General features: G+C 57.8%; 4 protein-coding genes and 1 long non-coding RNA gene across 7 annotated transcripts; 2 read left to right on the plus strand and 3 right to left on the minus strand.

Moving 5' to 3' along the window:
- Positions 1-5,027: 5,027 nt before the first annotated feature.
- Positions 5,028-10,891, minus strand: TMEM18 (transmembrane protein 18). 2 transcript variants are annotated; one of them, XM_037151826.2, is made up of 6 exons: positions 10,797-10,891; positions 9,660-10,179; positions 8,420-8,537; positions 7,774-7,828; positions 7,043-7,136; positions 5,028-6,953 (listed from the first exon to the last, which is right to left on the minus strand). In XM_037151826.2, exons 2-6 carry the CDS (start codon positions 9,714-9,716, stop codon positions 6,858-6,860), a joined length of 420 nt encoding a protein of 139 aa, XP_037007721.1. In that variant the 5' UTR covers positions 9,717-10,179; positions 10,797-10,891; the 3' UTR covers positions 5,028-6,857. The 2 variants fall into 2 exon arrangements, with proteins under 2 accessions (XP_037007721.1, XP_037007720.1); XM_037151825.2 differs by having other exon boundaries at positions 8,420-8,540; positions 10,797-10,887.
- Positions 10,892-23,699: 12,808 nt separating this feature from the next.
- Positions 23,700-52,092, plus strand: TPO (thyroid peroxidase). Its single transcript, XM_053666987.1, has 18 exons — positions 23,700-24,052; positions 24,164-24,279; positions 28,565-28,783; positions 30,784-30,868; positions 31,995-32,158; positions 32,805-32,937; positions 36,505-36,634; positions 36,994-37,200; positions 38,117-38,629; positions 41,367-41,619; positions 42,769-42,939; positions 43,555-43,792; positions 44,155-44,363; positions 45,424-45,594; positions 49,364-49,495; positions 50,504-50,603; positions 51,111-51,231; positions 51,884-52,092. Exons 1-18 carry the CDS (start codon positions 23,700-23,702, stop codon positions 51,920-51,922), a joined length of 3,354 nt encoding a protein of 1,117 aa, XP_053522962.1. The 3' UTR covers positions 51,923-52,092.
- A 10,667-nt stretch (positions 52,093-62,759) lies between these two features.
- Positions 62,760-114,659, minus strand: PXDN (peroxidasin). 2 transcript variants are annotated; one of them, XM_037151732.2, is made up of 23 exons: positions 114,345-114,658; positions 96,800-96,871; positions 96,408-96,479; positions 93,899-93,970; positions 90,894-90,965; positions 90,474-90,545; positions 89,117-89,286; positions 87,854-87,971; positions 85,857-86,026; positions 81,514-81,786; positions 80,595-80,711; positions 79,374-79,532; positions 78,433-78,545; positions 77,461-77,617; positions 76,357-76,465; positions 75,614-75,771; positions 73,208-74,711; positions 71,285-71,419; positions 70,495-70,703; positions 67,268-67,388; positions 66,942-67,074; positions 65,105-65,218; positions 62,760-64,757 (listed from the first exon to the last, which is right to left on the minus strand). In XM_037151732.2, the coding sequence occupies exons 1-23, from the start codon at positions 114,533-114,535 to the stop codon at positions 64,638-64,640; spliced, it is 4,431 nt and encodes a 1,476-aa protein (XP_037007627.2). In that variant the 5' UTR covers positions 114,536-114,658; the 3' UTR covers positions 62,760-64,637. The 2 variants fall into 2 exon arrangements, with proteins under 2 accessions (XP_037007627.2, XP_037007628.2); XM_037151733.2 differs by lacking the exon at positions 93,899-93,970 and having other exon boundaries at positions 114,345-114,659.
- On the plus strand, positions 113,336-122,706 carry LOC128627686 (uncharacterized). Its single transcript, XR_008391966.1, has 4 exons — positions 113,336-113,681; positions 121,239-121,727; positions 121,847-122,012; positions 122,112-122,706. It is a non-coding gene; the product is annotated as an uncharacterized LOC128627686 (long non-coding RNA).
- A 634-nt stretch (positions 122,707-123,340) lies between these two features.
- Positions 123,341-229,466, minus strand: MYT1L (myelin transcription factor 1 like). The gene is made up of 21 exons (XM_053666884.1): positions 229,423-229,466; positions 220,884-220,938; positions 220,677-220,710; positions 220,350-220,412; positions 201,009-201,346; positions 186,841-187,815; positions 182,611-182,745; positions 178,774-178,864; positions 177,260-177,367; positions 176,939-177,150; positions 169,655-169,908; positions 167,315-167,551; positions 165,033-165,154; positions 164,115-164,183; positions 141,220-141,282; positions 137,667-137,750; positions 136,344-136,565; positions 130,143-130,234; positions 125,892-125,995; positions 123,696-123,839; positions 123,341-123,481 (listed from the first exon to the last, which is right to left on the minus strand). The coding sequence occupies exons 2-21, from the start codon at positions 220,936-220,938 to the stop codon at positions 123,341-123,343; spliced, it is 3,543 nt and encodes a 1,180-aa protein (XP_053522859.1). The 5' UTR covers positions 229,423-229,466.
- Between the last annotated feature and the right edge of the window lie 51,634 nt (positions 229,467-281,100).

The following is a 281,100-nucleotide window of genomic DNA, read 5'->3' on the forward strand; positions in this document are numbered from 1 at the left end:
TAGGCAGAGAGGGACGTGTGTTTTCACAAGCATCAGGGCCTGTGTGGGCTCATTAGAAGTCCTACAAGGCACAAACCACAGGGGCTGCCCACGTGCCGGACCCGCTAGGCCTTCCTCCTTAGCGCCCAGAGTCAACTCCAAGTACGATCAAGGAAGGGGCTGGCCCGCGTGGGCTCCAGGGCGGAGAATGGAGGGGAGAGGCCAGGTGGATGGACCGAAGCCTTCAGGCTCGGAGGTCAGAGGGCTGTGGGAGGGGACAGAGTGGAAGGAGTGAGACTGATTCCAGATTTGGGTTGACGCCGCTGGGTTGGCGTCACATGGGGTTGGGCTGGCACATGGGGCTGCAGTTCAAGTTGAAGCCCTGGGGCGGCAGCAGATGTGGGAGAGTTCGCCTTGGTGGAGTGGGGTTTGACCTGACAGCACGGGGGCGTGTCCTACAGGGAGTCCAGGGTCTGGGGGTGAGAGCGCCAAGGAGTGGCCCATCCCCCCAGCATGTCCCCCTTCACCCGTCCCTGTGTCTGGTCTTTGCAGAAGCCCAAGTCCTCCTGGGCCCCTGGCGCGACCCACAAGCTCCGCCTCACCTGCTCCCTGTCGCCGTGGGTAACAGAAGCTGCGATGGCTGGCGGCTTCAAACGCTGGCAGCCGCCCAGCCACACGCTGAGCAGCATCACGGGTGCTCCCTCGTCGGCCTGGGCACTGCCCCCGGGCTGCAGACCAGGCGCACCCTGGGAGCCTCCTCTGCCACCCCGCAGGAGGCTCTCGGCGGGCAGACAGCGGCCAGGCCTCCCACCGGGACGGCAGTCTGACAGGCCACAGCTCTGACCCAGAGCTCCCGGGACTGCTGGGACCTCGGGCACCGTCTGTGGACACGGCTCGGAGGACAGTTTCCTCGCTGCTGATTACGGCACCTCCTTTGCTACAGCCTCCACTACTGGGCACGAGGGATATGCCGTCCCGGGAAGACTGCGAAGAATTCAGAACGTCTGTCTGTCCGTGGACGCGGCAACAAGAGCCCTGCGCCCGGAGACCTGGGAGTGACTTTCTGGAACGGATTCAAGGTATCTGCGCTCAGGGGGGTGGGCGCCGTCAGGCGCTGCCAACAAAACCCGGGTCAATTATCGAGCCGTAATGGCCTAAATTAATGCCACATGACGGGATGTTCAGGCTGCTTAACATGCAGCAGGTTTTAAAGGGACCTGACAGAGCTTGGGCCTGTTTTCTTTTGAGAGAAGGGTTGTGCAGAGGCTGCTGCAGGGACCTCGTCACAGGTCCCCACTCCTCTCCGCGGGGACAAGGTGCGACGCAGAAGCAGGATGCTGAAGACTCCGGCTTCCAGACCTGCCCCGCGCACCCACTTGGAGGCAGCGGTCACCCTCACCTGGGACCTGGTGGGCGAAGCTCTTCTGCCCGGACACTTCGCCCCCTCCCTCTCCTCACGCCCACAAAGGCCCCAGGGTTCAGTGCGTGCGCAGGACGAAGAGGGACCAGAACGTGAGCTCTGATCTGGGTTCAGTGAAATCGTGGACGCCCCGTGTCCGCAAGGCCTGCGGGCTCTTTGCTCAGGGCTCACTCAGCAGCAGGGCACGGCCAGCAGGACCTGCCCCGCCTCCAGGCCGCAGCCTGGGTGGGTCCCGTGAGCACTGGGGGTGAGGTTGTCTGTCTACAAGTGGAAGGAAAGACTTTGCAGGCGGTTAAAGGGGTTTCTTGCAAGATGACAATAAAACTCCAATCACGGATGCAAACTCAGTGCCTCCAGGTAAAGAACAGGTCTCTAAACGATGGACCCTGGAGGTGAAGGGGCCTCTCATTGGTGAGCCAGGGATCCCACGCTCAGAAGAGTCCCCAAGCCGGTTAGAGCCTCTCTGGCCCCGGGGCGGCAGCAGCCGTCCTCCACTCGGAGACTCCGTTCCACAGAGTCCGAAACACGTAGAAACCAAACCAAACCAGCCAGCCTCTCGAGGCTGGGATGGAAGAGTGTTTCTTCTGAATTGCAGTTCGTCACCCGCATTTCTGCTTCCCTGTAAACTCTGAGGTTTTCCTAGTGCAGTTATCATCACACAGAGAAACAAACCAACCTTTATTTTTTTAAGTTGAATTTTGGAAAAATTCCAAATCATAGATGCATTTTTTTTTCTGTGGCTTTAGTCATCAGTCAACTCACCTGTCACTGCCATGCAGACCCGAGTCTCTGGGCTCAGAGACGAGTCCAGGGCTTGTGAGGCTGCTGCCCGGGAGGGCGGGACCTCTGTGGCTGCTTTTCATTGGCTGGCACCGTGAGACAGAGCCTTCGTGTCTGGGGTCTTCTTCCCTGATTCCTGCTCATTTCTACTGACTCACGAGTTGGGTCGAAACACTCCCTCCCAATGAACGGCAGTGCCCCCGGCCCCTCCCTGCAGCTACTGCTCTGCTCGGAGACTCCGCCTGCCTCCTGTTTGTTTGGTTTTAATCCTCACCCCGGGATATCTCCATTGACTTTGGGGGAGGGAGAAACATAGATCAGTTGCCCCGACCTGGGATTGAACCTGCAACCTCCTGGTGTATGGGACGCTGCTCCAACCAACCGAGACCCTCAGCCAGGGCTGCTCTGACAGCAGAAAATCGTCTGAGGAGCTAGGAAAACATGAACACCTGTGGAAGGTCGACTGCGCACTGAAATGCAAAGGTAACCTTCCGCCCCGGACACGCAGCGCTGGCTCGCTGTCCCGTGGGAGAGGCAGGTGCAGCGTGGAGCCCTCGGGCCGGACTCTGGACCGCCCTGCACCTGCCTTTCTTTCCTGAGCTGCTGTGGAACAGGCCCAGCACAGCTGCCCCCAAAGTCAGGCCGGTGTTTTCAGTTCATCCACTTCTGTAATTCTGTTGGTTTCCCCTCGGCCCCAAACTTCCGCCCGAGGGTGAGGGAGGCCAGGGCAGTCTGCGGTTGCAGGGGGTCCCTGCTGCGTTGTGCCCCTTCCCTCCTGGCGACTCCTCATCGCCCCAGCAGGGCCAGGCCTCCAGGCTGACACACCTGACTCAGCCATTCAGTCTGGCTCCACTTGACTCAAACGAACACACTCCACCGAGGGGCCGGCCATCTGGCCACACTCTCAGGAACCAAGGGGCACGCTGATGGGCTCTAGTCCTGATTCTACTTTCTGCTTCCCAGGAAAACCCTAGCAGGCGAGGCGGCGGGCCACAAGAAAGAGGCAGCCTGACACCCGGGCGGCTAAAATCCCTAGAGGAACCCCATGCCCCCGGCCTCACAGGTCTCCCCTGCCTTCAGTCCGGCAGCGATGCCATCACTGCAGAAAACACTTCTGTGTCTGTGTCGTCAGGGGTGACTGGTCTGGACCCACAGGTGAAGCGAGGGGCCCAGCCAGGTCGACTGAGCCTGTCGCCAGAGCAGGTCTCCAACCTGAGAGTTCCCAGTGGCCCCCGGCGCCATCTGCGAGGGGGCTCCTGAAGCCCCTCCGGATTGCCCCCCTCCGGATTGCCACCCTCCAGGGCCTCCCCTGGTTGCACGTTCCTCTGCACCAGCCTGATCCTCCCGTTTGCCTCAGCCTCCTTCCCTGGACTTCATCTGCTTTCGGACCTGTCCCTGAAACTAGAAGAACGCCCATAATGAACGGTTATTCGGAAGTTGCCGGGCCTGTGTGTGCAGACCCACGAGGTGGGTGGGCGTTTCCTGACTGGAGAGAAAGGTGAGTTCCCCGGGTGGTTTTTCTCCGGATGCCTGTGCACGCGCCAGGCCGCTTCTGGTGAAATATAAACACACAACTCAGACGTGGAGAACCACGTTCCCCTGAAGGCAGGAAAGCGCCGCGGTTCGGTTCTCGGCCCCGCGCTGAGTCCTCGACGGTGTCGCTCCATCAGAACCTGCAAGCTTCCCTCCGACCAGCGCTGCAGCCGGCCAGGCCGCGCCGGGGAGCCCGTGGCGGGGCGTCCGCGCCCCCTGCAGGCCGTAGGGGCAACGCACGCTGCGCGGAAGCGGAGTCAAGAGCCCCCAGAACTAGGGGATCACGCCGTGCTGGAGGCCATCCACTCGGACCTGGGGCCGCTGCCGTGTCCCTGTGGACACTGACCACCCCACCCCCGCCCTGTCCCCGGGGAGGGCGGCAGGGAGCGCGTGTGCAGCCGCCCGCCTCCGTCCTCCCGGGTGCTGTGCGGTGAGCACGCAGACACCGCGTGGTCCTGGGGCGTCTCCGGCTGAGCGCTGAGTCGGACCCAGCCTGGCTCGGCTGACGTTCTTCCCACGGAAAGGCCGGTCCTGTTCCAGACGCGCCTGAGTGAATCTCGGGGAACCGGGGGAGCAGAATTGAAAGCCCCAGGCTCCTGCAGACGGGCCTCGGGCGCACAAGGGTCAGAGCCGCCCGTGGGGGCGTGGCTCAGGCAGCGCCCCAAGGACCTGGGACCCTGCGGTGGAACACCCGTGGCGGCCCCTCTCAGTTTCCTGGTGACTCCGCTCAGGATGAGACCCCAGGGAGCCAACGGCTCACCTGCGGGTCACAGGCCCTGCGACCCGAGCCACTGACCGCTGCGAAAGGAAATGAAATGTGATGGAGGCTGAACGTTCGCTGCAAAAGTTAAGACAAAATCCCACAAATGTCTACTCAACATATTTCAAAAACGTGAACTTTCATATTACACACCAAGTATATGTTGAGGGATTCTTGAATAAACTTTTACAGTCAAAATAAAAATTGTCTGAATTTACTATTTAATGTTGCAACTTTTACTGTTAAGTGCGTAACTTCAACACTCGAAACTAATTTTATACGCTGAGTTTATTATTGAGTTAATTACACCAGTTCCTGTTCCAAAAATATCACACACACAGGACACAAAAAGACCTGTTGTGTTTTTACACTGAAGTCATTTAACTTCAAATTCATGGGATCGCACTAACATCACCACAAAGCTGATTCAGCGAGACGGACGGCCTGTATTCAGAGGTCCAAGTGCTTCTGGGACAGAGAAAACACACTTGCCCACACCCCAGTACCCCCGTCGACCACCCCAAACGTCTGGAGCTGCCTGGACCAGACCCCACCCCCCTGGGGCACAGGCTCAGTCCCTGGGGGTGGACGACCCCTCCGCTCCTGGAGCTGACCTGTGACGTGCTCGTGCCTTCAAAGCCGTCACACTCAAGCAGCCTGAACGAGCAGGAAGGCACACGCAGGCTGTGCGGCAGGGTCCGCTCCACACGGGACGCTCTGTCATTGTTCACGTTCCACACGAAAGTTTAACACATTGCTAAGGGACTGGAGAGCATTTCAGGTTAAAAGCTCCAGGTTTTTCTACAAGACTCTAAGTCACTTCTAAAAAGTAATGTTAAACCAGCAGGAACTCTGCCAAGAGTTCACAATTGTCTATAAAAACGTTGAACTATCCGGCCCTGGCTGGTGTGGCTCAGTGGACTGAGCCGGCCTCCAAAGCACAGGGTCACTGGTTTGATTCCCACACAGGGCACAGGCCTGGGTTGTGGGCCAGGTCCCCAGTTGGGGGTGTGTGAGAGGCAATTGATGTTCCTCTCCCTCTCCTTCTCCCTCCCCCTCTAAAAATTAATGAAATCTTTTTAAAAAGCAAGAAAAACATTATCTGACCTTCAGGATCTAATTTTAATCTATCAGGGTGTCAGCTACTGAATATAAATGTTCATAAGCACATTTTTTTCCTTTTTGAAATTTGAAGACTATGTTTCACTTAGGGAGAACCATCTAGTCACAATTAAAACAACTGATCATTTTTTCAAACCAAAATCAAGAGCCGACAGCCTTTCTTTATTGATCACCATGTTTTTTAAAGTGTGGACGACCCTCAGCTGTCACCGTCAAGCTGGGGTTGCAGCTTGGCAGGAACAAGACCGACTGTCTGTCCGTGCTGCTGGCATTGGAACGGGCACTCTGTGTGCCCGCTCACCTGTCCCCACACCACTGGTGCCATCACTCCCGTGACCCACAAAAAGCACTGCCACCAAGACTCAGGAAGGAACGTCCTCGATCTGTGCGTCAGGAGCAGCGTGTGAAATGGCTGGAGGCTGGGGGTGCCTTGGGCTGTGTGTCCTGGAGAATAAACTCCAAGTGCTGCTCCGCTCGTCCCGTGGGACCGGGACTCGACGGCTTGTCACTGCAGCGCAGCTTTTTGTGATCGCAAATCCACTGGTTTATGACACAAGGGACGCTGTTCAGAGGGGGCCCCTGGTGTTGCTAAGCACCCAGGGGCTCAGCCATCAACAGCACCACTGGGACTCCCCCACAAGAGCACATCAGGGAACAGCTGTGCCATATACACAGACCCCTGGGGCCTGTGAGGACTCAGTGAGGGTCTGGCCTGACCCTGGGCCACAGCGCCAGCTGTGCCGCACTCCTCTCCACGGGTGGGGAAAGCCCCTCGGTGACCCAGGAAGGAAAGCACCCTGCCCACCAGCACCAACGCTGCAGACACAGGGCCTCTCACTGTGCGCTGCAGCTGGGTGCCAGCTCTCGGCCGGCTAAGTGACTCTTCGAAGAACCAGCTCCAGAAAGGTCCCCCTCGGCTCTGAGTGGGTTCGTTCCGGAGCAGCCGTGCGGCTCGCCCGTCACTGGTTCAGGGCATGGCGTGCCCGCACTGGCCGACCCAGACAGCATCCTGGGTGCTACTGCTTGTGGGATGTTGTCACCGAACATCGTGCCTCCTGCAGTGACCCCGAGCTACATGAACGACTGGAAGGACGGCCTGAGTCTCCAAGCGCAGCCTGCCACACACCAGACAGACTCGCAGCGAAAGGTCCTCTTTGCAAACCGCAGGCGGCTGCTGGGAAGGGCACCGCACCCGCCTGCACCTCAGTTCCCCAAACGGTGCGGCGGCGGGAAGTCTCCCAGGGAAGCGGAGCGACTGCGCTGTTACTGCGCCTTTCTTCTCCTTCTCCTGTCTTTTGCCTTCTCTTGTAAGTTCTTCAGGTCGGTCATCACGTTCAAAGTCTTGCGTACCCACATAATCTAAAAACAACCATTTTAAGAGTGTTTAAATCGGGAAAGATCACACAGAGAGGGAGAAGGCGGGCCCCCGCAGTCTGCCACACACGCACCACGATGACCACGGCGTTGAGGAGCAGCGGCACCGAGAACACCACCGAAATGAACATCCCCCTCGAATCGAAATACTGGTATTTTGAAAATGACCTGTTTCAAGAAAAATTTAAAAATTAATCAGTGAATGTCCCTGAAAACATTCCGTTTTCAGTGATATTCTCTAGTCACTGTCGGGCTCCGGCAAAGTCTTAGGTCAAGGAGTGCAGCACCCACCACCCGCCAGCTGCCCTCGCCCTCGTCTGCCAGAGCGCAGACTGAACACCCACTGGGAGGGGGTGCAGCCGGTCCCTGGTGACGACCACAGGGCCACCCACACAGGGAGGTGACGGGGAAGCACCAGGAAGTGGGGGTGGGGCGGTTCTGAAGCAGAGCAAAGACTGGTTCCTGAGCTGCTGTGTGAGCAGCAAATCAGACATCGACCGAAACATGCTCTGGACTGGCAGGTGCCCTGGGTGAGGAATTCGGGTGCAGCTGGGAGCAGAGGGGGCTCCTGGGGGGGCTGAAGCCCAACACTGACACGGTGGTCCGGTGGCCCAGGGAGGGCAGAAGGGCCTCGGCACACCCTCCACTCGACCGCGCGCGCCCGGCGCCGTCACACCCGTCCTATTCCGCAGCTGAAGCCACTCTGAACGAGCCCCTGCCCCTCTCGCGTCCCTCCGTGTTCAGCCGGGATGGCTCGGCAACACAGACGGAGCCACGTCTCCGCCGGAGCCGAGAGCAGGCTCACCTCCAGTTCATGGCGGCTGCTTCATTGATGTATTCAGCACAGTAGACCAACGTCACTACAAAGGAAGAAGCGTTAGGACTGAGGCGACAGATCACTGCGGAAATATGCTTCACAGGTGCTTATTTAATGCAAACACAATAAGAAAGCAAGTTTGAGGAGAACTGTAACTTCTACTTTAGATACAGCACGAGGTAAAAATGACAAAGCTGTAAGGCTACAGTTAACAGAAAGGAAAGCGAGGCCAACACGGTCATAGTCTGTGTGGCCTCAGTGAGACCACAGGAGGCTCCCAGAGCCCAGACCTTCTGACTGAGGACCAGGGGCTCGCTCGCCATCCTGCTGAACACACATGGCCAGGTTCGGGTCAGGCCCGCATGACACTGCACAGCCCAGTCCTTGCCTCTCGGGTTCCCGGTTCCAATATCAGCGGCCGCTGCTGGGCCCCTCCCTGGGAAGGCAGCGCTCAGGAGATTCCTTTCAAGCCCTGGTCCACAGTTTACTTTGTGATTAATTCCCAAGAGTGGAACCGGAGCGAACCAGACACTCGCAGTGGAGTGTGGGACAGAGGGTCGGGTCTCCAGACTCCATTCCACACTGAGAAGGCACACAGCCCGCACCGCACAGGAGGCCCACGCTCTCTACTCACCGAGGCACAGGAAGTGCCCGACCTGCAGCCGGTAGCTCCGGGAGGAGACACAGGTGAGCAGCAGGCAGAGCACATGGAAGGCGGCCAGGCCCAGGAGCCAGGGCTCAGTCCAGTCGGTCTGCTGTGGGGCACACCACCGGGCACTCATCAGCATCCACCACCCCGGGGCCGGCCACACCTCCCCTGAGTCAGTGAGGACTCCGGGGCTCCCCGCTCCCAAGTACTTGCTTCTGGGGCTCCTGAGCAAGGTATCCAAAACAGTGGAGGGGGAAGGGGGAAGAGGGGGGAGGAGAGGGCAAGAGAGGGTCCCTCCATGGCAGCCAGAGCCAGGGATCTGAAGAGAACTCCCGGTTTAACGGTTTAACGTTGGAGCACAGGCGAGGGCCTCACCAACGTGTCCCTCGAGTGTGAGGAGCAGTCACACTTCTAAGCTGGGCACCAGCGAAGGGCCACCTTCCCACAAAGAGAGGAGGAAGTGAAGTGGTTTGTTCAGCAGATGCACTTGGTTACTCCTGCTTAAAGCTGCTTTTCCAAGCTCCTTTCCCCAGGACTCAAGACCTTGGGAAACTAAGTCATCACAATAAGCAAGACGTTATTTTCTCCAAATTCCGCCTGCAGCACCTGCTATCGCAGGTCCCTTCAATGCTATGGGTGGGAGTGTCTGCACCCCACGCTTAGGAACCGGCTGGTGCTCAGGATCCCACCACACTCAGATCCATCCCCTACCATGCTCCCACGCACACCATGCCCCTCCCCTTCCTCCAGCTCCCCACCAGGCCGGAGGGGCCTCAGAGTCCAAGGGCCCCAGGCCTAAGTGCAGCCACGTTCCGGCGCGGCCCGCACCGCAGGGCCGCGCACTGCGGACCTGCAGCCTGGGCAGGCGAGCTGGACAAGGGTTACATCCATCAACGCGCACAACAAGCCACTCAGAGAAGCTGGGGTAGCCGCAGCACTGTACCACTGCGCCCACTTCCTGGTCCCGCCCCGTGGCATCCCCGCCCCGCCCCACCGCCCAAGCCCCGCCCCGGAAGCACGGCCCGCACCCTCCAAGCCCCGCCCAAAGGAGCCCCTCCCCCAGCTCCCAGGCCCCGCTCCCGGAAGCTCCCCAATCACTGCCCAGGCCCCACTACACGCCCGGGTCTCGCCTCCAAGGCTCCGACCGGGGTCGCAGCGTCCCTGGAAGACGCAGGGAAGCCCAGGGAGGCCCCAATCGCCAGCACAGAGGTGGCCGCCAACTTACCATGATTACGGAGGGAATGCTGACGGGGAAAGAGGTGACTGAGAAAGCGGACGGCATTGTGCCCGGAAAAGCTGCTCTGACCACCACCGTCTAGTCTGCCCCACCGGATACCGGCAGCCTGGTCTCCGCGGTCGCCTCTCACCCGATCTCTTGTGTCGCGAGATTTGCGTTGGTGGAAGTGGGCGGGTTATCCTGGGAACTCGAACGGAAGGCACATCTCGCGATATTGAGTGGTGGTAAAATGAGTGCAGAGGCAGAAGGTGGTCCTTAAGTGCCTCACCGTCTGTTACAGGTTCCCTCCCAACCGAACGAGCGGGACAGGGTCCACCATGGTGGCCGAGCTGGTCCAGTGCTACGTGGTGCAGCCGGTGACGGCCAGGCAACGGCCGACCGCCCTGGGCGCCGTCCCCGAGGACCAATCGCGTCTTCCAGGGCGGAGTGGACGGCGGCGCTGCTGCCTGCGGAGTCCAGTGCCCGTGGCCTCTGTCCTCCCCTTGAGCTGGCGGCGCGGGTCGGGCCTCTGGTCGCACGGTGTGCACGTCGATGCGAAGTCAGGGCCAGTCACAGTGAAGCAGTGGAGAGACATGCGAGTTGATTGTACTTCCCGTGGGAGAAACGGGAGCGGGCTGGGCGCCCCCACTCCCCGCCGAGGCCCGCCTTCCCGCTCCTACTGCTTCTCTTCCCACCGTCCTTCTCAGCCCCGCGACTTCCCTAGGACTTTCCTCTCCTAAGACTTGAATGCGATAAAAAAAAAGACACACACACACACACAAAAAAACGGACATCAGGGTTTTCTTTCCCCAGCCGACGTCACGTGCTCTCAGGTGAACACGTCCTCTTCTCCGGAGACGCAGCACTAAGGGTGCTGCCCCGGGCTTGTGCTGCCAGCTGTCCAGCAACTTCTTAGGGTTACATCTTCTCGGTCGTGACTCTGCCCCATAGCCGTCTCTGCCCTTTCGTTCTGTCCCCACTGCTGCCCCTTTGACATCAGTGCCCACCTAGTTTTCATCCTAAATTTTCCCCTTTGCCCAAAGTCTGGCACACACCTAGGAGGAAAGATGCAGAAGTATCTAAAGTGATCCCGCACGTGGAATCTATAGTGAGTTTCACACAAAGCTGACATACTTGTCCTCTTACCTTACACTTCTGCCCGAGGAGGGGACTCTGAGCCTCCTCCCGGAGCCCGGGCGCTGCTCGCAGTGCCTGGAGAGCAGCGCTCAAACTCGGAGCAACCCTGTGGGCGGCGCGGGCGGCAGCGGACTCAGCGCTGAGCCACAGTTCAGCTGGAAGCCAGCAGGTGGCAGCACGAGGCCGCTGTGGGCACCGCCACACCACCTGTTTGCTACAAAAAGTTTCCACACAGAATCTGTTGAACTAAGGTTTTATGCCATTTGATTTTAGGTGGAGAGGTGTTTTTTTCTGAACATCATGTAATAGTTAAATGTGTTATTTGTGAGTTTTTATTAGCTTGCCTTCAGAAAATTGTTATTTTAAATGTGCATGTGAAAAATTCATAATCGTGGACAATAAAAGCTTTATAGATAAAATCAAACACACTTAACATCTCATTTTTTTAATTATTTTTTAAATTATTTATTTATCTTTAGAGGGGAAGGGAAGGAGAAAGGAAGAGAAATATCAATGTATGGTTGCTTCTTGTGCATCCCCTGCTGGGAACTGGCCTGCAACCCAGGCATGTGCCCTGACTGGGAATCGAACCGCGATCTTTTGGTTCACGGGCCTGAGCTCAATCCACTGAGCTACGCCAGCCAGGGTCATTTTTAATTTTTTTAGTGCTCACTGCTCACAGGAGCCTGAAGCTGCGGGGGCCTCGTGGCCAGCATATGGCCCTGCCCTTCTGACCAGAGCCTCTTTGGGGGAGAGTCATGCCTCATCTGCTCATTTTCTACCTTCAGCACATCTGGTAGTAGGTTGTGAAAATGTTTGAGATGTGAATGAACTAATGACTCTCACGACAGCTCGTTTAGTAATTAGAGAAGGACACGTTCTGGAGTTTTATTTTTGTACAGAGGCCCTTCATGAAACTGGAAAAGACTGGCATCCATGCTGCCTGTCACCCACCAAACCCAATAAGCAGAGACGGGGAGTAAATCTTTGTGGGCGCCTGATTGAGATGGCCGGAGGTCTAAGACAGCAAGTTCACACCCTAACAGGCTGCGTGATACTCTCTTCCCAAGCCAGCCTTTTTATAACAGAACAAGGTGCTGTAAGGGGTTTTGAAATTCAGGGAAAATTAGCTTATAAGCAAACTGCAGTATTCTCACCCTGGGCAGTTAGCTCCCAGGGGCGGGGGTGGTGGTCTGCCTCTCCCCGGAACACAACGGCCCGATGCCTTCACTTGTCCCCAGGCAGTGGTCTTTAGCAGGGCCCCAGGAAGTCGGCTGACTCTCCCAGGAGCCAGGGTGGGCCTCGTCAGTAGTTTCTGAAGCAGTAGCTTTAACAGATGCACTACTTGCTAGGCTTGTAACTATTTACCTTAACTACAGTTTTCCAACTCTTGAGTCCCCTATTATTAGGACCACACATAATCAAACACAGTTACTGCAAATGTGTTACTAGACGAAGACCTTTCATGCAGAAGGAGAAGGAAGAGTTCAGGAAACAGGTGCAGTTACTCTCTTTTCTGGGAAAATGAAATCAGTATTGATATGTAATCAGTTGAAGAAGTTCCCTTTTCTTCCTTTTTTCCTAAACCAACAGGTACCAGGGACAGTTTGCAGCTTGTGTTTAGAAGGTCGGCACTAGGAGGTTTTCTTAGGCTCCACCGAGGAAGAAATGCCAATCAGCCGCACAGTCAGGCAGTACAGAGCTTTACTGGGATTTGCACACCCAGGCGAGGTTCCCCGGTCCACAGAGTGGGGCTGGAGAAGTCGCGCCCAAGCAGGGAATATGGCAGGGTTTTATTTTGGTTGGCTCTCTTTGTGGGAGCTGGGGATTGGTCCCCCTTGAACAAAGTGGCAATACATCATTGGTGGTTCTCCTCGGGCTCAAGTTGCTATGTGGATACCCGTTTTGGCAAAGCCTGCCCTTTCGGCTCTCTGGTTTGACCTCAGCCTTTTTTGGGTTGTAGTTCAGCTGCCATTTTGGATTGTAGTCCAGTGGCCATTTTGCCCTACCCCACCCATCCTGACATTCTGACCTCTTTTATAGGATAAGGGGCGCCCAGTTGGGTCTGGCTACTTCCTGCTGTCAGAGGGGTGTAGAGGGGAGGGGCTAGAGGCCCACCGTTTCTGGTTCATCAGGGAGGGGCGAGTAGGTTTTCTAATAGCAGGAGGATAAGGGAGGAGGAAGGGGTTGGGATTTGTGCGATCTGAAGAGTGGCACCTAATAACTGGAGAACACCCTGTCCTAGAAGCGGAATAGGGCAGGAGGGTATGACAAAGAATGAATGGGAAAAGGGAAAGCCATCCAGACTGCACCTTAAGTAGGGGGGTTCGCCATGGGCAAGACAGGGTCCCGTCAACCCCCATGACTGAGATCTGGGAAGGAGTAAGAGGTCTTGAAAAAGATAGTAAAACAGAGTAGGTAGCCCCCGTGTCCAGTAGGAAAGAGATGGACTTACCCACTACCTGCAGCGTTACCCTGGGCTCAGCAAAGGTGATGGGGGTCTTTGAGTTCGGGCCGCTTCAATCGCCTAGAAGGCTGAGAAGTTCCGGTGTGGCCAGGGAAGAACCCACACCTTGATGGGCTGGCCCCCACGTGGAGGCACCGGGGACCAGGCATCCCTCCAGTGGCCAAGCTGTTGGCAATCGGGGCAAGGCTTCATTGGTGGCCGAGGTTGAGGACACTGGGAGGCCCAGTGCCCTTCTTTGCCACACTTGAAACAGGCCCCTGGTGGGGTGTTCTTTGGCCCAGACTTAGGCTTTGCCCTTGTGCCGGTGTTTGCCGCCAGCCGCAGGGCCACTAGCATGGCTTGGGTTTGCAGGGCTACCTTTTGTTGTAGGCAAGCCTGGTGGGCAGCCTCAGCCTCTGCTTCCTGGTTACTGACTGCTTTCTGGGCAAGTTGGTGCACACCTGCTATCAGGCACTCGACCCTTTGGTCGCAGCGCCTCTGACCCGCCTGTCCTACCTGGTAGTTCCAGTCTGGTTCCGCCTCTGGCACGGCTTCAGCCCCTACTGGCAGGAGGGGATTGGTGGCGTGGGCTTGGTCTGCATGAGCCCTAGCTGCAGTCTGGATGTGGTCATGCTCGTCCGGGGTCATGGTGGAAGTTAAAGTGATATGCAGGTCATGCCATGTGAGGCCACAGGCCTGGACTAGGTATTGGAATTCTTTGATAGAATTGGTAGGGTTAGTGGAGAACAAGCCTAGGCATTTCTCAATTGAAGGGAGGTCAGTTAGTGAGAAGGGGACATGGACCCAAACGACACCTTCTGCTCTCGCCACTTCCCGGAGGGGGCAAATGCGGGAGTCTAGGGGCTCTAGATTCAGGCGGGAGTGGGTGTGTGAGCTGACGGGGGGAAGAAAGGTCTTCAGAGGGAGAGAATCCGGCTGAGAGGGGAGGGCCGGGGCTGGAGAAGCCGTTGGCAGAGCTGATGATAATGAGGAGGAGGAGCAAAATCTTCAGGGGAATCAGAGGAGGAGGGAGGTTCTGGGGCAGCGGGCTTAGGAGGCTGGATGGGTTCAGGGTTCCCTTGGTGAGGAGAACTTTTGGGGGAGCCGGGCGGGAGCACAAGGCCAAAAGCCCTGAATGTAGGACCTCAGACCATTTGCCAGTCCGTCTGCAAAAATTATCTAGGTCAGTAAGGGTAACGAAATCGAAAGTGCCTTCAGGAGGCCAGGTTTCACGATTATCGAACTGACATAATGACCAGGCTGCAGTGGATAGAAAAATCAACTGTTTTTGCTTGAGGCCAGGATCAATTGTTGGCAATTTTTTCAGGAGGCACCCTAGAGGTGACTTAGGGTCTGGTTTGGACTCCTGCCCCCCCCATTCCTGGTCCCACAGGAGCAGCAGATGGGAATCGGCGTCCCCCAACCCAGTCTGCTGATCTGGTCGGGTAAAAATGGGAACCTAGGCCCAGGGCCGTCTCCTCCGGTGCCTAGAGCCTCCCAGCAGGGGGAGGGCAGTCCCTCCCGGAAGGGTCGCCCCCCACGCAGCACTGCGATTTGGTGCAGAGCAGTCTCTCCCAGCAGACGGGGGCCCGGAATCAGAGTTCAGGGACCAGAAACTTAAGGGCAACGGCACTTACCCTGGTTCTTCGTCCGGACTGGTGGGGTGGCCGCGAGGGCTCCTCGGGGAGGAGGGAGAGGAGCGGTCTTCAGCAGACAACAACTCCTCCCGGGTTTCGGCACCAAATGTAAGGTTTTCTTAGGCTCCACCGAGCAAGAAATGCCAATCAGCCACAAAGTTAGGCAGGACAGAGCTTTACTGGGGTTTGTGCAACAGGGTGAGGTTCTCCCTCCGCAAAGTGGGGCCCAGGAAGTCCAGCCCAAGCAGGGAATGTGGCGGGGTTTATTCTGATTGGCTCTCCTCGTGGGAGCTGGGGATTGGCCCCCCGGAACAAAGCGGCAATACACCATTGGTGGTTCTCTTCCCACTCAGGTTGCCATGCGGATAAAGCCCGCCCCGCGGCTCCCTGGTCTGACGTCAGCCATCTTTTCCGGGTTGTACTTCAGCAGTACTCGGTCCTGTGAACTAAAAGTAGTATTGTGAACCCATAGTTTTGTACACTTTCCTCGGACAATAACTATGTGGACTTTTTAAAAATTCTAATTTTTGACACTGAGCCTTTATTGTATGGTAAAATACAACACAGTTTCTAAAAATATCTCCTGTGAAGCAGGGACAAGTTTGAAATCCTGTGTAGGCCCTGGCTGGGCAGCTCAGTGGGTTAGAGCGTCGCCCCCCCCCCCACACACACACCAAGGTTGTGGGTTTGAGCCCAACCCGGGCACATACAACCACCACTGGCGACTACACAGACAAGGGCAACAGCTGGATGTTTCTCTCTTCCTCCATCCCGCCCTCCCTCAGATCAATAAAAAGCAATTGTCCTATAAAAACCAAAATAAAATCGCTATGTGTAAGGGCTGTTGAACCATGCTCCACAGTTTTCCGTGACTTATTAGAGTTCAGGTCAGAGTCTGGCTCCCATGGTGTTTATAACAGAATGAGCGCAAGTGCGGGACCGGGGTCTGGGTGCTCAGGGGCATTTCTGTCCCCGCGGGCAGGGCTGACTGCTGAGGGCGGGACTTCTGCCACGTGCTGTGTGGCTTTCCTCGGAAGGGGACTGGCCAGGCCTGCGCTGCATTGGCTGACACGCCCCCCAGAAGCTCCGCCCGCTGCTCTGTGGGCTGCGCACTGGATCCACTTTGCTGGGAGGAAAGGAAGCCCCTGTGGGGATGGGCTGTCCAGGGCGACACAGCGACGCGTCAGGATGTGCTGCTGCACTTGGCTGAGTCCAGGGGTTATTACTTTTCCCTATAAACTACCCCTGGGGTGTCCTGCACCTCCCCTACTTTGGGGAGGAGTCCTCCCCGGTCAAAACTCCCTTAACTTGGGAGACAGTGATTCCCCCAGGAAGCGATAAACTGGGGACTCAGTGCTGCTCCTCTTGCCCCACATGCGGGGCTCAATCTCTGAACTGATTTTTTCAAAAATCTTGCCCAGCCCACCTTCACGTCTGTGGTGTCGGGGCCCCCCCCCCCTGCTGCGGGGTGAGGCTGCAGCTGTTGGCGGGGACAGAGCTGCTGGGACTGTGCAGGCTTCTGTCCAGGGGACGACTCTGTTGGACAGTGGAGCTATTTCAGAATACGAATCAGCTGTTTAAATACAGCCCTTACTTTCCCGGCCCGTCAGGGAGACAGGCTGGAAAAACCAAGGACTTCGAGGGCAATTGTCCTGCTTGCTAAAACCGGATCCCACCTGGGGCTCTGCAGAAAGGTACAGAGTGACAGGAACGCATTTAGCACCACACTCTTGCAGCCAAGGCTCAGTCCTCTCATTGCCCAGGGAACTAACAGGGTCGAGTCTGCTGTGGCCTCCCAGGCGCTGGCTGCCTGCAGGTCCCTCCCTGCGAGTCTCAGGGTTCAGAACAGGTGCAGGAGGCCCCTGGGCTTCCCCGAGTGGGGCCCCTGATTGCTGGGGGCTGTCGCCGCCCATGTTTCTAAGACGCTCTAGGTGACTGAAATAGAGTCATAAATGCAGCTGTTAAAGTGCAGTGACATTTCTACCAAATTAAGGGCCTGGGCGTCCTGGGGCTTCTCATGTCCCCTGTCACCTAGGGGCACCCGCTATCCTCCTGGTGCCTCAGAGAGAGAGGCCGGGAACAAATGAAACTGGCGACTAAAGCCCAGCCTGACTGGAGCACAAACCAGCAGGTGATTCTCTGGCTTTTGATATGCAGATGAGTGTCCCTGCGGTCGACCGGAAGATCGCTGCTCAGAGACCTGCAGGCCCCTCCAGAGCCAGGTGGCCGGACTCCTGTCCCTCCGCCCTGGCGGGAATGGAGGTTTGATGCATGGTGGTTAGCTTACCTGGATGCCTCCTGTGAGTCTGGACTTAGAGAGGAGGTTTACCCTCTCCCCCAGGACAGCTCGGTCCCTCGAGGAGAGCCGTGCAATGAGTTTCTGCGTAACGCTCTGCCTGCCCACCTTAACCCGGTACCACAGATGGGACTTAAACAGCAGACTTCATTTCCTCACAGTCCCAGGAGCTGGAAGTGCAAGGCCAAAAGGCCGAGGGGTCAGCAGGTTGGTGCCCCCTGAGGCCTCTTCCCGCGACATGCGACGCTCTTGCCTCTGAGTCCTCACGCATCCCCTGTGTGTGTCTGTGTCCGAACTGCTTCTGAGGGTGGCACTCATGTTGGAGCAGAACCCCCGCTAGTGACCTCACTTTACCTGGGTCAGAGGCCAGACTCCGAAGGCCATCCCAGTCCGAGGCGGTGGGTGTGGGGCCTCCACATGGAACCTGGGGGGGAACCTCACTGCCCAGAGCAGACAGTCCGCACAGAGCCGAGGACTGGGCTCGCCTGTCACATCCGTTCCTCTGATTTCATAGCATCGGGAGAAAGGGGGAGAGAAGGGACTTTGGATCAGAGGAAACTGGACTGGAACATGATGTCCCTCGCAGCCGCCTGACCGGGGACTGTCACTTTTCAATCACCCGAGTCTTAGTTTACTGCATGTACATAGTTGATGGAAAACGGCCCTACATGCCGATGCCCTGTGAACCTTTCATGGCCATTAATTTTTACTTGAATCATAGGGGTCAAGACAGCCATGCAGAATTCCTCATTTCCTTGTTAGTGGCTGTCCATGATATTGCGTAGTCATTTAATCATTTCCGTTAAGAAAGAGAACTGAGTGCTTCTGATTGGAAAATGATTTTAAAAAGAAAGTTGTTTTAGACCCATTATATTTCTGAATTTTTTCCCGAAGTCAAAAATTCAGTACCTTTATCATAATGACTGCTTGTTTGAGTAATGGGAATTTAGCCAATTTAACTGTCTCTTGGTCACTCTAATAAGAGCTGCTTTTTTCTTTTTCATTTTGGGTAGCTGCTCAATATTCTGTACTTTGTCTAAGTTAAGTGAGTTCATTTGCCGGTGTGCCCGCCCCTCTTTGTGTTCCTGTGGGGAGACCCACTGGTGGGGAGCCAGCCCCCCCACCCCGCGTCCTGCATTGGTGTCTGCTGTGTACTGAGAACGCACCTTCTGGTTTTGAGTAGCCGCGCTGCTCCCGCGGAGGGGGCCCGCGGAGGGGCTGGAAGCGCTGAGTGGCGCCAGGCAGCGCCGCGCGGGCTGCATGGGTGGGGGAGGGGTCGCCGGCCGCTTTCAGTGCGTGTGGCCGCAGTGCAGACAGACAGTCGGTGCCTCCGAGCGGCCACTTGCTGCCAGGGAGGGTTCAGGCGCGGGACTCCCTGGGGGGCCTGTCCATTCGGCCCTTGCTTTGGGGACGTGTCTCATCCCTGCTGACTCGTCGTCGGTTTCAGCTGTGCCGTTTCTGGTGACGTCTGCAACACTGTGAGCAACTTCCCCTTGTTTTAAAGTGGGGAACACAGTCGTCCCTGGCCATGTGGCGGGTCACTGTATCGCGGTATAGCCAGGGACGACTGTGTGCATCACTGGTGAGCACCCGTGTAGAGTTTTATAGGGAGTTTAAGAGAGTGGGAAAGGTTAGTAAGAGAGTGGGAAAGTTTATAGGAGTGTGGGGAGGGTTTATAAAGCCTTAACATATATATAAATAATACAATAAATATAATGCCGCTACTTTGCGGATTTTCGCCTATCTCGGGGGTCTCAGGAAGGCAACTCCCGGGACAGGTGAGGGATCACTGTAATCCGATTTATCAGAAGACGCGTTGGCTAGTGAGCATTTTAACTCGATCCAAGTTGGAAAAGTGGGTCTTTTACTGAAAATGTTGGTGGTGAGGTTGGCTCGTTCTCCAAGCAGCGCATGTGGGACGACCGCCCTTTGCTGTGTGTCCGTGTGTGTAACACACACGTGTGGGCCTGGCTTTTAACTGTCACCTTCAGTTCAGTCCCCTGAGATGCCGGTGAGGGAGGCTGACGTGAGGGCGGCCTTGAAGTATAGTCCAGCAAAGAAACGTGTTGCAGCAAAGACAGGAGCTACAAACCGAGACCTGTCGCTGCCTCAGGATCGGGATGGAGCGGGCAGATCCAGTTCCCTTCCCTGCGAAGTGGCTGTACCACCCGTTGCCCGAATGGGTCCCTCCGCGGTTCTGCCTGCGGCTCCGGCTCCCCCTGGTGGCCGCCCGGCCCCCCTGCAGTCTGCCTTCGGCCTCCTCCCCGAGACTCGGAGCTCCAGGGGCGCAGACCTGGGGCCTGCAGGTGTCCCCGGGCTTCACCCCGCAGCCGCCCCCCTCTCCCCCTCAGCTCTCCCGAGAGTCCCGACTCTGCCTTCGGAGCTCCTGCTGTGCGTCCTCTACTCTCCCCGCTTTGTGCCAGGCCGCCTCAGCCGCCCTGCGGGGTAAACTGTCACCGCCCTCCCCGACTGCAGCCTGTGCCTTCAGCCCCTGCGTCCTGCTTGGCCGCAGAGTTCGCATTTCCAAACCAGTGTCCTAGCCTCAGTCCTGGCCTTCCCTCCGTGTGTGTGTGTGTGTGTGTGTGTGTGTGCGCGCGCGTGTGTGTGTGTAAAGGAAGAACAGCATCACCCACGCGCTCACGCCATTACTCAGATCAAGGCCGCTTTAAACTTGTGACACGGTGGCTTCCCTCCGCGTGCCCAGGTTTGCGGGGGCGACTTCCTCCGCGTCCATCCCGGCCCTCGCCTCTGGCCCAAGCGGCTGAGCCTGCGTATGTCCGGTGCCTCCTGGCGGCTGCTCCCCCTCCCTCCCGCCGCAGCGACCAGCTGTGTGCGGCCCGCGGTGGGGGGAGTGCGGACCACTCTTCCGCACCCTCCGGGTGAGGCCTGTCTCCGCAACGGGCCGAGGGCACTTCTGCTGCACTGCTTGTGAGCAAACACGCCGCTCCCCTGTCTTTCTGAGAGAGAGGCGGGCCTGGCCGGTCAGCCACGCACCGGGGACTGGGACAGGGGCCGACAGGTGCAGACGCCCTGCATCTGTGTGCTCATCAGGATGGGAGCCTGGGAGTCTGTGAATCCGAGGGAGAAAGTTCTGTTTTCGGCATTTCTCCTGAGAGTTTTATACTGATGCTTAGCTCTTTTGGGTTTGAATAAAGTTGTATCTTTATATTTTTGTGATAGGTACACTTTAATATCCATCTTACAAATCAGTGTCACCATTCATGGTGACACATAATTTATTCTGTATCTCATTTCTGTCCTGTTCAATATCATTATCCTTAATGGTTTCCCTTCTGATAACTATACTCCACCAAATGGCTCCATCCGTCTGATTTTCCTCATTATAATTATCCTCATTTCAGTGTGCACCGAGGAATACGAAGGTCCGCCTCAGACCCACCCTCGGGACACCGAGCCCGTGGTGAGTCGGGGCGGTCCCAGCACTAAAATTGTCGTGGCCCTGTCACGGGGTAGATGCAGGCCAGCTCCCGCCTGTGTGTTCTAGAGACACTGGGGCTGTCCCTGCACTTGCAGAGACCAGAGCAGGCAGGGTCTTCTCGGCCTTGTGGTTCCTTCCCGCAGAAGGAGGTATGAATGGTAAGACTGGTGAAAATCACTTTTTACATTTTTCTTTGAGAGAGGGGAGCCCACACCGTTCAACTGATCCTCACCGACTCCTCTGTGAGATGCAGGCCTTCTAGTGCCTTAGGGCACCTCACCCCTAAACGCAGAGCGTGGGTTCTGAGGTGCAGGCTCTGGGTCCGTGTGGGCCCCAAACTCTCTGTTCACTCACACGACCCTCTGTCTCCTCGCTTGTGCAAAGGCTCAGATGGCCGACGACTCCCGGCCACGTGGGCCTTTGCTCACAGCAGCCAGAGTCTTGTAGGAGAGACTGAGACGTGAATCGAGTATTCCCGGCTGTCTGGGCTCGGGGGAGGGGCTGGTTTCTGTGACATGGTCGCTCCCAGGGTGGCCAGTGTCCGGGGACCGGTGGAGACACTACCAGCCGTCAGCATCCCGAAATCCTTGCTCTGTGCCCCCTCTGCTGCGTGGCGGTCAGTCCCGAAAGGTGACTGAAGGTCGAGGAAGGGGCTGCAGACTCTGGATGTGCTGGCTGTGCACTCACCCCGGGGAGGCAGGGCGGGGGCCTCGGGTCTGAAGGGCGGTGGGACCGAGCCGTCCTGCCCGGTCTCACCGAGCACCGCGATTCCACTGCCTCTTTGCGGTCGTGTCTTGAACGTCCCGTCTGTCGCCCATCAGGGGCCCTTCGGGAAGCTGAAGTGCCCGAGGTGCTGTTGTCCCCTTCACAGGTGGTTTCAGGAGAGCACCCCACAGTCTGGGGCCTCTTCTGTTCTCTGTGGGGCCGCTCCCTTCCCCGAACCTGCAAGCATGGCAGTGCACCAGCCCACCGGTGAGCCCAGGGAAGGAGGCGTTGGTCTGGCACTCTCAATTCTGAAGCAGGACGCGTGGCGCCCTGGCTGGTACGGCTCAGGCCTGGACTGAATCCGTGGCAGCTGGGGGGTGGGCCCAGTGTGGGTCTGGACGCCTCTGAGGGGCAGGTCTGAGGGATTTGCTGGCGGGGCGGGCGGGGGCAGGGGGCAGGGAGGGGGCAGATCCAAAGGCACCCGGCTGCCCGAGCTGAGACAGCACGGTAGGTGCCGCGTACCAAGGTGGACGGTCAGGGGGTGTTCTCGTGATGTTTTCATTTTTCTTGCTGTTGTTGAATGGCAAAGGCCAACATTTAGTTTTAGGTTTTTGTTTTTCAATTACACAGTTGACGGCCCATTCATTTTGTCAATACCGGCTGCTTCCAGATCCCGGCTGCAGTAGATGACGCTGCAGTGAACACGGGTGCACACGTGTTTTTGAATTGGTGTCTCGTTTTCTGTGGAAAACACCCAGAAGTGGAACCGCTTCGTCACGTGGGCAGCTCTGCTTTTGCTTTTCTCAGGGAGCCCCGCACTGCTCTCCACGGCGGCTGCACCGTCTGCACTCCCACCGCCAGGGCGCCAGGCCCCCTTCCTCCGCGTCCGCACCCGCTGCTGCGGACCCACTGCTACTAGAGCTGTTCTGACGGGCGGGAGGCGGCATCTCACTGTGGTTGTAATTGCATCGCTCAGTGACCCCTGACCTTGAGCACCGCTCATGTGTCTGTCCAGGTGCTACGCCCGTGGTTCTTTATGAAATTCAAATAAAGGATGACAAGTAATTTTTCTAACTGCTTGCAAAGCCCTGAAGAAAATCATGAAAGATACTAAGTTCCAATGAGAGTTTACTGAGCGCGAGCCCTGCTGGGTGGGGGCCTCGGGTGGGGCTGAGTCGGCACCGACTGTCACACGGGCTGCAGGCTGATGCCTTCATTCCGGGGGACCCACAGCGCCGGCTCTCGGGGTGCAGAGCAGACAGCGGTCTGGGGAGCGGCCTGAATCAGGCAAGTCCATGCTCACGTACCTCAGTCCTCTGTTTTCTTAGAAGAAACGGAATGTTCTCCAACACAGGGCGGTGCTTTTATAAAAAGGTTTTTGTTGTTTCATTTTGTCATTTTGCAAGTAGATCAACCAGCATGAGAGTGTTGTGGGCACTTGGCGTCAGCAAGCCTGTGACTGGCTCTCGCATCAGGAAGCTTCCGGAAGCTTCTGGCATGCCTGACAGAAGGCGTGGATGTAGGAGGTGTTGGTGCCCACGTGAGTCTGAGCGGTGCCCCACAGGGCACACCCCTAGGGACAGTGGCACCCTGGCCCGGGCACGGCCCCCAGCCCAGGGGCTTCACTGCAACAAGGAAGCTTTTGGAGAGCAAACTCCACAGAAAACAGAACAATATGCACATCTGAGCTGGGATGACGAGGCTGACACGTGGGCTCCAGACCCCAGCGTCTGGCCTGAGGAGCACACCTGCCGTCTGCTCAGGGACCCAGGGCCGACCTGGCATCTCCACTCACGTCACTGCTGGACTGTCTGCCGGCCGCGCTGTCTCAGCCACACACACCTGGTGTGGGGCACGCTAACCCCCCACCTTCCACTTGAGAGTGTGCGTTCCTCGCACACACGCTGGCACGGCCGGCACAGCACAGCGCCACTGAGCGGAATCGGCAGGTACACTTGTTGAGCCTCTTTCCTCGCTCTCCATCGAGATGTGATAGCTGTGCCTCCTCTCGGGATGACAAGAGGCCAGTGAAGACCACACTCTGTCCCCAGCCTGCCGAGGGGGTCCATGTGGGGCAGTCGGGAGACAGACACGGCCCCGCAGAGGAGCAGCAGGACCGTCGCACAGCTTCTGTTTCGTTCGTGCTGAGTGAGCCGTCACTGCCGTGCGCCAAGGGTCCCTGGGCCCCCGCCCAGCACCTTCGCTTCTGTTTCCATGCCGACGGCACGGGACCCTCTCACATTCCAAAACCTTTCCTTTGCAATGCTGTTAGACATGGCCGGGGGGCCCTGGGTTTCAGAAGACACGTGAGCGGTAACCCGCCGTTGGTTAAAAACCAGCAGCACCGTGACCCCGCTCTGCATGTGCCTCAGAAAGCAACTCCGCGGTGATGGGGAAGCCACTGGAGCAGCAGGGCAATGGAGACAGTTTCCTTCTCGGCCCAGCGACTCGGACCTGCAGGTGCGTGCGCGTGTGGTCGGTCGATGACGCCGTCAGCAAGAGCCGGGGCTTCCCTGCGCCCAGGGCCTCCTTTGAGTGTGGGCAAGTCCGTCAGTGCCCACGCAGCCGAGATGAGGCTTTTCGGAAAAGCCCGTTCTCTGTCACAAAAAAGGTCCGCAGGCTGCTCTCCGATCACGTGTCCCGGGGGGAAATCCCAAGCAACAGGAGTACAAAGGAGTCCCTCCTGCTAAGTATCCGTGTGCCTACCACACCCGATGCAGGCGTGAAGTCCCCAGAACATTCGTAAACCGGACGAGCACCCGGGCCCCTCCTGACACCCGTTGGTCCTGTCACCCCTCGCAGCAGCTCCGATCTGAAGGCAGCTTGTCCTTGTGTGACCTCCCCTGCCCCCAGGTGCGGCCCCGAGGTCTCCTGCGTCTGTGAGAGCAGTGATGCTGCGCAGAGTGAGGCCCGGGACCCCGGGCTCCAGGGCAGCGACCTCCCACCCTGCGGGGCGAGAACGTTGACACGTGACACCTGTTTACTCGGGGACGCTGACTGCTTGTCCCTCAGACTGGCAATTTAAAAAGTGACAACAGCCAGCATCACAGCAGCCACCGGTGTGGACGAGTCAAAACTGCACCCATTTTTCGGTCGGATCAGCAGTGACGACGTGTGTGGCCTGCCGCAGCCTGCGGGTCGCTGCTCCGGGAGGCGGCGCTGAGGACACCGCTGCCGTTTGCCCCGGACTCGGCCCCGCTCCAAGGCCTCTCCTGAGTGAGGGCTGTGACGTGGTCTGCGGACTCCTGAGCTCAGCGGGCCGTGGAGGACGGTCACGGTCCATGGGCCACCCACGCAAAGCCCTGCAGGCAGCTGGCGCTGGTCTGGGAGTGTCCCTCTGCCCAGGGGCTGGCCCGTCGCCACAGCCCCGTGTCCTGTGTGCAGCGCTGACGTGAGTGCCCAGGAGACCAGTGCGTGTGGACCGTGGCCATGTGCGCACGTGACCTGTGGCCACTTCCACGCCAGCGCGGTCAAGTCCCGGCTCCGACCATCATCGCCGCAGGAATGGGCCGAGTTTGGGCCTGACACCCACCCTTGTGGCTTCCTGTGGGTCACCTGGGCAGGACACTGCTCCTGAGGACAGGTTCGTGGGCTGGTCACGCACCCCGGCTCCGCATGTGTGGCTCAGGGCCACCCGGTGGGCGACACAGGGGTCTCGTGAAGAAACAAGGGCCCCAGACTTCTGTTGTCAAAGTGACCCTGGAAGTGGTGGGGACGCGCCACCTCACGCTATCACCGCTGCACCCACGGAGGCCACCGGCCGCCCTGGGCAGGCAGCAGGTGCGGGGCTCAGAGTCCCGGCGACTCCGGAGCAGCCCGTTCACTTCCTAACGAGTGCTCCACTAACGGTGTTCACAGTTCTTACGACCCGAAGGCAGGAGGGGCGCTGGGCAACGCGGCTCACGACGTCCCTGCGGAGCCCCTGCTCTGGCTCCTTTTCCTTGGGAAACCTTGTCATTCCTCTTCTGGGTCTGCGGCTCCACTTTCAGAAAATGCGGTCACAACAGTTAAAGGGCCAGAGTCGGCTCTTCAGCGGACGGGACCCTGGGCGGAGGCCGCGTCCCCGTCGGGAGTCCTGTGCAGCTCCACCGGGCTGGGTCCGCCTCGGGCCCAAGGCGGGAGCAGCCCCGTGAGGCCCCCCCGGGAACCAGGCCGGCCCCTCGGCCCCACGGCCCCGGCCCCGTCTCTCCAGTTCCCTGCACTGGGTGTAGGGCTTTGGGGGGGGCCACAGTGCATGGAGACCAGACCCCACTAATGACGCCTTGTGACCTTGACGACAGGACAGACACGGTAACTCTTGTTCACGCCCCGGTGTCAGGACTCCAGTCCCTGCTTCAGACTCAGAGAGTCTGCTTGGAGGGTAGCAGTGACCTTGACCGTGGACACACCCAGGACTCCAGTCCTGACTGAAGTCTTCCGGGTGCCTCAGTGGGTGCCGTGCTGGGGCAGCCTCTGCCCCGGGGTCGGGAAGGACGGCCGGCTTCCCGGCAGCGGCGGAAGCGAGGACGGCGTCAGGTACCTCGCCAGGGCAAGCGAGGCCAAGGAAACTGCCTGAATCCAAAATTCGGAGGTCTCCTCACCCACCCGGCCCGAGTCTCCCCCAGCCCCGCCCCCAGTTCCATCCCCTCCTGTGGTTCTAGCCCTCACCATCCGGGCCTCCACCCCCTGCAAGGCCCCCTGTGGGCGTGTCTACCCCTCCCCCCACCCCGTGGTGCGGTCACCTGCTGTCCCAGAGCCACCGCGGAGCCACCTTCCAACCCAAGCTCTGTGTCCCTCCGTTCCTCTGAGAGAAATCACAGCTCTGCTCAGCTGTAAGGGCGCCTGTCTGATCGGGCAGCGCTGTTCTTCCCCGGTGTGCGGCGGGCACAGCCCTGCTTCAGCAGGGGGCTCGGCATGTCCCGTCCCTGTCCCCAGGCACCGAGTCCCACCCTCCCTCCTGTCTCCACAGCCTGGCTGTGGTGGAAACACGAATCCTGCCTCTCGGAGCCCCTCTTGTGCCTCAGCTGAGCTGTGGAGGGGAGGGTCCCTCGATGTCCTACACGGGACTGGCCTTCCTTCGAGGTGACTGCTGTCCCCACCCTGGCCACCTGGCCCTCCTGCGGAATCAGCGCCACCTTCAGGGCAGAGGCCACCTCCCTTGTCCTGGGCTCCCTGGGGGTCACGTGCCTCCCGAGGCCTTTGTCTCCCGTCACTTCTGCTCTGCATTACAGTGGCCTGTGCACAGTGGCTCCTGCGCCCCCAGTGGCCTCACTGGGCGTCTCGCTCCGAGACGGGAGGAGGGTGAGTTCTGATGGGAAACCATGGGTAACATTTCCAGCATTCTCACTAAGTCTGGAGGGAACTCCAGGTTCCCGGGTCCCTTCCCCACCACCCACCCCTACACGGAGTCGGGCAGCCAGACCCCAGGCCCCTCCCTGCCTTGTGGGGACCTGAGGACACCACCGCACCCTGGGGTGTCCCAAGGCCCAGAACTCAGCCCTGCCCCTCCTCCTGCCCTACCGGCCACTTGGCTCACACTCCTCTTCCCAAACCTCCGTCTGTCATTCCAAGCCCCAAACACCCCTTGTGCTTGGGGGCAAGGCCCAGGGTCGTCTGTCTCCATGTGTCCCGGCTCCCGACAAAGGGCCCAGCATGGTGGGAGGGGCCTGTGGTCGGCACAGCCCTGGAATCCAGGAGCCTGGTCCCCTTCAGAGCCAGTCATCACCGGACCAGACACACTGGCGACCAGAACTGGCCCAGTAAAAGGTCCCACTGCAGGGAACTCTAAGCAGATTCTGATTCAGGCTGATGCCTCACAGTGTATCAGCTATACAAGCGTAATGTCCCCGGGCCAGCTGGGCCAACTCCCCCAAACGTCAGTTGCCTCCAGAGGGTCCTTTCTAACCCAGGTCTCCGGGCCTGTGCTAACACTGTGGAGTGTCATCGGCCTCTGTAGGGGCGCACTGTCCTCGTGAGTGACCCCGGAAGGAGGGAAGAAGGAAGAAGATGACTTGCTATGAAACCCGAGATCCCGTGGGAGATGGAGAAGTTCAGCGAACGGCACCGCCGGCCGCCAGCAGAAGACAGAAGAGCCGATACGCCTCCGGAGACAGGCCGAGGGCCCGACACTGCAGCGGGGGCCTCCCGTCCCCAAGCCCCGACCGGCGGGTCGCCCTCCGGAAGGCGAGTCCTCCTGTTTCATTGAATCTGCCGCAGGGAGCCCGGCTGACGAAGCTGCGGGGGTTCCGGGTGCGTTTCCGTGACGCACGCCCCACACACGGTGCTGCGCGCTCGCCGCCCAGGCCACATCTCCTCCCGTCACCGTCTGTCATGGGTGTTGAGCTCAGAGAAGCGGGGAGGAAAGTGAGGGTGTCGGGGTTGACTTCAGCGGGTCTCCCCACAACGCCTGCGCTTTCTTTCTTCCCAATGAGTAAGTAGCCAGAGGCTCAGCCTCGTCCCTGCCCAGCTCCCGGCGCCTGGTGTAGACGGCGGCGCCCTGGACATCTCGTCACCACGGAGACGGGGGCGGAGCCTCTCCAGCTCGGCCACTTGAGTGGGCGTCGGAGCGCAGAGCCGGCTTATAAGGAGGGCAGCCTGGCGCCAGCACCACCGAGGGTCACGGTTCAGAGCAGCCCCGGCCACAGGAGCTCCTGGGCCTCACGCTCCCCTCTGTGCCTCAGGGGAGGAGAAACGTCCAGGTTATAAAACGTGCGTTTTCCATTTCTGGAAGAAATTGGCCCTTGGAACTTGTAACCCGGTCCGGGGGAGGCCAACAGGGGAGCGTCTCTGACCACGGCTGGCTGACGGGCGTTCTCCACCACCCCACCATGACGTCCGCCAGGTAAAGATGCCTCTTTATCCAGCTCCTTCTGTCAGAAGCAGTGACGGGCCGAGATCAGGAAGGCACAGTTGGGAAGTAGAAAGGGTTGATCTTGAACCGTGTGCTTTGTACAGCAGTGGTCTCAGTTCAAGGTCATGCTGTGAGCAGGGGAAAGGATGCTGTGAGAAATTCCGGTGCGCACAGGACTTTCACTTAGCACTGTTGCGAAGGCCCCCTGGGTCCTGGTGTGAGTCATTTTTCCTGCATTGGCGTGCTGTGGGGGCCGGATTTGTGCCGCTCCCACACTCACTCCCAGGGACGCCTCACAACTGGACGTCAGCGTGACACAGCATCGGGCTGTTGCCCGGCTGGTCGGCCGACTGCAGCGGCCGAATTTGCCAGATTCATCCTCAAATGATTAGGGCGCGTGAGGCCACTCAGCACCTTGGCCCCAGGGGACAGTCTCCCCAGCTCAGAAAGCAGGGCAGGGTCTAGCGCAGCCCAACGCCAGCCTCTGGGCCTCCGTCACCTCAGCGGGGCGACCCGGGGTGCTGAGTGTGCATCTCGCCTTTCACCCCGACTCAGGGTGCGAGCACTGGCCATCCTGGGCGTCATCCTGGTTGTGGCCGGCAGCCAAGTTTTCTTCCCGTTCCTGAGAGTCAAGGACCTTTGGGGTAAGTGACGGGTGTGGCCTCTGGACCGGGTCCTGTCCCTGTCTCGGCTCTGGCCCAGAAAGCCCACAGGTGGCTCGGGGAGGCAGGCAGGAGCCCTCGTTCTGTCCTCTGCTTTCCCAGAAAAGGATGAAAATACAACTCTTTCTTAAAAAGAGCGGGTTTTCCTGTGAAAACACAACAGGGCAGGTTGGTTTTACCTGCTCGGGCACCTGGAGAAGAAAAGGGTCTCCTCCCGAGTGGGGGTTTGTTCCTTTGCTACAAAGCCCCCGTTCACTGAATAATTCTGTGATGTATTTTGTGAGAACTGGTGTTACAAGGCCAAACCTTGTAGAAAGCTATCCAGATGCAGAAAAATCACACCCAAACTCCGCTTTCGGTGTGCTAAGTAAATAAGAAGAAGGCACTTCCCAAGCCCCGGGGGGGACGGACTGACCCCGGCAGAGTCCTGGGGCTTGTGTGGCAGGCTCCCTCCAGCTGCCGGGTTCTGGGATGCTAGCTCTGCCCCGAGGGGCATCCAGCCTCTCTGGGCTCGGGGGCCGACACAGATGGGCACCAGCTCTCCCCGGGGACCACAGGCAACCTAACCGTCCCCAGGGCCTGGCGGCCGCAGCTCAGCCACACCCACACCCAACTGTGCCTCCCGCTGGGAGCCAGGTTCCCAGTCTTGCTGTGCCCGGGGCCGCGGGGTCTCGGACGGAGCTCCGGCAGGTGCGCTCCCTGAGCAAGTGCAGTGCTGTCTGCAGCGTCAGGGCCTGCGAGGCGGGTGCCGAGGTGGCACCGAGCAGGTGGGCCCTGGTCCTGCCAGCTGCTACCTGGGGCACTTTGGGTCCTTCCCTCACCTCACTCGTGAGCCGCACAACTGCGTCATCGTCATTACCCGGGAGCCCCAACAGGTGCGGCACTGGAGCCCAGGTCACCACCTGGCCAACCGCAGGAAAACAGGAAACGGAGTCTCGTGTTGTAGCAGCTCAGGAACAGTGGTCCGGCCCCCACAGAAAGTCCTTCCAGTGCCTGGCATGTGACGAGTGTTCTGCAAACGTTCTGTGAATTGACTCATTTGTCCCTGTGTTGTTCTTCATGGGGCTCCTGGTCGCATGAACCACAGTAACAAAAGTGGGAAGTCACGCAGCGAGTTTCAGAAACCCTTGCGCAGAGAGCGATTCGGCAGAATAAACCTGTCTGCACCTGTGTTTAGTTTTGGAAATCCAGGTGTTTTCTAAAGCCTGGAAGTGCGGCGTTGACAGCATCGCTAAAGCAGTTTCCTGTTCTTTCCCGTCTGAGGGGCGTGACTTTTCCCCTTGAACTTTCACTGCCTGCGTGGTAGTTGCCCGAAACAGGGTCCGATAGAAACGCCGCACTTTGCTCCGGATCTTGTTGTTAGCTGGGGTGTTGGAAGCTGGCTTATCACTTGTTTACTTTGTAAATTACCTCACAGTGTTTCCGTCTTACATCTTTTAATGTAAAAGGTTTTTTTCCAGTTGACAACAAGCCAACAAAAGCTTTGAAACAAAATAATCACTCACTGGAGAACTTTCTTTGAAACACAATTTGTATCCGTCCGATTTCACTGCCACCGGAATTTGAGTGGCCACACCCTTGCTTTCGTGTGAGTTTGGGTTGGGAGGTGCTCACAGACCTTGGGCGGCAAACTAACGGCCAGCTCCCTGTGTGCGCGCAGAGCCAGCGGCCCCGGGGCAGCAGGGCTGGGACCTCACCGGGCCCTGGGCTGCCCGCCCCAGTGGGCCACTCGCCTGGGTCACAGCTCAGAGAGCAGCCCTGGGACCCTCCGAGGCGGCAGAGCTGTGGTTAAGCCGCTGCCACCTCCCAGGTCCATGGTGAGTCTGAAAAGCATTGGCAGACGACCCTTCTCAAAGCCCCTGAATGGATTTACTGTGGAAACCACAGGCCTCCGTCACCACCCAGACGGCGCGCGTCTGGGGTCTGTGCCAAGTCCAGACCTGCGTGCAGGTCTCTTTGTGAGTGTGGCCATCATTCCACAGGGGACCCCAGGGACCTGCCCGTGCTCCGAGTTCTGGAGGAGAGCCGGCTCCTGGTGGACAGCGCCATCTACGGCACCCTGGAAAGGTACCACGTGCCCAGGGGATGTGTGCGGTGCCCCCAGTCCTGGTCCTGTGGCAGTCTTCACACGGTTACCAATTTTACCTTCATGATGCCCCCCAAGGCTGGGCCCAGGGCCTCCGCTTCACAGACTCTGAGCTCATGGGCTAATTCACTTACCACCATCGTGTGGAAGCTGCTGGAAGAACCGGTGGCCAGGGTCCAAGTCCTTCAGTAGCGAAACCCCATGACCCCCCAGGGCTGACCCCCAGGGTTGGGAAGACAAGGGCGGGAGCCCTGAGGCTGACGCTGAGTGGGTTCCTCTCCCGAGAATCAGCAGCAACGTGGGGAGGAAGGGCCCCGGGGGACGCCAGTGACCCGTGTTGGCCCTGGGGGTAAACTCACCCTTCCCGCCCCTAAAACGGGGGTCGCACACCCTTGTTTAACCTGTGCAGCCGCAGTCAGGGCTCAGAGCAAGATGCACTCAGCGGTTCGTGAGCAAACCTGCAGCTGAGCAGCAGGTGCCGCCTCGCTGGAGCTCTGGGGGTCGGCCCACTGTGAGCGCCCAGGGTACAAACAGCACCAGGCGGCAGCTGGCTCATCCCAATGTCTGCTGTTACAGCCAGAAAAACTCCCACTGTCCACACTGACTGCAAACTTGCCTTCACGTAGGTCCCGACATGGGAAAAGGCGTTTGGCACGAGCTCACAGCTGCTACCCCTCGGAAAGCTGGGAGGAGGTGGGGGCGAACAGCCGGCGGGGGGGGGGGGTCTCGTCGCTGTCCGGTCTCCACCCATGAGAACTGGACCCTCCTGAGATGAGGGCCCCACTCGGTCGGTGCTGGGCTCCCAGCTGCAGCCCAGCGTCCAGCTGGGTTTTAGGAGGAAGCTTATCTTACACAGTGGTCAGGGAGTCAGATGGGCTCAGAGAGGAGCTGGTAGGCGGCAGACGTGGGCCACTGCCTTTGTCACTGGACACTGACCGACCACCTGTCTGTGTCTAGTGATCCTGGACTGAGGACCCCCACAAACTCTTCCCCACGGTGCCTGGCACCCAGAAGCTTCTCCATCAATGTCTGCTTTGTGGACTGGTGGTTAGTTGCCAAATTACCATAAAAGAATAACAAATTCTATACTTCCCCTTTGTGCCGTAGAAACCTCAAGAAAAGGGAGATCATGTCTCCATCTCAGCTCCTTTCTGCTTCCAAACTCCCGGAGCCGACCAGCCAGGCCATTTCCCGCGCAGCGGAGATCATGGAGACCTCGGTGCAGGCGATGCAGCGGCAGGCTGGCCTGGGACGGGCACGGCTTCTGACAGGTCAGTGCGGAGGGCGGCCTGTCCGTCTGCAGCAGCAGCTGGTGGGGGGCAGGGACCTCGTGCAGGGGCCGCAGGGTGTCACCGGGAGCGTTTCCCACAGGTCAGCCAGAAGGTGTGGCTCCCATTCACTCACAAGACGAAAGCAGCAGTTGATAAAACACAGTATTTTTTAAATTAATCGGAGAATGAACTCTCTCTGCTATTCCAATTGGATTTGGAGAACTAGCTCAAAATCAATTTGTTGAATAAATAGGAATAGAATTGGCAAAAAAAAAATCAACCCACCAAAAACCGAGAGACTCTTTTAGGGGGCCCTGATCCAGACCAGGTACAAGGGAACAAAAGGAAGGTTTGGTGGACGGACACGTGGCCTTTGGTGACCGTGGCCAAGGCAGGGTCTCGGGGGGGAGGGAGAGTGCCACGCGCTCCTGTGTCCCAAGCGTCTCGTGGCCAGATGCGGCTGTGCCAGGTGACAAGTGGCACCGCTCGGAGCTCTCAGGACGGCTTTCCTGAAAGATCACGAGGGACACAGACTTTGAAAGCCCGTGTCCCGGGTGCGAGGAAGCAGGGGTGGGGTGGGGGACAGGAGGGCGGTGTGGGCCGACGCCGGGCCCCGCAGGGCACTGACCCCGAAGGGTCTCGGCAGACGCGCTGCCCGCAGACGTGCTGAGCGTGATCGCGAACGCGTCGGGCTGCCTGGCCCACATGCTGCCCCCCCGCTGTCCGGACTCCTGCCTGGCGGACAAGTACAGGCTCATCACGGGCGCCTGCAACAACAGGTACTTCCTTCCGCCTCCTGGCCACCTCCGGCCGGCTGGGCGTGCACGTGACCGGGGGTTTGTGACCCTTTCCCGGCCTCTGACTCCTGGTCTGGGCCACTCACCCTTCTGTGCACCTGTCTGCAGGGCCTGCCGGCTACCCAACACCAAGACGGGGGTGGGGCGGGGGGCAGGGCCTCCGGCTCAGCGCGTCCCAAGGGGGCTGAGGACAGTCACGTGCAGAGCGATTCAACACAGCGCCAAGTGACAGGGAGAGGGCAGAGCAGAGTGACAGACGGAGTCAGCGGGACTCAGGGCGCTGCGCAGGGGAACTGAGCCCAGGGTCACGAGGGGACGGTGGGCTCCTCAGGCTCCTGACGGGCGCAGCTGGGCTCCCAGCCTGAGGACCTGCCCGGCCCAGGGGCTGAAAGGGACAGACACAGAGCAACACGGGGCAGAAAGTTTCTGTCCTGGGCAACCTCAAACCCTTGAATTCATAAAGAAAATGGTAAGCCCTGAGACCAAAATTTGGTATGAGCATTTAAGTTACAGGCAAGACCCCCAGCTCTACCTGGGTTTGGGATATAGTTTGCTGTGTATACATAATTTGGCTCGTAGGTAATCCTTTATTTGCCCAGAAATTGTCAAAATCCAAATTAAATGTCGGACCGTCATGGAAACACACTGCGAGTGAGTGTGCACACTCACCCGGTGACCGACCAGAGGATTCTGTTCTCGTGTGCATTTGCGTTAAAGTCGCACCCCCTTTTTTCTCATCTGCGTTTTGACTGAATCCACGACACCGTCCAGCACAGGAGACGCCGTGGGCATCCTGGGAATGAAACTTCTTAGCACGACCACCTCCGTTCTGGAAATATCTGCATTTAAACTGAAACCGCTCGGAGCAAGGTTGGACCGTGTGCTGCCAGAGTGCGAGCTGGGCCTCGTCTACTCGTTTTCTTTGTTCCTGCCTGTGCCCCTACTTTCCGGGCCCCATGGAGGCTCAGTGGTGTTTTGTCTGAGATTCGGGGGTGCAGGGCCTCGGCGGGGCTTCCCGGGTGAGGGAAGGCACAGGGCCACCACGCAGAGACGGGGCACTTGCCAAGAGGGGAGCAGGAGGGGACGCGGCTCTCGGCCGCTGCGGCGAAACGGGCAGGTCCGCAAACGCCGCCGCCTCAGCAGTTACAGGAGGACTCGGTACTTTGAATTGGGTGAAACAGCACCTCCCCGAGCAGCACTTGGTTGAGGTCTGGCAGAGGCGAGCCGGCTGCGACGGGGCTGCACACGGCGTCCCGGCGCCCCCTCTTCCCATGCCGAGGGTGCGGTGCACAGAGGCCGTCTGTCCGTCCACATGCTTGCTGCTGGGCCGCACCGGTGAGCTGGGGCCCAGTGAGGGGTGACTGACAGACTGTCCCCACCGACCGCCGCGGGCCACTCCTGAGTGTCCCTGCATCCGCAGCAGTGACGGGAGTGGCAGGAGTGACGACGTCCCCTTTCTCTCGTGTCGGGAGCCTTGTGTCAGGAGGAGACCTGCTCCGTCCGTGGCCGCAGCCCAGACCGAACCAGCCTGTGCCTGTGCCAACTCGGCCTCCTCGGGCCCAGCTCAGACGAGGCCGTCGGGCACCCAAGGGCCCTTCCACATCCAGGCCGCACGCTGACGGCTGTCACACTGGTGCAGGAATGGCCACATATGTTCGTGACAGAGAGGGTACGTCCGTGTCAACGCACACCAATTAGTGTTTAAACACTCGTATTTCCAGTCACTCCGAAGCTCCTGGGTGTCTCGGCGTCTGTGCGGCAGAGGTGCGAGGGCCCCGCGTGCGGCCCGCTCCCTCCCGACTCACAGGGCGCGGCCAGGCAGCCCCGACAGGCCCCCGCCCCAGCTGCAGCCTCCCTGGCTTCTCGCAGACTGTGCCGCCGGCTCTGCCTGCGCAGGTTCAGGGACAGACGCCGAGGGGCGGGCCGCCAGTTGTGCACCAAATAACCCTTTTCAAGGAAGAGAACCGAGCGTGCTTTTTTTGCTCCCTGAGCTGACATTTTCATCCTAATTCCTCTCATTTTTCCCTGATGTTTCCGACCAGAAGTGTCTGGTCTGCCGCTTCGACGGCATTTCCTTTCCGTCCGCACCTGCCCCGTAGACGTGGATCCTTCTACAAATGTCACATGTTCACGTGTTTCACCACTTATGCATGTTGCCATGTCCATGCATTTGGTGTGTTGTACTTCTATGTTGCATTTCATGAGCTGAAATTCCAAAGTCAGAAACGTGTCGGGGAGCAGAGGGCCCCGGTGTCGTTCATCTCGACACTGAGGTCTTACACAGTTGTCCGCAGGTCACCACCGATCCGATCGGCACACTTGTATCAGTGTTTTTAACTTAAACGCAGACGTGAATTTCTACTGAGATTAGCTTCCCGCTGAGCTTGCGGCCTGTGTCTGTCAGCCCCTGGCTCAGCTGGGGGAGCTGTGCTCCCCGGTGAGCGGCGCTCAGCTGGTCACCTGAGACCCCCTGGGGGCACCTGCTGGCCCGCAGAGCTGCACGGAGGCGCTGGCTTGTTTTCAAGGGGGTGGCAGGAGATGAGACTGAGCCCGCGGCGCAGGGACCTGCCGCTGGGTGTTGGAACAGAAGCCCGGCCCCGTGACGCAGACTGGCCCTCGCCCGCCCTCGGAGGCAGAAGAGAGGGAACACACAAACAGCCGTCACCAAGATCGCTGTGAGGGTCTGTCAGCAGGCGACTCAATTGGTCGTCCTTCAATTCCTTTTCAGCAAAAATGGGGAGCACCTGATTCTCACGAGGATCGGTCACCTTTCGTGGCTCTTTTCTCCATTCCTGCAAGTTCTCCAGGCCTGTGGTGCCACCCCCGTCGCGCCTGTGCCTGTCACTGGGAGGCCCCTTCCTCAGCCCGAGCGCTCGGCCCAGTTTGTCAGCTCAGATACCATTACACCAGCGCCACCTCCTCGTGCGCTGTATCTTTCCGTCAAAACGGGGCAAACATTCCCTTTTAACTAACTGTCCAGTCCATCAGCCAACCACAGCTTACTTCTCAGAGAAAGCCTATTTTTAATCCAAACAACTGCACTAACACACGCCCCCTTGACACAACCTCGCCCCCGAATTCAGACCGTCTCAGCAGTCCGACGCGCGGTCTCCATGCTGGGGTTCAATGTGAACGGCAGGAAAAGGCGAGACAGGGAGGGCGCCTGAATAAGGGACGTGAAACCACAACTCTCCAAACTGTGTCTTTGCTGGGAGCACCCCCCACCCCGCCAAGTCTCAGTCCCGCAGGGAGGGGCCCCTGCCTGGCCACAGCGTGAGGGGGCGCCTGACCGGAAGGGCTGTGGGACGGAGAAGGCAGGAAGCAGGAAAGGGCGCATCTGGGGCTTGGGGCTCTGGAGAGGGTCCCCAATTGTAGGTGCCTGGGAAGCTGTTCCGCCAGGCACCACGGGAGTGAGCGCCCAGCTGCAGGCCCGTGTCAGGCCAAGGGCCCCGGGGGAGCCGGCCAACCGTCTTCCTGGAGGACAGGCTCCTGTAGGGGACACGTTCCCTCCCTCCTCCTGCCCATGCTCACTGCGCACCTTCGTTCCAGAGACCATCCCAGGTGGGGGGCCTCCAACACGGCCCTGGCCAGGTGGCTGCCACCTGCCTATGAAGACGGCGTCAGTGAGCCCAGAGGCTGGAACCCCCACTTCTTGTACAATGGGGTGCCCCTGCCACCGGTGGGTACTCCAGAATGCTGCGTGACCTGTATTACCAACAGGTCCTGTTGACCCTTCCCTGAGCTCCAGGTGGGCGTGGCAGGCTCCTGCGCCCCTCACCCTCCGCAAGCAGGGGCCACGGCTGACTTCACAGCTGAGGAGCTGGGGCTGCAAAGATCCGAGTCCCAGCTCCTGAGCGGGCGGTGCAGCTGTCTCTCCAGTGCTTCAGAAGCCCCTGTACTCACGGGTGGAGGACGGGCTCACTCAGACACCTGTTAGTAGAGTGACGCATTCAGGAGGTGGGGACGATGGCCCCTCTGCTCCCCAGCAAATGACGTGCAAAACCCAAACGCCATCTGTCACTCCCCTTTCTCGCCCAGGTCTGGGAAGTGACCAGGCAGGTCATCCAAGTTCCCAATGAGGCTGTGACCGAGGATGACCAATATTCAGACCTGCTGGTGGCGTGGGGGCAATACATCGACCACGACATCGCGTTCACGCCGCAGAGCACCGGCAGAGCCGCGTTCGGGGGAGGAGCCAACTGCCAGCGCACCTGCGAGAGCCGGAGCCCGTGTTTCCCCATCCAGGTACCGCCGGCACCTACTTCTGCCACGGAGCCGATCGGTGCCATTTAAAAAAAGTCAGACCGAGAAATGTTTGTCCTGTCCCCGGGGGGAGCAGCTGTGGAGGACGGGTCTGCGCTTATCTGTGTGTGAAGTTTACGTGTGTGCGTGTCTGTACTTCCACCCACACACCGTCCTGAGTGTCCCACCCACACACAGTCCTGAACCCGGGCCACTGAGCAACGATTCCTACACTTCGGCCTCTGTCGTTCAGCTGGGAGCGGACGGGCCTCTGCCGTCTCAGCATCCCAGTGGGTGTGCATGGTGGCTCCCGTGGCCACTTGCTCTCCGACGAGCTTTTCCACGGTTCTTGGGTTTGTTGCTGACGCGCATTGGCAGACACCGCTGCTGAGAACACATTGGGCACACGCCGCAGAGGCGCCTGGAGGGGACTGTCGGGCACTGAGCTGGTGCCGGGCGAGGGTCGCAGCGTTCGAATTTCCCTCTTACTCACAGACACAGACAGGAAACACCTCCGAACCCGGCACAGGGCATCTGCTGCCTGAGAGCAAAGGCCGGTGGGCCGCTGTCCTGTCGGACACTGGGAGGCAAACCTCACGAGTGGGCGTTCTGGGCCAGGCTGAGCTGCGCTCTGCTCCCGCAGGCCCCGCTCACCGAGGGCTCTCTGGGGGGCGTTGAGGAGGGTTTGGAGGTGCAATATGACAGCCGGCAGCTGGGACACAGGCACGTGAGGCTCCAACCAGGAAGGCACTGGACACACTCTCCCGAGGAGAAACACAGGGGAGTGGGGGACGAGCAGGACGCCGACCCCGGAGGCAGGGGAGGGCTGGCCTGAACTGAGGACACGGACGCGCTGGTGGGGTTCCTGGTGCCTAAAGAGGGTGCCGAGGACCCGAGGTGACTGGGCCCTTTCCGGCAGCTCCCTGCCAACGCCTCCGGGACCTCCGGCACCACCTGCCTGCCCTTCTACCGGTCATCCGCTGCCTGTGGCACCGGAGCCCAAGGTGCCTTGTTCGGCAACCTGTCCACGGCGAACCCACGACAACAGATGAACGGGCTGACCTCCTTCCTGGACGCGTCCACCGTGTATGGCAGCTCCTCCGCCCTGGAGAAGCAGCTACGGAACTGGACCAGCGCGGAGGGGCTGCTGCGGGTGAACACGCGCCACCGGGACGCCGGCCGTGCCTACCTACCCTTCGCCCCGCCACCCGCACCCCCGGCCTGTGCCCCGGAGCCCGGTGCCCAGGGCCCTGCCCCCTGCTTCCTGGCCGGGGACAGCCGTGCCAGCGAGGTCCTCTCCCTGACGGCCCTGCACACGCTGTGGCTGCGTGAGCACAACCGCCTGGCCGCAGCGCTCAAGGCACTCAACCCGCACTGGAGCGCCGACACCACCTACCAGGAGGCACGCAAGGTCGTAGGCGCCCTGCATCAGGTGTGTGATGAGCCTTCCTGGAGTCCTGAGGGGGTGCACCGGGTCACCACGGGCATCCTGATTGGTGCTCAGAGTCACCCTGGGCGTCCTGATTGGTGAGCAGTCACCACGGTCGTCCTGATTGGTGCTCAGAATCACCCTGGGCTCTCTGATTGGTGAGCAGTCACCGAGGTCGTCCTGATTGGTGCACAGCGTCATCCTAGGTGTCCTGATTGGTTATCATAAACTGAAACAGAGTCACTGCAGGCGTCCTGATTGGTACTCAGGGTCGCCACGGGGCGTCCTGAACGGGCAGCTGAGTCACTGCAGGCTCCCTGGGCAGGTGCAGATTAGCCACTGGTGCCCGCACTGAGGTTCATCCCGCAGCTACTGGGGCACTTGGTCCGGGTGCCTGGTCTGAGATCTAGTCCGCACTGGGGCCGGCTGCCATGATGTGAGGGAGGACGACAGCAGCCCCAGCTGCTCACAGCAGGGACAGGTGCAGTCCGTCCCCTGCATTCCTGGTGGCAACAGCACTGCCAGTGCTTTCCAGTTTTAACTCACTTAACTTTCCCGGCCAGCCCTTGAGCTGCCTGCCCGCCAATGATTCTGGGGTTTCTGTACTTAAAGACAATGGAGAAAATGAAAAGAAAAACAGATTTGTGAACCAGGAGGTTAAACAAGAATCTCAATTCTTTTTTCATTTATGGTGATTTTTATGTGAATCAGAGGGTCACAGATGAAGTCTCAAGTTGGCCAGATGCCAATCCTGTTGCAGCAAAGGGAGGAACTTGTCTGTTCTTCCCACCCTCACCTGCTGCGACTCGGTTTAAGACACCCCAGAACTCCCCTCGTCCCAGAGATGCGTGGTGAGCGAGTGTGTTGTGTGGGTTCTGGGGGGGTGTGCATGTGTGTGTAGCACGTGGTGCGTGTTGTGCGTGGGCGTGCATGTGGGGTGTGTGTGGGTCCACTTGTGGTCGGTGTGGCCCAGGGGCTGAGCCCACAGGTGCCGGTTCAGGGGACTCTGCCTCGTGCAGGCAGCCGCTGTGGGGCCGAGAGGTGCCATGTCAGCCTGCAACAGCGGTGGCTGCCATGCACTGCTGGCCTCCCAGACTGCAGGCCAGAGTTCAGGTGCGGGAAAGGGAGGCGGCGCCTCCGACACAGCCTGGACCTGGACCTCTCGTGTCCCTTCTGCTGTGGGGAGAAGACTCCGGAGAAGGGAGTCAGCGGACTGTTGCTGCCGCCCATGGGCTGGGGAGGGGCCCCGCACACCTGAAGCCCTCGGACACCTGAAGGCCCTGAAATTGCACCTGAGGTTGAGGGGCCAACTCCCCGTGGTGAAGTTGTGACCGCCCCAAACGCAGATCGGGGACACAGGTGCTCCTCGTGTGTCCACTTGGAGACCCCAGATGTGGCCCGAGCTCCGTGTCTGCGGGTCCCGGGGAAGACACCACACAGCGAGCCCTGCGCTGGGTCCTCCCACCAGCTGGGGCAGCAGCCACGCCCCCTCCGTTCGCCCAGGGACACAGAAAATGCGCTCCACCTTTTGGGAGGACGCAGGTCAAGTGGGGGAGCACAGCACCTGCCGTGTTTCGGGTGGTCCAGTAGGTTGGCAGCTGGCCCCTGGAACAGATGAGCTGAGATGTGAGACCCTGGTGTTCGGTGGCAGAATCACTCCTCCCTGGATGAAGTTTAACTGTGGGGCTCCGCTCGTGCCCACCGGGGAGTCTTCCCGCGGGCAGCCAGCCCGGCTGCCTCCGGCCCTAGTGCCGTCTGATTAACCGGCTGTGCTCTGGACTCAGCCTTGTAAACGGGACTCCTGATTTCCCACAAAAATAGACACATAAATAAATAGAAAGAAAAGACAAAGACGCTCGGTTTGAGGCCTCTGTGGCAGCAGGCGGCCGTGTGCCGGGACAGGGCCCCACCCGTGAGGAGTGTCTCGCTCCCTTCAGGCCTCGGGAGACGGAGTCGTCCGGGCTGCGCCCTTCTCCTGTGCAAATCTCCTGTGTAACAAAGAGGCGCTGCAACTTGCCGTGTCCAACGAGCACTTTTCCCCCAAATCTCTCGGGAAAATGAGGACGTGCGTTATACATGGGTATGGGGACTACATACCACGGTGCATAAATAACGGGCATGGTGACCCCGTGTACAATGCGCACAGAACGCGGGTGTGCATTGTACACGGCACAACACGGTGCGTCTGCTGTGTCTCACACCCAGACGGGACACTGCAAACACATCTAATACGCCAAAGCACGTGTGTTTTTTATGCTCACAGAAACTCCGTGTGAGAAGCCTTTGCGGTTCGGCAGACAGGCTCGGGGGGCTGGCAAGGCCCCCACACGGCTGTGGGGCAGAGCCCACACGGGCTCCGAGCCTCGGGGGCTGGCTCCCCCCGGCAGCTGGATTCCGAGGTCGTGTGGGTTCGGGGGCTGGTGCTGTGCTCACAGGTGCGGTGTGGGTGCGGGGAGAAGCTGGTCGGGTGGAGACGCTGCTGTGTGTGAGAGAGCAGCCCAGCAGCGGTAGCCCCCGGCCTGGCCCACGCTGGAGGGCGCGGGGGGCACGTGTCTGACACGGACACGCCCGTCTGGCCATCAGTGCAGAGCCCCGAGGCTCTGTCTGCATCTGCTGCTGCTGCTCACCGGCGCCCTCACCTGGGAGGCGCAGGCCCTCCCGCGACCCCTCCGAGCCCCGGGGACATGTGGCCCTGCGGCCTTCGCCCCCCACTGAGGCTGCCGTGACCGCTTTCTCGCAGATCATCACCTTGCGGGACTACATCCCCAAGATCCTGGGCCCCGAGGCCTTCGAGCAGCACGTGGGCCTCTACCAGGGCTACGACCCCACCGTGGACCCCACGGTGTCCAACGTGTTCTCCACGGCCGCCTTCCGCTTCGGCCACGCCACGGTCCGCCCGCTGGTGCGGCGGCTGGACGCCCGCTTCCGGGAGCACCTGCCCCGGCTGCTGCTGCGCGACGCCTTCTTCAGCCCCTGGAGGCTCCTCAAGGAAGGTGTGTGCCCCCCAGCCCCGCCCCCGCCAGCCTCTCTCCCCAGACCGAGCCCCTCGCAGCCCCCGGAGGGACCCACCGCTCGCCGTGGCGCTGGCTGCGTGCCGCCTGGTCATCGGTGTTTGCGGAGAAAACACGTGTGCTCAGAGCTTTTAAAGGCAAAGCTGTTCGTCAGAAACACTCCGCTCCGGTCTCTGAGTTCTTCGGGTTCGCAAGTGAAAGTATCCAGGCCCAGGTCGGCTCCCCACCCACTGTTTCGAAATCTGCAGCAGAAATCGGACCCAACACTGTACACGGTAAATGGTGCCATTTCACCATCAGCCCCTTCGTCTGTCCCACGGCCAAGCTCACGCGTGTGGTTTCTGAGCGCCACGGCTGGGCTACGTGTGCGAGTGACTTGTTCGGAAAACCGTTTCAGCTCCGGGCGACCTGTTTGAAGGGTTATCTCCACACTCTCCCTGCCCCCACCCCTCCTTTCTCTCCTTCCGTGTTCTCTGTCTGTCCAGAAGCTTCTATCCTGTCTCCAAAGACTTGGTGCCACACAGCTGTGGGGGATGGAGGAGAAGTCACCATACTTGGTCTGTCCCCATGGAAACCTTCACACACACCTTGTGGGAGAGAGGCCAGGGCCCCACCAGGGCCACCAGGCCACCCGCCGAGGCCCAGGCACAGTGTGATTTCCTGTCTGTGCTATAGCCCCAAAGGCTCCAAGTGAAGGGGAGTCACCTGAGTGGTGCGCGTCAGGGCTCTAACCCGGCTCCTGCAGGGTCCCGTGGGGACGGCTGGCGTGTTGAAGGGCAGGGAGCGCACTGCCCGGACACCCTCGTGCTCCCTCGGGCACGCCCAGTCCCCTCTGCTGCCAGCCTTGGGGATCGGCAGGCGCTTCGGCTGGTTGCACTGTTTGCACTGCAGAAAAACAAGACGAAAACCAAGCACCTGCAGGGCTCGTGTCTGGGTCCCCTCGGTCGTAAGGCCTGCTCTCCCCACACCCACGGTCAGTCCCCTTGGTCCGGGCAGAACGCACCCTGAGAGGGCTGGAAGGTTGCGGAGCCCCACGCTGTGAACCGTGGGCTCAGGATGGACGCCTGTCAGGACCGCTGCCATCCCTGAGGAGCCGGGAGGAGCCCGGTCACCTTCTCCGGTGTCTTGCAGGCGGTGTGGACCCCCTGCTGCGGGGGCTCCTCGTCCAGCCGGCCAAGCTGCAGGTGCCGGCCCAGCTGATGAACGAGGAGCTGACCGACAGGCTATTCGTGCTGTCCAGCGAGGGCACCTTCGACCTGGCGTCGCTGAACCTGCAGCGGGGCCGGGACCACGGCCTGCCAGGTCAGCACCCGGCCGGGCCCCCTTGCCAGCCCGGTCCTGCTCCCAGTCCCGGTCCAGGCCCTGGAGGAGCCGCCCAGTGAGGGGCCTCCCCTCACAGAGTCTGGTCTGACATGAAATGTTTCTGCGAGACTTTTGTCAACTTCCTGGAAATGGGCTTTGCAAGCCCTCCAGTCCATCCACCTAAAAGGCCAGGTCCTCAGACCACGGCGGCTCCCGGTGGCCTCCGGCCACCCCTAGGCAGCTGGCCCCATCTCCTGGCGGTGGGTGTGGCCAGGGCTCCCTTCCCAGGCCCCCCCCACTCTCCCCATCCATCCCCACTGGCCAGTCCTGACCCCCGCCCACCATGGCCATGCCCCCATGGGCCCCTGGAGTTCAGCTGTCTGGTCGGCCTCCCTGTATGTGCAGTGAGCCCACCCACTGACCCACGTGGCTTGTTTGCGACTGTGCCGTGGTCAGTCCCTGAAGTCTGCAGTGTTCCAGCACATCTGCACAGCAGGGCAGTGCCACGCTCTCCCCTGTGGCTGGACACTGCGGACGGGAGGCTGAGGCCCAGACGGAGTGTCTGAGGGGTTTGGGGGATGCAGACCCAGGAGAGAGCGCAGGTGCGCCTTGCAGGTTACAACGCCTGGAGGGAGTTCTGTGACTTGCCCCCGCTGCGCTCCCGGGCCGGCCCGAGCCGCCCCGTGGCCGACGGAGCTGTGGCCGACCGGATCCTGGCCTTGTACCAGCACCCCGACAACGTGGACGTCTGGCTGGGCGGCTTGGTGGAGGACGCCCTGCCGGGCGCGCGGATCGGCCCCCTGTTCGCCTGCATCATCGGGAGGCAGATGAAGGCCCTGCGGGACGGGGACCGGTGGGTACCTGGCGGCAGCCTCGCCGGCGGCCCGTGCAGAAGCAGGCGTCTCAGTCGAAGTCGGCGGGTCTGGGGAGTCCTGCTTCTCCTCAGCAATCCCGCGCACCAGCCCTTTCTTCTCTGGCGTCGCTGCGCCCACGCCCGATGTTGTGCAGGACGCCCGCGTCCTCTGCGAAGGGCACCTTAGCCCCCCCCTGCCCCGCACACGTCCACCATTGATTTCCAGGTGCAGCGTGTCGAGTAGTCGAGTTACTGTGGCACTCAAAACCGCGTCCGCACAGCCTCCTGGGCTTCCGTGGCAATGGGGGCACAGATCCAGCGGCAGATCCCCGTCACCTGCGTGTGCACTCTCTCCGGCACAGGTTTTGGTGGGAGCACGGAGGCGTGTTCACTGAGGGGCAGCGGCGGGAGCTGCAGAAGCACTCGCTGTCCAGGGTCATCTGCGACAACTCTGGCCTCGCCCGCGCGCCCCCTGACGCCTTCCGTGTGGCGCGGTTCCCCCAGGACTTTGAGTCCTGTGAGGACGTCCCCGGCCTGAACCTGGACGAGTGGCGGGAGGCGGCTCCCCCAGGTGACTGCCAGCCTCCTGCCCCCTCACGTTAACTATGCAGGGACCACAGCAGACGCCGGGCTGCTCAGAGGGGGCGGTTCGAGGTGGCACATTTGGGGAAAATAACAGGGAGGCTGGGCTGCGTCCCCACAGTGAGGAGGACTTGTCCCCAGCTGGGCCCCTCCCTGAAGGAAAACACTGTCCTGTGAGGCTGTGCTGGTGCGAAGTGAACGGTCAGGTGCAGAGGTGGCGGTGGGGGGGGGGACGACAGGAGAGCAGAGACCCCACCGGGGCAGCTCATTCCTCATCCGCGGGGAGAGCTGCGCCGCACCTGGGGCTCACGGATCCCTACGGGTGGGCCCAGGGCCGGGAGAAGCAGGTGAGGGGTGGGAGACGAGACCGGAGGAGGGACGCAGCCAAGTCCTGCCAGGTCGCCCCAGGACACGCCTGCCTGTCATTCTGACAGGACAGCCACTGGGGTTCGCGGGGCGGGGTGAATGCAGGAAGATCCCGGGAGCCGAGGTGGCTTCCCCGAGGGAGAGGAAGGTAGTTCAGCCCCCAGGCAGGTCGGTCGGAGGGTCGGAGGGTCGGAGGGCAGGCCCGTGCCGACAGCAGAGCCGCCGCTGTGCCTTCTGGGTTTGCTGTGGGCGGACGGCCAGAGGCCGGAGCACACCCAGGGCATGTGCGTCTGGGAGGGACGCACCGCTGAGCAGGGGCCAGTGCTGGGATGCCGGATGGGAGGGGCTCCTGGGGACTCGGGCTGCAGACAGGCCCCCAGGGAGGCAGCGCCCTCCTGCTGCTGCGACAGCTGGGGTGAGATGGGCTGGGATTGACCGTGGCCTTGGCAAGAGTGACCTGTGGCATGGGGGGGGGCCTGGCCAGAGGGGACTCACGGGTGAACAGGAGAGGAACAGGGGAGCCGTGGGGCCCTGCGTGCTGGCGCGGGACGGCGGGTGGAGGGCTGGCAGGAGGGACGCTGCTCTGTCCTTGTGCAGGGTGAGATCCCTGTGACCCGGAGGGGCGGGCGGTGGCTCGGGGGAGAGGCTGTGCTTGACTGTGCCCACCTCTCTCCCCGGCCCAGGGGACACCTGCGGCTTCCCCGGGAGCGTGGAGAACGGGGACTTCGTGCTCTGCGGCGAGGCTGGGCGGCGCGTGGTGGTGTACTCCTGCCGGCACGGGTTTGAGCTCCACGGTCAGGAGCAGCTCACGTGCACCCCCCAAGGCTGGGACTCCCGGCCCCCAGTTTGCACAGGTCAGTTGCTTCACAGGGGGTCTCGTCATGACTGACGCCAGCCTGCATTTTCAAACACAAGCTAAAAATGAGTGTCGTTCGCGGGAAGGGTCAGAGTCATCTCCCAGGAGTCCTGGGACGCCGGGCTTTCCTCCCTCATCTGGCCACGCCCCCAGGGGGCACCGTTCTAGGCAGTGGAACGTCAAGGCAGTCCCATCAAACAGGCCTGGCAGGGTGACACAGGTGCACACGGGGACAAGCACTTAGTCACTTGTGGGGACGGTTGCCCGGAGCAACTTCTAGAGCCAAGTTCTCTAAAGAAACGAGACAGAAGTGTTTCCACGGACAGAACTGGTGGAACAGGAGCAACCCAGCCGAGGGTGCGCTTGTCCCGGGCCTGTGGCCCTGTCCCTGGTACTCGGGGCCCGGACCCCAGTCTTCCCGACGGCCAAGGGTGGGCTTGTGGCGGAAACGGGCCGCCCTGCGAGAAGCTCCGAGATGCCCCTTCTGGCTTCTCTCGGCCGTGCGGGCCAGGTGGGCATCAGGTGTGCGGGCCAGGTGGGCGTCAGGTGTGGGGGACGCCACTCAGAGCCGCCTGGTGCCCGAGTCGCCCCTGCCGAGGGGCCGCAGAAGGCAGTGCTCCTCTGGACGTTTGGGAAACGCTGGCCCTGCGAGAGCCGCTGGTGCCCCCTCACTGAGAAATGCCCTCAACCCAGCCTCCGTGTGCGGCCTGGTTCCTGGGCAGCGAGGGGCGTGGGAACCTGGGCCTGAGCGCCACGAGTGTGGGTGGCACATTTGCTTAGTCCTTTGACAGGCGACCGGCTGGCAGCAAGCGCGTTTCTCCAGGAGGGAATCCGGGCCTGCGTGGGTGGCTCCTTGTCCTGGGCCATGTCCCACTCGGCCTTGGCGGGGAGGGGGATGGGCGCAGGCGGGAAGCGGGCCGGTCTGCGGGCAGAGGTGGAGCAGGAAGGAAAACGAGCTGCAGCGTTGCCACTGGGGGAGAGGAGAGGGTTCCGGTGCCGCCCACGGGGACGCACTCGTGCCCAGAGTGCGCAGGTGACGCGCCGTGTGTGCCACGCCCGAGCAGCAGCGTCTGTCTGGACGGCCGAGGTCCTGAATGTTTGCCCTGAGAGGTCGTGCTGGCCGAGGGCTCGGGGCTCAGACAGGAGATGAAAAGACCTGAGTCCATGAGTGTGAAGGCCGCCAGGAGCCACGGTGCCGGCCGCCAGTGCGGGGTCGGGCGTCTCCGGGAGGCCCGCTTGCTGCCTTCAACCCAAGAGAAAGGACGGAGCAGCAGAGGAGCAGGCTGGCCCCACATGACCTCAGGAGTGACCGAGGACGGCCGAGGGCACGAGGGTCCGACTGGGACAAAGCCCAGGCTCTGAAGCTCCGGCCAGGACCCGAGTCTCCACCGGGACCCGGCCGGACTGTGGGAAGCCGGGTGTCGGCCGGCTGTGAACGTGCCCGTACCCCCTGGCCCCAAGGTCCCTCCCGGGCCACCTCAGCCGCCCTTCACTGGTCCCCCAGGCCTCTGGCCTCCAGGTTTTAAACGTGCAGGAGGGAGTGATCAGTTTGCCTCACTGTCAGTTTAAGTTCCTCATGCGCACAGAGCAAAGAACCGGACACGCCCTCCGGACACAAACCCGATGTAACTGACAGGTCAGTGGAGCCAGCTGCTCCCGAGTCCGTCCGCCTGTCCGCACGGTTAGCTTTTACACTGGGACCGTGTCCCTGGACGAAGTGGACACTCACTGCAGGGTGATGTGCAGCGTGAGAACCGTTCACCTGTCACACGTTGGCGCACACCTCTGTGCCTGCACGACCTTGCTCATCTTGGTCCCCTGGCCTGGGGAGACAGGAGGAGAAGGGAGGGCACTGACCTCCTAGTGCATGTAGCTGTGTCTCATCCTATTGGATTTCACATTAGGACGTAATATCTTAAAACTAAACAAATCCCAGCTCAGTGGGGAGCAACCCGTGGTGCGAGTGACCTCATTCGCACCCAAGTATTTGCACGCGGTCCGTGCCTGCGCGAGAGGCTGCTAAATCAAGAATCACAGGGAAAAGGGACTTAAGAGCCACATGACCAGGAGGGATCGATGTGAATACGGATGACCTGGCGGGCTCTCCAGGGATCAGCGGAGCAGCCAGGTCCCCAGCTGCAGGGAGGAGAGTGAGGTTCGTCAAATACTTGAGGACAACATCAGGTGACATGTGCCGCTGTGTCCCCCACTCTTACTACTCAGCCCCAGGAGAACCTGCTGGGGAGGAGAAGCCAGCGAAAGGTCCTTGTGAGTGTCCTTGCAGCGCTCCCGAGCCGCAGAGAAAGAACTGTGTCTGCAGCTCTCTGGTCTTTTTGCTGCCGAGAGGCGAGTGGCGAGTGAGCACAGGGAATGTCCACTCGGCACAGTGTGCTCGGCTGGGGCCCGGACACCGAAGGGCAGAAACCCGGCCAGAGCACAGGCCTCAGCGCAGACACGCCCAGGCTTCGAGGACACGCAGGTCTGAGGCCACTTCTCCTGCTCTGTGAGGAGCGCCGGGCCCCCAGGATGGGTCTGCCACAGGCTCCTGGCTGTCACTGCTGGGGAAGGAGCCCACCTTTGCCGTCCGTGACATGGCCTTTTGATCAGAAGGACCCAACCCCACCTAGAGTGAAACGGGGTGAACTGTGTCACCCTAAGTGTCTTGCATGCTGAAGTCCTGGCCCCAGCGGTACCAGAGGATGTGACCCTCTAGAGAAAGGGGGTCTCTGCCGGTGCCACCGAGTAAAAGAGAAGGCACGCAGAGGTGACAGGGCACAGGAGGGATGTAGCTGCAAGGCCGCAGACTCCAAGGTGGCCAGGGGCCACCAGAAGTGGGGAGAGGGCCCCCCACAGAGCCCTGCAGCCTGGGTGGCCCACCTGCCCCTCTGGCCTCCAGAATGGGACAGAAGGACTCTGCCCACGGCACCTGTCCCAGCCACCACAGGGACCTCTGCATGGAGGGCCTGGCAGGGGCCCCAGTGCCGGGGGCGCTGCACATGGGGGACCGGGCCTGGACAGCGCTGTCCCACCTGTGCCCACTGTCCCACGTCCCCTGGGTGGCAGCAACTTTCAGGGACAGCAACTTGGATTTCCACATGTGGTGATGAGCCCGGCTGCTCCTGTGTCCCAGGGGCTGCAGGTGCCATCCATCCCCAGGGGACCCCCCTCATCCACACAGTGGGCACGGTCGGGGCCTTTCTGTTCCCTGTGAATGAAATGCTTCTCGGCAGCACCTCTGTGGAGAGACTGCTCCCCTTTGAGCTGGGGCTGCGGGGTGCTGACGCCCGTCACGGGCTCGTCAGTGCCGGCTCTGTGGCCCGTGTCATCAGCTGTGGGTCATCACCAGAAGCAGCAGCATCTTGAGAGCCTCTGGGTCCTACTCCCTGCCTGGTGGGGGCATCCCGACCCCACCCCGTGTCCTCAGAGCTCCCACAGCCCACGGAGACACCATGTGTGGCTGGGAAAAGTGGGCTGGGGGGCACCCGTGCCAGAGGAACGGCCGGAGGAGGGCCCGGCCAGGGTGGTCGGAACAGGGGCGTGGCTGCCGCTGGTCCCCAGGGGCCGGAGGCCAGTGCTCCTTGGAGGGTCCGAGTCAGCAGGAGGGTCCTTGGGATGCTCAGATTCTCAGCAGGGAGGGGGCAGTCCTCTTCCTCCTGGGTGGGGACACAGCAGGACAGCTGGGCTCTGTGAGGAGGGGCCACCATGGCCGCAGTGGAGGGCGGGCCTGGTGGGTCCCTCAGATGTCCCAACCCGTGTGGTTTGTGCAGACGTGGACGAGTGCAGAGCCGGCACAGAGCCGCCCTGCCACGCGCCAGCCCGGTGCCGGAACACCAAGGGCAGCTTCCGCTGCGAGTGCACAGACCCACATGTGCTGGGGGAGGACGGAAGGACCTGCGTCGGTGAGACCACACCCATGTGCCCCGGCCGGGAGGGGGTGTCGCACACTTCGGGGTTTCCAAGGGTCACCCTTTGAGTTCTGCGGGGGCTGGCGACATGTGCCTGTCCACTCTGCTGCGGTCCCCAGTGTGGGGACGGAGCAGGAGGCCACTGGTCCCTAGGTGAGCTGGGACTGGGCCACAGACACAGAGCTGCTGAGAGACCCTCTGTGCTGGGCACCGTTCGGGCTCTGCCTCCCCTCCCGTGGGCTCGGCACAGTGCTGAATCCATGCACGGAACAGAGAGGTTAAGTGAAAGGAAGACAATGTACAGATACCAGTTAAAACAAACAGACAGACAGACAGACAGACAGACTTTGTTCATACTACTGTGGCCGGGAGAGAGGCCTCTGTGCAGAGCTGAGCTTCACCCCAGACCCAGCAACCACAGGGCTTCCCAGCCCGTGGTGGGGAGGGAGCATCCTTGGAAGAACAGCAGCCACTGACGGGGCTCAGTGGGGGGAGGGTGTTCTTGCTAGAACTGGGCGAGCAAACAGATCAGAGGAGCCTGGCCCCACTCCAGACCCTCATGGGACTGCTGTGCGTGGGGTCGGCGTCTGGTGAGCAGCCGGCACAAGGTGGTTCTCACGGCTTCCTCTGTCCCCCTGGCTGGCAATGACCCCAGCAGACCTGGAATGAGGGTCGTGCTGCCCCCGGCCCCCGTCACCTTCCAGGGTCCCTGGGATGTTGTTGCCGGGGCTCACGGCGCCCCAGGTGGGGAGAAGAATGTCTGCTGTCCTTGCAGGGACGGCCAGGATGTCACCTGGGGAAGGACCGAGGTCTCAGCCATCCTGTGACCTTCGCCCTCACACTCAGGGACCTCGTCTGTGCAGTCGCTGCTCCGGGAGGGTCCCTGCCCCTCTGTGTCCTGCTGCTGACGCAGCAGCAGCTGGGTGGGGACCCAGACAGGCTGGGGCATCGGGCCGCTGCCCTGGGCCCGGGGGGCTCTCTCACCGCACACTCTCACTCCAGACTCCGGGAGGCTCCCGAGGGCGTCTCTGGTGTCCATCGCGCTGGGTGCCCTGCTGGTCTGCGTCCTGGCAGCTCTCACCTGGACTGCCATGTGCTGGTGGTGAGTCCCTCCTTCAGGTGGCAGGAGTTCACTTCCAGCCCACGGGGGGTGGTGGGCACTGGTGACGGCGCTGCTCGCCCCTCTGAGGCCGATGCAGACGATCGGCACACTCATACATGTGCACCCTCACACACTCCCACACTCGCACTCTTTCACTCATTTACACACCCACACACACTCACAGTCCTGCTCTGAAGTGGCCACTGTCGGTGTCTAATGGGACAGAACTTGTGAACTGACGTCGGTTTGCGTATCCGGTTCCACGTGTGTAAACACCATTGGTGTCATCACTATGCTGTTTCTGTCTATTTTACATTGACGACGTACTCTGAGCCAAGAACTGTGTCAGACAGTGATGCGTCCCAGGACTGAGGGCTCTCACACCCCAGCATAAATGGCGTAAATGATAGGATGACGCCTCCGTGGTGGCAGTGACGCACATGTGACGGACACGCGTGGTTCTCTGGACCAATGGCAGTGCTAACCGGTGTGCTTGCTCGTTCCCAGGACACGTCGTGACTCCCAGTTCTCGCTGCCGGTCACCGAGAGAGACGGGGCGGCTGCCTCCCCGTCGGGACGAGGGAGATGCCAGGACCCCCACTCTGCCCCGCGGGGGGTCCCGGAGCAGGTGGGCTGCCCTCTCGTCTGGTCAGAGCCCCACGGCGCGTGTCCGTGGAGGCCCGGGGGCACCGCACTCGGCCCCTCTGAGCGTCCGTTCTGCACGGTCCCTGCCCCTGGCACCTTCCTGCAGCTTCCTTCTCGCTCAGACTGAGTTTGCAGGGGAACCAGAGTTTGTCACCATTTTAACCCACTTCTAAGAAAGTGCAGACAGAGCCGGGTCCACGAGCCAGAGCAAAGGACACAGAAAAGCCTTTCATTACATGAACTGGTTTCACGGCTGGGGCCTTGGGCACCTGCCTCCGCATCTCTCAGGCAGCGGCTGCGGACGGCAGGAGGGGGACCCGGGACAGAGGGGTGGGCTGTCAAGAAAACTGCAGTAATTATGGGCCGCGTGGGGGTAAATCAGTCTGAACCTACTGTTTACCATGTTAATGTTCTGTGCAAGCCCCTGAATGATGTTGTATTAGAAAGTGACTTGTCGACACCTGGGGCCTGTCCAGAACGGGAGTCATGGGCTGACCCTGTGACCCCCAGAGCTAAAAGGCTGGTCCTGGGAGGCACTGCGTGCCGAGCAAGTCAGTGTGGGCGGCGGCCGCCCCGTGGGGCTGAGCCCACGCAATGCCGTGGGTCCGCGTGCTCAGCTCTCTCCTCTCCCACAGGGCCCGGCCTACAGGTCCCAGACCCTCCTCTGCGAGTAGGCAGCCGCCGCCCAGCCCTGGAGCCTCGGCTCTCAGAGGGGTCCCGAACCTCCGCCCAGACCACAGCAGGGAAACAGGCTTTGTTTATCGAAGCAGCGTCAGCCCAGCCTCTCCATCCCCTGTCAACTTCCGAAGAGTCGACATCAGCATCGTTCTCGTCTGTTTCGAGTTCCACGGACGGCGACCAGGACAGACTGACGGCCCGCCCACTTGCAGCCGGTGGCACTGTGACGAATGCGCCCTGTGGCCTTGGGGCCCGTCTGTCCTGAGCCTGTACCTTCCCACGAAAGGCATTCACGTGTCGCACACGTCTGTGAACCTTTTCTTCCAGCCAAACAAATGGGAAAACGGCATTTTCACCATACTCGTATCTCACTTCTCGCTTTAATTTTGTCCTCCTTCCATACTTCCTGCTTTCCCCCAAAGTTCCCCGCCCATCTGGCCAATTTCTCCACTGACCGTTGGGGGACAGGCCACCACACTGTCCCAGGGATGCCTGGCCCGCACTCCTCGCTCCTCCTGGGAAGAGAATGCTGATCTCAGGGGCAGACTGTGCTCGGGGACAAGGGCCACGCCTTGCCCTGGGGATCTGGTGACAAAGTGGGACTCGGTACCACGGCCTCCACTCCCCAGAGCCCTCCCTAACTTCTGTCCCCCACGGGCCCTCCCTGAGCAATGGCCTGATGACCCCTGGACTCACACAGCCTGGGGGGAGTTTCGGTCACTTCAGCCCCAAAGCTGTCATCGCCACCCTTGTTTTGCACAGGAAGTGGTGGAGTCCCAGAGGCTGAGCTGCCTGCAGAGGTGACAGCTGGCCTTCCTGAGCCTGCAGGCCCAGGGCGCCTTGTCCCTGTCCCCGAGGGCAGCGAGCCCTCCTGCTTGGGGACCAGGCACAGGGACACTGTGTCCACCCTGAACCCTGCCGGAACCCTGGCCAGCAATGCAGTGCGTGCCTGGAAGGCAGGACCTCTCGGTGGTGGCACCACGAGGGACCCTGGCGGGGAGGCCTGTGACGTCATCGCCTCCACACACAGATCGCCCATCACAGCCTCAGTCCTCCCAGTCCGTGTCCCTGGGTCGTTACCATGAACACGAAGCCCACAGGTGACTGAGTGAAGACACCCCACCACCTTCTGTCCAGCTCCGAGACTGAGAGGAGCTGAGCTCTCCCGCCAGACAGCGCAGGGAGCTGGGAAATGATGGACCTGGGCCCGTCGCTGCCGCTGCCGACTGCGGGGATGAGGGACACAGGCTCTGCCTGTCTGGGTGATTTCCACTGCGCCTGGAGCTGGCCTTGCAGCCCCGTGGGCCATCGGTGTAAGCCTTGCTGTCTGCCCACCAGGATCTCGTTTTGTCCTTACGTGTCTGTTTGACTCTGTGTGCCCAGTACGTCGCGCTAATGAACAAATAGCCAGAATCATCGCCCGGTGCCCGCGGGCACCAGAATAATCAAACACCGGGGGCTCGCAATCCTGATGCCGGGGAACTGGGCCACGGCTCGCCCCTTGGGGGGCCAACAGCATCCGGCGAGTAGCCCCGGAGGTCACTGCACTGTCTGATTCGTGGAGGGATGGCTGGGTCCCCGTGTGAAGAGGGGTGTGCGTCACAGTAAATCACAGTCCCAGTTGAGTCCCGAAGGAGCTGTGGACAGGCTGCTGGTCATCGGGGCCTGGACATCCCCGTAGGGTGCTGTTGGGACAGCACCTTCTTCCCTGTGAACCCACTTAGAGCGAGTGACAGTCCGACGGAGGCACCGCGCCACCTCCTGGCCCTGGGACGCCCTGTGAGGATGCTGGGAGTGAGGCTCTGGGTGTCGACTCCATCGCCAGCCTGTCCTCTGTGACAAAGGCAGACAGCACCACCTGCTGGCCGACCTGGGGAATACAGACTCGGCCGCCGCTTCCTACCGGCACTTTACCAGCATCTGATGAGAGCTGCTGCCCTCCGTTCCCATCCTTGCACAGGGGCAGCCTCTTGCTGTCCCTGCCTCTTGTCCCTGGAGTTACACAGCGCCACCTCATCCCTCAGCTGCCACTTGAGGAGCCCGGTTCCCTCTGGGCTTGCCGAGCCCAGGATGAGCTTCGACCCTCACACACCCAGGTCCAGCAAGGGCCCCACGCACAATGCAGCCCACTGACCTGCTGCTCACTCACTGAGCCCCCTCGCCCGGCACCTGCTGGGGGGCGGCAAGAAGGCACACAGCTGCCCCTCAGCACCCACAGCTGCAGCCATGCTGGAAACGAGGGCTGTGGCCCAGACCAGCCACAGCCTGGAAGGAGAGGGGGTGCAGGCAGGCAGGCAGGGGCCCCCCTCTCCCGGGTCTACCCACTTCCCTGCAGGGCCACCCACTGTGCCGGTCCAGTTTGGACCGGATGCAGATCTCATCCACATCACTTGCAGTGACGTTGTGTTACATGATGCTTGACCAGCTCTCTGGGTACCAGGTGGCCTAGTGACTCGGGCCGTGAAATCAGCCACACAGAGGGATCTGGAAAGAGTGTCCACAATCTCATCGGGAGGTCTAGGTGCCATCAGCAGACCAGGCAGGGAGCAGGCCCCTGTGGTCCTCCACTTCGGGGACAGCCGGGGGAAGGGAAAAACCTTGCAGACAGGGACCTCTGAAGGGCTGTTTCTCAGTGCAGGGCAGGGTCAGGTGTGCAGCTCTGCCCCCCCAACTGGGGAAGCCGAGAGGAGTGCAACCCAGGGAGAACCAGCTTGTGGGTGCCGGGTCAAGGTGGCCAAATTCCCAGACCCACAGTTGGCAGTCCCCCAGCACCCGGAGGCAGGGACATGGCCACCAGAGACCGCATCTCTCAGGTGACACCAAGACCAGGACAGGGTCACAGGCCCAGCTGGCTGCCAGCCCATCCTGTCCCTGCCAGGTCCTGGAACAGCCTCTAGAGGTCTCGGTGATGAAATAACATTGTTACCATATAAGTAGAGTAAATCTTAAATTTAAAGGGAAAATTTTAAATTTTAAAAAATTAAAAAATTTTTTAAATTAAAAAAATTTCCCCTTTAAATTTAAAGGGAAATGCAGTAAAACATTTAAACTACAGTATGAGGAAATTTAGCTTTAAGGAAACTTGCTAGAGTTCACATGTACCTTTTGTTAGACGTCTGTTAGGGTCTAATTTTGTTTCAACAGTGTTCTTTAAATGGTTTTGAATTTATTTTTAATTTGGAGAAAGAACATTCTGTGTCTGTTGATGCAGTGACAAGAACTGTGAAAAATAAAGGCCCTATCAAAAAATTGTGTAATTTAATTTTTTCACCATGCAGCAACCCGACTGTTCATTTTTGTTCACTGTTACTGTTGTTATAACTTTGGGGGGAGGTAGTGTGCACTGTTACAGGAGCATTCATTTCCAAAGAGTAAAACTTATTTTGCACGTTCTGTGTTCTCCAAGGGTGAGTCTCCAGCCATTTTGATTGGCTAGTGGAACGCAGGGGGCGGGGAAACTGTTCCCGGAAACGGGTGGGGGCCGTCCTGCGCTGGCAGCCGGGTGGAAGGTCACACCCACCCGGCCTTAGTTTTGCCTTCAGTCCGGGCAACACGCCGGCGCCTCAGCCTTTCTGCTGAACAGCACAAAATGCAAAATGTTGCCAGACTTGGAGACGTTGTCGCAAAGGCGACTTTTTAGGGGAGGTACCTACGGCGCACGTGCGGTGGGGCGTCGCCCCCAGGATGACATCCAGGCCTCAGTGGTGTTTCGGCTCCAGGCGCAGGAAAGCAGTTAGGGCGGCGCAGACCTCGGGCCCAGCTGCACTGACTAAGGACCCCCTGCCCCCGGGCCTGGCCAATGGGTGGAGACCAGGACCCCGACAGGACTCACCTGGAGTCCTGGAGCATGTTACACGGGGACCCTCCCCGGGGCCTGCCTCTAAAATTTCTGCCCTTAAAAGCCCTCGGGCCGCCCTGGCCAGGCTGGGCGGGTGGGGGCAGAGGGGCTCGGTGCGCCGGGACAGAGAAAAGCTGGGAAGGACGACGGAACGAGCCCTGAGCAACGGGAAGTAAAAAGTCAGAATTCAGCTCTGTGTGGTGCCAACGTGCAAAGTGAAACTTTGACATCGAAAACATTTAAAAATAAAACGAACTACTAAAAACTGATTTTTTTTTTTTTACAAATGGGATTGTGGAGAAATTCTGTTTTATTTTTCTGTTTCTACTGTAATGTGGATTCTCCCCCCAGGGAAACACCCTGTGGCAACATGATACACCTGCTTCTACAAGTCCAGCCGGAGTGAGCGAGCGGGTCCCAGGTGACTGCAGTGTTCCTGTCGGGTGAACCGCCTCCTTTCCCCGAGGCTGACTCGCAGCCTACTGCGTGCATGCGCCGCACCTGCGTTTTGATTGCCCCGCGGAGGCGGGAATCAGGGCTGAACGGTCTGCAGCTGCGGACCCTCCGCCGCCTTTGCTCTCCTGCGCCATCTGAGAACTGCAGTGGGGTGGGAACAGAAGTCCCTGTGCAGCAGGCTGTGTGGGGGCGGGCGCGTCCCGGAGCAGGTGGCTCGTGAGACCGTCACCACCGCCTCTTCCCTTCAGACCTCCAAAGACACCGGCCTCTGGGATTCACAGCTGACAAGAGCCGAGTGCTTCTACACAAAGGTCCTCGTCCCAACCTACTCAAGGTCGAGCTTTTCCTGCCTCCGCGCTTTGGGAGGTTGCTTTCCAGCCCAGGGCCACCTGCTGCTCAGGGGGCTGCGGGCCACGACGGCCAGACAGAGAAAGCCCTTGGGGCCATGCGCCTCCTTCAGGCTCCGGGCTCCAGTGCTGCCGGCTCTGAGTCTAAATTAGTGAATGAACAGTCTGTAAAAACAGTGTGTCTTTAACAGAAACATAGAGCACAAGGTTGCACCCTAGTCGGTGGATGAACACGTGAGCTGGCGGTCACTGGACTTTGCGGGACAGAAGGCCTGGGAACAAAGGGCTGACCCTGAGGCGGAGGTGACCTGCATGTGGCCGAGTGTGCACACATGGTCTCCCTGCAACCACAGGGAGAAGGGACACTCTGCAAAAGCAGGGCAGGAGGCCTGGTGGGAAAGCCCCAGGTCAGTGCACCCAGGTGTGCCCCGAAGAGTGGAAATCCCGGGGCAGGAGCTCAAGGCCGCCAGGGTCACAGGAACAAGCACAGTGACCTCATCAAACAGGGAGAAAGGGAATCTCCCAGGCAGTGAGGCAGGTGAGCCGGGCTGGGGGTGGGGCCTCCCGAGAGGACCCAGATGAGGCTGCACTGGTTACACCTGCCCTGGCGCCCACCTGTTCACTCCCCAGGCTTTACGTACAAGGCCCAGAAAACTTCAGATCACGTGGGAACTTTGCCCGAAATGAATTAACGCCGAGAAGCCAGCAACTGGCAGAGGTTTTTGGAAACTTTGTAAAGGAGGACAAACAGGATCTCAACAAGTCTGAGATGGGAACGGCCGACCAGGCAGGACAGCGGGAATGCTGTGGCTGTCCAGCCCGGGGCACGGCGCCAAGGCCACCTGGGCACGGAGGCCAGGTCTCACCCTGCCCGAGCCCACGCTCCGCAAAGGTGTAAATACAGCTGGTGGTTGTTCTCGCAACAAAAGTGACTAGTAAGCGCAGGTGGCTTTCCCAGCTGCGGACTAGCCCGGCCCTGGATGCAGCGCGGGGACCCAGGCAACAGTTATTAACGCACGGAAACCATGCTTGCGGGCCCGACTGGTAAGCTCAGCCTGGGAACCGACTCCTGAGCGTGGGACTGGCGCAGTGACATGCTGCAGAAAACATACTTTCACAGCGGTGCTAAAATGGCAGAAAATAACCCCGAGTTCAATATATAGATGGAAAAAACAGTCAAACAACAACTATTCCCGGGCACCAATTCTGCAAGTGGGAGGGAGGGGTCGTCCCACCTACCCCCCACAGCCAGGCAAGACCCGCCAGGCCCACCGAGCAGGGCACCCAATGCCACAGAGGGCTGGAAAGAAGCAAATGAACCGTCATTATTTACCCACAAAATGACTATACGTAGCAAACCCTAAAGAGTACTTTAAAAGCCATTAGGGTTAGTAGCTGAATTTACCAGGATTTCTGGATACAAAGTCAACACCCAAAATTCAATTGCATTTCTGTGTACAAACCACACACAACTAGAAAGTGAATTAAAAAACCGGAATTCACAGTAGCACAACATAACAATAAATCTAAGGAGAATGTGCAAAATCTGTAGAGAAGGCTACAAGAACCTACAAAGTCATCCATGAACACAGAAACAGCCCTAACCAGTGTGGCTCAGTGGTTTAGTTGCCAGCCTGCCAACCAAAGGGTCACAGGTTCAATTCCCAGTCCGGGCACATGCCTGAGTTGCCGGCCCCCAGTAGGGGGTGGGAGAGAGGCAACCACACATTGATGTTTCTGTCCCTCTCCTTCTCCCTCCCTCCCCACCACCTAAAAATAAATAAAATCTTTTAAAAAACCAGAAACATTTCATATTTTGTAAGAGGATTCAATGTCATTAAAAATGAGCCCACTCGAGGATTTGTGGTCGGCGCCCCCATTGCTCCTCCACCTTTGTGGAGTCCAGGGACCAAGGACTTGGAGCTGACGGCAGCCGTGGGATGTCTCCTGAGGAGACGTGTGGAACTGGACCCTGCCACTGGGAGCCACTCTGGATTCCGAGTGTGTCCCGTGGTAAAAACTTAGGTGGCCCAGTGGCAGAGGTGACAGAGGAGCTCACTCTGGATTGATGTAAAAAATACCCTCTGTGTAGTTACAGCGGGCCCAGAGCTGGAGGCCTCAGAGGGATGAGCTCCCTGTCAGCAGAGGCATGTAAGCAGAGGCCAAATGTGCCGCTGGAGGGTGCCTGTCACAGGAGTGCCGCTGTATGACGGCTCCATGGGGCTCTGCCCGCAGGCTCGGGCTCGAGTCGGTCCTGGACCAGACGGGGTCGGCCTGCTCGTCCACGCTCGTCCAGTGGGAACGAGGGCCGAGAGCCTCGGAAGTTAGCGAGTCACCGCCTCTCGGTGAGCAGCTGCAGAGCCGGCTCTGGGTCGGGTGGGCTCGGTGTCCCGGGAGCGAGGGCGCCCCCCACCTCCACGTTCACACAAGATCTGCCTGCCTCCTGGTCTCAGTGCCCCCACCCCGTGTTGTGCTGGGAGGCCCTTATTCAGCCCCCAGCAAGTTCCAGAGGAGACAGGCCACGAAGCCCTGGACATCCCCACTTACCCAACCCCACCCCATCATTCTCTGTGGACACCGCACTCCACTGGCTGTGCGATAGCCGTGTCCCCCGGAGCCCCCCCCCCCCCCCCCCCCCCGCTGCCCCGCAGTCCTGCAGAACCAGCACAGCTGTGGCCCCTGGCAGGCCAGCCCAGAACAGCCCACAGGGTCCGAACTGAGATCCATGGGCTTTTCTGATGAGGACGGTGGCAGAGGAGGCCCGGCTTCCCCACACGTCCAAGGCCGAGGCTGCAGGCCCAGTGTTGTCCAAGGGGCGGTTGGACCCAAGGGGTCCTGAGACCCTCTGGAGGCTCTGGGAGCTGCTGAGTGGGCGGCGGGGGGTGGGGGTGGGGTTGGAAGGGGTCAGCAGGTGGTACCCCACAGAGAAAGGCCAGTTCTTCCCAAGGGGCTGAGGGCCCAGCAGCTGTGTCCCCGCCCAGGGCCAGCAAGGGCAGGGAGGCAGCTGCCTCTCCCCGGGAGGCTGAGCCTGTGGGCGGGTCAGCCAGTGGGGCGCCTGGCACCTGTCCCTGCTGCTGTGAGGCTGCCGTCCTTGAGTGCAGGGACCGTCCCCACAGGAAGAGTTTCCATTTCCACCAATAAATGGCTGATTCCGACTACAGGTCAAGGCAGGCCCGGCTCCCCAAACAGCCCCTCGGTTTCTCCCTGAGGCCTCTGCAGCCACAGCAGGTGCCGGCCTCGGCAGGGCCAGTGGTTCTCTGCCGCCCCAGGCAAGGTCCTGGAGGTGCCCCTCCCACCCCATGTGCTTGGTTTCTAGAAGGAGCTGAAGTGGCCCTGGGACACCTTGCCCCTACCTGGTGGCAGGTGGGCAGTGGTGGCCAAGAGAAGGCAAGCTTGGCCCTGGTTCCCTCGATCCCGCGTTCCCAGCGTCCGGGACTCGATGGGGCCGAGTCCCTGGTAAGAATCACTGCAGACCGACAAGGTGCCAGGTGAGGGCAGCTGCGTGTGCTGGACCAGGGCGCCCCCCACCGGCAGGCAACCCGGGGTCGGTCGGGACAGCCCGGGAGCTCCACAGTCCGCCTTTGCAGCACTAGCCTTTGGAGATGGGGGTAGGGGTGGGGTGCAGGGGCCGGGAGGTATGTGAGCCGAGCTGACCAGCAGGGGGAGCTCCTGCAACAGCTGCCGACAGAAGTCACACAATGGCCCACAGGTGGGTGGGCGGGCGGGTGGAGGGGGGCACCGCTCTGAGTCCCTCATTGCTGCAGCATCGAAAGTTACCCCGACGGACAGGGAGACCTTGTTTCCGGACCCGAGGGGTTCAGAGATGGGACATAGGGACGTCCCTGGTTTGCCATCCATATGCCCCCGTGGAAGCCCCTGAACAGAACCGGGCCCAGCAGCACCGGAGGGCCCAGCGCTGGTTTCTGGCAGGAGCTGCACAGCCACCACCGAACATGAGGCCCCGGAGGAGTCTGTCAGGTGCGAGGTCTCCTTGAGATGGAGCCCACCTGCAGCTGGCTGGGATAGAAGGTTCTGGAAGACCTCGATGGGCCTGGTTGGTGAACTGTTCAGGTCCCTGACGTCTTGCTGAGCAAAGGGGACACTTGGTAACAATGGCAGGAAATCAGGTTCCCACAGGGGCACTTGGGGCCAATCTGCAGGAAGCACCTGTTGGTGTCGTGAGACCCGCTGGCTGACGCCGCAGGATGCGCCGTGAAGGGGGCGGAGGCAGAGAACGCGCAGGGGAGGGCGGGGAGGCGGTTAGTGAACAAGTCCGGGGCAAGTGCCATTCCGCACCCGAGGACGGCGGCGCATCAGCCTGCAGACTCCGAACCCACGGCCCACCGAGGCCCACTCTGTGGGTGACGTCACCGAGTGTGTCCTTCAGACCCCGGTGTAGGGCGTGGGAGGTGAGCCATCACTTGTGGGCCCTGACCCTGGGGGTCCACAGAGCAAAGGAATTCTGGGGTATGGCCAACAAGCTTGCATCCCCAGGTAATCTCAGAGGACAGAGCTGCACAGCCTTGGGCCCCAAGGGGCTCAGACCTGGCTCCTTCTCTGCAGGCGGGTGGGGCCGGGCCCGGACTCCCAGCTCTGCACACAGAGAGCTCCCGGCTGCTTGGACGCCTACGTGTGCACTTTCTCACTGACGTTACCGTGTCTACTTAAAAAATCCTCATGACACAGGTTGTTTTACAGGCTCTGGGGGGCTCCATCATGTGAGCAAACAGCAAGCACTTAGGCTGAGGCCCTGCACCCTCTTGCATTCCGGTAGGATGTGTACGAAAGCGGATAGTGGGGCTGACTCTGCAGGGGCCCAGCGGCTTCTCCGGGCCGGGACTCCAGCCGCTGGCACCCACTCGGGACGTCCTGGGTCGGGCGAGGGCGTCTTATTGGAACTCGCCACCTAACGCTTTGGGCCGCCTGGGAAGAAAGGACGGTGTTGGCTGCTTCTCATCTGTGTGAAAACCTGCATCACCACCTACTGTCTTTTCAAGATCAAATCAGGGGACCTGGGGCCACCGTCTCCACAGCGGGCAAGGCTGCATGCAGGGGCCACCTCCAGGGCACGAAACCCTGCCACACGCTGTGGGGAGGTCCCGAGGCCCCAGGTGCTGTCATCTCTGGTTTACAACCAAACAAAGAGAGACGTTCCCTCTTAATGGGGGTGAACAGCCATCAGAGACCCGGGCCAGGTAAAGCACACTGCAAGGAGCCTCGTCCACAGCACCGAAGTTCACAGCGATGTCAGAACAGGAAAGAGTGCCTGACGAAGAGAAGGTCCCCATAGAAAAGCCACCCTGCGTGCTGACCGACACGGGATGGCCACCGCAGACGAGAAAGGGACACAGACACTCTGTCCTCAGCAGCTCGTCCTGGAACGGCCCCTCCTGGCAGAGCAGCTGGAGGAGAGATCAGTCTGAGGCTCAGAATCAGGTGGAAAACGGCCCTGTGACCTGGCAAGGACAGGACGGGAGGCCGCCGTGGGAAGGACGAGGGGGCGTGCGGCTCCGGGTGGGGCTTCCTTCCTCGGAGCCTCGGCCTTGGGACGAGGAAGCCAGGCCCCAAGGTGGCAGATAAGACGGGTTCTGCTCAGCAGACCCGCACCCCACCGGCGCCTCAGCCTTGGGAATAGTTGTCACTGCAAACACGCCATGCAAAGACCTCCCACACGAAGGCCTAACACTCATCAGCAGGAGGGACAAGGACACGGTCCATTCAGGGCCGTCAGTCACACTGATGCCGCAGAAACTCAGGATGGTGACCGGGGTGGGGACAGACACAGGCCTGAGGGACAGGCCAGGGTCAGAACAGCACTCCCCGCACCGGCTCTTCGCCTGCAGGTGGCCTGGTGCCGCCGGGCCACTATCCCTGGAATCACAGGCCAACCTGCTCACGCCTGCAACCCCTGACCCTGACAAGCTTGGTCCTGCTCATCTGTCTCCACGGACCCAGGGGATCCTGGCCGCAGCTGGGTAGTGAAATGCTAAAATCACCCAAAGATGTTAATATAAAACTCAGTTGTGCAGACCAGGGGACTTCCTGAAACTGTCAGAGAACACATTTTTTCTAAATACCCAACGCCTTGCAACACACTTAAAGCCTCGGAGGAACCGCCTCCTGTCTGCGCCATGCTGCGATCCCCAGGGCGCAGCCGGGAAGGCAGGTTCACGGGGAAGAACGACGCCAGTCTCCACGGGAAAGTGTGGCCCGTTTATTGGAACTGAAAGGCATCGTTACATAGTGCAAACGTTTCTTTGGTAACGCACTGATTACAAAGAGCACAGAACTGTCGGCAACAGTCAGGAAAGTAAATAACAGGTGCACTTGGCTTCCCATCACGGCGCCCTGCCCACGGTGCCCACGCCGCACGTGCGCTCACCCTCGACCCCCAGCCCCCCTGCCTGCGGCTGGGCCCCTCAGGGCACAGAGCACCATGGGCACCCGCCCGAGCCCCAAGACTCACCACGCGAGTGCTGCCCTGGCCTCGAGACCACTGGTAAGCCTCCCAAGCCCCCGACTCTGGCCAGCGTGTGGAACTGGGGCCTGCGGCCACCTCATAGCACTGTCCCACGTCCCAACCCAGGCCTCCACTTCCTGGTTCACAGGCACCAGTTCCGAGGTCAGATGACTCGGTTTGACTCCGTGCTGCAGACGAAGTCCCATACGTCCCGGGAAACGGCGCCGGCTCCGGCCTGCGACATGAGGCCAAGTCAGGCCGACCGAGTTTAAGTCCACTGCACCTGTGCCCGGGGGGAGTCAGCACTGCCCACCGCCTGCCGGACACGGAGTCCTGCACAGCGACACGCACCGTGAGCGTGCCCAGCCGTGTGCTGAGTGCCAGAGCCCCATGGGTCTCCTCGTGGGAAGGCAGGCGGGTCTCTGGTCCGTGTCCCCACAGTGCTGGGCACGCAGTGGGCGCCCCAGAAAGTGTCTGTGAGGCCGAACGCCCAAGCCCAGGGACAGACCGCTCGGCTCCCCAACGTCGCTCATCTCAGAGGGCTGTCCAAGCAGCGATTTGCCCAAAACCAAACTATACAGCTATCAGCACGGAAGGGCTCCTGGGTCGGGAACTGAAATTCTGTCCGATAACCGGGATTAATGTTCCCAGAACGGCTTGGCTGAGAATCAAATTGTTCGGGATGGAAGACGTCGGAGAACTGAGGTTTGACTTTTTACAGCGAAACAGGAGGTTTCTGGTCCAGTAGAGAGAGTGCGACCTGAGGTATGACAGCTGCTTCTCACTGAATTCCGGGAGACATTCTGCAGAGGGGAGGGCGATTTTCCGGCCCGAACTGACGCTGAAACCCCAGGCGAGCTTTCACGGAGCGTCCGGCACTGAGCGTGTGGATGAGGTAAAGGGACCTGCTTCTCTGAGGCACTCACGCAACCTGAGGTCAGAGGCCCCTACGCTCGCACTCCCGAACAAAAAACCACGGTGCGCGGGCCGGGCGCAGCCTGCGGTGAGAGCGGAGCGCCGCCACTGCGGGGGGAGGTCTCCTGTCTGGCTCCCAGCAGGGACAGAGAGCACCAGCCTACCTCTAAATGGGGCCTGATGACCTGAGTCCCGTGTGAAGGGGGCAGAGAAGCCACAGGGGTGTGCACATGCCGGGGAATCTGCTCTGAGTGACCAGAGGGCAGGCATCAGGGTTACCGGGGCGCCAGAGCCCGTGCCACCCAGACATGCTTGTGAGAGACTGTCCACTGGCCAAAGACGGAGCCTCTCGGCCAACACGGAGCACCTCCCATCCGCAAGCTCCGGGTCAGGACCCGGTGGGGCGGCTGTCGTCGAGAGGCCTGGTGGCATCAGGGAATATTTGCAGGGGCTTAAATGACTTAACTGTGCAATTTAATAGTAGCACCGACTTTTCATTAAAAAAATTAAATAAAAACCTGAGAATCTAACGTGAAGTCAGGACTCGTGTCTGCTCCCGCCGCGCGGTCTCTGCTCTGAGCTCCCCACGCTGTGTCTGAAGCCCCCCGAGTCCTCGGTGCACTCCTGCCTGCACACCCTGCACTGGCCGGTGAGGTCAGGGCACACACAGAGGAGCTCCCCGAAGCACCAGGGGTCTAAGGCCGAGTTCCCAGGGAGTCCTTCGGGCAGGACGGACAACAAGCTCCGTCCACTCTCACGGGCGCAGGGCAGTCGGCGGGCTGGCAGGCTTCCACGAAGCAGGTGACCTGCCCATGCTGGGGGGAAACGCGGCGGACCGGTTAGCTCCTGGCCCCACCCCCCATGCATCACGCCCACTTCCCGCTCGGGTCCGACTGCCCAGGTCTGACCCCTTTGCTCCCACCCCGTCCCCCTCAGTGCTCAGCTCTGAGCTTCCCAACCAGCTGTCTGCAGCCAGACCCCCGTCCACTGTCCCAGGGACCCAGAGCTGCCCGGTGGGCACACCAGGCAGTCAGCCTTTGACAGCGGCCGGGGAAGAGCCCACACCTCCCAGGGAAGAGGGAGGAGGCCCCGCTGCCGAGCGGGGCCTGGCTGACCACTGGGCCGCACGGCCGTGTGGGGCCCAGACACGGGGCGCACTCACTCGGCATTCGCAGAGGGTGCAGGCGTCTCGTCTCCACCCGGCGCCGTCCTCGTGGGGCTCGCCGTCCGCATCGGTACACGCGGCTGTGCTGAGCCGAGACTCAAGTTTCTTTATCTGCGAAGCCAACACGCGTGCGGTCAGTCCAGGTGGCCTGTGGCCCCAGCGGTCCCCAGCCCGCCACAGGGACAGCGCCTCGCAGTGAGCAGTGAGCGGATGGATGTCTCTGAAGGCTGTCAGGAGCTCAGACTGGCTCCTCTGGCGGCTGAGGAGAATCTGTCCCCGAGTGTCTGTCCCCGAGCTCCGTGGCAGCACTGCTTGCCCCGTCTCGGGTTGGCAGTGCCCACACCGACGTAAGGGGAGCAGTCACTGAAACGCGGGGGAAAAGCTCAGAAATAAATGAAAGCGATGCCCTCCCAGGACCAGGAGCCCTGTGAACGACGGGCATCTGGCCCTGGTTTTTCAAAGAACTCGGGTCATGAGCAGCCGCCAGCCCATGGCAGGCCTCCCCCAGGGGAGCCCCCTCCCTAGGACGACAGTGGGGCAGTGGTGGCGGATCTGGGTCTCTGCACACAGGGCGTCTGGCAGCCCAACTGCCTCGCTCCAGCCTCTAGAGAAGAAGGTGACCAACCCCCTGGAAGCGCCATCGCCTGGGTTTTCTGTCACAGGCAACCGAACCTTAGCTGACGACAGAGGAGGCCCCGACGCCTCGGTACTGTGACGCCCCATGAAACCAGGATACCTGGACACAGGATGGTAATGGCCACAACAGCCACACACTCAGACCTCTGTGTGCACACTGACCTCAGGCCACCAGCAACAGGTCTCTGACCTCCCAGGTGTGCACACACTGTCCCTGCCCACGATGACCCCATGTCACCTGTGTCACCACCAAGGGGGCAACCACTCTCAGATGTGCTGGACCATAGCCAGCTCTGTGCCTGAGTCACCGACGCCAAAGCCACCAGACCTCAGCCACAGGCCGCACATCGGGAGGGAGAAAAGGGACGGGGGGGGGGGGAGGGTGCCCCTGACTGAGGCCCCCTGCGGTGAGGAGCCAGAAGAAGCCGCAGAACTCAGAGCCGCTGGCCTCAAAGATGTCAGGAGGACCCGAACGGGGCGAGGCGACGGAGCTGTGCCTGCGGCCTGCCAACCCCGCCCTGAGCAGCCACCAAGGCCCCTGCTCTGAGCCCCGGGCTCCCTGGGCCCCCGGCGCCGCATCAGCCTGGGCTGTCTCTGGCTCAGGCGATAGGGCCCCTTCCTGGTAATGAACCCGGTGGGGCCCGCAAAAGCAGAAATTAGTTCCCTAAGCCATGGGAGGGGAGACCATTCTTTTTTAGCCAAACCTTCATGACCCTCAAGGGGAGCCTGGGAAACCCCTGGGGCCCTGGCACTCGGATCCAGACACAGCACCAGCCGGGCTGGACCTCAGAGCAGCTCTGGACCCTCCTGGGGGCCGGGCTGCACCCGTCGTTCCTGGAGAACTGGCTGCAGAGCCGGCCTGAGGCCTGGGTCTCCTTCACAGCCCCACCCCCGAGCCCACTGATCACACCTGTGATCTGAGCAGCTGCTGGACAGGGACAGTGACACCCCCCCCCACGGCCTTCCCCCACAGTCTCACACCACGGTAGGTGGCCATGGGTCTCGACTGTCAGGACACCAAGTGACTCAGTGTGGCTCAGACCCCAACAAGCCAGGAGAAGAGCAAGCAGACAGGTGACGTCCCCCAGACTACAGGGAAGGGATGTTGGCAGAAGTCACAACTGTGTGGTCACACAGAGGTGAGTCTGTCCTTACGTGTGGAGAATGCAGGGCTGGGCCAGGGCTGGGGTGCAGGTACCTGTTCCCTGAGGTCGCTGATGGTCTTCTGCATCTCCAGGACGAAGTCCCTGAAGTCGTTTGTCCCCAGCCCCTGTGGGTGCTCAGAGGAGGTGGGGGTGGCGTTCCTGGGACGCTCGCCGTGTTCCTCGATGCTGTAGGAGAGACGGGAGGAAGCAGCGCAACCTCGGTGGGTGTCACACCACACACACACCTGCTCGCACTGTAGGCCTCCAGCACCTGCGTCAGCCAGGAGCTGGGACCACAAGGTGGCTGTGGCAATACCCCCGCCTGGGGCCCAGGACCTGTCCTGAGGTGGGGACAGTCCAATCCCCAGGGCAGCCATACCTCAGCGTCTTCCCAGGCCCGGCCTCTGTGGTGGGCTCGTCCTCCCGGTAGCTGAATTCCAGGGACCGCCGGCCTCGGAAATGATATGAGAACGCGTGGAACTGGCCCCTGGTCCTGCAGTCTGAGCAGAGAGGGGTGTCACTCCTGCTGGCTTCCTACCTCCATACACAGAGCCCCAGCCCTGGGGTGCTCAGGGCTGGGGTGCTGCTGCCCCAGTGCTGGGGCCCCTCTGTGCACGGTGCACCTGACAGTGCCCGAGACCAACCAACAGTCCCATCCACGCTGTGCCCACCTCAGCCACCCAGGTCACAGCCCAGCACGGGCTGCGATGGGCCCTTTCCAAGTTCTTACGTCTCCAGGGCCTAGGAGGAGGGTGTGGGGTCAACCGCACAGGACGGTGAAGCTGTGCTCACCTCTGGGGAGGGGCTGTCGCCACCCCCCCATGAGACCCACAGGCACTTCCTCCACGTCCCGTTCAGCAGCTGACCCACAGCTGCCCACTGTCAGGCTCAGTTGAGTCACAGGACGCTGGGTCGCCCAGGACAGACACCGGCCCTGAGTCCATCACCAGCTGGAAGTCCTAGTCCCACTCACCCGTGGGGACAGCAGGCCCCGGCTGAAGGCCTAGTGGCCCAGGGGGCTCACAGGCATTTTCCGAACCAAGCAGATGACACGTTCACCCCAGGAATCCTAGCCAGCACCACCCAGGGCACAACGGGCCTCCCGGAGGTGGCCGGGCAACCACCCTGCTGGTTGCGGGGCGCCAGGGTCCCGGGCAGGGCTCCACCTGGGCCAAGGGAGGCGCCACAGACAGCTCACCCAGAAGACAGACGGGGACTCTGCCATGACAGGGGTGATAACTGGGGGTGGATGGAGCCTGTGACCCAGAGACAGGCTTTACCTACTTTGTCTACTGGGGGCTCCCGAGTTCAGCTCTGAACAACTTGGGTAATTTATGGGCAGTGGCATGGTGTCTGCGGCTCCCTCCACTGCTTCATAAAGAAACGTAACGTTTACACACGGACACAGACACAGACACAGACACAGGCATCCACACACAAAGAGCACAGAGGGAAATGGCTCGTGGAGAAAAGCGCTGACATCTGATGGGTCTGCGTGAAGCACAGAAATCCTTTGTGATGTTTTAATAATTACTGCAATTGTTTAAAAATAATGTGCCTGTGTGGATCTGCGCTTGTATGTGTATGTGTACATGCGTGTGCGTGCATAGGTTAGTTCCTATGGCCCGTTGATCCTGAGAAGTTGCAATTCCAACTCTGGCAGAGAGAGGGAGCCCGTAGGCGCCCAGAGCCCTCAGGTCGCTGCAAGGGCGGGGCCATACGTACGTGGGGGGGCGCGTACGTGTGCTGAGTGCGGACGTGTGCGTAAGAGCGGCGAGCGGAAGGGTTGCTGCCGCACCGGCCTTCACGGAAAGTGGAAGTGAAGGTGAGGAGCGGCCGATGGTCAGTCCCACCGAAGCTCACTTATCTCTGCTGCCGCATTTCCCACGCGGCTCTGCAGCAAAGCCCAGAAGGCGTCTTAGGCGTCGTCAGCCGTCCCCTGGTCCAGCGGGCGGCGGGAACGCTCCCGGCTGTCTCGAGGACTGGTCTCGAGGACTTGGGGACTTCTGAGGAAGCACAGAGGCCTGGCTCGGCCCCTTTCGGCGGCCAGCAGGCACCGGCAGTCACCGGAGCAGGAGGGTTTATCCGAGGGGGGCTGGCCGCCCCGAGCGCTCTTCCGGGAGAATGGCGTGCGCATCTGTGCACGCACACCAAATGCCCGGCCACTCCCGGGGGCGGGGGACGACGCGTCTGCGCCCTGTGACCCGGTGGGGGTCTCCCACGCCGCTCACCCTGAACAGAAACAACATAAGGCCCGGCAGGCGCATGGCTGGGGCAGAAACGCTCCCGGGAGTGGGTGTGCGGGGAGCCCGGTCGCCACTGCCGCCGCACAGGTCTGCGCACACAGGGCGGGGCGGGCCAGAACGTATTTGCGACACACAGTGCGACGGCTCCTCAGTCGTAACGCAGGAGTGAGCTCCGTGCCTTGTGGGCTCACGGCTGAGAACGGCTTGTTCCGGTGCCGCGACTGATGGTCACCGTGTTACCTACTGTCGTGTTGACCCTGCACACACACGCACAGAGAACGGGACGGAGGCAGACAGTCCCATCACGCCCACTCGCACACACAGACATTAGCACGGCTGACGACCACTCACGCAGACGGCCACACGCATGAGGAGAGGGCAGGCAGGTAACACTAATGACCAGCGAGGCGGTTTCTTCGGAGCGAGAAGGAGGGGCCGGCCGGAGCCTCCTTCTGCATTTCCCGCCTCCCTGCGCTCGGTGTCTCTGCGCTGCATCCAGACGCAGAGGGCGCGCGACCCACCCTTGGCCGCGCCCTGGGGCCGGGCCCTACTGGCCACCCCTCTTGCGCCCTGCTGCCCCCACCGCAGGAGAGCAGGGGGGCATGGGCAGCTGCTGAAGGTCCCCGGGTTTGACCTACACAGGTCTCTCTCTGGTGATACGTAATCAAAGCCACAGCCACGCTAGAGGGGGAAAGGAAATAAACACCGCGGCTCCCAGGGATGTTGGAGCGAACGCAGAAGCCACACTGCGAGGGCGGAGGTGCCAGGGGTGGCAGGGACACCACAACCGGGGTTGCCCTGACAACAGCAGCCAGCCCCTCCCCACCCCCACGGGGCCTGCACCTTCCGAAACAGCCCCCGCCGCGTTCCTGCAGGGCTTCCCCATCCCTTCAGAAAACAACACCCCTTTCTGCCTGGGGAGGTCACTAGAGACATTTGGGGCACGCAGGCTCCTCTCTAGTCTGAACTTGCGGCCGCCGGGCTTCCCTGCCGTCCCGCTTCCATCTCCCACCTGTGAGGGCGGGGCCCTGGCCTCGCACAGGGACTCGGACTGGGTTTCAAAGAAAAGCCGGGAGCGCAGCTTCTCAGAGACTCGTGTTCTGTGTACTCGCTGCGATTTCAGCCACCGTCCTACACACTCCTGCCCCTGAAAATCCTACGTGGAGACTGTTTTCTGGGTCCCACAGGGTCCCAGCCTGGACCCAGCCCGTGGAATGAGGCCCGGCAGCTGCGTGTTATGTCTGCTGCCACCACCCTGCCGACCCGTCCCATCTGTCAGCTCGCGCTTGGGTCTCTGTCCCTGGCAGTGAGCGAGGCTCGCAGCCCACAGTGGGGACCAGAGGTCTTGGGGGAAGGGCACCTTCGCAGCAGTCCTGCCACACCCGCAGGTCCACCCTGGGGATGTCCTCGCAGCTGCCGTAGCCGTGGGGGAGCTCCGCCACCCGGAACACGTCCCTTTGCACGCGAGTGATGTTGTCCGCATTGTCGCACAGCACCCTGGCCAGGGATGTCTGCTTGATCTGCGTCAGCTGGGCCGGCGAGAACACCCCGGGGTTTTCGTACCAGAGCCTGTGTTCCGGGAAAGGGGGAGTCAGGGAGAACCCTGAGGCTCCCAGCCGCGGGGGTTGGGTTAAACAATCCCACTCGGGGTCCCACAAAGGCAGACAGATGTCACTGGTGTCAGTCAACCAGGGGCCACTTGAAAGTGGACAAAGTGGGGCTCACTTGTCCCACCCAAACAAGAATGGAACATTCCTGAGCAAAGACATGGAGGGCTGCACAGCCACATCACCATGCCGGGTGGACACCTCCCACCTGCTGGAACTGAGATGACCATACCACCAGCCAGAACCTCTCCCCTGTGGGATGTGCCACCTGCTCCAAACACCCAGCCTCCTGGGCCGGGAGGACTGCCTGCTTCTGGAAGCAGTGACACTCTAACAGCCCAGAGTGCGTGGCAGTGCCTGTGAACCAGGTTCCAGTCAGTTCTGCACCGTGGTGACAGGCAAGCCCAGCCATCGGAGTGAGCACAAGATGTGGTGCTGACTCTTCTTCTTGGTCCTGAGCACAGACACAGGGCCACCCCCCCCCCCCCCACCCCCAGCTGTCCCACGTCCCCAGAAAGGCGACTGAGGAGCGGGCCAGCTCACCTGTCCCCATCACGAAGGCGCTTGAACTGGGTGCTCAGCAGGCACAGCAGCGTGGGGCCCAGGCGGCTGCCCGGCACCAGGTCCTCCACCATGAGGGCCGGGAACAGGTCGATGTTGAGGGGGGACCCGTACAGCCTGCAAGACAGCAAACCCTCACCCACCGAGTGACCACAATCCCCCGGACAGGCGCACAGTGGGTACCGGCCGAGTGGTCCCACGTGACTCAGACCTTTACTTGCACAGTTATCTTTATCTCTTTAGAATTCCTGCCATTGTGTTGTGAGTGATTCACCTACTTTCTGTTTATGTACAGGGTGGGGCCGAAATAGGTCTGCTATTGTTTGTATGGAAACTAATACATAAGTTAACAAACAACAGTGCATAAAAAAACCTGTTTACTTTTGCCCCACCCTGTATATGAGTATATGAAACACACACACGTTGTTACTAGTTGGGAAAAGCCACAGGCCACAAGGAAGAAATCAGAAACCACGCCTCTCGCTACTGCTCAGACTCGTGCTTGTAAACCCTCCCTGTCCCCTCCTCACAGACGGTATGAACGTGCGCCATGCAGGGCTGGAGACACATTTAAAAAAACTGGGATTCTGCTGTATTTTTGAAATGTATTTGTCATAAAACATTTACTAAGCAGAGACCACATAAGAAATGAAGAGAGCGAGGCATAAACGTTTTAAAAAATGTTTTCACTGACCCCTCCTCTTCCTCAGAACGACATGCTTCCAAAGGGCAGAGCTGACAACTCATGGTAGACGGTTCTCACCTGGCCTCTCCTAACCCCTAACACCTCAGTCGCCACGCAGAGCCCCACCCTGTGACGGTGGCCAGCAACAAGGCTGTCCCAGCTTGGTCCTCAGGTGTCACCCAGCACATGGCTCGGGGCCACGCTGCTGCCACCAGCCTTCAGTCCTTCAAAGACTGACAAATTACGATCCTTTTCTCTAAGTTCAAGGACACCCAGGTGGGAATATGGAGATAGATAGAGTGAGTAAGAGTCTTCAAGTCGTCTGTGCCCCCCCCAAGTGGGCCTGTTGGAATCGCCCTGGGCTTCTCCCAAAGGAAATTCCTGGGTGGGGTCCCCCCTCTTCCTGCTCCCCCAACCCGGTGAGCCACCAGCATGGGCTCACTAGACCATGCTGACCTGGGGACACCAGACTCGAAACGAGCTTCTCCTCCGGATGGGACAGGGCCCTTCCCCCACCCTGCCAGCTCAGGGCACTGGCCACGGACAGCACCCAGCCGGCCAGTGCACAGGGCACAGGGCTCCTCAACCGCCAGCAGTGCCAGGCCAGAGCGTGGTGCCTCCAACTGTTCTGAAATAAGTTCATCAAGTAAGGGAAATGACAGGGGTGTGATTTGCATCAGTCTGGACCCCCGAAAAGAAACACATAAGTAAGAGACAGTTCAGATAAATCCTAATCAAGCAAAACTGTGACCAAAGAGGTCCACTGTGCCAGTGTAATACATATGACAAAGGTCAGAACCTGATGACGCTTAAACACTGGAATACGTGCCACTTGGGGCATAACCTGCATTTTTCACAACTTGCAACAAGTTGAGTGAAAAGTCCTTTTCCTTGGGAACACACAGGAAATCCCTAAGGGGACCGTGTCTTCACGTTAGTGTCAAGTGAGTACCGTGAGAATAAGGAACCCACTCCTGGGTGAGCTGCAGAGCCCAGAAAACGTGCAAAGTGAGTCTGTAGGAGAAAGTTTTCTTTCTTTTCAGACATCTCCCTGCACCTGCATGGCCCCCAGAGGTGCCGGCAGGGCCCTGCTCAGCCGCACCCTCAGCATCTCTGACCCTGGCTGCGCAGACCTACCCCAAAAGCGGCCACTGCAGCACCCATGCGCCGGCATGACATGTACGAAGGAGACGTGTAAAACCCGGCTGGCTCCAACTCACCGTCTGAGCTTCTCCCGGATCTCAGGGTTTTTTATCTCATTTTTCAGATCCTCGAAGGTGTGGGCGGACGACAGGTTGCAGTAGACACGGTAGTCGTGGTAGGGCGGTATGCCGTGGTCGCGCCCGCGCTGGATGTTGATGGCCGCCAGGTCCAGGGCCACCGTGTGTGCCATGGAGAAGAGGCGCTCGGTGAGCTCGGTGTTGAGCAGCTGCGAGGGCATGCGCATCTTGCCGGGCACTCCAAACAGGCCCCGGAGCAGTGGGTCAATGCCGCCCTCATTCACGATGCGGAACGGGGAGAAGAAGGCTTTGTGCAGCGGCACGTGGCCCTGTGCAACGGGCTGGAAGTTCTCGTCCAGCCGGTGCAGCACCGGGTTGATCAGCGTGTGGCCGAAGCGGAAGGCGGCAGTGGCGAAAGCGTTGAAGATGCCCGCGTTGACTCCTGGGTCGTAGCCGTGGTACTCGCCCAGCATCTTCATGCCCACCTCACCCAGCACCTTGGGGAGCCAGTGTTGGTAGGTGATGTGCTGCATCTGCGCGCCCACGATCTTCCGGGCCTCGTGGTACAGGGTGTCACCGTCCCAGTGCGGGTTCAGTGCCAGCAGCTCGGCCGCCACTCGGTTGTGCTCACGGAACCACAGCGTGTGCATACTGGTGAGGCCCAGCTGCTCGTTGGCGCGGTGGTCGCCAGCCAGGAAGCACGGGATGGGGCTCTCGCTCTCGTCCCGCATGCACTCGGTGGGCGGCCCGCTGGCGAAGGGCAGCAGTGGCTTCCCGGAGCGCTGAGCAATACCCTGTCGCAGCAGACCGCGCTGGCTGGCCAGGTCGCGCACTGCTCGCGCCTCATGCTCTGAGCTCCCGTACACGTTGGAGGCGTCGATGTAGGAGGTGAGCTGGTTGATCTGCTCCCGCGGGTACACGGAATTCATGAGCAGGGAGGTCATGCCGCTGCCGCACACCGGGCTGGAGCGCACGAAGAACATGCATCGCGCGCCATTCCTGACGCGTGGGTCTTTGGGCGGGATGGCGAGCGAGAAGCAGGGGGGGTCGTTGCTGCACACCGAGCTGCAGTGCTGCCCATCAGAGAAGCGGGCCTGGCTCAGGGCCACCACCGTGGAGTCCAGGTCGTGGTCCAGGAACTGCCCCCACTGCATGAGCATGTGGGTGAACTTCGCATCGGGCGTGATGGCCTCCGTCCCGATCAGGGTGGTGGACACCAGGCGCGGCATGGGGAGCGCGTGCCCGTGGTACAGCCGGCTCGGGTTCACGCCCCGAGGGGTGTTGAAGCCGTTCTCATACACGGCCTTCAGCAGGCGCTCGAAGGCGGTCAGTGAGGCGCCCCACATGGGGTGCTGCAGGTTGTTGCAGGTGCCGTCGTGCGTGCGGTACTTCTGGTGGAAGCACATGTCGGAGCAGTTGTTCACGCGCCGGTGCGCCGTGCAGCCCGACAGGTTGGCAATGAGGCTCAGGTACTGCGGAGACACCAGGTCGTTGTAGTGGTAACCTGCAGGGAAGGACAGGGACGAGCTGATGTCCGAAACCGGCCCGGCAGCGTCTCACTGAGGCCTCCCGGCCTCCCTCACCCAGCATGCTCCGGGCCCGCAGGGCTCCACCACCGTGCACGCTCACAGAAGCGCGCGCTCGCGCACGCACGCAGGGGCGGGATTCAAATCCATAGAAGGGATCCGCCCCCGCGCGTGCTCGCAGGGGCGCATGCGCCACTCCACTCAGTGGGCCATCCCTTCCGGTTCTCCGTTGTCGGTGCATCCGCTTTCTAAAGCGTGTTACTCAGATACACACCTACTCTGCGTACTTTTGACCCACAGAAACACCCTTTTTTAGGGTTGGTGTCTGAAATACCCGCGTGGACTTGGTAGACAGCTGGGGGTGAAGAAATCCCACAGGTGTAGATAAGAGATCGGAAACGCGCACTGTGCCCGGGACGTGCCCAGGCTCCCGGCCACCCAGAGAGTCCTGTTCATCACCGTCCCGAAAGCTCGGGCGGGCGGTGCGCGCTTCCCAGGATGCAACAGGGAAACTGCGAAGTCTGCCTCTGTTCACGGTTACTGTCTGTCGTCCCGAAATTCTCGGTCTTGAACGTCAAAGAAAACCGCTTCCACCCGCAAGTCCTCTGGGCCCGGGGCTTTCTCCCGCCCTGTCCCTTTGTCTGCAGCAGTGGCCGCGGTTCCTGGCCACCTCCCCAGGCCGCGCCCTGTCCCCCCCGTCCCCCGCTGGGACCAGGCGGAGCCCAGACAGAGCACAAGCAGAAGCCAGCCTCCAGGGTTGCAGAGACACAACAGCCTCCGCAACCGTCACGGACCGGAGGTGGGGGTGACAGGACCCACACTGCCACCCCAACTGTGTCCTTCCAGCCCGCGCAGGGAGGGGGCGGCGCGGGGCACTGACCCGTGCCGTTGAGGTCCACCATGAGGCCGTGTCGCACGTGCTCCTGGATCAGCTGTAGCGTCCGCTCGAATATCTCGCCAGCGCGCGCCTGCTCCACGGTGTAGGGGTCCCTCGGGTATCGGAACAGGGCCAGCAGGTCGTTGGGGGTGCGAGGTCGGCTAATGATAGCCAGCCAGGGCAGAGGGAAGAAGGGAGCCATCACCGAGACGGAAATCCCAGCCTCCCAACACAGACCCGCCATTGAATGGCGGACACTACTGCTCTAGGGCGTGGCCGTACCTTGCTCATCCCGGGTGGAAGGCAAGAAAAACAAAAGCAAGAGAACACTAAAGACAAAGTTAGTCAGGTCCATGGCGAAAACAGGGGCACTGCACTTCAAGTCAGACACAGGGAAAACACCACGGGCTGGCCAAGACGAACACACACTCCAGTGGCTTGTGAGACATTTTGTTTTTGCCAAGTCATTTAGCAACAAAGCAAAAGAACGAGCTGCAGTTTTTGAGAAGTGTCTCATTTGTGAGTCATAGGTCAGTCTCTGCTTGGAGAGGAGAGACTGTTACTTTAACAGTCTGGTAAAGTATGCCTGTTACTTTAACCCCCACTGGGCACCAGCCTGGCTGGCGATTTTTAAACTGAACCTTTTCTTCAGAGGAGGGAGCAGGTCACAGCCGTACCCGAAGGGCCCACACTCTGGACCCCCAGGGCCACGCTGGGGGTGGGCCAGCCCTGCCTGCCCGAAGTACCTGTCAAACAAGTGCGTCCGAGTAGAGTTTATGGCCCGGTCGACAGTCGCAATGGCTTCCACGATGGATGTGGCCACAAACGGGTCCCCATTCCGACTGACGTCAGGAACTAGGAGACACAGAGCCACACGCTAGCAGGAGGGGCTGGATAGCCTCTCGTCATGTCGGGAGGCACTTCCCCCACCAAGTGCACTTCTGTCTCCCCCACAGGGCTTGTCCCTAGCTGACAGACAACCAGACACTGTTGTCAAATGTAAGGACAGCATGACTTTTCCTTTGTGCAGGCAGGTGGCATGCCCCAGAGGACAGGGAAAAACAGCTGTGACCTCCAGCAGTGATGGCACAGGGACAATGTGGCCACTCAGGCCTCCTGCCGGGCACGGTGGTTGGTGAGAAGGTCCGGATCCCCGTGGCTCTGTCTATTCTCATGCAGCCGGGACCTCAGCCTGCTCAGCCCTTCCGCCTGGGTTCCCCACTGTCCCCCCGCATGTCACGATGCAGATGCCGTTACGATCACATGCACGTGTGCTCACACACATCACACATGGCATAGGACCCCGGGGCGGGTTGCTTCCCTTTTCATTTAATAGTCCAGGACCCAGAGTTCCTTACGCACCATGACCTCGTTCCCACCTATCATTCATCTTTTGAAACAGCCGTGCCAGGTCACAGTGCATCCGTGGAGGTTAATGGTAAAGACACTGGGACCTGGCACACGCCGGGGATGCGTGTGGCCCCACCCAGCATGGAGAGCGGGCAGAGGAGGGGCCTCTGGTGAAGCGGTTACAGATCCCCACTTTACTAAATGGTGACGGTAAGTGGCATGTAGTCAGATCTGAGGGGGTTTGGATGGTGGCTGAACACAGGGAAACTCCCCTGGGCAGGTTGGCACGCTGGCCTGCAGGGCCCCTGTGCCGCAGGAGGGACTCCTGGGTCCACCTGGTCCTGCTGCTGGCTGAGCGTGCCCCAGTGGTCCCCCTGCAAACCAGGGGAGTGGATGTACCATCTTCTAATGACCCCAGTGATCAGGGCTTGCACTGAGCCCGTGCAGGCGGGACCCCTGCCCCCCCCCCCCCCCCCCGTGCCTTGGCCCGGCCCCCTTACCGCTCACACTGAGCACCATGCTGACCGAGGCCTGCCCGATGGTGTTCCGGGCCACACACTCATAGCGGCCGGCATCGGCGGTCCCCACATCGTGAATGGTCAGGAATCCCTCGGGGCTAATGTGGAATTTCCCACTTTCTGTCACCTGCACCCCATCCTGGAGCAAAACAGAGGGGGGATCACAGCAGGAATGAAGGAGACTGAGCAGCAGAGCATGTGTTCTGGGGGCTGGGTCCCCGTTTGTCAGGAATCACGGGTGGGAACGCTGAGGGGGCCGAGCTCCCGTTCGCCCAGAACCACGAAGAGGAGCTGTGGTCCAGTCCACCCGGCACGGAATCCACGGGGCGGCCTTCCTTGCGTGCCTGCCGCAGGTCCAGGCCGGAGCCAGGCAGAAGCCACACTCCTGGGGTTGTCCGGGGTCGGGGGTAGGGACCGAGGGCCACCCCGGGGAGGAGGCCCCCAGTGAAAAGGCACAGGACGTGGCCCTGATGAGGGAGGAGGCCCCGGGCAGCAGAGAGGATGCCTGAGTCTCACTGGGAAGGGCGCAGCCTCCGGGCCGAGGAGAGGAAGCTGCAGGGGCAGAGTATCTCCGTCCCAGGCCAGTCACCCGTCCTCGGAGACGCCTCGTGTCAAGGCGCTGGGCTGTGGGTTTGGACTCCGCTTCCTGTTTTTTTGCTGGGGCTTCATAAAGGCAACAGTAAAACAAAACAACAGAAGCCCTGCTCTACTCACTACAAGACCAGGGGTCTGACAGGAAGGTGTTTTCTTACTGTCACCGTGAGGACGTGACAAGGACTCTGTTCCGTGTCTGTCGGTCTCGTGGTGTTTCCACACCGAGGCCACCAGCACGGGCTTCAGCTCTGGCTCTCAGCCTGGTGTCCCACTGCCGTGGGAGGTCTGGGAAGGCGGTAGTGACACCTGCGTCCCACCGCGCCCCCCGCGCGACCGCACGTCTCCCGCCGCAGTGGGCACCTTGTTCCAGGTGATGGCTGGCTCTGGCTCCCCCTGGGAGCTGCAGGGCAGCTGCACGCTGGTGCCCACCTCCACCGTCTGGTCGCTGGGGACGCTGCTGAACACCGGCGTGACTGGAAGGCAAGGGACACGCCGCTGACAGTCACGGGGGCCCCGGACCCCTGCCTTCATCACAGCAGGCCCGGGGCACTGAGCCTCTTGGCCGGGCGGCCTGTCTCCCTGCAGCAGCGTCTGCACAGAGGGAAGCTGTCGGAAGGGACTACACCGGCCTCGCCCCCAGGCCGGCCTCGACCCTGAAGGAGCCCTGCCCGCCGAGCTGGGAGCCGAAGGGCCAGCGCCCCCAGGACGCGAGACCTTGCTGACTGGGAAGCAGCTGTGGCCGAGAGGGAGCCTTTCTCAAGGGGCCTAATGGCCTTTCAGGGACCCTCCCACTAGCTCTCACCCAGCGGGCTGTCCGGAGGCAGCCACGCCCTCAGGGGAGACCCGGACCCACCCCAGGTTCTGCACCTGCCGGCCGGCTCAGCGTCTGCCCTGAGTCCTTTTAGAGACACAGGTGACCAGCCCTTCGGAGCAGAGGACAGGGGGACCTCGGAATGCTTGGGGCACAACCGGGAAACAGAGCCAGGCTGCGGGCCACGACCTGGGGCCACTGGGCCCAGGGCTGCTCCCGTGACCCAGGAAAGGCGGCTCCCAGACCACCCTCCTTAAAACGATCACGTCAGCCCGTGACGCGTCAGCCCGTCAGCCTCCAGGACTCGCATCGATAAAATGAACGTCACCGTAGACCAACATGCACTAGCGAGTCATGACGTCGTTGCCTTGGGAACGAGGACAGGGACAGCTATTCGAGATGCTGGGTCGGCTCTCGGTCACTGGCAGCGACACAAGTGTGGGTGCAGGAGCTCCCTGGCACACAGCCCCCCCGCCCCGCCCCCGCCTACCTCGGGGCTGGACCGTCAGGTGCGCCACGACCCTCTGGGAGCCGATGATGTTGACGGCCTGGCACTCGTACTGGCCCTGGTCGTGGAGGGCGACACTGGCGATCCTGAGCGTGCCCGAGGACAGGACCAGGTGCCGCCGGTCCACGGACAGCTGGCTCCCTGCAGGGGGACGCGCAGCATCAGCCCCAGGGACACGGGGGGTGGAGGCAACGCTCGGTGTGGGGGTCAAATGGAACTTTGAGGAAAGGAAAGGTCACAGAAACTGGTCTCGGCCCCGTTAGGGCCCCGGGTCAGGAAGTGGCTCCTTGACCAGCAGACACCGGTTCCACGGCTGTGTGATGTGACCCTGCAGAGCCGTGTGCAGCCAGGTCAGGGACAAACAGAGCACGCCCTCTGTCTCCACGGAAGGGTGGGGGACAGAGACAAGAGCTATGTGGGCAGGAGCGAGGAGGGCAGGGGACCGGAGATGCTCGGAGGCAAAGCACACCCCCGACAGGGTCCCAGCAGGTTCCTCTGGGGCTGAGCCGGGAGCAGGGGGCTCCAGAGAATCCCCAGAAAGGTACCCTCAGGGGGCAGAGATGGACACCGTGGAGGTCATTAGCTAGGTCTCATGGCCACCCCAGCCGGTGTCAGGACAGGCCCCCGCTGGCCCACAGTGCTGGTGGCAGTCCTCCCAACCCGGACCCTCTCGGGCAGGCTGCTGTCACCAGGAAGGGGCTGCGGCTCTTCAAGGCTCGGGGCCAGCCCTGCAGCAGCTGGAGACCGAGGGCTGGGCCGCGCCGAGAATTAGCGTGAGCAGCACTTAAACCCAGACGGGGAGACGGCGCCGCTCTGGGGGCTGAACCGAGAGCAAAAGGCTCTTAGAAATACACACTGCACGGCTGGCTGTTCAGAGTCCGTCTCACATGCTATGAAGTTCTTCCCGCCCCAGCGGGGTGGGTGTTAAAGGGAAGACGCAGGCTCCTGGGTGACGGTAGCGCGAGCACAAGGCCACACCCAGGTCCCTTCAGTGAGGACAGACCTCCTGCGTGTGCCGGTGGCCAGGGACCGGGCAGACACACCCCTGTCCGTCCCCAGCACCTGCCCGGTCAGGTGCCCCTGTCCCTCGGCCCCGCCCAGATGACGGGGGTTTGGGGCCAAAGGAGGACAGCGCTGGTGTCGGTGTTTGTGTCCCCAGGGAGGGAGAGGGTGACGGGGCTGGGGGCCAGGTGGGCGCCCTACCTCCTTTGGTCCACGCGATGACAGGCTGTGGGTAGCCCTTTGCCTCGCACTGGAAATCAACGGTCTGGCCCTCGATCACAGCTCTGTCCTGAGGGGTCACCGTGAACTGCGGGAGAGCTGCCGGGAGCAGACGCGGGAAGATGACGGCTTTGCTGAGGGCGGCGCTGGACCCCAGCGCGGCGGTGAGAGGACATGGCTGCACCTCCGCAGCCGCAGTCAGGACTCACAGGTGGTCACGCGTGTCACTGAGGAGGGACTGACTGTGCGTGGCCGAGGAAGTTAGCTGGTGATCATTTGGGGGAGGGGTCGGGGATCTGTCACGGAACAGTGTGTCCGGTGCGACTCCGTTTTTAAAGAAGGAACCGCAACGGCGCAGTGACCACAGGGAATGCTCGCAGCTGCCTGGGCAGAGAGCCTGCCCGGACGGGCTGACAAAGGCCACACGGTGGCCCCCGGGGAGGCGGGGAAGGTGGGTGAGGACAGGAGCAGGGAAGCACCAGGGTCTGTCTTTTTGGCTTTTCTGTATTGTCCTGTGCCTTCCAAAAAGGTCCCACTTTGCAATTTACTTAAAAACCAACAAACTCACGATAGAGCTGAGCAAGAAATCTGGGGAGCCAGACCACACGTCCCAACACCGGGCCTGCCGTGCCGACCTCCTACTAACACGGCCACGCCCGTGTGCATGCCCTGGGCTCACACGCGCCAGCGCTCCGGTGTGTGGGCAGCAGCTGGACAATGAAGCCCGGTCCTCCCGAAGCTTCCACCGTACGAACTGCCAGGCGTTGGGTAAGCGTGACAGGTAAACGCAAAGGGGTCTCAGGGACAAGGGGCCCCCGCCCTGCTGTGCGCTGGGCAGAGGGTGTGTCGGGCCCCGGGGGGAGGACCACGAGGGGCGGCAGGGTCCAGGGCCGACTCTCACCCTGGACGATGATGCGGGCCGTGGCGTGGATGCTGTCCAGGCCGTTGGAGGCGAAGCAGGTGTACTCCCCGCCGTCCTCTTGTGCCACGTTCTGGATGTACAGGCCGCCCGAGGGCGTGATGCTCACACGGGGGTCCACGGGCAGGGCCGTGCGGTCGCCCCTGGTCCAGGTGATGCGGGGCAGCGGGTGGCCCGTGGCGCTGCACTCCAGCGTCACGCTCTCCCCGACCAGCACCTCCGTGTTCTGCGGCTGGATCACGAAGGCCGGCCGCGCTGCCACGAGAAAACGCAGGCTCTGACCCGGGGCCCTCCGGCCTGGCCCCGCGTTTCTGCTCGAGTTTTTCTGTTTTCAGAAACCTATTGACCTCCGAACTAAGCGAAGCCAATTGAAGCGGCTGCTTTCCTGTCTTTGTTGCTTTTTAAAGACATGCACCAGAAAGTAAAATGGTCCCCTGCCTCAGGCCAGCGAGGGGTCGGCCACCGCGGTGACGGACGAGAGCCGCCCTCTCCTCCGATCGAGACGGGGGCAGGGAGCCCTCGCTCCAGGTCACGCTACACAGCCTCAGGCCGATCCCATGAGACCCTGCTGGCCGTTCCCACTGCTATGGAGCACTGGCTTTAAAGTACACTTAGCACAGATAACATAAGAAATTTCCGCCCCGTTGGGGTGGCTCAGTGGACTGAGCACCAGCCTGTGAACCAAAGGGTCTCCAGTTTGATTCCCAGTCAGGGCAGGTGCTGGGTCTCGGGGCAGGTCCCCAGCAGACGGTGTGTGGGAGGCAACCACACTGGTGTCCCTCCCTGTCTTTCTCCCTGCCTTCCCCTCTAACAATAAATAAAAATTTTGATAAAAGTGCAAAACAGGGTTTGATTTCCTTTTTTATCAACTCTGAATTTGGGAATTTTGAGAACCTAGGTTCTTCTGTACCTATCTAAATTAAGGGAAAAGAATCCCAACAAGGGGATTACAACTTATAGAACTTGAGAATAAAGCCTTTCAGTATTAAAAAAATAATAAATTTCGCCCACAAACTAAAACTACACTGAGATTATCTTCCAGCTCTAAATGCAGGAACAAGTACGCACACTCGTGAGTGTGTTTCACGAGTGAACTTGTGCAGAAACATCTCCCACTCATCGGCGTTGTGAGTGCCACGCCCACCGGGAGGCTGATGTGGCCGCAGACACCAGAACCCAGAACGCAGACACCCTCTGCCCAGAATCACCCTCCGGGACCTCACCCCGAGAATACTTTACGAGCAGGAAAAGTGACATTGGCACAGAAGGTGTCGCTGAACTGCTGTGTTATTTCTTTGGACCAACACCCTCGCCCATAATCCTGGGATCCAAAAACCTCCAAACACAAGCTGTTTTTTCACAGCTTGTTTTTAAAAGTTGAGGCTACTTCAGAGTCCTCATTTTCTGCTGTGAATGTTTGCACTGTTTGCTCCAGGACATCAACATGTTGATGTGCCCTGTGGCCTTTCTGAAAAAGTTCCCAAATTCTTTCGTGTGGCCCAAGGGGTTTTGGGTAAAGGGTCAAGGGTCTGTGATAGCAAAATATTTGGGGGAAAACCTAAATGTTCTCCCAGAAAGGAGCTCATCGACTAGATGGCGGCGCATCTGAATGACGGGGTCCGGTGTGGGTTTAGAGGGGAAGAGTAAGGAGGTCTCGTGTGCTGAGAGGAGAGGCCTCGGGTGACGGCCGCGCTGGTTTCTCGGGAGGGTAAAGGAGGAGGAGGAGGAGTCAGTGACCCAGGGCAGTGGGGGTGGGCGTGGGAATTAAGTGGGTGGGGGAAAGAGGAGAGAGACTGCTCTACACGTGTTCAGGTTTATGTCTCATTAGCCAAATACCTAAGTGACAGCACGTGACAGGAAGCACAGAGAGGACACTGGCGTTCCCAGAGAACAGGGCCAAGGTCACCGCCCTGTACCTTCATTGTCCTCCTGAGAAGTGCAGGCCAGACGGAGGGGACAGCCCACTGGGGACCCACACGGCCGGGTCCCCGGAGCGCTGCGCTCCGGCCTGGGGAGGGCCGGGGGAGGGGGTCAGCCCCCACCCCCCACGCAGGCAGCGGCACTGAGGAGAAGGGACCCCGCTGGGAGCTTTATTAACGCCAGCTGGTCCTCGCCTGGGTGGGCACCCCCGTTCACCCCACAGTAGGTGGCAAGTCAGTGACCCCAACACCAGGGGAGTGGCCGGAGGACAGCGGCGTTTCAGGGGTTAAGACTCCAGGAGGGGTGGTTTGCGCCTTGGAGACCAAAGTTAAGACAGTAGCGATGTACTGTGGTTTAGAAATGCGTCGCCTAACTTTTTCTAGAATAGCTACTGAAAGACAACTAAAAAAGTGTGATTTCTGGACCAGAACTGGGGAGGGAGATGAAAAACCACTATTCCAAAATAAGGCCAGAGACAGAAAAAGTTAGATTAGTGCAAAATAAGACGTGGGACGTGTAAATCTGAATACACTGGCACCCACGCCAAATACAGGTGGACTCACTGTAAGAAACATCCGCCTGAACTCTGGTGTTAGTCGAGCTCTACGCTACTTACAATCGACACCCGAAACTCGCGTGCACAGAGCGGCTCGGAGCGAAGCGTGGAGGGGGAGCCAGCTGCGCCTGCCAAGTTAACTTTAAGGCAAAATCAGTATCAGGTTGAAGCGCCCACGATCAAAGTTTAACCCAGAAGGAAGATAAAAAGGACAAACTTAATGCCCCTAATAACAGAGCTTCAAAATATACAAAGTGTATTTAGCCGCTTGCGACTCCTGTGGCTGGCAAGTCCGGCCGCCACTGTGGCCGCGCTGTCACCGCTGTGGGGGAGCCGGGCTGGCGGGCGTCCTGCAGGGGACGGAGCGCACCGCTCCGGGCTTCGCTGAGACGCAGCTCTGCTCGGCCGCAAAATCCAGCCACAGACAACTCGTAAAAGACTGTGGTTATGTTCCAATAAAACTTAATTTGTAGACACCGAAGTTTGAATTTCATATAATTACCACGTGTCCTAAAAAGTCTTGGGTTTCTCAGTCCTATAAAAGCGTAAAACCATTCTTAGTTCCCAGGTTTTAAGGAAAACAGGCAGGGGGCCAGCAGGTCTGGCCTGTAGGACGGCCGGCCCAGGTCCGGGGGACCGGTGGCCACACGCCCATTCCCTCCCTCCACGTGAGGTCGTCACGGGCTGTGGGAGGCCCTTCGTGCACGTGGCGGGCAGCCAGACCAACACGCTCAGCGTGGTCCCCTCAGTGAGGCTGCCCTTCCCGGTGGAGAGACAGCTGGGCCCCCCGTCTGGAAGTCAGGTGACCAGCCAGCCCAACCAGGCCTGTTCCCGATGTTCTGTTAGTCCTTTGCTCTGGGCAGGGTCCCCAGTGTCACCTCACCCCACTTGCTGTCTGTGGGCTCCTCTGGGTCCCAGAGGCGGTGGCCTGCAGGCAGGGCTGCTGGGCGCCTTGTCCCTGGGACACGAGGGAGGGGACCGACAAGGGCTGTGCTTCCACAGAAGCACGTCCCTCTGCCGTCCTTCCTGCTGAGACTGGACACCGGGAAACCGCACTGGTTAAGAACCTACTGTGTGTGCCGGGACGTGCCCTGCACCTCAAACACCACACCGGGTGCAGAGAGCTGAGAGTGTCCACAGAGAAACCGCAGGGACCACTTCTACAGCCACCTGAGCTTGGCCACAACACCAGGGGGGACCCAGGCCCCACAGGGGTTTGCGGAGGAGGCACGGGGTGGCGGCAACATGGGGCAGCCACGGGGGAGATGGCGTGCCAGCAGCCACGCCGGGCTTTCCCCCAGCCAGGCCTCTCTCCCCTGCCCCCCCACCATGCTCTCAGATCAAAGAGATGCCGGGAGCCGGTCTGCAGCCTGGCAGGGCCAGAACGGCTCCCGGCCACAGCTGTGCCTCGCTCAGCCGGGACAGTGTGTAAATCAGGCACAAACGTTTTGCATGTGGGGGTTTTACATCAAAGTCCACATTTTGGCTTTTTCCAATAACCAAACTCTTAGCACAGTGAAGGGCCCCCCGCCAAATGGGAACAACAGCACTTCCCCTTTGGACCAGCGGGACGCCGTGGCGGGGGTTGGGGGGGCTGGGAGGGGGAGGTGGAAGGGCGGGAGTGACCCTTCCCCAGGTGCCCTGTGGACGGCTGCTGGGCGGTCCACCCTGAGGGTCCGTCCCGGATTGGGGTCTGGCGGGGGCCAGCGCAAAGGTCATGACTCCCCAGGACCCTGCGTGTCAAAGGCCAGGAGGCCACCCTGCTCCGGGAGCTGCGCCGGCGGGGGCGGCGGGGAGAGGAGAACGCCACCCACCAGGGAGGACCCTCGTGTGCGTGCTCTCCACGCACCTGGAGACCCGAAGTACCGGAGGGTCACCTCTTGCGTCTTCACCTCCCCGGCGGCGTTCTTGGCCATGCACTGGTACACGCCCTGGTCCGTCTCCTGCGTGTTCCGGATCATCAGGGTCCCGTCGTCCAGCAGGTTCAGGCGGGAATCCGTCTCCATGCTCAGCTCGTTGCTGCAAGGACAGACACCGGGCGCTCGGTTTCCGAAAGCTCAGGGACGGCCAACGCCGCAGCGGCCAGCGCTGGGCCGAGCAGCGGTCTGTGCCCGAGGGGCCCGCCCGCCCGGGGAGCCGAGACTGAGTCGTTGGCTCCTGGGAAAAGTGCCGACGTCCACAGAGTCTAGCATCTGTTCATCTCTCAGGTGCAACCTAGAAGCGCTGAAAACTTCTCCTCGTTCGAAAGGAAAGAGAACCAAGTTTTAAAACTCTTCCTTTGTTTCTGTCCAGTTCTTCGAGGCAACAGCCAGGAACATTGTTACTAAAGCACAAGATTAGAGGAACCGACCCAGGAAGCCCTGCTGCCTGGGAGCCTCTCCCCGTGGCCACCACTCAGAGGCCCAGGGCGCCCCCCACAGGCACGGAGCCGACCAGCAGCCTGGCCCGCTGTCCCTTCCTCACACTCTTGTCCCCCTGCGGCCAGAGCCAAAGGGAGCTCCCCGCTGGCTCACAGCTCTGCCAGCTGTCGCCACGTCTCATTTACGGGAGACCGTCACTGCAGACCCGTAAATGAGACTCTGGCTGACACGCCTGGTCCCTCCCATCCACCCCGGAGCCAGCTGGCGAGGCCGGCTCTCAGGTGGGGTGGCGCGCAGGTGAGACAGGCCCTCTGGGGAGGCGCGCCCACGGGGAACGCCGGCTTGGGGGGGGGGCGGCCCGCACAGGTGGAGGGCACACGGGTGGGGGCAGGCCTGGCTCTGCGGTTTTGGCTTTCGGTGCCAGTGTGTTCGCTTACAAACGGAGGCAGGAAGGCTGAGCGCGACCCGCTCGTCTCCGCCTACCAACTCCGCACTTCCACGCAGCGGGGCGCTCCTGGGGCGCCCCTGTGATGCTCACCCGCAGTTTAAGTCTCGCCGACCTCCCCACCGCCAGCGCCCTGGCCGCCCGCTCAGCTGTGACTGCGGTCCCGGCCCAGAGCCCACGTCCCCGTGGCTGGAGTGCACCTCCCCGCTCTGCACCCGGCAACTCAAGAGGGTGGCTCGCTCCTCCTGTCTGTCTTCCCGGCAGACCCTGCGCGCTCAGCAGCCGCACTCCCGGGGGTCCAGCGGGGCCAGGAGACATGAGATTGGTGTCTGCGCCCCGTGTCCGCCCAGGCCTCCCTGCGGGTCACGGCTCCCCACCACCGGGGAGCTCGCGGCGCGGGCTCAGCTCCCAGTGTGCGGTGCCACAGCCCCCGTGCAAGGCATCATGGGAGGTGAGGATGACCAGGCCCATGAGGATTTCTGTCTGAGGACTTGGTTCCCACGACCCTCGTGGGCTCCGAGGGCCCTGAAGGCACTGGACCCGCTGCCCGGCCCAGGCCTCGGCTCCCTGCCCTGGTGCCTGCCGGGCACTGGAAGAGCTCCTGTCAGGGAGAAGCCGGACGCACACAGGGGCTCAGTGTCCATGTTCCCCTGAGGAGTCTCCCCGGGTCTCCATCCCAGCAGCCAGACCCCGGTCTAGTGAGGGCTGGTCCCCACGCTCCAGGGGCAAATCCCCCAGTGACCACACCCCCAGCCTGCGGCCAGGAAGAGTAGTTGGCAGAGAGCCAGGTCCCTCCCATTCCTGACCCCAGGCTGGGTGAGGGGCACCGGACCAGTGAAAACACCGGCCTGAAGAAAGTGTGGAGGAGCTGTCACCCTGCGTGGCCCAGGCTGGCTCACCCACGAGGGGCAGCCATGCCCCCCCACCCCCGCCGCCCCACTGCCGAGTCACAGCAGAGAAAGGGTCTGAGCAGGGTTGCAGTGTGGGGGCCAGACCCTGAGCTCCCTCCACCGGCAGCGGCCGGCCCGACACCCCACTTACTTGTTCCGCAGCCAGATGATCTCGGGTTTGGGGTTGCCCTCGGCTCTGCAGGTGAAGAACACGGTGTTCCCCGAGGTGACATCGGCGTCCTGGGGCTCGGACGTGATCCGGGGCCTTTCTGTACCAACAAGGAGCAGGGACCTCTGGGTCTCAGACACAGAGGAGACAAGGACCCCAGGCAGACCCTCCACGTTCAAGAACAACGCGACCGACTGTTCAACGTCATCCCTGCAAACTCTGGCTTGACTTGTGGACACACAGCAGGTCCGTGTGGGAACCCTGGGGTCTGGCTTCAGAAACAGACACCTTCAGGCCTCCCGGCTCCGAGCGCCTTGCTGACCTTCACGTGCAAAACCAGGCTGACAGGCGCCCCCACCCCCGCTGGACCAGCCTCCAGGTCCTTCTCGGAACGGATCCCTCCCTGGGCCTCAGCGTCTTGCCGCCCTCTCCCGGCACCACGATGGGGGGGGCTCTGGGACGGGAGCCCCGCCTTCTCAGCGGCCGGCACCCTAGCAAACCGGCCCCCCTCTCACCAGCCCATGTCTTGATTATTGGCTTCTGAGCAACCAGACCTGGATTCAGTATCTGCACCGGTTCTTAATTTTCACTGTTTGCCTTTATATGTAAAAGTGGTTGATAATGGTGTTGCGGAGGAAGAACTGAAAAAATTAGCTTTAGCTTCAAAAAAAGGGCTGAAGAGAAAAGGAGAGGCTGAGCCCCCGGGGACGCAGGAGGCAGGCTCGGCCCGGCCCCTGATTTGGTTTCGTGCCCTCCCTCGGTGGTCTGGGGAGGGGGTCGGGCCGGCACCGGGGCCTTCGGGTGGTGGACCTCAGCCCCCACCCAGGGCTCTGCCCAGCCCAGACCCCTGCACCCCCCGGGGCCCTTCACATGCAGCTGCCTGCCAGGGGGCTACTCAGGGGTGAAGGTGGAGATTCCTTTTTTGTGGGGAACCTCAACATACAGCCCAGGTTTACTAACAGATAGCTTTTTTGATCCTCGCCTGAGGGTATATTTATTGGTTTTGGAGAGAGAGGGAGAGAAAGAGATGGAGAGAAGCTTCGATCGGCCGCCCTGCATGTGCCCCCTGCAGCGATCGAACCCTAACCTTCTGGTGCATGGGAGGACACTCAGCCCACGGCCCCGGGCCAGGCAGCCAGCTTCTCAGACACGCCCAGGGCGGGGCTGCGCACCCGAGGCTCCACCAGGCCCCTGGCGACCTGGTCTGGGGTCGGCCGGTGACCGCGGGCAGCAGGGGCCACTCACCACAGTCCAGCTCCTCGGGGGTGATGGTGGCCACTGACCGGCCCTGCAGGCGGCGTGGGTGCTCGCAGGTGGCGGCGGCCTGCGCGTTCCCGGAGCGGGCGTAGGTCTGCAGCAGGTCCGCCAGCCAGAGGGTCTCGCAGTCACAGTGCAGTGCGTTCGAGTCCAGGCGCCTGGGAGGGGCGGGCCCACCAGGAGGGTCCGTGGCACTGCGGGTGCACGCCGCCCCACCTGACCCCTGGCGACCCCAGAACTCCCCAACTGCGGATGTGCCCCAGGGGGGGTTCGTTTCCGAAGCTGCCCTGTCCCCGACAGTTGCTGAGGGAGGTGCGTGTGAAGCGTGGCGACCCCCACAGCAGGGCGGCCCCTCTATCCCCCGGAAGACCCCTGGCTGAGCCACACAGCGCTCGTGAGAGGCTGCTGCAGCGGCTGGGACGCCACAGCCCTGAGGGCAGCCCCTCCTTACAGAACAGGCGTGGCCAGCCGGCGGGAGGGGCGTGAGGGGCAGCCTGCTCTGGCCCAGAGCTGAGCAGTGGGGAGCATGGTGGGGGGGTGGGGGCGCTGAGATCAGCACCCTTTAAGTTCACACTGCAGGCCCAGGGCCCCGGGGGAGACTGAGGCCTGGGACCCCTGCCGCCTGCCTTTCCCCAGGACCTGAGTGGTCATTTTTCTGATGACCACCCACAGTGGCATCTACGGGGCTTGGTGCAGAGAGGACATTTCTCCCAACCCTGTTCCCTGACCCCCGAGGGGAGGAGGCTGTGGCGAGCAGGGGCACGAACACCCCAGCACACGCCTGGCTCCGTCCAGCTGGCCAGCCCCTCTGAGTGAGTGACAGGACCTCTGCCTGCAGGGCAGAGCGGTGAGCCAGAGAGATCGGCGATGGGTCCCTCTCTGGGCAAAGGACATGGACGAGGGACGGAAGCCCGCCATGTGCGTGCCCCCCTCTGGTGTCCGGGGTGAGTGTGGGCTGTTCTCTGAGGCCTCCCCCTTCTCAGACGGGCAGACGGCAGAGAGGACAGTGTCGGGTGGGAGGACCGGCCTCAGTCTGAAGGGCCCCGCACGTCCAGGGCTCTGCCGACGCCCCGCCTGCCCGCGGCTGCCTGTCCCCTCCGGCCATTTCTTTGCCGCTCTCTTGTTCCCCTATTGAACGAGCCACATGCATCGAGTCCTCCCCTGGAGTGTGAGGCCTGGTTTGGTCCCTGTTTCTTTGTCCCGAGGAAAAACTACTGGGGCAGCAACGAGAGCCTGTGTCCTGCGCCTTCAGCCGGGGCCTGGGCCTCCTCGCCAGTCCGCCTGCTGGGGGAGGGGGGGACCTGCCCTCTCCCCGGGGTCCCGCCTCCTGAGCTGCAGCACTTACAGTCTTTTCATGGACTCCAAGTGATTGAACGTCCCTGGGACCAAGTGCGTGATGCGGTTGTTATGCAGAAACCTGGGGAAGGGACCACACGAGGACCAACTTGAACACACGCCTCAGACCACAGCCACCGAATGAATCTGCCCCCTAAACCAGGCACAGAGACGGCACCCACTCAACCCCGGTGAGACAAGGGGGAAGGGCCCCGGAGGGCGGAGGCGTTGGCCCGGCTCCGTCACTTTTCCCCGACAAAGAGGGAGTTGGAAGTCCTGCCTCTGACTCGCTGGACAAGGGGCACAGAGGTGGTGGCGGGACCACCGTCAGGGTTTTGACAGACGAGGGCCTCAGCCCCGACACCAGACCTGCGGGCTGCGGCCCTGCCCCGGCCGGGAAGGTCAAGGGCAGGAGTGGAATGAGACTCACAGCCTCTCCAGCTTCGGCAAATGACGGAAGGACTCCGGGTCCAGGGTCTCTATCTGGTTGAAGTGCAGGTACCTGGGAAAGTTAAAAACAGAAAGAGGGAAACAATGTAAGTGACTTTAATTGTTATATTTTACGGGTCTGGGTTTTCTGCTCAGAGTTTTTTTCTAAAGTCATTTCAAATTCACACACCAACAGGTACCTCTGGGGTCTCCACACTGCGAGGAAAACCACAAAGTGATGAGAGAGACAGTCTGGGTACAAGTGGCAGCTGGGCCCAGGCTCCGAACGACCGGGACACCAGGACACTGCGGCCCAGACCCCGGCAGGGCTCCCATCACGGGGTGGGGGAGGGGCCTGCTCAGAGACCCACTTCTAAACACCCGGGTCCTTCCAGGAGGAACGTCGCTCTGCCCGAATCAGAGCACCTCCATGGGTGCGTCCACCCCTCACAACGCACACGGGGACTCGGGGGAGGGCGTGGGGGGTCTTGTTAGTGTGACTCTGGGCAAGCGAGAGCCCTGGGCTGCAGGAGGTGCTTCAGAGCCGTGAAGGGTGGGCGCCTGGCCTCGGGGAGAGGAGCGCTTCCTCCACGCGCCCCCCGCAGACGGGAGTGTCCCGCGTGGGCCGTCCTTTGCATTTCAGGCGTCTCCTACTTTTCCTGAGTCCTGCTTTGCTTACTTTGAACACGGGTGGGTTTTTTCCCTTGAAGTAAAGCACCTCAGTCCCCTGTGGGGCACACCTGCCAAGAGCCCCTCCCGCCCACACGGCGGAGGCGTCTCGGCCTGCACCCCCCCACCGAGCACGAGTTCACGTGTCGGCTTCTTGGAGAGACGCAGGGGCACAAAGGGCGGTGACGGTCACCTGCAGGCCCAGGTCTTTGCTGGGAGCACACACCCAAAGCCTTCTCAGAACTCGCTCTCTGTCATCAGAGACGCAGACTTTCCCGACCTCTGTGACTCCGAGGTCCCCAAACACCAGCTGTCCGTGCCCTGTCCTGGCACCCAGGTCTCCCCCGGCCAGCTCACCAGGCTGCCTCACTGACAAGGGACCCCGAGTCTCTGAGAAGAGGTGTGAGGATGGACCACAGCCCGGGACCTGCAGACCTCAGGCCTCCAGGGCTTGGAGCGGGCCCTCCCCTCGCAGTGTCCGGGGAGCTGGAGTCAGTCGAGAATGTCCTAGAGCGGCCGAGCAGCCCCTGGGCCTGGGCCGCCGGGGTGCAGGCACCAGGCACCGACACGCGGACAGACACACAGATAGACATGTGACAGACACGCTCAGCGGTGATGCTCAGGGATCTGGGGTCAGCTGGGCAGGGAGGACGGGAGTCCCAGGGGAAGCCAGCTGAGGGGACGGAAGGGAAGGGTGCTCTAGTCCCGTACCCAAGGCTGGGCAGGAAGAGGGTGAATCAGTGGGACTCGGAGTCCTGCTCGGGACATGCCAAGAACCGTCACAGCCAGGTAGACCCGGTGGGCAGCGGGGGGCCAGCCATGCCGGCCCACAGTGGAGGGAACCGGGGACCAGTGACGGGGAGTGAGCCCTGATTCCCAACCATGCCAGGCACATGTACTGCCCGTGACCCCAGCCTCCTGGGCAGCCACCACGGCAGGGGCTGGGCAGCTCCCGGAGGCCTGGGGCTCACAGTGTCCGCACCCCCTGAATCCTGGTCCAGGGCCTCGGCCCTTCCAGTCTCCCTCACGATGGGGGTTGGGTTGGCGGAGACGTGCCCACCCGACCGCGGCCCCCCATGCACCGCAGGGGGACGCACCACCCGAACTCCGGGTGGGACACCCGTGTCCCCAGTTGGGGCCTCCCTGAGGGTGGGCTCCCGTCCCGAGTCTCCGCCCCTGAGACTCCGTGGTCCCGACCAGGCTGAAGTCCCCGCAGCACAGACCCCGGGCCCCGAACCCCGGTTTCGAGGGAGCCCGGCTCAGAGATGCCCCCACCTCCAGGCCGTCTGTCAGGAGACCCTGCTCAGGCCTCCTCCCTTAGACGCAGCCGCTCACCCCCACTCGGGGGACGGGCACCCCTCGTCCTTGACCGTCCTGCCCCACTGAGAGCCCGCTGGACGCCCCTTTGTGAACTCTCCCTCCACCTGGATGTTTTCCAGACATTTCCACGCTGCCATAGTGATCGGAACTCCGCTCCCTCCTCTGTGAGCCGTGCAACCTCCTGCAGACCGCGCTCCCGCGGAGCCCAGGCCGTGCAGGCCAGCTCGGCAGAGCGGCTCCCGCTCGAGTGGACACGTGCCTCTCGGGAAACACGGGCGCCCAGTGATCTGGGGCAGCCCGACCCAGCTCTGCCCTGAGCCACCCCTGGGCCCTGTTGGACACAGGCCAGCACCGCTGAGGCCGCAGGGCGGGGCGTGGCTGTGGCCCAGCTGCCTCCTGTCCCTGCCAGTAAAACTCCGACAGCTCAACGCTCTCGGAACGGCGCTGGCTCAGTGACCGAAAGCTGACCGGCCAAGCAAACCAACCAGAAAAAACTCCTTTCAACCAGGAACCCTGCTTAAAAATAACCACGCCGACTGCGGAGCAGGAATTCCCACGCAGCCAAACAAACACGCCCCACACGCCCGGAATGGAACGTCTGCCTCCTCCAACACGGTGACATCATGCGTGAAGAAGTGCGCTGGCGGAGGGCAGACTCCCAGACAGGAAGCGGGACTCGGACCACCGCCCGCTCGGCCCCCGGTCTCATCCCCGAGGGACCCGCACGCACTCCAGTTGGTTCGAGAGTCTGTGCCTCCCTCACACTGCGGCACCAGGGGGGCAGGGCCCGTCCGTCTTACTGTCCTGTGTCACCAACGCGGGGCCGGGGGCACAGGAGGAGAGGCTGGGAAAATCTACGACGGACGGAGGGGGAGGGACAGACAGTCACGGAGCCACGCCCGGTGTGCACGCACCCCCGACGCCCCCCTCGAACAGCATGCGTCATGCAAACAGCCAACAACAGTCCACGTCCCTGAGAGGGGCCTGAGAAGCACAGGACGCGTGCGGGCCACTTACAGTTGCTCTAGGGAGGAAAGTCCCTGAAAGGCTTGCCTGTCAATCGCCTGGATCTCATTCTTGTACAGATAGCTGAAACAAGAAATAGGGAGCGTTAGAGCAGGGCCCGGCGCCGGCTACCGGGCACGGGCAGACGGGAGGGGCAGCCTGTCCCTCTGTCTGAGCAGGGCTGGCGTCTGTAACCTGAACGGGGGGAGCCCTGGGGTCCTGGGAAGGCGGTGAATGCCGGACTCAGACTTCTGCCCTGGGGGCTTCACGGTGCTTACTAAGGTCGGGGGGTGGGAAGCGGAGTGAACCAGCCCCTCCTCATTCTGGCCTTCTCCTGGGGTCCCTCAGTGACTGGGCTCCCCCCACCTATTCCAGCTAAAGGACGACACTGTCCCCCGCGCCTGCCTGTGCTTCCCCAAGGACAAGTGTCTCCCTGCACTGTGACCGACACTGTCCCCTCCACCCCAGTGCTCCCACGCCCGTCCTGTGTGAACTTCCTGGGTGGGCCTCCCGGTGGGCCACAGGCCTGAATGCACACCAGCCAGACATCTCCGCCCGGTGACTGTCCCATTCCCGCCAGAGGCCTGGCCCAACCCAGGTCTGATACTGGCTGCGTGGTCTGCTGTGCGAGAGGGGCTGTCCTGGCTCAGTGTCCTCCTCGTGACGCGGGGAGCACAGCCGTTCAGTGAGCCCCCACACAGGTCAGAGCGCGGCTTGGTGCGGGGGGGGGGGGGCGCGAGGCCCTGCTCCAGAGCCGCACTCAGCAGGGCCCGAACGTCAAAAGCGAGGAAGGGCTCCTGGGAAAAGCGCTGGAAACAGCCGGACCGAACTGACCAGTGGACACGCGCGTCGGTAAAGACATTGGAACGTAATGCGTTTTCCAAGGAACCGAGTATTGATCGCCTTCTAGTAATAAACCCCAGACGGTGCCCCACTGTCTCAAGAGCCACTGGGAAACGTTAAGTAACCGGCTTCCAGGGGACGGGACGCTCAGCCGCTACAAATGTGCTCTGGCACCGACTGCAGCAGGCGAAGCCATCGGCACCTCGGCAGGCGTCTCGGGCACCGAACCTGGGCTGTCAAGCAGCCCGGACTGGGGCTTGGGCAGGGTCGAGGGGCCTGGGAGCGGCTGGATTGCGGGGCGTCCGGGCCCCGTCCGCCCGCCGCCCGCCCTGCCCAGCTGGTCCACGTCCATCCTTTCCCGAGCCCTGCCCTGCCCGTCATCGCCTTGCCCGGTGCACCCGCTGCAGGGCCTCCCCAGGACGTGAGGGTGGAAGACAGAGGGGCAGAGGGGGCTCGGGGAGCGGGTCAGCGGAGGGCTCGGGGAGGCCCTCTGCAGCGACGGGTGAAGCCCCCCAAACTCCTTATCACTACACGGATTTGCAGAGTAAAGAGTCCGTTGCTCTGAAGTAATTCAAACTGAAATGAATATAAAATGAAAACACTAAACACACACCATGAATCCGCTGGCCAAGAAGTCAAGCTTGCTTCTGTTCTTGCTCAGAAGTTACAATAAAAGAAACCCAGAAGCAAAGCAAATAAACAGAAACTAAAAAAAATAAACAGGAGGCCTGCCCCTCGAGCCGGCCTCGGGTGGAAGACACAGAATTAAAAATGAGCTCACTGTGCCAAAGGGAAATTGTCTCCACCTAACACTTTAAATGCCCTCATTGAGGAGGACGTGTTTTAATGAATGGACTTAGCGGCAGCCCTGCAGGCACAACCCGCTGACATCGAGATCACACTGATTCCAGTCGCACTGGCGACGTGACTGTGTTTAAAGATCTATTTAAAGACGCTCAGGTTCACACACATGACATAAATCTCTAAAAACGAAACAAACGGACACTGATGTGCATCCCTCACCAAAACGTCTCTGGTCAAAGCGATTCCAAGTCCCAAGGGCAGGAACTGTTGGCCCAGAGCACAGGACACTCGGTCCTGTCTGCCTCGCTCTGCACGGACCCTGCAGGGCGCCACCCCACCCCTTCTCTCAGGTGCAGTTTTAGGTAAGTGTCCCCGAGGCAGGAAGACAGAGCTTCTCTGTGAGGTCATCTCCCAAACTGCAAAACTCACTTCTATAAGCAGATGTTTCCAATGCTGATAATTAATCACACACAATCTACTTTCAAACGTAAAGGAAATTTTAAGCACAGAACACCAGGAAGAGGCGAAGTCACAGGGGTGGGCGGGGCCCACTGGAGCCACGAGGCCCTTCCCAGAGCCTGTGTGGTACAGACCCCGTCGCTGGCGCACCCGGCGACTGACCGCCCCCGCAGCCCCCGGCCCAGCAAGGGGCATCCTTGCGTCCGGAAGGGCTTCTTCCCTCATTGGTTTTTAACATTATGCAGCCTGTTGTGCTTTGGGCTTCGCAGGTGAAGGTGGGACAGCTCGTGCTAAAGCCCCCGCCCGCGTTTCATTTCTACGATCGTTCCTAACAGGACAAAAGCGACCTCAGTCGTCACGCAGTCCAGGCACCGACACCACGAGCTTTGGGGCAAAGAGCCGAGGATAAACTTACAGATATTTCAAGTTCTCCAAGTCCTCAAACGCTCCGCTGGGGATACTCCTGATCTGATTGTTGTTGAGCAGCCTGTGAAAGAAGGTTCCAGAATTAAAAGCACAGCCACTCACGGAACTGCTACGAGAGGACCTCCCTAAGGCCTTGGGGAACGTCATCAAGTGACCCAGTGACAGGCTGTAACATCAGCATTGGATACACGCTGAGTTAGCACAAAAAACGGCACTTTCGGTGCCTAACCTTCGTGACTCCACGTTCTCTCGGAAAACGAGGATCCGAGTCCCACCTGCCGCCCCAGACCACCGGCCTCCAGCACAGCCGTGTGTTGGCCCCCTCGCTCCCCCACACGCAGGTCTCCGTCCCACTGTCCCCGAGTGGACGTGCGGACTCACAGTGTATTCAGGTTTCTCAGCTTCCGGAACGCTCCAGGCTGGATCTCCCGGATCCTGTTAAAGCGAAGGTCCCTGCGGGGAAACGAGAAATGAAGTAAGAGGACGTCCTCGCCCACCTGCTTGTCCGCGGTGGATCGGTCTCAAAGGGCGCGTCCGTCCGAGGACCAGGACCACGAAGGTGGTCTGGGGAGAACCGCCTCCGGCCAAGGCCACCTAAGACGGGGGTCTTCACCGGAACCACAGAGCGATGCCACCCCGCCACGCGGACCTGGGGAAGCAGCTGTTCTGGGGGATGACGACCACACTAACTGCCCACCCCCCCCCCACGGTCCCCTGGAAAACCTCAAGTCCAAGCCATGCGGTGACAAACACGGGCTGCACCGCACGTGCTCAGGGGCAGCGTCAGCCACACGCCCGTGTTTCTCAGTGTGGATGTGCCACGCTGGGGGGGGGCAGTGAGGCTGCCTCTTCCCAACTGGGCGTTTGCGGGGGCGGGTTAGAGGGGCGCTGGCAGAGCAGATGGCGATCGTTTGGAGACAGAAGAGGAACCTGAACTGCACAGGCCGGCGCAGAGCTCGGGATGCGCGGGCGGAGGCTGAGCTGCCCGCTGGCCCCGCCCCCAGGCCGAGGGAGCCGGGCTCCGACCCTGGGCCTGCACACTCGGAACAAGGCCTGCCTCCTCCTCCAGCTTGAGTTAAAATGAAAAAATGTAACAGAAAGACCACTTTCTTTCTGAGTCTTAGAGAAATTAAAATTCCTTACTCCTGCTTCCCACTCCTTCCAACAGGGGTGGTTACAGGTTCCACTGTGTCCCCAAATTCTGACTGAGGCCCCAACCCCAGTGCTTCTGAACGTGACCTTATTTGGAAACACAGCCCTCACAGAGCCGGTCAAGTGGGAATGAGGTCAGCGGGTGGGCCCGGGTCCAGCAGAGACCTAGTGCTGAGAAGAGGGGGCATTTGGACACTCGCAGGGAGACGGCCGCAGGAGACAGGCTGTGTCTCCCACGAGCCAAGGAGGCCAAGAGCAGGCCAGGGGGGCTGCGGGAGACGGACCAGACTCTTCCTCCCAGCCTTGGAAGGGCCCGCCCTGCAGATGCCCGGGCCTCGGACTTCCGGCTTCCGGAGCCCGGACGGGCCGAGTGCATTTGTGCAGCCGCCGTCAGCGGTGGTGCTGGGGTGTTGCTCTTGTGATGTCTATGGGTTGTTTTCGTGTCCGTCATGTTTTCAGGGGCCTGGTTATTCTGAGCCGATTTAGTAATCGTGCATGACTTACAGACTCGGTTCCGGTTTATGATGCCACTGGAGGCTTCTCTGAAGTGTGTGTCTGAGTCACCCGCCCCCCCGCTGCTGTGTCTGACCCATCAGGCCACAGGAAAACGCGCCCCGACTCTCAGGGCGCATCCACCCGCCCGCCAGCATCCTCCCTGTCTGACTCGAGGGTTGCGCCCTTGCCCGGCGTGTCTGCGATAAACCCAGCAGCACACCGGCCCCACAATTCACACGGACGCTTCTACACCAGCGGGGATTTGATTTACGTCGCGCGGAGACCCCGACGGTGGTTCTATGTGGAGAGGTGCGGGCGGGCAGGCGCCCAGAGTGACTGACACTGGGTCGGTTACTCAGGAGGAAAGAAAAGCCGAGCCTTCAGCTCGTGCCCAGGTGCCCCCCGAGGGTGCAGCCGCCCTGGGGAGCACAGGGCCGGACCGGGGAGCCGGGGCCAGCGCCGGAGACGGCGTCGGCAGGCTGGCTACGCTCCAGCTCCTCGCGGAAGTGGACCGGACGTGTCTGATCGAGTGCCCTGCTTCCTGTGGCCACAAGACAAACCCAACATGTTTAGAGGAACCCCAGTCACATGGCGTGCTCTCCGGTCACCGGGAGACCAAACTGGAAATCCCAGAACTCGCTGCACCAGGCAGCTGGGTGAGTGAACCTCCCGGAAACCGGGGCGCCCAGGCCGGGGCAGCTCACAGCACGAAGCCCACACGTCAGAGAAGAGGCGATGTCTCAAATCAGTAACCAAAGGGCCCGTGAAAGGTAAAAACTCAGAAGAGCCTAAAACAATTGTGGAGAAGTGTGTCACCGTGGGGGTGTCACCGTGGGGGTGTCACCGCAGAGGTGGAGCCTGGGCGGTACTGCAGAGGACAGGCTGGGTCCCGGTCCTTTGCATGGGCCCCCTGCAGCCTGTGGCCTAGCCTGACACCTGGATGTTGGACTGCTGGCCTCCAGAATGAAGTAAATTTCTGCAGTTTTAAGCAAAAAAAAATCCCCAAAAGCCCAAACAAACAAAAGAAACCAGGGGCTGCAGAGGGACGACCGCGATCACCCACAGCTGCTGGACCAGGGACGCTCTGAGCACCGTTTCACCTCCCATGTGACACTGACCAAAGGAACTGCTTTTAATTAACGTCTCCCCCAAACCCGGCACTTACACGGCTGATTTCTTAAACATAAGTTAACTGGACTCAATGGTACTGAGTGGGTTTGAAACAAAGGGCCGTGGCCGAAGTCACGGAACTTCTATGCACAACAGCACATTTGTTCTTATTTCCGGATCCTCTCCGGCTCCGTCCTTCCACAAACCACGAGAGGCGTCACGAAAAGCACACGGAAGACAACAGGTGACAAAGTTCAAGGGGCTTGGCGGGGAAGAGGAAGATGCAGACAAGACCGAGGAGGGGTTCCGGAGCAGGGCCGTGGCGAGCGGTCAGGGCAGGGAAGACGTGACCGAACCCGGGCCCCTTAGCTCCAGACACATCCCCAGCCGAGCGACTGGAGGGCGAGGCTGTTCCCGACTGGAGACAGGGGGCTTCTCACCAGGACAGTGACCCCCAGGCACATGGACGGTGGCTCCGGGACCCTGTGGGCTGCTCCCGACACCCCGCCCCCCGTCCCCCGCCGACAGGACTGCAGCTCAGAGCTCAGCACAGGCGGCGACAGACCCTCCTGCGGACCCAGCTCACGCTCCTCCTCCAGGTCTTCCAGGACCCGGGACCCGGTCTGTGTTCAGGCTTTGCTAATCCTCAGGCGTGTGCCACCCACACGTGTGACAGTAGCACATGCCTTCGTACCCACGTTACCGTAACAAACACAGAAATGCAGGTCAGCAAAGGAAAAGCAGCGTCTCTCGGCGAGGGGCGGGCGGGGCTGGGTCGGGGGCCGGGCTGAGGCCCAGTGCAGGGAGGGGGTGTTTCTGGACAGGGGCAGGGACAGCACCTCCAGGTCACCGTCAGGTCACTGCCGACAGCCACTGGGTCCCTCACATCCCCGGGGCCCCAGAGGGCTTGGGGACACAGGAGACTGCCCTTCTGGACGGTCCCTTTTGCCCCAGGACACCGCTCTCCGCCGCAAGCTGTGATCACTTTTGCTTTCCAGTGTGGGGCCCTCAGGGTCCTGCCCCTCCGCACAGTGGCACGAGGTGGCCCAAGGCCACCAGGGGCACATGGCCTGGGTCCAGGCTCCTCCGACCTTCGGTCCGTTAGGGACCCGTCACGGGTCTGCTTCCTCCCCCAACTGCCGCCCAAACCAATGCGCTGGAAACGCTCCCGAGGGCCGCAGCATTTGACCAGTGACAGAGTGGTCACACGGGGGCAGACCCCCTCGGGTGACACCCAGGGGGACCAGGGACACGGGGCCCGTGCTTCCCACCGGGCTCAGGCAGCGTGCAGAGACGGGAGCGAGCAGGCGGCCTCTCTGACGAGCCTGTGGAGGAAGTGGCGACCGGACAGGGGCCTGGATGTGCCAGGGCGGGGTCAGGACGGAACCCGGGGCCCCTGCGAGCCCAGGGCAGAGAGGAGGCCACTCTGGGGCACGTGTGTCCTGTGAACCCGTCAGCAGGCACCACAGGCCCTGACCTACAGCCAAGCCCGTGCTCCGTGGAGCCCCGTCCCGAACTCAGGCGCCGCAGACCAGGGACCCTCACTGCCCCTCCCAGCACCACCCGGAGCCCGAGCACAGGCCCCCCTGTGGCGGGTGGGTCGGCCTGTCCCCGACGGCAGCAGGAGGCTCCTGGCCCTGCAGCCACCCGGTCTCCATGGCAACCACTGCCCCTGTCACTAGCTGAACCTCCACAGTCAGCACGGGGCCAGCGTGGGGTCAGCACGGGGTCGGTGGCGTGTTGGGCTCTCATGAAACTCAGCGCGTGACGCTGACCCGTGCAGCTCAAACACTCCTGCCATCGGGAGACACTGCCCGAGTCCGCCGCCACCTGGAATGCGAATGTCTAACTCGGAGCTCACGGGCTGGATGCTGCCGGGGCTGCCGCACCCGGCCCGGCGCCGTGTCTGCAGGAGGCTGTGGAGAGGGAGGCCTGCGGGAGCCGGGGGCGCCCAGCGGGCCCCCACGCCCTGGGGGGGTCAGCCTGTGTCCAGGCCCTGAGTCTCGGAGGCCCGTTTCCCAGGCCACGCGGCCCTCACTGGGGGCCGCCCTCCGCCTTCCGAAGACCAGTGTCGGCCCCCAGCCCGTGCACACGGCTCCCCTGGCAAGTCCAGAACCTCTCCCACGGCTGTTCAAACCCAACCGGCACGTTCCCTGCTTTCCTGGCGGACGAGAAAGCTGGCACACCGCCCACTGTCCCGGGGGGCCCGCCGCGCAGGGCCGATCGGGGGACGGGGGTGCGAGGGCCTGCTCTGGCCTCTGGGCGTGACGCACAGGAACCCGTTCTTCCCGCTAAGTGGGACTAAAAGATACAGAAAAACACACTAGAACACCTCACACTGGCCTCACACTTGAGCAGGTGAGAGCAGATTCCAGCCTCTGGAATCCGCATGGGCCACCAAGTCCCCACGACCCTGCCTCTTGGCCACGTTCCTGAGAGCCCCTGGGCCAGAGTGGCCGGAGGACACAGGAGCTCCAGCACCCCCCCCCCCCCCGCCCTACTGTGGCTGGCAGGCACGCAGTGACAGAGAGACTAGTGTGACTTTAACACGCCCTTTCCCGTAGAACACTGAAAACACTCCGAGTGCCTTCCCCGGACGACACGGTGGTGGGAGGTTTGCTCCCGCATCAGCACTAAGGGGGCGGCGGTCGGGGCGGGAGCCTGCGGGGTTGCCGTCCCCCACAGGACAGGCCCTCACCAGCTGCCCAGTGGAGAGTCTGCGGTGGATTCCACAGCCGTCTGCCTGCATCCAAGGCCCCTTTGTTCTCACAGCCCCGCTGGCCCCCGGCCCCGGCAGCTTTCCTGCCGGGTGACCACACTACCTCGGACAATGGGAGCCACACAGAGGCCCCCGCCCCGCCCCTGGGGCTCGGACAGTCCTGAGACAGCAGGAGGCCTCATGCACCAGAGGCCAGAGCGGGGGTGGACAAGCAGGCTGACTAGCAGTGCGGGCAGAGACCTCAGGCACGTGCCCTGGGGCTGCCGGGCACATTAGAGACCCATCCCTCGGAACAGCTGCAAAGGCCTGAGGCCGACCCCTCGATGCCTGGCGAGGGGCCAGCACCGCCCAGGAGGCCCACTCTCCCTGGATTTCCCGGCCAGAACACAGGCGGCGAGCGTCTCGGCACACGCAGGGGACGCGCCCACAGGAACCAGCGAGATGGAGGCCCTGCAGGCCTGGGGGCTGCTGCCGTTCCTAACAGATAAAACAGAAGGTGGGGGTCCGAGAGCCCGAGAGCCCTGACTCGAACCAACCAACCACATGCGTGCACGTGGGCGCACACTCGCACACGAGAGGACTGGGAAGGTGGGGCCTTGGTGGGGCACCGGATGACAGTAACACGTTAAGTTTTCAGATGCAATACCATTGTTATCTTGGGAATTTCATTAAATACGGATGAACTAAAACATAAAGCCACACAGCGGAACCCAAGTATTTGGTTGAAAGCAACAATGTCCATCTCTCGCTGACTCTGAGAAAAGCCAGATTTCCAGCTTCACAGGCGGTTTTGGTGCCCGAGGCAAAAGCTCTGCCTGAGTGTCCGTCACGGATGTATGCCAGGTGCAGGGAGACCCTCCGATGTCCCCCGGGCCCAGCGCCCCTCCCTCTTTCAGCTGCTTCCCTGCACACCTGTGCTCAGGTTCACACGCATCGTGGGGATGCGCACCGCCCCTCCCTCCTTCTGCTGCTCACACCCAGCTGCCTGCTGCGCTGCGGGCAGACAAGGCCCAGACCCGTGTCCTCCACTCCCGGCACGCGAGGCTTCCGAGACCTCGACCCCCCAGTCTAACGCCAGACCCTCCCACTGCCCACCCCCCGATACCCCGCAGCCAGCACGGCAAACACACGCCTCCCCTTCCCGCATCTCTGGCTCCAGGCGTCCCTCCCACAGCTGGCAGGCGGCTCCCCCACACTTGACAAATCAAAACCCGCTCATCCTTCAAAGTTCCAATTAAATGACCTCACCTCCACCCTCGAACACTGGGTAAGCTGCCAAGGCCGGGCCTGTGGGCTCTGAGCCACGCCAACACCTCGACCGGCAGCTCACCTGCCCCCAGGGCAAGCCCAGAACTCGGCTCCTCATCTCCACCCCCTGGAGCCTCAAAGCTGGGGGACCGCCCACGAGGAGTATGGCAAGGGCTCAGGAAGGGGCCGCCCTGGGGCAGGAGGGGCTCCAGCTCTAATCGGGGTGCACCACGGGGGTCCTGAGCTTACTCGGACCCGCGCCCGCACCACGAGAGTCCCCACAGGAGGAGGGATCCAGCCAGCAGATCCGGTTCCGGTCCGGGCTCCCTCCCCACACACCACACAGGTCACACAGACTGTCACCTCTCCAGGCTGGTGAAACCTGCGTCAGGGTCGGGGGAGGCGGTGCTCAGAGGGGACGCGCCTCTGGAGGCACCCCCAGCCCGAGTCTGCCGACTCTGGTCCCCAGGCCAGCGCTCCGCCCCGGGTCCTCTCCTGGCTCCGGTTCCCAGGCAGAGACCCGTCAGGGTTAAGCCTGGACGTGGGTGACGGCCAGCATGCGGACGCCGCTGTCCCCGGTCAGGCCCAGGCTCCCGCTCAGATCCAGCTGGCTGTGGGCGGGGCACCCGGGTCCCGAGACGGCCCGCAGGGCCGCAGGTGCCACGGTCCCTGGTGGGGGGAGGAAGGGGGGCCAGACAGTGACCAGCCGTGTGAGAGGACCTGGCTCACGTGGCCGCGGAGGCCGGCAAGTCCAGGCCTGCGGACGCGCCGGTACCACAGCCTGAAGGCAGAGTTCTCTGGCTCCACCAGCCGCCCTTCTCTTATCTGTGCACAGGCTGCGGGGGGCCCACCCACACTGCTGGCGGTCATCCCTTCACTCAAAGGTGACGGCTTTTCACGTGAATCTCACCCAGAAAATGCCGTCACAGAAACCCCTAGAATCACATTTGACCAAATACCCGGGTGCTGCGGCCCAGCCAAGGGGACACGTTGAATCCGCCGTCACAGGCACCAGGCACGCTGGGACGCGGCCCGGTCGGCAGGACAGACACTGCGGCGCGAGTGGAACGGGTTAACCGAGGCAGCTGCCGCAGAGGGCAGAGCCCGGGGTCCAGCGGACCAAACGGCAAACCGTGCTCGCTCACCAGGCACAAGTCTGTCCAGGGCTCGGCCGTGGGAGGCGGAGTCAGAGCCGCCCGGGCTCCGGTTCCGAGCTCCGCCAGGCATGTCTGGTTTTGCTCACTGTTGTTCTAAAGGCCTCCAAGGAGGCTACGAGTGTGATTACCTCCACCAGGGAAAGGGGTCATAAAACAGAAGCAACAAATATGGACACCAGATAGTCCACCGTCTGGCCCAGAGGCAGGGCATCCCTGGCCTTCCATTTCCAGGAGGGGAGGGAAGGCGACCCCGTGGTGGTGGGAGAGAAACATTGCTCAAGTGCCGAGTGAGACATTCTCACCATCGGAAAGGGTCCCAGGATGAGGGCGGATGATAAACCTGAAGGACCTGACTAGGACGTGCTGGGCGGACGTCTTCCGTGGGGGCCTGTCTGCACGGCACGGCCACACTCGCGGCTCCAGGCCGGGCGCTGACTGCGTGGTCAGCCCTCGGTCAGTCTCTGAGGGGCAGGGCGAGGCCCCCGAGGCACCGCTCACTGTGTGCGGTGGCCAGAGAGACGTCGCTGCCCTCGGTTTCTGCCGAGGGACACGGGCGCCGTGTGGCCGGAGCACGGGGAGAAGGCCTCGCTACCAGGAAGCCGGTGCGTCCCGAGCGTGGGAGAGAAGACGCGCCGGTCTCAGCCGGCGACACCCCGACTCCTGGGCAGCACAGAGGGCGGGAAGATGAGGGACGGGGAGGGGGTCCGGACACAGACACACCAAGGCCACGTCCCACCGACACGCCCAGCCCGGCCTCCCCGGCCCTGAGCACCCGGCGGCTCAGCCTGCAGGGCAGCAGCACCAGCATGACACACGTCACAGCGGCCCTGTGATGGGGGGGGACGGCGGGTGGGCAGAAGGCTGGTGGGGGGGGATGAGGGGACGGAAGGACGGAGGGTGGGTGGGTGAGAAGCGGGCAGGTGGTGATGGAGGCGGATGGGTAGACGGGCGGGTGACTGAGCAGACACAGGGGTTAGTGGGTAGGAGACAGGACGGACTGACGGACGGGTGGGTGGGTGGACAGTGGGTGACGCAGGCACTGACTGAAGAAAATCAAACAACGAAAAACACGCACAAGGAAACAAGTGCTGGAGACGAGTGTCTGGCTTCCCGCTGCCGACGCAAACATCCCGCATGTCCGAATCGGTAACAGCGGTGACCAAGTGTATCCGCTTTAACTGCTGTTTTTAAAAGTTAAAGGACTGCTCAGCTGGTCACAGAGGTTTGGAAATACTGTTTCACTGCAGGAAGCCCCGCGGAGGCAGAACAGCCCAAATTCACCGAGAAGCGCTGCGGCCCAGGCAGGCTCCGCTGTGGAAACTCCTCCCCCCGCCCCCCCACTGCCGCCTCCCACCCACCCCGAGCACGGAGCTGCACGCAATGCTTTCTGCTTGGAAAGAGAAAACTCGCACCTCAGTGCGTGACCGTGGGTGAGACACCTCCCCACCCCCGCCGACCGTCCCGGTGCTCACTGGTTACAGCGGCTCTGGTTTCCGGTGCGCTGTTCTCAGGGGCCCCAGGGCCGGGCCGGACGGCGTCTCAGCCCAGGTGGGGCAGGAAGGGGACGTGCAGGTGCCTCCTGAACACCTGGGTTCGGTCCGAGGCGCCTGTTTCCTGTTGACCCCAAGGGCGTCCGCTGGCCCGCAGCTGGGCACAGAGCAGGGGACGGCGGCGCCCAGAGACACAGCCCCCGGGGCCCCCCGTCCGCCGCCCCTGGCAGAGCAAGGAGCCTGCCCCTCCCGGGCTCCTCCTCACAGCCCTCGTTCCCGTCCGTCCTTCCGTCCGTCCATCCATTGGATTCAATAGTGAGAACGACAGTGTCCCTCTTCACAGCAGCGACAGCACCAGCCTCCGGGAGCAGCTCACACATCCACCCTCCACCAGTCCTTGGAACGCACCGCGCCCGTCGGGAGAGCCCGCGCAGGCTGACCGCCCAGTCCCAGGCTCGGGCACCGTCCCTGCGAGGCCAGCACAGTCCAGGACAGTCCCCGTCACACACCAGGACGTCGTGGGCGTACAGGTCTGGAAAGGCAGGGGCCCCACCCCGCACACAGCAGCGTCTGGAGGCCCCGCCCCAGCAGCAGGGAAGAGGGGACTGAGACCCGGCCCGGGGAGGACGCGGTCACACGGACCCTCGGTGCCAGACCAGCGGACGCCCCGCAGCAACGACCTTGTTGGGGTGGGACCCTCAAGGCCGCCCAGGCCCAGGGCCACCACGCACAGCCCTGCTTCGCCACGGGACCGTGGTGTCCGAGGCAGAAGAGGAACGGATGACGATGGAAGACCAGTGAGCGACAGACGGACAGGGAGCCGAGGGACAACCGGGGAACGTGAGGCGCACAGACGCGCACCGGGGAGGGCAGGCAGGCAGGCGCCGGTCAGCAGGGCGTCGACTCGGGGGCCAGGCCCGGAACTGCGCGCGGTGCACGCCCTGACGGTTTCCCGAGGACGAGAATGTCCACCCTGGGACGGTTGTCCCACTGTCCCACCGTGAGTCGTAAAATCAGGACAGGAGGTGGGGTGCAGTGGGCGCAAGGGCAGGTGTGTCGCTGTCCTCGACTGCAGCTCCTGGGGTGACGCCGCTCTGGTGACCCCAGCGCGGTCCATGGGGGGCACACGCAGGCTCTCGGGAGCCCATCCTGAAGCTGCCGGCAGGGCCCTCAGAGACCCCCTGGCCCCAGGTCCTGGCGGCGGCAACCCACACAGAGGACAGAGGTCCCTCCAGGTCCCCGCTGCAGGCCTCTCATCACTTCACCGGTCACTCCTGGAACGGCTCAGGACCCACGGACCAAATCGGGCCCTGCCCCAGAGCAAGACTTGGCTCGGGGACAGACCCACAGGATTCGGGGCTGTGGCTGCGGTCAGGACCGCAGGCAGCTGGGCTGCCCGCACAGAGGCAAACTGACCATCTTGACTCTGCGAATAACGGATCCCTTCTCCTTAGGAGAGGGCGCATTTCTACCTGCATCTGCCCAGGTGGCGTCTGCCGCAGCAGGAGTCAAACTGAGCCGTCCGGGGACGCAGGGACAGCGGGCTCAGCGGGCTCAGCGGCGGGGCCCTGGGTGCGAACCCAAGGCAGGTCAAGGGTTGGGACCACGGCGGCCCAGCAGGAGCGGCCGGAAGTTCACGGGCTGGCTGTCGGCTGTCGCAGGGCCCCCTGCCCGCAGGCAGGACAGGCGCCCGGGCCCCAGGAGCGGGGTTTGGATCGAGCGCTGAGGCTGCTGGAGCTCACTCCGCACCCCCCACTCCCTGTGGATGAGGGTGACGGCGACAGGGTCCCTGAGCCACAGCCACCGGCTCGGCCAATGCTTCCTCCCAGAGCCGAAGGCCCTCTCAGCTGCCCAGCTCTGCTGGCCACGGGCTGCGTCCACTCTTCAGCTCCGGCCACGCCAGGCCCGGCCCCGACCCCAGGCCCCAGTGGCAGGTGCCCCACACGGCCTGGCTGGGCCCTGCGGAGCTGCGGCCCCCAACCGTGCAGCCCTCTCTCTGGCCGCCACTGCTGACCTCCCCCCCCCACCCCGGGAGCAGCAGGGTGAGGGCCACCGATTTTCTTTCAATCCCAGCTTGGCCACAGGAACCCATTTTGTTCTAATCCCTACTTACTTTTTACCAAACCTCACTGCAGTAGAATTAACAGAGGTTTTAAAAATTACCCCCTAAAAGCGAGTGGGGGTTATCACCTTCAAACACGATGGGCTAAGTTTCTCTCTTGTCGGAAACGACCAAGAAGCAGCGCCAGGTATGAAGCCCCTCAGCCAGCAGCGCCCACGGCCCCCGAAAGGCTGAGGGCCAGTGGGGTGACCACCCCGCTGCCCCAGGCACTGCCTGAGGGGTCACTGTGCGCGTGGGGACACCGAGGCGGCTAGGACTGGTGGCTCCCGGGGCTGTGCGTCCAGCGGAGCCCTGACCGGGAGGCACCCACAGTAGAAGAGAGGAAAGGGCAGGGGTCGGAGCAGAAGCAACAACACGAACAGCAACAAAGGGAAGAACCAGCTGCTCCAAACCTGGGTTTTTCGAAGATCAATAAAGCGGATCAGCCCGTCGGCAGACACCGGTGCAGGGACAAGGGAGAAGACACGTCCTTCTCACGTCAGGGACCGAGTGACATCGGCCAGGCCTCTGGCACCGGGAGCAGCGACCTTGGAGGCATCCCAGCAGCCTCGGACGGACAGACCCCCGGAGACAGACCACCGGCGCTCGCTCAGGGTCTGCGGCTCCGCAGGGCGGCCCTCACTCAGTCACTGGAGAAGCCGAAATGGCAGTTTAATTTCTTCCCCTGGGCCCCGGCCGGGTAGCTCAGTGGGTTGGAGCATCGTCCCAACACACCAAGGTTGTGGGTTTGATCCTGGGTCAGGGCACGTGCGAGAAGCAACAACAAATGAATGGGTGGGACAACAAATCGATCTCTCTCTAAGATCAATCAATCGACTAAAAACACTTTTTAAAATTGCTCTCCACAGAGGCAGCCCCAAGCCCAGGGGGCATCGCTGGGAAGTCCCAGTCAGCACTTGGGGAGAAAGGAAAACCAGCCGGACTCACTTTTCCAAAACCCGCTCCTCCACTCAGGTGGCCGATTCGCCAAAACCAAAGACACCCCAGAGAAGGAGAACAGCATCCACCCTGGTGAGCAGAGGCACTGACGTCCCAGGGCCACCGGCAGGGTGGGGGCTCCGTGCTGGGACAGGGGCACCACCGAGAACACGCACCGAAGCCGACACCCACCCGGGCCACCGCCAGGCTCCTGCTGCAGAAGGAGCGCCCGCCTGCGGCCCCCCGGGCGGGCGACGCGGCCACCCAGCCCTCCGAGAGCCCGTCCGTCCTCCACCTGTCAACGCCGGGGGCGGGGGTACAGTCCGATCGCAAACCAGCCGCCACCAAGTCCTGAGTGACTCCCTCGGGAGGACCCGGAGCACACTGGGGACACACGGAGGGCGGTGTGGCCGTCCTTCACCCTCGGCCTTTGGGTGCGTTCTTGGGGCGACAGAGCCCCCCACTTCTCTCCCTTTCAGAGCACTGAGCAATCGGGGAGAGGAAGTGTCCAGAATAAACCGATTGGCCAGTTACACGCCAGCTGACCCCACGCCAGGGCCGGAAAAGGGCCCCACAGACCGCCGCCTGCCCACTGCTCTCTTGGCCACCGAGACTGGCAGCTCTGGAGGGGCCGTCGGGTTGAGCCCCTCTTCGCGTTCGCTGCCGTCTATGGCGTCTGACCGGAAACCAGCGACCGGGAGGAAGAGGGTTCCCATCTTTCAACTTCAACTTCAAGAAAGACTTTCGGCTTCAGGTGACATGATCGCGCAACACTCTCACCTCAGAGAGAGCTCGGTGGCCGTGACAGCAGCACTGGGGACAGCTCGACGACAGGACTTTAAATGCCACGGGGGCATCGGGTGCCAGGCGGGGATGCGGGGAATCACGCTGAGCTGGTGACCTGCCAATGTGTCAGGACCCCGCAGGGCACCCGGCTCACAGAGGACTCAGGGCGTCCTGAGTCACCGCACAGGATTCGGCTCAGTCAGGTTCAACGGCTTTTAAACTGGATTTACCAAAAAAGGCATTCTCAAGAGCACCTCATCTTCCCGGGTGCCCCCAGGTGCCACGATCGGCGTGCTTGGCAAAGCTGGACCGTGGCTCCGGGGGCCAGAGAAGTGCCCTGGCCCCTCCAAGGCCACGCAGCCTGGGGGGGGGGGGGAGCCAGTTCCTGGCTGTGGACTGTGTGGCGGGGGGAGGGGAAGCCCCGCGGCCCCCCACATTCCCACTGGCACCTGGCCTGGCTCATCCTGTTGTTGGGGGCGCCCAGGCAGTGGAAACAGGACAGCCCCCGCTCAGCTGCTGGGACGCAGCCCCGGGCGCGGGTGACGCCACCCCTCACCCAGTTTCAGACCCAGGAGGTCAGCAGCGGGCCCGGGAGCCGTCCGGGCTCTCGCTGACGTCCACACAGTTGAATCTTGCCCAGCCTGCCCTGCGTCCACTTTGTGTTACAGAACGTCCTGTTTTCTCCTACAGCCAGGAACCCTCAGCCCTTGCCTCCCTGCAGCCACAGAGAGGGCTCCCTGCGGGTCTCACCCCCTGGGGGCCAACGGGTCCCCAGCCCGGGGGGGTGAGACCCGCACCTGAGCAGGGATGGAAGGACAGACAGCTGTGGTTCGGCCCCAGGAGCTGTGCCTGCACATCGAGACTCCCTCCCTCGCCGGCTGCTGCGCTGCCCCCCAGGAGGGGAGCCCACTCTGCTCGCCCTCCCTGTGCAGGGAAACTGAGTCGCAGAGCGGTCCGGTCCGGAGAAGGAAGCGAGTGAGGCATCCAAGGCACGTGACGGCGGGGGCGGGTGGGCCCTGGGGGAGGCCAGCGAGCGGTCAGAGTGGCTCTGACTCAGAGCCGTGGGCACCGCAGCTCTTCCCTGTTGCAGCCATTTCCGCGACTCACTGAAAACACCAGGGGGGAGGGAGGAGGGGACCCCCGGGCTGTGCAGGGTTCCTCGCTCCCAGATACACGCTGGGCGGGTCGCAGGCGGTCCAGGGAGGCACACAGCCCCGGGGGCCCCGAGCCCCCGAGAAGCGTGCCGCCTCTCACCGTGTGGAAATAAAGTGCAGCCCCGCCTTACCCACGGGGGACGCGTCCCGCTGAACTGCCAGTGGGACCGAACCCTGTATCCCCCAAGTCTCCCCCTACATGCAGCTGCGATCGAGTTTAAGTTACAGACCAGGTGCAAACGGGAGGTTAACGACAACTGAGAATAAAGCCCAACAACGACGAGGAGACGGTGGAGACCGTGGAACGATGGTTCTCTGCGAAAACGCCTCGCACAGTGCTCTCTCCCCAGAAGGAGGCCCTTCCTGGCTTCCCGGCACTGCCAGCCTTGCCGAGGCCGTGCCCCAGGGACCATCCTCAGCCAGGGAAACAGGTGACCTGAGCACAAGCCCCGCCCCACAGGGACAGCTGATCGGATGACAGGCCAGCTGCTGGGTGATGGAGGGGAGCAGAGAGAGGATGAGTCAGGTCCCGGGGGGGGGGGGGGGGGGAGCACCAGACCGAGGCAGAGTTCATCAGCAGCCTGCAATTCAAAACTTAACAACTGTTTATTTCTGGAATTTTCCATTGCATGTTCCTGGACTGCAGCCAACCGTGTGTGACTGAGACTGGTGGTCACTGGGACCGGGGGAAGCCCAATGCGGGTACGGGGGGGGGGGTGACAGCCCTGGCACCTGCCTGCTTTAAAATATGCTGAGGGTGCTTTTCAAATGCACTCGAGCTGTGAAAACACATATTCTGGCATCACCACAACAGGGAATTTAAAGTAACGCAGGAATTCGGATTTCTGGAGCCAAAGGCTCCAACTTCCGGACCTCGAGCGTCCTCCAGGGATGCAGGCGGCCTTGACATCCACCGACCTTGGACGTCAGCACCTGGAGCACATTGCTAGCCCCACCCAACTGGGCAAAGGGCAGTGGTGGGAACTGGGTTCTCCGGAGCCAGGTTCGGGGCGGAGCTCCAGCAGAGGCGGGGGGACAGGGGAAGCTGGGCTTCAGGGAAGACCGGGCCTTCCGCCCGTGTGGACACGGGCCTGCTGAGGGCACCCAGTCACCCTGAGGTGCACTGGCTGCTCATCCTCATCATCCCATCGCAGGCCACCACTCGGGGCCCCGCCGGGCCAGGGGTTCCATGAGGCGGGAACCAGAACAGGGCACAGCTGCAAACACTCGAGAGCTGATCGGAAAACGGGGGTGTGGGGACAGCTGCCTGCCAGGCGGACGATGGCCGGCGGGGACTGTGCCTCGCCCCCACCGTGGTGGGACAGTCCAGGGCTGCTCGGCAGCGCCCCTTCCCAGGCCGCACCCCCAGGCCCCTCCGGTACTTGAACGACAGTCTGGGATGAGCCAGGGCTGCGGACTGACCCGCCTGAGGGGCAGTGAGAAGTGGGATCCCAGGACCTCAGAGGGGGCCACAGGGAATCGAAAGGGGCCAGGAGGAGGGCCGTGGGGGCAGAGAGGCAGGACCCCGAGGAAGGGTATCAGCTGTTGGCCCACACGGGGACAAAATTCTTCTGCAGTGAGGAACCCAGCGCTGGAGGGGATGCGGGTGCTGCAGGGCCCTGGGGGCGGTGGGAGGGGGCCTGAGCACCCCTCCTGCTGCCATGCCGCTGGCCCGCACTGAGGTTACAGGGAACCTGAGTCACAGGAGGTCTCGGAGCAGCATTTTCGGGAGCCTGACCTTCGATCCAGACACCCACCATGCCACCAGGCCCGACTGAGCACACCCTGCCGCCTGTGCTCGCGAGTCCGGTCCGTCCCACGGTCCTGATTCAGTCTCATGGGCTGGGTGGGCAGGGGGACGTGGAAGCAAAGGGGTGAAGCAGTGGCTGAGTGGCCTTAGTGACTGTGGGGCCAAGTTCCCAATGTCCACCCATCAACTTTTAATGAATCAGTAACAGCCCTGAGAGCAGAGACCGGGGGAAAAGCTGGACACAGGTGTTTGAGTGAGCGGAGTTTATAAAGGGACTGTGTCCCGGCGAGCAGACCGGGCCTGGGGGGGGTCATACCAACGTGACCCCCACCCCACCCCCTACTTCCCTGGGGTGCACCCCACTGGGCTGTCTCCTGCCCAAACCTCCCGCCCATTTCCACCTGGACCTGGGTCCCCTCCCCCTCCGTCCGCTTGTGGGCTGGGCTCTGGGCCCTCCGTGCCTCTGCCTGGCACGCAGACTGGATGGCCTCTGCCAGCTCTCCAGAGACCCCGGAAGGCAGGAACCAGCGCTTTCTGGAAAACGGCCCACCCTCGACTGCTCCACCAGGGTGTCAGGGTGTGTGGAGGGCCGCTACACTCCCGCTTGGAAGTATCTTTCTTTTTAAAAAGCAATTTAAGGTCTGACCGCAGGGCACAGTGCCCCGAGCTCCAGCTTCAGGCCAGATGCAAAAGCGGGTGCAGGGTCCCAGCTGTTCCCACTGACTCACTCAAGAATTACACTGTCTGCATCCATGAAACCTCACTCCGTGTCCGCTGCCCTGCTAGACGAGGCCGACTCTCCGGCCCAGGGGCTGGTTCCCCGCTGAGGACGCCGCCCGGGAACCCGAAGGCCGGGTGGCTGGGAGCGGGGTCCGCGCCTGCACTTCGTCTGAAAAGTAGGCGCGCCGACCGCCCACTTCCTGAGTAGTTCGCTCAAATTTTTACAACTTCTGCAGGTCCTGCGGCCGGGCCAAAAGCGCTCGTTCAGCCAAGAGAAGTGGAAACTATTTTTGGCATCCAGAAAGGCAGCCCCAGGGCGCGGATTGCAGCGGCGCCGAAAGCGCTCGCCTGCATTAACTTGGAGCGCATTCCAGGTCCAAGTCCTTCCGTACATCTCGGGGCCCCGGGCACCCGCGTTCGGGCACGCGATCCGGCCTCTGAGGTACGCAGGGTCCCGGGCCCACGGAGAGGGGCGATCGTAACTTTGCGCGGACGGCGGCGCCCTGGGTCCCCGAAGTTTGGCCCGCCCGTGATCGAGGCGCCGGGCTGGAGAGTAGCGGGTGACCCGCTCGGCGGAAAACTCGCTGGGACCCCGGCTGCCCAAACCCCAAAGACCAGCCCCGTGGCCCCTCCTGGTGCCTCCACCGCCAGGCGCGATCCGGGCTCAGGGAGAGGCCGAGAAACCACCCGCCCCGCGGGGCCGGGACACCGGGAACAAGGGGTCTGGGCACAGCGGGCGGATGCGGGAACAGGGGCGGGGGACCTCCGGGACTTAGGATCCCCAAGCGAGGTTCCGGGAGAAGGTGGAGAGGGGGGCGCAGGGCGGGAGTAGGGGGAGGAGCAGGGAGAAGAGCGGGAGACGCGAAAGAAAGGGGGGCGGAGGCGGGCAGCGAGCGGGCGGGGGACGGGCCGCCCGGAGTGGGGTTTTCCCCGGTTGCTTCCGACGACTTCCCTGGCCAGCCCGGGACTCCCGGAGGCAAACAAAGGCGGCTGCGGAGGCCGCGCTCTGCGCTCCGGTCCGCCTTCCGCGCCCCGGGTGGCGCGGACAAAGGCCCGCGGGCCCCGCCCGGCCCCCGGATTCCCTCCCCACGGCCCCCGCACTCACAGAATGGAGGTCTGCGGCGCCACGGCGGGCACGGCCTCCAGGAGCAGATGCATGCAGCGCACTGTGCTTCGGAAGCAGAGGCAGCGGCTCGGGCACCCGGCGCCCGGCCTCTGGGCCACCGCGACCAGCGACCCCCAGCCGTAGCACAGCAGCAGCGCCAGCAGGCAGGAGCGCGCGGGGCGCACGGCCATGGCCACGGCGCGCGTGGACGCTCGGACGCCCCGACCACCGCGCAGGCCCCGGCGCGTCCCCGGCCGGGTCCGGACTGCGCCCGCCCGCCCTCCGGCCCGCGGCCCACGTCCCAGCTGTGCGGGGGGCGGGGGGCGCCAGCTGTGCACATGCGCGCGGCTCCTCCCTTCCCGGCCCCCCCTCCCCAAGGGCAGGGGCGGGGCGAAGACCTCCGGCCGCCGCACCCCCTCCGGGCCGCCTAACTCCCGGGGGCCGCGGAGACAAGGGGGCCGCGGTTTCAGTCCCGGAGCTGCGCCCCGGAGCTGGGGCCTGGGCTTCCCCGTGTACGCGGCGTTTTCATTGTTTTGTGAAACATTTTCACGGCGCTCACTCGGTTCCAGGCCCCGTTCCAAGCTGCTGCTTTTTTCTCTTTCTGGCTCTCCCCGCGCGCACACCCGGAGACAGAGGCCGTGGGGCGCCCTCCGGAGACCTGAGGCCTGCGCACCGCCCACGCGCTGCCCCCAGGGCCCTGCTGGGCGCCGCGCTGGCCAGGCGGCCGCCCCACGCCCCGTGGTCCCGCAGGAGCAGGGCCTCGGCCGCCGCGGTGGCAGCTGTGTGACGTCGCAGCACCGTCCAGCAGGAGCTGCTGGACGAGGGGCGACGCTGATCGGAAATGAGCCTTTGTCCCCACCGACGTCGCCAGTCTAAGCGGGAGCGTCCCGGGCGCCCCAGCCCCAGGGGCCGCGCGTCTCCCGACCGCCTGTCCGGTTGGCTTTCCGAGTCCTCCGCGGGGCTGCGGCGCCCGGCCGCACGCTCCAGGCTTTTGCAGATAAGATCACCACTGATTAACGCTGCGGTCGGCGGCTGTCGGTTACCAAGGCGCCCTGGGGGTGGGTCCCAGCCTATCAGTTTGAGGTCTTCCGAGTGAAAACTGAGGTTTCTCGAGGGAATTCTGCCCGAAGCCTGCTCGCGCTTCTGGTCCGCTGGCCTGCCCAGGGCTCAGGCCGCCGCCACCACTGCAGGGGCGGGTTCCTGAAAACCCACATGGCCGGCCCCCCGTTTTCCCTCCTTCTTCCCTGTCTCCCCCCTGCGCACCCACTGACCCTCCACCGCCCACCCTCATCCACCGCCCCCCCCCAAACTGTAGTGACCGTCCGTCCGAAGACCCGGCTGACACACAGCCACGTGCGGGCGCCGGACCGGGCGGCCCTGGGGGCCGCTCCTCGGTGATTTGGGCCCCAAAGAATCCGCGCTGGGCGGGGAGGCTTCCTGGGGCCGAACGCGCTCCGCGCGCCTTTGTTCCCGGCTGCGCGCGCCTGCCCCCTGGAGGCCGCCCCGGGGATCGGCCGAGGGCCCGGCGCCGCCGCCGCCTCGCAGCCGACGCTCTGCCCCAGCGAATCCCGTCAACCGTCCACCGCGAGCGTCCCTCCCGGGAGCGTTCCTGCCGCGGAGGGTCGTCAGCGGGGCAGCCGCCCGCACGACGAAGCAGAGGTGGCCACTGGTCGGGCGAGGTCCCGGAGACCCACGGAGGCCGCGGGCCTGCCCCCCGCACCCCCGGCGGATAGAGCAACGGAGACGAGAGCCGGGAGTCCGAGCGACGCTCTCAGGGGCCTGCGCTCCTCGGGGAGGGAGGGCCTCGCTCGGTCGGAGGGGCGGACGGGGTCCCGTGCCCCACCCCGTGCACGTGGGCGGGGACCCCCAGGCCTTCGCGGGGCGGCTGGCCCGCTGCGGGGTCGCCCCGGCTGCAGGGGGCGCACCAGGACCGGCGCACCTCCGCGCCTCCGGCACAGCCCCCGGACCAGGGGGTGGTCGCCGCCCTCCCCGGGGCTGAGCGGTCGGCGTTCGGGCTGCGGAGCTTCCGCTGCTCCGCCCGCGCCCTCGGCCCGAGAGCCCCTCACCCCTCAGGCTCCGCGTCACCGGTGCCGCTGTCCCCGGAAGCTGGTCGGTGCCTCCGGCTGCCTCTTCGCAGTGTCTGATGGCACCTGTCCACCTGTCTGTCTCCTTGCTCGACCGAACCCCCTGTAAGGACTGAGACAGAAAAGAACATGGGCCCCGGGACACAGCCAGACGGGGCGGCAGCCTCACCAAATCTGGCGCCCTGGTCCCTCACCCGACCCTGCCCTGCCTCTGGGCCTCAGTTTCCCCACCTGCACCAGGAGGGGGCAGCTCCCACTCGCCTGCTGTCACCAATCTAGTGCCCGTTTCTCTGCCTCTGAGGTCTACGGTCAGGAACGCGCTTCTGTTGGATGGTAAAAAACCCCAGCTGGGCAGTTCCATGCCCCAAGCCTCCCCCCCCCACCCCCGCCCGTGTCCCAGTCAGCCCCCCAATCGGCTGCGACACTGTGTTGCCCGAGTGTGTTGTGAGGGAGCCTTGCCTGCAGTCCAGAGTCAAGGTGGATGGAAACTTGCCTACTGTTGCAAAAGGCCTGTGGGCATTTTGAGACTGGTCTTCTCAGAACTTTGGGTACTCTGCTCGTGCACTTTCCACATGTGATGTCACTGTCACCTCTCGAAATGTGAGGCAAGTGGTCGCTGCATGGAGGAGAAAGTGCCCATCTTTTCTCTGGACATTGGTGTCTCTGCCTTCACCAGCTCGGGCCCCCATGACGGAGCACCCCAGGGCGGGTGAAGCCTCGGACGTGTCTTGGGGCCCTGGAGGCTCGAAGTCCAGGACCAATGCGCCAGCTGGTCTGGTGTCCAGTGAGGGCAGCTTCCCCACGAGCAGACGCGTGTCCTTCCGGGCGGATGTGGGGCCGGAGGGAGGGAGCCTGTGTTCCCTGCGTCAGTGATAAGGGCACTAATCCCTTCCTGGGGCCTCCCCCTCATCCCCTCCCCGAAGCCGTCCCGTTGGGGGCTGGAGTTCACGCTACCCCTCAGTGCCGTCCAGGGGGAGATGTAGCACACTCCCATGCACACTCGGGGAGCGTGCAGGCCAGCGGCGTTACCAAGGGTGGCTGGCCAGGCACTGCCACTTCCATGTCTCTCGGACTGGATGTCACGCTGGGGGTGGCGTCACGTGGGGCCTTTGCAAGCTTCCCTCGCTGAGGCCCAGGTTTCCGGGCCACCTTCGTGCTGATCAGTGCGTTCGAAGAACATTACACGGAAGAACGAGGTGGGAAAGGGTGCAGCACGGGCTTCGATGGGCACGAGCGTGAATGGGCGTGGCGTGGTGAGGAAGGAGCTTTCTCCACCGACCCAGCAGGAGGACGCCCCTTGCAGAGGCATCCGCCGACGGCTCGGTCCCTCCTGTCAGGCCCACCGGAACCCCCGCCCCCGTCGGAGGCCCTGCGTGCTGGAAAAGCGTGTTTTCAGAGAAGTGAACTGGTACACGTTGGAATTTAATAGAGGGTAAAAAGCCAAAATTTGGATATGATAAACCTTCCCCTAAATAAGACCTAAACAAAGTTTCTGAATCCGTGTGTGTTCGGCATCTAGCAGCCGCGATTTCTGTGATTAGACCGAATCTCGAATTTTGTGCCGGAAACGTCAGCTACGAGTCACACAACGTCTGAGGAGCGCGTCTGTTTTAAAACGTGGTGAAGCTGCCGACTGTGACGCGCATTGGCGTTTGCTCACTTCCCTTTTAACACCTTTTCTCAGGGGGACCGGTTATGTTTTAGCAACTACAGTTCAAAAAAAACCACAACAACCCAATAACCCCTGATTTACAAAGGAAATGCTGCACCTTCTGCTTTTAGACATTTTAACTGGAAAGGTTGAGAATCACACCCATCGCTCCTATTAAGGTAGGTCGGCGGCAGCTGCAGGTGGTCACGGGCCCAGGCCCCGCCGCTCGGCCCCGGCTCACTTTCCTCCCTCCTGCCCTCCTGACTGAGCGCAGGTCGGTGAGGCCTGGACCCTCCCCGCCGGGTCCCCGACTCATTGCCCAGGTGTCCCTGAGCTTGCGTGACCCAAGCTGGTGATGCACCTCAGCTTCTTCCTCACAGGCCCCAGCCCAGAGTCTAGGAGGACAGGGGGAGGTCCCCTCCGCTACCGCAGCCACAGCCTCACTGACCTGCGTCCCCTGGTCCCAGGGAACACCTCCCCTGGGTCCTCAGAGAAGACCGTGCTTCGCCTCCCTGACCCCCTCCTGGGCCAGGTGGACACCAGGTGCGCAGCCCAGCTCCTCGGGGAGGCTGTTCCGGCAGGGGAGGCAGGGACAGTGCCCCGCAGGGGCAGCCGGCTGTGCCTGCTGCGCCTGCATTCATCAGGGCGGGATTCGGTCTTCGTTTATTTTGCCTTTCCGTTCTGTGCAGAGACCGTGCCCTACACTTCAGTGACCGGGGGCTTTTTCGGGTGTCATGTGACTGAGACGTAAAGACAAGGAGTGAGAGTGTGTCTCGGGCAGGTTTGGGATGGCTGGAGCCCCGGCCCCGCCCGGCGGGGCTGTGCTGAGGGGCCGGGGGAGGCCTCGCTGCTCGCGGGCCCTTCCTGCTCCTGCGTCTGCTGGGGCTGTGACAGCCTTGGGGGGGGCGGCCGTGCGGAGAGGCAGGCGTTTTTGTTTGGTGGGCTGCACAGGCGCTCTGCCCGCTGGGACCCCCAGAGTCCCCGGAGGCTCCCTGGGAGGCGGGTGGGGCCATGGGGAGGGACACTGTCCTTCCACTGGCGGGGGACGGCAGGGGGGCGCCGGGGGGAGCCACCAGGAGCTGGTGGCAGCCTTTGCCATACAGCATGGCCCTGCCCCCCCGACCTCTGTGGGGACACCACGACGTGAACCATGGGCATTTCCGGGGCCAGGCCCCCTCCTGAGACTGGGGTGAGGGACACGACACAGGCTCCCCTCTGGGTCCCTGACGGAGGGAAGGTGGGGGAGGGCGCCAAGGGCACGTCCCCTCGCTGTGTTCTTCGCCTCCACCTGCTCCCACCCTCACCTGAACCTGGAGACGTCTGCTTTCTAACTGGGCTTCGCAGTTAGTTCCTCCTCTGCCTTCTTTTCTGCGGAGACGCTCCACTGCCTTGGAGCCAATGGCTGTCCCCAGCTGTACCGGCTTTGCAGCTCACCAGGGACCCGGGCACCAGGACAGATGCCGTGGTCCCCCTGCACACGCGCATGCGCACACACACACACACATACACATACACACGAGTCGGGGGTCACGTGTGGTGGTCGGCAATCACCGGCGGGCTTTTCTAGTCCTGTCCCCTGCACGGGTCGGCCATTGTTCTGCAGGCCGTCACTGACAGGTGTTTGTGAACACCACCCAGGCACACCACAGAGTCACACCACGAAGCTCAAGTACACGTGTCACCGGGGGCTTCACGGTCCCTCCATCGTGGGGCCTCTGGGTTATGTTTCGATATCACTGTACATTCAGTCCTGTTTTGGTATTTCGGATAGACTTCTGGGATCACAGGGTTAAAGCTGAAATCATGTAATAGTTTTGACATTTTGGCTGCGTTGCATTGTGAGATGTTGACACGGAGTCTCAGCCACATTGCGCCTGGGGGACAGTGCGCCCTGTGATAATCGAGTCGGCACGTCTGAGTCTGGACGCCGGCCGCCGCCGGGCCGGCACCCGCTCTGCCGCGTTTGTCCCTGAGGCGAGGCTTCGCGCCTGCCCCCTGGAGCCGAGGCGGGAGCCCAGGGGTCCCCCCCCGCCCCCCGCCCCCCCGCCGTGAGCCTTGCTCAGGCTGAGTGGGCACTTGCAGGGGCCCAGGTGGCCTGGCCGGGGAGCGGAGCGGGGCCCCTGGGAGTGCGTTTGGGACTTAACAGAGGTCATGGGGCCTCTCCCTCAGGTTTTGTATTTGGGGTGTCACCTCTCTGTATTGGAGCTTTCCCGGACTTTTACCAACGTAAATGACGAGGTGGCATGAACCCAGCTGACACTGGGACGGCCGGACAGGTCCCCAACGTCCTGGGAGAGAGGAAGGCGAGGGAGCCGCTCAGGACGAAGGAGCAGGGACCAGGGACGTGCGTGACGACCACACAGCAGCCTGGGATCCTTGATGAGCCAGGTCGGGGAGACTTGTGCCGACACTCTCAGGCCACCCGGCACGGCAGGTGTGGGTCACAGCGCGGCGTCACTCCTGCATGGAGGGTTGTGGCTGCTCAGCTGAGTGTCCCTGATCCGGGGAGGGACCTGCGGGTCCACTGGACGCGTCCCCACGGGCCAGGCAGGGGCCCCTCCCAGACAAGCGAGGGGCAGCGGAGCCACGCAGCTCTGCTCAGCAGCCTGGGGTGCAGCCCTGACCCCTCCCCTGTCCCCGGGACCCGGGCCAGGCAGCCCTGCCGGCCGGTACGCGAGGGACGACGGGGACCCCGGTGACACACCCGCCGCGCTACAAATGTGGCAACACCGTTTTATTTAGAGTAAGATGTGTTAACATCCAGCATGACAAAATTTGTACAAAGTTCACAATTTAAAAATGAAGTATCACTGCAACTGTGATCCAACACATTTATAGCAAAATTAAAGTGTGAACAAACCCATGCCGTGTCGTACAAAAATAAATCAAACTTCAGTTCCACAGAGAGCACAATAAATATTTATACAAAATTCTGTCTTAATAAATGATTGCTTAAATTAACTTAGAAATGAATATGAACAATAAGTTATAATAAATAAACTCTGATGACTCACAAGAATTCCATATGAAAGGTCAGCATTCTAGCAGGAGACACTTTGGGGACCCTATGTGACAGTCACAGAGAACTTCGATTGGGTGTCATCACCAACTTAGATGAGCAGCAGGATTGTGCTTCAGACCCCTTTCCATTGTACACAGGTGAGAACGAGAAGAATCCAAACCGAGACTACCTATACTCTACGGAAGCATCACTATATCGGCAAAGAAGCTGCGGACACGACGGGGGTGCATACGCCGGGACGGACGGCGGCCGGGCCGGCCCAGGGGTGGCGGCAGGTGCCGGGCACCTGGCCTCAGCTCTCGAAGGCAATTCTGAGCGTGGCGGCTGCAACTACTCGCTAGCAGACAGCGGGCGCCCCCAGGGCCGGCCGCGGGGCCCCGGGGGGGACATCGTCTTTCCCAGCTCGGGTCGGGTCCTTGCGGAGAACGGAGCGTTTGTACAGGGAGCCGTATAAAGTGCCGCGGGGGTGTACGTACATCTATACACGTGCGTGCCGAGGTGGAGCACGGGTCCGAGTGTCCGCCGCGCGTCTCCGGGTCCGCCGGGAGGGCCCCGCCCCGGCTCCGGCCAGCGCCGCGCGGCTCTGGCGCAGGAATTGCACGGTCCGCACGGGTACGCAGGACAAGGTGAGTGCAAATAGTCGACTGGCACGTTGTGGGGACAATGACCCTGTAAGTCCTGTTCTGCTAAAAATATTTTTTTTATTTTTACAAAACCCATCTTTTTTCATAACAAAATTTTAAAGTACTTTTGTACTTCCTGCGTAACATCAAGACATGGAAGGAAGCGATGCTACAACGTGTGGAGAGTCAACACCAGAGAACACGGCACGTCCTAGGGACTATCGGGAGGGCGGGGCGCAGCCGCGGCGGCGGGCGTGGCGCACAGCGAGTGCCGAGTCACGTAAAACGGTCCGTCTCCACGGGGCGGGCAGGTCTAGGGTGGTCTCGAGTAAAGAAAAGTGCTGAAGTACGCTAATTACTCTTAAAATCTGATTGCATTCGTTTCAGAACAGCACAGGACAACTCTACAAGGCTGTGCAGACGCTCTAGGGTCCACCGGTCTCCAGCGACAGGGGCAGAGGTGGCGGCGGCGGGGGAGTTCTGAGTGGGGCCCACCGCGCCTCAGGCCCAGGCGGGGGCGGGCGACGCCGCAGGGAGCAGCTCTGCCGCTGGATCCAGCTGGAAATCCAGTCCAGTGACTCGCAGGCTGGCAAACCGCTTCCCTCTGGGCCCCGAGTGTGAACCGGCAATGACAACAGCTGTACAGCTGTTCAGGCGGCCGGGGGAGCAAACACCCAAATGACTGGAGCTCGAGTGAAAGCGCACGGGCTCTGCTGGACAAGCCGTGTCGCAATGAGGGACAGTCCGGGGGCCAGGACACTCTCGGGGAGGTCAGAGAAGGCTGCTGCAGGGTGTACTGAACACGGAAAAGGAAATCTTCGCGGCGTCCGCCTCTCCCGAGCCCCCGTCTCACTGGCGTTCCCAGGGCCACGCCGCGCACGGCGCAGGAGCTAATTTAAAAGAGCTGTGAGAGCTGCTTTGAATCTTCTGCCAAGTTTCCATGGCTTGATGTTGTCTTACAATAAATTACTTATTTCTTACAGTTAATCCATATGCCATTTCCTTGGAATGCAAAAAACCTCATTTATTGCCCCCACCATCCACCATCCTCCTAAAACAGACAAACAAAAAAATCACATAATATTTCCAAGCATTGTTCAAAAATAAAGCATTTTTGCAACCAATTCTTGCTATGAAACAATATGCACACAAAATGTATTTCTTAAATTCCATAAAATCCTCCAACATGAGGCGGAACGATAATGTCTACACGTGGCTGGGGCCACCTCGGGGTCATTCAAAGCTGTTTGTCCATTTCAGTTCCAAATACTAAACATTTATCACTAAAGCATCGGAAAGAATTTACACTCTACTGACTTTGACCGGCTCCCCTCTTCAGGAATATGGACCCCAGTGTGCACACCGCAGCGCTGTAAACAGTACGTGGGACGTCGCACTATGTCAGCTCGTATGAAACGTACAAAATGTGAATGTATTCAAAAACTATTCTGCAGGTGCTATCTTCAAAGCAAGACATAAAATCACTGTGAAGTCTTGGGAGCACGACACTGTTCCAACAGAAACAGAGACAGGACAGTCTCTGGGAGGCCACAGCAGCGAGACACAGAGGCGTCCTGTTTAAGAGGCTCCGTCACTACGGTCACTACAGCAGCTGTTCAGACCTGAATTCCTCTCACAGCCTGCTTTATATTTTCCAGTAGGGCTTTATTTTCTGGGCTCTGATAACGATCTTGATTTGTATACATGTCCGTCAAAGTAGTCACGTATGCATCAAAATTTTGTTCATTGATTGGGTCCTACGAGATATTAAATAGTAGTTCATACACAACTTGTACTTTCTCAACAGCGTATTCACATCAGCACAACACGGCACCGCCTGCAAAGGCCTCCTCAGAGCGACCTCCACCTACGGGGCCCCTGACAGCCCGCCGGCCGGGGAGGTGGCCGTGGGCACGGTGGCCCTGCGCAGCGCCCCGTGTGGGCCCCGCCGCCGGCGGCTCAGTCACTTACCATGTGCGGCAGCTGGATGTTGGCCAGGCTGTGGATGAGGGACTGGCTCAGGTTGGCCAGCTCGTGCAGGAGGGACTCATTCTGCTGCTCGATCACCTTGTTCTCCTCCTCGATGGTCTTCAGGTTGGTCTCCATCGTGGTGATCTGCAACACAGGCAGACGTGGGTGGCTGACCCTGGGCACGCGGGCACGCGGGCTCTGGCCTGGGGCGGCCGTCTGGCGATGCAAACAAGAACCTTTGTGCTTAAATGAGAACGTTTCAGAGTTAGGGCCTTGTCACTTGAAGGGTTTGGCGGTCCTGCTTTTGATCCCTTCCCCTCAGAAACGGGGTGTCACGGGGGACAGAGCCGCCGGCCTTTCTGAGTGGGGTCGCGAGCCGGGGTGGGCAGGCTCCCACGCTCAGTTTCCTGAAAGTCCTCCGTCCTGGGAATGGACCACCCAGGACAGCTGCTTCCTCTGGGCTCCTGCTTCCTCTGCGGATTTCACGGGCAGTAGCGCAGTACCGACTCTGCTCCTTTTTCAGCCGACTCTAATTCTGCCCTGGATGAGCCCTCCGGTACCAGAGTGTCTGAGGCCTGTCCCTTGGCCCTGCGGCAGGCACTGGTCTTGGTGCACCCCATCAGATTGAGGCCCCGCTCCTCCCTGGCCGGCTCCCGCCTCCTCTGAAGCCCCAGCGTGAGCTGCGGGGTGGTGCCCCGCCACACAGACGGCCAGCACTCCCGCGCAGGACCAGCCACCCACGGGCTGAAAGATGGGCTTGTGGGGGTGGAGGAGGGTGGCCCAGCAAAGGTCACAGAACACCGGGCTCAGGTAAGCCATCCTCCTCTGGGCCACATGCCTAGCAGGCCACGCCCACGGGCCACACCCTCGCCCCCAGACTGCCTACAGACCACCTGCTGCTTCGCACACACCCACAGGCTAAGTCAGTGCTGGGGGGTAGTGGGCACCCCCACAGCGCTGTAGGAAGGAAGTCCAGCTCCCTAGACCCATACCCAGCTCTCCCGAGTCCTGACTCTGCAGTGCCCAGACTGAGGCCCGGTTTCAAAAATGGTTTCCCTGCCCATCCGCCCACGGTGGGGGGCCCTGGGGAGGGGTGGCCAGGAAAGGGGGCCAAAGGCGCTCCCAGCTGCAGCTGCACCTGCACCAGACCCTTCGGGCCAGCTCAGGGTGTCCGGCGCCCTCCCAGCCTGGGGTCAAGGCTCCAGCAGGGCAGGGCGAGCAGGGGGTTGGTGGGGACGGTGGCCAGTGCCAGTCCTGTCTCCTTGAGGGCTCTGGGCACTCACCCTCCAGCCTCCGGAGGAGAAGGAGCTGTCGGAGGGCACTGATGGGGACTTCTGGCCCCGGGGCCCAGTGAGGCAGGAGGGCGGTATTTTTATCTGGCTGCTGACTTCATCCTGCCTCTCAGGTCAGGCGGGATGGCCGGACGAGGCAGAGAGCGCGCCCTCCCCAGCCCGTGCTCGCCGTACTGCAGGGGGTCAGCGGGCCTTGGCCTCTACCTCGACGCCTCGGGCCCGAGCAGCTCCCTGGCCCTGTCTCAGCCTCTCCTGGGGATCCGCAGGGCCAGGTGGGAGGGGAGCCCCCTTCCCGCAGGACAGCACCCTGCCTTCCCTGTGGTGCTGGCCCAAGAGGCCACTCTGGGGGGCCACACGTGCCGCTGGAAGCCCCTGGAAGCCACTTGCTCGCCGCCGGCTTCGGCTCAGCGCTGGCGGTCGGCTCCCCGGACCTCAGATGTCAGGCATGGAAAGTGCATCTCAGGACACCTGCCATCGGTCATCTGGTAGCCCCCCTGCCGCCCCCCTGCCAGCTGCCTGCCGCACGGCCCTGGCATCGGGCCTGGCACCGCACGGACACACGGAGGCGGCCTCTGAGCTCCAAGGAGCAGTGTCCTTTCTGGAGCCCTGTGGGCGCCGGGTCGGACCGGCGAGCCCCACTGGGCCAGGAGGAGAGGGCCGTGACCAGGGACCTCTGGGAAGGGCCACCACACAACACAGACGTGACAGTGACCTAGTGACTGAGTGACCGAGGGCCCCTGGGCTCCAGGGACACGGCCACTGGAGCTGCAGGAGACTCAGACATGGGTGAAAAATAAGGAAAAAATGACCAAAGCAAAAGGGAGCGACCCCTTGAGGACCAGTCCTGTGCCCTGGTCCCTGGGCACAGTGCAGGTGGCAGGGACCGGGCTCCAGAAACCGTTACCTGGGTCCTGAGTTTGATCATGTCGGCCTCCATCTGCGAGTTGGACTCATTCAGCTCCTTGATCTCCTCGTCCAGCTGCTTGATCTCCTCATCGTTCTCGATGCCTGTTGCGGCCAATGGAACGGAGGGCCTTACCGCTGGGGCCCGGAGCTGGAGCCCCGAGAGCCCTTCTTTGTTCTTTGCGTGTTTGGGGTGGGGTTTACTGGGAAAACACCCTCGAATTTGAAAACAGTCACACCTGTGTGTCCCAATTAAGGTGTAAAACCACCCTGCTCTGAGAGATGGACCTCCTGAGGGTGGCCAACCGGGGCCTCGGGGCGGCCCTCTCCTAGGCCTGGGCGTGGGTACACCTGCCGCCGCCCGCGGCCACTTTGCTGGCTTAGCCTGCCCTCCCGTCCCGCCCTCTCTCTTGTCCCTCTCACACGCGTCCAGGCAGGGTCCCTGCCCTCGCCAAGCCTCGATTTGGGGTCAGAAAACCGTGAAGGGCATAACCCCAAACTCGATTCAGCCACGTGCTCAGGACCAGCCCCCTGACTGACAGGAAGGGGCGACGGGGCGGTGACGGACTTCGAGTCGGCGGCCACAAAGGGGCCTGCTGAATATTTGACCTTCGGTAATAGTCCCCTCATTGTGAGTGACTGAAGGCAAGCACGGGGAGCGTGGCTGGCGACGTGCACCCGTCCGGCACAGGGCGAAGGCAGGCTCGCCTGGTTGTGGGCTCTGCTGCTGGCGCTGGTGCCCGCCAGGGTCAGAAAGACCCAGGTCCTTGCTACGACCATTTGGGACACCTGGTCCCTCAGGACTGCGTGAACTGGGGAAAAAGCAGGACTCGGGTGACCGCGATGGCCCCGATGCCCAGGGCAGACTCCTGCTCCCGACGGCCATGTGGCACGCACGCACGCACAGCGGGGACCCTCCAGCACAGCAGTGGAAAACGGTGAGCCTGGCGCTGCCCTCGGCACCGCAGACGGAGGGTGCGGGCCACCTGGAGCGCAGGCCTGAGAAAGCCCGTGACCCCCGGCACAGGCTCCGGGTCGCCGCCCGCACAGCAGCCGCAGGGCAGACGGCGCGGCGTGTCCATCCTGAGCTCCCACACACCGGCCCTTCCTTCCCAGAAATCAGCCTTCGATGTTACGGCAGGTTTTTCGGATGAGCCGCTCTTAGTGCTTGTCAGGTCCTCCCTCCCTCGGCCGCTCCCCAGAGGGGCCGGGGTGACCATGAACAGGAAGCCCCGGGACCTGCTTCCGTGAGCCTCGGGAAGCCACTTCAGTCCCCATGACACGTCCTGCCAGCGGCTTAGAGGGCCCAGAGTATCAACCACAACTCCCTTTCCATCGAGCGCACCCCCAAAGCCATTTGGGGGAGAACTGACGCTGCCTCGGGGTGGGACGCTGTCTGGCGTCTTCCTCCTGCCTGAGCAGACTCTGATGGCAGCCTTCCGGAACCGGGACACAGCACGGGCTGAGGAAGCGTGGGAACACTCAGCGCGCAGGAGGTCCGCACGCGGGAGGTGCTGGGAGGGCAACGTCTGCCGAAGATGCCCAGGTGGCACTGCCAGGGCACAGCGGTCTCGGCGTGAAAAGCAACTCAATTATGACCCGGTTTGTCATTTAACGGGGCCTGGCCACAACATCCCTTCGAAGTACAAGCTGTCCAAACACGCTGAGAAGTGGTGGCTCGACATTGTGTTGGTGGGTTTTCCACGTGCTGGGGCCCTGCCACGCGGGGGGGGTGCTCCTCGCAAGAGCTCAGCAGGGGTGGGGCTGGGGGTCGCTCCTGATGGGAAGGGGACAGATGGAGGGGGCTGCCAGACACATTGGTTACACGTGGGAATGAGCAAGTGACCCTGCGCGAGGTTGGCACTGCAGTTTGAAGAAGAGACAGGGAGAGAGACTGTCCCTGCAGGGAGCCGAGCAACATGCTAACAGGTCTCTGGGTCTGAGGGGTGGGCACTGTCAGGCTCCTGTCCCCAGAGGACAGCGGTCCTGCCCAGGTCAGCCCCGGATGCTCACTGCACCCCACCCCTCGTGGCCAGAACACAGCTCTTTGCTGAAACAGGGCAACTGGCTGAGCAGAGCGTGGCTCTGGTCTTTTTTTTCAGGGTGTTATTTATTTTCAGAGAGGGGGGAGGGTGGGAGAAAAAGAGGAAGAGAAAAATCAATGTGAGAGAGAAACATGGATTGGCTGCCTCTCATATGCGCCCCAGCTGGGGACTGAACCCAAAACCCAGGCCTGTGCCCTGACCACGAATTGAACCGGTGACTTTCTGCTTTGCGGGAGGACACCCTCCCCACCAAACCACACGGTCAAGGCCATGGCTCCAGACTTGGCACCAAAGGGGCCTGGATGGGGGCGGACGGGACCAGCAGCCTGGCTGCAGCACGGACTTGGGCCTGGGGCCACCTGGCTCTGGCCTTCCGCCGCCCTTCCCCGGTTACCGGGGCTCCGGTGCCTGCCCCGTGGACGTGCGTGTGCCAGCTCTCACAGCAGGAAGAGACGGCAAACTGCGTTCCGACGCAGAGAAGTGGGCGGGCGGCCGCACCCGGAGGGGCGCAGCGCTGAGCAGGGCAGTGCCGGAGCCAGGCACCAGCGGAGGACCCCTGGGCCTTGGTCCGTGCACAGAGGAGGCCTGGCCCGGGCTGGCTTGCCCCTCTTCACCGCGGCAGGCTCGCTCTGGCTGAGAGTGGGCCGCGGGTGCACCAGAAAAGGCTGGGTTTCGGGGCCAGCACAGAGATGCCAGCCCAGGGCTTCCTGCCATCAGCCCCGCCCCGGCGAGCGGTGGCCCGTCCTGCCCTCCTCCTGTCTGTCTGTCTGTCTGTCTGTCCTCCATCCCACAGCCGCGTCCTTCACTGCCGAGTCAGACCCAACCAAACTCTGAGCAATCGGCCTGAGGCACAGTATTCTGGGAAGAATCTGTAAAGGGTGGTTTCCTTTACACAGCGAGCACCGCATCTCAGAAGGGCTTCCTCGGGCTGGCCACCAGGGCTGCAGGGCCGCAGGGTGGGGGTGCGGGTGGCCTCAGGTCTGGGCAGTGCTGCTCCACCACGGGCCCACCCCACACCGGCTGTGCCGACGGGAGCAGAGGCAGGGCACTGGGCCCGGGGCCGGGCCCTCCACACATATGGTGTCCCACAGGCTCTCTGGTGGCTGATAGGCCACATGTCCTGCCACACGGCCTTGTGCTGCCTGGTCCCGAGGGATGAGGGTGGGCAAGGTCTGTGTCTGGAGCCGTGCTGCATGTCCTCACGGGACCCCCTGGGGGCTGGGACGGAGCCCTTGCCCTCTCAGAGGCCCCGGGTGCCAAGCGCTGACCAACTCCCAGGACTCCTTGCTCACAGTGCGCTGTTCCCCCAAGTCCCGCCGACAGGCCCCGCCTGAGCGCGGCTCCCGCAGGCCCTCGGCCTGCTCACGTTTCATCCCCGCCCACAGGGCAGGCGCCAGGTGTGCGTTTGGAAATGCCCTGAGGAGTGTGCACTGTGGGTTCAGAAACAGAGGTCACGGCCCACAGCTGCCGGCAGCCTGGACAGAGGTCCCCTAGGCCGACTGTCCCCATCACAGCCTCGGGCACCTGGGAACCCTGACCGCTGTGCCTGGGGCTGTTTAAACAGAGACGTCACCACCAGAAGAGCTCAGGACGAGGGAAGGCAGCGCTGCACAGACCAGGAGCAGGACCCTCTTGTTCACAGAGGGGCTGCAGCCAGAGTCCCCTTGTCTCGGCTCAGCCAGGCACACGCCTTGGGGGATACATTTTTCTCTGCCCACTTTGCCCATGAGTGGCCCTGAACACGCCAGAGTGCTGGTTTGGGGTTTGCAAATACCTTCAAGCAAGTAGGTGCGTTCGCAGCTATGGGATCCACAGGGGTCCCCGAGGGCTGGCATGGCCCCACCCCTACACCCCGAGGCACGCCCAGGAGGGAAGGGACTCTGCAGACAACTCGGAGTCCCAGGCCCTTGGGAGCACAGTGTGATGGGCAGGGGGGCCGGTTCTGTCCTCTGAGGAGGCTACGGGGGTGGAGAACAGAAGCATAAAGGCAGGGACTCTGGGGAGTAACTGCTGGAACCCCTGGTGTGGGACCCCTGTGACCTGGCCTGTGACCCTGGTGTGAGTTGAGGGGCCTGGGGCAGACGTTCCCCTGGGTCGGCGCCAGGCTTCATGGGAAGCGACAGAACTGGTCCGGTCACCTCTGAGAGAAGCTGTCCTGGGGGACCGGGTGTGGGCTGTGTGGGGTGGGGAGCGGGGTCGGGGGTTACCATTGCTGGCTCGCTGCCGGATGGTCAGCATCTGCTCCCCGGACAGCTTCGCCTTCTTCATCGCCGAGGTGGCTCGTGGGCAGCCGGACAAGCTGGGGGACGAGATGTGAAATGCCATCAGTAGTGGGTCTTGGGAGAGGACTCAGTCATCAGCAAGGCCCGTGGACTCGGGCACAGGCGTGGACCCCAGTGTGAGGTACGGGGTGCAGGGTGGCTGGGGTGGTCCCACCAGCCCGGGCTGGAGACCCCTGGCTGCGTCTGCCCTCCTGACTGTGCAGCAGCCCCGACGTGCACCAGGGTGAATTTAAAGGGAACTTCATACACTCGAGAGTGAGGAACAGGTGGTGAGAACTCCACCTGGGCCAGTCCCTCTGTCTGGGCAGACCTGGCCCACAGGGGCCCGCTGCTCGCCCAGGAGGCTGCTGTGACGTCTCCCGTCCTCTCAGCTGAGAGCTTTACAAGTGAAGGGGTGCAGTCCCACCGTCTCCCTTGCTGGGCGGCCTGCCCAGGGCTGTGAACTGGCCAGCGGGCCTCCCGCCTCCCCCCTTGCTGGGCACACACTCCCTGTGCTCTGCACCCTGAGCACCTGCCAGCCCAGCCCGGCCTCCTCCCCCTCACCTTCGCCCCCGGGGCCAGCCAGCACAGCACCTTGGTGACCTGAGAACCTGTAGGGAATGTTGCACATGCACCCACATGGCCACCGTGAAGTTCACCCCGACCTTCAGGACTACACTCCGTGCACCCCTCCAATGCCAGTGGCCGCGCAGACCCCACAGTCGGCAGCAGCAAAGCCGGCGTCCGAGGAGTGAGGCCCCGCGCAGCACCGCCTCACTTCTGCTCACGTGCCCGCACGCGGAAGGCCCAGACGCCGGCTTGGACGTGACTCGGTGGGCTCGCCTCTGCTCTTCCCAGAACCTCTGCTAACGGCCTTTCTACGGTGACTCGGGTGGGGCAGCAGCGGGCCTTCCACCCAGAGGGGGTCACCGGCCCCAGGCCCAGCCCTTTCCCTACACGAGATGCACCAGGAAGCAGAGGCCTCTGGGGGCCACGGCCCCTGAGGGGCTCAGCACCTGTCCCCAAGGCCCGCCCACCGGGACCTACCTCACGGGAGTCTCCTGAGCTGACTTGTTCCTCAGGCCTGTCCCTTCACCTCTCACCATCACCACAGTGACCTGTCATCGTCCCCCTGGGGCTGCTCCACGTAGTGTCCGGAGGCCCTGCGGCCTGACAGGTGTGCAGGGCGCCCGTGCCCACGCCCCTCTCCTCCCCGAGTCTCCGCCACAAAGCAGGGCGCGCTGCCCCCGTCCGCTGGACCCCCGGCCTTGGCCCCTGCGTCTACAGCCCTGCCTCTCCGGCCATGGGCTCTCAAGCCGGCCTGCACCCTTCCTTATCACTGTCTCTGCTGGGCTGCCATCGCCAAAGCCTGTTCTCCGTCCCCGGGACCATGCGTGCAGACAGGCATGCGTGTTCCAGCAGCACACGCCAACCGAGAGTGGGAGCACACCACCCGCGTTCTCCTGCCCAGACCAGCACGGCCGGGGAGAGCGCGCCGACGCCGGTGAGCCGAAAGACAGAGCAGGCAGGAGGGACAGGGCTCCGGGGCCCGACCGGGAAGCTGGGCCACCCTCGGGATGCTGAGACCCACACAGAAGCCTGCCGCTTCTCCCGGGTTTCAGTCACAGAACTGCCCGCCGGGGTGACGAGTAGTGCTGGGTGTGCTGTCCAGCACAGGAGGCTTCAGCCAGAGCCGGGGACTAGGAGACAGAGGCAGACTCGGGCAGCCGTGCGTTTCGCTCAGACGCCTGCACGCAGCCCCAGTGCGCCCCTGTGACTGCACCGCTGCTCCGGGTGGGCTACAGGCCTGGCCAGACCGCCAGCAGTGGCTGGAGTCCTGTGGGCGGCACAGTGCCATCTGGTGGCCGCTCCAGGAGAATCCACACCGGGGTCTCCGCCCAGGGGCGGGGTTTCAGGGGGAGCCCCGCCCAGAACCGTCTCTGACTGACTGCTCTGGGCGTGGACTCAGAAAGCCCTGGGACCTCAGGTCCGGGTGTTCCGATCCAGGCTGTAAACAGTCACCCGCCCGCGCTGCTCCCTGTCCCCGGGCCCCGCGTCTGCATTGGCCACTGGTGCAGAACCAGGGAGGGATCTGGGTGAGGGCGAAGCCTCAGAAAGAGAGGGCATGTGGCACTTTTAACCAGGACACTGGCTGCCAGGGGACTTCCTTCAGAACATCGGAGCTAGTAAGCCACAGCGCCCAGGGTGTGCACGAGTGTCTCCTGGGAGGGAAGCGAGTATGCGAGAGGCATTCCGTCGGGCGTGCGGGCCAGCCTGTCTGGAGGCGGGGGGATGCCCCAGAGGCCCTGTGCAGGGCTCCACTGGCCAGGAAGTGCACGCCCAGCCGCCCCCGACCTCACCCCGCTGGGGACAAAAGGAGACCTGGGAGGGAAGCTCCAAGCATCAGACGTGGGAGAAGACAAGGGGGTCCAGTCCTGAGGGCCGGGAGCCCCCACTGGCCCCAGTCCGAGATTCCACGACAATGAACTTTCCAGCTACTGATGGCAGGCCCTGAGAGACAGGAGCTGATTTTTGTGGCAGTCACTGCTGTGGTTGACGGCACCCCCCAAAGGTCTGTTCACATCCTAACGTCCCGGACCTGTGCACGACTCCACCTCTGGGGACGGCCTTTGCTGATGCGATCAAGCAGGCCACGGTGAGGTGAGGCTAGGCCCTGCCGACGACCGTGTCCTCGTGAGAGGAGGGGGCACAGGGGAACACAGCCACGGGGCGATGGCGGCAGAGACCCGGGAGCCCTGCTGCCAGCAGAAGCCCAGTCTCAACCCCGGAACTTGGCCTCCGGAACCAGGAGAGCACGGCTTTCCGTCGTTTGTGTCGGACGGTCCAGGGACCGAACGCGGTGGTGTGTCTGGGCTGACCTTGGGCTCCCGGTCCAGATGCCTCCCTGCTTCCCACAGGGTTTCCACCCACTCGTGCTGTGCGAACTGCGCTCCTCCCAGGAGCTGCGTCGAGGGGCGGTGGCTGTGGAGGGGGCCGGTTCCACGGAGGAGCCCCCGGTGCAGGTGCCCGTGGGGGCTGAGCCTGTCTTCGCCCAGCTGGGCCCCGAGTGGCTCTGAACGGCCTCCTCAGGCCTTGTTCCCGGAGGAGGGCTCAGACGGAGGAGGCTGTGCAGCTGAGGACCGAGAGCCGAGGAGGAACTGGGGGCGTGCAGGGCTGTGGTCGGGCAGGGCCTCAGCCTGCGGCTCGGACCTGCGACCAGGCGTGGTATCCCCCAGGCGGACTTGAACTCGAGTTAATGGGATGGAGAACACTCACAGGTCAGACCCTCCGCCTCAGGGGACAGACAGAGGTGGCGAGGAGGGAGGCTCCAGACGCGGTGCGGCCTCAGCGGCAGGAGTGCGCCCAGCAGCCCGCGGCTCCTGGGGAGGGGGCACAGACTCGACCCAGCCCCTCCCCGGCCCTTGGGGACTTGCAGTAGGACACAGGTGCTGGATCTGAGTTCTTCCCTCCCGAGCACTCTGGGGCAGATCCTAAAACTTGTGGATAAATAGGAGCCGGTTCAGGGCTGCGGCCAGTCGTCAGTGGTCAGTGGTCAACCCCACAGGGCAGTGCCTAGGGATTTGCATGAGGCAGGCGGGGGCCCAGGCAGGGCCCCACAGGAAGCTTGCCTCCAAAGGGACCCTGAGGACTGTGGGCGGTGACGGTGGTGCGCTGTTGGCCTCGGGGGCTGCTTGTGGGTTCTAGTTAGGTCTGACTCTCCTCAAGGGTGGGTGCGGGAGGGGGCACGGCCTTGGGTGGCATGTCTCCCTGCACCAGGGGCACGACCGCTTCCTCAGCAAGCCCTCGAGGTGTCCCTGTCCTGGGGACGTCAGTCCGGAGTTGAGCACAGGCCTGTTCGGGCAGGGGCTGCCCCCGGCCTCCTCCAAACCGAAACAAGCAACAAGTATGAGGCCAGATAACAGCGCAGGGGGTGCAGAGAGCCCGCCTCCCTCTTCTGCAGTGAGATCCACGGGTGGCGAGTGGAACCGCGGCGGAGGCCGGAGGACATCCCACCGCAGCCGGGGGCCTGGCCCTGGCCCTGGCCCTGCGGGACGTGAAGGAAGTGGGGGTGCTCCCACGCGCCCCGGGCCCTCCGGTCCTTTCCTCCCTGGCTGAGGAATGAGAAAACCCTCGGATGCCGTGGGAGGCAGGTCCCTTCTCTCCTGTCGCCACCCAGTTCTGTGCTGCGAGCAAGGGATGGACTCTGTGCCAGAGCCCATTCGGGGTGTGTTTGTGGGGACGCTTGGCCCATCCCAGCGGACACGCCCACCGAGCGAGGACGCTGCGGTCCCTCCGAGTGCCACGGTGGCGGCTGGTTTCTACTGCCGCCCTCGGGGAGCGCTGAGCCTGGGGAACGCTCTGAAAAGGGCCGCTTGTTGGGGACGGGCTCTGGCAGGACGGAGCGCGAGTGCAGCAGCGTGCGCCCCGGCCCAGCAGGGTCCCTAGGGCCCCGAGGAGACTGTGGAAAGGTCGCTGTGGGGAAGCCCCTGTGGAAGGACGCAGGGCTTACGTCTAAGATTTTGTGTTTGTATCAGGGTTAGGGCACGTGAACTTAATTTCGAAGAACCTTCTGCGTTTTACTAGAGGCGGTGTGAGACCGAGGTGACAGGAAGCGGCCCCCCTGGCTGACTCTCCTCACGCCTGCCCTGCCCCGTCTCCCTCAACCAGCACTGGCTTCCGGAGTCGGGGTCACGACGGAGTCCGTCTCCCACCCTCACCTGCATTCGCACGAGCGGGTCAGCGGCCTCATCCAGAGTTCCTGCCACTCAGGAGTGCTGGTATTTAACCACAGGAATGGGGCTTGTTTTTACGGGTCAGATTAGCAAAGCACACACACTCTTGTTCGTGTGTCATGTGACCGGGTTTTAGAATTAAAAACATTACGGATGGTCAAATGTTTGAAGTAGGAACTTGGGAGAGCGTTTCGTCACCACCTGTGAAACGACACAGGCTGGCACTCTGCTTCCAGGGCTGCGTCCCGAAGGTGCGTTTGCAGGAGCACCTGCAGCGTCTGCGGTGGGCGGTGCATGGGGGTCCCGGGCCGCCCGCACCCGGGGGAGGCTGGGCCGTCTGCACATACTGAGCCCTGGTGGGGGTGCGGAGGAGGCAGCGGGAGGTCCCTGTGTCCCAGGACGAAGCCCACGTGGCCGCCCTGCCCTGAGCAGGTGTCTAAGCACTGCCATCCGTCTGCACGAGAGGAAAGAAGGGGTGCAGGCTGGGGTGGGGTGCCGTCAGCGTGCCATCTCTCAGGGGTGCTTGCCGAGAGGGGACCCCACTGCCTGCCTCCGACGTCAGCCGAGAGCGGGGGTCGGGGAGTGGACACCCCTCTTCTCTCTGGCCCTGTCCATCTGTCTGCATGTTCTACCTGCCTTCCTTTCTTCACTAAAAAGTCCTCCTGCACGAACGGTGAACTCGCTGTCCTGTCCCCGTGAGCACACCATCGTCACTGCTCGTGGTCTGCGTTCACTTCTGTCTGTCCTGTGTGACACGTGGGTGTGTCACAGACGGAGCCACAGGTGCCGTGTGCAGGGAGCGGCGACACAGGGCACAGGATAAGGACAGCCTGACCCCACCCCCCAGCGCATGCTGTCCAGTGTCAGCACGATGTCCCTGCTTCCCCCTCACGACCTCCCCAGCCCAGTGTCCATGACGCCCGGACTCCCACCCGACGGGCCGCCGTCTGATTTGCCCCCTTCGGCGGTCCCGACCCTCCTGCCGTGAGCCCGCCGGGCCCCTCTGTCTAGACAGTGGCACTCAGGGGCTTTTCCTCACATGCAGCAGAGTCCAGCTGTCTCTCCTGGGGCTTTGCTGCTGCATCTCTGGCCCAGGCCTGGCCGGTGCCTCCGCTGGGCCCTGGGGGCCGGCACCACGCACTCGGGCTCGCTCTTCAGCCTGAGTGCGTGGCCAAGGCCACGGACGCCCGCGTGGGCGTGAGCCTACAGCCTGCCCCTCGCGGGGGACCCTCCGCAGACGCCTGAAAGCTGCGGGCCCGGCGCGCGGCACCTCCCAAAACCCGCTCGGCTTTCTTCCTCTTCCCCACGTCGGGGGCATCCGCTCGGCGCCAGGGCCTCCGGGCCTTTCCCTCTCAGCTCGGCGGCGACCACGGGGCTGCCAGTGCCCGCCTCGCCTGCCGGCCGGGGCACTCACCTGCGGTGTGTGAGGAAGCTGCCGCTGACGTGTCCCGAGCCGTCACATCCGGGCGTGGGGCAGGACATGCCCTCCGTCTTGACCGACTTCCAGGAGAACTGGGAGCCATTGAGGTACCCGTCCTTTTGCCGCTTGGCCGCCAAGGGGCAGCCCGAGGCGCTGCGGTGGGAGGCGTACTTCCCGGTGATGTGGCCCTGGCCGTCGCAGCCGGGGACGGGGCACCTGAGGGCGGACACAGGAGACACACCTCGCTGTCTGGCCACCTCACGCCTGGCAGCCTCTGCAGCAACATCAAAATCACCGAACACGCAGAAAAAGTCACACTGCGCTTGGGCAGAGAAAAAAAACCCACGTGAACTGGGAGACGCCACCTGGTGGGGTGACGCTGCATTTCCCCTCACGGAACCCCCCGGCCGGCCAGCTGTGGCTAAACGGCCCCACGGGGGCCTGGGACGGAGTCACAGCGTCTACGGTGAAACTATCCAAGGTCAGTGGGAGACGGCTGGGCTGTTTGGGAAAAGGCTGCTTCTCGGGAGCTAGGAAACACTTGTTTGTTTGGCCACGTTCTCTGGAAGCCAGGAAGCGCCCTTCCAGACGGACAAGACGCCCCCCAGGTTCCAGACGGCGTCAGCGCGAAGCACGGCCTGGGCACGTTTCTGGAGTAAAGGAACCGCCCCTGGCTGGCGCTGCCGCCCAGCGACACTCGCCCTGCCTCTGAAACCCCCCCAGGCTGCTGGGAAGGGCTGGGCACACAGGGTTCACTCAAGGACGGCAACATGCTATAGAATTTGTGTTACCTATTTCTCTTGATACATTTTAACTTATTTTAATAATTTTTATGGCAACTAATCTTTATTTTGTTTTAGTAAAATTTTCTCTGAAGGCACTGAGTGAGGCTGAATCCCAGGGGACATCACTGGGTTCACCTCGGGGTTTCTGACACCCTGGTCCCGGGGTGTCCGTCCGGGCAGCAGCCTGCGTGAGTGGGCGCAGACCCCCCGGCCCCGTGCGGGGAGGCCGGGCCCCGCCTCAGAGTGAGGGCAGCTCAGTGGTTTCCAGGGGCCGGGAACCGTTCCGCACTCCCTGGGGTTTCAAGCATCTGCCCTTCCGTGTAAACGAGCGGCCCTTTCCACCGAGGGGCAGCGGGAAGTCGGTGTTTGACTCACTGGGAACATCGGACTGATGGGTGTCGCTTATGAAGTCACCTGTTACCTAGATGATTCGATTTGATCTGGGTTTCAATGACCGGACCTTGCAGCCGACTGACATCTCAAAGGGTGGCCCCCCACTGAGCCCGCCAGGCCCCACCCTGCCAGCGCCCACCTGATCGGTTCCTGGTCCTCCTTGTCTTCCTTGCTCTGCGCTATCCTGATGCCGCTTTTCTTCGCTCTCGGGCAACCTGAAAGGCTAAAGAAGAAGCGTGATTTCAGAAAGCCCCGGGGTGTCCGTCCTGCAGGGCTGGCAGCGCCTTGGTGGGTGTCTCTCCAGAAAGTGTGAGCTCTCGGGCCGGGAAACAAGACTGCGGGAGGGCCCCCCGGTGCGGCCCCTGCCTGTGCTCTCAAGGCACCTCCGTCTGCAGGTGCGGCCCAGCGTTCCCGAGGGCCTGAGCTTCCCACAGACCCTCTGCCCCGGGCCCGGTCCTCCTGGCAGGCCGCTGGCTCTCCAAACCACTTCTTCACACTCGGTGGTAACTAGAGGACGCTCCTCCCACCAGCTGAGCACTGGAACCCACGAGAAACAACTGTGCCCAACCAGCCCTGGGGACGTGGGGAGTACATGCCACTGCCCCGACAGCCCCAGCTCTGAGCCCCCTGCAGAAGCCGAAGCTGGAGAGCCCAGGCCGTGCCTCACAGGCTGGCAGACTGTAGGGAGCCCAGAAGGTGTGCAGCAAACAGGTGCTCGTCCGCTCAAGGGGACCCACATCCCGCCCACATTCCAGGGCGAGGACGCCAGCGCAGTCAGCGTGATGTGAACCTGCAACATGAGCCAGAACGTGAGCGGGTCTCCCAGGTGCCGGCAGAGACATGCTCAGCGGTCTTAGTGTCTTGCTGCCAACTTTGGTCTGGATTTGTGGTTCCTTCTTCAGGGGCCAAACTTAAACCCGACAGGTTGCTTCTGGTTGGAGCGAGGTAGCCATTCACACTGCAGAAGCTCGGCACCCAGCTGCAGGGAGAGGTGTGCTGGGGGGCGGGGGTGGCCCCCCGTCTCTGGGGGCTGAGCATCGCTCGCGCGGGGCTCCTGGGAAGAGCTGGTCTCTTGGTGTTGGGCTGCCTCTCCTTCTTCACCAGGCGAGTGGGGAGGTGAGGAAGCGCAGACCTGGGGCCAGGGAAGATGCGAGAAGCCTGGAGACCAGGCAGGCCCTCGAGGGGCTGAGGAGAGGGGCCTTTTGTGTTGCCTGGAGACAAGGTGGCGGGGCCACGCCCCATGAGGTCGCCCCACCAGGTTGGGGTTGGGGGCAGCAAAGCACAGACAATGGGTTTTTTTTAGTAGAGCATCAGAGCCAGTCATTATGCACGGACTGAAAGGAACTCGGGACAGTTTTGGAGACGGCGCAGAAAAACCACACCACTGTTGGTGCCAAAATGAAAAGCCAGCGTGGATCCGACCAGTCGTGATGAGACAGGCACCGACCTCGGGCCATTCCCATGGGAGTCCATCGCAGAGGTCCCAGCTCCACAACACAACCTCTCATGGCCTCGGCTTCCACCGGCACACAGTGACGAAGTCACCAGATGCTCCTCGTGGCTCTGAAAGCCACAGGGGAAGCATGCAGTCTCGAGTTCGGGCTTGTGCCCAGGAGGGGACAGCCAGGCTGCCCGGGCCTCAGGGAACGCAGCCTTCTCCAGAGTTCGTGTCTGGGGGACGACCCCACGCTCCTGGGAAATGGGCAACGGAGACCAACAGAAAAAGAAGCATTTATACTTGAACTTGTGGCCACTGCGCTCCACAGGCCTCGGAAGGTGCCAGCGTCTGTGCTGGGCTGGAGCTCAGTTAAACAGGGTCTCCCAGCTGGGGCAGCACCTTTGCCCGACACCAAGTTCGCTGCCACCCCCATTGCTGCGGGGGAATGGTCACCAGGACACCTGCCACTGCTGCACATTCAGCCTGTTGCTTGCTCCACGCCTGGGGGCTGCTGCACCCACTTCCTCCGTGGGCCGAAAACCAAACCCAGTCTGCTTGCCCGCTCTCTAGTTAATCGTGGTAGGGGCACACGCTCATGCTATATCCACACTCCCCACCTAAGACTTAAGTTCAATGAAAAATGTTTAAACTGCGCTGTACCCCACGCTCAGTAAAAACAGTCCACAGACACCGATGTCTGGACAGGCGGTAACTGAGGTGCTCGCTGTCAGCTGTGCAGACATCACCGCCTGCTGCAGGTGCCGGCCACGCGAGGACCAGGTGCCACTCAGACCAGCTGACATGGAGACTGGCGTGGGCGGCACGTGGCCTTTTACCTCTGGCCGGAGATCCAGGGCTGGTCGTACTGGATTCGCTCTAAACCAGTGACCTCACCCCGGACACCTCCTGGAGGTAACTCTTGTTCTACGTTCAGAACGCAGTGGGTGCTCTAGATGCTGGTGACACCAGCCTATCGTCATGAGGCTTGTCCTGACCTGCGGGCGGTGGTGGCGGCTCCGGCCCTGGGAATACTGGGTGATGTCACAAGTGGCCCCCACAGCAAAGACTTGTCCAACCCAGGACGTCGGCAGCGCCGGGCAGGCCAGCCGGTCTGGAGGAGAGAGGTCAGCCTCAGGTGAGCACGGAGGTCGCCGGCGTTGCAGAGCCCAGCCCCTCTGGCTCCACACTCGGCACCTGCCCTAGGCCTGAGCGGCGCCAACAGTGCCCCCGATGGCTGGGAAGTGGCCCCGGAGGCATGGGACTCGCAGTGAGGTCCTGAAGAGGATCGGACCGGGCCAGCCAGCGGCTGACCCCTCTGCTCTGACCCCTGGCCTGGGGTGCGGCCTCCGACCTGCTGCCTGCTCCCCTGGGCGTGCGAGCATGACCTTGCTGTGGCAGCGGTGGCCGGCAGCCAGCCACGGCCCTCACACTCCTCGCTCTCCCTGGTTCTGCGGGGGGTGCATGTGAAGCAGGAGAGCGTGTCCTCGGTCAGAACACCCACATCATCATCGGGGACGTCATGGCCAGTGGCAGCAAACGGCTGTGTGACCGCTCAGCCCACTCAGCATCAGAGCAGCCGGCTTTGCATCCCCGCAGGGGTCCTAGTCCAGACACAGCGTGTGCTCACCTCGCCGCACGAGCGGGGAGTCCCTGCACTGACCACGGGGTCTGGACCCACCCGGTGTGGCCGTGGCACCAAAAGGTTCTTCCCTCTCACTTCAGCCCGGGGCCGGGCGCGACACGGGGATTCGTATACGTGGACTGAGTGCCGGCTCGTTTGGCATGTTTGCCACCACAGGACATGTCTGTTGTGCTGTGTGCAGACGCTGCTGTCTCCCGGAGGGCGGCATGGGGAGGTGCTGGGAAGCGCTAAGGCCCGGCGTGTCCATGTGCGCAGCTCTGCGGGCCACTGTGGGCCCCTGCGGGCTGTGACTGTGCCGCTGGTGGCTCAGCCCGGAGTGTTCCAGGTGTCAGAGAGGGTGGCCTTCTAATGACGGTGGTGCTCAGGGGTCTTACGCTTTCCCTGCACCTTCTCTTCCCACGTAGGACAACGACTGTGCCGCTGGCCGACTTCAGACCTGCTTGTAGCGGTGGAGCCGCTGCGGAGCACGAGCTGGGCCAGAGGGCTAGCGTCTGGCACCAGGAGACCCAGTGGGCCACACACCGCTCCGGGGGAAGCGGTGGGGGCTGTGAGCAGCACTCGGGCAGGGGCGCTAAGAAAGGGCGGTTCGGCAGCAGCCCAGCCCCCACGTACCTTCGATGGGACGCGTAGTTGCCAGTGATGTGTCCAGAGCCATCGCAGCCAGGGGTGGGGCACCTGCAAGGAAAGACACAGAGTGGGCGCTTTACTCGGCAGAAATGGAAACCTCTGAGCAATTCTCTCTCATTTCTCCGAAGGGTGAACTCCTGTTAACACTCGAGCTCCCCGAGTGGGGAGAAGCACAGTGGAGGCTCCATGGCCGGCGTGGATGTGGCTCCTGCCACTGCCACGGAGGCCACCCGTGCTGCTTCCCGTGCCATGCTGGGAGCCCAGTCACATGCAGTCCCCGAGGGGCCGGTGACACAGCCCAGGCACAGGAGGCCAGGGTTTCCCATGGGCGAGTGCGCATGGCACTGTCCCGCTCTGCACACCCCCGCCCGTGGGCCTGAGCTGGGGGGACCGGGCCCGACCATCAGCTGGGCCCGACTGACTGTAAATCCCATTACTTTCGACGGACTCAGCAGAGCACACACCTGTCCCCATCGACCAGGCCCAGGCAGCCCAGATGGGTGGGTCTGCTCCGCCCTCCCGGCCGCGCCCGCCTGCAGGCCTCTCGGCTCCACCCCACGTTGCCCTGTCGGGGTTGGCGGGGTGGAGAAGAGTGCCGTGGCCCTTCCCTCCGTCTCACTGCTCCACTCGGCCCTCTCCAAATAACCAGGCAGCACTGCACAGCCGTATTCAGTGTTTTGGTGGCTTTTGTGCCCACCAGAAATGAAACATTAGGGATGAAAAACATAAATTTTAAAGATCTACAGAGGCATACTGCTTCTGAGCTTCCACGCTGCTTCTCACTCAGAGTGCCTCCCTGGGTCCCGGTGCTGGGCCAGCCAGTGGCGTCCCCGGAACCCGAGGCGAGCGTGGGGAGGGGCGTGGGGTTGTGAGACTGGATGGTGTTCAACTGTGTGATGCCGTATTCTGACGCTTGGACACATTGGCAATTTTTGCTTCTTAGAAAGTGTCAAATTCTCCATGAGCCCAAGCAAGGGGACACAATGCTAGGTCTCAGGGCACAAGACTGACAGTTGCCACATCCCATTACAGGTTAGAGCTTAACCCCAGTTTGTGCTGTGGGGGGATTAAAAGTAACTGAGTAAAGTGGGAAAGGAGAAGTCGCAGGTGTGTGTGTGTGGAATCGGGGTGCGAGACAGAACAGCTCAAGGCTTAGACAGGATCCATGTGTCACAGCCACCGCCAGGAATCCGGCTGTTGGCCTGACTTTTGTGGAAGCAGTTTGTTCGATCACAAGGCTACTCTGTTTATTGCTAAGTAATTGTTTTCTAACTAGTGACTTCAAAAGCTGACTTCTCCAATGGTGCCTGGTGGATACACAAACCTTGAGCCTTACGCCACGAGGCTCTGGGACAAGCTAAAGTTCATGCAAGTTTCTGTCTTGAAAGTGCAGCAAGAAACAGGTGTTTCCCGCAGGTCAGTGACACACACTTGGCCTTGCTTTTTGTTAAAAAAAAATCCTTAAACTCTTCCTAATTTAAGCACTTGGTGCAAACTTAATTAAGATTTATTCATTCTAACATGAGCATAAATTTTTTCATATGCCTTTTTTGATGGGGGCAGGAGGTTGACATATTCTGTTCAACTTCACAGTGATGCATTGCAACCAAAGCCCTACAAATAAAAGTCAGATTTTAGTAGCTGTAAAACGAGAGGGAGATTTTTCAGAGGAGTTTTGTGTGAGTAAGCCGTTGACGAGTGTGTCCCGTGATTTAAAAAAGTCAACTAAAAAGTCCTTTATCACCGTGAGGATGAAATACCGATTTGGCTCCTGCTCAGAGAGCTCACTGTGTTGGGGTGAAAAGACACCCCACAAAAGGCCTCGCTTCCGGAAGAGGTTCCTTCTCACTCTCAGGGTTTCAGGTCGGGCAGACGGGGCCCGAACCAGGGCGCCCCTCACTGGCGACCTGACTCCCCTCCTCTCCTGGCAGGACCCCAGTCTGATCTGTGCTGGAGGGGGGCTTCTTCCTCTCTCCTCCCGCACTGGCCCCTGAGTCCCCCGGGCACCATGTGTCCACCCTTCTTCGTAGGCCACCCAGAAGGCAGCCCAGGATGGTTTCCCAACTCCTCCACCTGCTCTGTTGTGTGTCAATCAATGTTCAAGACATGAAGGCTTTTAAAACTCTTAGATGTTCATGCTGATTCCCTAGCTAACAAACCTCAACATTCAAAAATACAGTCTCTCACGGGGTAAGGGAGGAGGAAGTGACTGTTTTGCTAACAGAGGGGGCACTGCCTCTTGCTGGCAGCAGCGCCAGGCCCTGGTGACGGTGGTGCACCATCAAGGAACAGAAACTCAATTTGCACCCACCCCACTGAGAGTGCATCTCTTCCACAAAGGGAGGCCTGTGTGGGCCGACTGGACCCCCCCGAGGCCCACAGCGTGGGTTGGAAGTGGCAGAAGAGATGGCTGGGTTTCCATGGAAACCCCCCAAACAGGCACCAGCTCTTTGAGCTGCAGCACCGGGCACCACGGAAGACCAGCACGGTGCCCCCCTTGCTGCCGGGTGTTGTCACAGACAGCGGCACCAAGTGCCTCTGGTAAGGGGCGTGAGAGCCGGCTACAAGCCACGTTTGACTCAGGCAGCTGGACCCTCCCGCGGCACAGCACTACTGGGGAAGCCGCCATGAGGAAACTCAGCCCTGTCCTGCCGCCTCACGGACAAACTCAAGACAAAAACACGGTGACCCCTCGTCTTATGCGTCTTCTTGCATTTGCCCTGGACTGAAGAAGTCCAGAAAGAAAGGAATTTGGGCACTCTGTGTTATTTGTCTGGCTGGAAAAACTGGTCTTGTAGAGACATTTAAGATGGTGAGGAAAAATCGCAATAAAAGGTTTTAAATGTGCTTAGATTTTAAAGTACCCAGGTCAGATCTAAGGAAAAGAGAATTCAGGACCACCCACAAGCTGGGATCTCGGAAGCCGTGAGCCAGCCCGTTGGGCGGAGCCCGGGGGTCCGTCCGCTGTGGCGGCTCTCGGACCGCGCGGCCCGAGCCCCAACTTCCCAGAATGCTTTCCTGCTCCGGGCCTCCTCTCTCTGACTTGGGCCCGTGCAGGCGCCAAGGCTGGTCACTCCTGCACAGAGGCCGTGAGATACGCCCCCTGCCACCAGGAAAGGACTTCTGCCCACACGTCCAGCTCCGGAACCATGAAAGCCCTACAGCGCTGCACTGGTTACGTCATAGAAGTGGGACGACAGGCGACTTGCTTCTCAGGTTTGCCTCTGCTGTGTCCTTCAGCCAGACCCATGACCGACGCCCACGGCTGCAAACCACAGCCCGAGACCAAGAGGCAGCCATGCAGGAGCTCAGTCTGCCCACTGGAGTTCCGTCATTGCTCGCTTATTCACAAGACCACCCTACAGGGTCTTCTTCCTCTTGACTCAGCCCGGTGTGCTTAAAAAGTAACTATGAGCACTTAAGAAACAGGCGTATGAAATAATACATTTAGAACACGACATCAAGTTCAAAGTCTCCGAACAGAAGTCTGAAAGCACCGCCGTCACATCCAGCCTGCACCTGGGCCTGTCTGCACAGCCGGCCCAGCCTGTGCAGCGAACTCGCGGACGGGCCAGGGACACAGCAGCCACAGTGCGGGTGGACGGGTGCTCGCTGACCGCTCGAGCTGACGGCAGGGGGGTCAGACTGGCATGTGCCGAGTCTCCGCGGGCGCCGCTGCAGTCTTTCCGTACCTTTCACGGCAGCTCTCCCAGGGGAACGTGCCCGAGACGTGGAAAAGTACATTTCCTCACTGCCCTCAATTTCCAAGGAAATCATGAAAATATAAAATTAGGCCTTGTCTATAGCAGCAAAACCTGTTTGTGAAGGGATCCACGCTACATATAGATAATTCTTTGTTTCATTTATACAAAAAGTCCAGCCCAAAAGCGGTTTTTTGCCTGAGGAGATGTAAGTCCAGAATATACTTCTTTACTTTGATTTTTTTGGTCACATAACTAAGACAAAATAAGCGTAGAGAAGTGAAAACTAAAGTGCAGTGTCCAGCAGAGGTAACGCCGGCCTGAGTGTGGCTGGCGGGTGATCACAGGGGTGCGACAGTGCCCAGTTTCAGTTTGAGCGTCTCCCCTCAAATGTCACACGGCTTCAGTGGGACAGGGCTGTGTCACAGAGTCACATGCTCAGGGTTTTGTAGCAAAAAAGTGTAATCAAAAAGGGGCGTTATTTGGGCTGGACCCTGTATTTTAAAATGGAAAAATCACATATACTGGTTTTTAAGCTGCAATTCTCTCTGCAAACAGAAAGCAATCAGCCCACCGAAAAGCCAGAAGCATCACCTCTGCCTGGTTTCCTGACTGTATCACCTGAAACTCAAGGGAGGCGAGACCTCGTGCATCCCAGTGCCGTCTGTGAGACATCCAGCAGTCTCTAGTTTCCTTGAGGTTCACTACTTGGTTCATGTGTTCCAAGCCTCTCCTGCACCCCTTCCTCCTCTGAGAACTGGGTGAGGGGCCCTGGCTCCCGGGGTCTGTGACATTGCGGGAACCTGGATTCAGCACAGATGCCACCTGCCGACACTGGCCGGCCTGGGGTGGAAGACGGGCTTTCTGGTTATGTAGCATGCAGACAACACCCACCTTTCACTTTGGTTCTAAGTACCTTCTTTTAAAAACACGCTAAAAACCACGCATAGAGATGGAAAAGCATTCTAAAAGTACCCTCATCATTTAAAACAAGTTTTGTCTTGGAGATTCAGGTGACACGTGGGATGGGTTGGGTCTCAGGTTACTAAGGCCAGAGCTGGGGCAATGCGGTCAGGGCCGTGGGGAGGGGGGGTGCGTCCCGTGGGGGCGGGGCTCCTCAGTCAGGTACACTGTGGCCAGGGGGACCAGGGCACACAGGCACTCTGCTGTCCCCTGGTGGGTAGGCCTGCATCACCCTGCTGTGGATGAGCAGGGTGTCACCAGCAGGCTTGAATTTTGACCTAGAGGCTCACGTCATTGTTGGGTGACTCCTAACCCATGTGTCGGGGACCCCTTCTGCCCTTCCCCCGACCCGGGGCCCATGGTGCCCTGTGGGGAGGACGCTGCCTCAGCCTGGGTCCGGCCAGGTGACCAGGGCTCCAGGACACGGCCCCCAAGGGAGCTGAGCTGGGGCCGTTCTGCTCCGAGAGAGCCCCAGCGTGGGGCCTCGGGCGGCCGGCATGGCTGTCGGGGCCCCACGTCCGTGCTGCATGCAAATGTCGTGACCTCGATCGTGCAGGCGGCCAGTCTTGGCCTCTAAGTCCCCTGGGGGGGGTCGGGGTCAGGGGGGCCATGCTGCCTCGCAGGGGGTGGGGGCGGGGGGGCCTGCCTCGCCCGGTCGCCACACTGACCGTGCCCCTGAGGGCCCCTGAGCGGCGTCCCGGGTGCGGCCACACGTACCTAGCGCATGCCGGCGTCCCTCATTAGCGGGGCGCGTCCTTGGGAAACTGCTGCCGGAGCACATGCACGTCCAGCAGCAGGGGCGGCTAAACAAGAGGCTGGGAGCGTGGTCACAATTGGAAGTGGACGCGAGGACCCATGCAAAAAAAAACACGAAAGGTGACTGGTGCGGCAGAGGCAGGCAACAGCAACCACCCCCACCACCGGCCGACGCGGCGGCCGCCTCCCCAGGACGCGCACAGTGGGCGGGGCCGGGCTGGCATGCAAGGCCCCACCGGGTGCTGGGGTGCTGGGCCTGGGGGACGTACTCACCTGGAGCTGATTAGGCTGAGTTCTAGGGCGGCTAGTGTCAGTACTACGTGGTGAGAAAGAGGCTCTCACAGGCTCCTGGGCCTGCGTTGCTGGGGGGTGGGTGTCCTCTGGCCCCGGGGCAGGGCTGAGGGGCTGAGGGGCATCGGGGGCATCAGTCCCCCGTGCTCCCTGCCCCCAGTGGAAAAGCACCTGTGACCTTGCCCACTAGGTCCAGACAGCAGGGCGTCCAACATGCAATGGCGAGTCCTTCCCTGCGGAAGTTTGCTACCGGGGGCAGGGTTGGTGGGCGGCGGCTCTGTGGAGGGGCTGGCCCCGCCCTGCCGATCTCTGCAATGCCAGAAGCCAACTGGACTGCACTTGGGACAGAGCCAGTGGCTGCCCCAGCCCCCGACCCCTCCATGGCCCCTCCCGCTCACGGAAGGGCTGCAGGGCAGTGGGAGGGGGCGGAGGGCATGCAGCACCACCCAGTGCCACAAGGCTGTAAAAGCTGGGGCTCCATGACGTCCACCCCGCTCCTCTGTCCTGGGGCAGCAACAGAGGCGGGTCCCCCAGGCGGAGGGAAGGGGGCGCCGGGGCCTCCGTGTAGCTGAGGTCCTGTTCTTGTTCTTTAACGTTTTTGTTGTCTCTCTCTCTCTGTTTGTGGACCTTTCGTTTTCTGAAGCTCTCGTCTGCCTCATAAGAAAGGGCTTTGTATGCTAATCAGGAAAGACGACAGGCCTCTACGCTTCCTCTGCAACCCTCGGGATCCTGGAATTTCCTCTGCTTTCCCACACTTCGGGCCACTCTGTGTCTTCCCTTTTCCTGTCCCCCCTAAATCCGCCTCCTACCCTACCCTGTCGTTTGTAACCACCTGGTTTTAAAACACTCCTTTTCCGGTTTATTTTCTGCTCTGTCCATCCGTCATTGCAGCGTTACTCCCGGTGGCCGAGACAGGGAGACAACCTACATGCCCTTCGACGGAGGGCGTGACGCGCACACAGGACGGAGCCCCCCTTGGCCCTCGGGAAGGGCGAGAGGCTGCCCTCGGCGACCACACGGCTGGGTCTTCAGAGTATCGGGCCGAGCGGCAGGAAAGGCCAAGCCCCACGAGATCTCACGCACGTGTGGGACAGAGGCCGGAAGCAACAACTGCACAGATAAGCAGACACACACAACCAGACTTAGACCACACGACGGTGGTCGCCAGAGGAAGGGGCTGGGGGCTGGCAAGGGCCAAACACAGGGACAGAAGGAGCTCTGCCTGTGGGGGGCACACAGTGCGACACACAGATGAGGTGTCCCCTTGAAACCTCCGTAGTTCATTCACAAATGTCACCCCAGTAGATTCAGTACACTTTTTAAAGTGAAAGTCTAAAAAAACGGAGTGGTCGTACGCTCTCCCTTCCCCCTACGGAGAGGACTGAATCAGCAGGGCTCCCAGAAGCAGGGAGTGAGGGCCGAGGCGGGAGCAGCTGCTGCAGGGCCGGAGCCGCGCCCCCAGGTGCCGCTGCCCCCGCTGTGATGCCCACTCGACTGCACGGCCTGTGGGGGAGCAAGGAGGTGGGAGGGACTTGCGGTCCCCTCTGTGCCGCCTCCCTGTCCTCTGCACCGGGCTTTGTGACTATCGCCCCAGCCACATCTCTGATGTGGGCACAGAGATGCTGTCAGCTGGAGAGGCGACAGGCGTAGCAGTGGCGTGGACAGTGGGGGTGCCAGGGTGCTCACAGGGACACCGCAGCAGGAGTGGACTGAAAACTGGGAAGGGACGTGCTTGTGGGACAGAGCAGCAGGGCTGTCCAGGGGGGCGGTGTGGGGTCCCTGGGGTGGGGGACAGGAGAAGAGCCTAGGACACACCGACTAGGTTGTGCAGCACAGGGGTGCCCTGGCTTGGTCAGGTATAAAGACCACCTAAGATGGGGGGAGAAGGGACGGTCAGGACAATGGGGCCCTGGGAAGGGCGGGCGATGACAGCAAGGCTCAGACCCTCCGGCAGCCGCAAAGGCAGTCCAAAGGCTGAAGAGCGAGCGGGGCCTCTGCGGCAGGCAGAGGGCAAGAGCTGGGAAGGGATGTGTCCTCGTGCCCACAGGCAAGTCCCCAGATGGAGAGACTGGTGGCTGCAGCATAGACTGCTCTTGCCCACACCTGGGCAGACTGGTCAGTGCCGGGTGGCAGTGACAGGAAGACACACTCTGCAGTGTCCCAGGAAGCCGCACACAGCCCACCCCTGGATCGAGGTCACCCCAGTGTGTGAGATGCTCAGCTCTCAGAGGAGGCTGGGTGTGAATGTGTCTGCTCATCACCAAGCACAGGCAGGTGTCCTCATCCTCAAGGGTCTTGCCATCCAAAGGAAGACCAGTGGGAATGTGAGGTGCGTGGATGACTGGCAGCAAAAGAAGGACCCTGACAACCAGGGGCCGAGGGGCCTGGGGACCCCTTGCCCGGTTGGACCAAGAGCGGAGCTGAGGCTGTCCCCAGGCTGTGGCTGTGTGGCTGGACGCAGACCTGCTTGTCGGTGTCACACGAGCTGCGGTCACTTTGGACACCCGGCCTTATCCCGTGCGCTGTTCTCCATTCGCATGTGCGCAGAGAACGGCCCCCGTGAGGACACGGCTCCTGCGTGTGTGGACAGCGGCAGTGGCAGCCACGCCCACCTTCAGTGCAGAGAGTGGCGGGTCTGTTAATAAAATCGTTTTAAAGTGTGGCTGTTCCAGACTGTGTTTTAATGGAAACCTTGCTAGCTGAATACCTGCATGTGTTTCTTAGGAAAAGACTCCCATTTAAAATTATTTGTGTGTAAACTATAAAAAAAGAGCAGGAACAACTTTCTGGAAACGGAAAGAAGGAAAGAGAAGGCAGCGAAGAGGAAGCTGGCACCGCGGGCGATCAGTGCACAGGGAGCGGCGGCGGGTAACTCATGGCATTCCCATCTCTTTGGCAACTTTGGGGGGCTGGGGGGCCCATTCTGTGGCCCGGGAGAAGGACCTCCCAGAGGTTCCTGTGGGCGTGGCCACAGTGACCTCCTCCGCAGCCTTCCCCGGGCACCAGGGCTGCTGGAATTTGGCTCTGAGCATAAGGTGACGAGGCGCAGCTCACCAGCCTTTCACCCGGGTGACAGCACAACCGGAAGAGGAACACGGGGACGCACGGCCTTCAGAGCCCGGGGGCCAAGGGGCTGCCCTGTACCCAGGCCCCTCTTGGGTCAACCAGGAGAGGAGGCACAGGGACTCACAGCTTGTCATCCCATCTGTCCCAGAGCAGAGACGAGCGTCATGTGCTGTCGAGGACACAGTATGACCCCGCAGCCATGCGGGGCCGCTCCAGGACTGCCCGGCCCCTGCCTCCCGAAAAGCAGGCCCAGGGAGGAGGGCGCAGCCGGCGGTGTCACGGTGCTCAGAGCAGTCACTGCTGCCCTCCCGTGAGCCAAGTCACCTCAGCACACTCTCTGGCTGGGAGGGGCCGCATGCTGTCACGGACACGGGACCAGGACGAGGAGAACTCTGCCGACTGGACCGGGAGAAAGCACCTGCTGCACAGACGCACACGTGAGGGAAGAGGGCCAGGTGTGAGCACTCGGCCCCCTGCCTCTCCTTCTCTCAGTTTGCAGAGTGCTACCTGCACCTCCCCCACCCCCGGAGAGTCCACAAGTTCGCCTTCCCCTAACACTTGGGAGTTAGAAGGTCCCTGTTATTTCCTGTTTTAGATACAGAAAGATCGAGATTCCAAAAAAGCTGCCTAACTAGTCCAGGCTAACGAGTCCAGACCAACTAGTTCAGGCCAATTAGTCCAGACTAATTCAGGCTATTTGGTCCAGACCAGCGAGTCCAGGCTCACTAATCCAGACCAAGTAGTTTAGGTCAACCAGTGCAGGCTAACTAGTTCAGGCCAGCTAGCCCAGGCTAGTGGAGATGCCAAGTCCCAGGACAGCGCTTTTGTGCGGGGTCATCCTGGGCTGTCCATCAAGGTCCAGAGAAGACTGGCTACACTGCAGAGGCTGTGGAGGGTCCCTGTCCACGTGGCCCCTCCTGCAGGCCCACACCTGGGCTCACAGTGACCTCCACTCCCTGGGCCTGACCGTGTACTCACCCTGCCCACTGCTGCCACTTGCTGGAAGAGTCACAGCCAGGGTCTGACTCGTCACAGTCCCCACAGGTGGATGGAGAGAGGGCGGTGGGTGGAGGCCAGGTGGAGTTCACGGACGAATGTGTTGGGTACAGCTCGGTCTATTGTCAACACGATGGCCCCGATTTCTGGTGGCTGTTACCATGTTATCTGTAATTAGGCCTCTCTAAAAAGTCACTGTTTGAATAAGCTGAAAATCAAATGACTTCAGTGTCTAAACTCATTGTCCTCCATTCTTAGGAGACTTCCTTAGATCCAGGACTGGCCACTGAGAGCGACATGGCGGTCTGGACACACCCAGGGCGGCCGTCTGGTGAGAGCAGGTGTGGGGACGTGGCCGGCAGTTTCTTGTGACCCTGGAAGGCGGCGCGGCACCCCTGCTTTTGCCTGCTGGGACACAGGATGAGGGCGGCAAGTGCCAGGCCTTCGTCCTGCACGGGCAGCGCGCTGAGCGGAGCCCTGGAGGCAGGGTGTCCTTGTCGCTCTCCCCAGCTAAGCAGACTGGTACTCGGGTGCGAGAACCTGCTAAAGGCCGTTTAGCTAGCATGTGTCAAGAGGTCTGGACTTCGACTCTCCAACCCCGAGTCCCGCGTCCCTCCTGCTCCCTGCCACCTGGCCCGGCCAAGCCACAGCCGATGGGGCAGCCAGCCCGGCCCTCCCACCTTCGGCATCTTCAGGGCCTGGCACAGGGGAGACCTTGAGTGGGCGACACAAGGGACAGGATGCAACAATCCCACAGCAGAGGCGGGGCTTTGAACCAGGATGGTCCCACGGCGGGGAAGGGGCGTCGCTGCCCCCTGAAGCTGATGCGGAGGTTGCCCTGGGACCCCCCGAGGGTGAGAACGATGCAGGATCCCACCCACTGACTGATGACTGGCTGGGCAGCTGCCAGCAGGACGCGTGACGGACGCCTGGGAGGTTGGGGTCTGCTCGGTCTGCAGGGGCGGGACAGCAAGGAGGACGTGCGCGCCTCGCATGGCTCAGCTGCCCAAACGGCACAAGGACGGGAGAGCATCCCGGGTTGGTGAAAGCAAAGGACTGAGAGAGCAAGAGGGGATCGAGACACGCCGGAGGGGCTTCAGGATTCAGAAAGTGGGGAGGGGAGGGCGAGGTCCGTGAGCGGGATCACGTCCGATGGGAAACCTGACGGGCTGATGGACAGTTTTATTTGAAGATTTTAAACCTGATCTGCAAGTCTGATATAAGAATTTTCAGATTGTACCATGTTAGATGAGAGAGAAGACCTAATAGGAAAACTGAGATTTATCTCTGAAGTATTTTGATCTTGGTTGTTGGTGCTTTAAGTCTGAGAAGTCCCATCTCTTCCTCTGCTGCCAGAGTTGACCCAGACGCCGGTGCTGACGGCCCGCCTCTTCTCCTGGCCTCCCCTCTCCCAGTCTCGTCCCCACTGCCACAGGCCACTGTGGGCTGGTTCTCGATTCTGTCTCATCTCAGACCCAGTTTTTCCATCCACAGAGGTGTGTTGTCACCTTTCCTGGTACCAGGTGCTACTCTGAGCACTTCACATGCATGAGCTCATTTGATCTTGCACGGGCTATCAAGTGGACAGCAGTGTGCCCCACCGTGTGGGCGGGGCCTGGAGGGTGAGGCCCAGGTGGCAGGTCACCACCAGGGTGGCTGGTGGTTCTGGGCCCGGGGCCTGCTCAGCACGGCTCCCGGCTGCTGGCCCCGAGAGTGGGGACCGTCACCACCGGACAAGTTCCACTCTGATGCTCCCGTCTTTCTTGGATCACTTTCTAAAAGCCTGAAGATTCTAAAACACTTTCAGGTCGTTGGGTGTCCTTATTAATGCAACTGAAACAGTCTGACGAGATTTTAAACATAATTTCCCAAAGCAAACAGGTAACAGACACCTCCCAAACACTGGCAGGGAGATGATGAAAAAAATGTGAATGACTCCTACTTAGCCTACAGCCTTGCTCCATTTGCTATCCCTGGGAAATTAAAACCTGGGTACTGGCGATTCTGACGGCAAAAATTCTTGTCATAACTTGAATGGAAGAAAAGCGGAAATACCTTGGAGAGGAGCTGAAGACGCCTCTGAGGGTGTGACAGGGTTACTCGGAGAGCGAGGTGCCAACGAGCCCATCAGAGCGCCCCTCCAGAGGGCCGCTGGGTCAGAATGGCTGCGAGTGGCGGTCCGGCCAGAGTCGTGGAGGTGGGCTCTGCCCACTGTGAGCCAGGGGCCACCCTGGGTGCCAAACAGCAGAGGGTCCCGAGGGTGCCCTGTGCCCGCATGTGTGAACTGTGTCAAGTCCAAGGACCAAGCTGCAAACACCCACACTGAATTTAAAACAGACCGTCCGACAAATGGATCCGGACTCCTCGGGAGTCCACAGACGCTGGAGAAGGGCCTGGGCTCAGGGCTGCACAGCCTGAACACCCTCCTCCGATGGGAAGGCGCCCAGGTGCTCCGAGGGCAGCTTGCCTGTGCGCAGGGCTCGCAGGGCGGCAGCAGCAGCCGACAGGAAGGGGCGGGGCTGGGGGAGGGAGGGCGAGCCTCCTGCCAGACAGGAGCTGACCTGCCCCGAGTGGCCCCCACACGGAGCGAGCAGACAGGCTCCTGGTCCCTCACACAGCAGCCGGTTTTGAACGCGGTGAGCCTCCTCTGTTTCCGGACGACGTCTAAGAGGGGGAAGCAGCAGCACAGAGGGTCACCTGAGCTGTGAGAGGGCACACGACCCCGACTGGGAGGACCGACCGGCTGACAGTGGTATGGAGCCGCTCTTGGCTTCTGATGGCTGTGCACAGGCGGGTTCGGGTGCTGGGCCACGGCCAGGCCCCAGCTCCTCCCGGCACAGGCACCTGGGCGGCAGCTGTGGACTCCGGGTGCAGGGATGACTCGGTGGGCTTTCTCACTGGGCTGTGGTGCTGCTCACCCCACCACTCACTCGGGAGCAGACGGCGTGGCTCACGGGCTCCCGCACGGCCGGCCCCTCAGGAGCTCATCTGCCCCTCGGCTCGCATTCCCAGCGTCGGGCGAATGCTCCCGTGGGTGCTGAAGCCCTCAGTCCCACCCTCAGGGCTGCATTTTAGCACTTGGCACAGGCGACCAAACGACCACAGCATGACAGGGAACGTGGGCACTGAGGAAAGGAGCTGGTGGGCCGGGGACTGTGTGTGAGACACATGTCGGTGCAGGGCCTGAGCAGCCAGTGAAAGCTGATCTCGCCCCGGGGGGCCAGGAGAAAGGCTGGACCCAGGTCAGGGGGGGTGAGGAAGGTGGCCGCAGGGCACGGGCCCGTGTGGCAGGAGCTGAGAGAGCAGCACGTGACGTGTGCCGCTATTTGAGGAGCTAGTGTGTGTTCTGGGGTTTCGGGGCCATCTCTACGCTTCGAGGGGAAGTGGTCTGCACACCTACGGGGGCGACACTGCTTCCTGTCACCAGAGAGGTGACGTCCCACCACAGCACCTGGCCGGCGCTCAGAGCGCAGAAGCACGCAGCCCTGTCACCAGGCTGCTCACTGCTGGCAATGGCTCTCGGCCACGCTTCCCACCTGCCTGTGCCCGAGCCCAGCCCACACCCCAGGAGCTGCCCTGTCCGGCGCTGTCTCTGTGCACCGCACCCGCCCCATTTGGTGTCCTGTGTCTCTGAGAACACGCTAGAGGAAAACCCCTCGTTTGCACCGCATCTGAACAATCCCCAAGTCCTGCAGTGCTGTCCTCACCGGCCGGGCGTGCGGTCCGGGGTCTGAAACAGCCTCCTGCGTGAGCCCCTCCCCCGTCCGCACACTGACACCCTTCTACCCCCACCCCGACCAGGGTCTCGTAGCCCTCCACAGGAGGCAGGTTGCGCGCTGGGGTCCGCGTGACATCGGGGCAGCACTGGTGCCGGGACCGCGAAGTTCTGCAGTGACCTTCCCGAGCGGTCACGTCCCCTTCGCCCCCACCGAGCGTTAGAAGTGGGAGACCTGGAGGCAGGGCAGTGGCCCCAGTTCTGGGATGAGAAGGGGCCATGCTGGGTTTCGTGGCCCACCCTCCGGCCTGGCGATGTGCTCACCGGGCCCCGTAATGTGCTCTGGCCCTGAGCCCCCACACACCACAGGTGCTCACACAGCCCCTCCTGAGCCCCTGGGGGTGCACATGGCCCGATGTTGCCGTAAGGGACTCGACAGGCACTGGGATGCACCTTCTCTCCGCACACCCTCCTCCTGCAGCTGCCCCGGGCCAGGCCAGGGCAGGTGCAGGGCACCTCGGGGTGCTATCCTGTCTGGTCTCTCACCCCCACCCCAGGTTGTGTTCCCTTGGCCAACCCTGTTGGTTCTGCAGACGAGCACGCAGAACCTGGCCACTGTCCTCCCTGTCCCGCCGACTGACCCTCTGGCCCCTCCTCCCCCTGTGGTGGCCTGTGGGCCTGTGTCGGAGGGGCTGGCATTAGGGAGAGAACCCTCCTCTGGGGCAGAACTCCGGGTCCTGCTGGGTCCTGCCAGCCCCCGTGGGGTGGGGCTCCTGCTGCTGCGCTCCACGTTGTGGAGCCTTCCCCGTCCGCACCCAGGCCTCACGGGGTCTGTCAGGGTGCAGGGCTCATGCCCCCACGTCTGCCGATGCTACTGGAAGTCGGCGGAGCAGACCCTTGGTTGGCTCACAGGCGTGGAGCCTTGGGCTGTGGCTCCCGGCAGCCGGAGTCTGCGTGGCAATGACAGCAAACCACGGGAGACCGCGCCCGCTGGAAGTGTGACGCTGGAAGAGGAGCCCCCGGCTGCTGTTCCAGGAGGTAAATGACACGCGCGGGGACACACCCCCACTTTCCGGGGCGCAGCTCTGCGCCACCCAGGCCCCCTGGCTCCCAGGCAAGGCCCCGACACCCGAGGCCACAGAATCACCAAGCAGCTATGACAGAGTTTACGTAACTATGCTACGCAAGGTGCAGGCTTCCTGGACCCGGCCCTCTGCCCGGTTTTATCCGGCCCAGTGCCTCGTTTCTGCCCAGCGCAGCGCCACGCTCTGGCTTAACTGTTAAGGAGTCACATTTATACAGTCTTGAAGTCACATCCGGCCCTTTGAAGGCAACCGAGAGGCTGACGTGGCCCCCGGTGAAAGTAAGTTTGACGCCCCACCTTAGGGTCAGGTTCCTAGAGAGGAGCCACGGGGCAGGGTTGTGCAGCCCCAGGATTTTCGTCGTCACACATGGGGAGTGCACGCCAACGTGCAATCGGTCTGTGACCTCCATAAAACAAAACCCAGGCCAGGAGGCCAGGAGGTAAGACATGGCTGTTCACACAGCTGAGCGGGGTCTCGGGCAGCGGCAGTGTCAGCACCTGGCCACAGGTCCCTGAGTGTGAAAGGTAAGCGCGGGCTGCCCTCTGTGGCCTTGAGAGCGAAGACTAGGCAGCGCAGGTGACCTGTTGGACCACGGGAAGTGCTGCTGCTCGCCCGTCGCCGGCGAGCTCTCTGCAGGTGGGCCAGTGAGCGCACGCGCAAGCTCGGGAGGGAACCACAGGGTCCGGCAGGGGTGATGCGGGTGAGCGCGGCTGGTAGGGAACGTGACTGTCTCGCAGGAGACGGACAGCAATTTGAACATTCCACCCAAAATGTCACATGGTGTGCTTGCCTGTGATATTGTTATGTCACAGAATCAAGCGCTTATGATTTTGTAACAAAGTATTTTCAAATAATAGGAAAGGGGCGTTATTTGCGCCGGACTCCTGCGTTTCAGATGCTGACGGGGAGCAGGCTGCCAACGGCACCAGAGCCCCAAGTACCGACGAGCGTGCTAACAGGCGCACTCAGTCACTAAGGCAGGCGGCCTTAGGACCCGCCTCGGGGAACGCCTTGTACGCAAAGCTGAACTTCTGCACGAGTGGTGAAGTTGATACTTCACCCCGTAACCCAAGCTCTTCTGCTCACTCACAACGCGCTGCTCCCATGGTCCAAAGCGGTGACGCTTCCCGTCTCACGCGGGACCCTGAAAACAGTGGTGCCGTGAGGGTGGGCCGCACCTCCTTGCCCCGTCTACCAAGGGCGCTGTGCCAGGAAGGCAGGTCGGAGAGGGGCCTCCGTCTCCTTACACCACCGCGACTTCCTCTCTGTCTCAGGGTCATGGACAAAGAGAACATGAGGCCCCTGTGGGGCTTGGAGACGGAAAGTGCAGACAACAAAACTGAACCCACTGGTGCCAGGAAAAGGTCTTTTGTACACATGCAACCGAAGAGCAGAACAGGTGGGAGGCGACTCCCCCCTGAACCGCCTGCCCCAGGAAGTCCAGCCCTTCTAGCCTGGCCAGGTCTGGAATGAATGTGGGCAGACAGGGTGGGGGGACAGAAGGGTGAGCCGCCCCCACCGGCCTCTTTGCTCCCTGGGCCACAAGCAGCCCTTCACCCGACAGTTTTCCAGCCAAGGAGGAAGTGCAAAAGGAATGGTTCTGGCTCCTGAAATAGCTAGGAAAAAATGCCCTCCAAAACCCTTGTCAGTGACTTCCCAAAGGAAACATCTACTTTACTTCCAACTTCATTCATTTTGCTCTAGGGAGCTGTAAATTAGTGCAATGTTTACTGGAATGAAACCTCAAGTTTGCAAGTGAAGGCCTTGTACTCACACTGCTGGCCAGACGTCCCCGCCCAGCGGCTGGCCTCTCCCCTGCCCAGAGTGCCCTGAAGCGGAGACGGCTCTGCCTCAGTGACAGTGGGACTGACTCCCACGAATTAGGAAAGGCCCCGTTTAACTGGACACCGAGACTGCGAGACGATCTGACTTGTTCTATGAAAGGACCTGGGTCTGCCTTCCGGTCCAGACCTGACAGCACTGACGGCAACAAACCACATGCATACATGTGTGTACATCACACATAAACAAACATGTATATATGTGAAAGGACTGTAAGACTGTGGTACTTAAAATCATAAAGAAAAACAATCTTTTCCTTTTGTTCACATGCATCCTACGTGCTACGTGTTTTATAAAGGAACTAATTCAGAAGTTAAAACATAAATTCATGCAAAGAATACACTTTATCTTTGACTAGATGAGAAATCACTTCCATTTGTTTAGAAAAAAGCAGTATCGCTCAGTACTTTCTGATGGGAAATGGGAGCTAAGAAACGTTACACAGGAAACATTTTCCTTGTGGCCTTATTCTGGATTTGGAATGTTCCCAAATTCATTACAGTAGAAAACATGAGAGTCTCCCAGGCAACAAGGATTGAGTTAGACTCCCCCTTGCATCCCAGAGGAAAGGGCTTGGGCACCCGTGCCCAAGTTCGAGCCTGCCACAGCCACTGTGAACGAATCTTTGAAGGGCCAGCATGAACTGCTAGAGCCAGGCAGGCCGCAGCTACGGCAGGCGGAAGGTGAGAGGTCTCTTCAAGAAGAAGTTTGCTATTTTCCCAGAGTGGGATTGGCTGAGACAAAATGCCTTGGCCAGTTACTAATGACAAAGGTCCAGAAGCTTTTAGAGGCAACTTCCATTACTTTGCATCTCAGCCAACTGCAGACCTACACTCCTGGCAGTTCATTCTGTTTGGAGACACCACGAGTGAGTGAACACTGCTCTTCCAGGAGCAGGGTGAAGGGCAGGCTCTCGGAGCCCTGCCTGTCCCGCCAGCTCTTCTGTTTCACACAGGGCTGTGCCAGGCCCGCACCCGTGAGCCCAAGAGCCTGTCAGGCGGTGATGGCCTGGGTTCTCGGATGCGGGCCCCTCCCCCAGGGCCCCGAGCTGAGCAGGTTGGCTGCCTGTCTGCAGTGGCCACGCTGTCCACCTGGTGTAGGGGGGCCTGGAGTGTCCACTCCTGTCCAGCTTTGCTCTGGCCAGGGCCCAGATTCCTTCCAGCCCCACCCCCTGCGCGGAGCCCTCCTCTAGCCCCTCTACTCCGCTCCAGTCAAGTGTCCAGGTGTGGTCCTTCCAGGACACAGACGAGCACCAGGGCATATCTGATCCAGCCCCGCTGCTCCCCTGGGGACCCTCGCCGTGTGGGCCGGCAGCCTCTCGCTGTGCCCCGCCCCCACCGCCTCCTGCCATGGACCCGCCCCACCCCTCCACGGCCAGGCCAGCTGCAGCCGCCCTTCCACAGGGAGCCGCACCTGCCTGAGGCCTAGACACGGTCCCTGACCCTGACCCCCAGCACCGGTGTCTCCTCTCTGCCCCCATCCACCCTGGGACGCTCCGAATGTGACGGATTCTGTCTGTCTGGTTGGCCCCTTGTGGGCAGGAGCAGCCTCACTCTGGGCGCTGCCGAGTCGTGTCAGCAGGGCAACAGCAGAGGCTGGCTTGGCAGGCGCCCTGAGAAAGGGGCGAGGACAGGGTTTCCCAGACCGCCCGTCTCACAGGAGAGCCTCGACCTGTGTCCCCTGCTGCCTTTCTTTCTTAACAGAAGGGCTTGAGGTGAAGTCCCCCAGACTAGGGACCCAGGGGCTTGGCGGAGAATTGGAGTCCTTGTCTCGGGTCCCCAACGCGGCTGGTAGATCAAGGTCACAGAAACCGTTCCATCAGCTCACACATCTTCCTCCCTCAAGTCCTGCTGATGCTTCCGTGAAACCCGCAGTAGAAAAGGCCACGGAACCTCTGTGCACTGAGGTGGTCAACACCCCAGGGCACCCATGTCTCTCTCGGACAAGGAAGCCGAGACGCAGAAGCCTCGCTCTGCCCCTTATTCTGCACAGACCCCACTCACTAAAAACTGCGTCCTGAATATTAACATGCACCCTGCCCTGCCTGCCTTGGGTGACCTGAGCTTTTTTTTTTACTCTGAATTTTACCGCAACCTGCACCAAAACCTGTGTGCGTGTGGGGGGGCTTAACCAACGAAAGAAAAGGCACTGAAACCTCATTTCGAGTCTGGCCAGAGGCCTTCCGAGGGCGTCTGCGGGGTGTGAACCGCACCCGGAGGCGGCGTGCCACTCTCTGTCTCCGTCGGCCTATGTGGGAGGTGAGTGGGGGGCTGGGAATGCCCACTGGACGGGTTTTGTGCAGCCTGTGAGGTGGCACAGCTGTTGCTGCCGCCTGCTGTTGGAGGGTCTTGACGGAGCCTCTGCCCCCAAGTCCGAGGAAGGGTCCAGCCTTCCCAGCTGCCCTCGGGGCTGCACCTACCAGCAGGCCCGGCCCACGGCCGCTGGTGCTGTGGGGGTCGGGGAGGAAGGCTCCTGCGCTCGCTGACACTCAGCTTCCTGAGGCCCAGTCAGCCCCGTGCATGGGCATAAGGGTGCCCACTGTACCCCGGATGTATGCAGCAGACAGTCCCGCATGGACCCAGCTGCCCCCAGGAGCTGTAGCAGTGGCTGAACCAAAGCTCTAACTAAGACAGGGGTCGTAGGGTGCTGTCTGAGAAGGAAGAGCGAGCGTGCTGTGCCCCTGGTGCCACCCCGCCAGGCCAGAGCGACAGAAACCTGTTGTCGGGAGCCACTGCACGCAGAGGCTGGCGCCTCGAAGCGGGGACGCCTGCCCGTTAAGGAGACCGAGCTAGGGGGTGACTGCCGTTCACAGCGGTCTGTGGATTTACTGTTGTCCACCTTGAAGCAGAAGGTGACAGAAGTGAGGACTGTTGCCCAGACCCAGGCACACAGTGGCTGTGTGTGAACCCCTAGCCCCCGAAACAACACAAGCTGTTGCATGAGTGAGGCTCCATTAGATCCTCGCATGTGACCTTCCTGCGGCCAGACGGCACTTGCGGCAGAGAACAGGCCCTAGCAAGTTCCAGGAATAAGTAGCCTTTGGAGAAAAGCAGTACCTTGGCCTAGGTTCTAAACTCTAACTCTTCCAGTTTGTTTTAAAGGAGACACAACCAGGTCCGTAAAAGGGCTTTGGCACATGCGGACAGGACTCCTCTGCGTCAGAGCCGAAAGCGCCTTGGCGGGAGCCCAGAAAGAACAGAACACGCACAGAGAGCACCGTCAGAGGGCGCAGAGCCCCAGGCAGGAGCCCAGCCCCTGCCCCGCACTAACTAGATCGGAGTGCAGACATCGCGAAGGGAAGCGGAGGCCGGACGGCAGTGTGAAATTCCTCCCTGCGAGGGGCGTCTCTGTGACGGCACTCAGGGCGCCTCACACTCTGCCGGGGGTGACAAGGGGGCACCTCGGCACGGCCAGGCCAAGTGTCAACAGAAGCCGACCTGCAGGCTCTCGAGGGGTCCTTGCCTCTGATTGGAATTGGCCTCGGCTTGGCTGGAACTGGTCACCGTGGTGGCCGAGGCCCCCCGCCCCGCACACCCCTGCGCACGGTTGTGCATTGGAGGCGGGGCGGGAACTGCTGGCGGGAGGTCAGGGCCTCCTGCACACAGGCCCACAGTCACGTCACTGCTCTCAGGCGACCTGAGCGGGTGAGGCTTTAGGAGAAGAAACTTCCCTTCAGCATCAGAGCTCATGTTCAGCAGTGTTTCCACCAGAGAAGGACACTCACTTCCCCTGGAACAACCCTCTTCTCCTTTCTGCCCCGGGGCCTCAGGGAAGCGCGCAGGCGGAGCCGCGCAGCCCACAGGCAGGTGTGAGGTGTGCACAGGCAGGACGTGGAGCGAGTCGAGGGGCCGCCCGGCCCGTGCGACGCGCCCCCCACCCCCGCCTCCTGCAAGTGTTGCTCCCCCTGACTTCCGAGCCCCGAACTGTGTTCTCCGCACCGGAGAGTGCAGAGAGCCAGCCAGCACGGCAGTTCCGGGCTTGAGTGGTATCTCTGTACACGGTGAATTTTAACACGTGCTCAGTTTACGTGTTGCACATAACTAGACATGACATGACTGGCTTCTTTTAAAGAATACCCCAACTGTGTTGCTCTGGGTAGGAACCAAGCAAAGCGTCATCTCAGGATGTTTGAGAGGTTTGAGGGTCCAAGACCCAAAGTCTGTCTGGCAAAGTCTGCTGTTAGTCTGCGGTCAAGAAGGTCTTGTTAGTGGCCAACTGCCTTAAAGCCAGAGTTAGAAGAGACAAGAGGAACATTTCCAGAAACTTCCACCGCCTGGCAGGTGCATGATGGAGAGGATTTTGAGGGGCTGGGGGGCACTTTCGAACGTGTCGTTAGGAAGGAGCAGGAACCACTGCCCCCGCGGCCACGGCACCTGTCACTCCTGAGGGCAGAGGCTGCCGCAGTGCGGACTGACCGGAGCCTCACAGCTATGGGTAAAGAGGAAGCTGTTGCGAGGGCCCACATGACGCAGTCCAGAGAAAGTGGCGCAGTCTTCAAGGGATGAGTCCACACCTGTGACTCAGACAGAGGAGTAACAGATGGAGGGGACTCATCAGTGCAAAGGTCAAAGGAAGATATAATCTATGGTTTCCCCAGTTCGAAAAGACATCAAGTGAAAACTGCTCATTTAAATATGACTTTTTATTGCATACATTGAATCGAAATCCCTACTTTGAAGATCCAGTAATAAACAGAAACCATTTCAGAAAACTGGTCAGGTCTAGATTTCCAAGAAAGGGTCCATCCAAACGGGATTTACGTCACAAAGACAAGTTGAGACAGGAGTGAGGCTTTCAGATGAGCCAAAAGGAGGCAAAGGCGCTGCCCTCTGGAAGATGAGGCCCCTCTGGGGAGGGGCAGGCAGAGGGGTCAGCAGACCGCCCCCGGAAGACGCTGACAGAGCGGACCGCCACACCGTCTTCCCGAACGGGGCAGCGCTTCCAGAGCCTCAGACGCTTCTGAGCCCGAAGTCAAGGGATGCGAGCAGGCCCTGCAGGAAACCGCGCTGGGCTCTGGGGTGCTGAGACCCCGGCCACTGAGAGAGGACACTAGACACAAGTGCCACGAAGGCGGTTTCCTGGTGACAGCGGGCCTGATGGAAATGGAGACAGGCCAGACCTTGCAAAGGACTCTTTGTTAAGAAAGTCACAGGGAAGCGCCCACGTTGTGAAACGCGGGCCGAGGTGCAAACACAGTGAGCCTCGCTCTGACCCTGAGGGAAGGGCGGTTTCAGGCCACGAGAAAAGGTGCTGCGACCCCACGGGTCAAGTTGCTCTCGCTAACTCTGTCCACTCTGCGTCCTAACAGCTCTGGGCCCACGGGGCAGACGAGGCTACGGGCGGCACTGCTGTTAAGAGGGAGCCCTCCCGGTGTTTATAGGCCACGAAGAAGATGCCGGTGGTCTGGTGACGGGAGGGCTAGGTCAGGAGGTCACTGAGCATGAGCAGATGATCTATGGCACTAGGGCCCTGGACAGGGATCCTGTAAAAAACGACACGGTGTGAAACAGAGCCCCACACGCTGGGACAGCCTGGTGCGCGGCGATGGGCGCGGGCGCGGGGCTGGGCTCCAGGGTGTGGTCACACAGACAGGGTCTGCCCACAGCAGCCCCCCTGCGTTGGTAAGAAAGCCAGTTTCAAACAGAATGGAAGCCAAGCAACGTGACGTGACGACATCTGTAACAATGACTGGAGGCCCGTGGCTCTCACTGCACTGGGAACAACCGTTCTCCTGACCCCCACCCCCAGGTGGCCCAGAGTGCCACAGGCAAGTGCTGTGCACTTGCCAGGACTCGAACCAGCACCTCCCAGACCCTGTCTGGGAGCTGCACGTGGCTGATCACGTGTGTATTGGAGGAGAAATACCTTGGTCCATGGGATGAATGCAGCAACCAGATTTACACTTAAATATAGAAAAATTACAGACAGAGGGGAGACAGAGATCCGACGGTCAGAGGGATGTGTGTGCGTGTGAGCGCCTGGCCTCAGGGGCTGGTGAGCCGTGAGTCACCAGAGGGGGCCGTGCCACAGCCTCGGGGACCTGCGGCATCACCCCTCACCCTGGCAGCCTTCGGTCGCAGTGCTAGGGGCAGGGTCAAGTGTTAGATACTCGTACTGACTGCGGACTTTCAAGACATCAGCTTCCGACTTTTTAAATTATAATCTTTTCTTAAAAGTCTGAGCAACTCTGAAGCCTCCCTCCCACGTGCAGGTGTGCAGGAGAGCACACACTCGCTCCGGTCAGGTCCAGGTAGGGAGGGTACGGACGGTGGGGAAGAGCTGGAGACCAACGAGGGAGAAAGGCAGACTGGATTACCAGCAGGCAGCCAGAACGCCTCGGCACCCGACCCCGCGCTGCTGTGCACAGGTGGCCTTGTGAGGACAGCTTTCTTTACAAGTGACACATCTTTTCTGTTCCTGGTAAGGGAACGGATCTCAGAGAGAACGACTCCCGTGGAATCTTACTTGAGTTCCTGTGAGCTGGTGGCCAGCATGCTCCGGATGCTTCTGTCAGCCAGGGGGCAGCCCGACAGACTGGAAGACAGGCCGGCAGAGTCCGTGAGTCACCCTCTGGCCAGCGGGCCCTCCCGGACAAACAACATGGCATGGAAATTAAAGTTGGATGCAGAAAAGCGATGGGGCGAGTGCTGTATATTGAATTTTTTTATAATTAACTCTGCATATGTTTACATATAAATTTAAGAAATCATGTCTGTTAATAAACCATTTTTGAAAAGAAAAATATTTGCGCTCTTTGGTCGAAATGCTTGTAAAGACTTTTCCCAATTTAGGTGGTTATTTTCGGAGAAACGCATTATACAACACACCCGTTAGCATGCTTTTGAAGGTCAACACAGAGCACTTGCGGGCGACACAGAGCTGAACGTTTTCACTCTGACAGCATTGTTGAGGTAAGCTGAAAACAATAAATTGAAGAGACAGAATCCACCATGAGAAAAATGAAGTCACACCTTCTATGTGAGGCGTAATTACCAGTCACATGACCACTCCCATCACACCTTGGTGTTGGACATCTGCCACCAAACAAAAACAAAAACAGCCAAAATAGTAAGTATGTTTAAAAAAAACTTTTAGAAAGTTTCATTGTTTCCAGTTTAGCTGCAATGTCTGCAAGGGGGTTAGCGCCCTGGAGAGAAGCTGCAGGATGCGTGGCTGGATGAGGGTGGCGTCCCCGCGGCACGGCGCGCCGCGGCGCACTCGAGGCCACACGGCCTGCCACTCTGCTGACCGGCAGCTCGAGACACTTATGTGCTGCGGATGTCGCATGCTCAGATGGCAAGGCAGGTACAGATCAGTTTTCAGAAGTAAGCCGAGGGAAGGGACAGTGAGGAGGAGGGACGGCGCGCCTGGCGCCACGCTTACGTGATCAGGTCCTTCTTGCCCTCCTTGCACTGGGGGTACTTGGGCTTGGGGCTGGGGACGGTCACCTCCCCCGGGTACCTTCTTTCTTCCAGAGCTTCCTGGAAGGGGTCCAAGTCTTCTGGCTGTGGGTGAAACACAGCTTCAGTGCCACAGGGACGATAATCGACACACAGACCGAAGGCCGCGTCCCCACTGGGGTGGCTGCCCTCGTTCCTCAACGCTCCCGACTCTACCCTTAAAATCACAACGCATCTCTGTCCACTCGAGGCCCCTCCTGAAAGCACAGAGTAAGATTTGTTCAGAGTACCTCTCTTCTGTGCTGGGCCTAGTGGCTCATGAACTGCTCTCAACTTCCAGAATTATGGGCACTTGCCCCAGGGTAGGGCCTTGTTCAGGATTCCATCAGCCGTACCCGCGAGAGGCGCCAGAGTGACCTGGCCACAGGGATGACCTCTGCACCAGCCATTCTCACCCAGCACCCCCACCCACCCCCATGGGTGCAGGCCGCCCTGCCCCCTTCACCCCAACCTGGCCGCACAGCGTCAGTGCCACACCTGCGATCCCAGACTGCATGCAGTGGTAGCAATCACTGCAGACTGCTGCACCCAGGTCCTCAAGTCCCAGCAAGAGCACATCAACTTAGATGATGCAGTTTTAAGGAATTCCTTTGCAGCATTTTCTTTTCTATAGGAAGTGGGTCCAAGTGCAGTGACTTAGAAGCTCCTATAGGTGGCAGTGTTGAGCAAATGTGTCTCCTGAACACAGGCATTGTGTTTACTTCTATGCCAGTCTGCGTGATGCAAACGCTTCTGTCGATTTACAAGGGCTTAATTTTCATTAAAATGAACTCAGAGAGATTCAGCTGGGGTGCCTTACGCTGTTCTAATGATGCAACTGTAGCAGAGAAAACCACTCTGGAATGTGGCTTGCCACTCCTGTTACAATTTTCAATCTGACGGATGTAGACAATAGGCTTTGAGACGGGGGAAGGCCTTACTAAAGGCGCTTTCCACCAATTCCTAGAAATGGTGCGAGTTTCCCTTTCCCCACCCCCCTGTTTCTATAGGGTGCTGTGCCAGTGGTCTCCCCACTGTATTAAAAAAGAGGTTTAATTTTCCAGTGAATAGAGTTGTTACAGTTTTCAGGACTGAATACTGGAGAACGAAGCCCAATAAAAAACAAGTTTTTCTTTGCTTAGCCTATAGGATATTAAAATTATTAGGCTGGCCAAAAAGTTCATTATGTTTTTTCCATACGATAGCTCTAGTGGTGCTTAGTTGTCTTTAACTTCGAAACAATTTTGTTACATTGTATTATTATAGCTGTCATATTTGCATGCACTTAAAAATGATCAAAATCGGTGAATTTTTGTGCAGCCATTCCAATACTGAAGATGGAAAAAATACACAACATTTTGGTGTATCATGCTTTATTATTACAAGAAAGGTAAAAACACAGCCAAAATGCAAAAAAAGATCTGTGCAGTATACGGAGAAGGTGCCCTAACTGACCGAACGTGTCAGTAGTGGCTGTGAAGTTTCTTGGTACTGTTGACGTTTTGGCCAAATAACCCTTTGCTGTGGGGCTGTCTTCTGCACTGAAAGATGTTGAGCAGCAAGCACCCTTGGCCTCCCCTGACTGGAAGTCAGTAGCGGGAGACAGCTGACATACTTGAAATACCCAAATCAATAAAGATATTGGTGAAAATGTCTTTTGTGGAAAAAAGCATGTGGACTTTTTGGCCAACCCAATATTTTAATAACCTGAATTTGAAAGTTTTAACCACTTTAAAAGTGTGCTCTGGATATAGGAGTCCTGCTGACTCTGTAGCCCACACAGACTCGGGCAGCTACGCCAGTGACCTGGGCGAGGCCGGCGGAGGCTCCGAGCAGCTCTGGTCTCTTGCAGAACAGACGCTGCTGAGCTGCAAAGAGCTCTGCAGTCAGCACGCAGTCAGCCAGGCACCTGATGCTCCACCTGCAAGGAACGCCCCGAACAGTGGCGGCACATCTCCCCCAGAAAGGAAGTGCTGCGCCGCCGACCCCCGTCTCGGAGAGACCGAGGGAGAGCCGTGGAGGACAGAACGTGCACCATGTAGGAGAGTCCTGCTTCGTTCCACCAAATCCATGTGGGTCACAAATGTGTTCCACAGTCTCATTAACTAAAGGTCCTACTTAAAGGGAAAAGGCACGTCCTCTAAGGTGTGTGCCGATGGCCTCCCCCATGAGGACACCTCACCGCCAACGCAAGGGTGCAGAGTGGGCTCACGGAAGAGGACCTACGCTGATCTCTTTGGAATCGTCCTCGTCCACCCTCCGCGGCTTCATCTTGGTGTAGTCCACAGGCAGGTCCCAGCAGTCCCCCTCACTCAGCGGGAAGCACCGGCTGCTCATCACGGCCTGCTGCTGTGGGGACATGGGCTCCAGTGGGGTCAGGACAGGGCAGCAGCCCTCCCGAGGCCTCTGCTTGTTCATGCTTAGGTCCAGCGTGCCGTTCTCATCCACCTCCATGTCAGGGTTCTGCGGGCAGACAGACAGACAGACAGACAGATGGGTGACCGCGGGGCTTCCTCCCGGACGGCAGCCTGCCTCCTCCCAGCACAGAATTCACTCGAGAAGCACGTCACCCAATCCCGTTCACTCAAGCCCCGGTGAGTGGGCAGGCGGGCCCTCTACTCACTCCTGCTGCCCCAGGGGCCTGCAGCCACCTCTGCTGGTCAGGCACGTGTCCACACATCCATCTATCCACCATCTCCTATGTATGTATGTATGTATGTGTGTACGTACGCATCTACCCTGTCACGTATTCATCTGCCTGTCATTTATCTCCCTCATCTGTCCTTGTCTGTCACTTGTCAGTCAGATCTAGCACCTATCTACATCTTCCTTCCCCCCAGTACATCTCTGCTTCTGGAAGTAAGCCTGGCCAGAAGAGAATCAAATGCATGCCTAATTTCAATTCCATTCCACTTCAAATACCTATTACGAGATCAGAATTATAATGTGTGTGTGTCTGTACAGAATATACACTTATTCCTAAAATTACATACTCTTAAAATGGACATATACTTAAAAATTCTTGTTTGGTTTCATTGGTGCTAGACACTTCAAGACTTGCAGAGGAAGAAAACAAAAGAACTGGGGGTGGGGGGAGGAGTGAGAATCGACTCCTCATCTGAACTCCCACGATGCAGAGACTTGTCCATCGCCAGAGGGGCCGCCAGGGCATCCCAGGGCCCAAGGCCGCCGCTGCTGAGGTCACGGCCTGGCCTGTGCCCAGCCCAGCAAATCAGCCATTCAGTCACCGGCTTCAAGAACAAAGGAGTCCAGGGTGGGTTCCTTTTTTTCTGAAGATGCTTTGAAACAGATCGAGAATTCTTGAGAGTGCACCTCTCAGGAGGAGGGAGAGAGGGAAGGACACATGGAGGAGAGGGAAGAGTGGCCAGAATGCCCCACGGTCCTGGGGGCCCCCGCAGACACGGGCCTGGGAGCTGGCGGGAGCACCGCTACCGACTCCGATGTCTGGCAGCTCTTTCCTCGGACACAACAGCAGCAGGAAGATGCTTGGAATAAAAATCCCATCCTTTGGGCTATTGCCTTGATAAATTATAGAGTATTAGGCTACCTCAACTCTTTTGTCAAAATGCACTCCCGATTTCAAGCTTTCATACTAATTTAGCCTTCATAATGTTAGATTTAATTCTCTCAGTTTTTGTTTGATTTTAATAAAGTGAAAAAAATTATAAGGGTTCATGGTCTTTTCTTTTTCCTTGCTAAAGACCCTCCCCCATGGCAGTCTCACACGCAGCAGCCCTGGTCACCATGGAAACTGCCTGCCCCTGATCCTTCCCAAAATCTAGGAATAAAAATAGTAATAGGAAGAATGCATTTGCAGAACGTGAAATTACTGACCTTTCTCCCTTCGCACAAAGCACCCTGATTCATGACCACTCTGTCAGGGCGAGGCCGCTGAGCCTGGCTGAGCAGCTCCAGGTAATGGACAGACACCCTTTGATTTCCGGAGAGGAGGGGACATGCCCGCTCTCATGTCCTCTGAGCACACCACCTGCATTCCCGGCCACCTAGTGGCCCCAGGCAGGCGGCTTGCCGCACGGCCATGTAACCTGTTCTCCTGCCCTCGTCACAGGCCACGAGTCCTGGACAAGAGAATCGCAACGACGCCCCACCACAGAGATGGCAGGGCTGAGCTGACGAAAGCTGGCTGCCCCTGTGTAGCCTGGCCGGTCCCTGCGGAGGTTGCATGGGTGCTTTCTCTGCTCCCTAGCTCTGGATGACCTATTGGGAATGCAGTAAGGGACAGTCCTGCCTTTTATTTGACAGCCTTCCTCATGTTTAAAGTTCAAGGTGTACTGCTCCTTTAGGGTTCTGATGCCATTTGTTTATAGCAGTGAGCCTGGGCCTTGAAGGGGACACTCACTGACGCACAGTGATTGCTGCCATGTCTCAGCAGGACTGTGTCCTTCAACTAGACAGGACACTCAGCGAGACCACGGGGTCTGCACTGCTGCCACTCTGTGCCCCGAGGCAGCCAGTGTGGCCTCGGGGGGTGCATGGGCCCTGCCTCCCTCACCCCACCAGGTGGGTTCGGCCAGGTGGGCGTACCCGGGTGGCACACAGGCCCTGTGGCTTGGCGGGCAGGTTCTGCGGCATCTCACGGCAGCGGGTGGACAGGTTGAGGATGGCGGTGGCTGCCATGTGCGCCGCCTCCACGTCGTGCGTGTAGTCGAAGCTGCTTTTGCTGCAGGTGCTGCTGGCACTGCTGCCGCCGCCCCCACAGCTCAAGCTGCCGCTGCTGCTGGGGGCGTAGCTGCTGGCGGCGCTGCTGCTGGGGCTGCCGTCTTTGCAGAGCCGCTTCGCTGGGGAGACAGGGCAGGGGTGACTCGGGTCCCCGCCGCGCCTGGCACCCTCCGCCCACGCCTCCCGCCGGCCCTGCGCGCAGACACACATCGCATGGAGGGTGTGGGCCAGTGGCGAGCGCACAGGGAGAAGCCCGCTGGCCTGCCTCCTGGGACACCGGGCACATCGGGCGGATGGGCACAGCCTCCTCCCACAGCAGCAGTGCTCGGGGCTCGGACTCGGGGCTATCGGCAGCGATGGGGACCCACAGGCTGCTCTGCTCCCGAGAGACTGGCTGCTCCCTCTCACCAGGAGGGGCTCACTGTCCTGTGTGCAGGTGACAGCTGCACAGGCCCTGGGCCACCTGTGAGGCCTCTGGGGACCTGCACTTTGGGAAGTGGCGTTCAGGCTAGGCGTGCACACCAGACGGTGTGACCAAAACACCTCTTTCCTCAGGAAATGTCATCCTGGATTCCAGCAGGGGGACACGAGGGTGAAAGGTGCTGGCCAAGAGCACTCGCACCCTGTGGACCCGGGAAGTCGGAGACGAAGAGGCGCACAACCGGCACCCACAGCTTCCCGGTGAGCGGCGGGCTCTCCAGCAGCCAGATGGGCCCTTGGGAGTGGGCAGGGCCCCCGAGTGCTGGGAGCCCCTCCAGCACGGAGGGAGCCATCTGATGGACGATTTAAGAGGATGGCCCGTCAGCGCTGCCAGGATCACCAACACCCCAGGGGTCACACTTCTCCCCGAGTCCTGGGAGTGAGGGTCATGCACAGGTGAGCTGGGAGGGCACTGGTGGACCCCAGAAAACACCTCCCTGTGGTGTCCTGAGCCTTTACCAGAGAGCCGCCTGTCGAAAAGCACAGATGTTTCTCGTTACTTCTTTTCCAGGTGAGCTCCCGGCTCCCCTTGTGGCCTGGACTGGATTTGTGTGTGGGCACAGGGGGCCGTGGGGCTGGCACGGGGCTACAGGGACGGGGCTCCCGCCGGGCTGTGGCTGCCTGAGCCCAGAGCACCGACCCCATCTGCATTCCTGCTGCAAGTGGGAGGGAGCCTGCAGCCTGACCCTGTTTTCACATGTGTCCCCAGATTGTCACTGGTGGGTCTGCAACATAAGCCCCGCCCCAAGGAGGATGGCGCAGTACTTTCCCTCAATGAGAAGAGGCGAGGAGAACTGCGTGTAAGGACAGAGTAAACGTCAACAGCCAACCAGGTCTGTCGCCACGAGCAATACCAAGAAGCCACACTCCAAAGTGCCCGGACCAGACACAAATGGAGGAAGAACTAAGCCTTCCTTGCAGATCACTCTCGAGTTGCACCGAAGCCTGTGCCTTCCTGATGCTGCAGACGAGTTTCACTACCCCTGCTGGCTGCTCGGTGAGGAGGCAAGCCACTGACCGTGCCACGGCCCCTGGACATCCCACCAAGCACAGGCAGCTAACCTCTAGGCCCAGGCCCGCTCACAGGGAGCAGCAGGTCAACCCCACACTCATGCCCCAAGCAGGAGTGACTCACAGGTAAGTTACTTCCACACTACCCATCTGCATGAGCTCCAGTGGTAACTGGCCACTGGAGCCAGTAACCGTGCTTTGGTGTGTATGCCACGGGGCCTCCGCCCTCTGTCCTCTGTAAGTGAGCCTTAGCTCTACAGCACACGGCACAGGGTGGGCAGTGTGCTCAGCTCGAAGCACAGAGGGCCGGGGCGAGGGAGCAGGGCTGAGGGACCCCATGGAGCCACCCCTCAGGAGGCTGCCTTGGGGCCTGTCACGACCTCAAGGGGAAGGCAGTACCAGCATGCAGCCTGAGACACTCACACATGTGCAGAAGTTTGTAGGTTCACATCACTCACTCACTTGTAATAAAGGTAGGAATACAAACATCCTCGGAGAAATAAAATTAGAAGGGTTTTTTTCCCTGGTGAGGGCTAGCCACTGGCTCAGGAAAAAAATGCTGTCCATGGCAATAAGAAAAACAACAGTTTTGTTCAGAAATGAGTAAATTTCAATTTCTAAAGCAGGCAGGACACCAGGTGTCCAGCACCAAAGTGCAGCCAGCTTTGGTGACGGATGTCTGCCCCCACAGAAGCATAAACCCAAAGACCCCATTGCATGGAGCCCAGGGAAGGACCCGGAACAGATACATGCCCCCCCACTCCAGATGCAGTTTGGACAGATGGGCCCTTTCGCTAAAAGTTTTGTTCCAAATGCAAATCAGAGTCTTCATACTTCAAACCTTTTGGGTGATGAAGGCTCTGGGCCCTAGTTCATCTGTGAAACATTTACAAAACCCCAGTGTCAGTGAGCTACAGCAGTACTGTGTGGACACCAGAGGGCGCCACAGAGCTGCAGGCATGGGGATGGCTTTGTCCCTGGCTCAAGGGCCACGGGCCACTCCTTCCCACTGAGGGAACCCCAGCGGGGGGCGGGGGTGGGGTGGCGCGGGAGTCCTGTACCACCACAGAGTTTATGGGCACTTCTTTTGGCAGCAGAGCTGTCCTCAGCCAGGAGCCGGTTAATATTCTTCTGAGTGCCAGCGTCTCACTGGGCACCATGAGAGCTGCGAGCCCTGCGCCTCTGTAGGCCTGGCCCTCCTGCGACCCCACTGGCAAGGCCCGAGGCCCACGCCACACTGAGAAGTGCCCCTCAGAGAAGTGGCTGCTGTTGCTGGAGAAAGAGAAACCATGCGATATCTGTGCGGATGAAATACGATCAATAGAACCAAACAAAGCAAAACACCTTCAAACCAGGACCTGCTGTTTAACCTGCTCTGCTTGTAGGAGTCTAACTACCTGCATGTCTCACCCTCCTAAAAGTGCCCGCTTTCTCCCATATTAATGCTTTCCTGTAAGGCAGTGATTTCTGCTCGAAGCACCATGAGAATGTTAAAGCACGCAATATCTGCCTTCAGTCGGGGGCGCTGGCCTCTTACCCCTCAGGCTGTCACATGAAAAACAACAGCCACCACAACCACAGCTGTCTGGTGTAAACTAGTCAAAATGATACCTATTTTTTTGGCAGATTGGCAAAGAACGTATTTCTGGTGTACTGCAGAATTTTCGTAGTTACGAAGACCAGACAGGAAGGGACGCAGGGCACGGATGTGCTTCCTGAGGGTTAGTCCCCCCACCCCCCCGGGGCCTGGCAGCCTCCAGCCTCCGCCAACGCCGTGCGCCACCCTGCCCCTCGGTCTGCGTGGGCATGTCTGTCTCTCTCACGGGGCGCGTGTCTGGGCTTGCCTCTCCGAGCCTGGGTGCGTCTCCAGAGGGGAGGAAGGGGCTTTCCTGCAAGGCTACCCCATTAGGTGACACCTGTGTGCAAGTCACCTCCTCACAGGGTTTAACATGTCTGATATGAGAAGGGTCCCTGGCGTTCCTCCCTCCCTTGTCTCTCCCTCTCCACCCCCCTTCTTTCTCCCTGCCCTACTCTCTGTCAGCACTCCCTGCCTGGCTACAGGCTGCCTGCCCGGCCCTGGTGCCGCCGGGTGGGAATCTGAACACGGGGTCTCTCGCCCTCCAGGAGCTCACAGGCCAGTGGGAAGACAAGGCCCGGGCATTACCAGGGAGGAGACCCGGGGCTGCACGTGGGACAGAGCGGGCTTCACGTTCTACACGAGCAAACTGGGGCATCACCAGTCCTGAGGAGGGCTGCCGAGTGCGGGCGGGGGCAGCACCTGGCTGGGTAGCAGGGGGCACCTCCCAGTGAGAGGCTGGCGGGGGCCATGAGGGAGGGCAAGGAGGACCAGCCCCAGGGACTAGGGAGGGAGGGCAGCCCCAGCAAGCTGCCCGAGCAGCTCCATGAGACCCTCCCCCGACCCCAAGGCCTGGACTCGAGCAAGACAGAAGTCAGGAAGGAGGGGCAAAGGAGGGGAAAGGGTTTTGAGGTCAGGAGAACTGAGAAGCTAGGAAAGGCCATTCAGGGCTGTGCATTTTGGGTGTGCAACCACCCTGAGGGGCTGACAAACTGCCCACAGAGACAGTGCAGGTGGCCGAGACTCTGCCAGAGCTGCTCAGCTCTGCAGCTGAGTGAGCAAAGAGGGGGGTGGGGAGTTTAACTTGTGAACACCGAAACATGAGTTTCATATCATTTTCACATGTCACAAGATCTTTTGTTTTCCCTGAGCACTCAAGGCTGGAATCAAAGCTGGAAGAACCGTCCTCAGCTGCCCCAGAGAGCAGGCTGTACTGGGGTCTGGGAGGGATGCTGGCCTGGTGCCCACGGCAGAGGCAGGAAGGAGTGGGACCCCGGTTCAAGCCCTCCGCTCTCTCCCTGTTCCCTCTGCCATCCCTCCTGTGTGTGGGCTTCACTTCCACGTCTCGCCATTAGCGCAACTGTCCCTTCCCCGTCCCTCATCTCGGGTGGCGAGTGCAGCCTCGCCGGCCCCCGGCGGTTCCCACTGACCCGCACGTCTGCTGGCTTCTCTCTCTCTCTCGTCCTTTCCTCGACTGCATGTGATGCCTACTCCGCTTCGAGATCATGTCTAACACTGGCCGCTGGAGAGAGCTCAGACCGGCTCTTACAGGCACAACGGACACCTCAGCTCACTGTGTGCAAGTGTCTTTACTTGTCTTCTCTCGAGTCACATGCCCTTCCTTGAAACTTGTTACCAAGAGAGAAAGAATAGACAGGTGATAGGTAGATGAATGTACAGACAGACAGACGGGAAGATAAATGGGTGGGTGGATGGATGATGGGCAGATGGATAAACAAATGGATGGAGAATGAATCACGGGTGATGGGTGGATGAATAAATAGATGGATAGACAAGACAGGCAGATGGATAGACAGACAGCTACTAGTGGGTGTCCGGAAGGATGCAGGAGGTCGCATCGCTGTGCTGAGGGCCCTGGGCAGGGTCTCAGGGTGCTATGCTCTGCTCCCAAGCTCTGTCCTCTGCCCCTGCCCCCACCCCACACAGCGGGCTGGTCTGCCTTTTCTTAAGGAGCGAGGACCAAATTCCTTGGGCACCCATAGCAAGTCTTGGGAGCACACTCTGGGCAGAGGACCACTAACTGCAGTCCCCTGTGGTGTCCCTGCTCTTCTCCGCCCCCCAGCCCAGGGCCAGGCCCAGCCGAGCACCCTCAGCGGGCACTTCCTGACATCTGAGAAGTCTGCCTGGCGAGTCTGGTGGGCGAGAAACGGGGCCACAGGGCTCCTTTGCAGGAAACGTTTGGTGCTACAAGGGTGTCTTCCCTATTTTCTTATTTTCTTGAACACCCAATAGTGAAGTTTTTTCTCTATATTCCCGTTTTCTTGTGGGTCAGCTAAACAGCATGGCTGTGCGCAAGCTTCTGACAACAGGTATTCTTTTCTGGGCAGCGAGTATCATCGCCAGTAACTAACATAGTGTCTGCTCCCCTCTTCAGAGTCGTGCCCGGGTTATCCCAGCAGCCGGAGTGGGTAGGGCCGATGCTGCGCCCTCCACTCCACTCTGGACACAAACACACGGGAAGATGAGCATGTCCAGCGTCACACGGTGCCTACTGGGAGAGCTGAGCCCAGAGCCCGGCAGCTCTGACTTCTAACCCTGCCGGGCACAGTCACCCTGCAGAAGTGCTCTGCTGGCCCTTGCCCCACCCGCAGCCCCACCACCACTAAGGCTGAGGGGTCAGGCCACAGAGCAGGGCACAGCAGCCAGGCATGCGAGCAGGAGCGGCCAGCCGAGGGCCCCGTAACATCATGCAAAACGGCAACACACCGCAGATGGTGTCGGCAGAATCCTTAAGTACATGGCCTCAATTCTTTTGATCCTTCATTTGCAATTAAATGAATGAAGTTATAACAAAACCTGAAGCTGACAAATTATTATTACAAAATAAACAAAAGAAAAGAATTATTTTCTGTCGTACTGTAGGTCACTTCCTCTTTTCCATTTACATCTTTGTTCCTATACATTAAGAATTGACACATGCAAGGATAATCAATATTTGATATATCAAAGAAATACTAAATTCTATTCACTATACAAATTAATTATTATTAAGACAAGAAACGACTACATAACTTAGAAAAAGCTACTCATACTGAATCATAGAAAGGTTTCAGAACACCCCAAGCATTCAATTTAAATGAATTTTTGCTGTGACTTTAGTGCTCTGTTCCAGAGAGGAGCTCGGAGATCCGTGAAAATCTACCTCCCTGCCTCCCTGCCCCAGAGACGGGCTTTTACAGCATCAAACGGCCCACGTGCGGTCAGCAGCACTTGCCAGCTAAGCCCGTGGAGCCCAGAGCTTCAAACACGACTGGGCGGGCGAGTGAGTGGAACCAGTGCAGTGTGGTCCCCCCAAGACCCCACTGCCTGGGACTCTGAGAAGAGACAGGCTGAGGTCACGGCTCCCCTGCCCACCCGCCCGCCCGGGAGGGGCTCCAACTGGCTTGTCCTGGGAAGCACAGGGCTTGGTGTGACCCCTTGGCTCTGCCTTGCTGGTAAGTGCTGTGGTGGTTCCAAGGGCGCCAGCGACAGCGGCACATCACAGCGGGGCTGCTCCCTGGGGCGTGGGGGGGGGCAGCCAGGGTCCCTGCCTGCTGGAGGTGCTGGGTGACAGCAGAAGTCACCCACCCTCAGCTGCACAGGAGAATCATGGGGACTTTAAAAATGTCACCGCACAGGGGACACCTGGCGTTCTAGTTTGCCAGGTGTGGGGCGCAGCCTGAACACTAGATTTGCAAAGCTGCCCTGATGGCTCCACTGTGCACCGTGGGCTGAGAACGGGGGTGGGGGTGCAGACCTTCCCCAAACTGCCCAGGACTCGGGCCGCTGCTGCCGGCTGTCCCGGCTCAGCCAGGTTGGGCCACCTATTCAAGGGCGTTTGCAGAGATGAGGGCACAGTCCCAGCCACAGTAGGAAGAGCATGGCTCTCTGTCCACTGTGTGGTCCCTGCTCTCCACCCATGGACCCTTGCTGTCAGCCAAGGGGCCCCCGTGGCGTGTGCTGCCCTCTGGGACCTAGCGAGGGGCCACATGCTTGGCCGGCCTGTAGAACATGGGCACACACAACAACAACATCATCAACGGCAAGCGCGACTCTCGTGTAGAAGAGTGTGCACCTCCTACCATCATATCCTTTGGGGGATATGTCCCTGGTTTGCACCTTGGGAGCTATGGCCCGCTTGCCGTACGTGTGGCTGTCGTAACTGCTGTACTCAAACGAGGTCTTGGAGTATTTCTCCAACTCCTTGGCCAGGTTGGAGCGCGGCGTGGTAGTAGGGACGCTGTTTCTGTAGCCGTAGTGAGGGATCTCGAGCTGCTTTACAAAGCACATTGGCCTGTAAGCAAATAAGAAACAACCAACAGCTGGCTCTCCCGTGGTTGCGGGGCAGACAGGGCTCGCAGTGAGCCTGGAGCTCACGAGATGAACACACTCCGAGCCGGTACCTTAGCACACGGTCGGAAGCCTGGCTGGACTTGGACACGTCGCAGCTCTGGTGTTTTTCTTGGGCCTTTGCCAGCTTCTCTGCTGCAGCAATAGGGCATCCAGAGAGGCTGCAATGACAGACAGGGATCAGTTGTCTTCCCAGATGGCTCTGCAGCACACACACCCAGTCACCACCCCCACCCCCCATCAGCACAGCCAGACCCCAAGCAGGGGCCGGTGGCCATTTCCCAAACCCAGCCGGCTTTCAGGACGGCCGCCACGGGACAGCTGGCACGTCCCCTCTTGTCCCTAGCAGGCAGTGCTACTGGCCACGCCCTGTGTAAAGGGCACTCTGTCCTTCCCAGACAGCTAGTGAGTTTTGTGACACTCAATGGAATGTGAGCGGGTGCCAGTGTTGGCCACAGGCTCCGATCTCGGGTGTGCAGAGTTCTGCAGGGAGGGGCTCACCACGGGGCAGGACAGGTCTGAGCAGCACGAGCAGGGCTCTGGAAGTCTGGACTGACCACGTGGGCAAGCCCTGCTGACCACAGCACACGGCTGGCCCTCCCCTGAGAGAGCAGAGGCGAACTGGATCCCCTGGAGGACTGCTGGGCACCGTTTCAGAGCAGAGTCCTCATGAGTGAGCCCGGGTCTGCCCCTCTGAAACCGTGGTGCCTGTCGTTTCCATGGCATCACAGGACCACGGAGTGTGGGCACACGTGGCCCTTGATCTGTGTGCGTGTGGCTGTGTGAGGGTGGGAACGTGCCGTCCAGCCGTGCTCAGCACAACCCTCACTGCCCCCACCCCGCCTCATTCTGCAGCACAGGCCCAGGCCACTCTCCATTTCCTTGGACATTTAATACAAGTAACCAAATTCGCCAGTCAGGAAAGTGGGCCTTAAGTGGCGCGCAGGGCCGCCCGGTTCAGAGGCAGTTTTACAGGAGCTGTGAGGCTGAGATGGGGCTGGAAGAGAGGGAAACAACTGCCTTCTGCAAGAAAGCATCCGACTGGGCCCAAGGCAACCTAGCAGAGGCCGGATGCAGGAGGAAGGGAGGCGCGATTTGCCCAGAGCATGGGGAGCGGGGGGCAGCACTGGGCCAGGAAAGGCACAGCCCTCTGGTGCTGTGCACACCCCACGTTCCTGACACCTGCCTGCCCGGTGGTCCACACCGGTGACGGGGCTGCAGCAGAGTCTGGTGGCAGCCCCGCTGCATCCTACGTGCACGGTCTTCCCCTGCTCTGCGTCCCTCTGTACCTGGTGCACGGGACACAGTCCCTCCCACTCCCTGGAAGACAGGGGAGCCACTACCGCGTTCGTTCCAGGTTCCGGTTCCACCTCAGATGCTATGCCTCAAATGGCACCTTCCAGGTGGGTGAGACAACTAAAAGCCCCGTCTGTGAAAAAGGGGTCTAAGCACCTGAGCCCCCGTGAGCCAGGGGACCACAGTCTCGGTCCTCTGGTGCGGGCAGGAGACGTGTGGGCCTTCGGAGGGCCGCCTGCAGGTGGGGCACAGCACAGCACGGCGGGCTTACCTGCGGTGCGAGTTCCTGTTGCTGTTTACGTGCCCTCGCCCTGTGCAGCCCGGAGTAGGACACTTGAGAACGTTCTCGTGCATGGCGAGGACTTGATGGGAGAGGCAGAGAAAACAGTGCAGCATTAAAACCCGGGGGCAGGCCAGGTCCAGGAGCTGCCGCTGCTCTGACGACGGGGCCCGCAGACAGCACTCGGTCCCACGGATGTGTGTGATGGCTGGGAACACACGGGTCTCACCTCGTCAGAGTGGCATGCAGTGTGGGGTGCACTGGGGGGAGCTGGAGGGCTCAACTGGTCCGAGTTGGGTAGGGACGCAAGGGCCCTGATCTTGGTCCCACACCCAAGCCTGTGCTGCTGCTTCAAAAACACACAGCATCGTGAGCGTGGCAGTCAAGAGTAGAGAGTGAGCCCCAAACCTTATTTTTAAATCAAGTGAATTAAGTAACGACCTTCCATCTGGAACGGTCAGTGCTGTGTGGCTGAGCCTGTGAACCAGCAAGTGGGCCACATGGCACACAGCGGCCACGTGCGCCCGGCAGCAGCCAGCCTGCCTTCTGTGTGTTTACTACCCAGGTAGCCAGGGGCCTCTCTGCCGGAAGAACAGGCCACCACTCTGGGCTGCGGGGGAAGGCTGGTGGGCATGAGAAGTGAAGGCGGACAGTCAAGGGGAGTGACCCATGACACTGGCCCCTGTGCAGGTGAACGTGGGCCCCCTCCCAACAGAGTCTGCCCAAACGAGTCACAGGATTCTGTTTTCTGCAGCCTTTCTCCTTCTGGAAAGACCTCCCTGGGCTGAAACGTGTGTGATGTGTGCGCTGTCCCATGTGACGCGCTCACTGCCTGAGCCCACGCCTCGCCCCCCGCTCCGGGCCGCCCCTGCAGCTCTCCCAGTGGAGTCGGCCTGGCTCGCTCTGGGTTGGCCCTGGCTGGAAGGGGGTCCAGGACGCCTCCCTCCTGGGGCACCTTGGCCCCACTGCCTGGGTCTCTGCCACGTGAGCTCTTTGCCTGCACCTGTCTTCTTCCCCTGCCTCTGGGGTCCTGCTCAACTCACACTGTTCACTCCGGACTCTCCCCTGCTTTCCGACTGCCCCGTTAAAATGTCACACAAACCCTTCCCAGGACACAACTGCTCTTGGACAACACCCACCTTTCCCCTATGCTTGATGTCCCTGCAGACAGCCGACCCTTCACACGTCTGCGGTGCAGACCTCAACATGACAGCACCTCTGACCCCTGCCCCACGACGGGACCCCCGTCACCTCGAGTCTGCGCCGCCTCTGCCCCTCACCACACTGGTGGCCCGTCCTTCACCACTGCCCCCCAGTCCCCCTTGCGGACTTCTCTGGACCTCAGGCATCACCCTTGTGTGTGGGCCTGGGGCGGAGACACCACCCCCTCCCGGTCCCTCTGTGTCCTCTGACTTCTCTCCACCTGCCCTTCCCCCTGGGCTTCGCTTTCCTGTCCTTTCGTGTCCTAAACTCCCGTCTGTGGTTCTCATCTGGGCGACTTCACTAGTGTCCATTGACACCTCGCATAGGGCTAGCCAGAGAGCTCCCACACATCTGACCATCTCAACGGCCCAACAGCACTTCCGTTTCAGTGGGACAGATGCAGCCTCTTGTAGGTGTAACCACCTGGCTGTGTCCCGAGGCGCCCAGCCTGGCCTTCCTCCCTCACCTATGTTTCCCTCCCCCGGCAGCTGGTCTCCCAGCCCTGCCAGCCCATCTCAGGGATGCTTCCCGAACCGGCCCCAGACTTCCTGTCCCTGCCGCCTGCCTCCTCCAGGCCCGGTCACTTGCACAGGCCATTCCAGTTGCTTTCATAAATGCCAAGTTCCTTCTCCCTCATGCTGGACAGGCTGATGCAAGGAGGTCATCGCCCCAGGGGTCTCAGGCCCGTGTCTGCAGGGCCCACATCTGCCTTGTGCGGCATCCTGTCTAGGTGGGGCTCTCAGAGGGCCAGGGCTGGGGTCTTGGCCAGTGGCGTGGCCTCTGCCTGTAACACTGAGTGCTGCATACGAACTGGGGCTGCAGAGTTCTCTGCAGAGTTCGGCTGGAGTGTGACGTCTTCCCACTTGTAAGATGCTGTGAGGAATTTTACATGAGTAAATACTGGGGAGGCATCTGTGGGGTCAGTAGTGGGGCCAAGCCCCCTGGCCTGGCCCAAGGAGACCAGGGTGGTCTGCACGAGCCCATCCAGCAGGCAACTTGTCGGAGTGCGGCCCCCATTTCTGCTGCAGTTAGACTTTCCCTGTGGAAATGCGGAGTCAGGGGGATTTGTCAGCCATGAGGAGAAACTGATCTGTTTCAAGGTGAAAATACAGGCCTTATAGAAAAATGGCATAAAGAAGCTTTCTTTTACGAGACTGGCTTGTGGTCCTTGCCCTCATTTTGCAGGTGAGGAGCACCGGGCACAGGTGGTGCGAGCCGCGCCCGCGGGGCCATGCTGGTCAGCACGGGTCGGGGCTCGGCCCCAGTCTCCTCGGAGACAGGGAGGCCTGGGACACGGTGGGCGTGGCCCCCGGGGCCCGCGAGTTCCCTGCCCAGGCCAGCTTGCACCTGTCATGTCAGTCCCGGAAGGACTGGGTGTCTCCTGCTGGCCAGGCTCTGTGCTCGGCCTGGAAAGGCGGCGATACAGTCTGCACGCGTTTCCCTCGTCTGAAAACGGGCCAGCGCTCACCGTGGGCTTGGCGGGTGTTTGACAAGTGTGGGCTGCGTGCCAGAAGAGCGCCAGGCTCAGGGGCAGCCGCTGCGGCCACACATGCAGCCGCCCTGGTCATGTAACACACGGGGCAGGGCCGCTGGTGCCCACGCCCCTCTCGCCTGCTCCCAGGACGTTGGCAGGAAGTGTGCCTTTGCTCTTTTCAGCAGCCATTTGAAAACCTGGAGCCACGGCAGCTTCTAAATATTCTCTACCTGGAAATGTTCCGCTAAGCCCGTGTTCTAAGCCTCACCTACTATGAACCTCTCGGGGTTCCGACAGATTTACCTCGAGTACCCTAGAGTCAGCATCTTAGTGGGACCGGTCTCAAAAGCCCCAGCGCACAGCCAGCCGGTCCTCTCGCCGTATCTCAAGCCCAGCGACTCCACCTTCCTGTCTGGCAGCTGTGTCCTAGACAGGGCGGAACCCTCGGACCTAAGTTTCTACCGTCCCACGGTTCTTTCTGAGAACGGGCTGTTTTCCTGCACAATCAGCTCTGGTTGTTTGAAAACAGTCGGCACATTTCATGTGCCGACAGAAACAGAAAGAGTGCACTTCGGCTCAGTCCTGAAGGGAATTTAGTTGCTTTAAAAATGTAAAACCTAACTGATTCAAACAAACGTGCGGGGTCAGAACCCACCCGCCACGGCCTCCTGACTGAAGACTTTATTGTGCAGGGACGTCACAGGGGCAACTGTGACATGGAACAGACCTTCTGAGTGAAATGCAATAGAACACAAATATAAATACGGATTTGCAAATATGCAGAACTCCAGGTAACCGGGCAGCAGGACTCCCCAGTGGTTTTCCGGGGGCTCACAGCCGTTGTTGCAGGGGTGGGGTAGCGTGCAGACTGTCTACTTTCAGTGCTGCAGCCTGAGAGGAGGTGAGGAGGGCCGCGGCTGGCCTGAGGTCACAGAGCGGGCAGGTCAGCAGCCAGGCCTGGTGCTCAGGCCTGCGCGAGGGGGCAGAGGGGCACACACTGCCCACTAGAGGAAGAGGTCTGGACCCCGTCAGCCCCCACGAGCGCACCAGTGCTGGGTGGCTGCCCTCTGAGTCGATGGAAATGACAGAGGCAAGAGCGATGACTGAGACAGTGGCAGGTGTGTGTGCGAGGGCGGGGCGTCACAACTTACTTTCCGGAGGGACCCTATCTTTGTGCGGGCATCCGGACAGGCTGCGATGATGCGGGTACAGCCCGGTCACGTGGCCGGTTCCATCGCAGCCTGGGGTTGGACACTTGCTCTCTTTCTTTTCTGCTCTCGAGGGATCTAAAAGCGACAACAGGTGTCAAGAGAGTGAATTCTTTACCCTCTGAAGACAAATGTGATTACTTCACACTCTGAAGAGACCTTGACAAGTAAAGAAGTAAAGCAGGTGTCGGGAGACAGGCTGTGGCAACAGGCTTCTGTGTAGGTCTTTAGTTTGGGGTGATTTTTGACCTGAACGGTATAATCATGAATCATAACATATTTTATTTTCTGGGCTAAAGAGAACGGAGACTATGCCTCCCCGAACTCTGCACGGTCTCCCCGTGTGTTACATGATGAGCTCAGAGACACCAGCGGAGACCGGATGTGGCAGTGGCCTTCTCAGAGCACAGATGCGAAACGCAACCACGGGCGGACGCCGTGTGGCGCTCTTCTCGGCCCGAGTGCTCCGTCCGACTCAGACACTGTGGGGTGCAGGTGTGCCAATGCTGAGTGTGTTCTCTGCCACACTGGCTGGCAGCACATCAATTCAGAGACTTTCTGGAAATAAGATGCACTCTCAGAAGGCACTGCAAGCAAATGACCCGAGTGGAGGGGACCCTGCCTGACACAGGGGATGCGCAATCAGACCGTTCCAGAAGCTGCCGAGTGCCTGCCTGCTGGGCTTCTCCCAGTGCCCTGGGACCAGAGGACGGCTCCCGTGACACTGTGCTGGGGTGGCTGCAGCTCTGCGGGGGGGCAGGGGCAGTGGGAAGGGGCCAGAGGCAGAAATGCAATGGCATTGCTCAGAAATTACTTCTGCGCCCAGAACTGACCCCAGTGCATAAACGTGCAGAAGACAGCTCCAGCAGTAGTTCTAGGACGAAGCTCAGGCCCCACAGTATCACGGTGCGTGAAGCCCTGTGTTTGAGCCAGTTTTTGAAAACCAGTTGCGCAGATTATCAATCGACAGTGACTAGTGTGACTTGGTCTGGGGAGCACTGTGGTTAAAATTTCTTCTAGGTATTTAGTATTTTTATATTAGCATCTTATTAATCAAGCCCAATCATGATTGTTGAAAAATATGTTTTACTTTTGGTTAAGAATTCATTTTATATAAGGAAAAAAGCCTGCTTTAAAAATTTTAAAGTCTTACTGACTTTTGTTAAGCCATTCATGTAAACGGAAATAGACAAAGGACTTGCAGATAAAGGTTTTGATGTTCCTGTAAAGAGCACCCTCCTTTTTAACTGCTGAGGTGAAGGGAGCGCCCTCCAGGCAGCCGCCGGCCGCCCTCGGCCACTGTTGGTAGACGGCAGCCCCGGAGACAGACCCACAGGCGGACGCTGCGGTCTCGGTGTCAGGCGCCCTCCTGGAGCACCTCCCCCACACGCCGACCCACAGCCTGGCACTCCATTCCTTCGTGAGTAATTGCACAATAACACTTGTATAACTTAATCAACGTAATTATAAAAGTGCACAGTAACAGTGTCAAAGGAAAAAATTAAGATCATAAACTAGAGATGTAATAATTTATAATGATAAACTAGATATAAATGACTTTTAAATGACAAAAAATAAACCATGACCATCATTAATCACTGAGTGACCCTTTTTCATCAGGACACGGGACATCCAGTTTCACAAAGGGTCCTGGAGGCAAGGGCAGGTCTGCGTGAACACAGCGCGTCCCCGCAGGTCTGCGTGAACACAGCGCGTCCCCGCCTGCCTCGGGTTCTGGGAGACGGCAGGGTGTAATCTCCTCTCGATGCGTGAGCCGAGCCCGGCTGGGAGCTGCCCGCCTTCGCATGGCCTCCCTTGTTCTCTCGTTTCTTTCAATACCCACTTGTCTTGAAGGCAAACATTAGAGCAAACACCAAACAACCAAGCGAGCAAACAGACCGATTGACCATGAACTTGCAACAGTATCTAGAAGAAACCTGCATGCTGGTTTAGCTGCTCCAGTATCCCCATCCTAGTGGATGCTGAAGAAAAAACAGAAGTTTCACGTTGAACCTCTTGTTTTAGGTCACGAGTTTGGAAAGGTTCTTACCCACCATTTAAATCATTTTGAGAAGATTGAATGGAAATGAGCACTGGTACAAATGTTCCCTTCAGCTTTAAAAAAATAATGGGAGCTGAAAATAGAGACCGTGGTCACAGGGACTACTCAGACATCCTGGTAAGACATCACTTTTTTTTTCCGTGAGAAGGGCATCACTCCCTTTGCCTACTTTGGTGCCCTTGCTTGACTGCATTCACTTGGTTCTGACATAACTACCGGCATCTTCCAAAGCAACTGGGGGATGATGTGAAACACGCTGATAAGAGAGAAGTGAGCAGCTCTCAGAGGACGACGACCTGAAAAAACTGGGCTGAGGCAGGAACTCGTGCTTTCTGGTTCATTTAAAAAGTCTGCATCCTCAGCCTCCGCCTTTCAGGGAAAAGGCACATCTCAGCCTCACTGTTCATCCGTCTCTGTCCCCATTTATTTGGGGAACCACATAGTTTGAATTCCAATTCTTACCAAAAACCCAACCAAACACACCCAGAACAACAATCACAAAACGCAATGAGTCAAATCCACAGAGAGCTCTGGGTGTGGAGGGAGCCGTGGACACAGACGCGATGCCCAGTGTGCCCACACTCTACTCCTCGGCACGTCACTCCCCGACTGTCAACGCAGGCCCAGTGCGCCTGCGTGCCGCTGAGCAAGCCGTAAGGGCACTACTGCCTCCTAAAAGCGGTGAGCTATGATCCTCAAGCATCCAACTAACAAGCTCTTATAGACTCCACTGCAACCACAGCACCACCACAGGACGCTCACCCAGAGCAAGCCCGACCTCCGCTGTGCTGGACGCTGCGGCCCGAAGCGCCAGCCCTTCCTCGCACGCACCTCGCCCTGGCGGGCCTCCCTCTGCATCCCTGAGTCGGCCTCGGTGCTCCAGCCTGGGCGAGCGCCTGAGGGCTTCTGGCTCAGTCTCATCCTGAACTCGATCTGAGTCCGGCGAGGCCCAGCTCGCTGTGGGCTGTGTGCACACATTGAGAGGAGAGTACACGCCTATGTCACAACAGAAGGGAGGGTTTTTCTGAGGGTTTGAAGTTGGCACTGCAACTGATTTTCAAACCAAATTCCTGAAGCTCATGATCAGATCCACAGGGAGGAAACTCAGTATTGATAGGAATAGAACAGAAACCACAACATAGGGTCTTTCTGGCACTCACATGGGAGGATTTAAGGGATCACCAGTTTTATTCTTGAAACTGCTTCTCACCTAGTTCTAAGAGAGGCTCTGACTGACACAGGCAGGCGCCCCAGTGCTGCGTGTGCCCCCCAGAGAGCGGGCCGGCTGACCTGCAGATGGGGGCCAACTGCTCGGGCTGGGGCAGTCAGCACGGGGCCTGACGCGTGTGGGTTGGATGTGGAGAGGGGTGCTGACCTCTGCTTGCAGATTTCACGAGTAAAAGTTCGCTGAGACGGCCACACCGGGGGTTCGGGGTGTTTCACAGTAAAATAAGCGCGACCACGTCCCCACGGTGCCGTGGAGCCAGGGAGGGGAGCGACTGCTGGTCTTGGCAGGAGACGTGCAGCGCCTTGCAGGGCAGGGGGCTCCGGTTGCTGAGGCCCTCACGTGACTAATGTGAACTCGCTGCCCCCGTTTCACGTCACCCACCGCTCCATCCCTGTTCAGTCTCCACCGGGGTTGTGTCCTGTGGGGGAGCTTTCCCAGCCATTGTATCTGGTGATAAAACTTTATCAGCCGGGAGGTCACCTGCCCAGAGTTTCCCCGCCACTGACTGGCTGCTACGTGAGCCCTCGCCACTCTGAGTGTGGTCCGCTTATAAGACCGCAGGCCCCTCCTCATGGTTTCTCACTCAGGGTGTCTGGTGTCTGACCCTTCTGTCCAAGACATGCATTTCCCACTGAACCAGCCTAGCGCTCATCTGCTCTGAGAATACGACATTGAGCTGCTTTGTGTAATTCTCAGACACACACTTCATTGGCTCTTCAGGAACGTGATCACAAACTGTAACTCTGGAACCAGCCCTAAGAAATGAGCATCAGAGATCAAATCTACGGCAGGGCACATGTTAACTGTGACCACCATCCACATCTCTCCCTCGAGCTCATGTTTCTGAGAGGCAACTTACTTTAGGCAGAAATATTACCTTTACCATAGTATGGCTTTTTGACATGGCTATCGCTGGGCTTGGGCTTCCGCTCGTCCCCAGGCAGCGGTCGTGGCGACTGCTCCTCATAGGACCTCGTGCTGTCCCGCCGGCCGGCCTCCAGGGCCATCTTCTCCCTCATGGCCTTGGCCCTCTCCGTTTCCAAGGCAATGGCCTTCTCCAGAAGGGTCAGGTTGCCCTTGGTCATGTCGAACACCTCCTCGGACCTGTCTGAGTTCACGGAGGCTGTGTCGTCGTCTCTCTCAGGACACCCGTCCTCCTTGGCACAGCTGGAGAAAGTTCTGGACCTGGGGCTCAGCTGCTCCTCAAGCCTCATCAGGTTCATCATGTCAGAGTAGTTCCTGTCCGGCGTCCTCCCCGAGAAGTCGTCCTCCGGCCGCACGTGCTGGCGGACACTCGGGTTCTGCGGGGCGCCCCGGTCCTGAGGGCTGCTCTCGCTCAGCTTCCGGGCCAGGTCGAAGCACTGGTTCCGCAGGCACTCCAGGCTGCTCAGACACACCTCCTCGTCACTCTCCTCCACCAGCTTGTCCACCAGCCCGTTGTTCAGGCTGGGCTTCCCCAGCATCACGTAGTTCATGTTCCTGCTGTCCTGCTGTGCCATGGTGTCTGCGTAGCCCCGGTCACTCACGTTTTCTGTGAGCACCACACCATGTCCCTGTGCTAACAGCTTCAGGGAGTCCACTGTTTCTCTGACGACGTCGCTGTCTAAGTCTAGACTCAGCTCACCTTTCCGGCCCAGGCTCTCGTTTTTGTCACTGTCGTCTTCCAAACTGTGGGAGGTATTGCTGTTCATTTCCGACTCCGTCCGGGCCCGGTAGGCTGCGTCCTCCGCAATCTTGCCGAGATTCAACAAGGACTTAGCCACCAGCTCATCATAATTATCATACTCATCGTTATTGTTATCGTCCTTTTCTGCATCTTGCATTATTCGACTATTGTGACAATTCATCTGGTGATCTTCTGGAAAGAAAATAAAAAGAAAGGACAAAAAGAAAAGAAAAGAGAAGAGTGGCTAGAACTTGAAGTTCAGTTGCAACAGCAAGGACAGAAAAACTAACCGCGAGCCGCACGTTGCAGTCACACCCGCGCCTCGGCCCCAAGAAGGCGGTGGCGCCGTGAGGCGAGCAGCCTGTGCCAGGAACACAAGATGCTCAGGACACTTTCTCACTGTTAATTTCCTTAATTAACCTTAAAGTAAACCAGTGTGCATGGTAAGTAAGTATCATTTAAAGGTATTAGTTTTCATCACTTCTAAACTTTGAGAATGGCTTATTTTCTTTACTGGCTTTATTCATTTGTAGCCCAACCAGATGCACAGCCATTCTTTCCATTCATCATATGACTACACTTGGTGAGAGTTCACGAACTTTACTTGTTTTAACTCTCAAGCAGATGTTCGTGGCAACTGCTTCTGAGTGGTCTGCTCTCACCAGGTGCTCAGGCGGCGGGAGGGAGGAGCCTCCGGTTCCGAGGAGCCCGGTGGAGCCGCCGCCGCCGCGTGCTTTCAGTTTCAGGAGCACACGTGTGGGCTGCACTGGGAGTTATTTTGACCTGGGTACCTTGGAGATCATTTATCGGAATGCACAGGGAAGCCACAGGAATGCAGAGTAAGAGCTTGGAAGCAAAGCCCGGGCAGTGTGACTCCCAGGGGGAGCGTCTCAGTGGAGGGGGAGAGAGAGTCTGCAGCGGCCAGGAGCCTCTGAGGCTGGGAGCGTGGTGAGCGAGCGCAAGGACACCGCCAACGGCACAGACTCCAGCTGGCACCCAGTGTGGCGACCCCCACCTGCCACGTGGAAGCAAGAAAGTGTTGGCGAGCTGGTAGAAATGATGTTGAATAACTGCCCCATCCAGTCTGAAAAAACCACTTAGGAAATTTGTTAGTTAAAAAAGACTGTTAAAAATGACATAAAACACCTGTGTTTTACCTGAAGCACACCCTGCTCTGCACCAAAGGGGCCTCTGGGACGTGCATCTCTTCATGCCACAGTCTCCCCCACACCCACCACAGACCCGGGGGGCAGCCCTCCCCAGCCTGGGTCTGGGCAACTGCGCACCGCCGTCACACCCGTTCTCTGCTTCTGTGATGACAATACAGTGGAGAAGAATTTGGGAAGTTTGTTAATGAGCCGAAGGGCCCGGGGATGTTGACTGAAAGCTAGGTTGGGGCCCCAGGACTCCTTCTGGGGGGTTCACGTTGCCCCTCTGATTTGCACTTCGGCATGTCAGTCACAGGACACACCTCTGCAAGCCCACGTAGCAGACTAACATGCTTTTAAAACCTAACACATCCTTCTGAACAGCAGCAAATCAGATTTGCCACGTAACAGTCACAGAGTGTCACTCACTGTCTGAAACACAGATGGTCCCTCTTCTGGACAATCCTGACAAGTCATTTTCACAAGTGTGAGGACACGTAGTCCCCCAGAGCGCAATCGGGAGGAAGGCCACAGCACAGAGCATCACGGGCGTGTCTGTCTGCATGTGTGAGGTGCCGCTGGCCCAGGGCTCCTGAAGCTTTTAAGGACTGAAGGCAACCTGTTCTAACTAATTTTTGAAGAAATACAAGATATATTCTCCTCTCGATTTATGCTCTTGGATTGGCACATCCCCGTGATGAGCCCCGGCACCAGGCCAGGCTCTGTGCCCCGCACACAGCAGCAGGTGACGGCACAGCCAGCACCACCGTAGCTGCAGAGCACCACCCAGAGACGACAGCGATGTTCTGCAAACAAGGGACCTGTGTGCCACCCCGGAGCACTCTGAACACCGCATCAGGACAGTCAGGCGAGATTTATTATTTTCTCTCCATGTTCTCAGTGACACGCCTCTTGTCCTCCAGAACTCCGAAAGGAGGGAATCAGTGTAAATAGTGGAGAACACTGAGGTCATGTCCTTGCTCTTTAAAACCACAGGAAAGGCTGCATTTGGAATGTGACAGTGACGCGCACTATATGGACTGATTTTCCTACCAATCTTACTGTGGACGTGACTTCTGTGATGTCTCACAGTTCATTTGTCCCCAGGAGGAAATGGCTTCTGCTGTTACCTCTGGGCTGCCAGCAGCTCCCATCACACAGCTGTGTGACAGCTCCCACCCTGTGGACTAGCAGGTGCTACTCATCCCCCCCATAAGCTACCTCCCCCCAAGGATGCCAAGACTAACCCAGACATGCGTCTGCATACGGAGGAGGGGCTCTGAACAGTGCAGAGGAGGTCTCCCTCTCTCTGCAAACCTGGTGAGCGGAGGCCGCCCCCACTGTGCCTTCTGGCTTTGGAGCCTCACAGGGAGAACGGCAGGGCCATGGGCACCTGGCGTGGTGTTGAAAGAACAGACTCAGAAGGAGAAGTCTCTTGGCCCTGTCGGGCCACTCCCTTGCCAGTCGTTAGTTATATCATGCTGGTGACCTAACGTGGCCCTATGGACAGCTCTCCCAAGAATCAGGTGGCTGTGCCACGCAGGGCCCCACAGGAGCAGCACTCTGCAGGTGGGGGCAACTCCCGTGGGACCTAGCACAGGTGCAGGCCCAGGTGGCAGCACCTACGAAGGAATCACCTGCCGTAGGCCAGGCCAGGCGTTCACTGCAGGGTGGAAGCACAGAACCTCTGTATGGGGGGTGTGGAGGCAGCTCGGTCTGGTCCCTTCTGGGGGGAGACTGAGCCCAGAGAGCAGATGCACCTTTTGATGTCTTCATCACCCATGAGGAGCCTTCTTTTTATTGCTGCCACAGGTGCAGTACTGACCCCTAAGGGGCTTTGTGAAATGCTGTGGGTCTGAGTTCTGTCCTCTTGGACTCACACTGTCACAGACAATCTATGCTTAGCAGTTGGAATTTGAAAGCCGCAAGAATTTCTCCAACAGCAACAGAAATGCAGTCATGTAAGGTGTCTGTTCTCTACCTTCACAACCAGAATTTGGTGTGGTTAGAACTCTGTGGATTGTAAATCTACAAATATATGCACTGGCGTTTTATGCTTTGTCTCTAATAAAAATGTCTAAGAAACAACTTTACATTTCTCCAAGCTCTAGTCCTGTGTTACTGCTGCTCTTTCTAGCTGTTAAAGCCGGCACGGCCAAGCACACATGCAGCTCGGGAGCGACACAGAAGAACAAAGGCGAAGAGACGCTGCTTCACAGCAGAAGCTCCGCAGCCTTTCCTGGGACGCGGACGACGCGGCCTGACCACCGCTTCCATGGCACCAGATCTGTGCTTCTCTTCTGATCAGATAAATAAATACATGTCCACATTTTCTGTGATCAGTGAACAAAGAAATGCAATGTTTAGATTCTTATGATGCTGTCACTGCTGAAGAAGTGACAAGCACTGTGTGACAGGTGATGTGACCTGAGACATAGAGTCACTCTGAGTGTGGAGAGCGAGGCCCTGAGCTTAGGGACCAGCTGGCTGGCCTAGTCTCAGGGCACGTGGCTACCTGTCCACACCCAATGCTGACCACCGTGCTGAGAGAGGCAAGGGAGGGCCTATGGCTGCTCTGACAGATGACAGTGGGAGCCACAAGAGGTCCCTGCTCTCATGTCACCTTGCCAGTCAGCGACACACGGGAAGGCTGTCCCGGGATTTGGGGTGCAGCACTGGCCCTCCTCTCACTGACCAGGGAGAGGCCGGCTCATTGCCGATGCCCACACTCCGCCTGCCTAGGCGCGCAGTGGGAGGGTGGCTGCCGTCACCGTCCGCATCGGTCTGGTACAGTCAGAGGATCTGTCATAAATCCAGCCATGGAAACGTGTGGGTGGTCAGCCCTCATCTACCAGGGCCCGGACGACCGGAGTTGAGGTCCATCCCGACGCGGAAAGGAGAGGAGCAGATTAGGAAAATCCTGGATTGATCATTCGAGAGAGCACCGGCCCCGACCCCAGGTCTCTGGGAAGCACGGGGCACGGAGAAGGTGGAAGGGGTGGCAGCCGGGGGAGGCTGGCAGAAGGCTGGGAGGGGTGAGTCTGGGCATAGTCCTTCTCCTAGGAAAGAGCCCTGCACCCCGGTAGCTCCCACCCCGCAACATCCTCCTCTCCCTGGTGTGGGCTGTGAAGACCTCCGAGTCCCTGTACACTCAAGCCCACCCTCCCAGGTGAACTGGAATGACAGCAGCCCGAAGGTGGGGCTGGAGCAGAGGGGTGGCTGTCACATCTTGTGCAGCCAGGACAGTCCAGACGAGTCCCCCTGTTGACTTCACTGCTCCACAGTCTAATCCCTGCTACTGCACAGTGCTGCATGTCTCGTTCTGTTTCAGGGGAAGTTCCAGACTGAGCCTGTCCATAGTCACAGATCACCCAGCGCTTCTGGGTTCCTGGGGTTAAACGACCCCAGCTGAGTCTGACCTCACACTCTGACGGGCACAGGCATGGGGGCGGGGCACCTGCTGCAGGGTCGGCCTCGTCTTTCCTGGGGTCGCGGAACAGCAGTGCCAGACGAAACGGGAGACGGCTCTGCCCGCTGCTCCCACGGGAGAAACGTGGGTCCGGGGAGCCGAGGCGGCCTGTCTGCCCCCGAGGCTGGCGCGCCCCACACTGTCCTCGTCTCCGGTCACCAGCCTGGGTCTTTTCCCATCACACCATGCCCCGCCCCTGCCGCTATCCAGAGCTTGTGAATATTCTGGGAACCATCACACAGTACAGTCTCAAAGATAAATTCCCCGAGGAGTAAAAAGGTCCAAGTGAGGAGGCATTTCTCTGCTCAAGCAGGAAAGGCAGCCGCTGGCCTCCTCGAACAGCAGGCCGCTGCCAGGAGGCGCCGCTGCAGGGCGGGCACGGGCCAGCCTCTCCGCGATCCCATTTGAGGGAGGGCCCGCTCGACCAGAGCTGGGAGCCCCTGGGTTCCGAGTAAGGGTTTTCCGACCTTCTCTGCACACGTCTCTTGACCCTCGGCTGGTTAGTGTGAACAGCGAGAGTGCAGGGTGGTCTCAGGCAGCCCGAGAGCCCGCCTCTGCAGCCGCCCCGTGGCCCCACAAGGACCTGTCTTCTCCCAGGTCCACTCCCTTCTCGTTTGGCTCAACAGATGCAGAGATGGTCCAGCTGCGCTTTCACCGTTTTCCTCTTTTAAACCACAGGGCATCTCTCCCCACAGCCAGTCCTCTGAGCCCCAAAGCTTCTAGCGCCAGCTCTGCTTTCACTCACCCATGCACAGCAGCTGAACAGGGGCGGCTGGGCAGGCACAGCCTGCAGCCCCCAACCGCGCTGCTGCCCACAATGGGCACTGGGACCGCGTCTTCACAGGCTAGTAAAATACCCACTTTTTAAAGTGCTATTTAAAATGAATTACTGATAACTGACATTTGATTTTCCTATTAATTGTGGAAAAACATTTAGAATTAGCTGAGTTTTCTAAACCAAGAGAAGCAGCAGCAATGCATGTCAGTACTAATGCCCTGAACTGTGCAAATCCCCCAGAGTGACTTTCATGCCCATGTAGTGTAGACGCTTCATTTCGACAGCCGTGTGTTCGTGTGGGGGCAGCACAGGCCCGTGCCCTCCTGTCCACGTGAGGAGGAGGTGGCCTCTTAGGACCCCGGGGTCCTGCTCTGCCTGAGCCGCCCAGGGACAGCAGAGAGAAGAGGCACTGAGCCATCGCGGTGGCCCTGCGCCCTTCCTCCCTGTGCACAGTGCACAGGTTTCTCTGTTCCGATGGCTGCTCACCACGGGAGATGATTTGGGTGAATTATATGCAATCACCCAAAATGCATTCCTAGTCCTTTCCTGAGCGGCCCACTGTTTCCTCTGTGTCTGTCCCTGGGTTTTGGTCTCATGTCCGTAAGGTCTGCTCAAACTGGCAGCGGAAGGGCTAGATTTCTGGACTTGAGACGAGGCATCTGGTCTCAAATCCAGAGGACCTGGTTATAAATTTTGCTCTGCTCTTGGTGAGCACCGTGGCCCCTACAAGTCAGATGCTTCCCACATCAGACACACTGCGCAGTTGTCTCCCTGTCACCTCCAGACTGGGGCATGGGCTCCCCTTAGTGACATGCAAAGACTCCCCACCAGTTATGTACTTCTGAGTGTTTACTGACTTTGGGGGCTGTTACTCCACAAAGCCTTCCTGTGACTGGAAAACCATGTGGGCCAGACGTTTCCCATAGACATGCACGGCCTGCGGGAAAGCCCAGTGCTGCCCAAGACACGTGATCCAACCAGCGCCAAAGACACACCTTATACTAGTCTTCATTCTCAACTTGGACAAACTAGCACTTGCAACAAAAATTAGATTGACAAGACAGAGCAAATAAGCTGGTAATTCCTTCATGTAAAAACAAGTGGAATAAAATATATTAGATTTATTCTCTTACATCTTTCATTTCTCATTATTATATAAAAAGATTTTTGCAGTATTTTATGCATGTTGCTTGCATTCTTAAATGCACATGCCACTATATCCTCAGCAAGATTTTTGGCTTGTACTGAAGTGTCTGACAACTCATAAAACATAAGATATACTTTATAATTATGCAAAATTAGTTTGCATGCAGGAGGTTACATTTTCATCACAGACTGATATCTAGAAATGTTGCATTCTGCATTTATACTCAGTGAGAAGTAAAAGAGCCATTCACTTCAATATATCTGTGTGCTAACCTTCCTAAAACAATGTCTTCATGAGTGTAGGGAAGGACTAATTTTAAGATGATAAAAAAATCACGATTGTCTTTCTGCAAACTGTGTGCACAGCCTCCCGCAAGTGGAAACCTTGCACGCTAACCGCCCCATCTTTGTTTGCACGTCGGTCTCAGACGCACCGCTCTTCCGCTGACTGCAGCAGAAAAGCCGGCGGGCTAATTCTGACTTCACAGCCTGTCTGCACTGCGGCTCGCCTCCCTCATCAGGGACATGTCCCTGAGGACCAGGGGAGAGGATAATTGGCTCATCAGCATGAGAACACATCCTAAAGGGGCTCAGGGAGTGCAGAGGCCACCACACTACCTGCACCACCTCCCTCCTACTGCTGTCTGATGAAACTCTGAGCCCACCTACTGCAAACAGTCATGGTGCTTTCATAACTCGGGCCCAGTGCATCACCCTGTTTGAAAGGAAAAGCGCTCTGGACTCTACAAATTTTTTTTCAAGAAATATTTGTTTCTGTGAGGAGGAAAATACACAGGGTGGATTTTGTCTTGAATTGGTTTCAGAGAGAGTTGATTTACTGCTGAGAGGACGCAGACTGTCAGCGGCCGGCCCTGCATGCAGGGCCGACAGGCTCCTGGCAGGAGCAGGGAGGACTGCCCAGGCTGGCTGGACAGGCTCTGCCCACAGCGCCTCCCACGACTGCAGCGGGGAAGGGGGCCGCCTGGTCCTGGCTGACACAGCACCCTGTGGATGCCGCCCCGCACACTCTCCTCCTGACTCCGCTCAGCTTGCTTGGCCTGGCCTAGAGCAACTGTGTCCTACTTTTAAAAGGTTCTGAACATAATTGTTCACATTTTCACACAAGCTACCCAATTTCTCCTTTCATATGAACGTCTAAGAGCACACCACACATCTGAGGCCAGTGTGTACGAAGAACAGCACGCCGAAGGGAGCAGCGAGCCTTTAGGCAGGGAAGCCTCTGGTTCCAGCCACTCTATCCCAGTGGCCGAGTGGACTGTCCTGCAAAGTCGGCTGCCTGGGGCAGTCTGAGCTTCACTCGGGACAACAGGGGTTTACGTGTTTACAGATGTGTTTCGGAAAAGGAACACAGGAAGACACAGTCGTGTGGCCTAGAGGGCAGAAGTACGCAAATTTTCTCCAGGCTGGAAAGTGAGTTTCTATGTTCTTCCTTTTGGAATTTTCTGTTACATCCATGGGCAGACACAGTATGTACTTGTCAAGATACGAGTATGTGTATGTATATTACTTAAAGATGTTTTCTTTCTAGTGCCCTGAAGTATGAAAATAAACCATAGCACACTACGCAGTAAATAACAATTCTAGCTGTATCTCTGCAATCACCAGAATCCAAAACGATACCCACCACACCGCATGTAACGCCTGCCACTAGTAAAGTCTGCAGCCCTGAAACATTTCTCTCTGATCATCAGGACAAACAGGGCATCTCCCCTTAATAAATGCAGATGCTGAAATGCATTTTGAAAGTAAAATTTTCCATGCAAAAGGCAAGCCCATGGTATGTTGACTGAATAATAAGTATCAATTTTTTTAAAGAAAGATGTTCTGCCAATTTTTAAAAATATATTTTATTGATTATGCCATTACAGTTGCTCTATTTCCCCCCTTCATTCCCCTCCACCCTGCACACCCCTCCCCCACCATTCCCCCCTTTAGTTTATGACCTCGTGTCTCAAGTTTTTTAGATTCTATATCTCCCCTACTATTCTTACCCTCCCCCCATCTATTTTCTGTCTACTGTCTATGCCACTTATTTTCTGTTCCTTCTCCCTCCTTCTCCTTCTCCCACTCCCCTGTTGCTAACCCTCCATGTGATCTCCATTTCTACGGTTCGCTCCTGATCTAGCTGTCCTCTTACTTTGCTTTTGTTTTAGGTGTGGTTGTTAACAACTGTGAGTTTGCTGTCCTTTCACTGTTCATCTTTTTTATCTTCTTTTTTTTTAGATAAGTCCCTTTAACATCTCATATAATAAGGACTTGGTGATGAACTCCTTGAACTTGATCTTATCTGAGAAGCACTTTATCTGTCCTTCCATTCTAAATGAAAGAGTAGAGCAATCTTGGTTGTAAGTCTTTGGTCTTTGCTGGATAACAATCTTGGCAATCTTGGCATCAGGCAATCTTGGTTGTAGGTCGTTGGATTTCATGACTTGGAATACTTCTTTCCAGTCCCTTCTTGCCTGGAAGGTCTCTTTTGAGAAATTCGCTGATAGTCTGATGGGAACTCCTTTGTAGGTGACAGTCCCCTTATATCTTGCTGCTTCTAGGATTCTCTCCTTCACTTTAATTTTGGCTAATGTAATTATAATGTGCCTTAGTATGTTCCTTCTTGGGTCCAACTTGTTTGGGACTCTCTGAGCTTCCTGGATTTCCTGGAAGTGTATTTCCTTTGCCAGATTGGGGAAGTTCTCCTTTATCATTTATTCAAATAAGGTTTCTACTCATGGCTGTTCCTCTTCCCCTTCTGGTACCCCTATAATTTGGATGTTGGTACTCCAGGACGTTTAAAGATGTCCTGGAGGTTCCTCAGCCTCTCCTCATTTTTTTGAATTCTTGTTCCTTCATATTTTTTGTTTGGTCATTTTCTTTTTTCCTCCTTCTGGTCCACTCCCTTGATTTGAGTCCCAGTTTCCTTTCCATTACTATTGGTTTCCTGTGCATTTCCCTTCATTTCAATTAGTTTAGCCTTCATATGTTCCTCTAATTTATGGCTAAAATCAACCAGTTCTGTGAGCATCCTGATCACCAGTGTTTTGAACTGTGCCTCTGATAGGTTGGCGATTTCTTGTTTGCTTATATTTATGGGCTCTGGGGCTCTGAGTTCTTCTTGAGCCATGTTTTGATCTGTTCGCACCTGTTAGCGCCTGTTACGTATGAGGAGAGGAGCCTTAGTTGTTCACCAGGGCGGGGCCACCCAGGTCGCTGGTTTGTGATGCTGTATGTGGGGTGGGGTCAGAGAGGGAGCAATGGTGGTCCCCTCTATCTGCCAATTTTTATTTGGATTTTTTTGTGTGTTTTAAAAAAATTGTTGTTCAAATACAGTTTTCTGTCCTTTACTGCCATACCAAGCCCACTCCCCGTGCTCCCCACCTCCCTCCCATTTCCACACCCCTTAGTTGTCCATTTGTCCTTTATACTAGTATAAGTATCACTTTAATTAATGAAATAGGAACTTAATGTCACCTGAAATGAATTATGGTGACACTCTTCCCTGCTGTTCAAATGACAGGAAGTACAAAGCGGAACTTGGGCTCTGAAGTAAGAAGAGCTATCGTCGGAGTCTGGCCATGCAGCCCCCATGTCCTGGAGAGGACCCCATCTTGCCGAGCCTTGGTTTCAGATGGGCGTGCCAACGGTGACGCACCTCCACCCCGCCCTCCTCGTGGTCACTGTGCAGGCTGTGACTGCACCCCTGGAGGCGGTCAGCACGAGCAATGTGGTTCTGGAGGGCCTGCAGTTAAAACACATGCCTAATTCCCACATTACAAATAAAGGTCCCTCTGTAGTCTGTGGGCTCCTACTGCAATAGTCTGCTGGTCTGCGTACACTCGCTGTATCTAAAACAAACCTCTCGCAAACTCCACGTTTCGGCTCAGGATGGAGGTGCAGATGCGGCTGGTTGGTGGGCACAGCAGCCTGTTGGGGGAAACGCCAGGCTCTCTAGCAGCTCCCGAGGCTGGTGCCAGTCCTACCTGTGCAGCTCTATCCCAGTGCCTGGTTTCATGCTTGAGGACCATCTGCTATGTGTGGACACGGATGTGAACTTGGGAGCCAGACTCTCCCACCATTAGAGATGCTCTGCATTTCTGCTAATGGGAGGTCGCTTCTATTTGCTAAGAAAGAGGCACCATTGTCCTTAGAAAAACCTGCTGATGACCCAGGGATGTGAGGGTCACCCTGAGTGTAAACCAAAGTCACTAAGGACTGACTCCAAGGCAGGCGTGGGGAGGACAAAGCACACTGTGTGGGACATCCTGCACCCGTGGCACTTCTCCCATTAAGACGCTGCTAGTAAGAGACAGAAAGTTGCCAAGCTGATGGTGATTGTGGTGCTGAATGAAGCGGTGGGAGAAAGAGCAGTCTGGTCGGTGAACACACGAAGACAGGAGACTGGCAGACAGATGCCTCGCAAAACCCATGGCACCAGATTAGACAAGGCCGGGCATGTGATTGGGCAAAGTGGGTGCTACGTCCACAAGGCTGTCAGGCCCTCCGATCTAGACTCTTCCAGAAGACTCTGACCCTGAGCGCCTATGCAACCACGGCGGGGTGACCTCGGCCAAGTGGGGTCTTGGATCACCTGTTTGTGGGGCTCCTCCAAGGATCGCTTCTCCCTGTGATAGGAGGCCTGTGCCCCGGTTTCCAGGAATCAGTTCCGGGGTAATTTCTTCTGAGGGGTCCGCTCCTCTGACCGGGAACCCCTGCAGAGAAGACTGGGGACGCAGGTGTGTGTGGCACACCGCAGCCTCCCCACGCACCAAGACCTCCTGCAGCAGCTCCAGAGCTGAGCCGCTTGAAGCTCACGTGACAGAGGCCTCCAGAAGGTGCCTGACTGGGGACTGGAATGCAAGGTGTGAGTCCTGAACTGATCACTGGCCTCATCAGGCTGTCTGCTTTCTAGAACGTGCTTCCTAGTGAGCTTCCAGCTCAGACCCCTCGTTCACCAAGCGCTGGTCTCGTGCCTGCTGGGTCCTATGACTAGGCTGTCTGGGGCCAACAAAATAACTGGGCAACTGTTGGCTTCCTGGTGCCTCACACCACCATAGACTGTGCCACTTACTTGAATTTGCTAGAAAGTCATGAGTTTTGATTTGCTACCCCTCCTAAAATTATGTTCTAAGGGAGAAGTTAAAAAGCCCCATGTACTCACATTGTAAAGCCATTTCAACAATGCTCTGGCTACTTTTTCAAAATGTGTTGTATTGTACCTTTAGAAGTAGATTATTTAAAATATGTCCTTAAGTAAACTAATGTTGGGAGTTTAATTCCAGCAAATGGATAGCAGAACCTAAAATCTGGTCAAGACCTTTGGTTAAATGATGCATGTACGCAATTCCCTCCTACATCACCCCACTGCATGGTGGACACCTGCACCTCCAAACACGATTGCCCAGGGCTGTCCAAGCAGCATGAGAACGGGAGGAAGCCACACTCGTGCCACCTCTGTGATGAGGCACTGTCACTTACAAGTCGTTCACCAGCCCCGACAACTCCTGATTTCATCCGTAGCCACAAACGTTCCATGTAATGCCTGGAAATGATCTGCCAACCAGGCTTCCCTAGCTCCCCACCTGTGCTGCTGCACAGGGCTACTTACTGCTTCTCGTCTGAGACTGGAAGTCCCCGCCATCTCCTCGGTGACCCCAGGGCCCACGGCACCTCTGTCTCCTGCTCTGTCACACCCAAGCCACACTCTGCATGGTCACAACCAGAAAAATAGCCTTGGAAGACAGAACTCATGCGTGTGTCTGGGTGCATGCACATATGAGAGACGTGTCTGTGCCCCTACGTAAATCTCAGTGGTGACCTGCCCTCTTAGGACTGTTAGCCACTGTAACAGCTGGGGACTAGGACAACAAACTCAGGTTTCCTGGAACAAACTCTTACGACGACTGAGGGACGAATGATCCTTTTTGCTGCCACACAAGATTAGCGACCACCAGCTCGCCCCTACCTGGTCTAAAGACACTGCTCCACTGGCTCAAACAGCTGTCCTCCATCCTAAGAAGTCCAGACTTCAGATTCCTGATCGGCTTTGAGCCCAAGGAAGAAGTGTAAGGAAAAAAAAACACTCCCTTCACTTTTAAAGATGTTTTGGCATTTCTTTGCGAGACAAACTCTAAATTGGTAAAGACTCTGCAAACAATTTCCACTTTCTAGAAAAGAAATGACCTTCTCGAAAGGGTCAGCTCCGAAGCCATGTTCTGGCGTCTGACGCTACTGGAGGACTCGACACAGAGCAGGGTCCCCCGGGATGCGGGAGTCCCGCTGTGCGGCACCCACGGCGCTGGGCACCGCGGAGCCGAAGCACGCTCCCCTGGCAGGGGCGCGGGTGCCGGCTCAGGCAAGGCAGCCCTCCTCTTTGTCCCCGAGTGGAAGGGACTGTGGGGAGGCTCTCACCGTCCATGGGTGAGGCCCCCGGGAGGCGTGGGGACAGAGCACCCAACAGCGCTCTTCCAGCAACAGTGCCTCTTGGTAGGGCACCGAGAACATGCAAAACAAGCACCCGGGTGAGGTACCTTAACTCTCTGGACAGAAGCCGCTGAGCTCAAGAAATGTGCACACTGACACTACCCCAGCAAACTTCTGGGACGACCAATCTGAACAACAGCTGATGGCAATAACACCAAACATTAACTGCATTGAAAGGAATCCTTTAAAATAGAAGTGAGAGACAAGTAAGTGGCCATTCTTTCTGGTGCTGACCAGGCAGACTTATCTGTGCAGCAACCATCAAGAAGCCACCAATGTTAAGGGCAGGGACTCCCGTTGAAGAACTGGCCCAAATCACCACTGGGGAGTCTGCTAATATTGTAAAGATTACCATTCTCCTCCTCCTCCTCCTCTTCCTCCTCCTCCTCCTCTTCCTCGTCGTCCTCTTCCTCTTCGGCATCCTCTCCATCCTCATCATCGTCCTCGTCGTCCTCCTCGATCTCCTCCTCGTCCTCTCGGTCCCCCTCGTCGTCGTCCTCCTCGTCCTCCGAGTACTCCTCCTCCTCGTCCTCGTCCTTCTCATCCAGGTCCTCAGTCCCGTCGCTCTCGTAGCGCTCATCTGCTGAGGAGCTGTCGGCTTTGGCCGAAAACGCTTTCCGTTTGGGAGCAGGCTCTTGAGGCTGTTTATCTTGGGTTTTTCTTTTTTTGGCCAAGGGGCAACCATATACACTGTTAAAAGAGAGAGAGAGAGAGATGGGCTGCGTTACTATCTCGGAAGGCCAGAGCAATGGCGTCGCTGTGGCGGAGAGCTGTCCTGGCAGGAACACTCGCACCGTGGTCAGGCTGTCTGCCCGGACCTGCTGATGGGACGGTGTCACAGGAAACCCCGCTCGTCTGCGTCTGGCTGCTGTCAGTGTGCAGCTCGGCCCCCCAGTTCCTCGGCATGGCTGCCCTGACTGCCGCCCGACGGGGAGCCCTCTCGCTCCGCAGGCTGCTGCATGAAGCTCTCTCGGAACAGCCTGCCATGGACAACGAGAGTTCAGTGACACACGTGTGAAGAGCACTGGCTCATGCACACTGCAGGTACGTGTGAGACAGCTCTGGATGTGTGTGGCTGTGCACATTCCATGGACATGATGGCCCACCCACCCCATCTACACTGGTGCAGGCTGCGGCCTGGCCCGGCTTCACGAGTAAGACCTCAGTGGCCCTCCATCGCACCGCGATGGGCCCCACACGGGGGAGGCCTCATGGCAGGAGCTCACAGCGTCTCCACGGACACATTTCCCAAAGCCACGCCGCTCACTGCAGCTTTCTGCCTGGGAGCCCCGTGCACACGGTGCAAGGAGTGTGGCGGAAAGAGAACAAACGTGCCGTGGGCACACCTGCTCACCTGAACTGGGATGTGTGAGTACCGCCGCCCAGCAGGCCAGGGTTCTGCGGCTTCTGAACGGTGCCTGGACCTGGCAGCACTGACACCTGTGCTTGGTCACAGCCCGTCCGGCGCATGTGGGTGAGGGAGCCTCCTGCAGGCGGGACTGTGCGGTGCTACCGACTCAGAGGTGAGGGCGCACACGCTCACCACAAGGCCCTCCGGGCCCACTGAGCACTATGCCCTGCCAATCACACCATCTCGAATCCTCTCCTCACCATTCACCACAGTGGGCCAAGTGGCCGCCACATGTGGGCACTCAGTAAATAGTTGAATGAGTGGGTGAGATGTGATAGATACCGGGATACAAGCGGGTAGAAGGCACTCTGTCAAAGGAGCCAGGGAGTCCCCAGGAAGGGCGACCAATGCACACGACGTGGGGGAGAAAATGAGACCATTTCTATAGACTTCCAGCAAAACAGACTGTGGACACAGCATGACAGTTCCAGGAAACTGAACTGGAAACTGCGCCCCGGAGTTCAGAGTGTGGAGAGAGGGGCGGGCAGAGGACAGGAGCTGAGGGTGCAGTGATGTGGGTCAGACTGACCACAGGTGTCTGGTCTCCATGCGGGGAGGCAGGGAGCAATGCGAGGGCACAGTCACATCTGAGAGTAAGAAAGGAGGCGGCGTGGGGCATTTAGGAAGGGCTGGGACGCAGGCTGTGCCACTCACCCCTGGAACACCAGGTGACTGGTCCCAGCCTCTGAAAGGTTATCATCTCTTAAAAATACACTAGTCCAACCAAGAATAACACTTACTACAACCAGAAAAAACCCTGAAAAAAAATACTGCTGTACATGGTATTTCTGACATGAAGTACACAGAATTCTGAGATTTCTTTTATCCAAATTTTTACATGTTTGGGGAGAATCCGAGCCCAAGACCTCCAAAGGGTGCTGCACTCCCCTGCCAAGCTGAACGGCCGCCCGACAACTAGTGCAGCCGAAGGCCCCTGCCCCGTCCCCACCAAACGGCCCGGGGTCTGGGCCCACTGTCCAGTGTGCACACTCTACGCCTGTCTGTACCGCACCGCAGCAAATACGGCAGAAAGTGCACAGTGTGCTCCCCCGGGTCCGCCCATGGCCTCCAGGGTCACCATGGCTGCGGGCGCCTTTCCACCTCTCTCCCCTCCGTTCGCGGCCCGCTCACACATGGCTGGTGTGTCTTCTGTGCCGGAGGGCGCTGCCCAGAGGCCCCGTGCGCTAACGCCACTGACCAGGCTGACACCGCCACCAGCAGATGCCCCAGACTCCTTGAAGTGACACCGCACCGCTGCCTCTGTGATCTTCAGTGATGCTGCCCAAACGCCCGACCTCAGTGTGGCCAGGGGACACTTCTGCAGGTGGCACAAATCTAGCACTGAGCGGGGTGCTCACGCGACATTCTTCTGTCTCGTCGGCGCACAACTCAGCCTCCCCCGAACGTCCGGACAGCTCCCTGTGGCGCGGCCCTTGCGGGTGGAGCTGCGCAGGCCGGGGAGTGGGGACTGCCCTCCGTCTCCCCGGGGGCCTGTCCTCCCTCACCTTCGTTGTGTGAGCCCCTGCATTCGGCTGCTCGGAACTATCTGCTCTCCAACTTCCAGTGTCTTCTGCCAGTTCACACGTTCGATGCTCAAGTTTTCTTTCTGTATCCACCCATGTACACTATAAATAACACCGCGCTCCAACTACTAACAAGTTCCGCTGTGTCTGCCCTTCATGTGATCCATTCTCATTGACCCCAATCCCTGGCATCTGCTGTTCACATGGTGACAAAATTCAGGCCCAGGAGACAAACAGCACAGGTCTCAGGAAGCAGTTCAAGTCCATGCTGCCTCCTGGGCTCCCAGGCCCAGTGGGTTGGAACAGCTCAAAACAAAGTCTTGGAAGGCACTTCTGGAGCACGTGTACAGAGTGTGGGCCCCCTGCACCTACGTTCTGTGGCATCCTGTCTGCTGACAATGGGGTCGGCACCCTGAGACTTGCCCATGATGGACAGTGACTACTGCCTGCTCCCACCTGCAGGTGCTGTGGAGCCAGCTGCTGGAAGAGCCCGGCAGTCACTCAGGCTCGTGTCTACAACGTGCACTCCCAAACAGACACCAAAGCCCCACGTGCTGGAATGTCCTCAGACTGACAGAACTCGCGGTTAATAGATGGTAGCATCTTCAGAATCATGGGGGTGCTGGTATGAAGGTGAGGCACAGGTACATGACCGTGGTGGTGCCGAGACTGGCCCTTGGCCCACGGCACCCACGAGCGGGTGAGTTTAAGCCCTGTTTCCTGTTTGGAGCTCAGCTGGCAGACTTGGCGAAGGTGTGTTTCTGTGTGTGCTGAGCAGCCCTCGGTGGACAAAGCTGATCTGAACATCAGTGTGGGGCAACTTCTTGGGTCGCCTACTGAACTCCTCACTGTTCTCTCCCTCCTTTTGTTCTGGAATCACTGTTGTTGGGGTGTTGTACATCCTGGGCTGGTTTTATCAACGTCTTACCTTTGCTCTGCTATGTTTTCCCTACAGTTTGGTTTTCCTCACAGAGGAGTTTCTTTGACTCTATATGCAATTCTCCTCCTGAGTTTTAATTTCCTGCTTTCACTTTTTAAAATTTCTTATTTAGAAAACAATTAGGGATCCTAATTGTTTTCTAAATAAATTACCCTCCTATTTCTTTGGAACATTATAATTTTTTTGAAAAATCTTTCTCTACGTAACCTCTGTTTCTGCAAATTGCCTTTTCTCTTGCTGTACGGTTCTCACCTCTGAGGGGTTCCTCTGCTCTGGTCCAGGGCTGTCAACTCACATTCTGGGGAGGGCTGTGGTGACTATGAGCTTTGGGCACAGTGGTCTGATGAAGCTGCTTTGCTGGTCACTTGAAACGTGGTGTATGTTTTTCCTCTTAGGTTGCTCAGGTCCCCCCAGAAGGCCCCTTCCAGCTTGCAGAGGAGGGCCTGTGCTGGCAGTTGGTGAGCTTGAGGTCTGGCGTGGGACATGCCCAGCCTGCCAGCTCAGTGCAGATGTCCACTCAGCCTTCCCGTGTGTGCTCAGCTCCCTGGAGGCCAGGTAGCTGTCCTCCCTGAATGACGGCTCGAAGCTTGCTACAGCTCTAGGTGTGAGTCCACTTGTGTGTGGAGCAGAGTGGCCGCTGCAGCATCTGAGTCTCACTCCAAGCAGAGCCTGTTCCCCTGGAGGCCTCTTATCACCACTGCTGCTGGGAGTGCCCGGCACCATTCCCTCTAGCGTGCGAGGGGCGCCTCGCAGGGTGTTCAGAGCCCTAGAGCCTCCGCTGCAGTTGAGGCAGCGGTGGTCTGCTAGAGCTTCTGCAGCTCTGATGCCAGTCCCCCCTCCCAGTGTTCTTCCGCCTTTAGGAGCCGCTCTTCACTCCCACTGCGGTGAGTTTTGTGTGGCAGTTCCAGCTAACGTGTGCGCAACTGGGTCTTGAACTCAGACGCCGCCCACTTGATCTGTAAGACCCCCAGAGTGCGGCTCTGCCCCCCTGTGGAGTTCTGGACCCTGCTGGGTGCCCGCCCTCACGCTGCACCGCATTACCCGCTTCCCGCTGCTCCCACTACGACGCCATGCTCGCTCACGGCCGCACTGGCCCAGCACGCCCTCTCCTACAGGCCCCTCAGACCGACCTTGATTTCCTAAAGTCGGTCCTGATCAGTCTAGAACTCAGGGTCCTCTGCCTTTAAGAACTCTGTACCATTCTCCAAGGAAGATACAAAGATGGGCAATAAACAGACCAAACCTTAAGAAAACCCAAATGCTGCACCACTGGGTGCTGACATCACTTGTGTAAACCACTTTACGTGGTCCCTGACTTGTTCCATGTGCTCTGGCTTAACTTCGGTTGTCCTGTCTCCTCCGGCACCCTGCGTGCGACTACTTGCTCTTCACGGCACAGGCCGAAGGAAGGTGTGCGTGTTTGGCACCCCTGATCCTGCCGCTGAGCACTTCTGACCCCTCGGTGCACGCTGCCTGCCTTCAGGTTTGGTTCTGCCGGCACCGGCTCTCGACACGGCGTGGGCTGTGTCCTCTCTGCCCGCAGACTGCTGGTGGTCCACCATCCACACTCGAGAACGCTGAGACTGTCGGGATACGATGATCCCAACAATCTCCGTCTTGGCAGTAAGACTGGCAGATTAAACTACTAAAATATATTTAGCCTCTTTCTATTTCAGTTAAACACCTCAGATGGATACAGGGTTTCTTGAAGTGGCCAACTTATCAGGAGCTAGTGACCTGTGTGGTGGAAGACATTACTGACTAAGATAATGTCGCCAGAACAAAATCTGGACGGCAGAGCAACTGCAGAAGTCACCTTGTCCATCTTTTCACCTCGAAAACGAAGACACGAGGGCCAGAGAGACCATGTGACCTGCACAAGGCCAGCACTGGACTGCACTTCCCACCAGCCAAGTCAGCGCCTTTTCGGCTGAGCTGCAGCAACAGCTGAAGTGGGCACTGACCAGGAAAGCCACCCCGTCCAGGACCTGTGTGTGAGCCTTGTCCCTACCAGGTGGCGCATCGTGAGTATCTCACTCACGTTGGCTCAAAGGAGCCTGGACAGAGAGAGCTGCTGGGAACGCGCACCACGCTCAGCGGGGTGTCCACAGCGTTCGTTCCGGCTTTATCTTTCTGGATGTTAACAAGCTGACAACCCTCCATCAGAAATGTGCTAGGTCACGTTTCATATTCACATGGCAGTACATGCTCCCGGGTCTGTGTTTAGTCCAGGTGAAGAAATCCAATGCTGAGGCAGCAACTGTGACTGGCAACATCAGTAAGTGACTGATGCACTTTGTACTGCCACAGGTACTGGGTACTGCAGTACTGCTTAATATCTTAGTAACCCCACAGGCTGTATTATGTACTGTAGCAATAATTAATATTGTAGCAACACTTCATGCTCTAGCAACATTCAACACTACAGCAACACTTAATACTGTAGTAATATTTAGTACTGTAGCAATGCTTACTACAGTAGCAACACTTGATACTGTAGTAATACTTAATACTACAGCAATATGATCTAGCTCCTGAAATTACACCAGTACTACTACCCTGAATTACAATAATTAAGGGGGATAGGAAGAACTAATTGAGGAGCAAACTATGTAAAAATTTATGACTCTACCAGTTACATCTTTGCCCTAAAAGCAAATATGCAGGAAAGTACAAAACAACAAATTACTAAAAATTTTCTACTCTTTCTCAGATGCATTCTACATTCCTCTTCTTTAGATGCTCTAGCACAAAGTACTTGGTTCATATATGGTTGGTAAAATTATGCAAATGTCAAACAAATATTTTAAACCCTTGTAGTTGCAGGGTTGAGATGTTTATGCATTTGGCTTGGGGACGGAGGGAATGTACACACATCCTCACTCAAAGAAATAGACCTTATGTAGATATGGGAGAGGCAGACACCATTCCACACACGCACGCACAGACATGCAGACATAGGCACATGCACACTCCAGGCAAAATCTGGCTTTTCTAGGAAATAGGAAACTTCTAATAAGTTACTGCAAGTAAAATATATGCTCTCTTATCCCACACAGGTTTTCAAAGCTGCTCTAGTTCAATGGGCATCTGGCTACAAGTGATGTACCTTCAAGCCTATTAATTATAAATAGGATTTAAACTCTGTTCTTGGGGAACTTACGATTGATATTTCTGTGGCAAAAGTTGGTGACAAGCTGGGGTGTGCAGGGGACTGGTTTGTTTTGACCTGGCAAATGTGACTCAGCTCTGTACAGAAAACCTACAGAAGCGAGGTGGTGGTCAGGAGCCAGACCTTCAAACCAAGTTTTCGGGTGGGAATCAGGCCTAGAAAATGTATACAGACTGTTATGGCTCGCTCTTGCTAAAACTCCCTCACCCTGGTCTAAAACAACAAATATGTATCGTCTATCTTCAAGGTGATTTCCAAAGCCTGTATAAACGTTCCCAAGGACAGAGCTAATAATCAGCTTGCCGCCATTCCCCTTTGCATTTTCATTTCCTTGATTGTACCCAAAATGTAGACAATAATATTCTATGTAATAGATAATAAATCTTTCTCTGATGTAAGACCCAAGAAAAACAATAAAAGCCTGTCCAGGCAAGGGTCGGGGCGCTGTCCTCTTGAGACAGTGGTCGAGGCATTCCTAGACATTCTCCCCTTGAGACAGCGGCCCTGCCGTTCCCTTTTTCCACACAGGGTTCAGTCGTCTTCAGTCACAACAGGCAGCTTCTGCTGGCTGGAGTCCGCCACAGGGGTGCCTGCACTTTTTGGTTGAAATGTAACGTGTAGCCACTTCTACCTGCCTCTGGTTTCCCCACAGGGTTGGGATGACATCTCGGGTGGACACAGCCATGTGAAGGCCACTTATTTATTTTCCCTCTGACCATGAAGTCCTTGTCCTAAGAAAGCACATGATGGACTTACAGTGGTTACTTCCCTGCTCTAGGAGGCAGCACACACGCAGACGCGAGCCAGGTGCGCTCGCCATCACTGCCGAGGCTGTGCCCTGCTGCAGAACAGTGTACGCCAGGCCATGGCTCTCCATCCTCTGTAGTACCACTCTTTTTTCTAAACTTAGATGACAAGTGACATTAGAGTTTCTTGTGGCACATGACACGGGTTTGGATTTCACACAGTGATACAGTGCAAAGCGAGGGACAGCCCGTTGCAGGGGAGGTGGGGCAGGGCCCGCAGGAACGGCACTTACACACAAGTTCAAAGCACCCACTGCGTTCCTCCTTCTGGGGTCTCTCAGATGCAACGTCTCTGTCCATCTGTGCAACCTGTTTGTCTGTGTGAGCGGGCCTGTGGCCTTGGGGGACATGCCCAGTGTGGCTGTGACCTGGCTGTGGCATGGACAGAAGCCCCGCAGATGGCCACAGTCACTGCCTCTCTAGACAAGCCTTCATCCAGTCTCGATCGGGGAGGTCCCGGGTGTGCATGTGCATGCCAGCTGTCTGTCCCCCTAACCAGCCTCAGAAACACAGGCCCCTACTTCTGTGATCCCCAAATGCCTTGGAAGCTGTGTAGACCTTTGCACAATGAGGAGACGCTGCCCTGCGGTGTGGCCCTGGCCCGAGAGCGCACGGACAGTGAGACAGGTGTTGTGGTGAAGAGGCTGGGCCCGCCTCCAGCAGGTCCCAGCCCTTCTCCACTGTCACCCATGGAAAAGGGACAGGCTTCTGAAGAGCCACCTGCAAGCACTGCCCAACCTGGGCTCACTGCACTTGGGGTCAGATCTGGGGGTAAAAGTTGCAGGACTTACTTTATTTTTAAAAGGAGTGCTTTTGTTTCACATGGTGCAGAAAACGTGCGAACGGACCTGCAGCAGAGGAGGCGACCTTGCCCCCTGGGCCCCAGGTCAGCGCTCTGGGCTTTGAACGGAGTCCTCGGGCTTCACTCAGCCCCTGACTGAGTTGCTCGGAGGCACCTGAAGCCCTTTTATCTGTCTGCAGGTTTAGTGACGCTGAACAGATGGCGTTTCTTCTTCTCATCTATCAGTTTTCCTAGGAACTGCCTACCCCTCCTCCTTGTCAATAGGATGATAAATCTTAGCGCCACAACCATGCAGATTCTCAGACTTTTCTCTCTGGACATGGGTCTGGGACCGAAGAGCTGGTTTCCAGCCTCTTTGTCTATTGTGTGCCCTTGTGTCTATTGTGTGTCCCTCCGCACTGTGGGTCTCAGTTCCTTATTTGCAAGAGGAAGGCCTGGTGAGACCCTCAGGGACTTCAGAGTCGTTTCCTGGAACCACAGGTCACAGAACAGGGGTCTCGGCTGGGCACAGGCACACAAGCACTGGGAGGACAGTTTCCATGTTGTCGGGTGAAATGCTCATCCCTGCACGGACACACTCTAGCTTGTGGCTTTGGTGGCTGACCCCTTGGTTTCTCTCCTACTCCCTATACCGGGACCCCGTAGCTCACTGGGTGGCCAGAATGGTGAAGCCAGAGCATCTGCCCTCTGCCGCAAAGCCCCTCCTCACTCAGCTGTGGAATGACTTGTCCCAGAGGAGAGGGCTGGCAGGGACTCAAATCAATGGAGGGGACCAGAAGGAAGAAAAAAATGACCAAACAGAAAAGAATGAAGAAACAAGAATTCAAAAAAATGAGAGGCTTAGGAACCTCCAGAATATCTTTAAATGCTCCAACATCCAAATTATAGGGGTACCAGAAGGGGAAGAGGAACAGCCATGATTAGAAACCTTATTTGAACAAATAATAAAAATAAAGAAGAACTTCTCCAATCTGGCAAAGGCAATAGAATTCCAGGAAATCCAGGAAGCTCAGAGAGTCCCAAAGAAGTTGGACCCAAGAAGGAACACACCAAAGCACATCATCATTACATTAACCAAGATTAAAATGAAGAAGAGCATCCTAGAAGCAGCAAGAGCTAAGGGGACAGTCACCTACAAAGGAGTTCCCATCAGACTGTCAGCAGATTTCTCAAAGGAGACCTTACAGGCAAGAAGGGGCTGGAAAGAAGTATTCCAAGTCATGAAATCCAAAGACCTACATCCAAGATTGATCTATCCAGCAAAGCTTTCATTTAGAATGGAAGGGCAGATAAAGTGCTTCTCAGATAAGGTCAAATTCAAGGAATTCATCATCACCAAGCCCCTATTATATGAAATGTTAAAGGGGCTCATCTAAGAAAAAGAACATAAAAAATATGAACAGCAAAAAGATAGCAAACTCACAGTTATTAACAACCATACCTAAAACAAAAGCAAACTAGATCAGGAGCAGAACCATAGACATGGAGATCACATGGAGGGTTAGCAACAGGGGAGTGGGAGGAGAAGGGGGGAGAAGGTACAGAGAATAAGTAGCATAGATGGTAGGTAGAAAATAGATGAGGGGAGGGCAAGAACAGTAGGGAAAATACAGAATCTAAAGAACTTGCGACACATGGACATGAACTAAAGGGGGGGAGTATGGGTGGGAGGGGATGTGCAGGGTGGAGGGGAGTGAAGGGGGGAAATGGGACTACTGTAATGGCATAATCAACAAAATATATTAAAATGTTAAAAAAATAATACCAGAAGTGCAGTGAAAATCAAAGGAAAATTCTGGCGGTGGCTACTGCTGTTCCGGTAGCATCACGCCACTGGGGCGAGCACAGGACCGCGCGTGGAGGACGTCAGTGAAAGCCTGCCCCGCCCCCACTCTACTGCCCCCACAGCCCCATCTGTGGTCCTTGTTTAGGAAAGAGCCCGCATGTGCCTTCAGTCTTCAGTTACCTTCGAACCATACAGTGTTTCCTCAGCTTTTCTTATTAATGAACCACCCTGGGCGAACCAGTTAAAATAAACGTAAAAAGCAAACTTTTTATTTTTCCGGATTCTGAAATGTTTCAGAAACTGAAGAGCCCAGAACCCACCTGCCACCCCGCCCTTTCCTGGCTGAGTGGGAGGCCAGGAGCCTGCACCCCGGGCGGAGAGGACAGGCGGCACCCACACCCGGGCCAGGGCAGGGAGACGGGGGCTACGTGGAGCTGAGTCCTGGGTAGAGCGGCTCTGAGGGAAGGCCCAACCCCCAACCCCTCTGCCGCCACCATCCTCCATTAGAAATCAATTTAGATTAATTTACGAAGCTCTCTGACAAAACCCATGCTTGCCTCAGGGGAAGTTCAACTCATTAGTCACTCAGCACTTGGGCACCTTGTTGTAATAATCTGATCAGCGCTCCAGATGAGCTGGAGCAGAAGGGCAGCCTGGGCACAAGGGCGTGTCATATGGCACGCACACGTGTCTGTGTGTGTCGTGCACGTGTGTGGCTGCAGTGGGTGGCTGACCATACGGCCCAGGGCCCGCCGTTTGGTACCAGCCAAGTGCCTCTGAGAGACACTGCTGCTGAGGTTGCCTCATGGGGTCCTGAGCAGGCAGACAGGAGGAGCCAGGGTGCCCACCCTCACTGTGTCCCCCAGATGGTGAGCCTGATGGCACTGGCCACCCCAAGGTGAGATGAAGGACACGTACTGCTCTCCTCTGCATGACCCCATGGCTGCACCCCATGCCCTCTGCCCCTTACAGGGTGGAGTCTCTCTTCTGAGGCCCAGAGCACGGTAGCTGCTCCGGAATTTGCTCGCCACCTGCCCGTGAGTGGTGAGGCACAAGCTTCCACTGGGACCTGCCCCTGCACCAGTGTCTCCGCCTCCCCCTCCTGTCTGCGCTCTCGGGCGGCTCCTGGGGTCCAGACAGCCGACTGGATTGGCCGAGGGGCAAATAGGTGACCTGAGAACATTGCTGAACCAGCGCATGTTTATGCTGGAGGAGGTTTGCTTCCAAGGTGCTCTCTCTTCCCTGGAGTTTTGGGAGAAGTGCCTCCTCACGTGCAGAGCTCATCTCCGGCGACGTCACACTAGGTGGTGTGGACAGACCACACAGCTGCTGCTTCGGCTCATGGCAGATCTCTCAAAACCACCTCGGTGACACGGGGCTCAGCGCTTTCCCTGGACAGGCCTGGGGAGGGGTCTTCGGCCCAGTGACCCACTTCAAGGTCAGTCTTCTGTGTGAGGGACACAGGTGTCTCCAGAGGGTTCACACCATCCCTGGGACACATCCAGGTTCCTCTAGTGCAGCTGCTCTAGCCCTTTGTTCCCAGTGGGCACCTGGCCCTGGGCTCTGTGCTGGCGTGGGGACAGATGTGAGGCAGGGTCTGGCAGGGGCTTTGGACCTCACCTGAGCGTGTCACCTGAGCCCATGAAGCTCAGAGGGACCCCAATGTGGGACAGGTCTAGGCCTGCAGCTGTGCGGGCCACAACCCTGACCCAGCAGGCCAGGCCACCCCTTCTTCCCCAACGGCACTGCTGCCTTCACTGTCCCCAAGGAGTTGCCACTCTCAGTGGCCTTGGGACTGAAGCTAGTGGCTACAGCACTGGGGGCTGCTGGGTCTGGTCATCTGTGATGCAGATGGTCCTGGGCCGCACTCCGATCCTAACCAGGGACAGAGGCGGGGACAGAGGCCGGAACAGACTTGCAAGGTGAAGGGTGGCACCGACGGTCTTGGGGCAAGGTGCTGGCTGTCACTGCTTGCTTGGCTTTCAGAACTACACGTGGTGGGCTTCATCTTCCAGCGGCTCCTCCAGAATGACCCCTCTTTCCCGTCTCTGAAAACTCCACGTAAGCAGGCATCTGCCTTTGGCTCACACAGCCTGTCCCTTTGGGCAGTGATTCTCACACTGGGGGATCACCCACGCCCCCGGAGAGGGTTGAAAAGAGGGGCCAACCCTCCCCCACAGCTTCTCATTCAGCAGGTCTGGGCTGGGGCCCAGGAATCTGCCTGTTGAGAAAGCTCCAGGTGCTACTGATACGACAGGTCACGGGCCCGCTTAGAGAAGCCCGAGGGAAAGCTGGCTGGTCTCCAGCTCCAGGTGTGGGCTCGAGGTCATGAGGATGACCACGTTTGCTGACTGAGGTGGCTTGGGAACGACCGAGGCCCCAGCTGGAATGCTAGGGCTCTGGGGTGGCACCAGTGGCTTCTCAGAACCTCCCTCCTGCTCTTCTGAGGGGCTCCCAGAGATGGCTCCTTCCTCCAGCCTCCTCTGGGTGTTGACACTCAGCTGTCAAGCCAGGCCACAGCCTTTTCACAGGACCAGGTGAGAACACAGGAGCCCGGAGGACAGCGACACAGAGGATGGAGCAGAAGCCTCCGTATCAAAGTCACCTCACCCCTCACCCCTCGGTCTCCAGGTCACAGAAGACACCCTGCACCCTTCCCGCCACTCCGAGGTCGGCTTTCCATTTCTTGTGGCTGGAAACATTCTAAGTCATGCAGAAACGTTCCTAGATGAAAAAACTAAAACGGCACTTTCTTTCTCTACCTCTCTTACTACTGTGGGCACGCAGTGGGTCCCGGACTCGGGGCTCCCAGCACCGGTCGGTCATACATTTGAAGCGTGATGTCTTCTTCAGGATGGGTCTGAGGAGTCTGCTGGCCGCTCCTTTGTCTTCTCACCGTGTGAGCAGGGGGAAGGGCAACGACAAGGGGAACGCCCTGCAACACGGACTTCGGAGCTGGGTCTCGGTGCCGGTACTGTGAGGGTGCTGGTACACTCCAAATCACCCGTTCAGACCGCAGGCCCCAGAGCCACCGGGCCACCCGAACTAACTCAGGCTGGTGCAGTGGGCTCACACACCTTCTGTCTGTGCCCACCCTGCTCTGCGGCCCTCACCACGAGAGGTGGACACACGCTCTTGGCAGACGGAGCCGCAGACCTGTCCACGGCCACTGCCGTGGCTCACCTCTGCGGGAGCAGGGCCAGCAGAGACCCCCACGCCAAGGTGGAGGCCCACCTTCCTGAGTCTGCTCTGAGGAGCAGCTGCTGGGTTCCCGCCGTCATCCCCAGCAGATGGCAGGAGTCACGAGCAAACCGAGCGTGTCTGGTGTGCGAACCCCAGTTGATAGTTGGACTGCACGTCAGCTAGTGCTGCATATTCTGCTGGTGTGTCAAGCGATTAGTATATATTTTTATATGTAAACTGTCTAAAATACCCATGCTCCTTCTCTTCGAACATGGATTTAAAAAAACGTATTTAATTTTATCAGTGCGGAATTATCTGAAAATGTTTTTAATTTTATCAAATGTCAAAAGCGTTTCTTGAACTGCATCAATGTTTGTCTCGCAGTTTTAATGCCCCGACTCAGCCACACTCTGCGCTACGTGCCTGCAGGTCTGGCCAGGTGGGCAGACCTGCTGCAGACTGGCAGCAGGCAATTGTTTTCTGAGGACAATGGCCAGGAACCTTTTTTTCCCTCAATAAGAGAGGATTTATTGTGACAATAAAGGTTAACTGCCACCGCAGGCTAAGACTGTGCCTCAGTCTGTTGTGTTTGTACTCACAGACTAACGAGGAGTTGGAACGACGGTGCGTCCGGGAGGCCCGTGGGCTCTGCCTTCCCGGTTCCCAGTCCGTCCCTGGACATCAGCACTGCTGCTCCATGTGCAACTGTGCAAGCCATCACATCGATGTGAACGTGTGTGCCCTGACTTCTGATTCACAACATCAGTGACGCAGTGAAAAGAACAGACACGCCTGTCAAGTGTATGGACGGGGTGGCGATGCGCACAGTGGTGTCTCATAAAGGACGAAGGGGTCATTCTCGTGGACTCACAAAGCAGAGCACAGAGAGGCTGGGGGTGGCTGTGTGCGCAGAGACTCCCACGAACACCCCAGAGTGCGCCCTGTTGCTCGGCAGCCATACATTAATTAGAGCGTTCAGCAGACACTGTGCCATGTTTCATGCACCCAAGTGAATCTTCATTTTTCACATGCGGAGCCTTACTAATTAAAATCAGCTTTGCAATTAAATGTGGAAAATTGTGTTAAACTTTCAAGCGTGGTTAGAAAAAATGCAATTATTTTTAGGGCATTTTATTTCAATGCAAATGGAATTTCCATCACTGTGAAACCGGTGAGAAGGAGGCATAGTGATTCTTGTTTCTCTGTTTTCCTGTCTGTCCCCCAAACCCCATTTTTTTGGATTATAGATGCCCCTCTCAGTTGCACGTTGCGATGCTCCACTATCTCTTGCCAGTACCTGGCTCTGTTCCAAGGCTTTTAGTGAGAGCTCTCTGTCAAGGCATGAATAATACAGCCCCCGGGCTGCTGGCAGAATCCGAATGAGGCACGCATACATCAGGAAGCAAGCCCTGAACCTCAGCTCCAGAACAAGCCGGAGAAGACAGGCAATTATTCACCTGCGGCTGCGCCCTGGCAGTCCCACTGGTGGGTGCGAAGGGTTAGGAAATGGGAAAAAAAATCTGAATACACAGTATGCACAATAAGCCAGAGAGAAGCTGATAATTTTCTAATCAAAAAGGAGAGCTACCGTTTGGAACTTTTAATTTTAAAGTTTCAAAATCAATTGATTTGGCTCTCAATGTTCTCAGTTGGAAGGTTTTAAAATAATGGCTATCACCCAGCTCTCAGGTGCTTGTTGCATATGTAAGACTCTAAAGCTAAACTTTGGGTCAAATATTTCATCATGACCCTATGCACAACAAACAAATATGTTAAACAACTGCAGCGAAGGGTAAATATAAATAATATCCACTGAACTTCAGATAAACCCACAAGATTCACAAAACACGTGTGTGAACAATGAGTTGAGATGAGGAGCTGTGTGTCTGTCTGTCTCTCATTAGAGGCTTAAACAAGAGTTGCCTTTCAGAAAGAAGTGGTTCCTGAGCTGAACAATTATAGTTCAAGCGACCTGCAGCTTCTTTTCACTTAGTCTCCCTTCTTCTGCAGGTGTCCGTCTGTGGTTTGGGGGCCATCACCAGAAAAGGCCAGACCTCATGTCCCACCCAGTGACCTGCCCCTCAGTGTAGGGCTCTGGCCCCAGATGCTCAGCCGCCACAGCGCAGTCTCTGGACGTGTGGCGCACACAGAGCACATGCCTCGGTGGGCTCGCTGCGCATCACGCTTGGCCAGAAGCCCTCCTGCCACAAATGGCTGTCGGGAAGGGGAGCGGGCCAGCAGCTTCCTAAATCGAGAGTTGCTGGGCAGGGAAAAGACTGTGTTAGCATTTGGGGTCACAGTAAGATGACTTCTGGACTGACTACAAATTCCACAGTGTTTCTGTCATACTTACATGCTAATAACGTAAAGCCTCAGGTGGATAAACAAATCAGATCCATGTGTGCGAACCCTAATAATGTTTCTGAAGGTGAATGTCTGCTGTGTCAATCGCTGCATGGAGGCCTGGCCCTGGCTTTCTGCATCGAGGGCCCGGAAGTGCTGACTGAGCTTGGGTCCCTGCTGGTCAGCGTTTGGGAAGTGGAGCCTATTTACCTCCAGTGCCAAGGGGACATCCCTCAGAGGGGCTTATGTGCTCAGAGAGGGGAGGCCAGTCATCTTGCTCAGTTTTGCCCTGGATGCCAAGGGGCTTGGCACTGCATGTTGTACTATGTAAACCCCCCGATACAGTCTGGGTCTCAGTAAAACTATGCTTCAATTTCCCTCAGGGTTTTCCCACCTGATCTCTTTAACTTGTAACCATGCAGTTGTATGTGTGTTTATCAGCCACCTCAAACTGGTCATGAACTATGAACGTGAATAAATATTCATGAATAGATTACCTTCTGCTCAAGGACACAGTTTTTGAAGTAAGGTGGACCGTCCAATGAAGTGTTAGAACCTTAATGCCCATTCCCTCCCCGCTTTTAACCAGGACCCTAAACTGTGACTTCCTCTTCAAGTCCTTGTCCCCTCTCACAGGGATTCTCTGGCGGGTGAGTCTCCCTGCTCTCTGTCTTGCCTTCCTACAAGCCCAGAGCCCCGCCTCTCTCAGCTGAAAGCAGGTGAGTGAGTCAGTGCCACCAGCTCTTGCCCGAAGCCAGGACACCAGTGAAGCAGGCTGGCCGGCCACTGAGGGCCCCATAGCGTGTGTCCCAGCAGCAACACAGGAGTCACTGAGACTGGAATTGAGATCTGGTTTCCTGGGACATTTTCTCACCACAAAGAGAAAGTCTAGGACGTCAAGCATATGATGATGGAAGAAGACTTGACTTTGGATGGTGGGGCCACAGTGCAACACACAGATGACGTGTTATAGAACTGAAGGCTGAAAACTTATAATCTGATTAACCAATGTCACCCTAATAAACTTAGTAAAATAAGAGAGAGGAAAAAAGATTAGTGGTGGGCAGCATTTTATCATTGGTTATCAAATTTCCTAAAAATTGTTTTGATTTTTGACACTGCGGATTCCACGCACCTGTCTCAAGTTGGTCTTTGCAGGTTCAAATAAACAGAAACTCCAATGTATTAAAATAACACCATTTCACTTGGCTGCGAAATGATGTGATCTACAACTGAAATAAAAATGGTAGTAGCCCTGACAGAAATATATTTATCCAAAAACATCACCAAAAGATCAAACAGCTCAGGCAATTCCACCAAAACCCACCCGGAGGCAGCTACTGCCATGATGCTTGAGAGGTGGCCGTGCTGGGTCTCCACAGAGGCCACGCGCGCCGAGGGTCCGTGGGCGCGGATGGTGGGGTGGGGGGCTTTCACAGCAGGCAGCCCTTCAAAACCAGAACAAAACGCTAGAAGGAGCTGAAGCCTCAGTGTGAAGAAGCAACACTTCAACAATGCTAACACACACATGCACCTCATCTACTGGGAGGAGCACTTTTTCAGGTTAAGAATTTCGAATGTTGCCCCTTTGGTAACAATCGCTGGTGATATGCAGACATCGATGGGGGAGCTCAGAACGCCCACCTGGTCCTCCAAGGGGCCCTCTGAGAGGACCAGCATCTGGGGTGTGGGTCCTGAATGGGTGACTGGCTTTGCATAGTGAAGCCTGCGACTCTCCTGTTAGAATCAAGGAGAAAGAAGCCCATGCCTGTGCTGTGGTCTGTCCAGAGCCCCGCGGCGCGTTAGCGGGGGCAGGAAACAAGCTGTGTCTCTGCACTGGGAGCAGGTCTTCAGGCTTCGCACCTCATCACAGCTCCCAACTCACTGTTCCCATTAAAATACTAGGAATTCTAATAATCACACACATGACTTGTGGTAAAAATCGTAACATTAAAAACAACTGAGTTGAAACGTTTGTCGAAAGATTCCCCACTTGGATGTCTCTGTGAATCCGTGCTACATCCCCGCCTGCTCAGCTCCTCTGGGGCTCAGGTGCACTGGGCCCGGGAGAGCCCCGCGTCTCAGGCTGCCCTCAAGCCACGCACAACCCGAGGTGCAGCACCTGCTTCCAGGCGGGGAGGGGGTCCAGGCAGGCGCACACACACGTCAGGCCTCCGGGGGTGGAGTGCTCCTTGGTAGGGACACACGTGTCTGAAATAGCCATCTGGAAACTTCATGATTTTTCTACCTAACTGTGGATATGAGATTATATCTAGCTGATACCCAATTAAAACTTTTTGGCAAAACTTAACGGTTTCTTTAACTGTATGATAAAGTTTAACTACTGACTACTCGAGAGACAATCACAGGAACATTGAATTTTGCTCATGGTTTGCTGACCTGCTTTCCACTGAAAACATAAACAGGGTTTTTCTAAAACTTAGATTAAATTCACATAAGTGCTTCTTCATAAAATAGCATAAATGCCTTAAGCCAACTATATAAATTGCATAGTTCAATGATTTACTCTTTTATACAGTAACAATAGTAATAAGTTAAATAAAATATTTTAAATCACAAATTTCCTTAAAAAAACTTGCTATTTCTTTGGCACACACATAACAGAGGTCTGATGACCATTTCATCATGGATGCTCATTAAAAATCCCTGCCTCCTTAAATGCCAGTGTGGGGACATGGGGAGTCATTTTGTGATTTTTCCCTTGATTTTACTAGGGGACATTCAAAACCATTGCCTGATTTAGCCCGTAAATTAAATGTTCACCAGAAGGGCCACAAACTGTGGCCATGAGGAGGGTCACCCTGCGGGCTGCAGGCACCTGTTCCAGCCCCTGTGCTCCGGTTCTGGGGCCTGGTTTTGATGGTGCATCCGGCTGAATGACCTGGGTCCCAGTTTGTGAAAATCAAGTACAGATGTATCACGGTCCGTGAGCACTTTTAACCCATGACACTGGGACTTCCACCAGAAAGCACGGCTGCTTGGGCACCAGGGAGAAGAGCTTCCTTTCCTTGTGGAGGAGCTCGGCTGGAAACTGGTCTCTGCACAGCGCCCCTCAGCCCCTGCAGAGCCCGCGGGACTCTGGGGGTGCATCTGCAGTCCTGAGTAGCCCTCAGCTCCCAGATGCTCTCTGTACCCATCTCTCTGACAGGTCCGTGCCCCAGCATTTCTGAGGAGGAGAGAACCCTTTAAAGCCCCAAAGTCTCCCTGGGTGATCTGTCCTGCACCCCGTGCATCCCTGCACCGCGCCCCACTGTAAGCTTTCCTGCTGCCGCCCAGGTACTGGGCTTGGGTTCGTATCCCAGGCCAAACTGTTCAATTACAGAGGCCACATTCCTGCAAAAAGACCCGAAGGTCGCACTTTGGTTTACTATTTGTGATTTACCGTCCCACAGCTACCAGCATGAGGACATTGGGAGGAAGAAGCAGCCCCCCATGACCGTGTGGGAGGCTGCCAGCCCTCCGTCCCCCACATGTGGCACAACGAGTTTCAGGCTGATCTTAACTTGTGTCATCTTACGAATTATTGTAAATTCTGCCCGGGAAAGAGTGCGAATTGCTTACATTTTGAGAACCTGTACAAGAGACCCATGACTGAGTTCCTGTCAAAGAGAAAAAAACTGTGACAGTCGTTGTCCCCAAGAACACCTGCCCACCTGTCTGTATCACCTGAGACACACGATGCAGGGAGAAAAAGCACAGGCATTACCTTCTGTGTCTTGCGTATTTGCCGCTGACATGACCGCTGCCGTCACAGCCAGGAGTGGGACAGCTGCAACAGGAAAGCACTGGTTACACGGTGCCGTGCGCTTCAGTGACAGCGAGGAGGGGAGGGCCGCACAGATGGACAGAGAGAAACCCAAATGGAGGTGTGGGGTCAGGGAAGCTTTTCATTAGCGACTCTCAGGGAAGTGGCCTCCTCAGTGCAGCGGGGCGTGAGCGAGGTGCCGGGCACGCGGGAGAACAGCGCGCCCACGGAAGGGCACAGCTTCCCTACGCTGCTACAGGGGGGGGCAGTGGCCCGCGGAGCACTGACCTGAACAGCTCCTGGATGGCTGGTTCCACGGGAACTGCAGAGGGAAACAGATAAACACGTGTCATCTACCACAAGCACCCTCTTCCACTGGACAGTCCCAAAGGGTGGTGTCAAGGCAGCAGTCGGGGCGAACCGAGCAAATGGCTTCTGCAGGATGAAGGTGACCCCGCTTGGGGCCTCCGGGGACTCGGGGGTGCGTGGACGTACCTCGAACCCCTTTGGACCGTGTGCGATGACGCTTCTCCTCGGCGTCCACCTCCATCTGGGGACAGATGAGCAGGGGGTCAGTGTCCCTCTCCGGCAGGCCTGGGTCAGCAGGCACTCGCTGTGCCCTGGCATCTTAGTGCCAGTGCTCGGCTCCTGCTCCCCTCCGCCAGGGAGGCCTCTACCTGGGACTCGGGGAGGAGGGCATCCAGTCCCCGCGACGGGTCGGAAGGGCCAGGCCGGACCACGGCCTTGCAGTGGACATTTCCAGGAGGCCCCGCCGTGTGGTGGACCAGCCTTGAGCTTATCCTGGCCCCTCCCTTTCAGAGCATTGGTCGGGCTGGTTCTGAGCTGAGCTCTGTGCTGAGAGGGTCACACAGCCCTGCGTCTGCAAGGAGGTTCTGCCTGACGGATTCTCCTTGTGACTGGGAGGGGCTCTCTGCTCACACCAGTGAGAGGAGTGGGCATCACAGACGACATCAGAACTGGGGGCTCTCATTGCCATCCAGGTCCTGGGGGGCAGTCACTGTCCACGGTGATCTAACTCGTCAGGAAGCCTCTCAGGGGCTCGGCCCTTTCTCACAGTGACCCGCAGGTCTGACACCCTGGGGACTACCAAGTGCTTTCACGTGTGGCCTGGTAAACCCCTCACCACAACCCCGGGAGGGTGTCTTTATCTTGTTACTTCTGCAGACCCGACTGACCCACGGACACCCAACAGGAAGTTTGGGTGTAGGGCCTGGGGACCACACGAGAAACACACTGTGGCTGTGTGGACATGTGCTCATGTCTGCACGAAGTATTTCCACAGCATGAGAATACTTTACACATGAAAAACTGCACACGGGAGACTCTAGCCCCCAGAGCAGGGCCGGTGGGAAGGAGCAGAGAGAAGATGGCGGACCCTCGGGAGGCAGTGGCACAACCGCTCAGCCCCCTCTGGACCCCCGGCGCCCCGCAGGAGGCCGCCAGAGGTGAAAAGGGCAGCCAGCCTGCCCCTGCAGCAGAAAGCTGACGGCTGACAGGGTGCGGCCCACACAGGGGGGCCGTCAGGCGTCGCAGCCTCACGCGGCAGCTCCCAACACTCCATGCCCATCACCTGAGCACCGAGTGTCTGGGGCACGGCATGCCCAGGGCATGGCAGGACAGAAACAAGGTCTGCGCCTCTGGAGGCTTCATGTCTGCTCATGGGAGACCTGTCCATTCTCATGCAAGACTGCGATGGGAGCCAGTAAGAATTTCAGAAAAGGAGGAGGAGCCTGCGAGAAGGGGGTCACTGAGGGAAGCCTGCTTGGGAAAGTGGTGATGGCGGAGGGCCGCCTAAGTGTAGGAGGGAGGGAGCCTGTCCCTGAGCTCGCACTCAGACCCTGCACGTGCTGCTGTTCAGTGAAGGACTGGACCAGAGCGAGTGAGGCCGCTGCCTGGTGATGGCAGGCCAAGGGGGTGGCAGGAGGTCGATCCCTACGAGAGCACAGGGTGGGGTGCTTGACTCAGAAGGACGGGGCGAGGGCATAGGCCAGAGGGAGGGACGCTTTGGGGCTGGGGCGACCTGGGGCGTGGCAGTCACCTGGCACCCACACAGCTGGAGTCACCTAAGCACAGTGGGGTGGGCAGTGTGGGCAGGGCAGCGCCTCACAAGCATGTTTCAGAAAAGCAGTCGATGGCGGGTTGAGAGCAGGCAGGGGGGCAGGGGTGGGGTCAGGAGAACTGTGAGGCAATGAGGGTCGCTGAAAGGACAGAGCCGCCACAGCGCCCCGACAAGTCCCTGCCAAGCACCCTGAGTGCGCAGCTGTCCAGGGAAGAGGGAGGTGCGGGCGCAGGAAGCGGACCGAGGAGACACGGAGGGGAACAGGAGGCAGCGCTGGGGCCTCCGCTGCCCACTCCCGTCACCGGCTCGTGTGCCTGGGGCAGGACCCCAAATGCAGGCGCACTGCGTGGGTCTGCACGGTGCCACAGCAGTGCTGGGCGCTCAGCGCTCCAGCTGCTCTTCTAGGGGAGCAGCTCCCAGACCCTGTGCGACACCAGCAGAGCCCAGCAGCCAACAGCACGTGGGCAAAGCTGCAGGAGCACTGACAGGGGTGAGGACCCTGGGTGCTTCCACGGGAGCCGCGTGCTCCCGAGTCAGGGGACGCCTCCAGCACACCAGGTACACTAAGGTGACGGGTAAAATCTATTCTTCAAGGGATTCAGAAAGGAGGGAACCTTTGCACCAGGGGAATGGGCTGAGAAACATTCTCAATGTGGGATGAGGGGTGGAACATGGCGTGCTGGTCTGACCCTCCCTGGGGGAGTGAGCAGAGGGGCGTCCTGGGGCAAGTGCAGTTTGAGCGGGTTTAAAAGCTTAATTGCAGGTGTCGAGTTTTGAAAGTGTGTGCGCGGGGCGGGCGTGTTGAGGGGAGTGTTCCAGGCAGAGGGAAGGGATGTACAAAGGCCCTGAGGCCAGCAGGCACTGTGGTGGCTCCAGGGGCCAGGGGGCCCTGCTGGAGGACAGGGGCTTCTTTTGGTAGGGCGCAGGCTGCTCCAGCCTTCCTTGAGGGACTCAGGCCAGTTTCTGTCCCTTACTCATACATGGTGTCCGAAGGACAGATCTGCGTTCACAACTCCAGCTGTCACTCAGGAGAGAACGGCCACCTTGGGAAGGGCAGTGAGGCTGGCTCTTTTCGGTGGGTATTGAATCGAAATACTCGGCCTCTTTCTCTAACTGTTCATATGCTCGTATAAGAATTGCATTACTTTTTACTTTAAGTGCATTGTTTTTTACGTATGGAGGACAACATTACTTTCTTCTAGGTGGACAGGTAATTCCGCCATTAATCACTCACTAAACAAGTAATACTTTCCCCGCTGGCCCCAAATACCCCACCACAGTGGGGCTGATTTGGGGCCACCCTGTGCTGCTCCTCGACCCGCTTCCCCCATTGCTCCTGCTGACTTCCAGGCCCTGGGACGTCAGCCTCTTCACCACCAGGGTGTCATGAGGCGACTCACGGAGGCGTGTGGTGCAGCACCCAGTGGGCTAGTCAGTGCTGGTCTTCTCTTCCTCCGCAACTCCCAGCACAGTAAAATGAACTGTCGAAAATGATTCAGACTTTGCACCGCTACAGGTGTTTCCAAATGTGCAAACTGCCAGGGCGGTTCGCGTTAAGCAGATCACATACAATGTGTAGTCCGAAGCACGCATGGAGGGTTTCCATCTTCCAGTGTTCACACCTGAAACTGTCAGGTCAAGCCTACCTGACACCAAGAACCCCTCCCCGTTCAACCCCGCCTGCCCTCCCCGAGCCCACCCGCCATCAGGAAGAGAAGACTGATCTGCACCAAGCTACGCGACTTTGAGTTGCTTCTTTTGTCGGTTCTGAGACCAGAGCCAGGGGAGCTGCACTTGGTGCTGTGACGGTTCGCAGCCTTGTTCCAACATGTCGGTTCTCATCTCTCCTGGAACTGGAGGAAGGTAACCTACTATCACTGCCTGGTTTCTGATTCTGCCCCTAGTAACTTATGTTTAGAAAAATCATCCTTGAAGAGCTACCTTCATATTAACCCTTTTAAGTCCAGTGATTATTTTTATAATGAGGATAGGTTTTTGTGAAAACTTTGAATAACATGATGCTTTTAAAAAAGTCTTGCTTTATGCTGTTACGCTTTAAAAATTTATTTTGGAATCCATAAAAGCTATCAGAATGACTTGAAGAGAGCAAGAGAGTCATTCTGTGACATGTAAACTCTGCACTTGGAATCAAGACTTATTTACGACTGACTTTCCCCCCCTCCTGCCCCAGTGCAGTGCACTTTCCTCAGGCCCAGTGAGGACGACAGCCCCTCAGCCACCCAGCAGCACCCAGCAGCGGGGTCCCCGCGGGCCCGGGGCTGCTCTGTGCCGGTGCCGCAGGGAGCCCGAGGAGAGCTGGGCGCAGGCTCTGGGGACAGGGGCAGACAGCAGCGGCCCTCGTGCTCTCCCCTGAGCGTGCTGACACGTGTCCCTGCACACTGTGACGTGCTCTCCTCCGGCAGGATGAGGGCAGGAGAGACTGCAGCCCTAGGCTCCACAGTGGGCTCCGTCCCACCTCCCTCCCACAGCCCCTCCTCAGTTATCTAGGCAGCAGTCACCCATCCGGTCCATCAGCCAGGCGCTCTCGTCCCCTCCGGAGGCCGCCCTTCGGTCACTGCACTGCTCGTTAGCACCACGAGGGCAGACCACAGCAGAGCTGCGTTCCGTGTGTCAGGCTGTGACTGGGAGGAAACCTGGGCACTAACAACGGGAATGAGACGCTGCCAGCAAAACGCAGTGCTCAGGTCACACTGCACACAGATGGCTTCTTGCATGTGCCTTTATTCCCATGGGTCACTAACTGAGACCCCCCCCCCCACACACACACTGATGGCTCTCAGGGCAGAAAAGTCCACCTGTAAAGGTCAGCAAGAATCAGAAATTCTACACTGTAGTTCTTGCATGGTGTTTAGAAAAAGTACTATAGCAAATAAATATTCCTGAAATATGACAAGATTTTCAGTTTTAGTGAAATTAATGTGGTGCAAACATGTTAAAATTTAGGATTTTCACCCCATTTATACTAAGAGACAGATGGAATTGTTATTAAGAGGTTGCAAAGTTACAGAGATTAGCAGGTTTGTAGTTCACGGCATCATGGCTTACAATTTTCAATTCCAATTATCCAACCTTGTAGGATGGAAATAAGGAAAAACTTAGCAAATGAACAGGATCAAAGTCGTGGTGTGCCGACCCTCACTCTCCCTTTGCCTCCTCCCCACCACTGCTTCGCCAGTGAGGGCGGTCACAGTGGATGGACCCTCAGAAGAAAGAGGCCCCCTCAAACCCCTGGCCTCTTCACCCCAAGACACTGGCTGCTCGGGGAGGGCAAGGCTGGTGTCAACAGTGGTGTGTGTGACTGAAACAAGGAAACAGTTTCTGGGCGAGAAAGGACAGTGAACTTGCAGCTAGCGCCTCCCCCTGCCGCCATGGGCCATGAGCTCTGATGCCCCCGTTCCAATCACCCTTGTCCCTCCTGAGCCACGTGTCAGAAGGCTCACTTCCTGTTTCCCGTCCTCCCTGCAGGCCCCTCTGCTCTGCACCCCGCGGCCCTGCCAACCGGTAGGGACTACCTCTTCCCTCCCCGACCTTCCTTCTGGCGCTCTGCATCCCAGTGATACCACTTCTAGAATCCGTCTCAGAGGCCACAGGGACCTGCTCCCCAAACGCCCCAAACGCCTTATCAGGGCCCACCCTCGGCCAGGCATCCGAGGGCTTTACCACCTCCCTGACTCCTGGGCTCCGGCCAGGTTTTGCCCCAGTCTCTGCACACTTAGCAAATGCCTCTGCCACTCCACACACTCTGGGAGGGCTCGGACCTGTGTCACTGACACTAACCGCTCATTTCCACCTCGACCCCACACTTCTAGCTGCTTCCAGAGCTGCTGCCGCCATCGCCCATGCAAGCCCTTTATAGTGACAGTCACAGGACTTGTCTGCAGACGCCCTTTCTCCCTGTCTCGCAGCTGTTTGCTGCTCTGTCCCCACCCCGGCACTTTGCAGATTTCCTGCTGACGTGTGCTTCTCCGCACTGTGGTCCGAAGCGCCCCTTCCTCCCCCCACTCAGCCATCGCCAGAGGAGAGTCTGTGACAGTGACATCAGTCCAGCACGGCCTAGTGGCTATTTCCTCGGTAAATGGAGCGATCGCTCTTCGGTGTGAAACCTGACAGTCTTTCTCCACTCCTCTATCGAACAATTTATCACCATCCGGGTTTTGCAGCTGTCTTCTCTTGTTGCCATTTCTTTCCATCTCCCTGAACACAGCCAAGTTCAGAGACCAATCCACCAGGACGAGTCATTGTGGTTGTGTCTGGGTGCTTGTCCCTCACGAGTTTGCTTCCTTGTGGACCCACTGCGTTCACAGCTGCGAGCTGGGACCTTATCTGGCATTTCCGTCCATGGAAGAACCCAGAGTGGCTTCCTGTTGGCCAGTCTCAGCCCCAGAAACAGTGTGCACCTTTCTTCGCTTCACCTGCAGACGCACACACGGGCACACGGGCCGCACAGCCGGCGGCGGAGCAGCGGTGAGGACGGCCGCTCTCCCTGCAGCCCACGTCCTGCCCAGTGCGAGGGAGCCGCTCTGCCGTGTGCGAGCCGCCTGCAGACCCGCGCGTGCTTCAGCGGTGGCTGCCCTGTGACAGATGCTGCTCTGTAGGTCGCTGTTCTTCGTGTGTCAGAAACCACCACTGTCTCCCCAGGTAAGCACCTGTGGACTGAGCTCAGGTTCTGGGTGGATACACAGCACCCCCCAGAACGCGTGCGATGTCACTCACCCAACCACCCCACAGAGCCCACCAGAGGACACTCAGGGATTTACTTCCTTCAGTCACTTTGCTCCACTGTGAGAAGGTCCAGTATCACACTTCTTTGTGCTATTTCCATAATGTAGTTTTCTAAGATGACATTGACAGGACTGCTGGACAGTGTAGAAATACCTACATTTTTTTCATTAGTAAAAATGTAAAAAATGCAGATGCCTGCGTGTGACCTTGGCAAGTAACACTGCACACCTCACTGCTGCTGACAGTCCCCCCACTGACTGTGAAGCCGGGAAGCCTGTGTCCTTTGGGTCTCTTGCAAGTTGTCTGCTGTGAAGTTATTATTTTCACCCTTGCTTACTTTTCTTCTTTTTAAAACCACATCAATTTGTAATAGCTCTCTGTATATTAAGGTATCAGCCACTTTGTCCACCTTATCTTTTGTAAGTATTTTCTTCTAGCTTTCTTTCCCTTCACTGGTGGTATTTTTTCCCGTGTATGAGTAAAAGTGTAGGTCAGCCAAGAGCCCCTCGCCCCTGGACAGACGGCCCTCCCTAGCTGCTGTGTCTGCCCAACGCAGGGGTAGGCGCTTGGCAGCCAGCCCACAGCCAGGGCGCCCGCCGCCTCCAACTGACACCGCCCTTCCGGTAGACGTGGACCAGAAAGAGAGATGGCTCACAAGAGACGGGAGGCCCGCTCTGGGTCAGCTGTACGTGGTGCCCCACGTCCCCATGGGCCGGCCACTGAGACAGGCCCTTGAGCTGTCTGGTCTGGATGAGTATTTTCCAACTGAACTTCTCCTGCACCGAATTTCAGATGAAGTGTGGCACAAAAATAAAATTCAAAGATTCAAATATGCTTTGACATAGAAATGTATTAATAGAACTGTCTGCTTATATTAATATTTAAATTGCCCTATCACTGTCTGGTTTATAATTTTTTAAAGTTCAGTTTTAAAAAATGTTTTACTCACTTTTTGTGGGGCAGAAAATACTAAAAGAATAAAGAACAGAAAACTACACGAGCTACAGCTGCAAATGCTAGAGCATGTAGTCTGCGAGCATCTGTGCTCCCCGGAGACAAAACACAGACTGTTCCACAGAGACTGTTCGGAAATGAAACGTCCCAGAGATGGCTAAAAGGGCAGCGTACGTGGATGGTGGAGAGAAAGGGCTGGGCCTGGACTCCGAGAAACAGTTCGCTTTTCCCAGGGCGCCCCTCGCCCTTCGAGTCCTACTGGCAGCCACTGCACAGAGCCCCACAGACAGTCCCCAGGTGCTCAGGGAGGGGGACGTGGGCTGTGAGCACTGGGGTCTGGGAGGAGCACGGCCCTGCCTGAGGAAAGAGAGGGGTGCCCCTGAGCAGCCTGTGATGGTGTGGCCTGTGTGGCTGTGGTCACCTCCCTGGGCTGTCACTGCCGGGCATGTGAACGGGCCATGTGCTTCTCCCTGGGACAGGCCCCACCCAGTGGACACACCCAGCCCATCAAGGAGTCTTCAGAGGCCATGAGTGATAGGAAACACAGTCATGGGGGGAGCTCTTCACGAGGTGGGAAGGGAACCCTCGGACCTGGAGTCACTACAGGCAAGAGCAGAGGCGGCTCAGGAGAGCACCAGGGAAGACATGGCGTAATGCTGGGATGACGGAGCGGGGAGGACACGGGGCAGGGGGCAGTCTGGCTACCCTGGGGAGTGGTCAAGCCAACCTAGGTGGAACTGTCCAGCTGGGGTCTGTGCACCAGAGGGGGGATGTGGGACTGAAGGACGTGCAACCCCTCTGCCACCCTCGCTTTGTCTGAATTTGGGGTTCATGAGGCCAAAGGTGGGATTTTGAAGGAGAGTTTCAGGAGGGAGGCAAACTCCAAGTTGGACGGGCCGTGAGGAGAGCGCCACCCAGGGCTGGCCCCAGGGGCAGAGTCAGTAAGAGCTTGAGGGGGTCAAAGAAAAGCAGCTGCTCTCCACGTTCGACTCCCAGGACAGGTCGCAGTGTCTGCCAGAGAGCGAGCAGTGACAGACAGGAGAGGAGAGGGTGCCAGGAGGGAGGACCTCGGGGAGGAGAGGGTGCAGAGAGGTCTGAGGAGGGCGGCAGCAGGGCCCACAGGAAGCAGGTGGCCGACAGTGGTCATCCAGACCGGCAGCCTAATGCGCACCAGGGCCCACGAGCACGGCTGGCCTCACACCTGCACGTGGGGCACATAAGCCCACAGGCCAGCGGGTGGACAGCGCACCACTTTACCTTGCAGGAAGTCTTCTCTCCTAGGAATGGAGGCAGCGTGACTCCCTGGGCAGGACCCGGAGTCAGGGGCGCTCTAGGCTCTAATCCTGGTCCTCCCAGCTCGTGACTGGCAAAGTCACTTCCTTTCTCTGTGCCTCGATGTCTCCATCTGCAAAGACACGAACGACAATGAGAAGTGCCCAGGGGTTGCACCAGCACCTCAGGAAGCAACGTCAATGGACAATGTGCGCTTTGCCATGGTCAGCAGGGACCCTCGCTTCCTCCAGGACCAAATGTTTGCTTTCTAGGGGCAGCGGCTCCCCAGAGGGTGATTCTCCTGCTCTCTCGGCCTGGGGAAAGGGTCTCCCGGGGACATGCTCAGGCCATCCTGCCTGGGACAGGCCATCTGGGAAGAAGGCTTATCCTGCCAGCTAAGTCAGCTGTGCAGTCTGTGAGACAGTCTGCTGCCCCCGAGAACATTCTAGAACCCTTGTTCTCGGGGCCCAGTGGCCTTCCAGGTGTCCTTCCATGGCTGGCCTTCCTGCATTTGGGATGGAAGCGGCTTACTTGCAGCCTGGCAGTGTAGATCCAACCCAGACCGCACAGGAGAGCACTTGGTCTGTGACTGCCCAAGGGCCGCAGGATGGGGCTGACCTCCGTAAGCTCACAAGACTACTGGAATTTAAGGACATGACCTTATCCGCTGTGTCATTTGCCCACCGGACTTTCTGCTACTTTTGTGAAGGGAGAAACTGACACAAAGGGAGGTCACAGTGCCTGCTCAGAGCTGCCCAGCTAGTGCGAGGGGTGGGTGCCATGTTGAAAGCTGGCTCTCTCGTTTGCAAACCTCAGGCTCCCACAAGTCCTGAGTCCTATTCAAAGAGACGCCTGCAAGAGCCTCAGGGCTGAGGTGCAGGGCAGACTCGGGGCACTGGGGCCCGGCAAGCCTTTGAGTGGTGGTACCGGGTGGCCTCACCTCACAAGTGCCCTGGATGGGGACTCCAGGAAGCTCTTTCGTTCAGAAGGACCCATACCCCTGCTCACGGGACTGCTCATGGCTGCTCCAGACCTGTGCAGCCAAGGGGCCAAGAGCCTGGTGGGGTCAGAGGTGACGCCTGACCTCAGGGTCCACAGGACAGCACTGGTGCTTCCAACCAACCACCAGCGTGTGTAACCAGGGCCTCACCCAACTGCCACCCCACCCCCTCTGTCACTGCTCAGGGGGCAGCAGACAGCTGGATGGCCACGTGCACTAAGCAGCAGGAGGTTCACAGTCCATCCGGTGCTGGGGAGCTGGGCTAGTCGGCTTGTTGGCCTTCGGGACGGAGCAGCAAACCTTTCTTCATACACTTGAAGTTCCCAAGGAAGGACCTTGCCCCACAGACAGTGACTGAGTATTCACACATGTGTGTCTGGGCAAGGTCAAGGAATTTGGTCCACAGAAGGGTTAGAATGGTACGTTCCCAGGAGAAAGTGATTAGACTAGATTTGTCTTTTTTATTTTCAACTTTGCTACTTCAAACAAAAGACCTCCTCCCCACTTCCTCCTCAGGGTTTTATAATTCTCCCTGAACCTGACTGTGAGCACTTCCTCCGTCTCACGGCCCAGCCCTGGGACGGGGCGCCACCCGAGAGCAGGAAGAGCTCCACCTGTCCCTGCAGCTTCGGTGTCGTCACCTGGGGTGGTCAATATGGGTTTGTTGACTGGGTGGCAAAGAAAAGAAAGAAGGAGGAGAGTAAGAAAGGAAGGAGAGGAGAGGGAAAAGACAGCATTCCCATTAACGTCTGCAGGAGGAGTTCTAATTCTAATAGATGGGGTTGTGTTTGTTACAAAGGTGACTCAGCCATGCAGTGAAGTGGATAATGGCCAAACGACTTGAATCACACAGCAGCACTACATGACCCCAGGACCTGATCATGTGGTTTTACATGCATCACTGTCCTAGAACTTGAACTCGCAGGACTCAGTCCAGGTCGGCAAGGTTCTGGTGCCCTGGACTGAGTGCCACCCCTTTCCCTGAACTGTTTGCCTGTAACCGCTAACTGTGAAATCAGCCACACCACAGGTTCCTGTGACAGCAGGCAGATCTGACACAGCCAGCACAGAGCAGCCCCACTTGTCACTCACGTCCCTCCCCTGGGACTCGAGTCTAGAAACACTGTTTTCGTGTCCAGCAGTCAGAAGACTTGAGCACCTTCTCTATCAGCAAGTGGTGACTTAACTACTTTAAAAACAAGCCCACTTTTCAGAGCCACCTGTCATGGAGATGTGCAGGCTGGTCCCTGACAGACGGCTGTGTGCTGGACATGCAGTGGGAGCCCAGGGTGGCAAGTGCCCAGGAAGGGTCAAGAGCACAGTGAGCTCCAGCAGCCCGGACTCAAGTGGAAGCAGGGGGAGACTGGCTGCGGGGTGATGAGGCCCCGGCCTCTTGTGCCCTCAACCCACTCCTGTGCTGCTGGGGAGAGAGGGCCTCTGCTTTGCATCACAGAGGGACACCTGTGCCAGGTATCACTCTTGTTTGTAGCATGGGTGCTACTACAGCCTGGGGCTCAGCAAAGCGAGGGCAAGGGTGTGGGAGCATGCGTGGAGGGTGCAGGGACCAGTGGGCAGAGCCATGAGGGCACAGTCAGAGAGAAATGGACCAAGGAGCTGGGGGCAGGAGGCGCTGCTGCAGGCAGACCCAGAAGAAAGGAAGGAGGCATGGCTGGCGTGCAAGGCCAGGGTGGCCAGCTCCAAGGAGAGGCAGGTTCGAGGGCTTCGGCGTGGGCTCAGGGAGCTCGGACTCTTGCTCTCCTGCACAAAGGCCCAGTGAGTGCTGTGCAGCAGAGCCGCCTTCACACCGACACCGAGCCTGCGCAGTGGAGCTGATCCTAGGCTAAGATGCAGCCTGTCCAGTGGGGCTGGCACCTGCATCCTCAGGCATCGGGAAAGGGTGAGGGTCCTGATGTACGAAGGCCCCTCTGCACACCCATGGGTGCAACCGAGGGCACAGGCCCTGACACAGCTGTGCTGACAGGTGGGTGTAAAGGCCTCGCCCATCCATAACCTGAGAGAGTGTCCCCACTTCCAGAGACTTCCAGGCAGGTCCCAGCACAGCCAGTCATAGAAGAGGAAGAGCCACGCGACAGTTGGGAAGTTTGCAAAGAGCCTCTGTTCTGCCCTTTGGCCCCTGCAGGAAGCCCACACAGTCAGAGGGTGGCTGTTGGCCTATGTTTTAAACATTGGGGAGACAAGGCGGGAGAAGGTGAGTGTGGCCAGCAGCCAGCAGGGCCACCTGGGGAAGCTGTGCCACCCCTGGGCTCTCCAGTGCAACATGGGCCCAGAGCAGGGCATTCATTCCTCGGGCCGCCCTGCACAGCCTGCTGGAGCAGCTAGAACAGCGGAGTGTGCGCAGACCAGCACGTGGCCACTGAGCTCTCCGCACACACTGGAGGCTCCTCATTGCCTGGCTCTGACGTCATTTTAGAAAAAGGAAACCACATGGTGCTACAGGAGAAAAGAGCAAGGGGAGGGGAAGGCAGACTGCCCCACCGAGCAGGGGGTACACCTGCTGTGCTCTGGGTCCTTGGCCAGGTCCTTCTCAGGCTTTTATTGCTCATCCTTCCCACAGCCTAAGAGGTGCCATCTCAGTTCATCTTGCAGGTGCCACCTGGTACCTGATCCAGAACAGGTGAGATGAAATTGAAAGGGTCACAGCAGGCAGATGGTGGCAGAATGAACGAAAGCCCTATGAGACATGGCGGAGAGGCTGCCCCCACAGAACGAAGGGCACACACCCTATCCCTTGGAGCTGTCAGTGCGGAAGTAAGTTTCTGCTTGTCTGCCTCAGTGGTGGCCTTATAAGGACTGAGCAACTTGCCCACCCAGCAGCAATCGGACCAAGGCCTGTGTCCATCTCAGGAGCTGGGCTGGTGGCTGGGACAGAATAGGAAACAGGTGGCAGGACAGGAAGACACAGGTGTGTGTCAGGTCAGGTGGGAAAAACAGGGAAGGAACTTGAGAACAGGGTGTGGCCGTCTCAAGAGGTGGGTCAGGAAGGCCCACTTGGGAAGCTTGACCCAGGGGCAGAGAAGCCCCCCCTGCCTACAGCTGCACCTGAAGGCCACCTGAAGCCTGCCGGGGTTCAGGGTGAGGAGGCACAGGCTCTGCCTCCAGAGGCCCCACAGATGCTAGGGCACACTGCCTGCTGTCCTGGATGGTGATGGGGAGCTGGAGCGGCTCATGGGGACGCAGGGCTGGGCAAAAGACAGTGGGAGCCCAGGGCCCTCAGCACCTCTGCAGCTCTGCTGCTGCAGGAGGGGGAGGTGCCCTCAAAGTACTGGGAAACCTGCATGAAGGCAGATTTAAAAGATAATAAAAGGAAGACAATATTCTGAATCAAGAGGGAGGAGCTGGCCTGCTGGCTAAGACAAGAAAAATAATCATGTAGAATGCACACACACGTGATATGAATATGATATGGAAACAACGGCAAGCAGGACTGACCAGTAGATGCATCTGGAAAGTCTGACCCATCTTGTCAATCACAGCTATGGAGTCCTGACACCTCTCAGCTGGGCTACATCTAATGAAATTGGACCCTGATTTTCTCAGTGTGACTTTTATTACACAGATGGCAATGGAAAAGCATCTCCTGGCTTGAATTACAATGTAAAGGCAGGGACATTAAAACCTTGCTAGGAATCGAGCCCAAAGGCCCACCAACAGCTGTGCCACCTCCTTGTTCAAGCGGCTGGCGTGGAGGCGGCTCGCCTGGGGCTCTGCACCTGGCCCAGTCCCAGACCCGATGCCCCCGACAGAGAGGCTCCTCGGCTCACTCTCTGCCATCTCAGCCTGGTGACCGCTGCTTAAGAAAGTGGGACCCAGAGAGCCACTTGTATGCCCAGCAGCATGGAGGGCTACTCGAGGTTTCATGTGTCCCCTGCCCAGCAGCAGTGGATGGGAGGTCTGGTTATTTATGCCCAACAGACCTGAGTTTGGGCCTGATCGGTGCCAGTGGGTTCCTTGGTCTACAGCACCAATTGTTCTGTGTCCCAGGGCCCCTTTCTATGTGGGGCAGTAATTCCTGCCCATGGGGCTGTGGGATGTGGTCAGTGAGGGAATGCAAAAGACAGCTAGCTCATGACCCCTGCCCATCAAGTACGCCATCTTCCCAGGTAAAATGAGGAATTATGAAGACTCTGCAGCAACATTTTAAGTCTATGACGTAATTTTGAAACAAATATTAGATTCCAAAATTGTAATTATAATATGCTTATAAGCAAAAAACACAATGGGCATGAATAAGCACAGGCAAGAAATAAGTACAAATGTTGGTAACACCTGTGGTGTGACGGGGCTGGGACATGTGCTTGTCACCTTCCAGACCTCTTTCCTGTTGCACAACACTCCCAAGTCATTCAGGGTGATGACAGTGCTATTATCCTTGAGACGACCTCCAAACAGTAAATACACATCCTGACTAATACGCAGTTCTCAGTGTGAAAGGAGACATTGTTAATGAGACTGACTTTTTTTAAATTTACTTTTTTATTGATTATGCTGTTAGTTGTTCTATTCCCCCTTCATTTCCCTCCACCCTACCCGCCCGTCCCCACCATTACCCCCCCTTTAGTTTATGACCATGTGTCTCAAGTTCTTTAGATTCTATATTTCCCATACTATTCTTGCCCCCCATCTATTTTCTATCTACTGTCTATGCTACTTATTTTCTGTACCTTCTCCCCCCTTCTCCTCCTCCCACTCCCCTGTTGCTAACCCTCCTTGAGATCTTCATTTCTATGTTTCCACTCCTGATCTAGCTGTCCTTTTAGTTTGCTTTTGTTTTAGGTGTGGTTGTTCATAACTGTGAGTTTGTTGTCCTTTCACTGTTCATGTTTTTTTAACTTCTTTTTCTTAGATAAGTCCCTTTAACATTTCATATAATAAGGGCTTGGTGATGATGAACTCCTTGAATTTGATCTTATCTGAGAAGCACTTTATCTGTCCTTCCATTCTAAATGAAAGTTTTGCTGGATAGAGCAATCTTGGTTGTAGGTCTTTGGATTTCATGACTTGGAATACCTCTTTCCAGCCTCTTCTTGCCTGTAGGGTCTCTTTTGAGAAATCCGCTGACAGTCTGATGGGGACTCCTTTGTAGGTGACTGTCCCCTTAGCTCTTGCTGCTTCTAGGATTCTCTCCTTCATTTTAATCTTGGCTAATGTAATTATGATGTGCCTTGGTGTGTTTCTTCTTGGGTCCAACTTCTTTAGGACTCTCTAAGCTTCCTGGATTTCCTGGAAGTCTATTTCCTTTGCCAGATTGGGGAAATTCTCCTTTATTATTTGTTCAAATAAGTTTTCCACTGGTGGCTGTGCCTTTCCCCCCTTCTGGTACCCCTATAATTCAGATGTTGGAGCATTTAAAGATGTCCTGGAGGTTCCTAAGACTCTCATTTTTTTTGAATTCTTGCTTCTTGACTCTTTTCTGTTTGGCCATTATTTGCTTTCTTCTGGTCCACTCCATTGATTTGAGTCCCAGTTTCCTTTTCATCGCTATTGGTTTCCTGTGCAATTCCATTCATTTCAATTAGTTTCGCCTTCATATGTTTGTCTAATTTGTGGCTATAATCAACCAGTTCTGTGAGGATCCTGATCACCAGTGTTTTAAACTGTGCATCTGAGAGTTTTGCTATTTCTTCATCGCTTAGATTTATAGGCTCTGGGGCTTTGAGATCTTCTTGAGCCATTTTTGGTCTGTTTGCACCCGTTAAGACTGAGGAGCGGAGCCTTGGACTCCCAGGTCGCTGGGTTGTGACTCTCTGTATGTGGAGGCGGGGTCAGAGTGGGGAAATGGCGGCCCCCTCTGCTGTTTCTCGAAGCTGGGTGAAGAGCGGAGCCAAAGGTTGTTCACCAAGGCAGGGCCACTTAGGTTGCTGGATTATGACGCTGTATGTGGAGGCGGGGTCAGAGCGGGGAAGTGGCGGCGCCCTCCGCTGCTTGCCGCTGGGGCTGCTGGCTCCCGTCCAATCGCCCACTCCCTCGCTTGTCTATCCACACATGAATGCGCGACCACAGTCAACCCGCAGCCCTGCTCCCTCGCTGTTTCCCCGCGATTGCTTGCCAAGTTGCCCACCAGGTCCAACCCTGCGCCTGGATTCCGTGCGCCTGAGTCCGTCTGACCGAGTTTTCCTGTGCTACCCCGCTCTGCCAGCTGCTGGTTTCGCCCCTCTTACCGGTCAGGCTGAAGAATTTGTTGTTATCAGACTTCCGAAAAGTTCAATTTTCTGTGTTCTGGCGGTGTTTTCTGTTGCTATTATTTAGTTGTCTCTAAACTTGGTTGTGTGAGGAAGCACGGCGTCTCCACCTATGCCTCCATCTTGGCGGAAGTTGACACTGACTTCTTTACTAATGCTAGTCGAATGACATTACTGGAGATTCTTGTTTTGCTTTACTGAACTTCCCAATGAACAGGACTTAATTTTGGCAGGAAACAGAAGTTAGACCTAAACCTGTCCCTAGTCATGTTGCGACTGCAGGTCTGAGCAGGGGAAGTCACACTCAGTACAGGGGTCTCTGGGGCAGACACACTGCATCTGTGACTTCACGTGCAGGACAAGCCTGAACACCACGGGCCAGACTTACCTGGCAGGCCCACGCCCCTCGTTACACGAGCATGCTGTAAACAACGCCAAGTTAGTGAGGAATCAGTTGTCCCTCAAATCCTTAGGGGAGGAATGAGGCTGGAGCACAAAACCCTCCCAGAGCTGAGGGGCCTCACTGACCACAGCCCCGGATGACGGACTGCCCTAGCCACTAGCTATTTGATGGGCTGCTCGCCCCGTCCCATGGGAGGGGCCCGTGGCATGCAGGAGGGCTGTGGGGAGGTGTGCAGGCTCTCTCCATGACTGCGTTTTGTCTGCACAGGAGCCTGAGGGTGCTGCCCAGGGCGCAGGCAGCTTCCGCCATGCCTGCACATGCTCGGCCATGTCACTAGGGCTGGGATGACGTGTCAGTTAGACAGGTAGAGAGGATGGGCTTTGACTTAATTTTAAAATGCCAACTTATTTTAATCTAGTGTTTGATGCCAACTTCCACATGAGCTTCACTACCTCCATTTCTCACATGAAGGAATTGATTTGGGGACTTAGGCAAGTGAAGGAACAGGCCCCGTTCACTCACATCCAAGAAGAGTCATGTGCCCAGCCCAGCAGCCCCGAGCCCGCCACTCTGACCTGGTGTGTAAGCGCATCTCCGTGGAGGGGACTAGGGCCCTGGGCAGCACTGGTGGGGCCTCTACCCACGCCCTCCCAGAGGGCGGGCCCACTGGGAATGTCACTGGTGTCTGCTGTGACTTGCATGCCATGTACATACATGTACACACACACACAAGTCACCTCAGTGCCACCAGTGCCACCACACATGTAAAGAACTACTGCCTTTGGAAGCCCAGATGCTGTTATATGTTACAGCTATAAGCTTTTCTCCCTGAGAGCTGGAAGCGCTTCCATGTGAGTGTCATAAACTCCACTTTGAATTTCACAACTGGCAGTCATTACTCCACCACAGGCTACACCTGATTGATGAGACTATCAAATGTCTTGACAAAAATTCAGGTTGTTTCCTGTTTTTTTTCTGAACAAATTCTGCTCTTGTGTACATTCTTGCTGGTGTCTTCCCTTCAAGCACAGGTACTTGGATTTCTCAACATTCAAGATTTAACAGATGCTAAAAGGCTGCCCCTGCAGGTGGCCCAGACAGTGAGGGGGGAGACCTATGGGCCCCCACCTGGGGCAAGGCTCTCTCTGTCCTGGCACACCCACATGTCTCCCAGGCCCTGGGCTGGACCTACTGCTTTTGCTGCTGTTCCTCCTTCCTTTTCTTCGATTTTGCTAACTGTGCTCAGGGCCTTTGTGGTACACTGTTGATACTCTGTTCACATTGAACTTGCGGCAAATTCTTCCCTCCCTCCATCACTGGTCTTCGGCTTCATTCACAAGTCTTCCTGCACCTGCAGCTAAACCTGACATAGACACGCCCCTCGGAGCTTTCTGCTTGCTGCCCACTGTGACCTGTAATGAGAGGGCATGCCCACCTGAAGGGAACAGACCCTCACAAACAACTCTTATTTGTGTGACAGACATGCTGTGCGACCCTGCTTCCATCTTCCAGATGAGGCGCCCTCCTGCAGTGGGACAGGTGTGCACCTCCTTGCACAGGACTGGACCAACTCTGAGACCAGCACAGTCCAAGTGAAGATGGTCCAACAGGAGCAAATGGGTGAACACCTGTGAGAACCTGGCCAGCGGGACTCAGACAGCACAAGGGGGTGGGGGCTGCCTAGATGATGGGCAGTATGCCTTTTCTCTGGAGAGTGCTTGGGTTCTGTTCAGAGGAAGAGACAGGCGGCTGAGAGAGCAGCGAAGAACTTTCCAGGCTGAGGATGCAGCATATGCACAGGCCCAGGGAGAGAGCGAAGTTTAGGTAAAGGACCAAAACAAAAGCAGGGGCAGTCACCACAGGCTTCTGATGCCGCAGAATGGGGTCTCAGATTACTGGAGTGTAGCAGGAGGTTTGCAAAGGGTTGTGGTGGTGGGGGGGCAAGTAATCTGATCAGTGTTTAAACAGGCCCCTCGTGCCTGGTCTGATTTGTTCCTCCTGGAAATGAGGAGGGTTTGCAGGTCCCAGCGGGGATTCCTCTGCTCTCCAGGCCGCTGTGCCACCTGGAGAGCACGGACACCCTCCTCCAGGGGATCTGATAAACGGCAGTCTCAGCTCTCAGTCTGTTGCTGTCTTCTCACGTCAACTTAAGCACCCTTTAAGGGGGAGGAGTTTTTCTTTGTTGGACTCGGAATTTCACAGCATTCATTTTACATAACTCGTGAATAAAGGAAAACACAAACTCAACCAGGGATAAGACAGTAGGATGTGCAGTGAGAGGCCGTCCAATTTCTGCTTTCCTTTTGCACGTTGTGACCTGTTCTGGGGTCTGAGTGCCAGATGATGTTGATGCATGAGGTCAACCTTTGTCCTTGTTTATCTGTCCAAAAATACCATTTTTCAGCTTGCAAGCTGACACGGCCACATTGGTCAAATGTGATAGAAGATGGATCACCTACTCATGTGTGACCAATAGTGACAGGGACATTTTATCTTAAAGTATTCCTAACTGCCGAGAACTAGCATGGGGGGGCCATGCACTGATGTTGTGTCTACACAGGGTCACTGTCACCACCATCTAAGCAAAGCGGCAGCCCCAGGACTGTGGTGGGATGTGCTCCTGCCCTGTGACAGGCGGCCACCAGTATGTCTGTAAACGCTGTCTCACTGAGCCTAATTGTTGCGGGGACAGCTGTGTGTGTCTCACAAACTCATGCTGAAGTCCTAAGCCCAGGACCCCGAATGTGACCAAAACGGGGTCGCTGCAGATAAGACAGGCTGGATAAGGCACACAGAACAGGGCGGGCCCTGCCCTGAACACTGGTGCACGTCCAGGGGCTGTTTGGACACGGCGCGCAGGCAGGAGAGCGCACTGTGACCCCCACGTGAAGAGCAGGCGATGTGTTCTACAAACCAAGGGATGCCAGAGACTGCCTGGGACCAACTGGTGCTGGGCAGGCGGGGACAGAGGCTCGCTCCGGGAGGAGCCAGCTCTGTAACCCCCTGGCCTCGGATCTCTGTCTCCCTGGTGCTTGAGCAAGTGTAAGGATCTCTGGATCTTGCCCACCACTCTCCCCGACCAGGCCCCGCCCCAGTGAGTCGGTGGGGGGAGTCTCTGTGGGGCTCTAAGGAAGGAAGGTGTCGCACCATCTGGGACCCTCCTCACTCCATTCCTGGCTCTTACTTCAAAGCAACTGAGAACAACCTCTTTTGGGGGTTTTTCATTTGGATGCAGCTGAAGGTCAAGGGCCATAACTCCTGCCGAGCCTGAGGCCCTGAAGGCTAAGGGGCACTTTTAGCACCCAGCAAACTCTTCAGCCATCTCTGGAAAAGGTGGGACTGACAGACGCATAGGGGACTCGTGAAATGTCAGTGCTTGTGTTTCTCTTTTGCACACTCCCTCGGGTGCTGGTCGAAGCCTCCCCCAGCCAAGGAGAATCCAGACAGCTGTAGTCCTGCATGGAGAGAGGTAGGCCACCACTCTCATGTCTGACCTCCGTGATGAGGCTGTAGGTGTCGGAGTGAAGGGCAGAGGACACAGGTGTGCAGTCAGGCCATGGCTGGAGATTAGGAAGACAGCCAGAAGTGAGCCAGCAGTTGTGCCCGGTAGGAGGAAAAGGTGCAAGACACCAGCTGGGAGCGGGAGGAACCCACAGGACAGCACAGGGCTGCCGGTCAAGGCAGAAGGTGGGCACATGCCCGTGGCCCACCGGGCAGGGCATTCTGTGGAGGCTCAAGGCCCTGGACGGCAGCTGCCTCCCACAGCGCAGCCCATGTCCTCAGGAGGCCACAAGCTGGTCCCCCAGCTTTGCACACAACCTGAAAGAAAGTGGGGGCTGAGCAAGGGCTGCCTGGGTGTCGCCTGTGTGCTGTCTACTCTTGGAAACCGGTTTGCACTCTAACTGCCTGAACTCCATCCAAAATCTGTGCGGATGATCTTTCCTGTCCTTTACCAGTTCTGACGAGTGTGAGCCACCAGGGTGGGACTGCTGCAGGTTGCGGGGGCACCCAACACCTGGCTCAGAGGACCGGCAGCAGTGATACCCAACCCCCCCACCTCCCTGACCTGGTAGCGGGGTAGTGTGACCCCTGCCTACTTTGTCCAAAGAGCACCGAGCACAGGAGCTGGATGGAAAGGAACCCGAAAAGCTGCCCAGTGAGCGCCCCTCCTCGGAGCGCTCATCCCAGCCAACCGGGCTCTGAGGAGAATGGCCAGGGTCATGGTAACTATGGCAACTCAGACTTTCAACCACAGACTTTCCAATCAATGTGGAAGGACAGAACATGGTTTCCTGAGGTGAGGTCTTCCTTTGAAGAGAGGTGTCAAGCAGCGATAAGGTTAAACATGACCCGGAAGCCCTGGCCAGGTGGCTCTGTGGGTCGGTGCATCGTCCCCACACGTAAATTTTGTGGGTTTGATTCCTGGTAAGGGCACATAACTAGGTCGTGAGTTCAGTGGGGCCTGCACTAAAGACAAGTGATCAATGTTTCTGTCTCCCTTTGTCTCTCTTTCTCAAATCAATAAGCATAACCTTTAGTGAGAATTATAAAACAAACAAACAAACAAACAAAAAACCATGGTCTGTGATATTACGTCCCTCTGAAACTGCCTAATTTTAAAGTCCCTCAATTAAAAACTTGGGGCAAATTTTTTCTGCCAGCTTGCTTCCCTTATACCTGGAAAACTTGGACGCTCTTCTGAGAAGATATTTTACATTGATTTCAAAATGCAAATACTTCCCTCTAAACAAAAGTTAATTTCAAATAACTGCATTTTTTCATTTTGACTATCACCCCCAAATTAGCATATTGTATCTACCTTATGCCACTGCTCTTGCTAAAATCGTTTCACCGAAAGGCGCCCCCCACCCCCGGCCCAGGCGCTCCTTCTCTCTGCAGCGGCGGCCGCTGCTCCCTCCGGTGCCCGAAGCTGCCTCTCCTGTGGTGGGTGTAATTCACCTCCTCATTCTCCAGCTGCTCCCTCTCCCCCCAAATGAAGATGTTCCCAGAATTCTGTTCCTGAGTCTCTGCTTTCACTCTTGGTAATTTTGCTCACTGCATGAATTTAACTTTTACCTCTAATTAAACAACTCATAAAGCTTTGCCTCCAAGCCTGTTTTTCCATCAAATCTCCTCCCCATTTCTAGCACCTGCCTGTCTTCCCACCCAGACCCTTGGAGAGGCCTCATGCCCACTCCTCTCCCACTTCCGCCATGGCCGCCAATGCTCTGTCAACTTTCCTTGAACAGAAGTCACCGCTGACCCTTGCCTTCCCTCTAAGCCTTTTCCGTCAGTTGCAAGGTTTGGAGACTTTCCATGTCAGCCCAGAAATGACTCTCACGTCCTCTGCACACCTTGTCCTCTGCACACCTCCCAGTGGAGCTACCTGAGGCCGGGCCGTCTGCTCAGTGCCTGGCCATGTGTCGGCTTTGCCGACTGGTTTTTTTCACTGTAGGAGTCTTTGTTTTTAACCCTTACACAGAAAGCCAACACATAACATGGATGGAAGCTCCGATGCTCTGGATGAAGTGGGTGAGGAGTGGGGATTTCACTCACCCCCCTCACCATCAGCCACTGTACTTCTGCAAACCCTGGGCTCAGCGGGGCTCAGTGTCTGGGGTGGTCCCCTGCCTGGGGTCCCAATTCCACCGGCATGGTCATTCTGCTCAGCAAACTGCTGGGTCCCAGGACAGGTGCTGTGTTTCAGCGTCTGGCACAGAAAAGTGCCCAGCAGTACAGATGAAGCTGGACCAAGCTTACAAAGCAGCACATGTATGAAATGTCTGGATCAACTGCTACCCAGAAAAGGCTGAGCTAAGGTGGACATGCACCAGTGAGCTTGTTCGCACCAGCAGGACCAGCCTGGGGAGCAGTGAGAGATTTGGTGAAAAGCTGTCCGACTGTTTCCCACAGGGAGACACACAGGCCCCAGGACAGCACTCAGGCTCCCTGGTGGGCTAACCTGTGAGGTGGCAGGTGCCGCTTTCACCTATGGTGCATAAATGTACATTTACATATATTTACATACAATATTCAGGTTACCCCCTGCTCCCAAACCTGCACGCTGGATAATTGTTTTTAAGAAGGTAGTATGTGTGGCCCATGACAATTCTGTCCACACCCAATATTCAGAACAAGATCCACAAAGCAAAATGAAGATCTAACCGATTGGTCCCATGCCTGACGAGGGCACATGTGGCAGAGCCCACACCAAACCCTTCCGTGGCACCACCTGGCCCAGAATGAGCTGAGCTCAGGGCTCAGTGTTCAATGCTGGACTCCTGGCTCCATCGTTATGACAACCACAGCAGGGGTCACGCTGTTCCCATGTACATGTCCTCTGTGGATCTGAATGAGCATTTGCTGCGGCTCCCCTGCATGTGGCAGGGAGATCACCTCTGATCCCCCTTCTCCTGACAAGGTCTGAGCAGGGTTCATGGATGGACCCTCACCTGTGGGAGGGCATGGGCTCACCTGTGGGAGAGCCCAGGCACCAGGCCATGACCAGGAAGCAGAAGGGGGTTGGGGGTGGGGAGCAGGCCAGCACAGCCCATGTGAAGGACCCTGACCAGTGGACTTCCTACCACTCACCGAATCTCCGAGTCTTCGTGGAAAAGTAGCCTCTTGCCCTCACTGGCCACCTGTGGGGGTAGGGACTGGTGCTAGATATCAGCTTCCCCTGCTCCCCCCACTGCTAGCTGCCAGGGCTAGGCACTGGGTGGAGTGGGCACCTCTGTCCTGTTGGTATCCCTGCTGCCCGCTGCCCTGGGGGAGTGTCGTGTTCACTGCCCCAGCTCACACCCACTCCCCTAGCTCTCTCTGGTGGCTGTGCCCATGGCTACTGGCCCACAGGCCAGCTACGGTGGTTCTGAGCATGAGACGCCCAGGCACAACTGCAGGGCACAGAGGCCCAGTGGGCCCAGTGAGGAGGGTGGTGTGTAGCGCATCTGCACCTTCCACGGACCCTTGCTCACCGTCCCAGGAGAGCAGCTGTGAGGGGGTGCAGGGGAGACTAAGGGGGGTTGCCGACCCTGTCAGAACTTATCAGGGGTGTCTGCTCCTCCTGACACCAGGCCAGGCAGCTGATGCCCCCTCTACTGGGAGACTGCATCAGCTCAGAACACGTGGGGAGGCTGGAGACCAGACCCAGGGGGAGGAGCCCATCCTGGGTGGAGTCAAAGCCGAGTGGCACCGCCCAGTCCAGCATGGCAATGCTGCACAGAGAGAGCACCACGTCTGTCACAGCCTGGAAGAGCGTGACACCACCCTCGACGTGTGCACTGCTGCCGGTGGGTCTACACATTCTCTTGAATAAACTGCCCCAGGTCCTTTAAAGGGCACTTGATGGGGGAGAGGTTCAGAAGGGCTGCAGCAACTCGCAGAACATTCTCCACTGGAGCGGAAGACACACTAACGAGGCTTCTGTCAACTCTGTCAGCTTGTGACGCAGTATCGTTAAGACTGTCTGACCAACAGTAGCTATCAAATGTGAGTTGATTATGGCAATACATTAGAAATGTGAGTTAAGCAATAATGTGATTTACAAGCAAGATATGATAAAATAACCAACCAACCCTCAGAGCTGGGCTCACCGAGGCGAAGCTGGCAAAGGGCTCCCGCTGGCCAGCCCGAGCTCCCAATGGCAGGGTGGCAGGACCAGCTGGGTGACACCTCCAAGCTTCACTGCTGGACTGAGAGTGCCTCCACTCTCAGTGGAGACGCCCCTTCTCCACACGACGGGTTAAGAAGGTGGGGTTGGTGCCTGAGGCTCCTACAGAGAGAGAGGCACCCGAGCCACTGCTGCTGGGGGTAGTTACTTAGAGCCTGGGAGCCGAAGCAGGGGGCAGATGGAAGCACAAAACAGGGGCACGCCTATTTCTGCCCGGTGATTCCTCACAGCCAACTCACTGTCTTCCAGACCTAGTTGTTCCCATATTTGGGGCCCTGATACTGGGAACACGAGGAGACACATCCATCAGTTTACTACACTCCTCAGCCCCTGGCCTGATGGCCCTGCTTCCCCACACTCACTTGAGACAGAGCACACTCTCTGAGGACACGAGGTGCCGGCACTAGGTCCGGCCGCCACTGCCCAGGGGAAGGAGAGAGGAGCGGGGCGCCCCATGACGGCGTGGCGGCAGTGCTGGAGCAGTCACAGCGCTGCACTTCACACGGCAGAGTCGTCAGGACCGAATGATGGGTCCACAGGCCAAACTGTTCTGGAAGCCAGACACCGGTAAATAAAAAGGGGGGCAGTGAATCCGTGCCGTTGCTAAGAGCAGGAAAAGAACAAAAGGTCAGGTGAGACCACTAAAATGGCAGATCGTATCCAATTCCACACTTCAGAGAAATCATTTTTGATTAAAAGAGCATTTTGTGTATAATTAAAAAAAGTTAGTATAATGGTTCCCAAACATGCTCTTACAAGGCAGACGGTTAAACACAGCCTGGGCTCTGTTTGCAGACACGAAGCCTTCCCTTCTTCCATTGCACGACTTCTCCTGGGAGCCCCGTAAGTGGCACTAGGGACACAGGACAAAGCCCTCTAGTCTTCCAGGATCCTATGGCCCAACAGGAGAGACTAAAATAAACTGCCAACAACTGGCGTTTAAGGGGTCCGGGAGGAGGGGCATCTAAACCAGAAAAATGGGGTGTCAGGGGCAGCTTTGTGAGGAGGGTAACTGAAGTCTTTTTCGGCAAGTCTCTTTGAGCCCCATTTTCCTTATGTAGAAAGTAGGGCACTGGAGTGGATGCCTTTTGAAGTTCTTTCCACCTCTAACATTCTGGAATTTTACAGGAGCTTCTAGGTATTCAACCCTGAGTAAGGGGCCTGTTCTGAACGTACCACAGGGAGAGGTCCCTTTGTGCTGAGTGGCTGTCACATAGGCAGGGCTGGCAGGCACGTCCATGCCCGTATGTACGTTTGTGCATGGTGCAGAGACACATGCACACGGGCATGTGCGTCACAGCTCGACCCAAATGGCTCTCTCACCATGACTTGGTGTGGCCTGGAGCTGAAATTGCATTTAGGTGGATGAAGTAATCTGGGTTATTTTTCATTAAAAAGAAGTCTAACAAATTACCTTCAAAACCACTAACTGCAGAGTTTGCACATACTTTACTACAGAAAACTTTACGACACACTGCCATTCGACAACTGTCCGTGTGTCGGTGCCTTTTGGCTGACTATGTCATTTTAGTGCCTGACACTACACCAAGTGAGCACGTGAAGCTTGCCACAACGTCCTGTGTTAGCAGATACTCAGCTGTGCTCGCCTGCCTGCGTCATACTTTGTGTAAGCGGCCTCTTCCTTGCTAAGACGAAGGTCTCCAAGAGCAAACTGTCTTCTGGCAGAGTGCCAGGCACACCAACAACCGGCTCGGGTGCAAGTCGGCAGGCTCTCTACCAATCTGCAGAGTCCACAGACTGGTGTTTTGTCCCCACAGCACCTGATTCCTGTCACCCGCTCACTCACTGATACTTTTAGTCTATGAGCACAAACCGAGTGCCTACTACTTGCCAGCTGTTGTTCTGGGTGCTAAAGATTTATGAAAATGAGTAAGAGAAAGCATTTGACATAACTATAATTTAAGCAAATATAAGTCCATATAAGATATTTGATTTTTAGTTTTATTTTTAGAAATGTATTTGTAAGCTAAATGTACATCTTTAGAAATGACACAGGAGTGGCGAAGCAGACTGCTAGAATGTAGTAAGGCGAGAGCAGGTGGGTTTGGGAAGATGTCCCTTCAAGGACTGAGAATGCAGTGTGAGCAGGCAGACAGACCTCTGGGTGGTCATTTTAGTTACTGTTGGGCGACCTTCAGCTGCACCTCTGTCGGACTGCCCATCCCAGGGGCTGAACTCCATCGAGCTACTACTTATGATGCTGCCAGGGCCACGTGTTCCCGCCTTCCAACCGTCAATCAGACTTACAGAGTCCTCCCTGGTTTCTCATAGAAGCATGATTTCCAGCGTCTCATGTGTAAGGTCACAGTGATTTCTTACTATTTTGTATTGTATTAAGTATCTGTATGACTTACCTGCTTGAAATTTCATCACCAGCTCCAATAAACAGCATGTCTACAAACTCCAACAGAACAAGTCTTGAGCTTTATGAGTTAACATCAACTTTTCATAAATTTGGAGATGAGGCTTGCCGATGGCACTGAGCTCCAGTGCACCAGGACTTTTGGTCATGCAGTGTCCTGTGACTTCATGGCAGCAGGGCACTAAAATGCACACAGCAGGGCCTCGGATATGCACTCCACACTGAGTCACACGGGAAAGGTGAGGACTCAGCCAGAGGTCAAGGGAATTGTCCATGGCCACGTGGGACCATGGTGGGAGGGGCTGCTAGAAGGCAGGCTCTGGGTTCCCTAACTCAGTGGCTCCCACCAAGATCTGGGGGCCAGGTCGGTCTGTATAGAGAGCTGTGGACTGAAAAGCACATCGACATCAAGAGAGAATTAGCCTTGTTTCTCAATATTTGAAGGTGATATCAGGAATTAGTATTTTTTAAAATTCTAGGTTTTATCTTGCTAAAGAAATTTGGTTTTAAGTCATCGAATTCCAACAGAGGTGACATGTAGCAGGGGACTCTGGGCCAACCCCTGGAAGATGACATGCTGCCTTCACTATCTGTCCTCCATCAGAATCATCTGAAGGACAGAGGGATCTGAGTGGCCCAGCAGTCTGTTGGGGTGCCACGACTCTGTGCCTGGATGCCTTGCAACACCACGGTGACAGTCATGTGGTAGTGAGGAGGGCTCCTTCTGAGTGACACATGCACTTACATTCTTAGAACCTACACGGTGAGCTCACTGGTGGGGGTGGGAGCCTCAGGTCTGGTTGGGGCTCTGGCCTAAGCAGCTTCGTAACTGGAGACGAGTCACTTCAGAGTATGAAACGGTCAAGTTCTCGTACGGTGTTTTCCAGTCCTAGAAACACTGAGGGAAACCCGCACAGACACCGGGCGGACTCCAAACAGGGCAGGCCCAGGAGGGGCCCCAGCTTCTGCCCAGTCTCTGCCCCGTGTCCTCCTGGTCCCAGCAATGGAGCCCTGCCATTCCGTTGCTCATCTCAGAAATCGAGGGGTCCTTATTATGTTTCGTTTCAATCCCCATGTCACTGAGTCTTTATGACTTTATCTCCAAAACATGTATGAAATCATTTTCCTCTTAAATGACACACCTTCGTCTGAGCCACGTCATCTCACCTGAGAGATGAAACCACCTTCCAACTGGCTTCCCCACGGCCACCCTTCCTCGAACACCCAGCTCTCCAGGCTGCTCCCAACAGCATTCTCTGTCTTCTATCAAACGTTTCCTGGACCAAACACAAGGGCACTCCGGGTTGCACACAGCTCCTCACACTCCAAGGCGGGGAGCCAGGGTGCCCTTCCTGGCAGCTGGGGACTGTGGGTGGTGTAGCAACCAGGCAAGCTGGAACTGCCCCTCCAAGGGTATGGTGACATGTCCCTGGGGTCATCCCTGGGAACCCTCTAGAAGGAAGGGAGGGCTTGCCGCCACCACCTCCCTCCGGCTCCCCCAACATCCCCCATGCGTGCATGTCCATCCTGTTTGCAGGTTTGGTTTCCAGACCACAGTATTGCATCTTTGGGTCAGCTCTGAAGAACGTTTAGTGAAGATGAGCTGAAATACCCCGTGTGATGCAAATTACACTGTATGAAGCAATTACATGACTTCTGTGCTCAATGTTACAGAGCTATTCAGTGACAGCACTCCCTTTTTCTTTCACTGACCACCACCCCAGGCAGGAACAGGAGAGGTCGTGCCCCCCGCAGCCTCTCCTGCAGGGAGATCATCAGGAGCCCAGTTCCCCTGCAGCCCTCAGCCCCGCAGCCCTCAGCTACATGAGGAAGCCTCACTCACGGGAACCGGAGCCCATTCTGATCCCAGCTCTCACCCTTCATTCTTGAAGGCCCCCAGTGGCAGCCTCCTGAGCACAAGGGCCATGAAGTTCTGAGGCCTCACACATGCTCTGCAGGCCCCTCCCAGCCCCTCCTGTGGAAGCCTTCCTCCTGCTCCTTCACCGCACTCCCTCAGTCCCCTCCAGCCACCTGGCCTCAGGTCTCAGCCCACGAGGACTCAGAGACTCCCTGGTGCTGCCCAGCCCCAGGGCCCCACCGCACTCCGTGAAGATTCCTGCTCCTGGTGACTTCTGAAACTGCCCTGCAACACCTCTAACGAGCCCTAAAACCCTGCCGCTAACCCTGCCCACCAATTCCTGACTCCCAGAATGCAGCTCCAACACCCTGAGTGTGGGGCTCTGGACTGGGCAGTGGCAGGCATTCAAAGTAACAACCAAAAGTGATCAACAGGTTCTACTGTTCAGAGGCTGGTGGAAGGAAGCCTGTTTTGGCATTGCCAGTGGCTTCTGGGAAAGGGCTCTAAACATTCGAAATGATAATGTCCACAGACCCATGCTCGGCAGGGGTCGGGCCAGCCTTCTGCCCCAGAAACCCAATCCCAGCTTCCTACGCAGGCTGGTGCTTTAAGAAAATCGGTATCTGTGGCCGATTTAAAAATAATCCAGTTCCCAAGGACTCAGCGTTCCCATCCTTGTACCCCCACCTCTATTTTGGGCCACAAGCCCTGTTATCACTGAACAGAGTGATATTCACAGCAGGTACAACTGACACACAGAAATTTGTTGGCTCGGCTGCACTAAGTGGAGCTCAGCACTTGCAAGGATGATGGCACAAGTAGGTGGCGTTGAAACATGTGAGTTCAGAACCTTGTTTATGGTCCATTTCCATGTAAATGAAGGCACATGGTGATGCACCAAAGCCAGCCCCCAGAAGGAATGCCGTCTTGAGAAAGAAAACTGATAAAGAATGAAAGAAAACAGGGTTTTTCTTCCCTCCCTGCACATAAGATTTATGTAAGAAGCTCCCAGTAGCACTAATGAGAGTTCAGCATGTAAATCTCCCATGAAACGACGGGAGATTGCCCTCATCCATCACTGCACAGCAGCAGGCGTGGCACCGGGACCTGTGCCCTTTCTGGAGGTGCTGAGACAGCAGCCTCAGAGCCGGTGCAGAGCCACACGCAGAGGGCGAGGCGCGCAGACGCCAGGGTGGCTGAGCCAGAGGCCACAGTGTGCCACCCACGGCTCTGGATGCACAGTATCAGCGAGAGAAAATGAAGTCTGGCTCCCGTGGATGGAATCCGCTTCCCCTCACAGTTTTGAATTTTTCTCAGAAGAGTAGGCAAAAGGTCTTAAATAAGATCTCAGCAACCAGCGGTTCCCACTTTCCTGTCCTCCGTTCCTACAGCTGAGCTGCCCCTTTGCAGTCGGGCCCTTCGTTTCCTGCCCCTACGTTTCCGGATGGTCTGGGTCTCCAGAGCGCCCCCTTCTGTCCGGATCCTGGCCTCTCTGGGTTTGGCACTGATGTTCCTCTGCTCTCTGCTGTTCCCTGAACTGCAAGGTCCACTCTGTCAACTGTGCATGAAGCACAGGGAACCTGTGCTGGCAGTGTCTGCGCCTCAGGGCCACAGCCACCTTGTGTCCCTTTGGGACCCCTGGTGAGCCCCGCACAGTGGTTGACACATGAATAACTGGGGAATACAAATAGTGTGTTGAAAAGCAACACACACACATGGAACGACATTCTAGAGGCATCTGGGGGCTGCCCTGGGCAGAAGTTCTGCCACCTGCCTGGGTGGGCGCTGCACACTCCCCACAGGCAACGCGCTGCAGCCTCCACCAGTGAGCGTGCTTTTGGACACGCCGATAGGAGCGCTATGCACATGGGTTTGCGCCCTGCGGCCTTTCATCCCACAGCCTGTGCTGGGATAGGTTCACGGACGCTCCCTCACTTCAGGACAGTTCTTACTGGTCTGTCGCATGAATACAGCAGAATTATCCGCCCGGTCTCCTTCAGATAAATAGTTGTTTCCAAAGTCCTGTTCTTCCCAACAAGTCTATAATGTGCGTAACAAAATCGCCTACTCTCTAAAACACTTCTTCCATGACAAGTGCCGTATGATTCACCTGCTCCTCACCAAAACCCTCTAGGTAAGAACATTGTGATCACCCCTGACACCCAAAGAAAGCACCCACGGTGCTCAGAAGTCACCCAGCTCATGCAAGGTCCTGGGACTGAGTGGGGACACAGAGGCCATGCTCACCATGCACTGCCTTCTTGCAGCTTTATGAACACCACGCTGCTTGTGTGTCTAGAAGTGAGAGGATTCATGTGAGAGGCACACTCCCTCTGAACTTCACTGGTATTGCCGATGATGGTCCAACCCACTGTCCCCAACACTGTCACCGCCAGCCTGATTTCCTGACAGGTAAGCAATGCTGTGACACTGTCACTCCAACTTGAATTTACAATGGAAGGAGGGCGAGCATCTTTTCTAAAGCAAAAGCTCTTTGTGTCACGTCTGAAATATTTTCCCATGCCCTTTGTCCACTTTTAGTTAATATGTCTTATTAATTTTAATATGCCAATAAGTCCACCTGTTTCTGTTACATTCAAATAGGGTTATTTCTTACATTTTGTTTATTGATACAATACCAGAAATGCATACACTAAAATTTCTATCGTTTGAAAGTGATTTTCATTAGGGAAGATTTATTCTTTTAGCTTCTATATTATCTATGTGTAAATTTAACACCTTTTTAAAGACTCTATTATGTTACTTATTATGCTTTCAAAACCGTCTAATGATTTCTACCCATGAACTTTGCACTGGATTTAAACTGTCCATAAGTGGCACCTCCAACACGGGCTCTGTGCTTGCATTCCTGGTTCCAGTGGCGCATGTCCCCAGGGTGAAGGAAAATGACACACGTGAGGGCCACGGCTCCGCCTCCCCAGTGGGGAAGAGCGCACGTCCCGTGGCCTCTCTGGAGGTTCTCGGTGATGGGCTGTGCGGTCCTCCTCTGGGAGTGAGGAGAAGCACCGTCTCTCACTGCACAGCAGTTCTCAGGGGTAGGCACACTGCATGAGGCTTAGAATGCTGACTCTAGGTACACGTTTCCGGAGTGGGAGCATCTTTAAAAGTTCAACACGTTACTTTTTATGATAAAAATGTGGCTAACTGCATGTAGAAGGAACTGTTGACATCAGCAGACAAAGCGGTTTAATTGAAGCTGTCACTAGTTATTTAAGTACAATGTGCTTCTCCAAACACACTTATAAAGGTAGATCTTTATAAATAAGATGGTGCACATTCTTTTTGTCAAAAACTGCAGTTGGGGAGGAACTAGGAAGATGGCAAGCAGAGTCGCCATTTGGCTCAGCCCACTGCCACGGAGCCTCCCGGCCAGGCTGCAGGCGCAGTATCTAACCTGCTGCAGCTTCAGCAGAGGTCTGTGTTTAGTCTCCTCGGGGAGCTGGCTAAGGCCCTTGCTGCGTGTGCAGCGTCACCCGGAGGACCTCGGAGACCACAGCACTGAGCCACACGCCACCTGCATGGCACCAGCATGGTCAGTGCCTCAGCTTTTTGTTTCCTGGAACCGAGCTCTGAAATCCAGGTGTGGGAAACCCAAGCCACCCGAAGCTTTCCCAGACCTGTGGGGCATCAGGCATCGCCGGGCCTCCTCACCTCACAGTCTCCCACGGTGACGCCACGCAAGGAGTGCTGCGCCCGCGGAGCAGGCCTGCAGGGTGCACCTCTGTTCAGAGCAGAGAGGCTCCCCTCTGGTGACTCCGTGACTCCCTTCCCCCCGGCGTGCCCTGCATGTGTGAATCCCTGTATGATGTATGGCCACCTCCACCTGAGTCTCTCCAGGTGACCTGTGGTCCCACATGACCTCGCCTACATTCCAGCTCAGCATCAACTAAAGCGTCACCGGCAGAGCCGATGGCGCTCTGTGCAGGGAAGGAAATGTCAGGGTCTGCACCTCCCATCCCACTCTGGGTGCGGGAACCCGGTGAGAGCCACAGTCTGCACTTGGACACCACGAGTCATGAAGAGTGCGGGTTTCTACTGTTTCCTACCAAATACAAGAAAACCAAAGCCCAGACTCTAATGATTTCTTACTATCCCTAACAGTTTATAACATCACATTGTAATAAATACTGTACAATGAGGGGCAAGGAAAGTCATAGACACACTTGAGCGATATGGATAAGTCACTATAAAACAATGAAAACCACTATTTTATGGTTTAGAAATGACCTTGACAAGACAGGACTCAAAGGGCTTGGCCCCTCTTGGGGAAAAGGTACACGAGAGCAGTAGACCACAAGCTGCACCAAGATGCCGCACTGTCAGGAAGAACGGTGGGTCCAGTGTCGGCCGGGCAGTGTTACAAACTCGTGGTGGGTGTGTACAATAATGATGAACGTGTATAAATACACACATGGCACTGACATATTTACACCTGAGTGTTTGCGTTTCATTTGTACATGTTTGTATTATACACACTTATACTACAGGTATTTACACATAAACATGTACACACGTGTGTCACGTACACTCACAAGTCACCCACCCTGGATGGAAGTCCCTGTGGCACAGACACACAGGGCTCTGCAGACAGGCAGACACACGTCCCAGGAGGCAAGAACAGAAAGCCGCCGTCAGGCTGAACCCTGTCTGCGCCGTTTACGGACTGTGTGACCCGGACACGTTATTTAGCTTCTGCTCCTAGTCTCCTCTACTGTGAACTGTGGGTAACAACTGCGCCAATCTCACAGGGGCCCCGAGGACTGGATGGGGCCTGCTGCGCGTGCTGCTAGCCAAGCTTGGCACTGGCACGCGTTTTGTGAGCACTCGGCTGCTATGCCGCCCTTTGCAGTCTGCTTCCTTTCCGTGTAACCCCTCACCTGATCTGTGTACAGCCCTGTCATTGCTCTTGTACAGAAAAGGAAAGAGGAGACCTTGAAGGGATTTACCAAAAGGCACACATATGGTTACTGGCTCTGCTAGGACAAGCCCCATGGCATTTGCTAGTTTTAAATAAATTTGGGTCAGAGGGTCAAGGAGCACTGACTTATCGGGTTTGAGCTATTTCAGCCGATTCCTCCTGGATGCACAGCTCACGCCGTTTTTCAGGTGGCCACCATCTGGAACACCATTCATGGGTTCTTGTTGGGAAGCAGACACCAATTTTACCTGCAGCACAGTCACAGCATGGAGACCGGACGCAGAGTGCAATCTCTCTTTGGGCTCCAGTGGGGAGGAGCGTGCACTTCCTAGAGGACCTGCTGCAGGAACCACAGGTGTGCATGGCCCCGCAGCCCCAGTGGCTAACTGGGACATGCTAGGACAGAAAATGCCCTAAATAAATCCAAATCTTGTTCTGTGGCACCTCTATTTCCCTGTAAGAGCGAGACCCAGAGTCCTTCTTCACCGAGGATGCTGAAGGACAAGAGCAGCTGTGGATGGGACATGGGACATGTGGGGGTCTGTGGGCAGTCACAGCGGGAAGACCTAGGGGCATGGAGGTCACGGGACTGGGACTTCTGAGTGAGTTCCATCACAGGCCCTTCCCCCAGAACATCTCTGATTCTGAGCCATGACTAAAGGCCAGGACCAGTGGAGGACCTGTCCCAGGCACCTGGTCTAAACAGTTGCACAAGAGAGAAGCTGAACTGGAACCGGACGGTTGACTGCAAGAGCGCTGGGTCCCAGAGACAGACAGAGTGGTGGCACAGGAGTGGATGCGGGTGGTCATTAAGCTCGAGGACAAAGGGAGAGTCTACAAATTACAGACTCTACCCAAAAGGGCCCCAAGAGGGGACCATCCTGCACCCTCTGCTGTGGGCCACAGAAACACGGCACTCAAGTCAGGATCACACCCTTTGTCCTAGTATGCGGCTGCACGCACCAAGTGCCTGTTTTCTACAGGTGTGCACCTTGACTCTTCCCGTCTCTGGGTTTGGTGTCTAAGTCACTCCCAGATCTATCCATCTAATGAACTACTCTTTCAAGACCCAGTTCCAGGGCACAGATTCCACAAGGGCCATGCCCTGTGTGGTTCAGCCCATGAATTCCTTCAGGGCTACAGTCACAGCATCTTCATCTGTGTACCTGCAGAGACTCGGAGTGTCCCTGGAGCCAAGTGTGTGCTCAAAGAGTTGAAGGATGAGGAGCTGATGAGCAGTGACTAATGCACACTTGCTCCTTGGTGTCTATGAAGGACAAAGGCAGCCGTGTCACAGCCTTTCCTCTGAGTAATCCTCTGTCACTACTGTACAGTAATGCTAACTTCCGAGTATTTTTATTCAGCTTGAAACAGACTGGGATTGACAACTGAAATTTGAAGATTACTTGGACAATTTGTGTTGAGTTCGGACCCCTATATAAAACTCACCTCTACCCTGCGGTAGACCACCTAAGCCTGCTTCAACTGCTGTCTTAGCTACTCAACCTCCCTTTACTGACCTCTGAACCAGGAAGAGCGATCGCTCAGCCTCCGAACGCCAGGAAACTCCAGTGCTGCCCTGTGGCAGCACATGCCGGCAGGGCGTGGTCACTGGCAGTGTTCACGACACCACATGTGACATGGGCAGGTGGCTGACTGCATGCTCAGAAGCCTCTCCATGCTGTCCCTGCTGGCAGTGGTCCTGGGTGACACCCACCACCTCTAAGTCTCTGTCACTAGTCTCTCGTTGAGCCAGTGAAGCTTACTCACCCCAACAGCAGGGGCTGTGGGAGACCCTTCTGCTAAGGCGTGGCTGCTGGAGAAGAACAGCCTTCAGGAGACTGAGTTTTTGGAAATTAACAGAAACTGTATCTTCATCCTCAGTGCAGATTTCAGAAAACTCTGTATTCAACATTATTCTATCATGACTAGTTGTCCACTAGACCAGGCTCAGAGAAAAACTATGTAATAAAATCCAAATTTTTTTCCAAACTAAAAAAATAATTATTTAAGGTAAGGTCTGTGTTCAAACTGGATGGGGAAATCCACTACTACAAAGTATAAAAGCCTCTTGCTATTTCATTAAGAAATTTTGTCATGTTGTCTATAGGTTCAATGCAATCCTCATCAAAATCCCAACGTTGGCTTTGCAGAAACAGAAAGATCTACCCTAAAATTCATATGGAATCTCAAAGGCACAGCCCTGCCCAAAGCCAAAACAATCTTGAAGAAGAAGAAAGTTGGAGGCTTTTTATTCCTGGTTCCCAAACTTCCTACAAGGCTACAGTCTTTAGAAGGGAGCTGTGCTGGCCTAGAGACAGATGTCCAGACCAGTGGGGCAGAGCAGCGCCTGGAAGTCAACCCTGGTGCATGTGGCCCTGTGCCTGTCACCAAAATGCCAAGACCATTCAATGTGGAGAGAACATGTTTCAACAAATGATGTGGGAAAACTGGATATCCACCTGCACTGTATAAAATACAAAAACTAAAATTTTAACTCAAAGTAGAACATAACTTCACGTGAGAGCTAAAATTGTAAAACTCATAGAAGAAAACAAAGAGGAGCATCTTCATGGCACTGGATCGGGCGACGATCTGTTGACTGAGGCACCGAGAACTCAGGCAACAAAAGGAAACAAGATCACAGCAGAATGAGAGACTTTTGTAGACCAACGGGCACTCTCAATGGAATGAAAAGACAAACTATGGAATAGGAGAAAAGTATGTGCAAACTACATATCATATTTTTAGGACTATAAGTAGACACAACTAGGTTTTAGAGGAAGAAAATAGAATAAAAAATTTTGAAGCAAAAAATGTGGTAAAATATTTAATAACCTGTGACCCTGCTCCACTGCCACCAACCACCCCCACAACCCCGACCAGAGAGCCAGGTAAGCTGCATTCGGAGTATAAGATGCACCCCATTTTCTTCTCAAATTTTGGGGGGGAGTGCATCATATGGGCTGCCAAATAAGGTATCTGATAAGGAGTTAATATCCAGAAAACAAACGATTCCTACAACAACAATAAAACAACTCAAGGCAAAGGGGCTTGGGTAGTGAAGGCTGGAATGGCCAAAAACCATGTGAAAAGATGCTCGACGTCACTAATCATTAGGGAAATGCACGTCAAAACCACTCGAGACACCATTCCCCACCCAGTGGGAGGGCTGCCGTTGCACACAGCACGCCACAACACAACGCATGCATGTCGGAGGGGGTGGGAAGAAGCAGGAAACTTTACACACTGTTGGCGGAGATGTAAGCTGGTGCAGCCATCATGGAAACAGCAGAGCAACCCATGCTTAAAACCCACCGACAGAACCCAGTGACCGAGCACCCCTCTTCTAGGGTTGCACCCAGCCCCGGAGGCAGGGCCTGCACGCTCACACTCGCAGCAGCACCACTCACAACAGCGGGCTGTCGGAAGCAGCCCCAGTGTGCACAGACAGGCACACAGAGAAACAAGCACCGTCCATCCCGAGTGGAGCACTATTCGGCCTTAAAGCAGAAGGACATCTGACACATGCAGTAACATGGTCGAAGCCTGAGGACAGACGCCGTGAGGTCAGTCAGTCACAGACAGACAGACACTGTGTGGCCCACTCATATGAGGCCCCCAGAACTGTCACAGCCAAGGCGACAGAGAACAGGGGAGCAGATGCAGAGGGACTGTGCAGTGGGGGAAAGGGACGGCTCAAGGAGGAAGAGTTCTGGGGGCCGGTGGTGGTGATGGTCGCACAGTAAGTCCTGGACTGCACACATGAGACGGGTCAGGACGGTAAACACTGTGTTATCGTGTTTCACTACAGTTTAAGCAATTCTTTAAAAAACCCTTAACAGTCCGAAGTTTGCATGGAGAATAACTGCCTAGATCCACTGCAGCTCTGAAGGAGGACTTATCAACAGTGACTGACAGCTGACTGTGAGGACCTTGGGCTATGCAAATGAGGCCCAAGTAAAAACCTGAGGGTTTTCTTTGAAGGTGAAACGTCCCCACCTGGATTCGAAAGGGCTCCTGCCCAGCTGCGAGGGCCGCGTAAGTGCTGCTGGGTAACGACGTGCTGGGACAGCAGAGGACTCCATGAGTCTGCGTTTAGAAACGTTGGCACAATCTGACTTCATGCTGAAGTTTGCTTGTTAAAATTAAAGGACATTGTGCTCTTTGACAAATTAAAAAAACCCACTCACAAACCCACCTCTACACCTTTTCAAAAGAAAACATCTTAGGGTGACCACACGAGATGCGTGTCTGCATGCAGCCTGAGCAGGACCCAGAACCATTACCTTTACGTGTCTCCTCGGGGAGCCATGTGTCTGTGGGGCCAACCGGAACCTTTCTTGATGGAGTGTTGTTGGTAATCTGGAGACACAAACACTTGACTGGATTCAATAACTACATTTTTCTCCTCTTCCACCAGATGTGGGTCACTCTAGAGAAAAATAAAAAGGCAGAGAATGAGGCTGACTGTCATCAGGAGACAGAATCCCTGCACAAGGGGCGTGACACCCAGGGTGGTTCACACTTGCAGACAGTGGGTTGAGAGCAGGTAGCCCCATGCACAGACCCCCGCAGGCACAGCAGGGGGGCCCGCAGACAGGCCGCCACTGACTTACTTCTGATAAATGGCTCACAACAGAAAACTCTTCTAGAAAAAGAAACTACTGGTTGTGATGTAAAAATTACAAAAAATGGTAAATATACCCTTATAACACTATACGTAAGAGTTATCTTTGTGATTGAGCCTAAAGAGTATTAAGGCGGTATGAAATATGGAGAGGCTAACTGGAGAAGCACATATGTGTCTATACATACCAGAGGGAGGACTCCCGCAAATGGGATTTATTTATAACAAGTTATGTACTTATCCTTTCATTTTCAAACTCCAGTCACCTTCAAAGTACTCTCCATGGGATGCAATGCACTCATTGAGACATTTTTTCCACTGCTTAAAACAGTTTTTGAATTCATTAATTTTGATACCTTTTAGGGCTTCTACTGTTTTTTGTTTCACCTCTTCCACATTGGCAAAAGTTTCCCTTTGAAGACTTTTTTCAACCAGGGAAACAAAAAAAGTTGGTTATGGTGAGATCAGGTTTATAGGGAGGGTAGAACACAGGGGTCGTGCTGTTTTTGGTCAAAAACTGCTGAACACTCAGTGCAGTGTGGGCAGCTGTGCTTGTAAATCACCATCATGATGAGCAAACATGTTGAAAGAATTGTAAAAAAATTCACTGAAGCCAAACACAGCCTCTCACAACAACGCCAGCTGGTCCGCTGATGCAGATGGGCTCCTAGAACACTCTCCTAGTGGGGGAAGCCCACCCTCCAGAAGATAATTCTGGGTTTTTTTGTTCCCCCCTCATATATGAAGCTATATCATCAGCAAAGTGTCATACATGTTTTTCTTTCTGTCCTTCTCTACTGTAAAGATAGGAAGTTGCAGTCCTTTCCATCTAAAAGGCTTTATAAGAATAAGCTACTTGCTAATTAAAGAAGAAAACAAAAATAGAATCTCTCAATAATTTAAAATTTTATTTGTTATAACTATAAAGCAACATCCAAATATAGCGTTTAAAATGGGGCTAAAGCATAATCTTCCATTATTAATACTTATATAGTGGGCACAGTGATTTTTAACATGTTCTGAGATAATTACTAAATGGGCTAAAAATGGTTCAGATGGTATTCAAATAGTAGTTTTATGAAAATGCATGTTAATTCCCAACTTATGAAGAATATTGAACAAATTTACATAAATCTTATAATCAACCCAACATAAAGCAAGACAATCGTCACTGAGAACACATAAAAAGGACAGATGTTAAGGGTCAAAGCTACTTCATCTGATGTACTGCTCACACTGTGCTAAAAAACCCACACTTCTGTAAAATACTGCATTAATTTACACAACGCCCTACTCCTCCGGAAACGCCAGACACTCCCCCGGGTGGTGGTAAACACTCTGTAGTTCTCCAGCTTGAGCACAAGGAGTCGCCATTTGGGGGACCCTCATGGGCTGGAAGGCAGTGAGGAGGGAGGTCTCCGCTCACCAAGAGGTCTCGGTTGGTGTCCTCCTGGCAGAGGTCTGAAAACTGCCAGGTGGTTTTTCCTTTTTTTATTCTCACCCAAGGACATGTTTACTGATTAAAATAGCCAGGTTTTCCATTGAAGTGTTATGGAAAATGTATGTCTGCCAACAGACCACTGGAATGCCCTCCTCTTCCCCCATGTGGAGCCCTGTGCCCTGCTCTCATCTCCACATGTCACCGTCTCTGTCTTCCCCTCCTCGGGTGATGTGGTGACAGGTTCCTCTCCTGGTTCCCTTGAGCTTGCCTGCACACCCGAGACACGGCTCCCCTTTTGGAAGGAAGTTCACTATGGGAATTGCTAGAGAACCTCTTCTGCAAAGTGCATTCTCATCTGGAGTCACTTACAAGCTGCAGGTAAAGAGCCACCACCAGTGGGCCAGAGGCTGAACCCCCTGAGGGGCACATGGTGCTGCTTACAAAGTGCACACATACACACGTGGTCCATCCGGGAGGGAAGCCCCATGTCCTCCAGCAACACTGTCTTGTGAACCTGCAGGACGTCCTCACAACCAGGGTTTTGACCCTGACTCTTCCTGCTGATCTAGTCCAGATTTCCTGGCTTTACCTGCACTCACTCCGGCGTGTTTAACTCTACATGATTACACCTGTGTAGGGCCACGTGTCCACCACCACAGCCAAGACACAAACAGCCATTGTCTCAAGAGTCCCTCATGTCCCTTTTACAAGCACACACACTTTTCTTTCTGCAACTTCCAATCTGCTTACTTCTGTGAAGTTTGTCATTTCAAGAATGTTCTATAACACAGGGACCAGACTGGTGGCTGCCGAAGGTGGGGGGTGAGAGTGGAGGAGGTGAGACGAGTGGAGAGGGTCAAAAGTGCCAACTTACAGTTGTGAAACAGCTAAGTTGGGAACGTGATGTCCAGTGTGGTGACCACACACAGTTAACAGCACTGGGCTGCGTACTGGGAAGTTGCTGAGAGAGCAGATCTTAAAAGTTCTCATCACAAGAAAAAAATGTGTAGCTGTGGGGTGACGGGTGTTAACAAGACTTCCTGTGGTCATTCCACGAAAGACACGAATACTGAGTCACATGTGCACCTGACATTAATGCTGTCTGTCAATTATATCTCAATGAAAAACAGCACATTCTAGGAATGGAACCAGACAATCTGTGACTTCTGGGGACAGGTCTTCTCACTCAGCCTAACTATCTGAGGCCCCGTGCAGGTTGCTGTGTGTCTCAGGAGCTGGCTCTTCTGCCTTGCTGAGTGGGTTTCCGGGGTGTGGAGGGAGCATGGTTTAACAGGTCCCCTGTAGAGGGACATCGGCGTTGTTTGCCATCTTGGCCACTATGAATGCAGCTACACCGAATGCTTGACATCACTACTCTTTAGCCATTCTGACAGGTGTGTGGCAGTGTCTCACTGTGGGTTCAATCTGAGTTTTCCTGATAGCTAATGATGCTGAACATCTTCTCATGTGCTTATTTGCTATACGTCTGTACACCCTCTTTGGTGAAAAGTGTGCCCATGTCTTTGCCTGTTTCCTAAGTTCTTTTCTTCTAACTGGAATTTAGAGTTCACTGTATATTCTAGATACTAGTTCTTTGCTGAATATTTTTCCCAACTTGTTTCTTGCCTTTTCACTGCCATAGGGTATAATACAAAACAAAAGCTTTAGTTCTGATGAAGTATAATGCACCCCTTTTTCCTTTATGGATCATAAGTCTATACAGTTATGCAGTTATTTGTTTTCCTCTCCTGAATCATGGCCCTCTATCATGGCAGAGACTGTGTTCTCTAACTTACTTCTAATTCTGAACATCGACTACACCTGGCACAGAGCAGACACCGAACAACGCTGTGCAAAATGTGCATCAAGATGTGCATACTTAGTTTTAGGTCAGTGTGTTGTTGATAGTCATGTTATCCCAGTCATTTTTTCTTTACTGATGTTTATAGGAGAAGACTGATTTTGACTTTCCTCACTTAACAAGGGTATGCACCATTCAAATTACTTTACGTTAGTTATGTAGTACATAAAAAGCATGATTTGGCCCTGGCTGGTATAGCTCAGTGTCTTGAGCATGGGCCCGCGAACCAGACAATCGTGATTCGATTCCCAGTCAGGGCACGTGCCTGGGTTGCAGGCCAGTTCCCAGCAGGGGACGCACGAGAGGCAACCACACATTGATGTTTCTCTCCTGTCTTTCCCTTCCTCTCTAGAGATAAACAAAAAATCTTTTAAAAAAAGCATGATTTGTCCCTAAATTCAAGAATGAGTGATTACTTCGTGTTTGGTTTTTAGAGTGATTACGTATTAAGAGACAGACTGAAATTTCATGACATATCTTGTCATAAAAAATAGACATAAATCATCTTTTGCTTAAAATTTTTGTTTTGGGGCTAAAGAAAACCAGGCTTGCTTATTTTCCTTCCCTCTCCCTCCCTTCCTTCTTCTCACCTTTTGTTCTCTTTCTAAATTTGTTTCTAAATGATGAATAGAAAAGAATTTTCCAGCTGATTCCTATAAGTACTTCTCTGTACATAACTGGCATGTTATCTCTAGTGTCATTACGTTAAAAACCTACTTTGATGAAATTTTCGCCCTATTATTTTTCTTTTTAATCCATGTTTTTAAGTGGCAGCATCCGGTGATGGCGATACCAGAAGCCTGGCTGCAGGAAGAGGCCAGGCTGGCAGACGTGCTCCTCGCCAACGTGCACTCCATCCCCAGAGTCCCCGGCTCTCCCGCCTTCACTGACGGCTCCCTGTGCACACACAGCCCCATGCTGTCTGGCTCTGCACTGAGAGTGCCCTGCACTGCCCTGCGGCCATGTGAGCCCGGTGCCCAAGCAGGTAGGGCTGAGTGGCAGGCTCTGAGCCACCCCGCAGACCTCCGGTGACCACCTGAGAACTAGAATCCCATTCGAGCCCCTCAAAGGGGTTCTGTTGGGAACAAAAAATGTATTTATTGTACCAGTTTTAAATATGGACGTTGACACAGCTGTATTAAGTGCCTTTGTTGACCCCTGCAACAATCCAGAAAACCATGGAGGAATTGGTCAGCAGCTATGGCGACAAGCGGTTAGCCAGGGGGAGCACCTGTCAGTCAGCGAAGATGTGGTTCTCAGAGGGGAGGCGCGTGGAGGCCATAGACGCCGCTCTGCTCCAGGGAGAACACTCGAGAGGCAGTTTCCTGTCTTTGCCCCCCTCCTGTTCTTCACGATGGATCGGAGCCTCCTGGGCTCTGGGAAGCACTCCTTGACGAATTCCAAAAATGGGGAGTCCTGAACTTGAGACCATGTGTGGTCTGCCAGGCTCCAATGATCAGCCCTCAAGATGAACAACAAGAAGCATTGATTTTTAAAAAATGTAATAGGTATTCTCATCAAAGTTATACAAACACATAGTTTAAAGGTCAAATAGCTGTTTGTGGCTTCTTAGGAAAAACAGTACTCCTCAGATATCACCCATTTATTTTCAGCTCCCCAGAGGGAAAGACTTGTAACTCTTAGCCATTTCTTACGGCATTTACCTCGAAATCCCTAAACAAGTGACCGTATCTCTGCCACTGAGCTATGTCCCACCGAGAAGCACACGTCCAAGAACGTGCCACTGCTGAGAGCAGGATGTGGCGTTCTGACCCGCGACCCTTGCTACTCCACATTGCACACTTTCTGGTCCCAACATGGTTACAGTGGACATGACACTGGATTGCTGATGGATGTTGTGTTGCCACAACAGGAAAGCCGTGTGGACAGAGGAACCTACATTCCACGAAGGACAGTTGTGCTTTCCTGGGTGAGAGTACAAAGTGACCCCCAGACACTCTCCCAGCTGAGCAGTCTCCTCTTGTCCCCAGCAGACACGGTGGGTGTCACCTGGGTGCCCTGGAGGAAGTCTCCGGAGAGCTGTCTATGTACCCTGTCGGTCCTGCTTCATACTGGGATCCCCCTTCACCAGCACCCGAGGGTGTCTGGTCACCCATGTGCTATTCACTGTATCCCATGGCTCGCTCTTTCTCCGATGAAGCTATCATCCCATACTTTCCTAAGGAAAGAAAGGTTCTTGGAAGATCACTTTTTTTATTTCTTTAGTTAATGTGTTTGAGCAAAAATTCTAGACTGGGATAAGTCTCCCTCAGATGTGCGACGGCTTCACTCCCTTGAGTGCACATTTTGAGAACTCTCTGCACGTGTCCTTTCCCACGTCACTAGGCTGCGCGCTGTCCCTGGGATCTACGATGTCCTGAGAGTGGTGGGCGTGCAGACCTGGACTCCAGTGGCAGGTGTGTGGCTTGTCACTCTCAGGCTGAGCCCTCGGGGGACTTTTTCTTCACTTCTCCCTCTATTGCTTCTTTTCTCCCTGTTTTCTCTGTTCTCTCCCCTCTGGAGCTTCTATTATTCAGATGATGGTCTTACTAGACACGTGCTTGAACTTTCCTGTTTGTTTGTTTTTAAACTCTGTGTTTTATTCTAACCAGGTTTCCTTTTCTTCCCCTTCTCGCCCTTCTGATGAGATTTTTACAGCCATGTTTTTACTTCCAAGTGATCTCTCGGTTGTTTAATTGTGTTCTCCCTCTGCTACTTAAAAAGTATTCTTTGTGTTGCTGTAGTTTAGTTAAGTGCAACAGTTTTTCTGAGACGTTAATGCAGTTTCTTTTTTCTTCTGGTACAGTTTCTATTTCCTCCAATTTCCTTTTACCCTTTGTTTCCTTTTTGTTTGTTTTGCCTTTCTTTTGGATGCTTTGCTGGGCACGCTCGGAGGCGCGAGGCAGACTCCTGGGGCCCTGTCCACACAGGTAAAGCTGCTCCTAGACCTCAGGCTTCTGTGCAACTGCTCCAACCAGTGGCAGCACGTGTGCATGGCCACTGGTGCGGGCGAGGATGGACACTGGGCATCAGTGCGCCCTGGCCCAGCCTCCCCCACAGCAGCCGTGCGTCCCTGGCAACTGCTGCATGTTTCTCTGCAGCACCTTCCTGGTGTGTAAAGTGGGGACGGATGGTCTCCTAGCTACTTGCCGACAACCCTTCACTCTAGAGGCATTTCTTGGCCCCTCCACACTATAGGAACATAATTTTAGGGCTGTTTCTTTTTTCATTTTCGGTTATTTGCAGAATCTGGCTTCACTCAGTCACCTTTTACCCTCTGGCTTATATTTTAGGGCGCACATTCTACCTGTTTATTCATTACCATAAGAACAATCTTCCTAACAGACTGGCGGTCACTAGATGGGAGCAGGGTTCAGGGGTTGGGTGAAGACGGAGAAGGGCTTCCTGAGAAGCACAAGCCGGCAGTTACAGAACAGCCGTGCAATGTGAAGGACGGCACCGGGAACGCAGTCGATGCCACTGTAACAACTGCGTGCGGTGCCAGGTGGGCACCAGACTCATTGAGGGGGTTGCTTTGTAAACTGTGGGTTTAACTGCTATGTTGCACACCTGAAATGAATATAAAATAATACTGAATGTTAACTGTAATTGAAAAAAATTAAAAAATCAAGTAAAAAGAAACCTCCTTACATTAACTCTGAGTTTAAATTTTTTGGTAAAAGCTCCCACGTGTCGTTATTGCTTAATCACAGTTATACTAAGTTGCCAATTTCCGATCCACAGGTTTTTAGTTGGGACTAACTGTATGTAAACTCAACTTTATTTTTTTTAGTTGGAGCACATGGAATGTTTTATGCATTTTAAAGATAAATGTATTATTATTATAAAAAGCACATTGGAGTTGTCAAGAGGATAATTATTATCACATTGCTGAGGTGACTAAAAGTGTCTTTGTTCAGAGTGAAGACTTTAACATATTGTTAGGTGGTTTTTCGTCACTTTTCAACAAAATAAAATATAAAATCCTGAATAGCAGACATTATTAATAAATTCACTTTTTGAAGCTTAAGACTTCTGGGGTGAAACCACTGACGGTGTTACGGAACGGAACACAGGAAAAACAGCTGATAGGCCCCACGCAGTAGAGACACAGACCCTCCTTTTTAGTACAGTAACTATGTTTCCGAGAAGCTTGGTGAAAAGCAGTTGTTTTAATCCTCACTCGAGGACGCATTTACTGACTTTAGAGAGAGGAAGACAGAGAGAGAGAGAGAGAGAGGGGGGACATCGATGCGAGAGAGGAGCACTGACCTGCTGCCTCCGCACGCGCCCCAAACGGGGAGCCTGCAACCTCTGGGGGCGGGGTGACGTTCCAACCACCTGAGCCGCCTGGCTGGGCTTGCAGAGTAATCTTTCTCAGTTAAACAACTTTTCCCTAGTACCTTTCAGCACAAAATATGAGATGATTTAGATTAAAATATTTGGCTGCTGGATACAGTAAAATCAAAGTTAAGAAAGAAATATACTTCTAAACCTCACCAAATTATAGTAACAGCTACAAATTCAGATAAATGATTAACAAAACATTTTTTTACAATTGAAACCATTAAATGCATATTTATTTACTTCAAGACATAAGTGTTTAAATTATTCAAATAAAATTCAAAACTCCTAATGGGAGAAAAAGAAGATGGGAAGAATAACTGGAAAGATCAAATACAGTAGTAATGACAATGATTCCTAAGCAAATATTTATAGATTTTATGCAAAACCAAGATCCCAAATGAATACATTATAGACTCAGGCAAACTCACAGTGTAATTCACTAGAAGAATAAGCTAGCGAGAATGTTGAAGTGTTCTATTTAAAAAGATAATTATAATAGCTTGATACACCAGATTTTAACACATGATTTATAGCAACAATTATCAACCAGTCACTGGGTTAAAAATAAGAAAAGCTGACCAAAGGCGTGGAATGGTGATTTTAAATTGAGTACTTAAGGTCCAAATAACCAGAGCAACAGCCATGCGACACCGGTGACTCCTACTAAGTTTGTTGCTGACTGGGACTTCAAGTCTTCTCCACATAACGTGCTATGAGCCCCAGTTTCCCCATTCTCTATTTGGTTAAAGGATTGCTTCCAAAATAAGGTGCACTCATGATTCTCATATAAGTATAGAAGGAGCGCACATTAAAGGTTTTTAAACTCATTACCTAACAAGGGAACCAAGCAGGTGTTACTGCCCAGTCAAAAGAACATCCCAAGGACGGACACACACACAGATCAGTGCATTTGCAAGCAGATGAGAAGGTGCAAAGTCCATGGTGTCCGCTGAACTCCCACCAGACACCACCCATCTCAGGGCCCACAGACATGAGCCACCGCACAGCTGCAGGGCCCCAACCGCACACACAGTGGTGAAGCAGCCCAAGGGTGAGAGGCGCGGAGCCCCACAGACGCTGAGCCAGAGAGCCCAGAAGGATGTGCCCTAAGTATGGCCCAGTTTGCCCCCAAAGCACATTTTCTCTCCACGATCTGCAGTTTTTTCTTTTTGGTACTGAACTTGAGTTCTGCACTTGTGTTTGCGGATGCCCCACTTCCCCGGGACAGACTGAGCCTGTCACAGTGCCCACCTCTCTAGCGGTACACACACACGTGTCTGACCAGGGCGCCATTGGTGCCATTGTCCAAACCACTGATTTTTGAGAACAAGGTGAACAGGGCCAAAGATCAGAGTGCATATGTCTCAACAACAGAGACAAGAAATCTTTCTTCAGATTGAAGAAGTAGAGGTGGTCACCTGTGACAATGAAGGGAGAGGCAGAGATGCATCATCCCTTCAAACAGCAAAATGAGGCGACAAATGCAGGGTCTGCTGTGGACGTGAGTCACTCTCCAGGGGCCATCCTTGGGGGTGACTCGGTGGTCCAGGCTGTAGGGGCCTCATGCGCCTACACACCCACAGGGGCTCAATGGAGAGTGTGCTGTGTCAAGAGAGGGGAACCCTCCTGTAACGGGGGTTTGAAACAACAGGTCCCGCCAGTCTCCCTGCCTGCAGGATGCCACGGTGAAGCAGGCTGACCACATCTGCCGAGTCCACTGACACTTCTGTTCCACCCCCAAATGCACATGCCCTTCACATCCAGGCGGGACCTGCACATCACCCAGTGAGATTCCACGTCTGTCTAGATCATGAGTTCCTCAAAGCGGTGCTGTCTTACTGATGTTGATTTCCCCAGTGCTTAGCGCAATTCTTGAAAAAAATATTTAAAAAACATTTCCTATACATCTATCTCCAATAGCCCCAGGGATCCAATGGAAGGAAGGCGGAGTGGGCTGTTTCATGAGAACAGACGGGTTTGTGGTTCTGTGGAGCGAGCTTGAGGCACCGGAACCCCTGTGCTGAGTCGTTACTTGTATTGCAGGAGCCACTGTTCTTTCAGAACAAAAATTCCTAATTACGGTGTTCAAAAGTCAGGGCTAAAGCCAGAGTCACAGAGAGAGGCAGTTCACATGCACAGCGCTTTACAGCTCAACAGCGCCGCTCCTCCCTCACCTTGCCATGTGTGTTGATCCCTTCAAAGAGGCAGCCCTCCCTAAGGGAATGGCTGTTTGATTAAACTGATCGCCTGCCTCAAACTGTCTTGACATTTTAAACTATTCGCCCAGGGTAGCCAGGGAATCACCCTCCCACACTTGAACTCTAAGCACTCAGTCTCCTGTGCTGGTGGTCCGCAGTGGGGGCGAAGGCCCACCAGCTTACTGGGGAGTCCCGTGGGTGTGTGTCCCCAGAGGTATGGTGTCTCTCCGCAGCTTCCTAGTCCAATAAGGCCAGGCATGTATTCATCTAGGGAGCAGGTGATGGTGACGAACACGCCTCTTCTATCACACCTTACTCCTTCACGAGGGCTTATCAAACACTCTCTTTTATACACACACAATCTAGAACTCTAGTTGGAAATTATAACCAGGAGAAAGTATTAGGCACAAAAGAACAGCAAGGGAACTCAAACCCTGATGTCCTGCAGGAATGATTGATCTCTTTGCTGCATGTGTGCCTTCCTGCTTCCTTGTCTCTTGTCCCTTTTCACGCCAGCCCTCCTATAAAATCGTCTACTTCCCACTGAATCCTACTCACTTAATTAAGCCCAGCTCAACTGCCACTTGCCCCCAAAGCCCTTCTTTCAATTCCCCAAAATGTGACCTATGGTCCTTGAATACCAAAACACTCCTGCAACTTCTAGTGTAGCACCAAATCTACACCTGTGCCAGGGCTGGAGCACATTAAACCAGGTACATATCAGGGGTGACAACTAGCCAAGCGGTAACAGTGTCAGCAATGACAGAAAGGCCCCCGCAGCACTGGGGGCCCTGTCCCAAGTCACAGTCCTTTATGCGTATTAACTCGTACCCGCCTCACAACAGAGCCCTGAGGCAGGGGCTGGGTGTTCTCTGTCTCGAAGGACACAGTCTGAAGGCTCTGCCAGTTACCTGCTGTGAGGTCACGGACACACTGCTGACCTCTGTGAATCTCGGTTTCTTCACTGTTAAATGATACTGTAAATGGTACTGTCCATACACATTCTCTACATTTACTGTGAATTTAAGTACGTTTGCTTCTCATTGTTAACAAAAAGCAGAGCGGGAAAAACCACTGAGTCTACAGCAAGACCAATTCCAAGAGGACCGAGATCTGGGTAGGGGTGTGGAGGGTAACTTACATGTGGCTTGTGCTGGGAAGGACAAGTGGAAAAGAAGCCGCTATAAGTCTGTCCTTGTCCCACCAGTGTCCTCAAGAGAACGGACACGTTGGAGCCAGGGTGTAGTGAGAGGGCCGCGCTGTGTCATTACAGGAGTACACTGTACACGGGGGTCAGTCTGTAACTATACTGTACTTCGTGTTTCTAATGAGTTATCTCAAAGATCGAATGAAACCCAAGATAATGGGAAACTCTGGAAAGTATGAAATGATTCTAGTACCTATGTCAATAGTAACACCAGCGGGAGAAGAGGGTGTGCGCTGAAGTTCATGAAAACGAGAGAGTAGCCCGACGGATCCGGCACACAGAAAACCCTGGTCCTGCTGCGTCTTTCTGACTTCTGCCATGGAAATAAAATGTTACTACGTCGCAAAACCTCCTAAATCTTGACTAACTGGGGGAAGGCCAATTTGAATTTCTGAAAAGTTTTAAAAGAAATGGAGTTCTATTCCTTTAAAATGCATATAGTGATATAAACTACTGGTTAATAAAACTGCTGTGCAGATCTCCATTAATAATCAGATTAGGAAAATGTTTAACCGTCACAGATCTGTTAATTCAATCAAATACCCACCTCGTACCCAGAACTCTGACAGGCAGGCACTAACACCAGACCTCAACAAGTGTGCTGTCCAGTGGGGGGACTGACAGGCAGAAGGGTCCCTGTCTCCCCACCACAAATGCTGGCCGAGAGGGAGTCTCCGGGCTCACAGGGAAGGACAGATTTCCCAGCTGTTGGAGGTGAGGGAAGACTTCCCACAGAAAGGGACCTCAGGGGTCAGTGGGAATAAGCCACGCAGAGACACGGGCGGGGCGGGGGCTTTAACCACCGTTCTAACGAAGTCAGGCCCGGAAGGCTTCTCCGGTGCAGGGTGCTGGGCGATGGATGGTGTCTCGTGTGGAACGCACGCCGGCTGCAACGTGCAGGGCACAGAGGGAGGGAGGTCTACGAAAGGCAGGCTCACGAGAGGCAGGTGCAGCAGCCCAGGCAGGAGGTGCCCGCCTCACACGGGGCACGGGCAGTGAGGACGCAGTCGGGGCGAGACTGGAAACTCCAGAGAGCTGCTGGTTAGGAGTGAGGGGACCTCATTTGTGTGAGGTTTGATGCTGAGGTAAGTCTGGGACCTCCAGGCAGGGACTTGGGCTGTGGCAGGAAGATAGATACACAGAATCACAAACACACATGTTCACATTGGGGTCCACGCCAGGACAGCAACTGGCCACGATCCTCTGAAAAGGCTTGTCACGCTTCCCTCAGAAGAATGGCCCAAGCGTGCCCGTGACACATTCTGAGATGTGCCCTGTGCTGGCCCCCGAGACTGTTGGCAACCCCCCCTTTCCCGGTCTTTGGTGGGCTCTGCGCCTCCCACTTTCCTCTCACACAGGGACGCTCTCTGAGGCTCTGTGGCCTCTGTCAACTCTTCTGCTCGCGCTCCCTGGTGACGGTGCCACTCCTCGGGGCTTTGGCAGCCACCTATGCACAGACAATTCTCCAGCGTGTCCTGAGCACTTGGATGAAGTTCCCACTGTGAATCCAGATGCCTACAGTTCCCTTCCGGCCTACCCGAAGGCTCCTCAAGTTCACCGAGTACTAAGCTGAGCTAATCACTGCCCTACCACCCCTTCCATGGCAGGTCCTCCTCCTGTCCTCAGTTCCACCAAGAACGAGCCCACGAGACACCAGGCGGACCTTTCTCCCCTTCACATGCCTGCTCTACCAGACACTCCCCTGAGCGTACCGTCTTCTCTGTCCCTGCCACTGCAGGCTCTCGCTATCTCTCAACCGGAGGAGCCCACGCCACCTAATTGTCCCCCACCTCTGTGCTACTCTCTCGAGCTCCCCTCCACAAAGACATGGACATCGTACCTGAGCTTCCCTTCTTGTGAACTCCCTCACTGGTTCCCACTGGCCACGGAAATCCATCCACCCATTGTCCCTGCTCCACAGTGACTGTGTGCCGCTCTCTGGCCTTTGCCTCCGGCCACTCCTTGTCCTGGACATCGTACATTGGTGACTTTGACCTGGGTGCATCCCCTGCACATTCCATGTATCTACATATCAGTGTTCCCAGGCCCCTGGTTTTCTTCCTCTTGGAATGTTCCTTCACTCTCCCTTCATGGTGTCACCAAGATAATGGCAAAGGCAACAACTCAGACGTCTGAGGCTGTGAATTCAGATGGGCAAACAGAAGCCTGGCTGGGAGTTTAAAAGGAAACCTTAGAGACAGCCCGGAGAGTCAGAGAGCACCAGTGACCTTTGGGAGCAGCGGCACATTCCTGGGCACCTGCAAGGCCGTGGTGGGCCTGCCCAGCACAGGCCGGTGGAGGAAAGGCGCTAGTCACTCACCGCTGAGTGACCAGGAGGTCCAGGTGGCTCCGGTGGGAGCTCAGGGTGCCGTGGGAAAGGCCTGCAACTGGCAGGCACATGCGCTTTCACAGACCCCGGGGCACAGCTAGAAAACACGCACATGAGGTGTTTAGGAAAGTCTCAGCTGTTTTTGGCTGACCACTAATCTACACTGATCAAATGTGGCACTGAGGAAGCCAGACATAAAAACAAATATTAAAATACAAAAAAAAACCCTCCAAGAGCTTAAAAAAAGATAGCAAGAACTCAGTGGCCACATGATGCAAGGCCTACAAAATGCACGGAATTTAACAAAACAAATGTGAGATATATTAACTAAAACTATAAAACGTTATTTCAAGAAATAAAAGATCTCAGTAAATGGAACATTCCATTCTGATCCTTGAACATCCCAGTTCAAGGATCCCATGTTCAAGAACCAGAAGATTTAGATCATCTGCACAGCAGCGCTGCCCTAACTGATCTGCACATTCAGCACAGACTCCATCAAAAGCCCAGCTGCTTTAAATGAAATTATTAAGTTGATTCTAAAATTCACATGGAAATGTAAGAATGCTGAAAAGGAAAAACAGAGTTGGAAGAGTCAAATTCCCTGATTTCAAAACCCACTACTACCAAAAAAAAAAAAAAGAAAAGAAAGGAAGGAAGGAGGAACTAAGCTGGCACGGCACTGGTTTAAAGACAGACATGTAGATCGATGGTGCAGAACTCAGAGTCCAGACATAAACCCTCACACTCACGTGGCAGGAACAGTTCTGGAACAACTAAATATCCACATGCAAAAGAGTGAAGCTGGACTCTTCAGGCACACACCACACACAAAAATGAACTCAACATGAACCACACATTTACACGGAGGAGCTATAACACATATAAGTAAACATATAAGAAAACTTCCTGGACTTGGGTTAGGCATTGGTAACTTAAAAACAAAAGCAAAAAAAATTCATATGAACTCATCAAAATTAAAAACTTTTGTGTGACAAAGGATGTCATCAAGAAACTGAAAAAAGCAACAAAGAATGGGAAAACTATTTGCAAATCTTGTATCAGACAAGGGACCTGTGTCCAGGATGTAAAAAGAACCCTTTCATGCAAAGTTAAAAAGACAGCTCAACGTAAGAAGGAGCAAAGGACCTACACTGACTTTTCTCCATATGCGACAGACCAATGACCAATAATCCCGTGTAAAGACACACACACCACTTGTCAGAGAAATATGAATCAGAGGCTAGCACTTCACACCAACGAGGATGGCCATTATACATATAAGAGAAAAACCACCAATGGTGAGGACGTGGAGAAATCGGAACCTCGGATACTGCAAGTGAGACTGGAAAATACTGCACTGCTTTGGTTAAGACTTGGGCAGTTCGTAACAAATGGTAAACCTAGAGTCAACATACGACACAACAATTTCACTTCTACCCAAGAAGAATGAAGACATGCCCACACATAAGCTGGTCCCTGCACACTCACAGAAGCACTTTTCATGACAGTCAAAGCATGGGAAGGACCGATACCCTATGGCACGATGAGGGCACCCACACAGTGCTGTTGGCACACAAAGGAACAGCACTCGCCTTGGAAAGAAGTGAGGTGCTGGGCATGCCCCCCACGGAGAAGCCGTGGAAACTGCACTAAGTGAAGGAGACCCATTCACAAAATACTCATATCATTTCATTCCATTTATGTGAAATATCCAAAAGAGGCAGATCCATAGAGACAGGAAGGAGAGGAATGGGGAGTGGGGGCTGGGCTGGCTACGCACGGGCACTGATGGCAGCGAGAGCCACGCGGCTCTGTGGATGCACCAAAAGTCACAGAGACAGGGACTCTCACTGGCAGAATCATGCAACTACACTGAGAATTGACACGAATCTCAGTAGAGGCATGAAAATATGGGTCTCCATCACAGAGAGGAAAAGGATAAAGGAGTTCTTTCTCTTGTCAGTGTCATCTTCAGTTTTCGTTTCTAAAATCCATCGATGGACGTGAAAATGCTTCAGGAGTAGAGAACGGTTCTTGGCTCTTAACTTCCCAGTCTGCCAACTGACCCCAGAAAAACTCTGTGTGACCCACGGTGGCCTAACCACACCGCTGCCGCGATGCTGTTGATGTCACTGCTGATGGACTCAACATGGTGGCACCTTAGGGCCGAGCAGCTCTAATTGTTTGGAATGAAATTAGGGCATCTGGTTCTTTCGCTCTCTGCCCACCACTTATCTGTACGTCCGCTCCTTCATTCACCCAGGCCTTCGGTTACGCCTCACAAACACTGGCCGCTTCACATGTAAAAATCTCTGGAAAACACTCAGGAAACCAGAAGTCAAAGCAAAATAGAGACAGACTCATACAGATAGAGACCAGGATGACAGCTAAGGAGGGGGCGGGGTGGAGGTAGAGGGACTGAGCAAAAAGGAAAAAAGACTCAGGGACACGGACAGCAGTGTGGTGATGGTGGGGGTGGGAGGGGAGTACAAGGAGACTAAATGCTAATAGAAAAAATACAAAAAGAAAGATAAAATAAAAAGTCCCAGAGGCTTGGAGATGCTCCTCGACCTCTTTGCAAGGTAATTTCCTCAAATGTAAAATCGGGGCAATGATCAAAAAGAATGACGGCATCTGTTCATTGGCATGTTGTGAGGACCCCTCACACACACGTGCACATGCGTACATGACAGCATGACACACACTGCTAAGTAAACATGCAGGACGGCTTCACAAAGGAGACGGAGGTTCCTGCCTTCATGGGTCTCGGCTTTGAGAGGAGGTGTCCGTGCAGAACTGTGCCAGGCACTGTCTAACACGGAGACCCCGACCGCCTGGGGGCCGGCCAGGTCCACTCACCAGTGTTCCAAAGAGCCATCTTAAAAAATTCTCGTTCTTTGGATTTTATGTCAGGAAATAATGACGAGGTGAATAAGTACTCCATCAGTCACCCCAGTCCTCGTTAAAGCAGAACCACAAGTCCAAAGTTCTGACTGGGGCTCTGCTGCCATTAGTCAAGAACGTTGTTTGATTTTTGGAAATAGCTCAACAATTATTTTGTAGTTTATCATAAAAAAGGAACATGGTTCCCCCAAAGGTAGCATACACTGGGTTGGCCAAAATTTTATTTTTCCATAAGATAAAGTTACATTTTTCATTTTCACCAATAAGTTTATTGATTTGGATAATCTGAGTAGATCAGTGCTTTCCTGCAGGGTAGAACACTGACTGTTCTCAATTCATGTCTCGATTTGATCGCTATCAACGTCAACTTGTCTATCCGACCGTGGAGCATCGTCCAGTGAGAAACCTCCAGCACAAAACTTTACAAATCACTTCTGACACGTTCGATCAGTTACAGAACCTTCTCCACACACTGCACAAATCTGTTTTTGCTTTTCAGTCGCATTTTTACCTTTCTTGAAATAAAGCATAATATGCCAAAAATGTTGTGTATTTTCTTCCATTTGCAATATAAAAATGACTACAAAAAATTCACCGATTTTGATATCTTTTTTAACTGCACGCTGATATGACAGCTGTCACAATACAACCTAACAGAATTGTTTCAATGAGGTTAAGACAACTAACTGCTACTACAGCCATCTTGCAGAAAAAAAGCAAATGGACTTTTTGGACAACCCAGTAACATTACAATATTAATAGAATTTTCATGTGACAATGCTGACTGGAACTTAAAGCCACCAGTCCCACTTGTTCAGAAACAAGGCACTGTGACTTCATCATCGCACTGGTCTCACGGCACAGGCTCACGCTGGGGCCAAAGACTCTAATCTTTTAAAAGATGAGGCCACCTCTCGGAGGTTTCCCCAAACAGCAGGGAAGAGCTCTGGTGGCCTGTGGCTTCCAGGCTGTAAAACTCGCAGCGCACCCTCCTCCCAAGCCCCTACCCGGCTCCAGCAGAAGAGTTTCAGAGGGACAGACAAGGCTGAGGCTGTCGCTGCCACCGTGTGGCGGGCCCCGCCCCTCGGCCGATCAGGACTCCGCTCCGACAGTCTGAGAGCCTGGCGGAGAGAAGGATTCCTCAACAGGCCCCCAGAATGAGTCTTCGAGAGAAGTCAGGGTCCTGGGTGGCACACAAGCTAGAATGAGCCGTTACAGCTACTGGGAATAATGTAGAAGGTGTCCTTTGTGTTTTCGCACGGCACACTCTAAGCCAGTTGGGGTCCTTTGACTTCAGAGAAGTATGTGCCACACCTGATGGCTGGCGCTTTCTCACCCCTCTGAGGCTGCGAGCTCGCTGGTGGAAGCCAGCCCTCCCTTGGCTTAGCTCTGAGGAGCAGTCAGATGACGGGTGAGTGCTGCCAACCCATGAGATCACCTGACAGGCGGCACGGCTGGCAGGAGGCACTCGAGATCTGTAAGGGGGCTGCAGTGACCATCAGCGGCCTGACACTCTGTCAGCACCTTCTTCCAGGTGGGACAGACACAGGCACCTAGTCAGAGGGCCTCATCTGAGACGCAGTCTCAGCTGCTGAAGTGACTGTGCCAAACTGGCAGCCATTCCTCCCAGCACCAGCACCAGCCCGCACCTCTGCTGTAAGGTAGGCACCCTTCACCGGAAAGGGGTTCATCCAGAATCCGAAACCCTGGAATTCTGCAGCATCCACAGCAGGGAGTGGGGACCGGACCCCTTTAGAGGAGCACAGAACAGGTCAGGGAAGGAAGGAGTCGGCACCAGTACCAGCGGTGGGAAACTTGGAAAACAGGAATGTCCAGGGGGAGGCAGATTAATCAGTCAAGGAGCCAACGTGGTAATTACCTGTTACAGCTGCCCCCCGTTTCTGTGGGGAGACATCCCAAGATCCCCCGTGGATATACGAACTGGAGGTAGTGCTGAACCCTTTTCAAACTACGCTCTTGCCCACACACTCCTCTGGACGCAAGGGAAGCACCCCCAGCTTCTCTGCGGCATGTCCGTCAGCATGGCCGCTCTGGTGCTCAGACATTGTTCAGTAAAGTGAGGGTGACTTGAGCCCAGTTACTGGGACAGTCGATCTGATAACCCAATAGCTATGAAGTGACTGACGGATGAGGAGCACAGAGTGGGGAGACATTGTACAAACCTGTGAGTCACATTCCAGGTGGGACAGAGGGGACAGTGAGAGACTTTATCCAGCTCCTCAGAATAGCACATAATTTAAAACTTACAACTTGTTTATTTCTGGAATTTTTAAAATTGATTATGCCATTACAGTTGTTCTATTCCCCCCTTCATTCCCCTCCACCCTACCCCCTGTCCCCACCATTACCCCCCTTTAGTTTATGACCATGTGTCTCAAGTTCTTTAGGTCCTATATTTCCCATACTATTCTTGCCCCCCCCCCCCATTTTCTATCTACTGTTATTTCTGGAATTTTTTAATTAATGTATTTTTACCATGGTTGACTGGGGGTAACTGAAACTGGGGATAAGAAGGGCTACTTACAAACAGGATATAAAATATACATACAGGATATTTTGTTAGAGATTGAAAGGGCTGACAAAGAGCAGAAAACTCAGTTCCTATCCTCAGAGGAAGTGGCAGGATCTGTCCCACCCACCTGCAGACGACCCCTCTCCAGGTGTTCTCGCCACGTGGTATGACTGTACCAAATGGCTGCTTGTAAAGAACAGACTACAGTGAAAGTGATAAGCCATCCCTCCCCAGACTAGGCTGCAAACACTACGCATGCCAGCTGGCTGGTGGTTGTCCCCTCCCCTTGCATGCTGCTGTGATGGGGCTGTGAGGCCAGGAACAGACAGTGGCCTTCAGCCAACAGCCAGCAGGAACTGAGTCCTTGGTCCAACAGCCTGCAGAGAACTGAACCCTGCCAGCACTTCCTTAGTGAGCTGGAGGTAGAGCCTGTCCCAATGGAACCTTGTAATGGTGTGGTCCCAGTGGATGGATAACTTGAGGTCAGAAATAAAAGATAACGCACCCACATTTGCACATGTCTCACACCATTTTCTATTTACTCAGTTGCTCTGAGCCGACTGCCCGAGGGAGCCTTCAGCATCTGGTGGGAGGCTGGAGCCTGAAAGCCTGTGCAAGGCTCACGGCAAACACACCTCTGCGTGGAACCCTCCAGAAGATCGGCGTGGAGGAGACTCTGCAGCCCTTGGGATGCGCGCCCAGCCCTGGTCACACAGCTCAGCGGAGGCTGTCACAGTGCTTACATACACCCCAGCTGCAAGCTCATTGTTACCCAGGGTGGCAAGAAAGTGGGGTACGGATATAGCCACTCACTGAAACCCATTTTGCTTCACTGTAAGCTATGATGAAAATACCTGACAAAGAGTGAAAGTAGTATCGCCTTTGTCTACGACTAATCCAAGTTTGCCAGGCAGGCGGCCAAAGTCAAAGGAACCCCCACTGGAATTCAGCTGCAGAGAGCCATGCAGCCAAGCTAGAGGTTTTACTATCTTCCCAGACCTTGGGGAGACTAGGAATCTTCATTTATTTACATAAATTCTTCCAGAAGCTTCAAGGGGCAGGTTTGCCTATGTGCATGGATAGGAAGTCCTGGAGCCTAAGAAAACTGAAGAGACCCCAGATCATGAGAAACAGCAGCACCTGGTGAGGGGTCAAGGCTACAAGCCCTTCCCTCCTGACTTGGCCCAGAACCCACCATCAGACAGGAGGCTGATGCAAGCAGGAGACAGGCTTCCCCGCACTTTGTCTCAGGGAGCCGAGTGAGCAGCACAGGGCAGGGCAAGTCTCCTCTAGGCTGTGAGTTGAATGGCTCAGGGAACAGGGAAGGCTTCACTGCAGAAACAAGATACACCTCAGCAAAGGCTCTCTCCATGGGGGCTGGCCTGCCTGCTGGTGGCAGACACTGTCTGTGGGCAATGGACAGCTCCCAAGGCCTAGGTGATATAATAGCAGGGGCCACAGGGGTCTGTCCGGCTCTTGGCCTGCTGTTGGCAGGCATGTCAGCAGGAAGGGAGCCACAGAGAGTGTGGACAAAAAGCTTGAGAAAAAGGGCGGTGGGTCAAAATAAGAACTATGACTTTTTCTGTCATACCCATTGATCTCTTTAACAAGTCCGGGTTCAAACCTCACCCAGGGAAGCACAGGTACGACCCTGCCTCGTATTTCCACACTGCACCTGAGACAGGATTAGAGGCTGACCTTATTTAATAATATACTTGCCACACTTCGGATGATAAAGAAACACAAATACAGCAGCACATGGACTCTATATTCAGCGCTCTGCCCACCTGGAGCACAAGGCCCTCACTGCCCAGAGGAATTTCTGGAGCACCTGGGGCAAGGGCTCCCTGCCTTCAGAACGGTTGTCTGACAACAGTATTTCCTGCCCTTCAATAGAGTTAGATACAGAATCATTGTAATCTTAAAATAATTCCTAATTAAGTACATTATAGGCATGTTTCTGGATAGGCCTTGAGAGGAAATGAGTTCCACATCAGAGGCCTGAAACAATCACATACATTCTTTCTTACCCGTTAACGGGGGAGACTCATGTACCATTTCCCAACAGGCAGGTGTGAGCTTCCGTGTTGAGGACCCTATATTCCTGTGCTGTGTGCTTTTCATGTGCCCAACACTGGCTGTTCAAACCTTTGAGCCCCATTTTTAATACATGTAAAGTGAAGTTTTCCTAAGTGACTGTGAGCCCCCCCAGGCATTCAGTCTGTGCCCCCATCCATCCAGACCTCCACAGAAGGGGTGGTCTAAGGATGGGAAGGGATGTCAGATGGGTACAGGGGTGGGTAAACAGGAGCAGGGAGCAAGAAGAACAAACTGCCAGTGACAAAAACAGTCACAGGGATGTGAGCCTAGCACGGGAGATGTAGTTAGTACTATTGTAATAACTATGTGTGGGGTCAGATGGGTGCAAGACTTACTGGGTGATCACTTCAAAGTTATATAAATGTCTGATCACTGTGTAGTACATCTGAAACTAATATAACATCATGTCACCTGCCCCTGAAAAGTTTAAAAAAACGCTGAAGAGAGAGAGAATGCACTGGAAGTGCTTCATAGAACGTGCCTGGGCCACGTGGGCTCTGCACATTGTGTGGAGCAGTGGCAGCCGTCCCCACAGAACCGGGGGCAAGACGTGCCCCTCCTTCCCCAGGGCAGCGTCTGGGGGCAGGTTTCTCCACTTCAGACCCAGTAGTGGCTCCTGACATTCTTCCTCCCTGCCGGCAGGCCCTTTCCTGGAACACAGAGCTAGAAACACTCCCTCACTCCTGACAGTGGCCGTCGTTTTGTCATCTGAGTACCTACAGGTCTGCACCTAGAGCACTGCTGTGTGAACCTGCTTCACGGTTATTCTCATGTCCGCTGTAGCCTCCCAGATCTCCTCTCTGCGAAGTCTGACCTGTAAAGCAAGGTCCTGGTAAAGTGGCATGTATGGAGCTGGTGATCAGGAAATGCCTGAATAACACCTCAACGCTGTTAAGAGAATTATAATTTATTCATTAGTCTGAGAGTCACTGATGAAACATACCTATGTTCATTTTTAATTAAGTTTTTGTAGGTAAGTTGTTTACGTGGTTTCAAACCAGACAGTTGCCACAGTCTGCCTTCGCCCTCCTGTCTGCCCGTCTGCAGATGAGCAGCCCTCCCACATGTGCAAGGTCGCTTTTGGTGCTCCGGGTCCACCCAGGATGTCTCTGCAGATTCAGACAAGGAGCCGTCCTCTCTTTCTGACGACAGAAATGGAGGATCTGCTGCTGACACTCTTCAGGAGCTGTCCCTCTCAGAACATGTGCGTCCAGACATCCACGTAAACACTCTAGAGGGGTCTGGTCAGCTTTTGCCCGGAGCACGGAGCCCCGGACAGGGTGAGCCAGGCATCCAGGGTCACGAGGGACCCAGCGTTTTCACACCTCTGGAGGAGCTGCCCTCCCTGTGCTGCATCTAACTGCGTCTAGATACAGCTCCCTGCATGGCTGTAACATCTAAGATGGTCTTCCAGTTCGGCGCTAGTCAGTATGAAAGTGCTGGGCGTGACAAATACAGGCAGTTCCAAAACAAATTATATTAATATCCTATCAGGCCATAAAGTAAAAAAATCCCTTAAAATCCCTGTACCCACGGCTGCTCTGTGCACAGAGATGTGACACCCAGCATCCGTGTGTTTTGTGCTAATTGAGAATTCCTGTGCAGCAGAGCCTTCTGTTGCCATGGACACCATCCCCAAGAGGAGGTTAGAAAATTCC

This window comes from Artibeus jamaicensis, unplaced genomic scaffold (genome assembly GCF_021234435.1).
Source record: "Artibeus jamaicensis isolate MK-2021 breed Jamaican fruit bat unplaced genomic scaffold, CSHL_Jam_final contig_465, whole genome shotgun sequence".
Lineage (NCBI taxonomy): Eukaryota > Metazoa > Chordata > Mammalia > Chiroptera > Phyllostomidae > Artibeus > Artibeus jamaicensis.

Bases quoted from the DNA above. Each gene is read 5' to 3' on its own strand.
- TMEM18 (XM_037151825.2), bottom strand. From the start codon at position 9,716: ATGCCGTCCGCTTTCTCAGTCACCTCTTTCCCCGTCAGCATTCCCTCC. The intron at 7,829-8,419 runs GTGAGTAGAGAG...CTTCCTTTGTAG, and splicing joins CGGGCACTTCCTGTGCCTCG to TGACGTTGGTCTACTGTGCT. The intron at 6,954-7,042 runs GTGCGTGTGTGG...GGTTGTTTTTAG, and splicing joins TCAACGCCGTGGTCATCGTG to ATTATGTGGGTACGCAAGAC.
- TPO (XM_053666987.1), top strand. From the start codon at position 23,700: ATGGGGAAGCCACTGGAGCAGCAGGGCAATGGAGACAGTTTCCTTCTC. The intron at 36,635-36,993 runs GTGGGTACTCCA...TTTCTCGCCCAG, and splicing joins ATGGGGTGCCCCTGCCACCG to GTCTGGGAAGTGACCAGGCA. The intron at 50,604-51,110 runs GTGAGTCCCTCC...GCTCGTTCCCAG, and splicing joins TGGACTGCCATGTGCTGGTG to GACACGTCGTGACTCCCAGT.
- PXDN (XM_037151732.2), bottom strand. From the start codon at position 114,535: ATGGCCGTGCGCCCCGCGCGCTCCTGCCTGCTGGCGCTGCTGCTGTGC. The intron at 78,546-79,373 runs GTAGGCGGGGGC...CTTGCCTTCCAG, and splicing joins CCTGACGGTCCAGCCCCGAG to TCACGCCGGTGTTCAGCAGC. The intron at 70,704-71,284 runs GTGAGCTGGCCC...CCCGGAACACAG, and splicing joins CGCCTTCGTGATGGGGACAG to GCTCTGGTACGAAAACCCCG.
- MYT1L (XM_053666884.1), bottom strand. From the start codon at position 220,938: ATGGAGGTGGACGCCGAGGAGAAGCGTCATCGCACACGGTCCAAAGGG. The intron at 177,368-178,773 runs GTAAGCCCGCCG...CTGTCATTGCAG, and splicing joins AACAGGAACTCGCACCGCAG to CCTCTCTGGATGCCCTATTG. The intron at 125,996-130,142 runs GTAACCCCCGAC...TGGCCGCAACAG, and splicing joins CCGGCAGCGAGCCAGCAATG to GCATCGAGAACGATGAGGAG.